At 42.5% G+C, this 243,793-nt stretch overlaps 3 protein-coding genes and 2 long non-coding RNA genes across 8 annotated transcripts; 4 read left to right on the top strand and 1 right to left on the bottom strand.

Annotated features, from left to right (window-relative positions):
- Positions 1-9,073: 9,073 nt before the first annotated feature.
- Positions 9,074-121,473, bottom strand: LOC139561872 (protein phosphatase 3 catalytic subunit alpha-like). 4 transcript variants are annotated; one of them, XM_071379229.1, is made up of 15 exons: positions 121,199-121,473; positions 64,765-64,965; positions 55,070-55,194; positions 54,796-54,907; positions 54,301-54,446; positions 53,033-53,172; positions 47,531-47,608; positions 46,779-46,873; positions 33,844-33,969; positions 28,016-28,087; positions 26,374-26,400; positions 22,284-22,368; positions 16,037-16,134; positions 13,467-13,496; positions 9,074-9,505 (listed from the first exon to the last, which is right to left on the bottom strand). In XM_071379229.1, the coding sequence occupies exons 1-15, from the start codon at positions 121,263-121,265 to the stop codon at positions 9,315-9,317; spliced, it is 1,593 nt and encodes a 530-aa protein (XP_071235330.1). In that variant the 5' UTR covers positions 121,266-121,473; the 3' UTR covers positions 9,074-9,314. The 4 variants fall into 4 exon arrangements, with proteins under 4 accessions (XP_071235330.1, XP_071235332.1, XP_071235331.1 ...); XM_071379231.1 differs by lacking the exon at positions 13,467-13,496; XM_071379230.1 differs by lacking the exon at positions 26,374-26,400.
- A 3,015-nt stretch (positions 121,474-124,488) lies between these two features.
- Positions 124,489-154,895, top strand: LOC139561399 (B-cell scaffold protein with ankyrin repeats-like). The gene is made up of 15 exons (XM_071378457.1): positions 124,489-124,685; positions 125,395-125,790; positions 132,513-132,676; positions 132,963-133,101; positions 133,809-133,951; positions 136,681-136,795; positions 138,885-139,081; positions 146,042-146,105; positions 146,447-146,671; positions 149,095-149,157; positions 149,382-149,563; positions 150,239-150,302; positions 151,405-151,434; positions 152,004-152,083; positions 153,077-154,895. Exons 1-15 carry the CDS (start codon positions 124,676-124,678, stop codon positions 153,104-153,106), a joined length of 1,902 nt encoding a protein of 633 aa, XP_071234558.1. The 5' UTR covers positions 124,489-124,675; the 3' UTR covers positions 153,107-154,895.
- Positions 154,896-177,574: 22,679 nt separating this feature from the next.
- Positions 177,575-179,001, top strand: LOC139561776 (uncharacterized). The gene is made up of 2 exons (XR_011672214.1): positions 177,575-177,811; positions 178,059-179,001. It is a non-coding gene; the product is annotated as an uncharacterized lncRNA (long non-coding RNA).
- A 30,125-nt stretch (positions 179,002-209,126) lies between these two features.
- On the top strand, positions 209,127-227,598 carry LOC139561258 (NXPE family member 3-like). The gene is made up of 6 exons (XM_071378242.1): positions 209,127-209,445; positions 221,441-221,552; positions 221,666-222,423; positions 222,575-222,645; positions 222,736-222,957; positions 226,669-227,598. Exons 2-6 carry the CDS (start codon positions 221,460-221,462, stop codon positions 227,217-227,219), a joined length of 1,695 nt encoding a protein of 564 aa, XP_071234343.1. The 5' UTR covers positions 209,127-209,445; positions 221,441-221,459; the 3' UTR covers positions 227,220-227,598.
- Positions 227,599-239,193: 11,595 nt separating this feature from the next.
- On the top strand, positions 239,194-239,726 carry LOC139561257 (uncharacterized). The gene is made up of 3 exons (XR_011672096.1): positions 239,194-239,297; positions 239,423-239,497; positions 239,597-239,726. It is a non-coding gene; the product is annotated as an uncharacterized lncRNA (long non-coding RNA).
- Positions 239,727-243,793: the final 4,067 nt, after the last annotated feature.

Raw genomic sequence — 243,793 nt, 5'->3', positions numbered from 1 at the left:
AAGTTTGCCAATGACCATCTGGATGATCCAGAGGAGGAATGGGAGAAGGTCATGTGGTCTGATGAGACAAAAATAGAGCTTTTTGGTCTAAACTCCACTCGCCGTGTTTGGAGGAAGAAGAAGGATGAGTACAACCCCAAGAACACCATCCCAACCGTGAAGCATGGAGGTGGAAACATCATTCTTTGGGGATGCTTTTCTGCAAAGGGGACAGGACGACTGCACCGTATTGAGGGGAGGATGGATGGGGCCATGTATCGCGAGATCTTGGCCAACAACCTCCTTCCCTCAGTAAGAGCATTGAAGATGGGTCGTGGCTGGGTCTTCCAGCATGACAACGACACGAAGCACACAGCCATGGCAACTAAGGAGTGGCTCCGTAAGAAGCATCTCAAGGTCCTGGAGTGGCCTAGCCAGTCTCCAGACCTGAACCCAATAGAAAATCTTTGGAGGGAGCTGAAAGTCCGTATTGCCCAGCGACAGCCCCGAAACCTGAAGGATCTGGAGAAGATCTGTAGGGAGGAGTGGGCCAAAATCCCTGCTGCAGTGTGTGCAAACCTAGTCAAGAACTACAGGAAACGTATGATCTCTGTAATTGCAAACAAAGGTTTCTGTACCAAATATTAAGTTCTGCTTTTCTGATGTATCAAATACTTATGTCATGCAATAAAATGCAAATTAATTACTTAAAAATCATACAATGTGATTTTCTGGATTTTTGTTTTAGATTCCGTCTCTCATAGTTGAAGTGTACCTATGATAAAAATTACAGACCTCTACATGCTTTGTAAGTAGGAAAACCTGCAAAATCGGCAGTGTATCAAATACTTGTTCTCCCCACTGTATGTGAGAATGCTATTCATTGACTACAGCTCAGCATTCAACACCATAGTACCCTCAAAGCTCATCACTAAGCTAAAAATCCTGGGACTAAACACCTCCCTCTGCAACTGGATCCTGGACTTCCTGACGCGCCGCCCCCAGGTGGTGAGGGTAAGTAGCAACACATCTGCTATGCTGATCCGCAAAACTGGAGCCCCCAGGGGTGCATGCTCAGTCCCCTCCTGTACTCCCTGTTCACCCACGTCTGCATGGCCAGGCATGACTCCAACACCATCATTAAGTTTGCAGATGACACAACAGTGGTAGGCCTGATCACCGACAACGACGAGACAGCCTATAGGGAGAAGGTCAGAGACCTGGCCGGATGGTGCCAGAATAACAACCTATCCCTCGACGTAATCAAGACAAAGGAGATGATTGTGGACTACAGGAAAAAGAGGCCCGAGCACACCCCCATTCTCATCAACGGGGCTGTATTGGAGCAGGTTGAGTGCTTCAAGTTCCTTGGTGTCCACATCACCAACAAACAAGAATGGTCCAAACACACCAAGACAGTCGTTAAGAGGGCACGAAAAAGCCTATTCCCCCTCAGGAAACGAAAAAGATTTGGCATGGGTCCTGAGATCCTCAAAAGGTTCTACAGCTGCAACATCGAGAGCATCCTGACTGGTTGCATCACTGCCTGATACGGCAATTGCTTGGCCTCCGACCGCAAGGCACTACAGAGGGTAGTGTGTACGGACCAGTACATCACTGGGGCTAAGCTGCCTGCCATCCAGGACCTCTACACCAGGTGGTGTCAAAGACCCCAGCCCCAAATTGTCAAAGACCCCAGCCACTCCAGTCATAGACTGTTCTCTCTACTACCGCATGGCAAGCGGTACCAGAGTGCCAAGTCTAGGACAAAAAGGCTTCTCAACAGTTTTTACCCCCAAGCCATAAGACTCCTGAACAGGTAATCAAATGGCTACCCGGACTATTTGCACTGTGTGTCCCCCCCAACCCCTCTTTTACGCTGCTGCTACTCTCTGTTTATCATATATGCATAGTCACTTTAACTATACATTCATGTACATACTACCTCAATTGGCCCGACCAACCAGTGCTCCCGCACATCGGCTAACCAGGCTATCTGAATTGTGTCCCACCACCCGCCAAACGCTCTTTTACGCTACTGCTACTCTCTGTTCATCATATATGCATAGTCACTTTAACCATATCTACATGTACATACTACCTCAATCAGCCCGACTATCTGGTGTCTGTATGTAGCCTTGCTACTTTTATAGCCTCGCTACTGTTATTTTTCACTGTCTTTTTACTGTTGTTTTTATTTCTTTACTCACCTATTGTTCACCTAATGCACTATTGATTAGAGCCTGTAAGTAAGTATTTCACTGTAAGGTCTACACCTGTTGTATTCGGCGCATAAACTTTGATTTGATTGATCAACTCCCTGACCAAGGCCCTTCTGCCCCGATTGCTCAGTTTGGCCGGGCGGCCAGCTCTAGGAAGGGTCTTGGGGGTTTCATACTTCTTCCATTTAAGAATGATGGAGGCCACTGTGTTCTTGGAGACCTTCAATGCTGCAGAAATGTTTTGCTACCCTTCCCCAGATCTGTGCCTCGACACAATCCTGTCTTGGAGCTCTATGGACAATTCCTTCACATGTTTTTTTTTTTCTCTGACATGCACTGTCAACTGTGAGACCTTATATAGACAGGTGTGTTTCTTTCCAAATCATGTCCAATCAAATGAATTTACCACAAGTGGACTCCAATCAAGAAACATCTCAAGGATGATCAATGGACACAGGATGCACCTGAGCTCAATTTTGAGTTTCCTAGCAAAAGGTCTGAATACTTTTGTAAATAAGGTATTCCTGTAAATTTGCTACAATTTATTAAAACTTGTTATGCTTTGTCATTTTGGGGTATTGTGTGTAGATTGCTGAGATAAAAATACAAATACTTTTTTAGAATAAGGGTAAGGGGTCTGAATACTTTCTGAATGCACTGTATGCTTTCTTTTTTTCTGTGGTATCGTTTTGGTATTGTTTCGGTATCAATTATTGTGATGGTATCGAGCATTGTGATACTAAACCTGGTATCAGTATAGAAGTCAAAACACTGACACTGAGTAACTAAATCTTTACCAATAAGCAGTAACGCTTGCTATTATTATTATTGTTATTATTGTTGTTATTATTGCAGTGATTATTATTCAAAATGGTAATGGTAGAGGTAGTATGGGTAACGGTAGTAGTTTAATGGTGGTATTGGCTGTAAGGTAACAAAATGTGGAAAAAGTCAAGGGGTCTGAATACTTTCCGAATCCACTGTAATCAATATGAATTCAGAGGTCAGAAATGATTAAATATTAAAGCATTAGACCTCTCACTAAAGGCTTCAGTCATACAAAAGTTATACTTAAATCCAAACTGGTTCTCTAGCAGATTAGTAAGAATGTCTCACCCTATGTTCAAGAATGGCCTTTTTCCCTTTATTCAGATTACAACCTCTCACTTTCGATTATTTGAAAATGAAATAATCTCCAAAATATCGCTATTTTTAAAACAAGCCATAGAAAGTTGGTTGCAATTTCAGTTTAATCCACCAGAAAAGACAGAACAAATATTACAACAAATATTATGGTTAAACTCAAATATACTAATTGATTCTTAGGGATAGGCGTCCCGTTAACGGGACATTTGTAAATCATGCAGCGCCTTATGTGACCATCGCAGATTTTAGAGAAACAACAAACGTCGGTACTGTGGTATCCCAGGAGGTCTAACTCGGGGGGTGGTAATAGAGGGGAGGTACGTGATGCGACGTTGGCTCCCTCTGCTGGGAGTACACGAGCTGGGCACCTCGACACGGATAGCTCCAAGTAGAGGTAATTAGGGGAAAGTGCCAACCACCTGTGGAGGCCACATAAAAGGAGCACTGTGGCACACCGCGGGGGAGGACCGGAAGAGACCGACACAGAGCCAAAGCTGAGAAGAAGAACCGAGCCAAACCTACGTGATTTTCTTTGTTATGTTTATTTCATGGCTTAGTAAAGTTGTGTTTGCGGACTAAAACCTCCCTGTCTCTGTGTTAATCTCTGCACGCTCAACCCAACACCCCACGGTTTACCACAGTACATATAAGTGTCTTATATCGGCTGAAAGCTTGAATTCTTGATAATATAACTGCACTGTCCAATTTACAGTAGCTATTACTGTGATAAAATGCCATACTATTGTTTGAGGAGAGCTCCTAACAACAAAACACTTTTTTCACCGCAATAGGTTTGATAAATTCACCTCTGAAGGTGAAATGTGTACTTACATTCTGAAATCTTGTTCTGATTTATCATCCAAAGGGTCCCAGAGATGAAATGAAGTGTCGTTTTGTTAGATAAAATTATTTTTCATATCCTAAAAAGGTCAATATAGCAAGCACAATTGATTTTGTATTTCCACTCTTTCAATTTGCAAAGACAGGAATCTGTGAAAATCTAACCGTAAACGTTGTTTCAACCAGTCAAATCACGTTCGTATGTGTTCCTCAGAGATCCTAGAACATAACTAGACTTCACTATATCATTAGGGGTGTAGTATATCCTATAGGACACCAAATTTGGTAATAGAGCAACGCCTTCATGGCACGCCGATGACGTGGCCGGTCTTCATTTGATCGACTGTATCTTTGTCAAATAAGCACCAATCGGGGTCAAGCTAGCTAGATAGCCAATGAGCTGGGCTTTACGGGAGTGTCCGGTTGGTGCTTATAGGTGCTAACCTATTGTGGCAGCATGCCTTTTCCTTTTGGACAAAAATTATAAGAATATTCAGAGTTATGAAAACTGGTTGTTTTGCAAATGTTGAACTTATAATATGGCTACTAATAATGGAAAAGCTAAATCAAAGTCCAACTATACAGATTTCCTGATATTCTTGCAAAAAAATGTAATATGAATGCAAATGTCTCCTTCACGATTTGCCCAAATCTACCTGGGTGACTTCACACTAAATGTCATGTGGTTCGCTCATACTTCAGGTTATCCGTCTGAAACGTTGCACATACACTGCTGCCATCTTGTGGACACCATCGGAATTACAACCAGAGTGATGGCTGGAATAGGGACCTTTCTGTTGCATTTCAAAGATGGTGGTAGAAAAAAAACGGTCGTTTTTTTTCTTTGTATTTTCTTCTACCAGATCTATTGTGTTATATTCTCCTACATTCAATTCACATTTCCACACACTTCAATGTGTTTTCTTTCAAATGGTACCAAGAATATGCATATCCTTGCTACAGGCAGTTAGATTTGGGTATGTCATTTAGGCGAAAATTGAAATATATATATATATATATATATAATAAAAAAAAGTATAGTCTTTGTAAATTATATCATAAATAGGACTGGTGGAGTTGTCACACATGCAGCTAACAAAAATATATGGAAATGTCTGCTCTACCCAAAATTACAACCAACTAATTACAGCATTACTGCAAAAATGGAAGAGGCAAATGGAAGGGGGAAAAAGTAAGGAACTTGTCTGTTGGCCCTGCATTAAAGACCAAAATTGGTTAGATAAAATTGTGATGAATAAAAAAGTATACCAGTTTAATTTAAGGATCAAAATATTGACATTTGAGCCATATATATGTAGATTACAAAATAGTTGGGAAGAGATTTTTGATGTACCGATTCCATGGCACATGGTTTATGAACTGATACACAAAATGACTCTGGACTCAAAACTTCAAGTTTTTCCATTTAAATGAATATACAAAATTATTGTAACCAATAGAATGTTATATGGGGATAACACCATCCCAGCTCTCCAGATTTTGCTGCGATGAGACAGAATCATTAGATATTTTGTTTTGGTAGTGTCCGTATGTAGCATTGTAACATTTACCTGGAGGTAACTCTGAAAACAGCACTGCTGGGGGATTTAAAAAGTCATAGTCAATCAATCAATAATATAATAATAATCTTAGCAAAAATGTTTATCTTTAATTTACATCTGTAGAAACTATGAGAATAGAATGGTTCAGTACCTTTGTGAAACATCACAGCACAGTTGAAAAATATATGACAAATGGAAATCAAAACTGGATGGTGTACAAAGACAGATGGGAGGGGTTGAGTGGGGGTAAAGGGGGGGTAAAGGGGGGAACGAAGAATAACAAGATAAGTAATGTAAAATATACTGAGTCAGTAAAATGTAGATAGGTTCTGAACCTTTGTGAAACAGCACAGTTGAAAAATATATGGCAAAAATAGATCAAAACTGGATTGTCTTCAGAGATAGATGGGAGGGGTTGAAGGTTGCTGAAGGATGGGACTAAAAACAAACAAAATATAACTATTGTAAAATATACTGTGTCCGTAAAATGTATAAAGTATGTATAAGCTGGAAGTAGAAGCCTAAGTGTTTTTGTCCATTAGTTTACTCCAATTAGGGAAGGGGTGGTAGGGTTAGGGGAAAATAATAATAATAATTTAAAGTAATTTAAAAAATATATACATGGGTGATTGGAAATGATGCAGACAATTACATTGATGGGAACCACAATCTTTCTGCAATATTAAAGCTGATCTACCCCCTAAAAAACTAAAACTAAAAACATTCGTTTTTTATTCATAGGCAAGGTTGTAGCAACCTCATGAATGATTGCTACAGGGAAAATTCGAGCATCATGTAGTAGCCTAAACCCATCGATGTTACATTGAGCTGGGTGAATGAAATATGAAGGACAGTCATACAATATGCTGTAATAGAAGGCAATGTTAATAAAAAAACGAATCATCCTCCCTCACCTTAAACAACACCGACCGCCACTGTTTTTCACAGCCTTAAAGGAGAATTTAGCTTATTTTCTTCTTTTTTTTACAACTAAATCTCTATGTTTTATGTAAATGGTATGTTATAAAAATGGTCCAGACACTTTTTTTGTGATTTCACATGTTTTTGAAAAACTTACCCCAACCAGCGAGTCACTTCCTCATCTTCGTTGTGCAGTATGGGGGATCTGAAAAGTTTTAACAAATTCCCCAAAAACACCCAAGTTTGTCATTCCAAACTTTATCTGCAACGTTATATTCCATTTGGTTGCGACTCGAGAAATACCTCTCCATCCATTCTAGCAGCAAGCTGGATGGAGAATGGAACAGCTGGAAAGGGGAAACAGCTCAAGTTGCACAAAATGGAATATAACGTTGCGGATAAAGTTTGGAATGACACAATTTCATGTGTACTAAATCTAAAGACCTGCATTATTAGACTGATAGCTTTTCAGTTTCTAAAAGGATGTATTAAGGGTATTTTTTGCACATTTATCTATGTTTGTTCAGAGCCACGTACTGCACAACGAGTATGAGAAAGTGAATTGCTGGTTGGGTTAAGTTTCTCAAAAACAAGTGAAATTGCAAAAAATGTGTCTGGACCCTTCCATAACATGCCATTTACATCAAAAATTTAGATTTGGTTGTAAAAAGCAGAATTCTCCTTTAAGCCAAGTCTCTTAAGTTCCAGTGACTAGAGAGATACATACTTTTTGGGAGGCAGCTATGAAATCCAATTTATGAAATAAGTGTGCTATAGATAATAATTTATGAAGAGCTCATTATGAATGTTTTGGCGTACACCATGTAATCATCGTTCAGTCATCATTAAAACATTTCCAAAAGTGTATATATTTAGGATGTAATACATTTTTTATTTTTTATGTTTACATTGACTTGAAATCTGAGAATAGGAATATACCACACACAAATAAACAGTTTCATTTAAGTTGAAATACATGCACATTTTTTATTGAACAGTAATATAAAATACTTTTTCATAGTTGAGTGCATGCTTCATCTGCCAACTGGTTTGAAGTTAAATTACAAAAGCAAGGCTTTATGTCGTGTAGTGAATTACTTGGGCACTTAAGCAGTTTAAAAAAAAGAAACGTTTTTTTGTTTTATCTTAAAGTATTAAGCAGTAACAAACCTGTAACTGATATACAAAGCAGAGTTCCAAATAATAATAACATTAATAATAATAGTAATCAAATTACACTTTCTGGGCCACGTTTACAAAACAGAACAAACATTTCTAAACCGTTATATGACACTAACAGTTATCATGCATTTTGAGTTCCACATGTAACCACAAACCTCACAAGAATTGTCAAACATGCTAAATCCGACTGTGTGCACTTACAAGCGCATGTTAAAAATATGATTCCTTTTCCATCTCAGATAGTTAAATGTTTCAATTATAAAAGAAGTTGAAGGCATATAAAGCATTATCATGGTGTTAATTTAATGAATGCCGATATACATTTCCAGTATATATTCACTAAGCGCACTACATTTAAAAACAGGCCTCCGTAGCCAAGGCATTCAATTCATTTATCCATTCCTTTGTTTCATTTTATAAAACATGCATAGGCAGACACTTTCAGTTGATTGTTTTTTTTACACAATATAGGTTCTTTATGTTTACTTTGTTCGCAATACTTTAAAAAGAGAAAAATGAACACTCACAGAATTCCAGCAAGCCACAATAAAATCTATATTCCCAAAAAACAACAAAAACATATTTGCAAATAATATATAAATGTAAATTCCAGTTATGAAACTCCCAAAAAATAGGTATTCATCACCAAGGTAATAATTTGCCATTTTCCAGAAATCTGGGTCAAAAGCACACACCAAATGAACCTGAGGTAAGCATAATCTGTACAAAACCATAAAACTTAAATTTTTGGGGGCATTTAAACAATGTTGCAACATTCTTTTTAAGACTGCCTAATTTATTTCAGAGCTATTTTATAAGAGTAGCAAAAAAAGTTATCAATAAATAGTCCTTACTTAGTTTGTACACCCTTATATGTTAAAAACATGTTTTTTATGTTTTGCCCTTTTTAGTGCTGTATTTTGTAAACGTACAATAGTTAGTAAGAAGTTACACAAAATTGCCATATCCAGTAAAACCAGGCTCTCCAACCCTGTTCCTGGAGAGCAACCGTCCTGTAGGTTTTCACTGCACCCCTAATCAAGCGTACCTGAATCTAATAATTAGCTGGTTGATAAGCTGAATCAGGTTACAGTAGTTATAACTGGGGTTGGAGCGAAAATCTACAGGAGGGTAGCTTTTCAGGAACAGGGTTGGCGAGCCCTGCAGTAAAATGAGCTAGGGGCTTTCATAAAATCTCTCTCTCTCTCTCTCTCTCTCTCTCTCTCTCTCTCTCTCTCTCTCTCTCTCTCTCTCTCTCTCTCTCTCTCTCTCTCTCTCTCTCTCTCTCTCTCTCTCGCTCTCTCTTGCTCTCTCTCTCTCTCTCGTCTCAGAATCAAGCACGTCATCACCAGCTTCGAGGAGGCCAAGGGCCTGAAAAAGTGAACGAGCGATAACTTTCCGTAGTTCGACCCACCCTGGTCGCCACAGGCTGCCACCACCAGCCGTGGTGGAGCGTGCCCCTTCACTGGATGTTGCTGCTGTCCTTGGCGTCCGTGCCATTGGTCTCCGAGGACAGAGCCTTGTTGAGGGAGTTGAGGCTGGCGTCGGAGGGGAGGCCGTCCCGCCTCGGGGGCATCCGCTCGTTGATGCGGTCCAGGCCCTTGGCCTCCGCAAAGCTGGTGATTTTGTGCTGGGGCGAGAAGCCCTTGATGGCTGGAGGATGGAGGGATGGAGAGGAGAAAATGGAGGGAATGGGTGATTTAGAGGAGAGAAGTAGAGAAGACATGTACAATATTTAATAAGGTTACTTATTTCTGGTTCAGAAGCACAAACACACATTAGTGTGTTTGGGTTGTCTTTGGTTTTGTTCAGAGTCAATAATTAATTGTGATAGGAATCAAGTCATGTGATGACAAAATAATGAATTCCATACAACGAATAAAAATCAATTTTTCTGAAATGGTTGACTATATAAACCATTGCACTGAATGGAAAAATCACTTGATGGTTGTTAGCAGAGCAGAGGCTTAGTAGGCCAACCCACAGAAACCACGCCATCGACATTTTAACAACATAGTTATTTGTGAGAAAAATATATTTCTATACTATGCTTCTCTCAATAGTATTACGCCAATGTGCATTTCATCTGCTTAGTGTTTTCATAGAAACAACTACAGTAAGAATACACGTTGGGTGTGTGTATTTATAAGTATGTATATAACTTAACTTCTTAATGCAGAGACACTTGAACACTTAAATGATCAATTCTATCTATTTTTATTCTCATCTTGTAATATCATAGGTATAAACCATCCCATGCAGTGTTCATTCTGCCTTTTGAAGACATTAGAGAACTATAAAACAATCAATATGAACAATTCAAAAAGTAAATGACAACAAAATATCAACACCAATTACCATATTATCGTAATTATATAACCCGAAAGACAATTGGATTACATAATCCTACTGAACATAAACCTACTGAAGAGGGTATGTCTGGTGCTGGAGGTAAATAGGTTTTCATTGTACCAGGAAATATTTACAAAAGTAAAAACACTGCTGATATATCACATAATTAACTCACAAGCAGAAAAGTATGTACACTACTGGTCAAAAGTTTTAGAACACCTACTCATTCCAGGGTTTTTCTTTATTTTAACTATTGTCTACATTGTATAATAATAATGAAGACATCAAACTATGAAATAACACATGGAATCATGTAGTAACCAAAAAAGTGTTAAACAAATCCAAATATATTTTATATTTGAGATTCTTCAAATAGCCACCCTTTGCCTTGATGACAGCTTTGCACACTCTTGGCATTCTTTCAATCAGCTTCACCTGGAATGCTTTTCCAACAGTCTTGAAGGAGTTCCCATATATGCCAAGCACTGGTTGGCTGCTTTTCCTTCACTCTGCAGTCCAACTCATCCCAAACCATCTCAATTTGGTTGAGGTCGGGGGATTGTGGAGGCCAGGTCATCTGATGTAGCACTCCATCACTCTACTTCTTGGTCAAATAGCCCTTACACAGCCTGGAGGTGTATTGAGTCATGGTTCTGTTGAAAAACAAAGGATAGCCCCACTAAGCGCAAACCAGATGGAATGGCGTATCGCTGCAGAAAGCTGTGGTAGCCATGCTGGTTAAGTGTGCCTTGAATTCTAAATAAAATGACAGACAGTGTCACCAGCAAAGCACCCCCACATAACACTTTTTCCTCCATGCTTTACGGTGGGAAATACACATGCGGAGATCATCCGTTCACCCACACCACGTCTCACAAAGATACGGCGGTTGGAACCAAAAATCTCAAATTTGGACCAAACCAAAGGACAAATTTCCACCGATCTAATGTCCATTGCTCGTGTTTCTTGGCCCAAGCAAGTCTCTTCTTATTATTGGTGTCCTTTAGTAGTGGTTTCTTTGCAGCAATTCAACCATGAAGGCCTGATTCACAGTCTCCTGTGAAAGTTGATGTTGAGATGTGTCTGTTACTTGAACTCTGTGAACCATTTATTTGGGCTGCAATTTCTGAGGCTGGTAACTCTAATGAACTTGTCCTCTGCAGCAGAGGTAACTCTGGGTCGTCCATTCCAGTGGCGGTCCTCATGAGAGCCAGTTTCATCACAGCGCTTGATGGTTTTTGCGACTGCACTTGAAGAAACTTTCAACGTTCTTGAAATTTTCCATATTGACTGACATTCATGTCTTAAAGTAATGATGGACTGTCGTTCCTCTTCGCTTATTTGAGCTGTTCTTGCCATAATATGGATTTGGTCTTTTACCAAATAGGGCTATCTTCTGTATCGACCCCCCCCCCCCCCCCCCCACCTTGTCACAACACAACTGATAGGCTCAAACGCATTAAGAAGGAAATAAATTCAACAAATTAACTTTTAAGAAGGCACACCTGTTAATTGAAATGCATTCCAGGTGACTACCTCATGAAGCTGGTTGAGATAATGCCAAGAGTGTGCAAAGCTGTCAACAAGGCAAAGGGTGGCTATTTGAAGAATCTCAAAGAAGAATCTTTTTGGTTACTACATGATTCCATATGTGTTATTTCATAGTTTTGATGTCTTCACTATTATTCTACAATGTAGAAAAAATTTTAAAAATAAAGAAAAACCCTTGAATGAGTAGGTGTTCTAAAACTTTTGACCAGTAGTGTATGTAAGGCAATTATGAGATGAAATGAAGCATTTGGGGGAAAATACATCTGCAAATTATTCAGTGTGAAAGTGAACGTGGAAGTAAATAGTGTAAAAAAAAATCTAAAATCTGTCAAAACAACATTTTGCAACTGATGCTCTATCAAAAAATAAACCTGAAGATACTTGACTGCATATTTCAAAAAGGCACAACTGAAAACACCTGAGGACCCCCAGGACCAGACCACCCCACCACTGTACTACACAAACAAAACAAAAGGACCAAGGAAATGGAAAAGAGAAAAATGAATGGTAAATAGAGAGTGGGGCCCACATACACTGAAACATACAGTATACCACAGAAAAGTACTACAACAGTGAGACTACGCTCACATGCATAGACACTACTACAAAAGGTACTTGTTGCTAACCACTTGTTAAGCCTGCTCAGAACATGCAGCAAGTTACTAAGGGACATGGGGGCTATAATGGTAATCAGCAGTTACATTTTCAGGATATCCTTTTTCTGGATCAGGAGGAAAAATTTGGGAGGAATTAGCGATATTATTAAATTATGGGTGTGGGAGAGGGGGCTGATGGGTCTTGCAGTTGTGTTGCTGCATAGTACAGGTCAGACACAGGTTATTAGCAGTGCAACAAAGAGAACAGGACACAGCAGGGCCACAGAGGAACCACATGGAAAAATAAGCTAAAAGAGTCTCGTCACTGATGCACGTCATCCTCTAGGGGGTGCTTATGAGGAGTCGCTGAACAACTCCAACATATGTAGCAGCTAGCTAGCAAATCGCTATTTAGTGCGTAGTTGAGCTTGTTCTTTGTTGCGTGGCTTTGTTTGCCCATTTTGTTTTTGGAGTTGGAGTCCAATTTGGCTTTCAAAGCCTTTGTTGGAAAAGCAAATTTTGTTCTGATTTGTTTATATCTAACGTATATTAGTGCAAAGACAAAGCACAACTGTATTAGTTGTTTCAAAGGGGGACAATCAGATCGGTCTTTCATAGGAAGACTGAGTGGGTGGATGAGTTGGTGTAGGGGCATGGGGCGTTGTATGAAGTCACAGGTGTGACATAATATCCTGCCGAGTGCTGTTGTTTTTCAGAGAAACGTATGAGTGGACACTACTTAGTGGAGGGGATACTGCAAAACAACGTACATACAGACTAAGCTGAAAACCTTGTAGGTGGGAGGGAGGGGAGGGTGGCTATATCCTAGCAGGTGAAAAGAAAAGTAATGCATTTAATACTCTCTGCCTAGTATGATCTTTGTTCAACAGTGATATGATCTTTGTTCCCCTTTGAAACAAGTGTGGCTTTTCTATACCCCCCCCCCCCTCTTTTTTTTGGGGGGGGGGGGGGGTTAATTATTATGCCACAATTTGTTAGCGCAAACACCCAACACACTCTGTAACAAGCTACGGCGAGATGGATGAAAACGCAGCAGGCGGGGGCCCCTGTCTATTGCGGTAAGAAGCAACAGAGAGGGCCGCCGGCCTAGTTACCTTCGTCTGCCTCAATAGCCTCAATAGTAGCTGAAGAGAAGAAGACGGGGGTTGCAAAACGAATGAGAAGAAGGGTGACCAGCGAGGAATTCATTTGGTTTTTCCCAGGAACCGGTCAATGAGCAGCAAAAAGAGAGAGCCAATGCAAAGACAACAATGTTAAAAAAAACTCTGTGTTTTTCGGACAGAGGACACTCATGGGAGGAGCAGGAATCAAGCGGGTGTGTTAAGACAGACAAAGAAGGAAGGGGGTAGTTAACCAAAAAGGTGACAGACGGAATGGAGCCAGTCAAATACCCATTGTAGACACATGTGTGGTGCGCTGGTATTTTGAGCTTTGTAAAAACGGCACCCGTGTTTGACAAAGGGACAAGAAGCGGCGCTGGACGGCTATAGAAAATGGATGTCGGCAAGGGGGATGTCGTGACAAGTAGGACTGGAGAAGGTTGATGATTATCAAAGGCGTGAATGTGAATATCTGTCTGATGTATCCTCACTCAACAAACTACACACTGGAGCAGGGTTGGGGGGTGACATATGATCGGTGTTTAACAGGAGTTAGGGTACAGTACATGTAGACGTGTGAGTGAGAACAGAAACAACTCTGCCAAAGTCATAAACGCGGCTGCAACTGAACAGCCGAGACCAGATAAAAGAAAAGAAGAATTCAAAATGTTCTCAGAAACATAGGCTACTAGCTATCATGAACTGTAGCGCAGCCGCGTCTTTGGACATGAACCGTCGAAAGAGCAGATGCACCTTTAAAAAACACATCATGGGAATATTTTGATGCACTTACCACTTACCGTACAACTCCTTCTGTTTTTTAGCAATACTTATCATCAAACACTTATCACCAGAAATACGGAAATGACTCTGTACTCAGGTGGTGCACACAGAGAAAAAGAAATGGGCTCGGGTGGGACTGCAAATAATACTTAGCGGCTACAGTTCTACACTTGAACAGGTCGATGTGGCTATGGAGGTACGATACATAATGCACAAGAGCGACGTACACACACAGGAAAGCTATAAGGAGGTCCAAAAGAAACCAAGTGGTTGATGGATTGCACAACATTGCGGTAGAAGCACATTGGAGACTGTCTGAACAATAGGAGCCTATGGCGAGCTGTGATTCTACCAATGCTGCGACAGAAAATCTCTTTGAACGTCACTCTGCCTCCCAACATGGCTCCTCCTCGCTACTGCATCTCCATTGGATGGCTTTGGCCCATCGTTGCATCACTGGGAACTACTGTACATGGTTGCCCCTATGCAGTTGGAATCAACAATGTGTGGTTTGTGTGTATGTGTGTGAGTATATTTGTGTGTGTGTGTGTGTGTGTGTGTGTGTGTGTGTGCGTGCGTGTGCGTGTGCGTGTGTGTGTGTGTTTGAGATAAAGTTATAGACTACTGTTTATAGGGCAAACATGTAGCATTTCTGTGGTAAACTTCGGGAGAAGTGAACCCAGAAATAGATGTCGACGGTTGAGAGCAGTAGAGGTTCGAAAACATGACTTAAATTCACTGTAGGCCTACATTCTAAAACACCTGATAGAGGAGACTTAAACTGACCAAGAGAACCAAAGAGAGGAGAATGAAGTTCTTTGGATTTCTGCCTTGTTTGTGGGTGACAAGGTAGATAATATGTATCCCCTTTCATACACGGTTGTTTATGTCAATTCCAATTCATCCTTTGCATCTTACTCGGTACCTAGCCTTCCCTGACATCTTAAAAATCACTTCAAATTTGTCAAATCAAAGGACATGATTTTGTTCTATTTAAAATAAATTCAAATTCTAAATTGTCTATGTTATAGCCTGATTCCGTCGGTAGATTATTCAATTCCACTTGTCATCTTTGGAAGAAATGTCTTCCCTGTGGAAAAGCATCTTATAATGCTAGTCTGTCACGTAAAGGAGATCGATTGTCAGACTGTTTTTGGGAGTGTTTGGAATTCAACATGGGAGGGTGAATTCTACAATATTCTCACAAAACACTGCTGACACAATACTTGCACAACAGATTATACCTGTGGTTTCTAGGGAAAGAGGAGAAAGAAGAAGACAGAGACAATATTTGAGATATAACCAGTAGATTTCAGAGAGAAAGGTGGAGAGAGAGGGGGGGGGTAAGGAAAGCAAGACAGCATTAAGAGACAATGGCGAAAAACTTCTAACATTTTATGACGGTATTATCTAAAACCAACATCAGAGAAAGGGACAAAGCTTTGCAGTACTTAGATATTAGCTTATTCTAGGGTAACTTTGCTGCAGTAATGTTTATATTGAATACAGATAGTTACATTGTATTTCCCACTGCTGCAACTGTGTTCTATGACATAAAAGTCGTAAAGAAATATACCGGGTTTAATTAAGAGAAAATGTCCTGAGAGAAAGAAAATGTGCGAAATAAGTATCAGGTAACTGCTTGTCTTTGAGGTAGATGCGTTGCTAATTAAATATTTGTATAAGTGTGTATTGATGGGGGCGGAACACGGTGGCCTGGGGAGTGTGAGGGGTGTTGTGGGCTAGGCATGGAGGTCCAGCGTGTGTGTTGTGGGGCGTACCATTCTGGAGCTTCTCCTTGCCTCCTGACAGCACTCCACTGGGCAGCATGCCGGTGGGGGTCAGCCCTTTCAGTGTCAACACACTCTCACTCTCCTCCCTGCAGGGACAACAAACAAAGAAATGGAACTGGATTCAACTAACCATGAAGCTGTTTATTAGCTCAATGTTTATGAAAGTTCTTGCTCCTGTTGCTTCAGCTGTATGAAATGACAATCAAGCCATGAACTTTCTTCTTCAGTCTCTTGACCACGATGATTCAGGATGTTGTTTTTAAATTGCTCGTTTTTTTGCTGTTGTTATTGCTTGACATCACTTTGAAATGTCTTTATTTAATGAATAGTGCTATAAAAGTTTAATAAATTATTATTATTATCTATTGGGAGTTGAACCAGGAAGTGAGAGTTTAAACAGAAAAGGAGCACTGAACAGGAAGAGTTGAGACACAGGAAGAGCTTTTCACTATTTAAAAAGTAACTGTCCAGTGTTTCAAGATTTCTATGAAATATGACCTATAATAAATAAACATTTGAGTGAAATAGTTTTCCTTACAAAAAATGGTAATTAAGTTTGTTAAAAAGCATATTTCCTGTGTTTGAATAATGTAGTCGTGCCCCAACAACAGAATGGTGTGGGCGTATACCAGTCATTCAAAAATATTCATTCGAGTAGACCGCTGATTGGCCAGCTCAGCCAATGAGCCAACATGACATCATGTTTGAAACAGTCTGTTTGAGATACAAGTGTCACACCCTGACCTTAGAGAGCCTTTTTATGTCTCTATTTGGTTTGGTCAGGGTGTGATTTGGGGTGGGCATTCTATGTTTTTGTATTTCTATGTTTTGGCCGGGTATGGTTCTCAATCAGGGACAGCTGTCTATCGTTGTCTCTGATTGGGAACCATACTTAGGTAGCCCTTTTCCCTCCTTTCAGTGTGGGAAGTTGTCTTTGTTTGTGGCACTATAACCTTAAGCGTCACGGTCGTTTTTGTATTATTTATTGTTTTTGTCGACGTCATCAATAAAAAGGAATATGTACGCTCACCACGCTGCGCTTTGGTCTACTTCCTTTGATGTTCGTGACAACAAGTTTGAGGTGTTTCTTCTCCAATTTAGGCTTTGGCCACAAATACGTGCATAGGATGAGTCAACAACAGAATATTAACTTTTAAAAGTGAGAATTTCACTGGACAGTTACTTTAAGAGATAATTGGGGACGAGGTTGGTCGACGCGCCATGCCAAAAATAAGTATTTAATCAAATACAGTATACGTTAATTAGTAATACATAAAGAATTTTGGCCTACGGTAAAAGGTTTTCATTGAAGCCTAATTCAAATCAAATCCAATTGTATTTGTCACATGAGCCAAATACAACCTTAACGTGAAATGCTTACTTACAAGCCCTTAACCAACAATGTAGTTCAAGAAATAGAGTTAATAAAATATTTACTAAATAGTGACTATGCTTAGATAATAAACAGCGAGTAGCAGCAGTATAAAAACAAAAGGGGGTAGGGTTCAATGTAAATAGTCCGGGTGGCCATTTGATTAGTTTAGTTGTTCAGCAGTTTTATGGCTTGGGCGTGGAAGCTGTTAAGGAGCCTTTGGTCCTAGACTTGGCACTCCGGTACCACTTGGTAGCAGAGAGAACAGTCTATGACTTGGGTGACTGGAGTCTTTGACAATTTGTTGGGCCTTCCTCTGACACCGCCTAGTATATACAGTTGAAGTCGGAAGTTTACATACGCCTTAGCCAAATACATTTAAACTCAGTTTTTCACAATTCCTGACATTTAATCCTAGTAAAAATTCCCTGTCTTAGGTCAGTTAGGATCAACACTTTATTTTAAGAATGTGAAATGTTTCTAATAGTAGTGATTTATTTCAGCTTTTATTTTCTTCATCACATTCCCAGTTGGTCAGAAGTTAACATACACTCAATTAGTATTTGGTAGCATTGCCTTTAAAATGTTTAACTTGGGTCAAACGTGTCGGGTAGCCTCCGCAAGCTTCCCACATTAAGTTGGGTGAATTTTGGCCCATTCCTCCTGACAGAGCTGGTGTAACTGAGTCAGGTTTGTAGGCCTCCTTGCTCGCACACGCTTTTTCAGTTCTGCCCACACATTTTCTGTAGGACTGAGGTCAGGGCAATGTGATGGCCACTCCAATACCTTGACTTTGTTGTCCTTAAGCCATTTTGCCACAACTTTGGAAATATGCTTGGGGTCATTGTCCATTTGGAAGACCCATTTGTGACCAAGCTTTAACTTCCTGACTGATGTCTTGAGATGTTGCTTCAATATATCCACCAAATTTTCCGCCCTCATGATGCCATCTATTTTGTGAAGTGCACCAGTCCCTCCTGCAGCAAAGCACCCCCACAACATGATGCTGCCACGCCCGTTCTTCACGGTTGGGATGGTGTTCTTCAGCTTGCAAGCCGCCCCCTTTTTCCTCCAAACATAACGATGGCATTATGGCGAAACAGTTCTATTTTTCCTTCACCAGACCAGAGGACATTTCTCCAAAAAGTATGATCTTTGTCCCCATGTGCAGTTGCAAACCGTAGTCTGGCTTTTTTATGACGGTTTTGGAGCAGTGGTTTCTTCCTTGCTGAGCGGCCTTTCAGGTTATGTCGATATAGGACTCGTTTTACTGTGGATATAGATCACTTTGTACCTGTTTCCTCCAGCTTCTTCACAACGTCCTTTGCTGTTGTTCTGGGGTTGATTTGCACATTTCGTACCAAAGTACGTTCATCTCTAGGAGACAGAACGCGTCTCCTTCCTGAGCGGTATGACGGCTGCGTGGTCCCATGGTGTCTTTTCTTGGTACTATTGTTTGTGCAGATGAACGTGGTACCTTCAGGCGTTTGCAAATTGCTCCCAAGGATGAACCAGACTTGTGGAGGTCTACAATTCTTTCTCTGAGGTCTTGGCTTATTTCTTTTGATTTTCCCATGATGTCAAGCAAAGAGGCACTGAGTTTGACACTAGGCCTTGAAATACATCCACAGGTACACCTCCAATTGACACAAATTATGTCAATTAGCCTATCAGAAGCTTCTAAAGCCATGACATAATTTTCTGGAATTTTTCAAGCTGTTTAAAGGCACAGTCAACTTAGTGTATGTCAACTTCTGACCCACTGGAATTGTGAGACAGTGAATTATAAGTGAAATAATCTGTCTGTAAACAATTGTTGGAAGAATTACTAGATGTCCTAACCGACTTGCCAGAACTATAGTTTGTTAACAAGAAATTTGTGGAGTGGTTGAAAAACGAGTTTTAATGACTCCAACATAAGTGTATGTAAACTTCCGACTTCAACTGTAGGTCCTGGATGTCAGGAAGCTTGGCCCCAGTGATGGTAGTGCGTACGGCCCAGTACCTCTGTAGCGCCTTCCGGTCAGATGCTGAGCAGTTGCCATACCAGGCGGTAATGCAACCAGTCAGGATGCTCTCGCTGGTGAGTCTGTAGAACTTTTTGAGGATCTGGGGACCCATGCCAAATCTTTTCAGTCTCCTGAGGGGGAAGAGGTGTTGTCGTGCCCTCTTCATAACTTTCTTGGTGTGTTTGGACCATGATAGTTTGTTGGTGATGTGGACACCAAGGAACTTGAAACTCTCGACCCACTCCACTTCAGTCCCGTCGATGTTAATTGAGGCGTGTTTGGCCAGTCCACGATCAGCTCCTTTGTCTTGCTCACATTGAAAGGTTGTCTCTGACCTCCTCCCTATAGGCTGTCTCATCGTTGTCAGTAATCAGGACTACCACTGTTGGGTCGTTAGCAAACTCAATGATGGGTGACCAGGGAGTTCAGGAGGGTATTAAGCATGCACCCCTGAGGGGCCCCAGTTTTGTTGCATATGTGTTGTTGCCTACCCTTACCACCTGGGGGCAGCCCGTCAGGAAGTCCAGGATTCAGTTGCAGAGGGAGGTTTTTAGTCCCAGGGTCCTTAGCTTGGTGATGAGTTTTGTGGGCACTATGGTGTTGAACGCTGATCTGTAGTCAATGAACAGCATTCTCACATAGGTGTTCCTTTTGTCCAAGTGGGAAAGGGCAGTGTGGAATGCGATTGAGATTGCGTCATCTGTGGATTTGTTGGGGTGGTATGCGAATTGGAGTGGGTCTAGGGTGTCTGGCATGATGGTGTTGATGTGAGTCATGACCATCCTTTCAAAGCACTTCATGGCTACCGACTTGAGTGCTACGGGGCGGTAATCACTTAGGCAGGTTACCTTTGCTATTATGGGCACAGGGACTATGGTGGTCTGTTTAAAATATGTAGGTATTACAGACTTGGCCAGGGAGAGGTTGAAAATGTCAGTGAAGACACTTGCCAGTTGGTCCAGGCATGCTATGAGTACATGTCCTGGTAATCCATCTGGCCCCACGGCATTGTAAATGTTGACCTGTTTAAAGGTCTTGCTCACATCGGCTACGGAGAGCGTGATCTCACAGTTGTCCGGAACAGCTGGTGCTCTCATGCATGCTTCAGTATTTCATGCCTCAAAGCGAGCATAAAAGGCATTTAGCTCGTCTGGTATTCTTCTAGTTGTGAGTTTGTTATTAAGTCACATGATTTTGAACTTTCAAATAGCTATCCTGTCAAGTACAATGTGCTGACTTCTGCCTACGATCATGTAACTGGGCACATATTATAAAATACATAAACATACAGTGCATTTGTAAAGTATTCAGACCCTTTGACTTTTTCCACATTTTGTTATGTTACAGCCTTATTCTAAAATTGATTCAATAGCTTTTTTCCCTCATCAATCTACAAACAATACCCCATAATGACAAAGTAAAAACAGATTTTTAGAAATGTTTTCAAAAATATGAAATATCACATTTACATAAGTATTCACACCCTTTACTCAGTACTTTGTTGAAGCACCTTTGGCAGCGATTACAACCTTGAGTCTTCTTGGGTCTTCTTGGCTACAAACTTGGCACACCTGTATTTGGAGAGTTTCTCCCATTCTTCTCTGCAGATCCTTTCAAGCTCTGTCAGATTGGATGGGGAGCATCGCTGCACAGCTATTTTCAGGTCTCTCCAGAGATGTTAGATCAGGTTCAAGTCCGGGCTCTGGCTGGGCCACTCAAGGACATTCAGAGACTTGTCCTGAAGCCACTCCTGCGCTGTCTTGGCCGTGTGCTTGGAGTCATTGTCACATTGGAAGGTACACCTTCGCCCCAGTCTGAAGTCCTGAGTGCTCTGGAGCAGGTTTTCATCAAGGATCGCTCTGTACTTTGCTCCGTTCATCTTTCCCTCGATCCTGACTAGTCTCCCAGTCCATGCCGCTGAAAAACATCCCCACAGCATGATTCTGCCACCACCATACTTCACCGTAGGGATGGTACCAGGTTTTCTCCAGATGTGACGCTTGGCATTCAGGCCAAAGAGTTCAATCTTGGTTTCATCAAACCAGAGAATCTTGTTTCTCAAGATCTGAGAGTCTTTACGTGCCTTTTGATAAACTCCAAGCGGGCTGTCATGTGCCTTTTACTGAGGACTTGCTTCCGTCTGGCCACTACCATAAAGGCCTGATTGGTGGAGTGCTGCAGAGATGGTTGTTGTTCTGGAAGATTCTCCCATCTCCACAGAGGAACTGTGGAGCTCTGTCAGAGTGACCATCTGGTTCCTGGTCACCTCCCTGACCAAGGCCCTTCTCCCCCGATTGCTCAGTTTGGCCGGGTGGCCAGCTCTAGGAAGAGTCTTGGTGGTTCCAAACTTCTTCCATTTAAGAACGATGGAGGCCACTGCGTTCTTGGGGACCTTCAATGCTGCAATGTTTTTTGGTATCCTTCCCCAGATCTGTGCCTCGACACAATCCTGTCTCGGAGCTCTACGGACAATTCCTTCAACCTCATGGCTTGTTTTTGGCTGATATGCACTGTCAACTGTGGGACCTTATATAGACAGGTGTGTGCCTTTCCAAATCATGTCAAATCAATTGAATTTACCACAGGTGGACTCCAATCAAGTTGTAGAAACATCAAGGATGATCAATGGAAACAGGATCCACCTGAGCTCAATTTTGAGTCTTATAGCAAAACATCTGAATACTTATGTAAAGAAGGTAACTTTTTTTTCTCGCTTTGTCATAATGGGATATTGTATGTAGACTGATTAATTAATTTAATACATTTTAGAATAAGGCTGAATACTTTCCCGAATGCACTGTAGGTAGATAGGAACTGCACACCTAGACATGCATCGATGATTCCCAATAAATACCTGAGGACAGAGAATACCCTGGCCATCTTGCCAATGGCACGGATCTTGTTCCGGATTACTTCCTTGCGTGCAGAGGCTGTGGCACCTAAAACACACACAAACACACACACACACACACACAGTTGTCAGGGTCAGACATTCAGGCCGTTTCCAACCAGCACTGCTTATCTGGGTGAGGCATTTTCTTTAAGGTGTCTTCACTACCATACATGAGCTGGTAAAACCTAACACTAAGTTGTGCTTTTTGTCTACGTATGTGTGTGAGTGACTACTACCGATAGAAAGGAATCCTACCCTAAATGTTTATGTAACATTTATTTGACACTTGAATCATTGAGCAGATGTTTTTAGCACAGGAGTCATTTATAGTAAATGTGGGCCTCACAACAAAATCATACCACATAAGAAAATTATACTACATCAAAATACAGGTGGAGTGTGAGAGATGGAAATTAACGCGAGTGCTTAGAAATATATGGAGAGAGAGAGAGAGAGAGAACAGTGAAAGACTCTAGTGGAGTGTGTTCCTTTGAACGGACCACTAGGGGGAGTATTGAGTATCCCTGCGCATGGGTGATGTCTTTTCTTGTTAAGATATACACTGAACAAAAATATAAACGCAACATGCAACAATTTCAAAGATTTTACTGAGTTACAGTTCATATAAGGAAACAAATCATAAAAAATAAATTCATTAGACCCTAATCTGTGGATTTCAAATGACTGGGAATACAGATATGCATCTGTTGGTCACAGATACCTTTAAAAAAAAGATAGTGGCGTGGATCAGAAAACCAGTCAGACCACCATTTTCCTCATGCAGCGTGACACATCTCCTTCACATAGAGTTGATCAGGCTGTTGATTGTGGCCTGTGGAATGTCCCACTCCTCTTCAATGGCTGTGTGAAGTTGCTGGATGTCTGGTGGGAACTGCAACTCACTGTCGCACAATGTCGATCCAGAGCATCCCAAACCTGCTCAATAGGTGACATGTCTGGTGAGTTTGCAGGCCATGGAAGAACTGGGACGTTTCAGCTTCCAGGAATTGTGTACAGATCCTTGCGACACGGGACCGTGCATTATCATGCTGAAACATGAGGTGATGGCGGCAGATGAATGGCACGACAATGGGCCTCAGGATCCCGACACGGTATCTCTGTGCATTCAAATTGCCATAGAAAAAATGCAATTGTGTTCGTTGTCCGTAGCTTATGCTTGCCCATACCATAACCCCACCGCCACCATGGGGTAAACTGCTCGCCAACACGACGTCATACTGTCTACTCTTCTCCAGTGTGCCAGTGGCCATCGAAGGTGAGCATTTGCCCATTGAAGAAGTCGGTCACGACGCCGAACAGCAGTCAGGTCAAGACCCTGGTGAGGACGACGAGGACGCAGATGAGCTCCTCTGAGACGGTTTCTGACAGTTTGTGCAGAAATTCTTTGGTTGTGCAAACCCACCAGTTTCATCAGCTGTCCGGGTGGCTGGTTTCAGACGATACTGCAGGTGAAGAAGCCGAATGTGGAGGTCCTGGGCTGGCGTGTTTACACGTCTTCTGCGGTTGTGAGGCCGGTTGGACGTACAGTCAAATTCTCTCAAATTACGTTGGAGGCGGCTTATGGTAAATAAATGATCTGGCAACAGCTCTGGTGGACATTCCTGCAGTCAGCATGGCAACTGCACACTCCCTCAAACTGGAGACATCTGTGGCATTGTGTTGTGTAAATAAAACTGCACGTTTTAGGAACTCCCGAGTGGAGCAGTGGTCTAAGGCACTGCATCGCAGTGCTAGCTGTGCCACTAGAGTTTCTGGGTTCGAGTCCAGGCTCTGTAGCTGCCGGCTGCGACCGAGAGACCCATGGGGCGGCGCACAATTGGCCCAGAGTCGCCCGGGTTAGGGGAAGGTTTGGCCGGCAGGGATGTCCTTGTCCCATCGTACACTAGTGACTCCTGTGGCGGGCCGGGCGCAGTGCACGCTAACTCGGTCGCCAGCTGCACGGTGTTTCCTCCGACACATTGATGCGGCTGGCTTCCGGGTTAAGTGGGCATTGTGTCAAGAAGCGGTGTGGGTCGTGTTTCGGAGGACGCATGGCTCTCGACATTCGCCTCTCCCGAGTCCATACGGGAGTTGCAGCAATGGGACAAGACTGTAACTATCAATTGGGGAGAAAAATGGGTAAAAAGTAAAATAATAATAATAATAACTGCACATTTTAGAGTGGCCTTTTATTGTCCCCAGCACAAAGTGCATCTGTGTAATGATCATGCTGTTTAATCAGCTTCTTGATATGCCACACCTGTCAGGTGGATGGAGTATCTTTGTAAAAGAGAAATGCTCACTGCCAGGGATGTAAACCAATTTGTGCACACAATTTTAGCGAAATAAGTTCTTTCTGCGTATGGAAAATTCCTGGGATCTTTCATTTCATCTCATGAAACATGGGTCCAACACTTTACATGTTGCGTTTAGATTTTTGTTCAGTATAGCTAGCTAGAAGTTTGGGCACAAAGAATGGTCTATATCAGTGGTCACCAACCTTTTCTGAGTCAAGATCACTTTCTGAGTTTTTATTACATGACTTAAAAAAAACATAAGCCTATGCAACATTAACCAATTAAAAACAGTTCTGTAGCAATCAGTTTTGTGCAGTAGGCTATAGGCTCAATACATTATCGCTGCATATTGGCTACACTTGAATTGCCCTGCCAATGTTGTTCTTCTCTGACCATTTTGAAATTATATTTCTAAATGTTAGGTATATGATCAAACTGGTAATACATAATTTGTTGTATAACTTGTGAGGCACAACTGAGTGAGCATAATAATTAGCTTTTTATTACTGGATTGATGGCCTGCATCTGATAGTCAGTCTGAGCGGAGGGAGGGAGCACCGGTGAGGCTGCCTCTCACCCGACACACCGACACACCGCCCCTCCTCTCTCCTCTCTCCCGCCCTCCTCTGAGAAAAGGGGACACCGTCTTCCAGCTGATGGCGAAACTTAAGTCGCACTGCATTACTTCTGCCTCATGCACCAATTCATGCTGTTACTCCTATGATCAGAGGAAGTTCAATAATCCTTGATATTAAAAAAGACACAAGTTGCAAATAATAACAATGCAAGCTTATTGAAATGCGCATGTTATGGCTTATAAAATTGTTGAACAAAGTTTTGACAGTGCTGAATAACAGCTTAAACATAAACTTACTCATAAAAACAGCAGTTCTTTGGTGTATTTGTTGAGTCTCTCTCTAGTCATGGTTTTAAAAGTTTTTAAATATCACATGATCAACTTTGCTGTGCGTTCGGGGTTTCTTTTTACAGTCCACGGCGCAAGGAAACTGTGCAGATACAGTGATCTGAGCTATCTGATTGGCCAGCGATAGGCCTATAGGTGCACTTGATTTGCTCTCTGGGCCTGACGGGTAAGCAGAGTTCTACCTTCACACACATAAAATGGTTCAAAATGAGAAGACTTTGCCTTCCCAGCGCTAGGGCTTCTGAATGAAGTGCACCTACCGTCAACAGTGTGAAACAAAAATAGGAACGCAAGGCTTTATCGTTGGGTTTTTTACAGAACTGTTTGGCGATTGACTAGGAATGGCTTGGAGATCGACCAACCGGTTGGTGACCACTGGTCTATATGGTGTGTTAGGACTGACAACACTACACTGTTTCTATTGAAGCTATAGGCTAGCTTTAATTCAATCAAGTGCAGATAACCGTACTGCAGGAAAGCTATGTTTAAGTTAACCGTATTAAAACCAACACACCATGCAAGCTGTTTAACACGCAAAACTATACCTCTCCGTTAAAAAAACTGTATAGTGTCAACATTCTGAGTGAACCTGCAGCACAGTTATCTGCGATTGATTGAATTGGGGTATGTCTGTAAAATTATTATTTTTTTGATCAATACATTTGACATTTTTACTGATCAATATCAACATCAGTAACCAAACTGAGCATAAATGTTACAACACATTTATGTATTGTGTTAGTCATTTGGTTCCCAAAGTGCACGTGCCTGAGCAAGCACCACCAAAAAAAGGTATATTGGCACACGACAGTAGAGCTGAGGGTTGTACCTTTCTTGGGGGCATATATTAGTTGTCCTTCTCAAGAACACCCCCAGAAGAGAAAAGAAAAGATGACAGATCAGTGGATGGACGGCTGAAGAATTACAGAAAAAGCGAATGAGAAGGACAATGAGGAGGAAGAGGTGGAGAGGAAAGAGAAAAAGAGGCGGCATAAAGAAAAGCAATGGATTATTAAAACAAAACTCTGGAAGAACAGAAAAGAAGGAAGACACATTAAATGAGGTGTGAAATAATCACAGCATCGGGGAGAAGGAGAGAGCGAGCAATGAAAGAGAGAGCGAGAAATGAAAGAGAGAGCGAGAAATGAAAGAGAGACAGAATGAGAGTCAGACAGAGATGAAGAGAAGAGGGATACATGAGAGAGCGAGAGAAGAGAAACAGAAATACATAATGCAGAGAATATGAACATCGACACAATGGATATTGAACTATTGAAGAAAGTCATTTAAGAAAAGAAAATGAGGAAATGATGAGATGTTAGCGACTAAGTCACCAAGGTTGTAAGTGACTAAGGAGTGTCTGTCAACTAGTAACGTTAGGGTCAAGGGTTAGAATCCATGTTCTACACCACACCACTTCCTGCCATACAGGAACAGGATATGACCTAAGCATTCCTTCCCCCTCACTATAGAGTTATGGTGACGTGTGTGACTTGGTAAGTAAGAGGCACGATGGAGTATCTAAAGGGCTTTTCTAGGAATTGGTGTTCCAAACCATCTCTACCTAGAGAATGCGTCTGGCCATTATGTTGTACAATGGAGCCTACTAGTGTTAAATGGAACCCAATTGAATGAGCTGTAAGATAAGGAATGAATGGAATGAGAAATCAGGAGGCATTGAATACCAGGAACACGGTGTGCTCCACCCATAGATACGCAACCTGAAGAGAATTGTGGCACGTGTTGACTTTTGTAACAAACTGTGTTACATAGTAGCTAATAGCTGTCCCCCAACATAGGATAAAAAGGCGTACGAATCCATGCGGGCATCTTGCACTGTCATGTTCTACTGCGGATCCAAAGAAAGTACATGTGAAATGTATGCTTGTTGAGCTGATGAATGTTCCGTCGGTCGAGGCTGCCCTCTAGTGGAAGTCAAGTCAAACACCGAGAGACACAACCCCATAATGATCTTAGTCCTTCCATGCCCAATTCCCCATTCTCCTTCCACTCATTTACTTCCACATATTCATTTCACCATCCCAAGGGTCATTCCAACACTCAGAGGGGAGTTAGCAATGTCATGTCATTAGCAATTGCATTTTAGTTTTTGCTTAAATTCCATTTGCATACTTATCAATGGTTTAGAGTAAAGCTGAGAAAGTGGAGCACCTGCATGTAAAAAGGAGAAAGGGAATTGGGTGTGTCTAACCTATCGTGGCAATGAGGGCACACCACCCTGTGAAACAGGAAATGCAACTTTGGTTTTATAAGTGGGGGGGACATAACTTATTTTACATTTTTGTTATCCAGTCGGATAAACACAGTCTACCCGATCGCTAGGAGGCGTACGCATGGTCCTAAAGCACACCGTTGCCTCGTTTTGTATCACATTCCAATGATAAAACTGGAGGGAGGGAAACATTTTAATTTCAGTGAAAGTTGCGCCCCTGCTGTGAACACAGACTTACCATCGATCTCTTCGTCAGTCGTCAGCTCATCATTGGAGCAGATGCTTAACACGTTGACCAGCATCTCAGTGACTGCAGAGAGAGAGAGAGAGAGAGAGAGAGAGAGAGAGAGAGAGAGAGAGAGAGAGAGAGAGAGAGAGAGAGAGAGAGAGAGAGAGAGAGAGAGAGAGAGAGAGAGAGAGAGAGAGAGAGAGAGAGAGAGAGAGAGAGAGAGAGAGAGAGAGAGAGTTCTCAGCAAAAAAACAAATTGGTTGTCTACCCAAACACAGAACAACAGACCGCATACACATTACACATGTTAATAAACCAGCATGTTCATCAGAAAAACAGAGGGAAAGTATTTGCATGATATGTTGATTTTAAGAATGTTTTTGATTCCATTTGGCATGATGGATTACAGTGCATTAGGAAAGTAATCAGACCCCTTGACTTTTTCCACATTTTGTTACATTGCAGCCTAATTCTAAAATGTATTAAATAGCTTTTTTTCGTCATCAATCCACACACAATACTCCATAATGACAATGCAAAAACAGGTTTTTAGAAAGTTTTGCAAGTTTCTTACAAATAAAAATTACATTTACATAAGTATTCAGACCCTTTACTCAGTACTTTGTTGAAGCACCTTTGGCAGTGATTACAGCCTTGAGTCTTCTTGGGTATGATGCTACAGGCTTGGCACACCTGTATTTGGGGAGTTTCTCCCATTCTTCTCTGCAGATCCTCTCAAGCTCTGTCAGGTTGGATGGGGAGCGTCGTTGCACAGCTATTTTCAGCTCTCCAGAGATGTTTGATCGGGTTCAAGTTCGGGCTCTGGCTGGGCCACTCAAGGATATTCAGAGACTTGTCTCGAAGCCACTCCTGCATTGTCTTGGCCGTGTGCTTATGGTCGTTGTCCTGTTGGATGGTGAACCTTTGCCCCAGTTTGAGGTCCTGAGCGCTCTGGAGCAGGTTTTCATCAAGGATCGCTCTGTACTTTGCTCCATTCATCTTTCCCTTGATCCTGACTAGTCTCCCAGTCCCTGCCTCTGAAAAACATCCCCACAGCATGATGCTGGCACCACCATGCTTCACCGTAGGGATGGTGCCAGGTTTCCTCCAGATGTGAAGCTTGTCCAAAGAGTTCAATCTTGGTTTCATCAGACCAGAGAATCTAGAGAATCTTGTTTCTCATGGTCTGAGAGTCTTTAGGTGCCTTTTGGCAAACTCCAAGCAAGCTGTCATGTGCCTTTTACTGAGGACTGGTTCTGTCTGGCTAGAATACCACAAAGGCCTGATTGGTGGAGTGCTGCAGAGATGGTTGTCCTTCTGGAAGTTTCTCTCATCTCCACAGAGGAACTCTGGAACTCTGTCAGAGTGACCATCGGGTTCTTGGTCCCCCCCCCCCCCCCCCCCCCCGATTGCTCAGTTTGGCCGGGTGGCCAGCTCTAGGAAGAGTCTTGGTGGTTCCAAACTTCTTCCATTTAAGAATGATGGAGGCCACTGTGTTCTTGGGGACCTTCAATGCGCTAGAAATGTTTTGGTACCCTTCCCCAGATCTGTGCCTCGACACAATCCTGTCTCCAAGTTCCTTCGACCTCATGGCTTGGTTTTTGCTCTGACATGCACTGTCAACAGCGGGACCTGATATAAACAGGTGTGTGCCTTTCCAAATCATGTCCAATCAATTGAATTGTCCAATCAATTTAATCACAATGATGATCATTGGAAACAGGATGTACCTGAGCTCAATTTCATGTCTCATAGCAAAGGGTCTGAATACTTATGTAAATAAGGTATTTCTTCTTTTTATTTTTAATACATTTGCTTAAAAAAAATTAGCTTGTCATTATGGGGTATTGTGTGTAGATTGATGAAAACAATTATATTTAATCCATTTTAGAATAAAAGGCTATAACGTAACAAAACGTGGAAAAAGTCAAGGGGTCTGATTACTTTCCAAATGCACCTTCTTTTTTTGCTGTGGTATCGTTTTAGTATTGTTTTGATATCGAGAATCGTGATGGTATCGAGTTTTGTGATACTAAACCTGGTATCAGTATTGAAGTCCAAATTCTGGTATCGTGACAACACTGACACTGAGTAACTAAATCTGTACCAATAAGCAGTGACGCTTATTATTATTGTTGTTATTGTTGTTATTATTGTTGTTATTATTATTCCAAATGGTAGTGGTAGGGGTAGTAGGGGTAATGGTAGTAGTTTAATGGTGGTAGTAGAGGTAATGGTTGGCACATCCTCATTGGCAGACTCGACAGCCTTGGTTTCTCTAATGATTGCCTCGCCTGGTTCACCAACTACTTCTCTGATCGAGTTCAGTGTGTCAAATCGGAGGGTCTGTTGTCCGGGCCTCTGGCAGTCTCTATGGGGGTGCCACAGGGTTCAATTCTTGGACCGACTCTCTTCTCTGTTTACATCAATGATGTCGCTCTTGCTGCTGGTGATTCTCAGATCCACCTCTACGCAGACGACACTATTCTGTATACTTCTGGCCCTTCTTTTGACACTGTGTTAACAACCCTCCAGGCGAGCTTCAATGCCATACAACTCTCCTTCCGTGGCCTCCAACTGCTCTTAAATACAAGTAAAACCAAATGCATGCTCTTCAACCGATCACTGCCTGCTCCTGCCCGCCTGTCCAACATCACTACTTTGGACGGCTCTGACTTAGAATATGTGAACACCTACAAATACCTAGGTGTCTGGTTAGACTGTAAACTCTCCTTCCAGACTCACATCAAACATCTCCAATCCAAAGTCAAATCTAGAATTGGCTTCCTATTCCGCAACAAAGCATCCTTTACTCATGCTGCCAAACATACCCTTGTAAAACTGACCATCCTACCAATCCTCGACTTCGGTGATGTCATTTACAAAATAGCCTCCAAAACCCTACTCAATAAATTGGATGCAGTCTATCACAGTGCCATCCGTTTTGTCACCAAAGCCCCATATACTACCCACCACTGCGACCTGTACACTCTCGTTGGCTGGCCCTCGCTTCATACTCGTCGCCAAACCCACTGGTTCCAGGTCATCTACAAGACCCTGCTAGGTAAAGTCCCCCCTTATCTCAGCTCGCTGGTCACCATAGCAGCACCTACCTGTAGCACGCGCTCCAGCAGGTATATCTCTCTAGTCACCCCCAAAACCAATTCTTCCTTTGGACGCCTCTCCTTCCAGTTCTCTGCTGCCAATGACTGGAACGAACTACAAAAATCTCTGAAACTGGAAACACCTATCTCCCTCACTAGCTTTAAGCACCAGCTGTCAGAGCAGCTCATAGATTACTGCACCTGTACATAACCCATCTACAATTTAGCCCAAACAACTACCTCTTTACCTACTGTATTTATTTATTAATTTATTTTGCTCCTTTGCACCCCATTATTTCTGTCTCTACTTTGCACTTTCTTCCACTGCAAACCAACCATTCCATTGTTTTAGTTTTATTTATTTATTATTTATTTATTTATTTATTTTTATTTATTTTTTAGTTTTTATTTTACTTGCTGTGTTGTACTCACTTCGCCTCCATGGCCTTTTATATTTTTATTTATTTATACATATATTTGTTTGCCTTCACCTCCCTTATCTCACCTCACTTGCTCACATTGTATATAGACTTATTTTTTTTTTTTCACTGTATTATTGACTATATGTTTGTTTTACTCCATGTGTAACTATGTGTTGTTGTATGTGTCGAACTGCTTTGCTTTATCTTGGCCAGGTCGCAATTGTAAATGAGAACGTGTTCTCAATTTGCCTACCTGGTTAAATAAAGGTTAAATAAATAAAAAAAATAAAAAAAATGGTAGTAGTTTAATGGTGGTAGTGGTAGTGGTGGTAGTAGGGGTAATGGTAGTAGTTTAATGGTGGTGGTGGTGGTAGTGGTGCTAGTAGTTGTAGTAATGATGATGGTCGTGGTAGTAGTAATATAGTGGTGATGATAATAGTAGTAATAGACTTAGTAGGTAGTAGGTTGAAATATTGGTGGTAGTAATGATAGATAGTAATGGTAATGGTAGGGATGGTTGTGGTATTGGTGTAAATAACAGTGGTGGTGGTATCATTCATTTGAGTAGTAATAGGGAAAGGGAATACCTAGTTAGTTGCACAAGTGAATGCATTCAACCGAAAGGTGTCTTCTGCATTTAACCCAACCCCTCTTAATCAGAGTTGCGAGGGGGCTGCCTTAATCGACTTCACCGGCGCCCGGGGAGCAGTTGTCGTTGGGTGTTAACTGCCTTGCTCAAAGGCATAATGGCCGATTTTTTCCACCTTGTTAGCTCGGGGATTCAAACCAGCAACCTTTCCGTTACTGGCCCAACGCTCTTAACCGCTAGGCTATCTGCCGTTATTTAACATGTTTAGCATATTACTGTCCTCATTATTTATCCTATGTTTGTTTTACTGTCCACTGTTGTCATTCTATTGTTGTTATTATTTGTCACGTTCTGACCTTAGTTCCTTTTTTATGTCTTTATTTTAGTTTGGTCAGGGCGTGAGTTGGGGTGGGCATTCTATGTTGTTTTTCTATGTTTTGTTCTGTATGTTATATTTCTATGTGTTTGGCCTAGTATGGTTCTCAATCAGAGGCAGGTGTCGATCGTTGTCTCTGATTGAGAATCATACTTAGGTAGCCTGTTTTCCCACTAGGGGTTGTGGGTAGTTATGTTTCCATTTCAGTGTTTTCACCATTCGGGACTGTTTCGGTTTTCATTTTGATTCTCTTGTTCTTTTTGTATTTTGTATTCATTCTATTAAAATATATTATGGATACGTGCTGCACATTGGTCCGATATTTCCTACTCCTCCTCAGACGAAGAGGACGAAAGCCGTTACATTATTATTCTTCTGTTATTATTACTATCTTATTTAATTATTATTTACAATTGTATTTATTTTCCATAAAACATTTTTATGATGTATACATTAATGCATTGACAATTTTTATGCAATGTTTCTCACGCCAATAAAGCAATTTGAATTCAAATTTGAGAGAGAGAGAGGGGGAGGGATGGATGGATGGAGAGAGAGGAAGGAAGGGGGAGAGAGAGAGAGAAGATGGAAGAGAGGGAGAGAGAGAGAGAGAGAGAGAGAGAGGGAGGGAGGGAGGGAGGGAGGGAGGGAGGGAGGGAGGGAGGGACAACCCTATGGCGTTAAGCTGAATGACATTTGATGTGATAATTTGGTCCCGCTATATTTGAAGTGTATCTTATGAAGACTTCATAACACATTCATATAGGCGTCATAAGCGCTGCATAAATGGTTCACAAATCATCTATAACCGTATTTCATGCTCTATAAAAGATAAATGTGAACAACTAAGTTGATGCTTATGTCACACAGTTATGCCACATTATGAATCTTTAAAGAGCATGATATACGGTTATAGATGATTTGTGAAGCATCTATGTTGCGCTTATGAAGCCTATGTAAAGGCTTTATAAAGCCTTCATAAGATGAACATCAAATAAAACAGGACCAATAATTGTTATGGACACATCTCATTTGATATTTTTGGTTGATACTGTAGGTTAGGCATGACTACAGCCACACATACCACTGGGCGTGATAATTGGTCATCTCAATTGTTATTTCTGGTTGTTGTATTGTTAGGCATGACTATATCCACATATACCGATGCATGTGACTGCATTTGAGTACTAATAACAGCCACAACAACAGTTCCCTAAATGTATTCTGCCATCATATGAATGAATTACATGAACTTGACCTGGAGGAATTGTGCGTGTGTGTGTGTGTGTGTGTGTGTGTGTGTGTGTGTGCGTGTGTGCGTGCGTGTGTGCGTGTGTCCCGTTCACCTTTCTCCCCAACAAAGGGCAGGGACCAGGTGAAGACGTCCATGAAGTTGGGCAGCCAGTAAGGGTGAGGGGAGCAGTTGAACTGCCTGATGTTCATCACGTTGTTCTCATACTTCAGCACTGCAGCTATAGGGAACAGACAAAACACAAGTTAGATTAACTTGAATAAATATGTACTTCAGCCATTTAAGTTTCCTTCCTAAAAAAACATATATTTCTGTAAGTATGAATTCAAGGACAGGAAACGCTCTGTATGTTGCAGACAGAAATAGAATGAATAGAGCTGACATGATGACCTGTTCTATGTGTCAGACAATCATTTATGTTCTACACAATACATTTCTTTCTGTAAAGTTATATCCTCCTTAATCTCGGTTAACCCAGGACTAAAATCCCTTTCGGTCTGATGCTCAATTAAGTTCTGGGGCAGGGCGTGATAGAAGAGATGCTGGAACGAGGAGCGGACCCGGAACGAGGAACTCTACAATCTGTCACACCCTGATCTGTTTCACCTGTCTTTGTGCTTGTCTCCATCCCCCTCCAGGTGTCGCCCATCTTCCCCATTATCCCATTATACCTGTGTTCTCTGTTTGTCTGTTGCCAGTTTGTCTTGTCTCGTCAAACGTACCAGCGTTTTCCCCGTACTCCTGTTTTACTCTAGTTCCTGTTTTTCTAGTTCCCGGTTTTGACCATTCTGCCTGACCTGACCCTGAGCCTGCCTGCCGTTCTGTACCTTTTGGATTCTGTTCTGGATTACTGACCTCTGCCTGCCCTTGACCTGTCGTTTGCCTGCCCCCCTGTTTTTGTAATAAACCATTGTTATTTCAAAACTGTCTGCATCTGGGTCTTCTCCTGAGCCGTGATACCCTCTCTCTTCGCAACTTACGGGCAAGTATATGGGCCAAATGTCCCCTCACCTTCTGAAAGATGCTAAAACCTGCAAAAATCACGATTTGTCCAAATGACCTGTGATAAAATCTGCGCACCGGAACAAAATGACTCGTTAGCCTTTGGATCCCACAATCTGTTGACAGATGCTACGGTACCGTTTATGTTTGCATAGTCTGTCCATGAGAGATGACATCCTCCTGAACAGCCTCATGGAGAGAGGGGGTGTGTATGAGACATCTGACAATTAAACGCATCCAGGTATAATGCATTATAATTTGCTTTAGAACAAGGCTTATAGTATGTTATGTCTCTCTGTGCCTCGTTTCCAAGGGTCTCAAACTGGCTGTTATTTTGTCCGGATCATTATGAGATTATTACAAGACGTTATAATGGGGTAATACTGTACATGTTCATGACAAGTCTGACGATGCATTGTAACTGCATCATAATGAATTATACCTGCATGCATTAAGTATAGTGTTAACCCAATATCTACTGTAACACGTTGATCAAATCACTGGTGTACAAATGAATTATGAATGCGTTTAGAGTGCCTTCTATTCTAAAACATCCATATTGTGTATTATAAAACTGTCCATAAAACCGTAAATCCATCTCATAAAACCTGCCAAAAGCTGTCAATTTTATACCACGAGGGACGTTCTAACTAGCAATTAAAACAGCGTTATTAAGTGAATATAACAGCGTTATTAAGTGAAAAGCACGCCCCCATTCTCATCGATGGGGCTGTAGTGGAGCAGGTTAAGAGTTTCATGTTCCTTATTGTCCACCTCACCAACAAACTATCATGGTCCAAACACACCAAGACAGTCGCCTATTCCCCCTCAGAAGACTGAAAAGATGTGGCATGGGTCCTCAGATCCTCAGTTCTAAAGTTGCATCACTGCCTGGTATGGAATCGGCTCGGCCTCCAACAGAGGGTATGGCCCAGTACATCACTGGGGCCAAGCTTCCTGCCATTCAGGACCTCTATCCCAGGCGGTGTCAGAGCAAGGCCCTAAAAATTGCCAAAGACTCCAGCTGTCACGTTCCTGACCTATTTTTATGTTATTTTGATTATGTTAAGTTGGTCAGGGCGTGAGTTGGGGTGGGCATTGTATGTTGTGTGTGTTTTGTTTAGTCTATGGGTGTTGTATTGTGTATGGGATAGATATTGTGAGGTTGTCTAGTTATGTCTATGGCTGCCTAGATTGGGTCTCAATCAGAGACAGCTGTCATTCATTTGTCTCTGATTGGGAGCCATATTTAAGGTAGCCATAGGCAGTAGGCTTTTGCGTCTTGCACGGAAGCCTGAAAAGCCCGTGAGTAACACCCAAAAATTTCTTGGGGGGTGGCTAAAGGGGAGTGTGGCGAAGCCGGGTTGGATACCTGAGCCAACTCCCCGGGCTTACCGTGGAGTAAGAGGGCGTCGTACTGGTCAGACACCGTGTTATGCGGTAAAGCGCACGGTGTCCCCAGTACGCGTGCTTAGCCCAGTGCGGGCTATTCCACCTTGCCGCACTGGGAGGGCTAGGTTGGGCATCGAGCCGGATGCCATGAAGCCGGCCCAACGTATCTGGCCTCCAGTACGTCTCCTCGGGCCGGTGTACATGGCACCAGCCTTACAGGTGGTGTCCCCGGTTCGCCTGCATAGCCCAGTGCGGGCTATTCCACCTCGCCGCACTGGCAGGGCTACGGGGACCATTCAACCTGGTAAGGTTGGGGAGGCTCGGTGCTCAAGAGCACGTGTCCTCCTTCACGGTCCGGTATATCCGGCGCCACCTTCCCACCCCAGCTCAGTACCACCAGTGCCTACACCACGCACCAGGCTTCCAGTGCATCTCCAGAGCCCTGTTCCTCCTCCACGCACTCTCCCTATGGTGCGTGTCTCCAGCCCAGTGCCTCCAGTTCCGGCACCACGCACCAAGCCTCCTGTGCGTCTCCAGAGCCCTGTACGCACTGTTCCTTCTCCCCGCACTCGCCCTGAGGTGCGTGCCCTCAGCCCGGTACCTCCAGTTCCGGTACCACGCACCAGGCCTAGAGTGCGCCACGAGAGTCCAGTGTGCCCTGTTGTTGTTCCCCGCACTAGCCTGAAGGTGCGTGTCCTTAGCCCGGTACCTCCAGTTCCGGTACCACGCACCAGGCCTACAGTGCGTCTCAGCCGGCCAGAGTCTGCCGTCTGCCCAGCGGCGCCTGAACTGCCCGTCTGCCCAGCGGCGTCTGAACTGCCCGTCTGCCATACGCCGTCTGAACTGTCCGTCTGCCATGAGCCTGCAAAGCCGCCCGTCTGCCATGAGCCTGCAAAGCCGCCCGTCTGCCATGAGCCTACAGAGCCGTCCGCCAGACAGGAGCCGCTAGAGCCGTCCGCCAGACAGGAGCCGCTAGAGCCTTCCGCCAGACCGGATCAGCCAGAGCCGTCCGCCAGACCGGATCAGCCAGAGCCTTCCGCCAGACCGGATCAGCCAGAGCCTTCCGCCAGATCGGATCAGCCAGAGCCTTCCGCCAGACCGGATCAGCCAGAGCCTTCCGCCAGACCGGATCAGCCAGAGCCTTCCGCCAGACCGGATCAGCCAGAGCCTTCCGCCAGACCGGATCAGCCAGAGCCTTCCGCCAGACTGGATCAGCCAGAGCCTTCCGCCAGACCGGATCAGCCAGAGCCTTCCGCCAGACCGGATCAGCCAGAGCCTTCCGCCAGACCGGATCAGCCAGAGCCTTCCGCCAGACCGGATCAGCCAGAGCCTTCAGCCAGCCATGACCAGCCAGAGCCGTCAGCCAGCCATGACCAGCCAGAGCCGTCAGCCAGCCATGACCAGCCAGAGCCAGCCAGCCAGGATCCGCCAGCCAGTCCGGAGCTGCCGTCCCTCAGTCCGGAGCTGCCGTCCCTCAGCCCGGAGCTGCCGTCCCTCAGCCCGGAGCTGCCGTCCTTCAGCCCGGAGCTGCCGTCCCTCAGCCCGGAGCTGCCGTCCCTCAGCCCGGTGTTGCCCTTTATCCCGGTGCTGCCCCTTATCCCGATGCTGCCCCTTCAGTTAGGTGGGTTTAGTTGGAGGGTGGTCATTGGGGGGGGGATACGGAAGCGGGGAGTGACTATGGTGGTGTGGGGGCAGCGTCCAGAGCCGGAGCCACCACCGTGGACAGATGCCCACCCAGACCCTCCCCTAGACTTTTGGTGGTGCGTTCGGAGTACGCACCTTGAGGGGGGGGTTATGTCACGTTCCTGACCTATTTTTATGTTATTTTGATTATGTTTAGTTGGTCAGGGCGTGAGTTGGGGTGGGCATTGTATGTTGTGTGTGTTTTGTTTAGTCTATGGGTGTTGTATTGTGTATGGGATAGATATTGTGAGGTTGTCTAGTTATGTCTATGGCTGCCTAGATTGGGTCTCAATCAGAGACAGCTGTCATTCATTTGTCTCTGATTGGGAGCCATATTTAAGGTAGCCATAGGCAGTAGGCTTTTGTGGGTAGTTGTCTTGTTTAACGTTTGTTGCTTGTCTGTGCACTTGCGTTATTTAGCTTCACGATCATTTGTTGTTTTGTTTGTTTGTAATAGTGTTTTCGTTTCATGTTCATCTTCGTTCGTTTAATTAAAAGAAGATGGCTTATTTTCCTCATGCTGCGTTTTGGTCCGAATCTCTTCCACACGATCGTGACACCAGCCACCCTAGTTATAGACTGTTCTCTCTGCTACCGCACGGCAAGCGGTACCGGAGCACCAAGTCTAGGTCCAAAAGGCTTCTTAACAGCTTCTAACCCCAAGCCATAAGACTACTGAACAGCTAATCAAATGGCTACCCAGACTATTTGCATTGACCCCCCCCCACCCCCCCTTTTTTTATACTGCTGCTACTCACTGTTTATTATCTATCACTGTATATCGCCTCGTTATTGTTATTTTATTGTTGCTCTTTTATTTTTTACTTTACTTTTTTACTTTACTTATTTTTCTTAACTGCATTGTTGGTTAAGGGCTTGTAAGTAAGAATTTCACAGTAAGGTGCATCTGACAAATACAATTTGATTGGATTTGATTTCAATGTTATTTCACATTGATTCCAAGCCCCCACCACAACAGTCCCAGCATAATTTACATGAATTTAAACATGAATAAAACCAGGAAAAACAACTCGCTCAGCATATGGGCTTGATGGACTGATCGCCTCCATTCCTTAGTGAGAAAACATACATTTCTGACGATGGATGGATGGAGGGAGAGGGTGAAAGGAGAGAGCGAGAGAAAGGGAGAGAGATCATTGGAGAGGGAAGATGGGGGATACAGAGACAGAGAGACAGATTGGAGATCCCTATTGGCATGTTGATAGGAATAGTTGAGGCAGAAACATTTTGAGATACACAGCAAATCTACTTGTAAGATCCACATGAGATAAAACAAGGGAAATAGTTTATTGGGGAACCAGGAGGAGTGCTTTGGTTGACCACATTATCCACAGTATGCAATACCGCTCCAAAGGTTCATAAGAATGTGCATACATCAAGCTTTTTCTGTGCCAACATGCATGAAAAGGCTGAATTCTCTGGGAGGCAATTGCAACGTACCAAAAATGGGATCAGAAACTGAGGATGTATCAATAACAAGTTGAAACCTTAGACTGTTTACGAGAAAAACACATACAGTATAATCACGAACAAACAAATCCAATAGTTTTTTGTATTATGAAAAATCTATATTTCCTTGTTTTAGAATTATTATGAAAAACCATTTCAAAATTATTATTTTACCAGGTAAGTTGACTGAGAACACATTCTCATTTACAGCAACGACCTGGGAAATAGTTACAGGGGGATGAATGAGCCAAACTGTAAACTATTAGGTAACCATGATGGCCAGATTGGGAATTTAGCCAGTACACCGGGGTTAACACCCCTACTCTTACGATAAGTGCCATGGGATCTTTAATGACCTCAGAGAGTCAGGGTACCCATTTAACATCCCATCCGAAAGACAGCACCCTACACAGGGTAGCGTCCCCAATCACTGCCCTGGGGCATGTTTTAGAGCAGAGGAAAGAGTGCCTCCTACTGGCCCTCCAACACCACTTCCAGCAGCATCTGGTCTCCCATCCAGGGACTGACCAGGAACAACCCTGCTTAGCTTCAGAAGCAAGCCAGCAGTGGTATGCAGGGTGGTATGCTGCTGGCTGGTATGCTACATACATAACATCATACATGATGATATGTATGACTTAACAAACTATATTACATTTTGCTATATTGGCTCACATGGCGCTTCCACTAGGATCTGACCTAGACCTGAGCCAATTACCTTTTCCAGATTCAGCAGCGGGCTGATTTTTTCTTAAGAGAATAGTCGGGGGCCAGAACATAATTACAGATAATTTGTAGACTGCAAATTGACCGCAAGAAGCACAAAGAGATATAATGTTTGACTAAAACGTAATCATATCAAACCTTGCTTACATTTGTATACGATCACGTTGTGTCTCTATTATGCATGGGAATACTTGGGAACAGATTTCATAAATTAAAATCACCCGGAGCTGATTTCCTGGTGTTTACAGTCTTATGTCCAACAATGAAAATTCCCAAATTTACTTGAAAACTTGGGGGGGCCAAATAAAACCAGTTGGGGAACCTTGACCTAGTCTGTCTAAATAAGTCAAAGTGTGTTATCACATTGCAACAGGCCAGGGAACCACACAGACAGACAGTGTTGCCTCATCCCCTTTATACAGCCCTCTGCTCTCCCTCCCACCTCCACCCCCAACACCCAGCCAGTGTGGCCTGATTCGGAGGGGGGGAAGCTGACACCGAGGTTTGGCCCCGGTGGGGGACTTTCCTGCCTCAGTGCGTCTCCTGGCTGGGTTTGAGAATAGCAAGTCATCAAACGCGGCATGCCAGCCATCTGCATGTCATGAGTCTGTACAGCTACAGATAGACGGACTAACATTCACTGGGCTTGGTGAGGGGTGGGGTTGCGTGGTAGTGGTGAGACAGTGGTGAGACGAGCGGGTGTTGGAGCAAGTAAGTGTTGCAGCCCTCAGTATCAACAGCCATTGTTATGGGCTACTGTGCCTTCTCTTAGATACACACACAAACTCTGAAAGCACAAATCCACCTGAATTGTAGTACACTACATGACAAAAAGTATGTGGACACCTGCTAGTCGAACAGCTCATTCCAAAATCATGGGTATTAATATGGAGTTGGTCCCCCCTTTGCTGGTATAACAGCCTCCACTCTTCTGGGAAGGCTTTTCACTAGATGTTGGAACATTTCTGCGGGGACTTGCTTCCATTCAGCCACAAGGGCATTAGTGAGGTCGGCACTGATTTTGGGCGATTAGTCCTGGCTCGCAGTCTGTTATCCAATTCATCCGAAAGGTGTTCGATGGGTTTGAGGTCAGGGCTCTGTGCAGGCCAGTCAAGTTCTTCCACACCGATCTCGACAAACCATTTCTGTATGGACCTCGCTTTGTGCATGGGGGCATTGTCATACTGAAACAGGAAAGGGCCTTACCCAAACTGTTGCCACAAAGGAAGCACAGAATCGTCTAGAATGTTATTGTACGCTGTAGCGTTAAGATTTCCCTTCACTGGAACTAAAGGGTCTAGTCCAAACCACGAAAAACAGCCCCAGACCACTAGTCGTCCTCCACCAAATTTTACAGTTGGCACTATGCATTGGGGCAGGTAGCGTTGTCCTGTCATCCGCCAAACCCAGATTCGTCCGTCGGACTGCCAGATGGCGTAGCATGATTCATCAATCCAGAGAAGGCGTTTCCACTGCTCCAGAGTCCAATGGCGATTAACTTTACACCACTCAGCCAACGCTTGGCATTGGTGATCTTGAGATGGTGATCTTCCATTGCTGCTCGGCCATGGAAACCCACTTCATGAAGCTCCCGACGAACAGTTCTTGTGCTGACATTGCTTCCAGAGGCAGTTTGGAATTCTGTAGTGAGTGTTGCAACCGAGGACAGGTGATTTTTATGCCCTACATGCTTCAGCACTCGGCGGTCCTGTTGTGTGAGCTTGTGTGGCCTACCACTTCGCGACTGAGCCGTTGTTGCTCCCAGACGTTTCCACTTCACAATAACAGCACTTACAGTTGACCAGGGCAGCTCTAGCAGGGCAGAAATTTGAAGAAATTACTTGTTGGAAAGGTGGTATCCTAAGATGGTGCCACGTTGAAAGTCACTGAGCTCTTCAATATGGGCCATTGTACTGCCAATGTCTGTCTATGGAGATTGCTTGGCTGTGTGCTCGATTTTATACACCTGTCAGCAACATGTGTAGCTGAAATAGCTGAATCCACTAATTTGAACGGCTGTCCACATAGTTTTGTATATATAGTGTATCTACACAGTTAGTGGTATATAAATATACTTTTCCCTCTTACATCATTACCAAGCAACCACCAATTCTACATGGCTCAAAATCAAATCAAATTTTATTGGTCACATACAAATATTTAGCAGATGTTATTGCAGGTGTAGCAAAATGCTTGTGTTCCTAGCTCTCAACAATGTAGTAGAATCTAACAATTCACAACAACACACACAAATCTAAAGTAAAATAACGGAATTAAGAAACACAGAAATGTTAGGAAGAGCAATGTCGGAGTGGCATTGACTAAAATACAGTAGAATAGAATGCAGTATATACATATGAAATGAGTAAAGCAGTGTGTAAACATTATTAAAGTAACTAGGGTTCCACTATTAAAGTGACCAGTGATTCCATGTCTATGTATATAGGGCAGCAGCCTCTAAGGTGCAGGGTTGAGTAACCGGGTGGTAGCCGGCTAATAGATAGAAGATAGATAGAAGATGGAGAAAAAGGAGAGTAGGGCAGTCAGCCTGACAGACAGACAGTGGAGGAAGCATTAAGCTCAGTTGATTATTGTTTGCAACACCAGCATTCTGGGTTTGATTCCTGAAGGGACCATACATTCATAACTTATGTGCTAGCTATCTTGCTTTTAATAAATTAAATAAAACACTCACAAACGACAATATATATTTTCAAACTAATTTAAGTCTGGTTGCAGTTCCTCAGACAACCACCGGGCATCTCTGTTGCTCTAATAACGCTAACAACTACTGTAGTGTTTCTTGGGGGAAGACCAGACCATCCGTGGGGTTGCTCTAACAGGAAAACCCACTAATATGGTAATGGCGACGCCCGCCTGTCTGCCCTCTCATACATTATTCACAGACGAGTGACTGCCGAGAAGGGTTTTCCTCGCTTCTTAACGAGGACGGCTCTCTGATCCCCTCTGTCTGGAGGGATGAGGGGTGGAAGTTTGAGAGTTCCTTCCTCTGGCTTACTGCTTCCTCCACTGTCTGTCTGTCAAGCTGACTGCCCTACTCTCCTTTTGTCCATCTTCTATCTAACTTTCTCTGTATTCCACTCATGTAACAGCTGTAGACAGGAAATAGAGGGAAATTGGCTGTTTTACATTTTTTTCACTACAGTCGACTTTTATGAATTTATCATCCCACACATATTTAATCCAGTTTCTTTTTTTTTGCCATGTCAAATCCCTGTTGCAGTGGGACAATACAGTAGGCTACACAGTACAGTGTTAGAGGAACAAAGCAGATTGAGTTGTCAATGTCATTGACCAATAATAATTGAGGTCTTGATCATAACTGCAGTTCTAAGAAATCAGACACATCACAGAAGGATGGTAAGTAAATGATAATGATGGACTAGGAATGTTTATTGGTTAACTGGTCCTCTCATGCCAAGATTCCCATCCAGCTACCCAACCAGAAATCCAGAGAGGAAAACAGAACAGAGGACATACCCGTTTATGCTCAGACTTGCTCTGACTGTATGGGGGGGGGGGGGAGAGGGGGGGGAGGTCCCTGGAGAATTACCAGAAAAGGTCCCCACGCTGTCAACTGTGACGAGGCGGAGAATTCCCTTGTTCCCTGTAGTCATTCCTGCCCCGGGAATGCCATCCTGCTATTTACTCAACGCTCAGCACCAATCATGTGGCCACATGCCAATCCCACAGGAAACAGAGTCTGAACTCTGACCTCGGCCATATCTCTGAGCCAGCCCTCTCTAGAGCAACAGCACATCTCCATCCATCTCCATCTCTATTTTCATTCTATCAATGAATAGCAGGAGAGAGGGGGAACTATGTGACTGCCTAGGAGGCAGGTAGGCTAAATGTTTGACCTGGTGATCAACACAGCCAACTTCGCAACACCCAAGCCTGAATCCCCCGTCTGACACTTTCAAATCGTCCATCTATTCCCATCTGTCTCCCAGTCACATTTCTAACTGTCTAAACTCAATCAACAACATATGGCAGGGGAAAATCCGGTAAACGTCTGATACTATGTGTGCCATGTTTGGATATGCGTAACTGCTGTCCAAGAGGCAGGCCCAGCGAAGGGTCTTGTTGAGCTGGCTGGTTTTAGTTGAGCAGCTTGCCAATATAGCATTCAACAAGATAGATTCCTTTGAGCCCAGGTCTGATAAACAGTACTAGAAGTATAAATAGCTGCCACAAGTATGTCTTACATCACAACAGTATCACACCACAGTAGCTTTAACCCTCTTCTCCTCAAATAAAACCAAACTCCACCTCCCAAATTCCAGATGGGAACGGCGACTAAGTCCCTAGTCACATGTCTTGGGAATTCAAGTGACAAGGGGATTCTGGGGTATGAGGAGCTACTGTCTCCGATGGGGGAGAACCCCTCAGTTCTCGTTTCACTACGTGACAATCCTCTGCCGCTCCGAAATAGACTTGGGGAGCGGTGTCATTCCCCGTCTTCTTGACTGGAGAAACCCAAGCTGTCTGACACCAGCGACTAAACTTGCCCCCCATATTGTTTTTCAGCAGACAGTTTTCATGTTTACAGGTCAGTGAGAGTGGGGGGGGGACGGAGAACACATTGGCCCGAGTGACCACTCAGCTCCAGTTTATGTGGCTACAGACAACTTGACATGAGACCGTGTAGACTAGCCACCCGAGTAGCTCGGTGACGGAACCATCTGATTTCACGATTGATCTAATCCTATTAAAAAAATAAATAATTAAGAGTTATTTGGCTGTTAGATTATGTCGACTCGGCAGCGGTGGCCTTTGTGTTTTTTATTTGTATTTATTTGCCTGCGAGACCACCGACTGGGGGTTTCCTGCCTTTGTCAGGGTTGCCAAATCCCCACTCTGATCGAGGTTACACTGACCGCAGACTGATTTGGAGGAGGCTGGTTAATCTGATTCTGGAAACCCCCCCCCCTCTCTGTAAAGACTGACGGGCTCAGCTGACTTGCCCCTTTTAGATTTACAGCTGCCATCGATTGGCCATCAATCACGAGACCGCGGCACTCACAGCCGAGATCTCAGTCCAAGACGAGAGAAGTTCAATCTATTACGGTCACTTGCATTTCAATCGGGCGCCCTGCCCCATTCGAACCATATTATACGCCTCATTGGGCAGTTCATCACAGAAATAACAAATGATATAATGTACTCCTCTTAACTCATCTATAGGACTATAGGGTGAAGAATCCCATGTTGTTTCAAGAGAAAAGAAAAGAATCCTAGAAAACTGAGCACCCTATTAAATAACATTAAAACTCTGAAGAAATACGCAACCGGTGTTAAATGCACAATAAAACTAAAAGAGTGGGATGGGGGGGGGGGGGGGGGTCTAGTTGTGCAGGAGCCCGGGCTGAGTAATGGCATGCGTTCCTGAATGTGCTTCAGAAGGTCAGCTATTTAAAGCTCTTTACCTTTGAGTTGGCAAAGCTGGGATCAGATATCAAGGTGGGCTGAGATTACGGAACATCAAAGCAAAAACAAAAACAACCTGGACGGGGCTGTGAACATCAGCCATTGTAAGGCTCACAAAAAAACTCCAAAACGCTCTCCTTCTGTAGATGTCCTTGCAGTAAATCCTACTACATACCATCCTGACACATGCCCGCAAGGAAACTCATCACCGGCTTCGCCCCAATTCACACCTATGCGAAAATATGCCCCCATGAGTGTGTGTGTCAAAAACAGCCCCATTTCCCTTCTCCCTTTCTCTCCCTAAATTCCCCTGTGGTTCCCCGATTGGACAAAAAGAGTCGCTCTTGGACTTTTTGTGCTGACTCACTTCATAAAGGTCTGTCTGTGTGTCCAGCCTCCTCCAGAGTGTGCTGGGACACTGCATGCCAAATGGACCACAGCCAGTCCATCCCATCCCCACCCAACCCAAGAGACGCGTGAAACGTTTTGGAACCACGGCACTGTGTGCGTGCTCTCTCTCTTTCTCACTGTCCCACATTCTCTCTCTCCCTTTCTCTCTCTCAGCCTTTCTCTCTCCCTTTCTCTCTCTCAGCCTTTCTCTCTCTCCCTTTCTCTCTCTCCCCCTTTCTCTCTCCCTCTTTCTCTCTCTCCCCCTTTCTCTCTCCCTCTTTCTCTCTCTCCCCCTTTCTCTCTCTCCCCCTTTCTCTCTCCCTTTTTCTCTCTCTCCCTTTCTCTCTCTGTTTATAATGTAGAGGAAGCATACATTTGATCTGATCACACTGTGTCAAGTACAGTATGACTCAATTGTGGATTCTCTGCACTGTTTTTCTTTGTTCTCTTTACTTTTTTGTTTCACTGTAAAGTGTGTTGTGATTTAAAATGCACTTTAAAAAGAGATGTACTTTTGTGATGTTGTATGAACATCCGTGTCTGACAACCTCAACCGTAAACTACTTCAATAGAGTCGGGGTGTCTCGCGAGGCCAAATCTTATCTCATTGACTGAGCGAAGCCTGACAGTCCGATGCTAACTCTAGGGCAGCATACAACAGAGGAGGCTGGTAGGAGAAGCTATAGGAGGACGGGCTCATTGTAATGGCTGGAATGGAATGAACGGAGCTGTATTACACATATCAAACATATGGAAACCACATGTTTGACTCGGTTCCATGTTTTCCTTTCCAGCCATTACAATGAGCCCGTCCTCCTATAGTCCCCCCCACCAGCCTCCACTGGCAAGTGGTAAATAATCCATAACAAATAAACGAATGAATGAGGTAATGAGTACGATTCACTCTGTGCTTGCCTTTGTTGTTGTAGACGTCTAGGTAGTTGGGTGCTGAGAAGATGGTGATGAGAGAAGGAAACCCTGTCGTCTGGCTCTTCCTGTACATGCGGTACCTAGATGGAGAGACAACATCATCACCATCACTGTTACACGAACACTACCTAAAACTGTACTTGTGGTCTTCTGCAGCACAGCGTGGTCCTCTGTAGCTCAGTTGGTAGAGCACGGTGCTTGCAATGCCAGGATAGTGGGTTTGATTCCCAGGACCATCTGTATATAAAATGTATGCATGCATAACGGTTCGGGATAAAAGTGTCTGCTAGATTCTGTACAGTGGATGTAACACATTATTATTGTATGCATGTGTATGAAGTCCACGATGGCCTGAGGAATAATGAAATCAATTTGGGAAGGGTTATCTGATCCTAGATCTGTGCCTAAGGCTGGCTAGTATGTCAAGCTGTTTTTTCTCTTTGAGTGGGCCAGACAGTCTTCGTGGAGGAGCAGTAAACAAACAGGGTGACACGCCTTCTGTCAGTTTGAGGAGGACCCTCTGCCTCATCGGCCCTTTTCTCCAATGTTTTGACATGCTTGCTACCAAGGGTGTCACGGTCCTTTGAGGGGGAACTGACGACCAAACTCAATAAAGTTGAATTCAACACAATTTATTTTGCAAGCGCAGGATGTTTCCTGGGTAGGCTCAAGCGACATAGTTGTCCAAGGTGAACGGCTGTAACAGTTAGCGGTGGGGAAAAAAAGAGGGCACTTACCCAGCGTCCTGTGCTTCATGGGCTCGAATGACCGATAATAAGTTATTGTGTTGTAGAAAGTCGCAGACAGCGGGATAACTGTTGAAAGACAAGACGACACATGCTTGATTAACGGGTCTAATTTGATCAAAAAGCAGTGATTAGATTTCTTTCCCACTGGGCACGGACGTCAAATCAACTTCTATTCCACGTTGGTTCAACGTAATTTCATTAAAATGATGTGGAAACTACGCTGATTCAACCAGTGTGTGCCCAGTGGGTTGACACTTAAAATAGATATTCATTCAAGTGTATTTTAATAGCAGGCACCTTCACCATGTAACCATTGGAAAGGGCAAACAAAGGATCCAGCATAAAATCTCAACCTTGTGGTTTCTATAAGTATTCAGTGTGTGTGTGTGTGTGTGTGTGTGTGTGTGTGTGTGTGTGTGTGTGTGTGTGTGTGTGTGTGTGTGTGTGTGTGTGTGTGTGTGTGTGTGTGTGTGTGTGTGTGTGTGTGTGTGTGTGTGTGTGTGTGTGTGTAGCTTTTGCGTACTCATGCAGCTCTGATCAGTCTGACATTGAGATGGCCAAAATAAACTGCCAGCAATTACAATTTAGTAAAGTTTCAGGATTTTCCATGCCATAACCTTTCATTCCCAAAGAACCCAAAATGTGATTTTGCACTCAGTGAGGTAGGCCCTAGTCACACTAGCCAGCCAGCCAGCCAACAACCCCCTAGAAGCCAGTTACGTTGAAAACTCCCGGAGAAGGAACGTTAAGTAAGTAAGTGAGTGCACATGAACTTCCAGACCTTGTGGAAACACAAGAGAGCTGTGTGTGAAAATCATTTCAGAACTCCCCACCACAACAACTTTAGAAGGTTATTCAATGAACCTGATGAAACATGAAAGCAATCATTGTTCAAAGAACCAAACTCACCGTGGAACCGACTCATGTTTATTTAATTCTAGGTCACAACAGGCAACGCATTTTCCCATTGACAAAACGACACTTCAGCTGTCATTTGGAAATAATGTGACGCGTGTGTTTGATAATTAAGTACAGGGCTGAAGGCTAAACTCAAGTGTTTGTTTCTGGATATTGCTAATTAGTCTAACAATGGTTGTGCCCTTTAATCAATGCGGTTCTCCATTGCTGAAAGCTTTTGGAGCTAAAGGGTAGCTCACTGCTTTGTGTGGTAGGTAGATGGCCTTGCACTTCGGGCCACCTCGTAACATCCATAGTCCTCCTCCTCCAGTTAATATCCAGAATAGAAAGTAGACAAGAGAATGTGTACAGTACACTCTTAACTTGAACAAAAGTGAACAGATCGGTCTCAATTTGCATTTCCTTGTCAGACGGGTAAGAGGGTATGCTTTGAGGGGCACAGTTACACTGCAGGCTTCCTAGCTGAGAGGCCTACTTTGCTTTGTCACTCCAGGTGGACTTACACCTAGAAATAGGTCTAGGTGTCACATTCCTTGTTCTGCTACTGATGACCCGAGGAGAGAAAGTACGCCCGACAGCGGAACGCGGAACGGAAACCAAAGTGCGCGTGGTTTCTTTATGGTGTGATAGCATCGCTTCGAGGTAAATAAAAAAGTAGCTAATATCCATCTTAATTCATTATTTTCATTCATATTTGTTTCTCCGGGCATCAGCAGATGCTGTTGCTACTGTAGGTATTGCTCAGAAGACTAAAGACATTTAGTGCTGAACGCAATTGACATCTGTTTTGGGATGGAGCGCAGATGTGATCAATCCCAAACAGTTGTGAAAGTCCCTGACAAATAAACAAACAAATTCACATCCTGTCTACTTCAAACCTGACAGTATACTCTGTGCATCATCTGAACAGACAAAATCCATTCAAGGGCTATTTGCATAAAGCATCTAAAATACCATGTAATTCCCTGTTTAGGCTACTCAAAAACAGTCGACCACACAGTACAGTGTCTGTGCTAGGCTTGAAAAGATGGGGCCTGTATTCATGTGCAATTTCATGCCTCAGTAGTGTGTAAAACAGTTATGAGGGGGCCTATGGTGCTGGGGTAAAACAGTTATGAGGGGGCCTATGGTGCTGGGGTAAAACAGTTGCCAGAAGCCAGGAAAAAGCACCAAACTGAGTCTTTTCTCTCAGATTGGCGAATTGTTCTCCTTTCAGTCTGGAGCTTGAAGCTGGCACATAAACGCAGCATGCCAGTGTGCTGGCAATTACAATGAGCCCTGCAGGCAGATCCAAACGACGACACTGGGAAAAACAACAAGGCTATGTTTCAAATGGCACTCTATTCCCGATATAGTGCACTACTTTTGACCAAAAGTAGTGCACTATGTAGGAAATAGAGTGCCACTTGGAATGCAAGCCCAAAGCCACAGAGGAATGTAAGCCAAGCCAAGAAGACACAGGGGGCTGTTGGGATAGAGGTACAAGAGGAAGCAGCTAACCTGGACTGGAGTTTTACTGTACCATCCTGTTTGAAATGCTGAAGTGTTTATACCACAACAGCAATTATCTGTTCATATACTCTTAAAATGCCTCCTTTATTCCTCGCTTCCCTGAAGTAATCACTGATCTGACATGCCATAACTGTTGAAAGCGATGGCAAGTTTGCTAAAACCCATCTAGCAATGTCTGGTTAGTGATTACTTTAAGGAAGCGAGGAAGGAAAGATACATTAGGAGTATTCGAACAGGGTCTATCACTGTCAAATCACTGTCTTTCTTTCGATAGTCGGTACTACTCGATGTAGTATACTGGATCCCTATCACTCAGATATCAGAGATATCTCTGCGATGGCAGGGCCATACCATGGAAATATCACTGGCAGAACCCGAGAGCATCAACACTACTCTCTTACCCTCTCTCAAGTGACAGGGGTGACATTTCTCGCCCTGACCGGGCATGTGTTGTCTAGCAGATAGTCAAGCGAGACCATTTACAGCAAACTGTTGGTTCATCTACAAATCTATCTCACAGCCCTGACCAAAATAACATTTTGAATGCAAATAACCATTATTGTTCCCACATAAAACACTATACAGTGAGTATAACAAACACTAGGAACATATTCCTAATACTGAGTTGAACCCCCCCCCCCCCCCCCCTTTTTGCCCTCAGAACGGCCTCGTCGGGGCATGGACTCTTGAAGGTGTCGAAAGCAATCCACAGGGATGCTGGCCCATGTTGATTCCAATGCTTCCCACAGTTGTGTCAAGTTGCCTGGATGTCCTTCGGGTGGTGGACCATTCCTGATACACACGGGAAACTGTTGAGCATGAAAAACCCAGCAGTGTTGCAGTTCTTGACACAAACCGGTGCGCCTGGCACCTACTACCATACCCCGTTCAAAGGCACTTCAATCTTTTGTCTTGCCCATTCACCCTCTGAATGGCACACAAACACACTTCATCTACACTGATTGACGTGGATTGAACAAGTGACATCAATAAGGGATCATAGCTTTCACCTTGATTCACCAGGTCAGTCTATGTCATGGAAAGATGTGTTATACACTCAGTGTACATTCTTTATTCTTTATTGAATCCCCTTTAGCTGGTGCCTTAGAGACCACAAGTCTTCCCAGGGTCCAAAGAGCAAATATTGTGCTGGTATACTCCTCAAATAGGAGGACTTTGAAATAGGCCTGCATTATGGGTAAAGTCTCTACCAAAGATGATATGCAGTCTCTTTTCAAATTACATCAATTTACAAACTGGAAAAAAAATATAGATAGAGCTCTTTGGGTGTCTGAATGCACTCATGCACCTTTGAGGCTTCCCATGGATTTCCTAACTCTAGCCACTTAGTTTAGCATACGTGTGAAATGAACACAGAACCATTCAAAAAGGTTCAAATACCTTTTGACCTTGATACAACATATAATGCAATAATAATGTTTTTTTATTTTTATAATCTGCAAATCAGTGTGTAGCACACTCAAGGAGACACAACATTTGATTGCTTGTGCTGCTTAAGGCTGGCTTTACCACTGGCATGCCAGGGCCAAAGAGTGTTTATCCACCTGTAATGACTGGACACTAGAGCACTAGAAGACACATTTGGAGAGAACTGTGGCCCTGTTCATTATATTCAGGACAGAGTGAGCTCACTCCGTGCTTCTAGCCATTCCTTTGTTTGCTTTGCCTGCGACTGGGACCTTTTTAAGGGGAGTTAATATGTGTGCTCCATAAACACTTGCGACAGAGTAATGAGAGAGAAGCCAGTTTCTCTGGGACGATGACAAATGCAGGTTATACAGTGACTGTCATATCCACAGAAAGTGTGTATGTGTACTTACAGACAATAGAAAACAGACTGAGGGAGTTCGAAGGGGCAGCATACCACCCTGCATACCACTGCTGGCTTGCTTCTGAAGCTAAGCAGGGTTGGTCCTGGTCAGTCCCTGGATGGGAGACCAGGTGCTGCTGGAAGTGGTGTTGGAGGGCCAGTAGGAGGGCCAGTAGGAGGCACTCTTTCCTCTGGTCTAAACAAAGATCCCAATGCCCCAGGGCAGTGATTGGGGACACTGCTCTGTGTAGGGTGCTGTCTTTCGGATGGGACGTTAAACGGGTGTCCTGACTCTCTGAGGTCATTAAAGATCCCATGGCACTTATCGTAAGAGTAGGGGTGTTAACCCCGGTGTCCTGGCTAAATTCCCAATCTGGCCCTCAACCATCACGGTCACCTAATAATCCCCAGTTTACAATTGGCTCATTCATCCCCCTCCTCTCCCCTGTAACTATTCCCCAGGTCGTTGCTGCAAATGAGAACGTGTTCTCAGTCAACTTACATGGTAAAATAAATAAATGAAGATGAACATTTGGCAGAAGAACTTGGGTAGGAAGGATTTGGCAAAGGAAGGTTCAGTGATGCTTCAATGGTACTGGGATTCTGTTCTATTGGAATGGTTATATTACTGTAGAGCCCAGAGGTGTTGCACTAAGATCAATGTCAAGTCCGTTGTATGATACATCCACAATGGTAACAAAGGAGGATACGGCCAACTACACACACACCAGCATTTCTACATTGACGTGAAAATAGCATTCTTAAAGATGCAATGTGTAACTTTTTGGGTGACCGACCAAATTCACATAGAAATGTAAGTTATAGCTCGGTCATTCTCATTGAAAGCAAGTTTAAGAAGCGGTAGATCTGTTCTATGTGCGCTATTTCTAGGCTTCCTGGTCTTAAGTTTCGTTTTTTGCGTCTTTAACTTTTGGTTTTATAAACCAGCGTCAAACAGCTGGAAATACAATATTTCTGGTTATGGAAAATATGTTTCACAGCGGTTTAGATGGTACAATGATTCTCTACACTATAGTTGCTTGTTTTATCACATAAACTGAAATTAGGCGAACTATTCGAATTTTAGCAACCAGGAAATGGCGTAGCACTTCCTACATAGTGCAACCTTAATAATGTGCGCTGTAAAGTGCACATGAATAAATGAATACATTCACAGCCTTTTTCACACTACGCAGCTTGTGAAGGAGGCGATGCTGTTGATGGCCCACCTGTAGAAGTAGGAGCAGCCTCTCACTGTGTTGTGTGTGAAGTGCTCTTGGCTTTTCTCATTCCCAAAGTCTTCCAGGGGGTCCGACCACAGCAGGTCACACATGGGCCCGTACGCAGGTGGCTCTTTGAATCTGTCTAACTGCAAAGAGAGAGGGACACAGAGTTAGAAGAGACAGGGAAAGACAACGTCAAGCAGTCAGGAAAATGTCTAATCTATGAGGAAACTCAGTCAGTTTAGCTTCCTCAATGGGTTGGTGTTGATCAAGGGATACCTATGGAAAAGTGGTTGTTTTTGTCATTGTAAAAGACTTGAGCTGGATCTTGATTTAACAATTAGTCTTGCTACATTGAACTGTGGTTAAAATAAAAACTCTCGGTAGGGTCTCTGTTTTACAACGGTACATCATGTTTGAGTGAAAGACACCCACAACATGTGGACTGGATGACAATGTGTGTCTATTATGAGTAGAAAACATGAATAGGTATATTCAATCTTGACCATACTAATACTTCCTCCTCAGAAATGGGATGAAAAAGGTACAAATGGATGTGATCAGCCAAAAGCTCATGACAGTCATTCAGAGAAACCATATCGATTTCTCCAGAGAAAGTATACACTGTAGCATAATGGACACTTCAATAGTGCAGATTGGATTACAGAGACCCTCTGATTGCAGCCACAAAATCCAATTGTCGTTATTGAATTTGAGAGAAAGCAGGATCCGACTCTTCAACATTTTTAATCAGAGCGGTCCAGACTCTGCCCGAATGTAACTCTCCTGTTAGCTTGGGGCATCGTTTGAGAGCGAATTGAGAGAGAGGTAGTCCATGTTGTATTATTATTATCAAGGTCATTATTTTCAAAGGAAATATTTCAAGGGAAATGGTAAAGTCTTAATTTTCTTGAACAGCAAAATGGGGAAAGAAACAGTTTGCACAATGCTCTGTGTAAACATATCTGTATCCTAATTTAACTGCCTTTCACATGATAAATTCCATTAGAATAAAATCCATGTGAATGTTTGTTACAAGGGAAAATTGATTATCTTACTTATACTGAACACCCATTATGCTTTTAATGAAACCTCGTTAAAACCATACATGCAATATATTCATACAGCATAGAAACAGTACAATATCCAATGTATCCATGAATTTAATACTTTATCAACAGTAAAATAGGAGAATTCTGAATGATAGTGTAGCAGCTGAAATTACAAGCATATTGCATGGTCATGCAGGGAACGTGGTTCGGGAGGACACGTACTTTCCTGATGTCGTCAAGATTTGTGATTTCTGGGGACAGTCCTCCGTGTACGCACAGGAACTGCTGGTTCATAAGGGCGGCCAGAGGAAGGCAGTCGAAGGCGTCCATACACGCATCGTACACCCGCTCCGAATACTTAATTCTACCTGTCAAGGTGGAAATAGGGCAGGGAGTGAGTGTTGCCAGGCCAAACACCCCTAGTTCTTACACACTAGGGCAGTGTGCTGGGCCTGGGTCGGAAAGTATTTAAAAAGTGTCAGAAAACCTCCAAAGGACATAAAAATACTCCAGCATAATTTCACTCTGCCCTTGGTATTTTATTTAGACTCTGAACACAACAGCAATAGTTCTGACATATGTAAATACCTATCAAGGAGAGAGCAAATATCTGATTTCATACTATGCCAAGAAGCACTTTTCTGTGTGAACGCTTGAAAGTTAAGCGTCGGGTTGAATGTAAAATGCTTTAGAATGAAAAACTCAAACCATACTTACATTCTTGCTTAAATGTGAAATACTCTGTCAAATGTCTACATTCGTGGTTCCCACGAAGCAAAAATAGTGTTTTGGGGTATAGGATCTTTAAGGCCCACAAGTACAGCACACACTGAAAGAGAACAACAAAGAGATTGGGAATGAATTAGCATATTTTTTGAGAACATATTTTTATAATACAGTATAACCAACAGTATTTTCAGAGGTACAAATGCAAAAGCATCAACCATTTCCTTCTTTAACTTAATGTTCTTAGAACAGGCGAAACACTTACTTCGATACTGAAATATCCTCTGTCGACGTAGTCGCCCAGGAAAAGGTATCGAGTGCTAGCTGGTGACCCTCCTACTTCAAACAGCTTCATCAGGTCAAAGAACTGGCCATGGATGTCTCCGCAAACTACAGGAAACACACATTGGAGGAAATCAGAAACAACAAATCTTACAATTCTTCACTTCTATATGTGACCCGTTTCAGGAAGCTAGGCGTATGTTGCATGTCACTACTTCACAGGAGAGGTATTTGAACGTCTTTTGTTATTTATTTTGATCAAAATTAGTTTTTTAAACTTTCATGTGCCTTGTATTCCATCTGTAAATATGAATACAATTGTTCAATCCCGAGCCTAGTTGGTTTAGCCACAGAAAAAGACAACCTTCTCGCGAGGCATGGTTGGCTGAGATAATGGATGGGCTGGACATGCCGGGAGATGAGTTTGAATTGGTCTGCCATGTAGCATGCTTCTGTCTATAACGTGAGCTGCTCAGTATGTGGTGAAAATCATTTCTACAGCGGCTTTTTTGAACGATATAACGTTAGCCATCGAGAACTACAAACGTTTTGCTCCTTTTCTCAACAACATTGATGCCCTGAATTTAGCAGGCGCTATCGACAGAACAGTTGGAAAAAGTTGTGATGAGCTACCTTCTGCACACACCACGGTCAGTGTGAACCGGAGGTACTTGACACAACGCTGGTCAAACAAAACAGAGTTCAATGGTTCCAGTCTGCCATGAAGCATTCATCCATGTAAACGGGTAAGAGTCTAGCTACATTTTCAGATATGATACGTTTCTAATTTAGTTAGAAAGTTGTTTTCGTTGCAAATGAAAGCATACTGTTAGCTACTGTAGCTAGCAAACATTAGCTTTCTGGCTCGCTAGCTAACGTTACGTGTATGATCTGTGTCACAATAGTATTCTAATTATTCGTATCTAGCTAGCTAGATACATGTCTAAACAAAATACTTCACTTCCCCAGGTGATTACATGACCCATCAAGTTAGTCAGGTGTGTCTTGGGGTGATTACGGCCATCTATTTAATTTCATGAACATATGTACATGTATAGACAATAGTGACCCATCCACTTAGCTAGATGTGGCTGGGGGGTGGTTATAGCATTTTCACATGACCCATCAATTTAGACAAGTGTGTCTGGGTAAGCGTCATCTAAAAATTATAAAATATTTACAAAATATTTTTATCTGGACACTTTCTGTTTTTGATATTTCTACTATGCAAATATGCAAGTAACCATTTCACTGTACCGTTTACACCTTCTGTACCCTGTGCATGTGACAAACTTAGATTTTATTTGATATGGTGTGTGTTTACCACAGACAATAACATGAAGAACAACATGACCTGTACCAAAGTCAGATTAGGATATAGGCTAAAGTGTCCAAAGTTTTTGGAGTTTTTCCTTTTTGTAGGCTACTACTTTTACCACTTTTAGTCTTGAAATCTTTGGTTGTTTACTAAACTACTCACTCTGTTTAGCACATGGCCTCACGTGATTCCTTAAAGAGATGGGTGGGGCTAAGGCTTAAGAGGGTGTGAACGATGCTGAATGGGTGTAGACAAAGAAGAGCTCTCCAGTAGGTGTAAAAAATATTCAAGGCTCATTTTCTCAAAAGTGGGGTCACAAGATACTTTTCTAGCTCTGAGTCTGTATTTTTATCCAATGTAAAAAAAAAAAACTATTTAAAATGTTGCTACATAGGACCGAATCCAGGGGGTGGGTCACATATTCGAAACATTTGCTTCGTCCTCTTTAAAAGTGCAGTTTTCCTGTGCAGTAAAAATTCATAGGCTTTCTAATTACACTTATGTATACCCTTTGAGGGATTTTGTTTGTGGTATCATGATTCATGTACATGTTAAGAAGAATTACATGGACCCAGGACAAAAAGAGCGTTTTGGGCAAGTGTTCCTCCTAATACATAAACATCATAGTCACGTTTATCATTATCATAAGCCACTCTCTGATCCCAAGAGGGACAATAGCTTTTATTTACAGGGGCAATTATTAGTTCATATATACCCAGTTCCAATACACAATGCAACTACTTCTCTCACCTGACAAACAGAAAGGCTTCAATTCCAAGCATGTTTCATACAATTTTCCTAGAGAGGATTTGCAAGCGTGAAGTGTCTTCTGTTTCTGTACTGTATGTTGCCAGCCAATTGAACCTGAACCAACTGGTACAAAAAGGTGTTGTCTCGCCTGTATCCTTTCATAATACATGCATCATGCATAAAACATGAAAACCAAGCGACTTAGTGCTGCATTACAGTGAGCTCTGCTTTGACTAACCTGCGCCACCAATCAACATGACCTAACCTACTCTTATACTATATCTGACTTCATTTCTTAGCATTAAAAACATTTGAGTTTGCCAAACCCTCGACGTTGTGTCAAGTTCCTGTTTTTTTTTCTCTCGAGATAAATGCAACACCTTTACAGAATGTCTGTCGCGTTGGACCTTACTCAAATCAAGAAGGACCACTGTAACTGTGAAGGGAGATATAGCAAGACTACCTATCAACAAACAAACATCACAGTAAAAAAATACTCAGTATATGAGTAGTGTGGGACTCGTTCTTCAATAACCCAATAACCTTTTGAATTGGCCCTTTCACTCTTACAAGCACCACTGGAAAGAGCTGTACATTGATACCCCTTTGTTAGTGAGGGTATAATGTTAGTGAGAGTATAATGAGATAACATGACAAATGAATCAATAACGCTGTCATTCAGCCATAGCTCCTATCAACATTTACATTATGGAAGCGCCAACATTTCCCTCTTTCTCAGACTCCGGGTGGCATCTTTAATAGAATAAAATATGTCTGTCTCGCTATGACATGAGTCACTTCCCTGTGCTTTTTATTCATAGAATACTGACTGAAATCTATGAAAGGAACATCACTTGCACAGCCTATTATTATTAAGGAACAAAATCATGCTATTATGGAGGATTTTTTTTTATCCTAATGCCTGTTTAGATCTCAACTATAGAGTGTTGTTCTTGTCTGCAATTGTATGGTAACATGCAGTGTCGAAAAATGTACTGTACTCTCCCTCTCTCCACTCTTAATAACAGAGTGATGGGGCATTAACTTATTTAGTCCCGTTGGTCTACTTTACACTAATGTGACAACTTTGATGTTAATCACATCCCCACCTCACCCATCAATCAATCGCTCCAGTCAACAACCCAACATGACCCACACTGTGACTGGCCTGACTCAATCGCTCCAGTCAACAACCCAACATGACCCACACTGTGACTGGCCTGACTCAATCGCTCCAGTCAACAACCCAACATGACCCACACTGTGACTGGCCTGACTCAATCGCTCCATGATCACTCCATTCGCCACTCAGTCAAATAGGATTGGTTTTCCATTGCCCCTCTTACCACGTTCACCACTGCTCCCCGGAGAGCCAAGGAGCCACAGCCCACAGGGCCTTCCGATGTTTGTCACCCGCTGGCCACACACTGACAGCAAGCATGCTGGGACTGTGATTACGGAACCCAGACCAGCCAGGAACAACCCAGTCATTTCTTTGTAGACCCATTGCAGTGCAGTGGTCGGAGTGCAGAGTGTCATATCCAGCTGCCAGTCAACCTTCACGACCAGCCAATCATAGTTTATATTATCATACAAAGAATTCCCTGATTGGTTTTAACAAAAAAAATTATAATACTGTATTTATATTCTGAGTGTGTGTGCTATTCACAAACATTGGTCGATACTTCCCTCTCCATTTGTCTAACCTTACATTTCAGTGAGAAAATGCTAAACAACATGAACGTTCATGTTAACAATTGACACTGATATACAGTAGCAAAAGACAACGCCAGCCAACTACAGTACTCTGCCTGAAACACAGTTGCTATAGCACTGATATTAATTGGGTCCTTGGCAATGAATATCAAAACCATCCTCTGATTTGTTCGCATGTCTGTCTTTAAGCATGCAGCTAAAGATTTCGAGAGTAAGCCCGTAGAAATGTATCGACCACAGTTCCAATTATCATCTGTTGGAGAAAAGCCATTAGCTCGAGTTGCAAACCCCCTGAGGCACGAGGAAAAGAAGAGAGAATTTCTCCTCCGCATATGCATCGTAAACTCTCATTTTGTCATTTTGTCTTTGGAGAATACCCACTCTTTGCAAATGGTTTCATTTCTGGATTTAGACTTAAAGCATATGCATCGTAAACTCTCATTTTGTCTTTGGAGAATCCCCACTCTTTGCAAATGGTTTCATTTCTGGATTTAGACTTAAAGGGTTATCATTTCTAATGCGCTCCCTCAGAGTCAACAGTATGGTGTTACAAATGAGATTCAATTCACGCTGTCTGAGAAGCAGCTCACTGTGCAAAGTGGATGTTCAATCTCGCTTACTACAAAAATATAGATATTTGTAAGGCAGCATCGATCCCCTAATCATATGTCATTAAAGGAAATGATGGAATTATAGAAAGTGAAAATCCCTCTCGCTCATTGGTTTCTCAGCCAGCACTGTACGCCAAAGCTGACCATGATCACTATGGAAACCTCTCTTATTGGAATGGAAACAACCCTACAATGAAAGAATGTGTTCATACACTGGAGTAACTTTCAGAGGCTTTTCACACCAACTCAACTGTTAAATACAAAGGACTTTTCACATGGCTGCTAACCACAACATGCTAACACTTTGTGCCATAACAAGTTACGACTATTCAGTTTTATAATGTGTGATTTAAGATCAATCTCGTGACCAGGATTTAACTGCATGTTGTAAGCAATACTAACTGTAAATCAATGCAAGCAAAGTCTATACTTTGCGAAAACCTACAGGAAGGTACAGTAGCTCTCCAGGAACAGGGTTGGACACCCCTGGTCTATATGATAGCACATTTCTGGTCAATGAAGCATGAATGCATACCAGAACAAAACATCGTTCTGTCAAAAGCTGGGATGAACTCAATTAAAATGACTTACTCAACATCACACTGAAACGAGACATAAAAGGAGAAGAACAACAAACAATCCAAGAACACAAAGGGCATAGAGGGACATGATGAAGCAACAAAAGGTTACACTAAGCGCTCCAGTGCCGAGGATGTGCTCTCTGTGTGTGTGTGTGTGTGGGTGGATCTGAAGACCTCGACAAAGCCAACCTGTGTCGTTTTTTCTCTGTGATAACGCCATGGTGACAGAAGTGGCTGTGGGGTCACACTGGAATAGTCAGAGTGACCTAGGGGTCAAGGTGACGACCTGATGAATAGGCAGCCAGGCCACAGTGAGTTGTAGTCCCGTGTAGCTCAGTTGGTAGAGCATTGCGCGTGCAACGCCAAGGGTTGTGGGTTTGGTTCCCATGGGGGACCAGTATGAAAATATATGCACTCACTACTGTAAGTTGCTCTGGATAAGGGCATCTGCTAAATGCCTAAGATGTAAATGTTGTAGTCAGCTGGACACAATGGGTAGTAGGCAGTATTCATAGCAGATACAACGGCTTTCCTCTGGGCTTTGTTATTAGCACACACAGATGTGCACAGGCAATCACGACACACATATGAGATGAGCAGGTGGGAGTACATTATCTCAAGTGAGCTAGGATTTGTTCTCGCCAACCCGCGCGATAGAGAACAGCAACAGCAGTGTGTGTGTGGGTGGCTGACTTACGCAATCTAGTGTGGCTCAATAACCTACATAGGCCACTCCAGAGGCAAGCTCATTGAGTTGGTGAGATCCACCGGGGAAGGCAGACGGTGCAAAATCCTCTTTTGATTGAGCAGATCGGTAATACCTCGGAGATCAATGCCGAGTCTCTGGGAAGAGTTCCAGCCTGGAGTGAAGTAGTAGTGGATATGGAATGCAGCTCGCGATCTGTTCAGTATTCATGTGTTATATGTGAGAGACCGGGATGTGAAGGTCTGCTAGAGAAAAATGCTATTTTCTCTCGCTGGTTGTATAGTTAAGTCATTACTGCAATTTTTTTGCAATAGCAGAACATAGCCACAGGTTGATGTACTGAATGATACAGCAGAGAGCTGTGTCGGGAGCAGTTTGGGCCTGATGGACTAACAATGTGGCCTGGTTCCTCCATGAAAGCCCAGATGCCATCTGGCACAACCAGGAAGAGAGTGTGTGTGTTGTTTGTCTCAGGAGGGCCATTCAGCCAAGACACATCACATAGACGGAGGAGATGGTAGAATGAGGTGGAGAAAACGCAGCGTGTTTTGTTTGTACAGTATGAGTGAGAAAAAAAAGATCTATTCTTTCCAACAGAAAATGTGGCCTTGTGAGACTGTCAGTGTGTGTGTGTGTGGATGGGTGTTTGTGTGTGTGTATATGTGTGTATCATTGCCGTAGAATAGGACTGTTGAGTAGGAGAGGGGCGGGGGGTGGGTGTAGGAGTGGGAGTAGAAGTAGCTAATGTTAACCCCTACCTCTGACTCTACTATCCCCCAGGCAGATTCACAACCAACACACAACCAAGCCTTTTCACTCACTCTCCATTACACTTTAGAACCAATCACATACAACTGATTTCTCTGGAAGATAGCAATGATGAATTGCAGGTCCAGGCTTTTTTCTTTACTACGGAATGAGAGGTATTGCTTACACAATATGATCTGCAGAGAATGAGATACGGACCACACATACAGCATTATGGAGCTACCAAACTTATTCTCCAAGCATCATTTTTCGAAATAATGCAATTATGCAATACTCTCAGCTAGCACATAACGTTGTGAGAACCATATGTTTCTCAAAGCTTGGTGAGAGCGTGTTGTCCTATGGTTATTTTGCATACAACTTTCTGGGAATGGTGCAGGTAATGTTCTAGGAATGTTCTCCAACTGGTTGGACATTGGGAATGTTCTCAAATAGTTCAGAGAACACTAAGAAACAACGTTCTTCTGTGGGAATTTCAGTACTTCAGCATTACTTTTCATACAGGTTTCCTCAAATTGTTCTAAAAACATTAAGAAAACTTTCCATAAACAACACAAGAAAACTTTAGTAACGTTCAAATAACATTCAAAGAAAAACATATGCCTGTTCTCAGCATCAACATAACTTTTTATTCTCTATCTCGTTAAGTGTGTTCAGGCGTGTTGGCTGTGTCCATTAATTGGTCACACCTGATCTTAATGAGTACTTGTTTCCTTTGAAATGGGGTCTGTTTGAATAGACTAAAATGAACAGATTTGTATAAAAAAAAATAACATGGTATGTATACTACAGTAGCTCCATCTATGCAGTGCAATGGACTAATTCCATTGATAGAGAAAAGGTTAGGTTCGAATCTCACTGATGCCATGCCACAAGAAAAAATACATGTGTTTGCGTGATTGATGGATTCCATGTGTCCTATCGGTGCTGGAGTTCAAAACCATTAACCCAAACTCCAGAGTGGCGCAGTGGTCTAAGGCACTGCATCTCAGTGCACGAGGTGTCACTAAAGTCCCCGGTTCGAATCCAGGCTGTATCACATCCGGCTGTGATTGGGAGTCCCATAGTGTGGTGCACAATTGGCCCAGCTTTGGCCGGGGTAGGCTGTCATTGTAAATAAGAATTTGTTTTTAACTGACTTAGTTAAATAAAGGTTCACGTTTAAATGAAGAAAAAAACAAGCTAATAGTGTTATTAAAAGTCTTATTGGAACATGTTCTCAGAACATTATTTAATTACTTTTAAATAATCTAGTAATTTGGGGGTGGCGGTTAAGAGCGTAACTGAAAGGTGGCTGGTTCGAATCCCGAGCTGGCAAGGTAGAAAATCTGCCGTTCTGCCCTTCAGTAAGGTAGTTAACCCCCAACAACAACTGCTCCCCGGGCGCTGATGATGTGGATGTCGATTAAGGCAGCCCCCCGCACCTCTTTGATTCAGAGGGGTTGGGTTAAATGCAGAAGACGCATTTAGGTTGAATACATTCAGTTGTGCAACTGACTAGGTATTCCCCTTTCTCTCATTTCCATTGAAAAAACATTCTGTTTTACCGGTCAGGAAACTTATGGCTTCATTCCCAGAACCAATGGGAAACCAAAAACCTACGTCCCCACAACTTCCAAAGAACCAAATGTGCTAGCTGGGCAGTTTGCCATCTTTCCATTAGTTTAACATATAGTTACTGTTCAAAAAATTATGGTAATTGAAACTAAAAAAGCAAAGATGTTTAGACATTCAGAATAAAAAACCTTTTTAACACCCACATGTTTCAGAGAAAGAACAAAATTAATGAATTAATTCAAATAAACAACCACATCGACATGATTGCACCAACTTTGGTGGTATGACAAAACTAAAATAGAAACCATTTTGTCTTAAAACTTATGCTAACACATAGCAACCAGTGCCCTAACGCTCCCTTATTATATACTGTGAAGACTGCACATGGCTCTATGATTTGTGATCATGGCAGAGACAGTGGAGACATAATTTACAGCACATTGTGCAACACTCAGCCACAAATAGAGGGACAGCAGCACAGCACCTAGGCACCCTGCCATCTTCCATCATCACCTTAAGGCCATGGGTTGGAGTTCCATGGGTTTGAGTCTCATGTAAGGAGCCCAGTCAGCCATACCCAAGCTAATACCTAGGCTTTAGCTCAAGGGACTAAAAGATATTTGCTGTGCACAGTAGACACAGATTCAAACACAGTCAGTCACATTTGCATTAGCCAGGGCCAAACTGGAGAGCAATGACTTGGTTTCTAGTGTCGAGACTTTAGAGAGAAAGAGAGTCTCAAATGCTATATTTCCTTGTAAGCTGCACAACAGAGTCTGAAACAAAACATATAAAGGAGATTTCTCTTAGAACTCTTCATGGATGTGATCTATTGCCATTCGTTCCTAAGACTGGCCCCCTGCCTCTCATTAAGCCCCCATCAAAGAAGCTCATTAGGAAGTCTAATTGGGTTATGACTGAGACACTTGACTTAATGGCGAGAGAGAGAGAGAACAATACGTTTGCATAGGTTTGAATCGGACTAGTTCTTATCAAAGTGTCAGGAATCACACAAAAATGACAGCTCGCGTAAAAATGTAAGATTCAACTAAACCAGCAACCTTAAAAACTTGACCAAGGTTTAGTGCATCTACTAACGAATGGTTAGGAAGCGGATTACATTTCAATCCATTTCACTGGCTCACACAATATGTTATGTGACACGAAGAGAAAAATACTCTATTCACCTCTCCACGAGGGCAAATACGTCTATGTGTGTGTCAGAGTCATTTTCCTTTTCAAATCTATATGTACCAGAAGGGCATTTGAACAATTAGCATCGCCTTGGTTGGTCAGACTGTGTGAACCAGTTTAAAATGTCCCTCTGCCCTTTGCTTGTTACAGCGTTCTGGTGATGGGCAGCAGAGCCCACGCACGTCCTTCAAAGCCAGGCGGTGACTCACATACTCAGGGGAAGTGGGAAAAGTCAGAAGGTTGTATAAGGGCGCCCCAGACAGAGAGAGGGAGGGAGGGAGAAGTTCAAACAAACACGCATTGATGTATTTAGGCTACAGAATGACTTTGGGTATTGTACAATTTTGCCACCACACACAACCAGGTAAACTCCCCTCATAGGTAGAAACTTCTAGATTTCGGGATTAAGAAGTGTGTGTGTGCAGGCATTAGTTTGGTCTGTGTATATCTATGTCCGTGTGTGTTTTACTCACTAACCTGTCACGGGGGCCTCTATGTCCAGCAGGTTCTTCTCAGCCCTCAAGATGGCCGCTCCCTCTCCGATGAGCCTGAGGGCCACGCTCTCCTCCACGCGGCCCTCCTTGGTCAGGTGGCCTTTGAGCACGTCCACTTTGGGCTTCCCATCGCTGTCAAACACCTCCTTGGCTGTGAGTCGGTGACTTGGCGGGAACGGGACAGCTGAAGGAGAAGGAACAGGAGGAGAGTTAGTTCTTACAAACCCACAGGTACAAAAGCCCTCACACAGTAGAGAGTGAGGAGGAGAGACATGTCGGAGACTCTATGCTCCCAAGAGGACTAAGTCAAATAAGTCAAAACTACAGTTGAATCACTGAGCAAGTTGAAGTCTTTGGAGGAAATATCTTTGACACATATCTGTCCAGAGAAAAGGTGTAAAGGGAAATATGCACCTCTCATTGAATGCAACAAAACACATTTCTAGATTTGAACTAAATGTGTGAATACATCTACAGTGGGGAGAACAAGTATTTGATACACTGACAATTTTGCAGGTTTTCCTACTTACAAAGCATGTAGAGGTCTGTAATTTTTATCACAGGTACACTTCAACTGTGAGAGAAGGAATCTAAAACAAAAATCCAGAAAATCACATTGTATGATTTTTAATTAATTAATTTGCATTTTATTGCATGACATAAGTATTTGATACATCAGAAAAGCAGAACTGAATATTTGGTACAGAAACCTTAGTTTGCAATTACAGAGATCATACGTTTCCTGTAGTTCTTGACCAGGTTTGCACACACTGCAGCAGGGATTTTGGCCCACTCCTCCATACAGACCTTCTCCAGATCCTTCAGGTTTCGGGGCTGTCGCTGGGCAATACGGACTTTCGGCTCCCTCCAAAGATTTTCTATTGGGTTCAGGTCTGGAGACTGGCTAGGCCACTCCAGGACCTTGAGATGCTTCTTACGGAGCCACTCCTTAGTTGCCCTGGCTGTGTGTTTCGGGTCGTTGTCATGCTGGAAGACCCAGCCACGACCCATCTTCAATGCTCTTACTGAGGGAAGGAGGTTGTTGGTCAAGATCTCGCGATACATGGCCCCATCCATCCTCCCTTCAATACGGTGCAGTCGTCCTGTCCCCTTTGCAGAAAAGCATCCCCAAAGAATGATGTTTCCACCTCCATGCTTCACGGTTGGGATGGTGTTCTTGGGGTTGTACTCATCCTTCTATTCCTCCAAACACGGCGAGTGGAGTTTAGAGCAAAAAGCTCTATTTTTGTCTCATCAGACCACATGACCTTCTCCCATTCCTCCTCTGGATCATCCAGATGGTCATTGGCAAACTTCAGACGGGCCTGGACATGCGCTGGCTTGAGCAGGGGGACCTTGCGTGCGCTGCAGGATTTTAATCCATGACGGCGTAGTGTGTTACTAATGGTTTTCTTTGAGACTGTGGTCCCAGCTCTCTTCAGGTCATTGACCAGGTCCTGCCGTGTAGTTCTGGGCTGATCCCTCACATTCCTCATGATCATTGATGCCCCACGAGGTGAGATCTTGCATGGAGCCCCAGACCGAGGGTGATTGACCGTCATCTTGAACTTCTTCCATTTTCTAATAATTGTGCCAACAGTTGTTGCCTTCTCACCAAGCTGCTTGGCTATTGTCCTGTAGCCCATCCCAGCCTTGTACAGGTCTACAATTTATCCCTGATGTCCTTACACAGCTCTCTGGTCTTGGCCATTGTGGAGAGGTTGGAGTCTGTTTGATTGAGTGTGTGGACAGGTGTCTTTTATACAGGTAACGAGTTCAAACAGGTGCAGTTAATACAGGTAATGAGTGGAGAACAGGAGGGCTTCTTAAAGAAAAACTAACAGGTCTGTGAGAGCCGGAATTCTTACTGGTTGGTAGGTGATCAAATACTTATGTCATGCAATAAAATGCAAATTAATTACTTAAAAATCATACAATGTGATTTTCTGTATTTTTGTTTTAGATTCCGTCTCTCACAGTTGAAGTGTACCTATGATAAAAATGACAGACCTCTACATGCTTTGTAAGTAGGAAAACCTGCAAAATCGGCAGTGTATCAAATACTTGTTCTCCCCACTGTATATAGGATTTATTCAAATAGTAAACAAAGTTGCACTCTGATGTCAGCAATTATCAAACAGAAAACCAACTGCCGGTTTAGCATATACTAATGACGCCGTTGAAATGACAAGAATTATCACAGCTAATATTTGATAGCCTGTAGCTAGCAGAACTGTGTGTTACTGCTGCCGCCTACACCAAATCCTCTCAAATGCTCACTGTCCTGGCCTTACGGCCATCTTAATTATTGACTAATTACAGTCATCCACAACAATATCCTTCATTTGAGGAAAGCAGAACAGCAGAAACAAGGCATTCATTTCGGTGGAATTTGTTTCAATCATGACGCAGTCAAAGCTTTCCTGTTTCCACACAATGTAACAGCCATCCTATTATATAATACACAGTAATAGCCATCATATTATATAATACACAGTAATAGCCATCCTATTATATAATACACAGTAATAGCCACCCTATTATATAATACACAGTAACAGCCACCCTATTATATAATACACAGTAACAGCCACCCTATTATATAATACACAGTAATAGCCACCCTATTATATAATACACAGTAACAGCCATCCTATTATATAATACACAGTAATAGCCACCCTATTATATAATACACAGTAATAGCCACCCTATTATATAATACACAGTAATAGCCACCCTATTATATAATACACAGTAATAGCCACCCTATTATATAATACACAGTAATAGCCACCCTATTATATAATACACAGTAATAGCCACCCTATTATATAATACACAGTAATAGCCACCCTATTATATAATACACAGTAATAGCCACCCTATTATATAATACACAGTAATAGCCACCCTATTATATAATACACAGTAATAGCCATCCTTTTATATAATGCACAGTAATAGCCATCATATTATATAATACACAGTAATAGCCATCATATTATATAATACACAGTAATAGCCATCCTATTATATAATTCACAGTAATAGCATCCTATTATATAATGGCACAGTAATAGCCATCCTATTATATAATGGCACAGTAATAGCCATCCTATTATATAATGCACAGTAATAGCCATCATATTATATAATGCACAGTAATAGCCATCATATTATATAATGCACAGTAATAGCCATCCTATTATATAATACACAGTAATAGCCATAATATGATTTACACACAGCTGTACAATACAAAGAAGGTTCACCTCCCTGATAGTTCATTGCAAATTAGCCACCACGACTTTATGAAAATATGAAGTGGATTCACTAACTCAGCATTTTCACACCATCAGAAACGAGGAAATCGTCCTAATTAACATCCCAGAGCAGCATCACTGCTAACGACAGAGTAATGTGCTGTGCCATTAGCCATTACAGGACCAGCGTCATTGAGTGGAGAGGGGATCTCACAGACCGAGGCAATGATTTCACTTAGGTGACATCATCTGTAATCAGAAATCCAGCACACCTCCATGTCACACTGTAATGAATAAAATAATAGAAAAAGGTCATTATAATTATGGGGCTTAATTTCATCTACAAGGTATGCTGCCAAAACTACACAGATCTCCTGAAGTGTGCACTTGAACACTTCCCGTCATGGTGTAAACTCCCTCCAGCCAATGCTTACACCAATCCAAATTCTTTAAATCCATGACAAGGAAAGCGCAAGTGCACATTTTGGGAGAAGCGTGGAGTAAAGCCATAGAGTTCTACTTCACTTTCAATAGTCTCTCTCAACAGACATTCGTATGATACAAGAAAGCAGAGCTAGCTCGAGATTGCAAATATGGCTTGCAAAGTTAACCTTCTCTTTCAATACCTCACTCAGCTTCAATTCAGACACCCAACATGGATGATGACGGAAACAATTGACAAGTCAGCCAAACTATTCCTACCAAACAACTTCACATAGCCTACATCCCTGTACAGTGAACACTCATCTGTGTTGGTGTGCTTTAAACCCCAGCCAGTGCCCCAGATATGGTTACCAAAGGCCCCCTGGCTGGGTCACTTCTCAGCACCTGTTGTGCAACTCTAGACCCGAGCTTAAAATGACAGTCTGTCTTCATGCAGCCTCCCGTCTCTCATGTTGAGCTGTTGAACACAGGCTCCCCCCCAGCCTTCCACCACGTATGTCACACAGTGCTACTCATATCATCAGGGGTGGGGGAAGCCTCTGTATGCTGATTCCTGGGAACAGTGTGTGTGTGTGTGTGTGTGTGTGTGTGTGTGTGTGTGTGTGTGTGTGTGTGTGTGTGTGTGTGTGTGTGTGTGTGTGTGTGTGTGTGTGTGTGTGTGTGTGTGTGTGTGTACTCATCAGTGCAACTACACACAGAGCCTGATGTGTTGTCTCCAATCTTACAGGCATCTCATTACTGACACTCACTGTGTGTCAGGATATCGCTACATTCATTTGACATCACCAACATGCTGGGGTCGATGACAGTGACGAATTTCAGTGGTATTGAAAATATTCCATTCTTTCAAGTTTTACGCACACAAAGTGTGAATGTGCAAACAAAATGTAAGCAGAGCAAAGGCTTCTGGGTGAAGCTTGCACCTAAGGACCAATGTAAGTGTTCCAAACAGGAAAACACCTGTTGCCTACCTGGCAACGCTGAGTGAGCTAAATCAAGTGCTCCTAGTATTTTATTCCGTGCCTGTAGTAGGATGAGGTAAAGGGCATTCAGTATTGTTGGATACTCCTGGCTGCAAGTGATGCTCTCAGGTTGCTGATATCCAGTTGCTTAGCAGACTGTTGAACAATGTGTTATGCATGCGAGTGAATAAAAGAGAGTTAGCATAGACTACTAGTTGGCATATCTGTGTTGTTAATGTCATTTGAAAATGTGTAGGGTAGTTGGTTTGTTCATGTCATTTGAGAAGGTGTAGGGTAGTTGGTTTGTTCATGTCATTTGAGAAGGTGTAGGGTAGTTGGTTTGTTCATGTCATTTGAGAAGGTGTAGGGTAGTTGGTTTGTTCATGTCATTTGAGAAGGTGTAGGGTAGTTGGTTTGTTCATGTCATTTGAGAAGGTGTAGGGTAGTTGGTTTGTTCATGACATTTGAGAAGGTGTAGGGTAGTTGGTTTGTTCATGTCATTTGAGAAGGTGTAGGGTAGTTGGTTTGTTCATGACATTTGAGAAGGTGTAGGGTAGTTGGTTTGTTCATGTCATTTGAGAAGGTGTAGGGTAGTTGGTTTGTTCATGTCATTTGAGAAGGTGTAGGGTAGTTGGTTTGTTCATGTCATTTGAGAAGGTGTAGGGTAGTTGGTTTGTTCATGTCATTTGAGAAGGTGTAGGGTAGTTGGTTTGTTCATGTCATTTGAGAAGGTGTAGGGTAGTTGGTTTGTTCATGTCATTTGAGAAGGTGTAGGGTAGTTGGTTTGTTCATGTCATTTGAGAAGGTGTAGGGTACTTGATTTGTTCATGTCATTTGAGACGGTGTAGGGTAGTTGGTTTGTTCATGTCATTTGAGAAGGTGTAGGGTAGTTGGTTTGTTCATGTCATTTGAGAAGGTGTAGGGTAGTTGGTTTGTTCATGTCATTTGAGAAGGTGTAGGGTAGTTGGTTTGTTCATGCCGTTTGAGAAGGTGTAGGGTAGTTGGTTTGTTCATGTCATTTGAGAAGGTGTAGGGTAGTTGGTTTGTTCATGTCATTTGAGAAGGTGTTGGGTAGTTGGTTTGTTCATGTCATTTGAGAAGGTGTAGGGTAGTTGGTTTGTTCATGCCGTTTGAGAAGGTGTAGGGTAGTTGGTTTGTTCATGCCATTTGAGAAGGTGTAGGGTAGTTGGTTTGTTCATGCCGTTTGAGAAGGTGTAGGGTAGTTGGTTTGTTCATGCCATTTGAGAAGGTGTATGGTAGTTGGTTTGTTCATGCCATTTGAGAAGGTGTAGGGTAGTTGGTTTGTTCATGTCATTTGAGAAGGTGTAGGGTAGTTGGTTTGTTCATGTCATTTGAGAAGGTGTAGGGTAGTTGGTTTGTTCATGCCATTTGAGAAGGTGTAGGGTAGTTGGTTTGTTCATGTCATTTGAGAAGGTGTAGGCTAGTAGGTTTGTTCATGTCATTTGAGAAGGTGTAGGGTAGTTGGTTTGTTCATGTCATTTGAGAAGGTGTAGGCTAGTAGGTTTGTTCATGTCATTTGAGAAGGTGTAGGGTAGTTGGTTTGTTCATGTCATTTGAGAAGGTGTAGGGTAGTTGCTTTGTTCATGTCATTTGAGAAGGTGTAGGGTACTTGGTTTGTTCATGTCATTTGAGAAGGTGTAGGGTAGTTGGTTTGTTCATGCCATTTGAGAAGGTGTAGGGTAGTTGGTTTGTTCATGTCATTTGAGAAGGTGTAGGCTAGTAGGTTTGTTCATGTAATTTGAGAAGGTGTAGGGTAGTTGGTTTGTTCATGTCATTTGAGAAGGTGTAGGGTAGTTGGTTTGTTCATGTCATTTGAGAAGGTGTAGGGTAGTTGGTTTGTTCATGTCATTTGAGAAGGTGTAGGGTAGTTGTTTTGTTCATGTCATTTGAGAAGGTGTAGGGTAGTTGGTTTGTTCATGTCATTTGAGAAGGTGTAGGGTAGTTGGTTTGTTCATGTCATTTGAGAAGGTGTAGGGTAGTTGGTTTGTTCATGTCATTTGAGAAGGTGTAGGGTAGTTGGTTTGTTCATGTCATTTGAGAAGGTGTAGGCTAGTTGGTTTGTTCATGTCATTTGAGAAGGTGTAGGCTAGTAGGTTTGTTCATGTAATTTGAGAAGGTGTAGGGTAGTTGGTTTGTTCATGTCATTTGAGAAGGTGTAGGGTAGTTGGTTTGTTCATGTCATTTGAGAAGGTGTAGGGTAGTTGGTTTGTTCATGCCATTTGAGAAGGTGTAGGGTAGTTGGTTTGTTCATGTCATTTGAGAAGGTGTAGGGTAGTTGGTTTGTTCATGCCATTTGAGAAGGTGTAGGGTAGTTGGTTTGTTCATGTCATTTGAGAAGGTGTAGGGTAGTTGGTTTGTTCATGTCATTTGAGAAGGTGTAGGCTAGTAGGTTTGTTCATGTCATTTGAGAAGGTGTAGGGTAGTTGGTTTGTTCATGTCATTTGAGAAGGTGTAGGGTAGTTGGTTTGTTCATGCCATTTGAGAAGGTGTAGGGTAGTTGGTTTGTTCATGCCATTTGAGAAGGTGTTGGTTTGTTCATGTCATTTGAGAAGGTGTAGGGTAGTTGGTTTGTTCATGTCATTTGAGAAGGTGTAGGGTAGTTGGTTTGTTCATGCCATTTGAGAAGGTGTAGGGTAGTTGGTTTGTTCATGTCATTTGAGAAGGTGTAGGGTAGTTGGTTTGTTCATGTCATTTGAGAAGGTGTAGGGTAGTTGGTTTGTTCATGTCATTTGAGAAGGTGTAGTCTAGTTGGCTTGTTAATTTTTGCAATGCACACATTGGCTACTGTGATTGATATACTGTAGGCCTTACCCCTTTGACATACTTTATGGATAATTGATATTCAAGTCTTTGTCTTTCATGTATTGCCTTAATTTCTATTTCTCAATCCTGTCCTTACTTTATCCATTCTAATTAATCGTCAATAATTGATTTTGGAAGTTATTCGCAATATATTTCAATTTTGAAGACTGCCATTTAGAATGGCACACGCCCATGCTTTCCAGCACTTAAGAACTGTGAGAGTGCAGCAGGCGGAGGTTTGATGAGCCTGCCCGCCTGCCTGGTTGCCTGCCTTGCCGCCTGGCTGATTACTCAGGATGACTCAAAGCTGGGCTCCATTAGCTGATAGCTTTCATTAATTTCATCATAACAGCCCCCCGCCATGTAACCAGTCAATTGATGCTCCGCAGGCTACAATCTAGAAGGAGAGAAATTGGTCTGCATTTATATAGTCTGATCATTCCCTTCTCATTTACCACGACTTAAAGGGGAATTTGACAGAACAACTGATCATTTTATATTGTGCCTAAAGGTACAGTAATGAATTCCTTAATTTATTCATTCATTCATTGAAAGACCAAGGATCACAGCTCATCTTTCCGGAACCAACCACCCCACCCTACCAAACGTGTCGTGCCCCCTTTTTAAACCCTCATACAAATAGACAAAATAGACCAACCCCAGGATTCAATGTCCTGTATTAAATGAAGTCAGCTATCAAAGACAACCTAGACCATGAGACAACCCACTGGGCGTAGACGTCAATTCAACGTCTATTCCATGTTGGTTCAACGTAATTTAATTGAAATGATGTGGAAACAACGTTGATTCAACCAGTGTGTGCTCAGTGGGTAGTCTGTTGCTCTGGAGTGCAATACTGTAGTTGCCGTCAGATCTCATATACCTGATAAGTGTTATGAATCTCTTTTCTCCTGATTTATATTTCTCCCATCACTGTGGGAGTAGAAAATGGCTTTTGGCAATCAGTGAAAAAGTAGACGCTTAATTGGTAAAAAGGCCAATAAGAGTTTCAACTCAGGAAAGCAACAGGCATGGTTAAGAGCCATCACTCCAATTAGAGCCATTTCCACCATTAGCTAGAAACACTGTCCATCTCCCGTTGCATAGCAAATTAATACTATGCATTATTCAAACAACTCCCCCTCATTTATTTTGAATGCATTATCTATCTCCCACTCATGCATTATTTGAAGCACTCCAGGGAACGACAAGTAATTCCTTTTCACAGATTAAAAGTATCATTCAAAAGACTGATTACAGGAAACCTTGTTGGTCATACTGGAGGTCGACACTTTTAACGTTGTGTAACAATTACTTCAGCTCCAGCTCCAGCTCCAAGTATAATGACGTTGCCATTATGAATGTTCAGAATCAAAAGAAAGGATGGAAGAAGGGTGGGTTACTGGTGGATTAATGGTGAGATACTGTGCGACCAAGCATGACACTTGGGGTGCATCTCAAAAGTCAGGCGAAAGATACCAGACAGATTTCAGCACATGGAAACTGCAATGCCTTATTATACGACAGTACAAAAGATTAATTGACATGTTTGGCCAATTAAAAACTCACAGCTGCAAGAATCTTGTCTAGAGCTTTAAAACAACATTAGTTGTTGACATTACCTCTCTGCTACTTTCACTACATTACCTTTCTGCTACTTTCACTACCATACATCTCTGCTATTTTCACTACATTACCTCTCTGCTACTTTCACAACATTACCTTTCTGCTACTTTCACAACATTGCCTCTATGCTACTTTCACTACATTACCTTTCTGCTACGTTCACTACCATACCTCTCTGCTATTTTCACTACATTACCTCTCTGCTATTTTCACTACATTACCTCTCTGCTACTTTCACTACATTACCTCTTTGCTATTTTCATTATCTTTCTGCTACTTTCACTACCATACCTCTCTGCTATTTTCACTACATTACCTTTCTGCTACTTTCACAACATTACCTTTCTGCTACTTTCACTACATTAACATACTAAAGTACTGCTCTCCAACTACCTTGTAAGCCGCATATTCTCCAATTACAAGATGCTGGACATATGGTTGTTTCTAGAATATAACAAATATAATAAAACAAATATAACAAAGCTTTCTTCGTGTCCAACAAGCTTTCTCTGCCTTTAACCTTGTTCTGAACACCTTCAAAACAAAGGTCATGTTGTTTGGTAAGAAGAATGCCCCTGTCCCCACCGGTGTGATTACTACCTCTGAGGGTGTAGAGCTTGAGGTAGTCACCTCATACAAGTACTTGGGAGTATGGCTAGATGGTACACTGTCCTTCTCTCAGCACATATTAAAGCTGCAGGTTAAAGTTAAATCTAGACTTGGTTTCCTCTATCGTAATCGCTCCTCTTTCACCCCAGCTGCCAAACTAACCCTGATTCAGATGACCATCCTAACTACCCATGCTAGATTACGGAGATGTAATTTATAGATCAGCAGGTAAGGGTGCTCTCGAGCAGCTAGATGTTCTTTACCATTCGTCCATCAGATTTGCCACCAATGCCCCCATCACTGCACTCTATACTCCTCTGTAAACTGGTCATCTCTGTATACCCGTTGCAAGACCCACTGGTTGATGCTTATTTATAAAACCCTTTATAAAACCCTCACGCCCCCCTATCTGAGATACCTACCGCAGCCCTCATCCTCCACATACAACACCCGTTCTGCCAGTCACATTCTGTTAAAGGTCCCCAAAGCACACACAGCCCTGGGTTCCTCCTATTTTCAGTTCGCTGCAGCTAGCGACTGGAACGAGCTGCAACAAACACTCAAACTGGACAGTTTTATCTCCATCTCTTCATTCAAAGACTCAATCATGGACACTCTTACTGACAGTTGTGGCTGCTTCGCCTGATGTATTGTTGTCTCTACCTTCTTGCCCTTTGTGCTGTTGTCTTTGCCCAATGATGTTTGAACCATGTTTTGTGCTGCTACCATCTTGTTGTCATCTTGTGTTGCTACTATGCTCTGTTGTCATGTGTTGCTGCCATGCTATGTTGTTGTCTTAGGTCCCTCTTTATGTAGATGTTTTATTTTTAATTACAGCCCCCGTCCCCGCAGGAGACCTATCGGTAGGCCGTCATTGTAAATAAGAATTTGTACTTAACTGACTTGCCTAGTTAAATAAAGGTTAAAAAAAATCAAATAATAATATCTCAACATCCCTAGCTGGTCAAATAGCTTTCTTCTCCTGAATCCCTATCCTTTACTATATACATTGGTGTACGTAGCCATATAGTTACATATAGAATGTGCATTTTTTATTTTTTTATTTTATTTCACCTTTATTTAACCAGGTAGGCAAGTTGAGAACAAGTTCTCATTTACAATTGCGACCTGGCCAAGATAAAGCAAAGTAGTTCGACACATACAACAACACAGAGTTACACATGGAGTAAAACAAACATACGGTCAATAATACAGTAGAAAAATAAGTCTATATACAATGTGAGCAAGTGAGGTGAGATAAGGGAGGTGAAGGCAAAAAAAGGCCATGGTGGCGAAGTAAATACAATATAGCAAGTAAAACACTGGAATGGTTGATTTGCAGTGGAAGAATGTGCAAAGTAGAGATAGAAATAATGGGGTGCAAAGGAGCAAAATAAATTAATAAATACAGTAGGGAAAGAGGTAGTTTTTTGGGCTAAATTATAGATGGGCTATGTACAGGTGCAGTAATCTGTGAGCTGCTCTGACAGCTGGTGCTTAAAGCTAGTGAGGGAGATAAGTGTTTCCAGTTTCAGAGATTTTTGTAGTTCGTTCCAGTCATTGGCAGCAGAGAACTGGAAGGAGAGGCGGCCAAAGGAAGAATTGGTTTTGGGGGTAACCAGAGAGATATACCTGCTGGAGCGCGTGTTACAGGTGGGTGCTGCTATGGTGACCAGCGAGCTGAGATAAGGGGTACTTTACCTAGCAGGGTCTTGTAGATGACCCGGAGCCAGTGGGTTTGGCGACGAGTATGAAGCGAGGGCCAGCCAACGAAAGCGTACAGGTCGCAGTGGTGGGTAGTATATGGGGCTTTGGTGACAAAACGGATGGCACTGTGATAGACTGCATCCAATTTATTGAGTAGGGTATTGGAGGCTATTTTGTAAATGACATCGCCGAAGTCGAGGATTGGTAGGATGGTCAGTTTTACAAGGGTATGTTTGGCAGCATGAGTGAAGGATGCTTTGTTGCGGAATAGGAAGCCAATTCTAGATTTAACTTTGGATTGGAGATGTTTGATGTGAGTCTGGAAGGAGAGTTTACAGTCTAACCAGACACCTAGGTATTTGTAGTTGTCCACATATTCTAAGTCAGAGTCGTCCAGAGTAGTGATGTTGGACAGGCGGGCAGGTGCAGGCAGCGATCGGTTGAAGAGCATGCATTTAGTTTTACTTGTATTTAAGAGCAATTGGAGGCCACGGAAGGAGAGTTGTATGGCATTGAAGCTCGCCTGGAGGGTTGTTAACACAGTGTCCAAAGAAGTGCCAGAAGTATACAGAATGGTGTCGTCTGCGTAGAGGTGGATCAGAGACTCACCAGCAGCAAGAGCGACATCATTGATGTATACAGAGAAGAGAGTCGGTCCAAGAATTGAACCCTGTGGCACCCCCATAGAGACTGCCAAAGGCCCGGAGAACATACCCTCCGATTTGACACACTGAACTCTATCAGAGAAGTAGTTGGTGAACCAGGCGAGGCAATCATTTGAGAAACCAAGGCTGTCGAGTCTGCCGATGAGGATGTGGTGATTGACAGAGTCGAAAGCCTTGGCCAGGTCAATGAATATGGCTGCACAGTATTGCTTCTTATCGATGGCGGTTAAGATATCGTTTAGGACCTTGAGCGTGGCTGAGGTGCACCCATGACCAGCTCTGAAACCAGAGTGCATAGCGGAGAAGGTATGGTGGGATTCGAAATGGTCGGTAATCTGTTTGTTGACTTGGCTTTCGAAGACCTTAGAAAGGCAGGGTAGGATAGATATAGGTCTGTAGCAGTTTGGGTCAAGAGTGTCCCCCCCTTTGAAGAGGGGGATGACCGCAGCTGCTTTCCAATCTTTGGGAATCTCAGACGACACGAAAGAGAGGTTGAACAGGCTAGTAATAGGGGTGGCAACAATTTCAGCAGATAATTTTACAAAGAAAGGGTCCAGATTATCTAGCCCGGCTGATTTGTAGGGGTCCAGATTTTGCAGCTCTTTCAGAACATCAGCTGACTGGATTTGGGAGAAGGAGAAATGGGGAAGGCTTGGGCGAGTAGCTGTGGGGGGTGCAGTGCTGTTGACCGGGGTAGGGGTAGCCAGGTGGAAAGCATGGCCAGCCGTAGAAAAATGCTTATTGAAATTCTCAATTATAGTGGATTTATCGGTGGTGACAGTGTTTCCTATCTTCAGTGCAGTGGGCAGCTGGGAGGAGGTGTTCTTATTCTCCATGGACTTTACAGTGTCCCAGAACTTTTTTGAGTTTGTGATGCAGGAAGCAAATGTCTGCTTGAAAAAGCTAGCCTTGGCTTTTCTAACTGCCTGTGTATATTGGTTTCTAGCTTCCTTGAAAAGTTGCATATCACGGGGGCTGTTCGATGCTAATGCAGAACGCCATAGGATGTTTTTGTGTTGGTTAAGGGCAGTCAGGTCTGGAGAGAACCAAGGGCTATATCTGTTCCTGGTTCTACATTTCTTGAGTGGGGCATGCTTATTTAAGATGGTGAGGAAGGCATTTAAAAAAATAACCAGGCATCCTCTACTGACGGGATGAGATCAATATCCTTCCAGGATACCCAGGCCACGTCAATTAGTAAGGCCTTCTCGCTGAAGTGTTTCAGGGAGCGTTTGACAATGATGAGTGGAGGTCGTTTGACCGCTGACCCATTACGGATGCAGGCAATGAGGCAGTGATCGCTGAGATCTTGGTTGAAAACAGCAGAGGTGTATTTAGAGGGCAAGTTGGTTAGGATGATATCTATGAGGGTGCCCGTGTTTACGGCTTTGGGGTGGTACCTGGTAGGTTCATTGATAATTTGTGTGAGATTGAGGGCATCAAGCTTAGATTGTAGGATGGCTGGGGTGTTAAGCATGTTCCAGTTTAGGTCGCCTAGCAGCACGAGCACTGAAGATAGATGGGGGGCAATCAGTTCACATATGGTGTCCAGAGCACAGCTGGGGGCAGAGGGTGGTCTATAGCAGGCGGCAAGTGAGGGACTTGTTTTTAGAGAGGTGGATTTTTAAAAGTAGAAGTTCAAATTGTTTGGGTACAGATCTGGATAGTAGGACAGAACTCTGCAGGCTATCTTTGCAGTAGATTGCAACACCGCCCCCTTTGGCCGTTCTATCTTGTCTGAAAATGTTGTAGTTAGGGATGAAAATTTCAGAATTTTTGGTGGTCTTCCTAAGCCAGGATTCAGACACGGCTAGAACATCCGGGTTGGCAGAGTGTGCTAAAGCAGTGAATAAAATAAACTTAGGGAGGAGGCTTCTAATGTTAACATGCATGAAACCAAGGCTATTACGGTTACAGAAGTCATCAAAAGAGAGCGCCTGGGGAATAGGAGTGGAGCTAGGCACTGCAGGGCCTGGATTCACCTCTACATCACCAGAGGAACAGAGGAGGAGTAGGATAAGGGTACGGCTAAAAGCTATGAGAATTGGTCGTTTAGAACGTCTGGAACAGAGAGTAAAAGGAGGTTTCTGGGGGCGATAAAATAGCTTCAAGGTATAATGTAAAGACAAAGGTATGGTAGGATGTGAATACAGTGAAGGTAAACCTAGGTATTGAGTGATGATGAGAGAGATATTGTCTCTAGAAACATCATTGAAACCAGGTGATGTCATCGCATGTGTGGGTGGTGGAACTGAAAGGTTGGATAAGGTATAGTGAGCAGGGCTAGAGGCTCTACAGTGAAATAAGCCAATAAACACAAACCAGAACAGTAATGGACAAGGCATATTGACATTAAGGAGAGGCATGCTTAGTCGAGTGATCATAAGGGTCCATTGAGTAGAGGTTGGTTGGGGTCACGGCGATTCAGACAGCTAGCCGGTCCATCGGTAGCAAGCTAGCATAGGATGGAGGTCTGTTTTTAGCCACCTCGTGCGTTTCCGTCGGTAGATTAGTGGGGTTCCGTGTGGTAGAGGGGATCAATCCAATTGGCAAAATAGATATAGTTATAGTGACCCAAGAAAAATTGTCCGATAGACTTATTCAGATAGCAGCCGATAAGACAGCTAACGATTAGCGGGCCGCAGATGGGCGTTCAGGTAATGTCGCGACGGAGGGGCCAGTTGGATAACTCCCTCGGGCAGATAACGTCAGTAGTCCAGTCATGAAGGCCCGGTGGGGCTCCGCATTGGCAGTAAAACGGGTCCGGATAGGTGATTGTAGCCCAGGAGTGGCTGATGGAACTCTTCAGCTGGCTAGCTCCGGAATAATTGATGTTTGCTCCGGGATCGACGTAAGCCAATAGTCACACGGATAGCAGCTCGCTAGCTGCGAAATCCAGGTGTAAATGTCCAGAGCTTGCGGTTGAAATCCGGGAATATGGGAAAAAAAATAGGTCCGGTATGTTCTGGTCTGAGTCGCGTTGTACAAAACTGGCGATAGATTTTCGAGCTAAAGGAATAGCTGATGACCACAAACCGTGGTTAGCTGAATACTAAAGTTAGCCAGTAAACTGGCTAGCTTCTGGGTAGCTTCTGGTTAGCTTCTGGTTAGCTTCTGGCTAGCTTCTGGTTAGCTTCTGGCTAGCTTCTATTATGGATTTCAGATTTGAGGTAAATAATATATATATATTTTTTTAAATTGGTGAGGCGGGTTGCAGGAGAGTGTTTTGAAGTTGAGTTTTTGGAAAAGAAAATATCATATATTTATATCATATAATATCATATATATACAGTGGGGCAAAAAAGTATTTAGTCAGCCACCAATTGTGCAAGTTCTCCCACTTAAAAAGATGAGAGAGGCCTGTAATTTTCATCATAGGTACACTTCAACTATGACAGACAAAATGAGAAAAAAATTCCATAAAATCACATTGTAGGATTTTTTATGAATTTATTTGCAAATTATGGTGGAAAATAAGTATTTGGTCAATAACAAAAGTTTATCTCAATACTTTGTTATATACCCTTTGTTGGCAATGACAGAGGTCAAACGTTTTCACAAGGTTTTCACACACTGTTGCTGGTATTTTGGCCCATTCCTCCATGCAGATCTCCTCTAGAGCAGTGATGTTTTGGGGCTGTTGCTGGGCAACACGGACTTTCAACTCCCTCCAAAGATTTTCTATGGGGTTGAGATCTGGAGACTGGCTAGGCCACTCCAGGACCTTGAAATGCTTCTTACGAAGCCACTCCTTCATTGCCCGGGCGGTGTGTTTGGGATCATTGTCATGTTGAAAGACCCAGCCACGTTTCATCTTCAATGCCCTTGCTGATGGAAAGAGGTTTTCACTCAAAATCTCATGATACATGGCCCCATTCATTCTTTCCTTTACACGGATCAGTCGTCCTGGTCCCTTTGCAGAAAAACAGCCCCAAAGCATGATGTTTCCACCCCCATGCTTCACAGTAGGTATGGTGTTCTTTGGATGCAACTCAGCATTCTTTGTCCTCCAAACACGACGAGTTGAGTTTTTACCAAAAAGTTATATTTTGGTTTCATCTAACCACATGACATTCTCCCAATCTTCTTCTGGATCATCCAAATGCCCTGTAGCAAACTTCAGACGGGCCTGGACATGTACTGGCTTAAGCAGGGGGACACGTCTGGCACTGCAGGATTTGAGTCCCTGGCGGCGTAGTGTGTTACTGGTGGTAGGCTTTGTTACTTTGGTCCCAGCTCTCTGCAGGTCATTCACTAGGTCCCCCCGTGTGGTTCTGGGATTTTTGCTCACCGTTCTTGTGATCATTTTGACCCCACGGCGTGAGATCTTGCGTGGAGCCCCAGATCGAGGGAGATTATCAGTTGTCTTGTATGTCTTCCATTTCCTAATAATTGCTCCCACAGTTGATTTCTTCAAACCAAGCTGCTTACCTATTGCAGATTCAGTCTTCCCAGCCTGGTGCAGGTCTACAATTTTGTTTCTGGTGTCCTTTGACAGCTCTTTGGTCTTGGCCATAGTGGAGTTTGGAGTGTGACTGTTTGAGGTTGCGGACAGATGTCTTTTATACTGATAACAAGTTCAAACAGGTGCCATTAATACAGGTAATGAGTGGAGGACAGAGGAGCCTCTTAAAGAAGAAGTTACAGGTCTGTGAGAGCCAGAAATCTTGCTTGTTTGTAGGTGACCAAATACTTATTTTCCACCATAATTTGCAAATAAATTCATAAAAAATCCTACAATGTGATTTTCTGGATTTCTTTTTCTCATTTTGTCTGTCATAGTTGAAGTGTACCTATGATGAAAATTACAGGCCTCTCTCATCTTTTTAAGTGGGAGAACTTGTACAATTGGTGGCTGACTAAATACTTTTTTGCCCCACTGTATATATCAAAATATCAATATATAAAAGATATGCGAAGAAAGGTGTAAATATATATATATATATATACGGGACACGACAAGACGAGGACAAAGGACGTCTGACTGCTATGCCATCTTGGGAAGAGAATGAAAGGAGCTCTATCCATGTAGCCCACATGACTCAGTTCAATAAATACGGCCCAAGTTCACCACATTTCACTGCACACAGTGAGATGCACAATATACATACACACAACATACATTACACGTCTTGGGTAGGAGAGTCTTAACCAACATAACATACTGTAGTGGGACTCAGTCATTGCAAAGAAAAACAGATTTCCCACAGAGCCATATCTCACCCAGATTAATTTTCCCCGAAGCATGCGACTCAGCAACAAGAGCCTCATAAGGAGAGGCCCGTGAGGATTACCATACAGCACGTCATTCATATGGGAGGCATACAGTACTATATTGTACTAAATGTAAATGTAAATGTAAATGTAATGTAAATGTATATTGTACGTAGCAAACAAATTATTGGGGCGTAACAGTATGTCTTGTATGTACGAAGAATGCTTTTTAGCTTCTGATATGATCAAACTAAGCAATGGGTTTACTGTACGTCAGTACTTGAAATGAACAATGAGCAACGTTCAGTACAGGATTCATGCTCAGTGCTAGACACAGAAAGAAGGGGAAAACAAACATTTTGAAACAGAGTGTAATGGGGAAGAACTATCTAAACTTGTCCAATAAGAACGTTATGCCCTACTGAACATGGTCCAGGTGTCTACACCTTCCTCCCCTCTCACTCCCTTGTGGTTGACATCTGACTGAAAGCTGTATGCAGTAGGCAATATGTTATGCCCTTAGAGATCCTATTCATTTACTAGAGGGGCTATGTCATAAACCCTCAAAGTTCTAGAATGGGGGTGAAAATGCCAGTCATTTTGGTCAGGGAGAAATCCAAACCAATCTAATTGGAATGATTGGCAGTAGAGGCATAATTCAGATTTGACTTACGCAGGAAAATACAAGTAAGGCATGTGATTTATCAGAAATTGTGTAATGAAATTATTGTCAACCTAAAATACTGTCATATAATTATACAGTTTATACAGGTTTTATACACATGTTCTGTATAAATGCCTCTAAAATACAGTGCCTTGCAAAATAATTCAGACCCCTTGGATTTATTCACATTTTATTGTGTTAGAAAGAGGGATTAAAATTGATTTAATTAAAATACACATTTCATAACTAAAATATAGTCGCTGCATAAGTATTCAGCCCCTTAGTTTAGGCAAGCCTAAATTAGTTCAGGAGTAAAATGTGGCTTAACAAATCACATAAATTACATGAAATAATAGAGGTTGACAAGATTCTTTAATGACTAACAATTCCTCTGTCCCCCATACATCACCTGTAACTTCCCTCAGTCAAGTATTGAATTTCAAGCACAGATTCAACAACAAAGGCCAGGAAGCTTTTTGAAAGCCTCATAAAGAAGGACAGTGATTGGTAGATGAGTAACAATAACAAATAAGAGATTAAATATCTATTTTAGCATGGTCAAGTTAATAATTATGCTGTGGATTATGTATTAAACCACCAAGACACATCAAAGATACTGTCGTCCTTCTGAACTGAGCTTCAGAACAGGAATGAAACTGCTCAGGGATGTTACTATGAGGACAATGTCGATTTTAAAACAGCTACAGTGACTCCACAATAATGACCTAAAAGATGTGAAAAGAAGAATATTCCCAAAAAGATTCCCCAAAAAGTTAAATATTACAAAAGACTGAGCAAAGGAATACACTTTTTGGCCTAAATGCAAAGCCGTATGTTTGAGACAAATCAACATCTTGACAGAGCTTGAAGAATTTTGAAAAAACAAATGGGCAAATATTGCACCATACAAGTGTGCAAAGCGCTTGTATAGCCTACTTACCCAAGAAGACTCACAGCTGTAAAGGTGTTTCAAACATTTACTCAGGGAGTAAATACTTACGCAACGACTATATTTTAGTCTAATGTATCTTTTTTTTAAATCAAATTTTTAGAGTATTTTGTGTAGATTGTTGACAACAACAAAAAATTAAATCAATGTTTAATTCCACTTTGTAGCACAATAGAACTCCAAGGGGTCTGAATACTTTTGCAAGGTACTGTATATGCCAACATTTTTGTTTTCTTGGAAAGCTATTTGGAAAGCTGTTTTATAGGAGTGCTATTATATGATACAATATCAGTACTTGTTGCATTTACAACTTGTCTAAGTCCTATCATCTACTGACTTCAGCCAGTGTATGACTGTGGATTGACTGTATTGTTTGAATGGAATGTTGCCATATTGGCAGTTCATTTGAAACATTTATGGAATCCTTCCTCTAATACTGTCTGGCTAGATATTTTACACAATATCTTATCACAGCACTGGCAAACCATGGTTGACAAACTCCCTGACCAACATGGTTGACCTTTATCCCATCATAAAAAGGATCATGTCTATTCGATTCTATGGCAAGGGCTTATCTCAAACTCAAAAGATACAGAATCAACAGAGCACTGCGGAAGATCGTGAAGCATAGCATAGGGAGTCGTTGTCGTCACTGCATTGTTCAGCACGTAGGTCCTTTTGATAGGAATGCCCATTTAAACCACTGCACAGACCCACTTCTCTCATCCACCATAACACCCATGTATTTAGGCAGTGTGTGTATATATGAAGTCACCATTTTACTCTGTACCCTCGTTGCACAAGTAACATGAGCGAGTGTCAGGGGGGGGGAGAAATGAATGCTCCCATTGGTATTGACCTGCGAACGCTGACTGTCTGGAAGTGTCAATCAAATTACAGCTTACCAGCCTCCAGCCCAGGAAGCAGCTACTTTCTATGGGTCTCAAACCAGGCAACATAACTGTGGCCACATTATCATCTCCAGCCAATCAGCCTTCACCACAGACTGAGCAGCCAATCAGCCTTCACCACAGACTGTGCAGTGTCTGAGGAGAAAGAAGTCACTTCGTAAAAAGACGATTAGCTGCACAAAGATACGATGGATAATAATAATGGGCACATTATACTGTATATCGTGGCTGATAGAGCATGTGACTTTGATTAAGAATGTAACTTTCCACAAAATGAACCTCCATACGTAGAAATGAAAAAGTGTTGTTTCCATGAAGTCTCAACCATGTACACATAATTGACATCAAAAGTACTATTTCATATACATACAATCTCAGAAAACAATATTGACAAAGGCTCATTTTCAAACCAATACTCTAACTTCGAGTGTTTTGGCATCTCACGGATTTCACAATGAAATCTTGTCGAGCACAACGCCTTTCAATGGACTATGGGATTTGACCTGGGAAAATGGCTGACAGGGCACCAACTGCTACCCTCCGAGAGTGTGGGTGAGTCTTTGGCTGGCACTTCCCATCTACACCCCGAGACAAGTTACCACGCCAGCACTTTTCACTGCCGCCAGCCTCTGCATGACCACCAGAAAGATAGAAAAACAAGAGGTAAAAAAAAGGAGAGAAAAGAAAAGGGTGGGACAAAATGATAGAGATGGAGAGACAGACAACAATAACAATGCACCCGGTATTGTATATCGGCCTTGATGTCTGTAGCGCCATATCGTATCGGACGATAATGGCTAAAAACTTTGCAATATTGGTATCTTCCAATAGTCTATTTCAACGCAGATATTTCAAGATCCCAAACAAGAGCCAGTGTGCTGTGGTTTAGTTGACTCACTGAACAAACTGAACTCACTCTGTGATTGTCGCCCCAAGGCATCAGGCATTGGCGGTGAGCTTCGCTATCTGTCAAAGTGCCAAAAGACACACACAGTGAGTGGACAAATGTCTACAAGCACCCGTGGTTGCTGCTCCCCTGCGCCGCACAACACAGTAACCCCCAACACACCACACCAAAGCGTTGCAGTGGTCTCTCAGTGAATGTTTAGCTAAAACCCATCATGACTCATGACTGAACTTTTGTTTGAATGGTTCCAACCTCACAGTTTTCGTCAAAAACATAAAAAACAATGGAGGTCATGAACCAAGACATGAATCATCAATAACTGAGAGAAAATCACTGCCTTTCATCAAATAAAAGATTGCCTTTCCTGGTTACATTGCTATATTCAGTGCTACTACCTCCAAGGAGGATAATCAAGGGACAACAAAAAAACCTTTCCATCTCTCAACATATTCCCATAAAACTCTCTCAGCAGAGTTAGGTTTCCAGTTGGGAATCTTTCAGTGAAGAAGCAGCCCCATGCTGTATATTTGCCACGTGTTGAATAGGACACAAAGAGGGTGCATCTCATTCCCCAAACAACCTGCTCAGGGCTTATTAATTAAATTACATAACCACAAAGAGACAGAGGAGAGAGTACGCTACTGGGTAATAGCTAATTGGCAGAGGATATTGAAAGGGTTCAAACGGGTCAGGCTATTTGGAAGACGGAAGGGATAGAAGAGCCATGAGAAACGTATAGCGCCAACTGGAAATTCTGGTTCAAACAAATAATTCTATACAGTCAATTTTAGACAACGTTGTCTGACACATCCAAAGATGCTGAATAATAGTCTATCCCTTCTGACACTTGTGTTGAAACACTTCACCCAGAACTCAAGTTTGTAACCTCTGTGTGTCAATGGCGATACATTATTGTTTGTCGTGCGCTGTGCTGCGCTTCTTTAACTACTGGGCCTGCATTCCAAATGGCACCCTATCTCCTATATAGTGCACTACTTTTGACCAGGACCCATATGGAGAATAGGGTGCCATTTGGGACGCAGTCTGGATAAATTTGCCTAGTTTCCATACGGAACACCTCAGACTCTATTTGCGCTACCTCTCCATACAGCTTTCAGTCTCCCCCCACCCTACCTCTCATTTAAAATGGCTACAAAGCTGCCAATCAAATATTCATAAGTCAGCACTCTGCCTAGGAGATGCAATACTGAGAAACAATTAAGGCGTTATAAATTCTGGGGTGAACCCTCCATATTTAAAACCCGCCTACGGTGCCCCCCTGCAGCATGCATGGCGCTGCGTTATTATAATATGGAAAGGAGATTGAAAGAACATTTAAGTCAGGGTTTATGGCTGCCAATTTCATTTGGGATGATTCAAAAGCAAAGAAAGCCAGAGTCAGAAAGGAATAGTAATCCCACCGAAAATCCACTTTCCTCACAAACACTGTTCTAGCATGTACAAGGCTGAAGCTGGACTAAGCCAGCGTGAGTAACTAACTCCTTTCTCTAGCTACCTCTCTATTGGCCAGCTTTCAATAAAACAATATGCTAATTTCTCTCAGGTGGTTCCCACATGGGGTTTTCTTGAATAGTTATCTGTTCTGGTGTTGAATCAACCACACATCCTTTCAGGAAGTCATATCGAGATCTGCGGCTTGCGATGCACAATTTTCTTAGACTGGACAAGCTTTCTAACGAAGCTGCAGACTGGCCAATACTACTACAAGGTAGCCTACAATATTTTATCCACTCTGAATCCATTGTACACCATCCAACCTTTTAAACCCACTACAGGGAACGAGGAAACAGTTCTCGTTTTGCATATTGTGTAATATGCAGATGAAGCACCACAACAATGGCACTCATGGCAACCAAATGTGCTCTTGTCAGCGTTGGAGGAGCCTTCTGTTCGATCTACTAAGTAAAGGAGAGGTCCCGGCTTTTCAAAGGGTCATTTAGACGTTTGCGTGTGCCTCTTTAGCATGCATTAGTAGGAGTGAAGCAGGCGCTGGACAAGACGCTTAGCGGAACAGGGCTTTGAAACGAGTGCCTTTTAGTACCACAGATTCAGACCTTCATTGTGCTGCCTGTATTTGAAAAGCAGTGAGGAAAAAGGGAGAGCAAGGGAGAGACGGGGATATACTGGTGGTGTACCCAGGGGCAGGAAGCAAGGCCCGAGCCATACAACACCCACCCACACACAAATACAGGCACAAACACACAGAATGCACACGCACAGACGCGCACACACACACAGTTGGTTCCCCTGGCACTCTGGTCCAGAGGAAGCAGAGAATGCAAAGTGAGGGGAAAGAGGAGAGCTGCTAGCTGCTAGATGGAACGTGTCCAAATGGGCACTGTCAAAATCGAACCCCTCTATAAAAGGCATCACATCAGGACAAGCATATTTCTTTATTAATTACCCAATAAAGTTATCAGTAGTTTATCATGTTTTCAGGGCACAATTTAAATCGGACTCGAGGTAGTTGGTGAGTGACTTCTACTCCAGTTCATAAAATGTTCAGATAAAACAAATTTGAAAAAGCACACAGTCAGGTGGTAATTGTAGTCAATAACAAATTGGCCCAGCGTTCAAATTAATTGATCCTGTTATCAATAACTATTCCACATGTTCAGTATTTAATTCTCTTAATATTTAATTTCTTCCCATCCCTGGGGCATTCCCTCTTGTCTGTTTTATTGATAATTACACAAAATCATATTTTAATACCCACAGAAAAAATGCATGATATGTACACAGTCTACCCTCCCCATCTTACACACATCATTACACTTTAAAAATAACAGGCTTTTAAACCATTACATAGACTTTTTTTAAAACAAAATGAGTAAAGGGGTTGCCACGGAAACTAGAGCAGAATACAGTCTCAGTCTGATCTTTTATCCATCATAGCAAAATATTGGCTTTAGAAGGAGATGCCCACGGCTATAGCGGTTAGAAAGCACACACACACGCACACACGCACACACACACACACACACACACACACACACACACACACACACACACACACACACACACACACACACACACACACACACACACACACACACACACACACACACACACACACACACACACACACACACACACACACACACACACACACACACGGGGCACCTACAGGTCCTCCTAACAATAGAGAACTCCTACAGTGCCATGACACATTGTGGGGAAATCTATGGTGGTGTGGACTGATGTGCCCAAAGATGGGTCTACCTACCGCGGAGGGAAGGAACCAACAAGTGAGGTGGTACCTGCATCGGCAATCATAAGGAAATATTGATTCTATGGTATAGCATTAAAAAGCGCAGTGTGTGGGAGATTCTTTCCATTGAATGACAATGACACTAGCTATGTGTAGACAGGGACAGTGAGCAACAGAAGCTGGCTCCCAAACAAGCCAAGCAACGTCATCAATCCAGCCCGTCCGTGTCGCCAAGGCTGTCAGTGCTAAGACAATAAGCATTTAAAGTGCCAGTTTAGAGCCAGTTTGAAGGCTGTAGGAGATTGAGTAATGAGCAAAATGATTGTCCTCGTTTGACAGATTGAAAAGACATGAATGAAAAGGTCACGCTGGAGCTTTGGCGACATGGCAATCAAAACACGGGTCAGTTGCTGTGAAAACACAAGGAGGTATCTTCGTGTATGTAAAGCGTGTATTAATCAATTCCTGAGAAGCGGAGGTTGGTCTCTCTCTCCCTCTCTCGGGGATGTCCCCTTCCTGCGCTGGCTCCCTTGGCTCTAGGCCCACAATGTGCTGCTGGTGGTTGGCGTGTGTCGGCCCATTGATGGCAGTAGGGGAGGATCAATGACACAGACCAAGTGGCCAGTGGGGAACCACCGTTTCACAGCTGCCTGGCGGATGGTGGATGGCTGATGACTGCGGCCGTGCAGGGACGATGACGAGTCAAGGCCAGCGGAGAGGATCAGAGGGACGGACCGATACGTCAATGAGAACATGGAGGGAACTGAATGAGGCTTGGGAAATCAGTATGCTGGTGTAGTCCTGTTAATCTGTCAAAGCACCTACTCTCCCTGTGACTGTCGACTACTGAATGACAGACTGCCTCACACAGACTAACTGCTGGTATGAGAAGCATTATTTAACATACAGTGACTCAACATCTCAATGGATATACCTCAATGGGAGAGTGAAGAACTGTAGATAACCATTGGTGTGCTCAAAAAGCCACTTTGAAAATGGTATTCAATTTCTTAAGTCATAAATTGAAATCATGTTTAAAGCTGCAATATCTAACTTTTTGGGCAACCGACTAAATTCATACAGAAATGTGAGTTATAGATCTGTCATTCTCATTAAAAGCAAGTCTAAGGAGCGGTAGATCTGTTCTAAGTGCACTATTTCTATGCTTCCCATTGTTAAGTTTCGTTTTTGCGTCTTTTACTTTCAGTTTTGTACACCAGCTTCAAACAACTGAAAATATAATTTTTGGGGTTATTGAAAAGGTATTGGACAGCGGTTTAGATGGTACAATGATTCTCTACACTATAATTGCTTGTTTTGTCACATAAACTGAAATTAGGCCAACTATGAGATTTTTAGCAACCAGCAAATGGCGAAGCGATTTCAGCATACTGCACCTTTAAAACATCTGAGCTGAAGGCTGATTCTACCATGGTCGGTTCAGCACTTTGCGATCCAGACCAGAGCTGCTCTTTAGCTAAACATGCAGCAGTCACGACTTCTCTCGTACCTATGCATTGCTTTTACTCTTAGTGCTCCTGAGTCTCCCCAGGACACCACACACACAGGACACCTACTTTACAAACACTTACTGACGTTTCCTGCCTTGAAATTATGGTGAATGGATTCCACCGCTATCTACTCCGTCGTTCTGGGAAAATATTACACATTTAGCCCTCTGAGACAAATACCTCACCAATCAATCCCAGATAGTAGACGTGCATGTCGCAAAGACCCTTACCATGACTTCAGCAACCCATTACAGTGCAGTGCCAACCCAAACACAAAAGTCTCCAGAACTTTCACACCATGACACTAGTTATCGTTCCACAACACGACATAACATTGCGACTCAGGGGCTAACTAACTTGCTAGTCGCTAACTGTAGCAAGATCTCCTGCACTGTAGCGTCTCCCTAACTGTAGCATCTCCTCCGCTAAAAAGCCTAGCCAGCCGACTGACAGCCACTGAAGAAGATGCTAGTTCCCTGGTTGTGGTGTCGGGCTGAGGCCTGCCTCCCCCCCGTGCCGTGACACAGGATTAGCTGTCATTAGAGCCAGGGAACTGTAGTCACTTTCAAAGCGTAGCCGAGAGGGAACAAAGCAGGAGTCTGGGAGGACAGGGAAAACAGGGTTTTACTGGAGGAGGCACATTTAACTAAACTGCTGCTAAAGCCTGGATAGGAAGCTTACATTCAGCTGGAAAATGCTAGTGCATTTAATGCTAATTACTATAACAGGATACACTTACTCTGAACCCAGTGTTATCAAAGGAGACATGTACATATCCTCCAACCCTCTGTTTCAAAATGGATTTGAAGTCAACGTTCAACAGTATGCTATAAAATGTCAACAAAGTCTATAAAAAAGACATGCGTGTATATTGCTACGCTACGCTAAACATGTATATTGTTACGCTACGCGAATCATGTATATTGCCACGCTACGCTAATCATGTATATTGGTGTCAGTGGTTGGTTTGTTCATTTATCCTTCATTTATCTACAAGGTCATTTCATTTGAGACCACACCCCTCTGAAGGACTATTGGGGCATGTTTTGCTCCTCTCTCCTCTCCCGCCAGACCAGACAGTGAACATTGAAGGCCAGACTGGAGGGAAACTGGAGAGAATGTTCGGATAACGCTCTCGACTCGAACCTGGCTGGGCCCTGCATACAAGAAGCACTTTTGTCTCCCTCCACTGCAACTCTCCATCATCCTGTCAACTCGACCCGGCCTGCGTTTAGAGAAGGCTGACGACACCGTTCTGTAGAGGAGAACACGTGTCCGCACTAACCCCGCTGGAGAGTTCCCCTGTGGCCAGACGGCCACTTTACAAAGCGGCCCTTGTTGTTGGCGGGTTGTTCGACGAGCCGACAGTGACATTCAGAAGGACGGCAACTCGCCACAGAACAAGGTGCAGATTGTCTGCTGATCCTTCTGCGTGGTGTTGAGTAACACTTAGAAGAGAAGTTGTCAAGATGAGTTAACTTGACTCAGTCTGAAATGTCTTGTGTTTATTTTGGAGGGGTACCAGATATATGAGCCTTGTTTAATTGACCCAGATAAAAAATTAAAACAACTCCTGGATTTAATGTATCTTATATCAAGATTCATGATCAATTGATTTCATCAACATGGTTTAAGATATCCCTTTTATCATAATTTTGGGAATTTCTGTCAGGTTCTGTAGACGTTTGTAATCGTACATTTCTTTATTTCTAATCCTTGAAAATCGGGTCTACTTGGTTCATTTAGTCAGTTTGTGAAACTCTCTGAAGAATGACAACAACATTAGAAAAGTTTGGTGTCAAATAGCTTTCTCGATATTCTTTCTCGTGGACTTTCTCTGAGATTGATGCTACTGTGTGCGTGCTGAGAGGATGCTTTGAGCAGTGCTGCAGGCACGACTATGGTTTCAGACCCAAGGCTTGACCAAGCATTCCAGTGAGTGACCCTGAAGTCTACACATCCATATAAAGAAATCTGACATGACATGCTATCATTGAAGACCTCAAAGGCTATACATCACAACAGAACAACACGATATTCTCCCTCTTTTCTCCCCTTTTTCGACATGGTGATATATCTTTTGAAAAGGAATCAATATATCATATGATTGATGTGTTGAGTCAGGTGGTCCTTTTTACTCAGCATACAACGCACAACCAATTAAATGTTTATAGGTGTGTTTTTCCCTAATAACAAGCCATAACAAGTCTAATTGATCAGAAGAACAGGTCTGATCCAATTGTATAAACACTGAAATGAGTAGGCCTAATGCCAAAATTGCTCAAACAAGTCTAACCCGCTTTCCGTGTTTTTTTTACTCACAGCTTGCCTTCTGAAAAAAATATGCCTCAACAGGCGCGTTGATCGCACCTCCCGAGGAGAGGAGCACTCAGCTCGCTGGCAGCCCAAGACGTTGGCATTTCTAGAATGCAATTACTAGACAGATACCAAGGGGATGAGTCTGGTCTATTTATGCCCCCCCATACAGCCCCATCCCTATCCATACCACGGGTGCAGTGAGTTGACCCATATAAAACTGGGCTTGAACTGTAGATTACATTCCTAATCATTAATTAAAGTTCTGTCCCATACCGGAGTGCTTTAGCTATATTTTAATGGAGCGCTTTGGCTATATTGAAGGCAGGGGTTATGTAGGTTGGGGGAGTTGGACCAAATAAGGCATTTCATCGATGCAAGGGTGGTAATCTGAATTGACATTAGTACAGGTGAAAATGGACTAGTTGAGAGTATCAATAGGATTGTTACAATACGGTGATAATAGATACAGTATATGTGAGAAGGAGAGAGGGATGAAAAGAGAAAGCCTCCCAGACTGCGAGAGAATTCTGACTCAGCAGAGACGCCCCCCCCCCCCTCATCCTCTATGTCTGCTCTCTTCCCAGACCCAGCCGTTTGAGGGAGGGTCTGTATCTCATATCGGGGGCTTGTGACGAAGCTCCTGCGGTATCTGTTATTATATAACCCCTATAACCCCTTGAGCTAAAAGTGACCATCGCTGTAAATCAATCATCGGCCTTTACCGCCAGGCCTGACCTCCATATTGTAAAAATAGCGGTTCGGTTCTTCCCCTCTCTCTTTTTTTAAAAGATTGCTTGGTAACACATTATTAAAGCTCACCATCTGTGAGTGTTGACCAACCGAGGATATTAAACGTGGGAAATGGCGTAATTCGGAAATCTGTTTGTACCGAGAGGTCTATCCACGTGCCCTATCTCGTGTGGGGAGGGGGGCTGTCTTACCCTGTGAGGGGCAGTGAGGTCCAGGAGACAGCAGGTTGACCGGTCAGGCCGTGCCCTCCTTCCCCCTGTGTTATTTAGGTCATTTGGCTGGGTCAGGTCCACTTGAGGCTGAGCCAGCCAGCCAGGGAATTGGTCATGCAGCAAGAGACACTGCCATGATGGCCTGAAGGTGTCCAGTAAGGGCCAGAGATTATCAATATCCAGTAAATGGCATACTCTGTACCTTATCAAGTTGTGCCTGTTGGTGGCCCGGGTTTACACAAAATGTGTCACTGTATTTGAAATTTGTACCTTGCTTCAGAATATCTTTATTTGAAAAATGATTTTGGATTGGTTTGAGGCGCAAGGCAAGATTTAAAGAGGCCATAGCCATGTGTCTTGAACTACTTCCTTTATTATTGTAATCCACCAAAACTGGGCTTCCTTTGGCATACCCTGCTCCACACTCCATTAGAATGACCACAACTGGGGGTCAACAACATGGCAATGAGGGCAGGTGGTAGAGGTCTGCTACCCGACCAGAGCCCGACAGACTCCGACATTATACATAGGGTTAGGGCCGGGTAGGGCCTGTTTTTTCATCACCAACTAGGGTACGGGCTGGGCTCGGGTATCACTAAATTGTTCACTAACATTTTGAAGCTGAGACATTTGCTTGTGCTCTGCCGCACTGTACGGTGATATTTGACTAAGATCATAACATGGTGTCAGAAGTGCTTCTACCTTATCAAATATAAGACAGGAGAGATAATTTCACGGAAAATAATAATGTTCCTTGAGTTTTGTCTGTTTAGAGTGAGGAAAAGTAGCTAACGGCTCTCTCATGTCTCGTCAATGAGCAGAGCAGCCCAAGCGGAGCCGTTGCTATGGATACTTACCGCTACAGAGCCGCCATGAGCAGAGCCCATGCAGAACGAGAAGTGCGCAGGGAGCGAGTGGCAGACAGAGAGGAGCAGCTAATGGATTTACTAACAGAGAAAGTTAGTTCTGATCTCGGCTTTCGGGCAGGGCCTGGGCTTTAAATTGGGCAGAAGCAAAATCGGGCCTGGGTAGGACAGGGCCTGAACGTCGCGGGCATAGGTAGGGCTCGGGCTTCAAGTTCATACCCGTGCAGGGGTTTAGGAGGTGGTGGGGGATTTGCTCTTCTGCAGACCTACACATATGGCGGCTCAGATGCACTTGAGAGATATACTATCTGCCAAACGGAGTAGCTGATTTATATCTCGATTTGGACGTCCCAAAAGGCCCAGCAGCATTCCTCCTGAGGGATCAGGTAACGGTCTATACAGGGAGGGATCATTGGAGGATTTTTCCCCCGCTGATGCAACATGGCGGCTAGAATAGCGGTCTAGATCTATCTATACGCGGAGTTAGGCCTACGGCAGGATGGGAGTTTCCCCCTGCAACATGTGGGCTACAATAGTTCAGCGTTCAGTCACAGAGCAAAGAAGTCACTCAATAAAAGATAAAACAACAGTATGAGAGGCAGATGGTGACCCAGAGAGTAGTATTATCCAGCTCAGCTGTTTCAACAAGGGCACCGCATAATCACAGAATCGCTTCACCAAAAACAAATAGAAAAATAGCAGACAGAGAGACAGACTTAGAACGAAACAGAGAGGCATAATGAGAGCAAGTTTGACAGAGAGATACAAACGTCAACGTTGCTAGCAAAGATGTCAGAGAGCTTGATAACACACTTCAGTTAGATGACGGAGGGAAGGACACAGAGAGTCGGTCGAGTTCACAGTAGATATGTGGCAAGCCGCATTGCCATTCCCTCAACCTTCCCAAAGACTGGGTGGGGGCTGGGGGAACGTGATAGGCTGCACCATACGGTGGAGCCGTACAAGAGCTGCCAAAAAGGACAACAAACAGTGTGCATGTACGTGTGTAACTAGGGTGTGCCGCAGAATTCATTACAAACAACGAAGCTCGTCTTCTCTGCTACAACGTCCCACACTTTGATGACTGTTTGACTTTGGTTTGTTTGTGGGTGTTTAGCGTATCGTTTTTTAAATTATGCTATTTACATGTCACACAACATTTTACATTTACATTACGTTAAAAAAAATAATGCCATATGCATGATAATTAATTGAGGACCTGTCTAAGACTTATGATGATACATCATGTGTGTGTGTGTGGGGGGGGGGGGGGGGGGGACACACACACACCCAGAAACAGAATGTTGAAATCAACAACATACCCAAACGATGTTCAAAAACACAGCCACAAAAACAAATCTACAGGCCTAGGACTGACAGACTGTCGCTTCTTCAACGGAGGCATTCTTTTGAGTTAAAGTTCCTACAACACATCATCAATGCAAAGCGAAACAGGACATGGGAGGCCATCTTTGTGGTAGGGAGGGAGGCAGCTCCACGCTAGACAAACCAAAATGCAGCTAGGGTGGTATTCATTAGGGCACACAACAGAAAACATTTTGCAACAGAAAACCAAAATGAGCATTTGTTATTGGACAAGTCCTGGTAATCCTTCCCTGTTTCAGTCTGTTTTCTGCTGTTTGGTGCCGAATGAACACACCCCATGATTTAGGACACACGGCCCCTCCTGGTAACGATCTCCTTCAGGGCATTAGGATGATTTAAAGGCTATGCTGATTGGTCAATCAAATATATGGCCCCCAGTCTGTCGCTCTTCTGACAGGCACAAAATCAACTGGGACACAGTCAGACAGACAGACACACTATCTTTTTTAACAGTCTGGCTGGCCTCCGGTGTTAGGTAACAGTGGATAGCGCCGGAGCTATTGACATCTGTTTGTGATCTGATAGCACCTGACTACGCACCGTTTTAGCTTGGTCACTTGTATTTGTAGAACAACTTGACTTGCATGCTAAAGTCTTACGTTGCATTGCGACAGCATCTTCATGCGTTACAACAGTTGGCCTTGAGTAAAATGTTACCGAAATGTTTATGCGGTATCTTTGTTTACGAACCACTGCCAACGCACATGTAACAAGGACTGAAGACACCCAACAGTGAGATGAGTCAACCTTTTGTTTTTTACACAGTATCAAAAGCTATTCTGCGATTCTGTGAAAAAGAGACGTTCAGAGTAAACACTACTCTACAGAGTAGACACTACAGAGTAGACACTTCGAGTAGACACTTCGAGCCCCTACAGTACCACCAGTAAACAATGGCCAGCTTTCAATAGCTTTTGAACAGACAGGCAGATAAGCGGACAGGCAGACAGACCGACTCAGCCACACACACAAACAAACAGTGCTCAGTCACGACTATGGCTCCGGTCAGACTCCTCTGCAGTAGGTTTTTCACAGAGCAGAGCATAGCGGTCTGGACAGCTAGCCTCCCTCCCCCCCTCTCCTCCATGTGGGCGTGTGTGACTGAGTGGCCTGCCATGAAGCCACAGCTCTGAGGCCAGCTTCAAACCCCTTTCTGCCTGGCTGGCTCCTCTCTTCCACAGCCAGGCCTGTTCAGTCACTGAACGCTGGTCAGCTCTGTCTCTGTAGAGGTAAGGATGGCTGTGAAGCTGATTCTTTGACATGAATGACAGGTAAATGTTGATCGATTCAGACAAAACCAGAGCCTTTATGAAATGACAGAAAAATAGCCCAAAAATATGTTGAATTAGTTACCTGTGGGACATTTGTATAGACTAGACGTATACCTCTTTAAATGAACATAACAAAAAAAAAGATATTTTCCAATGACAATACAGTATAAACATATGAACAGAAAGTACTGCCTACAAATGTGCATAGTCAAGCGTGTGGAGTGTAGAGCTCAACACACCTGTGGATGGGGTGGAGGGTTCATTTTCAGCCAGGCGGTCTATAATTAACATGGGTAAATGTGTGTAAATAAACCTAGAGTCCTTGATTCGCTAGCTGTAATCGCTAGGCTAGTCCACCCACCAGGAACAGTATGAAAACATCAGAGAAATGTCTTCCTGGGCTGTAGTTTCACTGCAGGATCGATTAGTTGGCCAGCTAGCTTTGGTAAACACTCATGTAGCTAGAACTCTTTGTTTAATGCTTTATAGAAAGGCTATAAAGTTTAAATAAGGGTTAGAGTGTATTGAGTCACGTTGCCATGACTACTTTAATACCTCTTTGTATGAGCAAGGAAATGTGAATAGTTGCTGTGTCGATACTATCGATTGCTTTCTACCGGAAAAGTTAACTGAACTGTGATTTACATTTATGTGGATATTGTGCTATTTATCAGACTCTATCCAAACTCATCCGGCATGTACTAAGGCAAGTAAATGACTATGCCCCTAGACAACCAAGTTCTAGCAGAGGAATATTCCCCTTTGCCTAAATACCCACAGGGCCTTCGAAGGGCTCTTATTTCATAATGGAAACCTGAATGTGACCGCGGGAGAAATAAAACACATAGTAAAAGAACATCAAACTCAATCCCAGTTAAAGCCTGAAGACCCCGGGAGAGTGTAGAGCGCGAGTGTGACGCCATCTTGAATTGCTCTGGTACCAAAGCTAGGCCTTAACGACACGCCCAACACAACCCTCTGCTTTACCACTTCCAGTTGGGAAGCATACTAACATGGAACCTAAACATCTGCCTCTTTCCCTATGACTTAAAAGGATCCGTTTTAAAGGGATCCGTTTTAAAAGGAGAGACATGGCAACAAATTCCACTTTGAAATGAGTGTTCTACTATAGGTAGCCTTTCTTGCAATCAAATGACCAAATCTCCCTCTAGTGGCCTCATGGGTGGAATGTTATTTTCCTAATTTCCTAATTAATCAACATTATATTTTTTAAACTTGCAGAAAATCTGTTGTTTCTATGTCAAACAGTTGTGTTATATTTCAGTCTCCTGTGGTGTATATAAAGTGTAATATTGGGATGCAAACTCAAAATGTAATACATTTCAACTATATCTGACATGGTACAGGTGTCTTCTTTTTTTAAGCCCATAACCATGTGTGTGAGAGGTATACTTTGGTTTCAAAGATTTGTTTATGACTACCAGGAAACATTCTGTGTGACCCTAATTTAGCCCACTGCAGTAAAAGGTTATTAAATGCAACACTTTCCCTCCATTTTGAACTTCACCTCCCAAGTGTCGGAAGAAACCTCCCTTGGAAACTCCTTACATACTCCTCTAGGCCAAGGGAGTTTTCAATCTCTTCAGGTCCTGAAGCCTTAGTTACTAGGGAGTGTTCAATCTCTTCAGGTCCTGAAGCCTTAGTTACTAGGGAGTTTTCAATCTCTTCAGGTCCTGAAGCCTCAGTTACTAGGGAGTGTTCAATCTCTTCAGGTCCTGAAGCCTTAGTTACTAGGGAGTGTTCAATCTCTTCAGGTCCTGAAGCCTTAGTTACTAGGGAGTGTTCAATCTCTTCAGGTCCTGAAGCCTCAGTTACTAGGGAGTGTTCAATCTCTTCAGGTCCTGAAGCCTTAGTTACTAGGGAGTGTTCAATCTCTTCAGGTCCTGAAGCCTCAGTTACTAGGGAGTGTTCAATCTCTTCAGGTCCTGAAGCCTCAGTTACTAGCAGACACATTTTTTTCCCAGGCCAACACCTTCTGCTTCACACTACTGGAAGGCTTGATGATTGATATATGGTATGAGAGGTAGAATACTCCCTTCTGTGTCTAACATTCCACAGCCGTGCCGACATGGTGCTGGAAGCCCTGCAACATCCCTCTCTGACGTCGAGCTTTCCCTTTCTCCGCTACTCTGCTGTTTACAGGCAGCGTACAGCTGGCTTTTCACATGTCCCTCGCATTTAAATAGAAAACGGGAATGGCGGCCTTTCAGAGCAGACCCCTGTGTGTGTGTGTGTGTGTGTGTGTGTGTGTGTGTGTGTGTGTGTGTGTGTGTGTGTGTGTGTGTGTGTGTGTGTGTGTGTGTGTGTGTGTGTGTGTGTGTGTGTGTGTGTGTGTGTGTGTGTGTGTGTGTGTATAAGTGAGTGAGTGAAAGTATGTGTGTGTGTGACACGCTGAAGCATGCTCGCTTACGCTGCAGGAGCTTGTCCCATCCATCAGGGTCTAACCTAGTGGTATGTTGTTACCACATAACACATTCCCCCACTTCAGAAACAGTGAGTATGATAACACTGCAGTGTTAGCCTAGAGGTAGACCTTGGCTTACAGCACCAGATGGTCTGGAATCCCCCATTTCCCTTGAAACCAAAATAGTATTGTTTCGTTTTCTGGGGGTCTGTGGGGGCTCTTGCTGCCAAAACGCGTGTTTTGCAAACTGACATGATGCCAACTGACGACTCATGTTCTCCTAGGCCTCAGAGCATATTAGATTTTCCCTGAAAATGAAAAAGGGACATGGTGCCAACTCCAGAGACGTGTCTTATGTGTTGAGAGGGAAGTTTATCAAATACCTCAGCTCGTATTGTGTCATGCATTCTCAGGGCTCACTCAAACGTATCTCTGGGGGGAATGGGTAAACCCTGCCCTTCCACATGTTAATAAATAACACAGGTTAGCACACAACATTAGCTGGCATTGAATAGGCTTGCTGTGTGCGTACTGTGTGCATGCTGTCCAGTGTGTACAGTCTGAGCCACCCAGATAAGGCAGAGAGGGGATGCATGTTTTCATGTGGACTCGCACAGATACAGTATCTATGTGTGTGTGTGTGTGTGTGTGTGTGTGTGTGTGTGTGTGTGTGTGTGTGTGTGTGTGTGTGTGTGTGTGTGTGTGTGTGTGTGTGTGTGTGTGTGTGTGTGTGTGTGTGTGTGTGTGTGTGTCCATCAGCCTTCTACGACTGCATGCACGTCCTTGCTATATGTGTTGGAGTGTGAAAGGTGGCTCGTACAGAAAGCAGCTTTTCTCTGCCGCATTAGGGGCCTATGCTTGAAGCCCTTCCGGCTCCAATAAGGTTTCTGTGTGTGCATTCCCACTGTGTATTTACACTTGTAGTAGACATCCTATTGATTGATCTGGGACTCTGCTGCTGCCGGTCCTAGAGGGAAATCTAATGACACGCAACTGTCGCTGCTCCAAACTGACTGCTGCGGTTAGCCCCATGGCTAACAAAGGGAGTGCATGAAGCACTGCCAGCCACAGTAACTGGAGACATTAAATGCACGTTTGAGAAAGAGGACAGACACTTTACCACATCAAGTGTACTAGAGCTGGGAATTGCCAGGGACCTCATGATACGAGATTATCACGATACTTAGGTGCCGATACAATAGGTACTGCGATTCTCACGATTCCATATGTATTGTGATTCGATACTGCAATTTTATTGCGATTCGACGTTCCAAATATATTGCTCACTATATGTCTGCTGCAGAGTGACAGAGAGCAGGAGAAAATGAGTTTAGATCAATCATGGGTATAAAAGTGCTGAAAACAAAATGGCTTACTATTTAAAAATAAGATGGAAAACAAGCTATGATGGGAAAATACTTGGAGTTTTGGTGCAGGTACAGCCGACTAGCGCAAAAACAATATTGCGATATTATCAAAAATAACATAGCGATACGTAACTCGACTTTACCCCCCATCACGATAGCATAAAGTACAGGGCAAGGGAGATAACTGCTGTTGGGTATGACGAGCAAGGCAAGCCACATGAGCTAAAAGCTAAAAAAACGAATCGATGTGGCCCACATAACAGTAGGGCTTTCCCAATGTCACCGACTCCATGGAGTTTGGTGGTAGAATAGAGCTATCGATAAAAGTACAAATATTATCAGCATGAAAACCTCAGAACACAGGCATATTATCACAGGCGACTGGTTGAGTGGTACAAATTTCACAGACAACTTTGCGGGGCTCAATTTCTATGTCGATCTACAGCGCTAAAGCGTGGTGTTTTAACTACAATAAAATGTGTTAACCCCACTGACCTAAAATGTTAAGTTGTACAAACGTGTATATTACAATGAATGTAACTTATCTTTTTAAGTTTAAACAAGGAACATTTGTATGGTGTAGTTATGTACGGTGCATTCGGAAAGTATTCAGACCTCTTCCCTTTTCAAATCAAATCAAATCAAATCAAATCAAATTTTATTAGTCACATACACATGGTTAGCAGATGTTAATGCGAGTGTAGCGAAATGCTTGTGCTTCTAGTTCCGACAATGCAGTAATAACCAACAGTAATCTAACCTAACAATTCCACACTACTACCTTACACACACACACAAGTGTAAAGGGATAAAGAATATGTACATAAAGATATATGAATGAGTGGTGGTACAGAACGGCATGGCAGATGCAGTAGATGGTATAGAGTACGGTATATACGTATGAGATGAGTACTGTAGGGTATGTAAACATAAAGTGGCATAGTTTAAAGTGGCTAGTGGTACATGTATTGCATAAAGATGGCAAGATGCAGTAGATGATATAGAGTACAGTATATACATATGAGATGGGTAATGTAGGGTATGTAAACATTGTATTAAGTGGCATTGCTTAAAGTGGCTAGTGGTACATTTTTACATAATTTCCATCAATTCCCATTTTTAAAGTGGCTGGAGTTGAGTCAGTATGTTGGCAGCGGCCGCTAAATGTTAGTGGTGGCTGTTTAACAGTCTGATGGCCTTGAGATAGAAGCTGTTTTTCAGTCTCTCGGTCCCTGCTTTGATGCACCTGTACTGACCTCGCCTTCTGGATGATAGCGGGGTGAACAGGCAGTGGCTTGGGTGGTTGTTGTCCTTGATGATCTTTATGGCCTTCCTGTGACATCGGGTGGTGTAGGTGTCCTGGAGGGCAGGTAGTTTGCCCCTGGTGATGCGTTCTGCAGACCTCACTACCCTCTGGAGAGCCTTACGGTTGTGGGCGGAGCAGTTGCCGTACCAGGCGGTGATACAGCCCGACAGGATGCTCTCGATTGTGCATCTGTAGAAGTTTGTGAGTGCTTTTGGTGACAAGCCGAATTTCTTCAGCCTTTCTTCAGCCTTTCTTCAGCCTCCTGTCTTCTTCACAACGCTGTCTGTGTGGGTGGACCAATTCAGTTTGTCCGTGATGTGTACACCGAGGAACTTAAAACTTTCCACCTTCTCCACTACTGACCCGTCGATGTGGATAGGGGGGTGCTCCCTCTGCTGTTTCCTGAAGTCCACAATCATCTCCTTTGTTTTGTTGACGTTGAGTGTGAGGTTATTTTCCTGACACCACACTCCGAGGGCCCTCACCTCCTCCCTGTAGGCCGTCTCGTCGTTGTTGGTAATCAAGCCTACCACTGTAGTGTCATCCGCAAACTTGATGATTGAGTTGGAGGCGTGCATGGCCACGCAGTCGTGGGTGAACAGGGAGTACAGGAGAGGGCTCAGAACGCACCCTTGTGGGGCCCCAGTGTTGAGGATCAGCGGGGTGGAGATGTTGTTACCTACCCTCACCACCTGGGGGCGGCCCGTCAGGAAGTCCAGGACCCAGTTGCACAGGGCGGGGTCGAGACCCAGGGTCTCGAGCTTGATGACGAGTTTGGAGGGTACTATGGTGTTAAATGCTGAGCTGTAATCGATGAACAGCATTCTCACATGGGTATTCCTCTTGTCCAGATGGGTTAGGGCAGTGTGCAGTGTGGTTGCGATTGCGTCGTCTGTGGACCTATTGGGTCGGTAAGCAAATTGGAGTGGGTCTAGGGTGTCCGGTAGGGTGGAGGTGATATGGTCCTTGACTAGTCTCTCAAAGCACTTCATGATGACGGAAGTGAGTGCTACGGGGCGGTAGTCGTTTAGCTCAGTTACCTTAGCTTTCTTGGGAACAGGAACAATGGTGGCCCTCTTGAAGCATGTGGGAACAGCAGACTGGGATAAGGATTGATTGAATATGTCCGTAAACACACCAGCCAGCTGGTCTGCGCATGCTCTGAGGACGCGGCTGGGAATGCCGTCTGGGCCTGCAGCCTTGCGAGGGTTAACACGTTTAAATGTTTTACTCACCTCGGCTGCAGTGAAGGAGAGCCCGCAGGTTTTGGTAGGGGGCCGTGTCAGTGGCACTGTATTGTCCTCAAAGCGGGCAAAAAAGTTGTTTAGCCTGTCTGGGAGCAAGACATCCTGGTCCTCGACGGGGCTGGTTTTCTTTTTGTAATCCGTGATTGACTGTAGACCCTGCCACATACCTCTTGTGTCTGAGCTGTTGAATTGCGACTCGATTTTGTCTCTGTACTGAGACTTAGCCTGTTTGATTGCCTTGCGGAGAGAATAGCTACACTGTTTGTATTCGGTCATGCTTCCGGTCACCTTGCCCTGGTTAAAAGCAGTGGTTCGCGCTTTCAGTTTCACGCGAATGCTGCCGTCAATCCACGGTTTCTGGTTTGGGAATGTTTTTATCGTTGCTGTGGGTACGACATCGTCAATGCACTTCCTAATGAACTCGCTCACCGAATCAGCATATTCGTCAATATTGTTGTTGGACGTAATAAAAACTACATTTTCCCACATTTTGTTACGTTACAGCCTTAATCGAAAATGGATTCAATAAACAAATCCCCAATCTACACACAATACCCTATAATGACAATGTGAAAACAGGTTTTTAGACATTTTTGCACATTTCTAAAATATAAAAACTAAAATACCATATTACATAAGTATTCAGAACCTTTGCTATGAGACTCGAAATTGAGCTCAGGTACATCCTGTTTCCATTGGTCATCCTCGAGATGTTTCTACAATGTGATTGGAGTCCACCTGTGGTAAATTCAATTGATTGGACATGATTTGGAAAGGCACACACCTCTCTATATAAGGTCCCACAGTTGACAATGCATGTCAGAGCAAAAAACAAAAACCAAGTCATGAGGTTGAAGGAATTGTGGTAGAGCTCCGAGACCGGATTGTGTCGAGGCACAGATCTGGGCAAGGGTACCAAAACATTTCTGCAGCATTGAAGGTCTCCCCAATTTCGTGATATCCAATTGCGATCCAATTACAAACTTGTCTCATCGCTGCAACTCCCCAACGGGCTCGTGAGAGGCGAAGGTCGAATCATGCGTCCTCCGAAACATGACCCACCAAAACCGCGCTCCTTAACACCCGCCCGCTTAACCCGGAAGCCAGCCGTACCAATGTGTCGGAGGAAACACCTGCAAGCACCTGGCCCGCCACAAGGAGTTGCTAGCGCGTGATGAGCCAAGTAAAGCCCCCCAGGCCAAACCCTCCCCTAACCCGGATGATGCTAGGCCAATTGTGCGCGGTCCTATGGGACTCCCAGTCACGGCCGGTTGTGACACAGCCTGGGATCGAAACCGGGTCTGTAGTGATGCCTCAAACACTGCGATGCAGTGCCTTAGATCGCTGCGCCACTCGGGAGGCCGGCCTCCATCATTCTTTAATGGAAGAAGTTTGGAACCATCAAGACTCTTCCTAGAGTTGGCCGCGCAGCCAAACTGAGCAATCGCGGGAGCTCCAGAGTTTCTCTGTGGAGATCGGAGAACCTTCCAGAAGGACAACCATCTCTGCAGCACTCCACCAATCAGGCCTTTATGGTAGAGTGGCCAGACGGAAGCCACTCCTCAGTAAATGGCACATGACAGCCACTTGGAGTTTGCCAAAAGGCACCTAAATGACTCTCGGATCATGAGAAACAAGATTCTCTGGTCTTATGAAACCAAAATTGAACTCTTTGGCCTGAATTCCAAGCATCACGTCTGGAAGAACGTTCCTACGGTGAAACATGGTGTTGGCAGCATCATGCTGTGAGGATGTTTTTCAGCGGCAGGGACTGGGAGACTAGTCAGGATTGAGGGAAAGATTAACGGAGCAAAGTACAGAGAGATCATTGATGAAAACTTTCTCCAGAGCGCTCAGGACCTCAGACTGAGGCGAAGGTTCACCTTCCAACAGGACAACAAACCTAAACACACAGCAAAGACAACGCAGGAGTGGCTTCGGGACAAGTCTCTGAATGTCCTTGAGTGACCCAGCCAGAGCCCGGACTTGAACCCGATTGAAGATCACTGGAGAGACCTGAAAATAGCTGTGTAGCGACGCTCCTCATTCAACCTGACCGAGCTTGAGAGGATCTGCAGAGAATAATGGGAGAAACTCCCCAAATAAAGGTGTGCCAAGCTTGTAGCGTCATACCCAAGAAGATTCGAGGCTGTAATCGCTGCCAAAGGTGCTTCAACAAAGTACTGAGTAAAGGGTCTGAATACTTATGTAAATGTAATATTTTTTATATATATTTTTTATAAATGTGCAACATTTTCTACAAACCTGTTTTTGCTTTGTCATTACGGGGGATTGTGTTTAGATTGATAAGGGGAGGGAAACGATTTAATCAATTTAGGAATAAAAACAATTTAATACATTTTAGAATAAGGCTGTAATGTAACAAAATGTGGAAAAAGTCAAGGGGTCTGAATACTTTCCGAATGCCCTGTATGTCATTCTTTAATGTGGAGTTTGACGGAGATGAGTTTGTCAACTCAGGAACAAGGAAATGCCTCAGTGAGGTGAGAATGACCATGACCTTTACATTATGAGAACACAGCACCTGGTGCCTTGCTTCAAAATGAGAAATGTAATAACACCGCATGAGATGCCAAGTCAGTCAAGATTGAAAGACCCCCTCCCCACCCTATTTGAATCATTACTGAATAATAAATGGCCTCGTATAGAGTATATCTTAAATCCCCCCCCCCAAAATAATGCAAAAATAAAAAACATTTGATCTTCCTACTAGCACTGACATTGCTGAGAACTACTTTATCGAGGGAAAATATACTTCCTACTAATGTGATATGTGGTTGCTTCATCCAGCCCCAGCTATCTTAAGAGGAATGCACTAATTGTTAAGTCGCTCTGAATAAGAGCATCTGCTGACTAAAATGTAAATGTAAAATGTCATATAAAAAAATGTATGTGATCAATAGAAATTCAAAAGCCATTGACTTGCACACAAACAAATTATATTATTGCTGTTTCCAGATCTACGCTAGGCTCGCTACATTTGTTCGGCCTGAATTAGCAAGATCACAGGCTAATGCATGGAGTCAGATTACACCCCCTGAGCAGATCTGCCTTTATCTCTTTCACAAAGAGATGAATCTGGCCAAATCCACCCCTTTGCTGTGTCCTAAATCTACAACAGAGACTAATTCCTCTGTAATCTAATGAGCGACCAAGGTGCAGTAGTCCCTCAGGTTTACAACGGTAGTGAGTCTCCGAGTGTGTGTCGCGACGTCATGGACATTTGGGACATCCCCTTAAAAACCAATGTCACCCGATGCCAGAATGTATATATCAATACAGTACAACATGGAGAGGCTATCATTGCAGTCTTTGCAGTTTCATGACAAGTCATCAAGACAGTCAACAGCTGCATGTGACGTTTTTCAAGTACGAAAGGCAAAGCTCTGATCTCATCACTGATAATAATGTATCCTACAGTACCTTCAACAATTCCTGCAATCCCATTTAACCGGAGTCATTAGTCACACACACACACCATAAGCATTCTGGAACCTATCCGCATGCCAAAGGGACACTGGAGGACTAAAGCCTTGTTCACATTGGCAGTTTGAAGTCACTCAAATCCAATTTTTTTGCATGTCGAATTCAAATCTGTTCTTTTTACTGCAGTCTGAACAGCCAAAAAACACATGGAGTCTGATTCTTCAAGCCACATTTCAAACCACCTTTGTAAGAGGTTTGAAGTCAGATTCCTGGCCATGCGACTTAGTTGCCCTAAGTGGTTTTTAGACTATTATTTGTCTCCTAAGCTAACATATGCAATTTATTTTAAAGATAAATTATCCTTGGTATGACTATCTATTTGATTTTGAATTTTAGGACCCCTTTAGGTATCGCCCGGCAAAATTGAATAACAGATTCATACATGGAAAAACAGATAGTCCAAAAATAAATGAAAAGGAAGTTTTTTTTAAAGTGTCTGTCCTATATCTGAGAGATATAAGAAAGATCAGAATAAAATTTGGGGGGGCACTAAACTAGTCTTAGTGCCCCCCCAAGTCTTGAGTCTTGTAGAGCAAAACAACCAACATGTACATGTTCGTGACAGTCATACCTTTCCATAGAGCCCAAACTGTTCAGACACTACAGATAGAAGTTAGCGGATCAGCAGTACCGACTTCGGACGAGTCCCGTGACGCTTGTGGGGGTCATAGAAATGGAAAAACACCATTGTGCGAGTCTCATCTTTCCATAGAGCGATTCTTCTTAGTTTGATGACTGATTCTCGGGATGTCTCAAGATCTGACAAACGCCGCTGTAGCTCACCTTCCACAGCCATTGGTGGATGTGGTGGATTGAAATGCAGCCCATGCATAAAAACAGATATCTCTATCTTAGATGGATTTTGATGGGATTTCTAGGGGGTCTGCAGTGTGAACAAGTCTTAAGAAACAGGCAGGCGCCACAGGACGATTTAAAAGACTTGTTAAGTCTTGTGTCGGGCATACATCCACGAGGAATTGAACAAATGATCAATCAATTGATTTGATTTTGAGGCTGATTCAAATGACAAAGTAAAGAGAGAACAGGTTCGCTAGCCAGTTTAATGAATACAATCTGTCAGCATATGCCTTCTTCCATCTTTATTTGTTCAGCATGTTCCTCTGTCCTTGTAACCACCCAGTAAATGTTGACACTCTCTCTCTCATGTGTTTACCTACTCTTTTCATTGGGGTTACACTTAAAAGAGAGACACTAAAATGCTCCAATGGAGTACAGCAGCCAACAACAACCAACCAGGGGGAAATGTGTGTCAATCATCCAAGAAGCTATGGCAGCAAGCAGCTCTTTGGACCAAAACAGATACAGTATGCTTTTAACAACCTTTCTATTAAATGTTTCTATTATTTTTCTATTTTTCTCTCTGCATGGTTGGGAAGGGCCCATAAGTCCCATAAGAAACACTAATTTTTGTACTGTTTTGTGACAGTGCACTGAATGTAGAGAACACCGACATCTCTGTTTGGTTACCATGGTCTCTATCCAATCCATATTACATTATCAGCTGACAATCGATGATGTATGATAATACCATTATGTTCTCCGCTGCTGCCGTTATCGGTCACAAATGGTGCTCTTCATACCCCCTGTCTATCCTCGTCTTCCCAATTACCACCCTCTAGTGCCGCTTTTGTCGGACATAGGAAGAGTAAGGATAAGGAAATCTGGACATCGCTACAAAACACATTCATATGCTATTTCCCAGCTGATACCTTCAAAGACTGTTTACTTGAAAACCATTATTATATCCACTTGCGAGACATCAGATATTCCTTCATTTATCTGCATTTTTGTCAAAATTAAGTTAGACATTGCCTTGTTCAGCTCAATGTTCTCTACCTACAGTGGGGAGAACAAGTATTTGATACACTGCCGATTTTGCAGGTTTTCCTACTTACAAAGCATGTAGAGGTCTGTCATTTTTATCATAGGTACACTTCAACTGTGAGAGACGGAATCTAAAACAAAAATCCAGAAAATCACATTGTATGATTTTTAAGTAATTAATTTGCATTTTATTGCATGACATAAGTATTTGATCACCTACCAACCAGTAAGAATTCCGGCTCTCACAGACCTGTTAGTTTTTCTTTAAGAAGCCCTCCTGTTCTCTACTCATTACCTGTATTAACTGCATCTGTTTGAACTCGTTACCTGTATAAAAGACACCTGTCCACACACTCAATCAAACAGACTCCAACCTCTCCAGAATGGCCAAGACCAGAGAGCTGTGTAAGGACATCAGGGATAAATTGTAGACCTGTACAAGGCTGGGATGGGCTACAGGACAATAGCCAAGCAGCTTGGTGAGAAGGCAACAACTGTTGGCACAATTATTAGAAAATGGAAGAAGTTCAAGATGACGGTCAATCACCCTCGGTCTGGGGCTCCATGCAAGATCTCACCTCGTGGGGCATCAATGATCATGAGGAATGTGAGGGATCAGCCCAGAACTACACGGCAGGACCTGGTCAATGACCTGAAGAGAGCTGGGACCACAGTCTCAAAGAAAACCATTAGTAACACACTACGCCGTCATGGATTAAAATCCTGCAGCGCACGCAAGGTCCCCCTGCTCAAGCCAGCGCATGTCCAGGCCCGTCTGAAGTTTGCCAATGACCATCTGGATGATCCAGAGGAGGAATGGGAGAAGGTCATGTGGTCTGATGAGACAAAAATAGAGCTTTTTGCTCTAAACTCCACTCGCCGTGTTTGGAGGAATAGAAGGATGAGTACAACCCCAAGAACACCATCCCAACCGTGAAGCATGGAGGTGGAAACATCATTCTTTGGGGATGCTTTTCTGCAAAGGGGACAGGACGACTGCACCGTATTGAGGGGAGGATGGATGGGGCCATGTATCGCGAGATCTTGACCAACAACCTCCTTCCCTCAGTAAGAGCATTGAAGATGGGTCGTGGCTGGGTCTTCCAGCATGACAACGACCCGAAACACACAGCCAGGGCAACTAAGGAGTGGCTCCGTAAGAAGCATCTCAAGGTCCTGGAGTGGCCTAGCCAGTCTCCAGACCTGAACCCAATAGAAAATCTTTGGAGGGAGCCGAAAGTCCGTATTGCCCAGCGACAGCCCCGAAACCTGAAGGATCTGGAGAAGGTCTGTATGGAGGAGTGGGCCAAAATCCCTGCTGCAGTGTGTGCAAACCTGGTCAAGAACTACAGGAAACGTATGATCTCTGTAATTGCAAACTAAGGTTTCTGTACCAAATATTCAGTTCTGCTTTTCTGATGTATCAAATACTTATGTCATGCAATAAAATGCAAATTAATTACTTAAAAATCATACAATGTGATTTTCTGGATTTTTGTTTTAGATTCCTTCTCTCACAGTTGAAGTGTACCTATGATAAAAATTACAGACCTCTACATGCTTTGTAAGTAGGAAAACCTGCAAAATTGTCAGTGTATCAAATACTTGTTCTCCCCACTGTATATATACTCTAAACACCCCAATTCATGTTGTTAAGTTCAAAAGAATACACAATAAAAATCGCTGACACCATTCAAACCAAAGAGGGTTCGGAACTTTAAAAGACAATTATCTCAGAATCATCTTTTTGCAGACAGAACTTTATACTGTAGTCCTAAACTCTCAACCTAGTAAATGGTGATTAGCTAATTAACCACTTTTGTTAACAATTAAAATACAGTACTGTATGTGTGTATTGAAAGACAATGAAAATGTAAAAAATGTAAAATATATAAATGTATTTATTTTTATTTCTCAGAAAACTTAAGAGGGCCAAATAAAAGTGCTCGCACACACACACACACACACACACACACACACACACACACACACACACACACACACACACACACACACACACACACACACACACACACACACACACACACACACACACACACACACACACACACCCCAACCTGAAAGCAGCGGGAAGCTGCGTCTCTGGGCAGGAGATTACATAAATCCACGGTGAGTATGTGTCGTTACTTAAGGTTCTGAAAATGACTCAACTATCCAGCTGGGATCAGTGGCCGTAGTGACAGACCCCCACAAGTCTAAACAAGGGGCCCGGGCCTATCCTCAAAAGTCAAATATTAGCCATCCAAGTCAAAAGAAAGGCACATACTCTCACATACACATACTCTGCTATGGAGGCTTTCCTTTCTAACTGGAGTCAAATAACATAAACAACAACTGATACTATTCACTTTATATTAACATGGTCGCCATCTTGCCATGCATGCTATTGAGCTGGAAGCAGCAGTCACGGAGCCGTCTAAATCTACAGCTCTTCCACAAACTTCAGTGCAATATGGTTACTCTTTTTATAAGACAAACCTGGATATTTACTGAAACAGTCGGTTGCCACCAGCTTTATACAGGCTTTGTTTTCAAAAACAGGTGGAAATGTGCGATGCATGTTTTATTGAAGATGAGAAACAGCCCATAGGGTGAAATAGGAGGATTGGCAACAGATTACTACATACATTTTGCCTCCAGATATTTGGAGGGGTGCTTTGTATAGAGTACAGTCATAATATTGACACAAAGCTGAAATAATGACTACTCTATGTCTGATATCATAGCAGCTGTTTGAGGACAAATAATTCATGGAAAATAATGAAAACTCAATCAACTGTTATATATGTTTCATAGACATTGTGTGTGTTTGTGTGTGTGTGTGTGTTTGTGTGTGTGTGTGTGTTTGTGTGTTTGTGGTAGCTTTCAACAACCTAACACAGCATCACCACAATCACCCTTTATTGTTAATCCTCCTCTTTACGATTTCAGGACAAGAATAATTGTGATTTTGTCTGATGTGGGTTGTGAGTAGTAAACATTAGCATGAGGGCAATTCCACAGTAACAGAATGACGCTGAGACTCCCGATTTTTCATTTTAAAAGTATGCCAAACAAAAAAACTTTGATTGCAAAGTTAAACAAACCATACAACTCCATGCACAAGGACTACTTTTAACAATTGTCAAAGAAAAAAAATCGAATCAAATTTTATTTGTCACATGCGCCGAATACAACAGGTGTAGAAGCCCTTAACCAACCATGGAGTTTTAAGAAAAATTCCTAAAAAAATAAATCAAGTAACAAATAATTAAACAGCAGCAGTAAAATAACAATAGCGAGGCTATATACAGGGGGTACCGGTACAGAGTCAATGTACGGGGGCACCGGTTTCAAGGTAATTGATGTAATATGTACATGTCGGTATAGTTATTAAAGTGACTTATGCATAGATAATAACAGAGAGTAGAGTATCTGAAAATTGTACAAAAACACATTTACTCGAAGAACAGTGCAGATGTAAATTTTGGTATCAGAATGACGGTAAAATCTCCCTCGGTTTGTTATGTGACCACTTTTTCCCAAAACTGAATTAAGATTCAAAGATATCTGCAGAAAGAATGGGGTGTCACTGTCAGCTATGATATAAAGTAACGTAGCAGGCATAAGAATAAACGCCAACTGACAAGAAAAAAATTACTGTTGGGGGGGGTTGTCTTCGGCACTGTTCAACCAATCCAGTAAATGTGGAGGAGGATTTAAGATGGGAGTGTCACATTGTTTATTTGTTTATTAGGATCCCCATTAGCTTTTGCAGAAGCTACTCGCCCTGATGTTCACAAAAAAAAACATGACAAGTAACAAAACCCTAATACATTGATAGACAAGGTAAGTCACACAAGTTACAAATACAACAATACACAACAAATGCAACAAAAAAAAAACTTTACAAACAATACAACAAGAAAAATTATGTGTGTGTTAAGAGTGTGTTCGTGTGTGCGTGTGTCCCCTCACAGTTCCATTAGTTGTTTTTGTGTTAACGTCCAAAAGCGGGAGTCAGGCTCTTTATATGTCCCCTGAAAACTGGATCTATCCGGTTATTTCCAAACCCGCTGGCGGTGTCTTTGATATGACACCTTGAGTTTGAAAAAATCTATTTTGTTTATTAAACTACAGTAAGTGAAGGGGATTAACACCCGGTAACAGAATGATGGTAAAAGAATTACATCACGAGTCCCTTATCTGTACAATACAGAAATGCATAACTATAAATGTCATTCTGTTCATGGTGATGTATCCTGAATAGGTACACAAAGGTAGAAAATGTAATATCCTCTTTTGCATGTTTGGGTATTATTCTACACACTGGCTATTATTCTAATGAGCTCCACCTTCAAACAAGACCAAATTTGGTTGGTCCGGATTGGACCAAATCTGTACCAATCATAGATGTCTATGTTTCAGAATTTTGGACAGTAGAGCACAGCACAGTACAGTAGTTTAGTACAGTAAAGTACAGTAGAGTTCAGTACAGTAAAGTACAGTACAGTAAATAGTAAAGCACCCTTTGCTGGCTCTAACAGCCACCCAATCAGTTTGCTGCCTGTTCTTAGTAAACTGATGGCGAGAATTGTGTTAGACCAAATAAAATTACAATTTTCAGATAACAAGTTAACTACTGACTTTCAGCATGCATATAGAGAAGGGCACTCAACTTGTACTGTACTGACTCAGGGGACAGGTGATTGGTTGAAAGAAATTAACAATAAGATGATAGCTGGAGCCGTATTATTAGATTTGAGTGGAACCTTTGATGCTATTGATCATAAATTGTTATTGAAGAAACTCACTTGCTATGGCTTCACATCACCTGCCAGCACATGTTTGAAGAGTTATTTAAACAATAGAACCCAGAGAGTGTTCTTCAATGAATGCTTCTCCAACATCAGATATGTACAGTGCGGTGTCCCTCAGGGCAGTTCTCTTGGGCTGTTACTCTTCTCTATTTGTACAAATGATTTGCCACTGGTCTTACACAAAGCTAGAATGACTATGCGTGCGGATGATTACACTCTCTACATGTCAGCACCTAAAACCAGTGAGCTGACTGAAATGATAAATAAGGAGTTACAGTCAGTATCAGCATGGGTGACTAATGATAAACTGGTCTTAAATACATCTACAACTAAAAGCATTGTATTTGGTTTAAAACATTCTCTAAGACCTAAACCTCGACTGGAGTTGTACATAAAGGGTGTGTCCACTGAGCAAGTTGAAGAAGCTCAACTCCTAGATATAACATTGCATGGTCAGTTATCATGGTCAAGTCACATTAACAAAGTTGTTGTGAAGATGGTCTGTTATAAAATATATATGTCCTGTGTTTTTTTTTACTGTACTAGTTGTTAAGGCCAGTCTTTCCTGGTTGATGGTTGACCAGAGATGAACTGCTTCTATTCTAGTTTTTATGAGAAATATTACGTCATGAAAATTCCAGATTGTCTGCATAATCAAATAACATTCAACTCAGATACCCATACATACCCCACAAGACTTGCCACCTTCTAGTGCTGAGCGATTAGTGCTTTAATGAAATAATGACATAAAAATTATTTGAGCTTTTTAATGGAAATTCCAAAGCCAAATATAGTGAACCTTCAATTGCCAAAACATTGAAAATATTCCATTGTCTCTGTAAGGTCCACATAGTAAAATAGGACATTACTATGAAATAATAAAATATTACAGTGTATATTACTTTTTATTTGATGATTTTATCATTTTTCATTCCTTAAAGTCATCATCTCATCTCTGCTTAGGCAGTAGCAGCCAGTCAGACAGACATCCATTGAACATTATCTCTGTTCTCTCCGTACTGTATTGTCTTTAGTCATCCTATTTAGCAAGGCTAGCCTGGGTAAGCATGCTGCAGAGTTGTCTGACAATCATTTTACTTGTTTTTAAAGTAGATAAGGCATACTTTCACGAACTGTCTTTATCCCTTTCTCTCTTCGCTCGTTGTTGTGTTGTGTACATTCCTCTCTCTTTCGGGGGTGTATGTGGTCTGTCTGTATCTTACCTAACATAGCAGGCATAAAAGTGTATCCATCTCTGTCCAAGATGGAAAAGAACAGGCACAATGCATTATGGTCATTGTAGTTAATTACCACATTTCTGCGCTGAACTAGGTTGAATGTTTGCTAAATGAAAACTACAACTCCCTTCAGCCCAGCGTCCCATACGCTAGAGGTCGACCGATTATGATTTTTCAACGCCGATACCGATTATTGGAGGACCAAAAAATAATCGGACGATTTTTATATATATATTTGTAATATTACAACAATACTGAATGAACAATGAACACTTTTATTTTAACTTAATATAATACATAAATAAAATCAATTTAGTCTCAAATAAATAATGAAACATGTTCAACTTTGTTTAAATAATGCAAAAACACAGTGTTGGAGAAGAAAGTAAAAGTGCAATATGTGCCATGTAAGAAAGCTAACGTTTAAGTTCCTTGCTCAGAACATGAGAACATATGAAAGCTGGTGGTTCATTTTAACATGAGTCTCCAATATTCCCAGTTAAGAAGTTTTAGGTTGTAGTTATTATAGGAATTATAGGACTATTTTTCTCTCTCTAAATTCATGTTAGCAGGCAATATTAACTAGGTATATTGTGTCACTTCTCTTGAGTTCAGTGCAAGCAGAGTCAGGGTATATGCAGCAGTTTGGGTCGCCTGGCTCGTTGCGAACTGTGTGAAGACCATTTCTTCCTAACAAAGACCGTAATTAATTTGCCAGAATTTTACATAATTATGACATAACATTGAAGGTTGTGCAATGTAACAGCAATATTTAGACTTAGGGTTGCCACCCGTTCGATAAAATACGGAACGGTTCCGTTCATCACTTTTTATTTGTATTGTTTGTATTGTTCTTTTGAGGTATTGTTTGTCTATATTTGTAGTTTCAATTTGTGTGGTTGTTCTTGTCTATCAGTGTTTTGTTACTTGTCATGTTTTGTGTTTTTTTGTGGGCCCCAGGAAGAGAAGCTGATGCTTCTGCAAAAGCAAATGGGGATCCTAATAAACTAATAAATAAACAGCAGAGTATAGTTCAGTACAATACAATCAATTATAGTGTACTCGAATCTAGTGATAAAAAAAAAAAAATAGATACAGTTACATATTGGGATATTATTTTTTATGATATATTGTATTGACAATATTGCAATATAATTGTTGCGCGTTCTCAATCTTCTTTTAAATATGAAGCCAATTTGTTTTCAACACTTATTTCCATGACTATCAAAACTCTCTCTTGTCCTTCTGCAGCAGTTTGGAACATAGAATCGCAAAAAAATCACAGTATTGAATCACAACACATGTGAAACGTGGGACTTGCAATACATACTGTATCATATCGGCACCTAAATATCGTGATAATATCGTATCGTGAGGACCCTGGCAATTCCCAGCCTTAATCAACTCTAGTGTGCTCTACTGTACTAAACTTTACTGTACTGAACTAAACTTCACTGAACTAAACTTCACTGTACTGAACTAAACTTCACTGTACTGAACTAAACTTCACTGTACTAAACTTTACTTTACTGTACTGAACTAAACTTTACTTCACTCTACTCAACTAAACTTTACAGTACTTTATTTAAAACATTTCCAGACACTCTTGTTCAGAGTGCATCAATTTTCATGCTTTTTTATACTGGGAATCGAATCCACAACCCTGGTGTTGCAAGCGTCATGCTCTACCAACTGAGCCACATGGGTCCACTTACTATTCTACGTTATATTGTACTGACTAACCTAAACTCTACTCTACAGTACTGTGCAGTGCAGGGCAGTCCAAACTTGTGAAACAGACATCTATGATTGGTTCAGATTTGAACTGACCAAATTTCAATGTCCATGGATGTCCTGTGTCAATCAGTGTTCAGTGGGTGAGAGGGCTGGTTACAGTAAATGGAATGAGAGGGGACTCATGGGTAGGTGTCAGTAAGAGCCGGGAGAGGTGACATTAACTGGAAAGAGAGAGGAGAGAAACAGGGAGAGAGAAAGGAAGGGGTTGTCCAGACTGTTTTCACACTCTCACTTTGACCACCACTCGACAGAAAGGGAAAGAAAACAGTAATGAGCTGAACATAACAGTATGCCAGTAGAAGGGAGGACAGTAGCAGTTGACACAACTGTGGTTTGGGACTACTATGAATTCCCATTGTAGTCAATTCAGTTGCAGTCATTCTGTTACAGATGTTTTAGTCACTCCGTTACCGATTTGGTGACAGAACGACACATTTTAACCACTTAAAAATCATAAGCCACATTGTTATTAATAAAAACACAATCACTAATTTGTAGGTCTACCTTTACTTGTTACTTCTGTCAACTTAAATTATTTTCCCTCATGAGGGAGAGAAATCTGAAAATAACTTAAAGATATGTGGGTTTTTGCTAATAGTATTACAAAGCAATGCTTCTTAAACTTCCGAAAGGCAAATAACTAAATACTAACTACACAACATTATTGTGTTTTGATGTATTTCTAATGCCTGGTAGATGTTGTCTAAGACCCCTTTTCCATCTGTTTGAACAGAAGTCAAAGCCTATGCTTATTCCTAGTATTTACGTTAAAAAAATGGTTGAAAAATGTATCTAAATGTTTTCCATCCTAAAAACAAGGAATAGGGAAAGGCTTTGATTTATGCTTTAATTTCAACAACAAAGAATTGACATGCTTTGTGAGAATTTGTCAGCGAGTGGGTAAACCGCCACTACCATCCATCCTATTGGCCAACGTGCAATCACTGGAAAATAAACTGGATGAGCTACGATCAAGATTATCCTACCAATGGGACATTAAAAGCTGTAATATCTTATGTTTCACCGAGTCGTGGCTGAACGACAACACGGATAATATAGAGCTGGCTGGGTTTTCCGTGCATCGGCAGGACAGAGCAGCTACGTCTGATAAGATGAGGGGCGGGGGTGTGTGTCTATTTGTCAATAACAGCTGGTGCTCCATGTTAATATTAAAGAAGTCTTGAGGTATTGCCTGAGGTAGAGTACCTCACAATAAGCTGTAGACCACACTATCTACCAAGAGAGTTCTCAGCTATATTATTCGTAGCTGTCTATTTATCACCACAAACTGATGCTGGCACTAAGACCTCACTCAACGAGCTGTATAAGGGCCATAAGCAAGCAAGAAAATGTTCATCCAGAAGTGGCGCTCCTAGTGGCCGGGGACATTAAGGCAGACAAACTTAAATCCGTTTTTCCTCATTTCTACCAGCAACCAGAGAAGAAAAAAAACTCTAAACAACCTTTACTCCACACACAGAGACGCATACAAAGCTCTCCCTCGCCCTCCATTTGGCAAATCTGACCATATTTATATCCTCCTGATTCATGCTTACAAGCAAAAACGAAAGCAGGAAGTACCAGTGACTCGCTCAATACGGAAGGGTCAGATGATACGGATTCTACGCTACAGGGCTGTTTTGCTGGCACAGACTGGAATATGTTCTGGGATTCTTCCAATGGCATTGAGGAGTACACCACCTCAGTCACTGGCTTCATTAATAAGTGCATCGACGACGTCTTCCCCACAATGACTGTACGTACATATCCCAACCAGAAGCCATGGATTACAGGCAACATCCGCACTCAGCTAAAGGCCAGAGCTAACGCTTTCAAGGAGCTTATAAGAAATCCCGCTATGCCCTCAGACGAACCATCAAAAAGCGTCAATACAGGACTAAGATTGAATCCTACTACACCGGCTCTGACGCTCGTGGGATGTGGCAGGGCTTGAAAACTATTACGGACTACAAAGGGACCCCAGCCGCAAGCTGCCCAGTGACGCAAGCCTACCAGATGAGCTAAATGCCTTTTATGCTCACTTCGAGGCAAGCAACACTGAAGCATGCATGAGAGCACCAGCTGATCCGAACGACTGTGTGATCACGCTCTCCGTAACCGATGTCAGCAACATTCACAAGGCCGCGGGGCCAGACAGATTACCAGGACGTGTACTCAGAGCATGCGCAGACAACTGGCAAGTGTCTTCACTCACATTTTGAAACTCTCCCTGACCAAGTCTGTAACACCTACATGTTTCAAGCAGACCACCATAGTCCCTGTGCCCAAGAAAGGGAAGATAACCTGCCTAAATGACTACTGCCCCTTAGCACTCACGTCGGTAGCCATGAAGTGCTTTGAAAGGCTGGTCATGGCTCAAATCAATACCATCATCCCGGAAACCCTAGACCCACTCTAATTCGCATACTGCCCCAACAGATCCACAGATGACGCAATCTCAATCGCACTACACACTGCCCTTTCTCATCTGAGCACTTTTGTCTTTTGTGGACAAAAGGAACACCTATGTTGAGAATGCTGTTCATTGACTACAGCTCAGCGTTTAACACCATAGTGCACTCAAAGCTCATCACTAAGCTAAAGACCCTGGGACTAAACACCTCCCTCTGCATCTGGATCCTGGACTTCCTGATGGGCCGCCTCCAGGTGGTAGGGTAGGAAACAGCACATTTGACACGCTGATCCTCAACACTGGGGCCCCTCAGGGGTGCGTGCTTAGTCCCCTCTTGTACTCCCTGCTCACCCACGACTGCGTGGCCAAGCACGACTCCAACACCATCATTAAATTTGCTGACGACACAATGGTGGTAGGCCTGATCACGACAATGATGAGACAGCCTATAGGAAGGAGGTCAGATACCTGGCAGTGTGGTGCCAGGACAACAACCTCTCCCTCAATGTGAGCAAGACAAAGGATCTGGTCATGTACTACAGGAAAAGGAGGGCCGAACAGGCCCCCAATAACATTGACGGGGCTGTAGTGGAGCGGGTCGGGAGTTTCAAGTTCCTTGGTGTCCACATCACCAACAAACTATCATGGTCCAAACACACCAAGACAGTCATCAACACCTTTTCCCCTTCAGGAGACTGAAAAGATTTGGCATGGGTCCCCAGGTCCTCTAAAAGTTATACAGCTGCACCCTCGAGAGCATCCTGACCAGTTGCATCACTGCCTGGTATGACAAATGCTCAGCATCCTACCATAAGGCGCTACAGAGGGTAATGCGTACGGACCAGTACATCACTGGGACCAAGCTTCCTGACATCCAGGACCTATATACTAGGCGGTGTCAGAGGAAGGCCCAAAGAATTGTCAAAAACTCCAGTCACCCAAGTCATAGACTGTTCTCTCTGCTACCGAATTGCAAGCGGTACCGGAGCGCAAAGTCTAGGTCCAAAAGGCTCCTACCCCAAGCCTCTCAGCTTCTACCCCAAGCCATAGGACTGCTGAACAATTAATCAAAATGGCCGTCCGGACTATTTACATTGACCCCCCCCCCACCCCTTTGTTTTTACACTGCTGCTACTCGCTGTTTATTATCTATGCATAGTCACTTTACCCCTACCTACATGTACAAATTACCTCGACTAATCTCTACCACCGCACATTGACTCAGTACCAGTACCCCCTGTATATAGCTTCGTTATTGTTATTTTATTGTGTTACTTTATATTTTTTTTAATTACTTTAGTTATTCAGTAAATATTTTCTTAACTCTATTTCTTGAACTGCATTGTTGGTTAAGGGCTTGTAAGTAAGTAAGGATTTCACGGTAAGGTCTACACCTCGCGCATGTGACAGAACATTTGATTTGATGCGGCAGGGGATGATTACTAGCATTCATAGCAAATGTAAAACTATTTACACACTATTTTCACACTGTGTAGAGTATAGAGTCAAACCTAACTCTGTGTTTAAATCAATAGTGATTTCATTCCCCCATGTGGTTTCTAGACACCATAGACTACAGTAACCTACCATGGGGGCAAACATCAAACATGGGGGCTAGCCAAAAACAGATACATGTGTCACTCTATTATGTATGGACTCCAAAATAGGGGGGAAACGTCTAACTTTTAACCATGGAATAATAGTTGTACAATCACTGGATAGCCTGCCCTACATGATTCGTCCATGTTCATACAGAAGAGATGTGTGTGGCTACAAGTCATGTATTTTATGGTAATTTAAAAGAAGAAAAAACATATATATTATTGTATGTGCGGATGTTAAACAATATAGGACCATATCCAACAAGCATGTTGCAAGACATTAAATGCAAACATTGAATGCCTAGAACTCTTGTAATAACACCCTTACTTCCTACTTTTACAGATTGCCTAGCCAGTGTCGTATCTCACGGCTAACACCCTTTTTCTCCATAACCAGATTTCCAATTGAGCAGACCATTAGGGTACAATAAGACTAGAATTGTAATGTGTTGAGAGGGAGAGACATTCGTCTATGGCAGCAGTGTGTGACTTCATGACCAAAATAAAAAGCAACGCAGCAACTGTTTATGATCAACATCAATTAATTGTACACTTACATTTTACCATCCTGTCAGTCGTAGATAACTTCGGATCATCATTCGGCTTGTTTTCGGACATTTCCATGGTGCTATATATTCAAATATATTTGAACTGTGCCTGAAAAAGATCCGATGTTGTCCTTACCCAACAAATCAACTCTATCCAAATGGGAGATCGCAGTGATCTCACTTGCTCCTTTCACTAGCCAAAAATACATGCAATAGGATTACAAATTTCAACACTGGTATACTGTAGGTCCGTGTGATTTACTGTTACTCTGTATCAAGTTCTCTCTCCCAGCGCTGTGCGCGCAACCTAGCCTGCAGTTGGTAAGACACGCCCACATATATATTTGCTCTTCTATTGGTGGCAGAGACTAGACCTCTGTGTTCATATTCCCCTTTGCCGACGGACTCGTTTTGTTTCAGTCTGTGTATGTCTAACATGTTTTTATAGGTTATATGTGCAGTGTTGTAACACATCAGTTCCCTCTTCTGTATGTTGCAACATTGTAACATCAATCATGGGTAGCGTTGGCCTGCAACTCCAGAGTCGTGCGCTGGATCCTACCAGTTCTGCTTAATCTCAGTCTCTAAACTTCACTCAGTCTCTCTTGAAGGGTTTAGAGTTGTCATCATGCAAAATGTCATGCAATTTAGATGGCAAAAGATTCACTGTTTTGAGTGAGCACCACGAGGCTAGAGAGTAGTTGAATTCGATTTCACATCATGGCGCACAGGGTGAATCAACAGGCCTATATATTCTTTAGCTCCACGTTGGTGCATGTATTCAGCATAAACGCTTCACAACACTGTTAGTGAGGTTGTAAAGGGTGGGTTGTAAGTAGTTAATAGACAGTTCAGATTTTGGGATTTATAACTAGACTAGTTTAGAGACAGTTCAATTCGGTTGTTATTACAGCACCACCATGTGGACATTTAAAGACATTCTAATAGAGGAAAAGTAGACTAACCCCAACCAGTTCAGTTTGGTGACTGTCTGGCTCAATCCCAAATCGACATACAGGTCCTATCTTTGCCCTACTCACTTGTGGAAGTCTGGAAGGATTTAACAGTGGATACCAATTGCTTATACCAATCAAGTGATCTCCATAATTGAATGGCAGTCAATTTGCGCTCAATTTGGGATTGATCTGGTTATACCATGTTAAAATTGTAGCCACTTTAAAGGCAGAAAAATAGTAATCCCACCAATTACAATAGGGTTCCAGCATTGGATCCATATAGCGAAAGTTTTTATTCTTTATGTGGAATAGAAATGATCAATCCACCCAGGGACCTCATGCATCCCAAAAATCTGAGCGGGCACAAAGTATGTGAGGATGGCCGGTGGGGTTTTGGAGAGTGTAGCATTTTTCAAACACCTGAAACAGCTTTTTCCTGCAACCTAGAGCCATAATCACAATTCTATCTTAAACATCGGTTTATTAATCTGTGTATTTAAGCATACCTCTTGAGCGGTATGTATCCTCCTGGCTGGTGATACTTTTTTTAAAGAAACTAAATACGCTTCTCTGCATCTCTGCTAAAATCTGGGTAAAAGATTGAAAGGAATGTGAGTCTTATTCAGTACATTTAGTAATTGCTTGCTTTTCTACAGTATACCAACTTTGCCAGCAGTCATGCCAGCTAAGATAGTCAGACAAGCTAGCTACTCTAACTTGATAGCATGAAATGGCTTCTTGGTAATAATAATAATAAATGTATTTCATCATCTCAAAGATGCTTAAAACAAAAAACAAAGTATATGTAGTTCTTGGCCTGGACAATAGTCTGAAACAGAGGCTGGGGCATGCGTCCAGGTCACATCCTACTCCAGTGGGCTGCACATAGTCCAAACATACAGTCTCCTGAAAGTCAGTCAAGAGCCTTCACTCTCCACTCTCAGCACTCTCCTCCTCCACACTGTTCTCAGCTTCTCTGATGCCCTGAAGCAGGCTTGGGTAAGGGGGAATCAGTGGTCTCATTCAGTGTGTGTGTGTGTGTTGGGGGGGGGGGGGGGTCAGTAAGACAGGTCCGTATCATCAGGCCAACCACCTGTGGGAAGCCGGCGTCCGCTAGATCTCACTCTGGCGCCAGAGGCTCACTACCCATCAATTATTGATATAATACACCTTGGAGTGAGAGATCCAGTCAAAACTACAACGAGCATCTGTGATGTCCAAGCCTGTGTTATCTTCAGTTTCAAATAAAAACAAAGGCTGGCTCATTAGCCTCTGAGCTATCTTGACAAAAATAACTAACTTGCTGGTCCTAAACTAACAAAATAAAACGTTGATAAAAACATTTTATATAAAAAAAAACACATAAAACAATAAAATATTTACACATTTAAAGGAGCTCTCTGCCTAGGCGACCTCACGGCGCCATGGCAACTGGTAGCTAGTTATGACTTTGGGAGATATATATTTTTTAAACAGGACAAATCTGAGGGGGCACGTGCCCCTGTGAACCCTATGGGCATGAATAACCCAATTCATGTTAATGTGACAATATAGGAACCGTAGTTTTGGTCTGTGTTTCCCAGGGAACTCTAATTAGTGGTGAACATGTGAAAAGGTCTAAAAGCACCCCTTAGACCAGCTGTGACCAGAAGGGACTTTTTGCAGCAGGTTAGGAAAGTTTATGTAGCAGGTTAGGAAAAGGGTTAGGAAAAGGGTTAGGGTTAGGGTTAGGGTTAGAGTTAGGGTTAGCTAAAAATCTGTCCTAATCTGCTATGAAAAATTACTTCTGGTCGTAGTTGTACGCAATCTAGTCAAAACCCCTTAGACCTGTGCAGGTGAGCGCTTAGTCGCATTGTGTAGAGGTTGTACTGCACTGTTGTTTTGCCAGTATTTCCTTGAAGGAAATAGAATTTTTTTTTTTCACCTTTATTTAACCAGGTAGGCTTATTTTGAGAACCATGCAGTCTGTTTGGGAAGAAAGGTTTGTGCCATGGCCGATTGTACTTATCAGTATTTGTTTAAGTTTGACAATGTTCATTATGTTTATTGTTAGATAGTAATGCCACTGTAATGATGTTTCGTTTTGCAGTTGGTTTCATGTGTTTAGAGCCTTTGATGGCTTTGGGGTCCAAGTTAATCTGTTTCAAACGAGCAAATCTAAACCTGGAGCCTTTAAAAACTTTGCTATCTTTTTTATTTCTGCCTCTGAAGTTTCTCTATAAATGGGTCTATAAGTTACATTTAGTATTTTTTTGTCTTTGCTTGTTAATTATTCTTATTATTCGTATATTCTTATCAAGGGTACAGTTTATTTTATTTTATATTATGCTCCTTCCTCCATAGATCAGGTAAAGGCTAGACATCTGGAAATCCAGCCACCATGTTCTGCCCCATCTCTCTGTCTGATCTTGACAAGCAGGAAGCTCCCTGCCCTTATCAGACCAATTGCAAACAATAGAGCCCGTGTGTGGCAAGTTGTTTTTCTTTATCACAGCGGAGAGAAGGACTCTCACACAGACAGAGGTGAAAAATGAGCTCAGGTGAGTAGACCTTCTGAACTTTTTGATAAATTCTTAGACTTTTGTGTCTCTTGTGCTTCTCTGCAATTACATTTGAGTTTTTTGTGATATTGCTTTTGGAATATTGTTATTTGATACTTCACAGCTGTAATTGTGCATTATGACGTTGAAGAATCTGCTACACTGTTAGCATTATGATGTGGAAGAATCTGGTACACTTACTATTATTGTGCTTCTCTTATGACCAAGTAAATGTTTAAGAAAACTATGATGACTTAATTCAAAGCATATTCAACCATACCAATGTTCATATCAAACTTGTGAAGAGATTACTATCATTTCATATACATAATTAAAAGTTTCATAATTATACATGCTTTTAATTATACATAATTAAAAGCAATTTCGTAGTCAGTCTACCAGATGCTACATTCAATCAGTTCAACAATATGATGACTCTTACTTACCTGATTAGTTTAATGCGAAATGTGTTAGTAATATTTTAGTCATATTATTTAGCAGCAACATTTAGTCAAATAACTTGTATCTATCAAGGGAGATGGAGCCCCGTAAAGCATAAGGTCATGTTTTTCATAGAGAGACTGATTTGAACATGGATGGATAAAACACATTTACAACATATTACATATTGGTTTGATTTGCAATATGAGGCTTTTATTAGTGGCATTGCACCTGTGAAAATCTCCCTATTTCCATCATCCTCTTTTAGCCGAGGACCTGCTCATCATCTATGAGGCGGAGGCAGAGCAGTGGGCTGTATACCTGCGCTCTATCTTCGCCGGGCCCGTCTGGGAGGGAGGGATCTGTTGCTACGACATCGCCACAGTGACCAGCCGGCGGGAGGACTTTCTGCGACTTGGCCAGTACAAGGTCAAGCTGTTAATCCTGTCCAGGGGAATGCTAGAGGGCCTGTGCCAGCTCCGCCGCTTCTTCCTGGCCCGGGTGCTGAAGCCTGCGGCCCACGTGGTGGTGCTTCTGTGTGGGGTAGACAGCCTGGCGCCCCTCCTGGAGGTGGTGCCCCTCAAGGGGGACGAGTGTCTGCAGATATCCAGCGAGCAAGACGCCCATGAGTACCTGTCGGCTGTGACCGATATTGTGCAGAGAGGTACAGGGGAAGGGGAGGGCAGAGAGAGGGATCGTGGGAGGTTGGGTGCAGTGTAGAGGGTTCAGCAAAATAGTTATTTTATGCTTATTCAATAATGAATTATACAATAATAATTGTATTCATTCCTGAGGCAACAAGTGGGAGGTAGGTGCGTGGATCAGAAAACCAGTCAGTCAGTATCTGGTGTTACCACTATTTGCCTCATGCAGCGCGACACATCTCCTTCGCATGAAGTTGATCAGGCTGTTGATTGTAGTCTGTGGAATGTTGTCCCACTCCTCTTCAATGGCTGTGCGAAGTTGCTGAATATTAGCGGGCTCTGGAGCGTACACATCGATCCAGAGCATCCCAAACATGCTCAATGGGTGACATTTCTGGTGAGTATGCAGACCATGGAAGAACTGGGACATGTTTGAGGAATTGTGTACAGAACCTTGCGACATAGGGCTGTGCATTATCATGCTGAAACATTAGGTGATGGCGGCGGATGAATGGTATGACGAAGGGCCTCAGGATCTCATCACAGTATATCTGTGCATTCAAATTTCCATTGCTAAAATGCAATCGGGTTCGTTGTCCATAGTTTATGCCTGCCCATACCATAACCCCAGCGCCACCATGGGGCACTCTGTACACAACGTTGAGATCAGAAAACCTCTCGCCCACATGACGCCATACACGTGGTCTGCGGTTGTGAGGCCGGGTCGGATGTACTGCCAAATTCTCTAAAATTATGTTGGAGGCAGGTTATGGTAAGGTAGAGAAAATAACATTCAATTCTCTGTCAACAACTCTGGTGGATATTCCTGTAGTCAGCATGCCAATTGCTTATGTTGTGTGACAAAGCTGCACATTTTAGAGTAGCCTTTTATTGTCCCCAACAGAAGGTGCACCTGTGTCATGATCATGATGTTTAATCAGATTCTTGATATGCCACACCTGTCAGGTGGATGTATTATCTTGACAAATGGGAAATGCTCACTCATAAGGATCTAAACAAATTTCTACACAAGTTTAGAGATGGTTTTTGTGCTTATGCAACATTTCTGGGATATTTTATTTCAGCTCATGAAACATGGGTACAACACTTTACCTGTTGCGTTTTCTGTTTTTGTTCAGTGTGTGTGTGTGTGTATATATATATTTTGGTTAGGCCAGGGTGTGACTAGGGTGGGCATTCTAGTTTCTTTATTTCTATGTTTTCTATTTCTTTGTGTTTGGCCGGGTGTGGTTCTCAGAGGCAGCTGTCTATCGTTGTCTCTGATTGAGAACCATACTTAGGTAGCCCTTTTTTCCACCGGTCTTTGTGGGAAGTTAACTTTGTTTGATGGCACATTACCTTAAGCTTCACGGTTTGTTTTGGTATTGTTTATTGTTTTGTTGGCGACATCTAATATTAAAAGTATGTACGCTCACCACGCTGCACCTTGGTCCTCTTTTTTCAACGGCCGTGACAGAACTTCCCACCACCAACAAAGGACCAAGCAGCGTGGCCAGGAGAGGCAGCCCCCCAAAAGAGCCGAGGATGGAACCAGAGCCAGTCGGGGTGAACTTGGAGGGGAGCGAAGGTAGTGAAGCAGAGACCGTGAAGGAGTTGATGGGAGATTGGAGGAGAGAGCTATGAGAGAGCTGCTGTGTTGGTGCATGAGGCACGACATTCGCCCTACGGAGCGTGTCCTCGGGTTGATGCCACCTGAGTCAGCTCTTCATACTAGTCCTGGTGAAGACTGTGCCAGCCCCACGCACCAGGCCTCCTGTGTGCCTCCCCAGCCCTGCACGTCTTGTGCCAGCTTGGCGCTCCAGACCTCCAGTGCGCCTCCACAGCCCGGTGAGTCCTGCGCCGGCTCTACACACGGTTTCCCCAGTTCGCCAGGAGAACCCAGTGAGGCCTGTTCCAGCTCCCCACACGTGCCGGGCTAGAGTGGGCATTCAGCCTGGAAGAGTGGTGCCAAGGCTACGCACCAGATCTCCAGTGCTCCCCCACAGCCTGGTTCATCCTGTGCCTCCTCCACAGACCAGGCCTCCAGTAGGTCTCCCCAGCCTGGTTCATCCCATGCCTCCTCCACGAACCAGGCCTCCAGCGACGGTCTCCAGTCCGCTGCCTCCAGCGGCGGTCTCCAGTCCGGAGCCTCCAGCGGCGGTCTCCAGTCCGGGGCCTCCAGCGACGGCCTCCATGCCGGAGCCTCCAGCGACGGTCTCCAGTCCGGAGCCTCCAGCGACGGTCTCCAGTCCGGAGCCCCCAGCGACGGTCTCCAGTCCGGGGCCCGCTACGAGGGTCCCCAGTCCGGGGTCGGCGGAGAGGGTCCCCGCACCAGAGGCGCCACCAAAGTGGGGGGAGCCAGAGGCGGAGGGGGGGTCTACGTCCCGCACCAGAGCCGCCGCCGTAAAGGAGGCCCACCTGGACCCTCCCCTTTAGAGTCAGGTTTTGCGGCCGGAGTCCGCACCTTTGGAGGGGGGGGGCGGTGTGTAATGTCACGCCCTGGCCATAGAGAGGCTTTTATTCTCTATTTTGGTTAGGCCAGGTTGTGACTAGGGTGGGCATTCTAGTTTCTTTATTTCTATGTTTTCTATTTCTTTGTGTTTGGCCGGGTGTGGTTCTCAATCAGAGGCAGCTGACTATCGTTGTCTCTGATTGAGAACCATACTTAGGTAGCCCTTTTTTCCACCGGTCTTTGTGGGAAGTTAACTTTGTTTGATGGCACATTGCCTCAAGCTTCACGGTTTGTTTTGGTTTTGTTTTGTTGGCGACATCTACTATTAAAAGTATGTACACTCACCACGCTGCACCTTGGTCCTCTTTTTTCAACGGCCGTGACAGTGTGTGTATATACTGTATATATGGTGGATGTTTTGGCTACATAGTTGGAATTGTTGAATGCACAATTATCACAGTAAATCTGTGATAATTTGACTAATGGCGCTGGAAGAAGTGGCAGCAGTTTTACGGGCGCCTAACAAATTGTGCTATGTTTTTTTTGTTGTATTATTTGTAACTTATTTTGTACATAATGTTTCTGCCACCGTATCTTACGGCAAAAAAGAGCTTCTGGATATCAGGACAGTGATCACTCACCTCGGATTAGACAAAGATTTTGTCTTCAACAAGCAGAGGTACATCAGGATGTACATCAGACACCCGACAAGCCAACATCCCCATCATTGGCAAGAGAAAGAGACGCAGGTACAGAGGACACAGAGCGGGGTGCCTCGTAAGGATCCGCAGATGGCGAGTGGGATAGCTGCCGTTCCCGTCAATATTACTTGCCAACGTACAACCATTGGACAATAAATTAGATGAGGTACGATCATGAATATCCTACCAACAGGACATCAAAAATTGTAACATCTTATGTTTCACGGAATCATGGCTGTTAAATGTGCAACCAGAGGGAAAGAAATTCTAGATCACCTGTACTCCACACAGAGACGCGTACAAAGCTCTCCCTCGCCCTCCATTTGGTAAATCTGACCACAACTCTATCCTCCTGATTCCTGCTTAAAGCAAAAATTAAAGCAGGAAGCACCAGTGACTCGGTCTATAAAAAAGTTGTCAGATGAAGCAGATGCTAAACTACAGGACTGTTTTGCTATCACAGACTGGAATATGTTCCGGGATTCTTCCGATGGCATTGAGGAGTACACCACATCAGTCACTGGCTTCATCAATAAGTGCATCGAGGACATCACCCCCACAGTGACTGTGTACATACCCCAACCAGATACCATGGATTACAGGCAACATTCACACTGAGCTAAAGGGTAGAGCTGCCGCTTTCAAGGTGCGGGACTCTAACCCGGAAGCTTATAAGAAATCCTGCTATGCCCTCCAACGAACCATCAAACAGGCAAAGCGCCAATACAGGGCTAAGATTGAATCGTACTACACCGGCTCCGACGCTCGTCTTATGTGGCAGGGCATACAAACTATTACAGACTACAAAGGGAAGCACAGCCGCAAGCTGCCCAGTGACGCAAGCCTACCATACGAGCTAAATCACTTCTATGCTCGCTTCGAGGCAAGCAACACTGCGGCATGATTGAGAGCATCAGCTGTTCCGGACGACTGTGTGATCACACTCTCCGTAGCAAACGTGAGAAACACCTTTAAACAGGTTAACATTCACAAGGCCGCGGGGCCAGACGGATTACCAGGCTGTGTGCTCTGGGTATGTGCTGACCAACTGGCAGGTGTCTTCACGGAAATGTTCAATATGTCCCTGATTGAGTCCGTAATACCAACATGTTTCAAGCAGACCACCATAGTCCATGTGCCCCAAAACACTAAGGCAACCTGCCTAAATGACTACAGACCCGTAGCACTCACATCCATAGCCATGAAGTGCTTTAAAAGGCTGGTAAATGGCTCACATTAACACCATTATCCCAGAAACCCTAGACCCACTCCAATTTGCACACCGCCCAAACAGATCCACAGATGATGCAATCTCTATTGCACTCCACACTGCCTTTTCCCACCTGGACAAAAGGAACACCTACGTGAGAATGCTATTCATTGACGACAGCTCAGCGTTCAACACCACAGTACCTTCAAAGCTCATCACTAAGATAAGGATCCTTGGACTAAACACCTCCCTCTGCAATTGGATCCTGGACTTCCTGACGGGCCACCCCCAGGTGGTGAGGCTAGGTAGCAACACATCTGCCACACTGATCCTCAACACTGGATCCCCTCACGGGTGCGTGCTCAGTCCCCTCTTGTACTCCCTGTTCACCCATGACTACATGGCCAGGCACGACTCCAACACCATCATTAAGTTTGCAGACGACACAACAGTGGTAGGCATAATTCACCCAACTTATTGTGAGAAGCTTGTGGAAGGCTACCTGAAACGTTTGACCCAAGTTAAACAATTTAAAGGAAATGCTTCCAAATAGTAATTTATTGTGATCCTAACTGACCTGAGACAGGGAATCTTTGCAAGGACTAAATGTCAGGAATTGTGAAAAACTGCGTTTAAATGTATTTGGCTAAGGTGTATGTAAACTTCCGACTTCAGCTGTATATCTGTTGAATTTGATGATTTTTCAAGCAATTGCCTCAGAAACGAATTAGTGGACTTGCTGCACAAGCTACGTCCGCACAGCAATTTCCATACAACTGGGCATTGTCAAATCACAGATAGCCTATACCTGTAGCTCAAGTCAACACTCAAGTTAGTAAAGTAGCAAAGAATGGGAGGTCAGACCTCTAGCCCACCCTAACTTTAAATCAGTACATTTTTCTCTCAACCTCATGGCAAAATATGTAGGTCACTTTATTTTGATAGTCCAGCATGAGATTAGCTATACATCTGCACATGTTTCTCTTTGCACCATGGCAAATGTGTAGAATTTCAGGAAGTTAGCTATTTTCCCCCTCAAAATCCTGTTTCCCAAAAACAAAACAAAAATTAGGTAGTTGCCCCGGGCATCAGATGTGGACACAAAGTGTAGGAACACAATGTCCCTGACTCTAGTTAAGTGCTGCCTCTGTTAGACAGTAGCTTGGGTTCAGTTTGACCTCGGTTTCCATGAGAACACTACATATTCTGAGGAATTTGACAGTAATTATTTCCTGAGTCACTCTCTACTCTCTGCTACCCAGTAAGAGTTTTCTGAGAAATTCAAAACCATCTGCTGCCATCCATATTGTTTTTCCCCCCTCATTGCTTAAGTGATCTAAAATGGACGGGAAGTCCAAAAGGTATGTTTGTCTGCCGGTGTGTCTCATCATTCAAATTCTCCCTTTCCTCTTTCATCACCAGTGGCCATTATCTCTCTTTATGCAAATCCAAATATACCCTACTTAGTCTCATCCTGCTGTGACACGCACAGCCAGTTCTGGATAATCTTTGTAAACTACTGTAAAACTCAAATGTAGATTTTAAAGCAACTCAGAAATGTAGATGTTCACTGTTGCTTGGGATATTTGAATCTCATGATTTACGAACAAAATTGAAGTACTTGAGCCAAAATAATTTTGTGAGACAAAGGCCCAAAGCAACACCAAGATGGGCAGTTGGCATTGCTGTTATGATTTTAGATGTCCTTTTATTTATTTTAGTTTTTGTGTATTTATTTTTAATTTTTTTGCATTGTTGTTTGCTGTTTTCTTCTCTCTTTTTATTTGTTCTCTTAAGTTCATTCTCTTGGTTGTTGGTGCATTGGGGGGGGGGGGTTCTTGAGGGTGGGGAATGGAATTAATTGGGGGAAAAGATTATTGGGGGGACTGTGGGAGGGGTCTTGAATGGTTGAGGGATAGCTATTGGGGAACTGTGGGGGATCTTGGACGGTTTGGGATCTGTCAACGTGCCCTTGAGCAGGGCATTGACCCTGGATGCTTCTGTGTGTCGCTCTGAATGGGAGTCTGTTGGATGACTGGTATGATGTAGTTGTTGAGCGGCTTCACTGTAGGTATATTGTATGTTTCGGATATTCAATAAAAATAAATAAAAAAATCCCAGAGCTGACTAGGGAAAAATCTGTTGTTCTGCCCCTGAACAAGGCAGTTAACACACTGCTCCCCGGTAGGCCGTCATTGTAACTAAGAATTTGTTCTTAACTGGCTTGCCTAGTTAAATAAAGGTTAAAAAAAGAGAAGTTGCTCTGGAAAAGAGTGTCTGCTAAATGGCCTAAATGTAAGGCCATCTGGTACCAAATACGATGGTAGGGGAAACACTAAGTATTTAATGTTGGATTGACTGTCGGTGGACCTTCCACAGGGCACCAGGCTGCAGCAGGGAATGTCAGTGCTGTTCCTGGGAAGTTGACAGGACCGGATCTAAAGCTGGAGTTAAACCAAAAGTTGGAGAGCAGGCAGTCTAACGGAGCCTCCAGTACCAAACCCAACAACATGCTGCTGGTCCCCTCCAGAGTTCCCTGTGGGGTGAGGCACTAACATGTCAGGAGGCAACATCAAAGCATTCAGTGACATGACTTATTCAGCCAGTCGTACATAAAATGTACTGTAACAAGATGTATGCAAACAATATAGATCCAAAATGCATACTTTTACATTTCAAATTGGTTTGGGGTTTTTGGTTGTTTACAGTTTTTTTTTTAAATATTTTTTAAACATGTAATAGAGCTGCTTTTTAGATGGTCAGAATGTCAACCAATTTACTTTTTCTATTGTTACAGTACGTTTATGTTTTGTGTTCTCCCTCCTGTAGACGCCAGGCGAGGTGTTCATTCTTTTAAAAGATACTGTGGCCAGTAAAGATGCTGAGGTTGAGTTCAGTAGGAGTAAACAGAGGGTGAGAGTGAAACCTGTCCACTGGAACAAACACACCCTCTGTGTGAACGCAGCAGGTATGTGCAAATTCAATGGCATTGATGCTTATTGTAGAGAGTCATTCCACCTCCAAAAAGCACAAGAAATAGGATTTCGACCCTCACCGTTTCAGATTGTTATGAAATTGTTTCTATAATTAGAAACAGATTAGATGAACAGGATTCATATAATATTCAATAAATATAGTACCTAACATCTGATTTGGAACATAATTCTTCCTACCAATGAGGAAGATGTTAGGAATCGCCAAAAATGATCAAAGGGCTCCCACTTCACCATACGGATAGCCCTCAGAGAGCTGCCATTTGTTACATTAAATTGACCACAGAATTTATTTTCATATTTGGGATTCCTCATGTCTTACTCAATGGTAGGAAGAAGTTTGGTCCAAATCGGATGTTGAGTACTATTTATGTTGAATCATATCTGAATCTGAGAAATTAAAAGGGCCAATTTGAGTGCAATCAATTAGCTTAATTACAAGGAGAGCAAATAAAATGTCAACAAAATAATGTCCCAGGAATGCTAATATTATCTGTTTCCAGCAACAAATAATTTCAGAACACTGGGAGGGTAGATGTCATGGGTGCTGAAATGACATGGAATGACCCTAGAGCGACTTGATGACCTTGTCAAAGAGCACACAACAAAACACCATGGTTTCTAAAATGATGATGCGCAATGCTTATGAAACAAGTTTATATAATTTGTTTTCCTGTTGCAGACTTCCAAGCAGGAAGTGTGGGCGTAACACTGTACTGTAGTGGGGTGGCGATGGGGAAGGCCCATCTGCAGTACTACAGCAGCATGGAGGAGATGGCTCGCCTTCTGACCAGGGTGGCAGACCCTGTGGACTTCATGTGCCAGGTACAGTTGAAGTCGGAAGTTTACATACACCTTAGCCAAATACATTTAAACTCAGTTTTTCACAATTCCTGACATTTAATCCTCGTAAAAATTCCCTGTCTTAGGTCAGTTAGGATCACCACTTTATTTTAAGGATGTGAAATGTCAGAATAATAGTAGAGAGAATGATTTATTTCAGCTTTTATTTCTTTCATCACATTCCCAGTGGGTCAGACGTTTACATACACTAATTTATTATTTGATAGCATTGCCTTTAAATTGTTTAACTTGGGTCAAACGTTTCGGGTAGCCTAACACAAGCTTCTCACAATAAGTTGGGTGAATTTTGGCCCATTCCTCCTGACAGAGCTGTTGTAACTGAGTCAGGTTTATAGGCCTCCTTGCTTACACACACTTTTTCAGTTCTGCCCACAAATTTTCTATAGGATTGAGGTCAGGGCTTTGATGGCCACTCCAATACCGTGACTTTGTTGTCCTTAAGCCATTTTGCCACAACTTTGGAAGTATGCTTGGGGTCATTGTCCATTTGGAAGACCCATTGTGACCAAGCTTTAACTTCCTGACTGATGTTTTGAGATTTTGCTTCAATATATCCACAGAATTTTCCTCCCTCATGATGCCATCTATTTTGTGAAGTGCACCAGTCCCTCCTGCAGCAAAGCACCCCCAACAACATGATGCTGCCACCCTCGTGCTTCACGGTTGGGATGGTGTTCTTCGGTTTGCAAGCATCCCCCTTTTTCCTCCAAACATAACAATGGTTATTATGGCCAAACAGTTATATTTTTGTTTCATCAGACCAGAGGACATTTCTCCAAAAAGTATGATCTTTGTCCCCATGTGCAGTTGCAAACCGTAGTCTGGCTTTTTTATGGCGGTTTTGGAGCAGTGGCTTCTTCCTTGCTGAGCAGCCTTTCAGGTTATGTCGATATAGGACTCGTTTTACTGTGGATATAGATACTTTTGTACCTGTTTCCTCCAGCATCTTCACAAGGTCCTTTGCTGTTGTTCTGGGATTGATTCGCACTTTTCTCACCAAAGTACGTTCATCTCTAGGAGACAGAACGCGTCTCCTTCCTGAGCGGTATGACAGCTGCGTGGTCCCATGGTGTTTATACTTGCGTACTATTGTTTGTACAGATGAACGTGGTACCTTCAGGCATTTGGAAATTGCTCCCAAGGATGAACCAGACTTGTGGAGGTCTACAATTTTTTTCTGAGGTCTTGGCTGATTTATTTTGATTTTCCCATGATGTCAAGCAAAGAGGCACTGAGTTTGAAGGTAGGCCTTGAAATACATCCACAGGTACACCTCCAATTGACTCAAATTATGTCAATTAGCCTATCAGAAGCTTCTAAAGCCATGACATAATTTTCTGGAATTTTCCAAGCTATTTAAAGGCACAGTCAACTTAGTGTATGTAAACTTCTGACCCACTGGAATTGTGATACAGTGAATTATAAGTGAAATAATCTGTCTGTAAACAATTGTTGGAAAAATTACTTGTCATGCACAAAGTAGACGTCCTAACCGACTTGCCAGAACTATAGTTTGTTAGCAAGAAATTTGTGGAGTGGTTGAAAAACGAGATTTAATGACTCCAACCTAAGTGTATGTAAACGTCCGACTTCAACTGTACCTGAATTTTTCCAATAGAAACTCAAATTTCCAACTGTTGGACTAATGATTACACTGTAGATTAGCTAGATGCAGGAAAGCGTGTGCAAGGAGGTATCGAATGTGTCAATGTCTGTCACCTTGATTACTCAAAATATGTTGTAAACTTTCATTCGTGATTGGTAAAGGGAAAATTTGAGTATAATGTAGTAGCCTAAACCTATCGCTGTTACATTGAGCTGGGTGAATTGAATATGGATGACAGTCATCCAATTTGCCTTAATAGAAATAAGGCCGTGCTCATGAAAAAATGTATCATCCTCCCTCGTCTTAAACGGCACCGACCGCCACTGATTTTGAAGCCCATGCGTACACCAATTCAATGCTTTTAAATGTGTGGGGATGAGTACAAATAACTCAAATGTAAATGTACAGGAGAGCACAGTATACAACTCAAATGATTTATCAATTTATGATTGAACCGTTTCATTGGAGGATTTGCAGAAAGGGTTTAGAGAGGAACATAAAGCATGTAAGGTAAACAACATGCATTCATTTAAACACATTTGAGAAACTAATTAATGGAATGAATCAGCATATTCCTGCTGACGTTGATGTTGTTTACTTCCTCTCGTTGAAAGCCAGCTGACTGCAACTCAGTTTAAAAAGCCAATTGATTATGCACATGAACACTTACGTTGATTAGACCTAATTTGCTGAAGTTTCAACCCTTTGAATCAGTCCTGTTCAAGCTGCCAAAATTGGGTTTTCTTTTTTGAGAAAAAAGGAATGAATTAAAAAGTTTATAAAAAAATCTTAGGATCAGGAAGGCATCAAAATTAGACACTTCAAAACAGAAAACACTGAGTATACCAAGCATTAGGAACACATTCCTAATATTAATTCACATGTCTAGCACTTGACATAGCTGAAATTACTTGACTATGGCAGTGTGCTAGGCGTTACAAAATTCTGGAAACTTTCCCAAAATTCCTCAGGAATATAGGTGGGAAGATTCCCAGAATCAAGAGGCATTAGCAGAAGAACTTTTTGGTGAAAGTGACCAGAATTTTGCAACCCTTTGCTCATGCATCCTGTCCTGTGATCTCAGTCTCTTCAGGTGTCCTCGGTAGAGAAGCTGGACCAAAGGCTGTCCTCCATGCTGTTGGAAGCCATGCCCTCCACAGGCTTCCAGGGACTGCAGGGAGATGACCCACCCGAAGGGGGTAAGTGTTCTGTTGTCTGTACCCCCTCGACAATCCAGTCAATTGAATGATCTGCTGACATTCATATTTTATGTTATATGATATTTAAATATCAATATATGAGTAAATACGTCTATAATACGTCTATGTATTTCCCATTTTGAATCTGACAACCAAATGTTGAAGTTGAACTGTAGTTTGTAAGTAATCCTGAATCCTAACTTGACATCTGTGCAGTAACTTTGTGATAAATACTGTTGTGTAGGCTGTTGACCAGGCACTATCTGAACTACAGTCTGCCTTAATTGTATTACAGAAAAACTTAATTGACCTGAAATTAGTATTGAACGCAGGTAAAACGAAGTTGATGTTCTCTAGTGCAGTGGTTCCCAAACGTTTTATAGTCCCGTACCCCTTCAAACATTCAACCTCCAGCTGCGTACCCCCTCTAGCACCAGGGTCACCGTACTCTCAAATGTTTTTTTTTTGCCATCATTGTAAGCCTTCCACACACACACACTATACAATACATTTATTAAACATAAGAATGAGTGTGAGTTTTTGTCACAACCTGGGAAGTGACAAAGACCTCTTATAGGACCAGGGCACAAATAATAATAATCAATCATTTTGCTATTTATTTAACCATCTTACATATAAAACCTTAGTTGTTAATCGAAAATTGTGAATAACTCACCGCAGGTCAATGAGAAGAATGTGCTTGAAAGGATGCTCATAACTCTGCAATGTTGGGTTGTATTGGAGAGAGTCTCAGTCTTAAATAATTTTCTACACGGAGTCTGTGCCTGTATTTAGTTTTCATGCTAGCGAGGGCCGAGAATCCACTCTCACATACTGTACACTACCGTTCAAAAGTTTGAGGTCACTTAGAAATGTCCTTGTTTTTGTCCATTTAAAATAACATAAAATTGATCAGAAATACAGTGTAGACATTGTTAATGTTGTAAATGGCTATTGTAGCTGGAAATGGCTAATTATTTTATGGAATATCTACATAGGCATACAGAGGCTCGTTATCAACAACCATCACTTCTGTGTTCCAATGGCACGTTGTGTTAGCTAATCCAAGTTTATCATTTTAAAAGGTTAATTGATCATTAGAAAACCCTTTTGTAATTATTTAAAGCACAGCTGAAAACTGTTCTGATTAAATAAGCAATAAAACTGGCATCAGCATTTCAAAATGGCCAGAAACAAATAACTTTCTTCTGAAACTCGTCAGTGTATTCTTGTTCTGAGAAATTAAGGCTATTCCATGCAAGGAATATTGTACAACGTTGTGTACTACTCCCTTCACAGAACAGTGCAAACTGGCTCAAACCAGAATAGAAAGAGGAGTGGGAGGCCCCGGTGCACAACTGAGCAAGAGGACAAGTACATTAGAGTGTCTAGTTTGAGAAACAGATGCCTCACAAGTCCTCAACTGGCAGCTTCATTAAATAGTACCCGCAAAACACCAGTCTCAACGTAAACAGTGAAGAGGCGACTCCGGGATCCTGGCCTTCTAGGCAGAGTTGCAAAGACAAAGCCATATCTCAGACTGGCTAATAAAAAGAAAAGATTAAGATGGGCAAAAGAACACAGACACTGGAACTCTGCCTAGAAGGCCAGCATCCCGGAGTTGCCTCTTCACTGTTGATGTTGAGACTGATGTTTTGCAGGTACTGGTTGGCTGGTTGGCCCTCTTTAGTAAGGATGTTAGTTACAGTGGGACTTTTTGTAATAGGGCTTTGGTCTCTACTGAGTTAGGTAAATCAGCTTCAACATGTTCTTACATTTGATGTTCTGGTGCCACTATGGTAATTGAGGACCTTATTACTGATTAATGTGTTTGTTTTTTAGGACAGTTTTTCTTTCTGCTTGCATTTTGTATTTATTTTGATGTGTGTATTTTCTGTAATTTACGTAATTCAGGGCTCATCTGTAAAAGAGACATTGATCTCAGTATGACTCCCTGATAAAATAAAGGTTAAATAAAACTTGAATATGCATACACATCTCAAACTAGAATATCTATCTGATTACATTTTAGGATGGTTTCTGTCTGCACCTAATCCTAACCCACTTAAACATCTCCTACCATAACCAGAGACGCTCCCAGAGGACGTGCCATCACTTCTCCACTTTGCAGCCCAGAACGGGTTTAAAGACGTCTCCGGTGTGTTGCTACAATGTCCTGGGGCGAAAAGAGCTCTGTGCACAACTAACCGCCATGGTCAGACGCCCGCTGAGATCGCCCAACATAATGGCCACGATGAGCTCCATGTAGTGCTGCAGCAGACCCTGGTAAGTACATGCCTCGGGTCTGAGTAGGAGTGCTGATCTAGGAACAGGTTCCCCGCCTGTCCATGTAACCTTATTTGTTGCTCTCTAAAAGGCAAAACATACTTTGAGAAGCTTTGTGAATACGGGCTCAGCTTTCCTAAAACATGCGGTTGGAACATGTTTGTACTGTAATGTGTGGTTATTGTCCTGCACGGGCAGCCTAGTACAATGGGTACCATGCACTCCCATTACAAGGATTCATAACATTCTCATTCTCTCAAATTACAAAATTATTTAATGATGTATGATTTATTACTATATATTATTACATCTGGGCACCAGACCAGTATTGAAGAAAAAAAAAGACTTATGAAAAAATACATTATCGCTAAAATAACTCATAAGACTAAAATTAGTATAGTAATAATTGATTAACCTGAAGGTATGAATTATTTTAAGAATCAATTGGAGTTCCTTACCAGAATAACAAGACAACACAACTACTTGATTTAATTACAGTCAAGGTATTTACAAAACATAATGAGAATGATCATGGAAAGGTGGGAAATGGAATGAAAGATGAGAAGAGAAGACCTGAATATTAAGGATGTTTTACTCCGTCTGTGAGAAAAGTCTGTTGCCTCTGTTGTTCAGGCCGCATGGAAAGAGCAAAAGGGAAGATGGTTGTCTCTTGACTTGTTGCTCTTTTTCTCTCCTCTGAGTTGGGTGGTTCCTTTGGGTTGTGTCCCTTGTTGCTCCGTTTGTTGGCTCTTTCCTTGAGTTGCAGAGACTGTGCCCTAATTGTTTTCTCCTTATGTCCTTGAAGAAGGTTAGCTTAAGTGTACCGTTCAGGCTACACTAACTCTTTGAGTCTTAAGTCTTTGGTAGGCCTGCAAAAATGTAGGTTATTTGTCCTCCTTGAGGAGCTGCTGATCCCAGAGCAGGGCAGAGAGGTCCAGGATAAGAGGTCCAGGAAAGAAGAGAGTGAGGGAAAGACTTTTATCACCCAGAGAGTGGGTCCTTGGAGAGGTCAATTTAAGCTATAATAGTCCAGCATTATAGACAGTACAGTATTATGTTCAACATTGCTTAACATATGACATTAAAACGACATCGCTACAATGATTTATTCACTTTGAAAGTAGCTAATGGCTCTGTGTCAGCAGCCCAAGCTTTGGGTTTCTCTTCCTAGTGACAGCCATTTTCATAACAGAAAAAAACATCAAATTCTTCTCTGAGATGGCTACTCGTCAAAGATACTGCAACTGGACGAGCTGCTGAAAACCTGCATGTCAAGAAGGTGAACAACAAAGACAGCAGTGTACTCAGGAATGCACTTAACCAGGGGCGGTACAGAGACATCCCATAAATAATAAACATGGCAGTAGAGGTGGAAGGAGGCTGGTGGAAGCCTTAGGAGTACTGGGTCACCTCATCCTCCAGGGCTACCACTATCTCCATCCCTTCATCCCCCAACCACGCCACTTTTTACCGTTTTTCCCCTGATGGGTAATGGAAAAGCATGCTCATTTGTGTCCTTCTGCTCCCCCTTATCCTCCCTCTCTCCTCTTTTCTAATCTGTCACTCCTGTGCCTCATATACGTTTTCTGGTCTCAACACCCCGGTGGAGGATTACAAGGCCTGTGTTTGTTCATGAAGTCACAATGGCGTGTCGGGGAGAGAGTAGTGTGGGTCGTCGGCATACATTAGAACAATTATGCGATGCCTAATGCAGAAACTTCTTGCGTAATGGCATGTTTTTTTTCTCATAATATGGTGAGAGCCTCGCCTGGCTCAACCCCCATCTCTCTGCGATATGAAAGGAGTGGGGGGTGCGCCGTTTACTCACTAATGACAAGCAATCCAAATGTAATCGGTAGGCTATGCGTCTGTACATCTGTATGTCCATTAGCTAAACCCAGAGGAGCTTGCCTTTTTATGATGCATGCTCTCCACAATGGAAATCACATTAGCCAGTGAAGACAGCAAATGATTTAGAATATACTGTACTGGAATAGGCACCCCAATGGTGCAACATCTTAAACAATAAAGAGATGCAGCATTTTCAGCAGAGCCTATCCTCAAAAGGTCTATTGGGTTCTACAGTATTTATACACCAATTCCATGACTGATATTGAACAAATTATAATATTAATTCACTCTCAAATTGTCAGCACGTTGCAGAATAATGAATTCCTTACCAGTAATACCAACACACAGGAGGCAAACAGAAAAACAGAAATGAGATGTAGAGATGGGCCTGTGTTTACAGGCTCGTGAGTAGCAAACAGAGACCCAACCTAGGCTCAACTGTATACACATCAACTGTGCCTGCCCGGGATATATACTTTTTCTTTAAACCAAGAGTATAACAATAATAGTTAAATGTATACCGTTATAGTAGGAGTTAATTTAAACTGTAAATTGCCACCCTCTCCTGAACGTCAACGGTACTAGAAAACAGCCTTGCCTTATGCTTACCCTAGCCTTATCCTTGTCTACCACAACTAGTCTAGTAAAGACCGGATTACTTTCAGGAGTGTAGCTGCTTCTCCCCGTGTCTCCAGACAGAGAAGTGGATTCCCCAATGGGAGACTTAGACACTACGACAGCTGAGGAATGTGTATTATCCTCTGGCAATGCTGCTAATTGCGAGAGATTGCAGATGGAGCCAAGGCTGATCGCCTTGATCGGGTTGCTCCAGCTCATTGAAAAACTCACTGTCTCTGATGTGTTTTGGGAAAACTGACGGCGGGACGGAGGAAGAGGAGGGCACGGGTGTCCCACAGAGGTTACTCCCTTGGGAAGACGCATAATTCCGTAAGCAGCTGGCGGCCATGTTTTTTTTGCCGAATCGTTACGCACCGGCAATAACGGATGTTTCCTTGGTCTTTTTCCACAGAATAAATTAAAATGAACTGAAATCCACTCCTAAATGCCAGTATAATCCATGAGGTAACCTACAGGTGTGTTTAAAAAGCTGTCAAACCATCATGTTCACCCCTGACGAATTCTACAACCGGGCCCTAGTAAATAGTCAATCATAACATACCATACACTGAGTATACGAAACATTAAGAACATCTGCTCTTTCCATGACATAGACTGACAAGGTGAATCAAGGTGAAAGTTATGATCCCTTATTGATGTCACTTGTAAAATCAACTTCAATCAGTGTAGATGAAGGGGAGGAGATGGGTTAAAGAAGGATTTTTAAGCCTTGAGACAATTGAGACATGGATTGTGTATATGTGTCATTGAGTGTGAATGGACAAGACAAACAATTTAAGTGCCTTTGAACGGGGTATGGTAGTAGATGCCAGGCACACCGGTTTCTGTCAAGAATTGCAACGCTGCTGGGTTTTTCACGCTCAACAGTTTCCCATGTATATGAAGAATGGTCCACCACCCAAAGGGCATCCAGCCAACTTGACACAACTGTGGGAAGCATTGGGATCAACATGGGCCAGCATCCCTAGGTAACGCTTTCGACACCTTGTAGTGTCCATGCCTTGATGAATTGAGGCTGTTCTGAGGTCAAAAGTTATGTAAGGGATAATCAACGAGGGGCTATGCGTTCTACGGAAAATAATGAACAACGTGGAAGGTGACCTTCCACTGAGTTACATTCTTTTCCGGAGTTGATTATCCCTTTTTAACATGGCTATAAATTGCTGCTAGAAATGTGTTAATTTGCAGGTAGAAATGTGTTCAACATCCACTGAAGTACAGTAGCTAGCAAGTTAACAAGCTACAGTAGTTGCCTTGGTAACCAAACAGAACAGACTTGCTAATGCAGTTGACCAAACCATCAGTCCTAGCTTGCTGTTATGAAAATCAAATTCAACAATGCCAGTAATGTTTTCAATTAGACTTTTGCTTTCAAAAGCAGCTCAAACATAGAACTTGTCAGAATTAACTATATTCATTGAATTCTACTGTGCTGATATACCGTGAGTTATAGGGAAATAGCGCACACTCTAGAATGCCCTTTAAGCCAAAGCATTTCTACCTGCAAATTAACACATTTCTAGCTGCAAATACGTACAATTATAGCCATGGTATAAAAGGGTTAATCAACTCGGGGCTCTATGCGTTCTCTGGAAAATAATACAACTCCGTGGAAGGTTAGTTCCACTCCTCTAGCATGTTGTGGAACACACCGTCCACGTCAATAGTCTGTTTCCATAGAATGCATAGCCCCCTCGTTGATTATCTCTTACATACAGTTGTTTTGAGTAATACATCATTTGATTCAAATTCAATTCTATGGGTTAATCTTGGTTGCTGTGGTAACCTCTTTGATGTGCTGTATAATGAAACATTTCAGGTAATTTATGTAAAAAAGTCAGCGTATTTCAGCTGACCAAGGGCTGTTATTGGGTGGACCAAGCTCAGTTAGCATAGTGGTTTTATTACCCCTAGCCATGTGTCAGCCCCTCCCTCTGCCAATGAATCAAGCTATGATGTATTAGTGCTTTGGGGGGACAAGAGGCTGTCTGTCAATACAGTCAAGACGAATGGCCCCTCTACTCCTGAATACGGCCATAACACTCACAGGGTCTACTTAACGATCACTGTTGATCTGGGACTGCCGGTCTCCAAGGCACCACACTTCTCCAGCGGTAATGAGCTGTGAACTGTCGGTTAGGGAGATGAGAAACAAACATTACCACAGAGGTTGTTAGTAGCTCCAACTGTAACGACTTTCTAATTGTAATATTATAATATAATCACTGTTTAATGCTATCCTTTTGGGGCCTTCCTTCCTAAATGAAACAATGTATTTATACCTAAGTGTTTATAGTTGCACAGCATGCTAGATTATTTTATTTCTGAGATGAAATTGCCCAAGTGTAACTGAGGTGGTTCCGGTAACCACGCTTATGTGATGAGCAAACGTATTTAACTCCGCGGGCTAACACAAAATCGTGGCGTGTAGGAGACCTGGGTGTGAAACCCAGTTGGTATCACATGCACAAGAAAGGGGCTACTTTAGGAGGCCAAAATGGCCCAGGCCTACTGAACATAGAGATTTTGTTCTCCAGCCAATGTATTTGTCTTTAAATTTTTAATGTCACATGCACACATACAGTGAAATGTAATACTAGGGGGGAAAACACATGTTAGTGGTAGGCTACAGTGAGAGGCATTTAGCTGGCTTAATGGAACTTTAAAACGATGAATTAGAAGCTGTGCATCCACAATTGTTAGTTATTTGGCCCATGCACTCCTATTATACGTTAATGTGGAGTCAATAACATTCTATAAAGACGGGAGAGGAATGACACACTGATTGTATTGACTTGTCCTACAGAGCAAAAGCAGTAATGATTTTTTCTTCTTTTAAATGCACATCCTCCAGGGACTCCACTGAAGTGTACCATGTTGACGGTCAAATTGCAGTAGAAGTCTTGTGTTTCCCCTTCATTGGGTCTGTGATGCTTTTTGCATGCCAACTTGATTTGCATAAGCGAACGGTCAGACTGCAGGATTTGTACAGGATTTGCATAGCATTTGAATGAAACGGTCACCCTGTCTTTGTTAGGGAGTGACTGTGGTTCTTTCAGCTTTTGTTCAACAGGCAACATGTCCAGTGCTGCTAAAACATGACCTATTAAAGTTAATATTATACATGATGTGTATAGCCAGAACAGTGAAGGACATTTTCTACATCTGATACAAAGTACTCAGTGTTCGAGTGAAGTTTCACTAGTCAGCAAGCCATGATGGCATGATATCAAACAGCTGGCTCAAGCGCTTAGTCCAAAAACACATATCTAAATAAGATAACAATTCCTCAATACTAGAGTCTTCAAGTGGAAACATGTTTCGCTACTGTCCAACATCAAAGCATCATTTTTAAAAATTCTCTGTAGATTGTCCATGTTTAATGAGCTTGTTTTGTCAACTATCTGTTGAGCTTCCTGTTGTTATTCTTGAATTAATATATTCATAATAGAAAATACATAATATGCAATATCAAGAAGTGTAATATTGCAATGGAGTGGCTGTGTTGCTTAGGAACAGCACATGGAAAATGCTTGGAGTTGAGTGCACCATTTTTTTTCTTATTGCTTTCCATGTTAATCATAAAAATGTCTAATTCTGTATCGGTACTAGTATGATTCAGAACATTCCCACAAAACGAGTCTCTGGTCTTGGAGAGCTGCTATACCGGTTATGCCGATTTGACTTCCACCCCAACACAAACACACCTGTTGAAAAGATGAACCAATCATGGTCGTCAGGATTGACTTTGACCGTTTGAATCAGGTGTGTTACAGTAGGTCTTTGGAAGATGTGCATTGATTTCAGGTCACACAAGAAAGACCGAATTAGCAAACTTTTTCCCATGTCGTAGTTGTTATCTAGTCCCACTTTTTTCCCTGTTCAACCTTAAGAACATAAAACGATAACTTGCGAGCTGGGAAAATAAGCATATTGTCTGAAGTGCATTCCGTCAATAGCACCTCTACTGGTTACCACAGTCAAAACAGTCAGCCCCTATCAAACGCTGAGCCTTGAATCGCCACTAAATGATATGTTTGAATGGATAGGGGTAGATTGTCTGTGATCGCTTGATTAGTCTGATTACCCCTCTGGCACTGAGTATCTTATTGGGCAGAGGGCCACAAACAACAGCCTGGTATTCCTAGCACTGTTTACTGTATTGAATCCTCTAGGGGATGTTTGTTTTGGGTCTCATCTAACCAGCATAGCATTTCATAATGTATCAGGACACACAAAGTAACAGAGGGGAAACACATATTGTACTCCGCGTTACTGTCAACATAGGCAGTAGAGTAGAATCTGGAGGCGCTTACAGAAGAACGAGGGTGACATTTGACTATTTTAAATCTTGTTTTTCCATAAGGCGTCTTTACACAAGGAGTTCCATGACATTGAAACCTGTGTTGTATTAATGTAATGCATTGCTGGCAGAGTGCAGTAATCAGTCTCTATGGTCTGTCGTTACAGAATATGTTCACCGTGGGCAAGGACAGTGATGACAGCAGTATCTATGAGATGATGTGCACAGCAGGTGAGTGGAGGAACGATGGTGAACGATACCACATTGGATTGTTTAACCAGCTCAATGTGTGGTATGCCGTCTTTGTTTTCATATTGTTCATTCAATAGATTGTCATCCTAGCAGGGGGTCAGTGACTGACCATAATGCGGTTTCTGATTTAGTATGACATTACGATTGCCACACTGGAAAGCGGGAATCCACAGCTACATTCAGTGGATGTAATTTGATGAAAATGGGATGCACCATACTGGGTGGTTTGTGCTTGACCCTGACTCATGCAGCTATTGCTTCTCTAGCAGTAGTATTCAACCCCATATTATGTATGAATATCGTTTATAAATATCTTACAGGGAATCCCAGTGCTCCAGACATTCAGAGAGAGCAGCAGGGAGAGGGGGATGAGGTGGGGGAGGATGAGGAGGACCTGTACGCCCCGCTAGGTGTAAATGATGAAGAGTATGACACCATCTTGACCTCCAGCAGCACCGTCGTTATTGCTAACAGACCACCGGCGCCCACACCCCGGCCCGAAACCACCTCCGTCAAAGAGGACAGCACCCCCTTCATAGCTCAAGGTAGGACTAGACCGATGAATACTGGGTTGTGTTCAATAGGCATGAAACAGGAGAAAACGGATTGAGATGGAGAAGATCCGACATTATCTTTTCCAATGAGAATGGTCATTGTCTTTTTCCGTTTCAAAACTTTGAACTACATGGTGCCCTACTGAACTTGACCTTGGGTTGCTGGTATGCTTATTCTGTGACTAGCGAGTATTGCGCATGAGCGGTAGAAGATCTCAGCTAGTGCAATGCAACACGTTATTTTTGTAAACTTCAAGGGAAGTTGGTTGCTAGTTCCAGACAATTGGGTCTGATATGCACTAAATATTTCAAAGAAGTCTGGAGATTTCCTCAACCAAGAGGGGAATATGTAGCAGATGTGAAACTTGCATGTGAAGGCAAAGACAGAACTGACTGTTACAAATACACAGATCCAGATTCGCTGGCATGGGATTCTTAAATGTTCAATTGAGCTGTGTAAATAATACAAGAGGATGAAGCTACTGATCTTAAGGGTTTATAAATAATTTATGTGTTCTTGATTTCTTTCTTTCTTGTCTGCCAAAAAGACATTGCCTTTCTTTCCAGTTCCCTTTACCCTCTTTGAGCTGTGGACTGGATCCTAAACTCTCTGTGCTTTGTGGGAAAGGTGATAACTTGGTTGGAGTTGGACAGGAGGAAATGTTATGTCTTGGTCATTAGTCTTTGTTGTGCACTGTAAGGGAGTCAGGCGGTGGCTGGTCCTCCAATCAACTATAAGGGTTATTTGTCCTACTTGAAGACTCTTGAAAACATGTGATTCCATAAGCAACACTAACCGCCAATCTGCAGTAGAACAGCCCCAAAGGTCTTTATCTTGTTAACGAATGTGATGTTATTGTGTGAACCACCACTTCTCCCGGATCTTTCAGCCCTACCCATAGAGCCTGAAGCCTAGCAAACGCAGATTACACTGCATCACAAACGCCTCAATAACAGAAGCCCAACTACTGGGCCTGGGCTGCCATCTGCAACCAATCTGGGCCAGTCTCGGGCCAAGCCAGCAGCATCGGTCATTACACGTGTTTTCCATCGTTCATGTCCCCCGACATGAGACAACACAGGATGGGAGAGAACGCGTAGGGGGATCAAGAGATTTCCACGCATTAATACAGTGGAGTCTTTCAACCATGCACTGATCATATTGCCTCCCTCCACTAATGAATGCATCACGGTGACTTAAAGACATGTTCCGGTACTTTGGCGAATTAGAAAGTATTTGTTTAAACCTCCGGCTTTGGGCTGGATGTGTCACTGTGTAGTTCATACATGCATAATCTATGAGCAGAATTACTGCCTTACCTCAATTAGTTTGAAAGTGTATTTTTTTCTTGAAGCTGTGCCGTGCCATTTTCCTTACATTTTCTCCCACGTGGGCAAGCCCCCTAGCAATTTTTGAGTTCTAGCTTCAGCCCCTCGCATTGAGTGAAAGAGACAGATGTCGTGGTGCACATATGTGATATAGTACGCAATTTTCGAGGACCACTTTTGGCACGCGAGTGCTACTTTCAGAACTACTGTATACAAAAAAAAGTTGACCAAATTACCAGGGAATCTCTTTAAAGAAAGTCCTGACTTAAAGAAAATGGAGGAGGGTTGGGACTTTGCCTATTGCTTCAGTGCACTGCACAGCTAGAAATAATGGACAAAGTTTAGATTTTTACCTGCCGTTCTGACTGGTAAGACTATCGTAGTCCGTATGTGGAGGAAGGATAATTAGTGTATGAGGGAGTGTCTGTATTTAAAATGGCAACCTATTTTCTGAAGAAGTGCACAATATAGGAAATAGGGTACCATTTCAGTTGCAACCTATGAGTGTGTTAGTGGGTAGAGTACATATGGGTATGTTTGTGTGTACAAGTGGATGGGTATATCTTCAGGAAGGAAATTAAGCTTTGAAATCTGAGGAGATGACTGGGCCAGAACCCTAAAGACGCTCCATTACCAATCACCCCTGTCAACACCATAAGTGCAGAGAAGTGATTCCCTCAGCGAAATAAAGCAACATATCATTCTAAGTACTTACTTGCAAATCGATAGCATTGAGTGTATCTTTCAGTCTGATTCAATTCAGCTTCATGCATCTGTATGTCTTTTACCAAACCTTGGAAGAAGGATATTTTATCTCAAATAAAATGTACATACTAGTACGTATTTTACTCTGTCGTTCACTTTAGAGTAAATATTATAACGTATCACTTTTTATGCAGTTGTGCAGCCTATTTGTGTACATTGACTAGTCTACCTCTGTGCTATTTGTTTGTAAATGGCGCCATCTTGTGGAATGGCGTGAAATAGTAGACTCGTTAAAGGTAGTGGAGAAAGACACAGCGTTAGTATTTGTAGTGTCAGTTCATCACGTCTGTATTGTCTCTGATGGCAGTGTGTGTTTGCAGTGTTCCAGAAGAAGATGTCACAGAGCGATACTGAAACCCTGTATTCTCTACCCACTAAGCAAGGTAAGGCCAGGCAACAGTCAAAAAAGTATATTTCTGTAGGTCTGCATTGACGGCTGAATAGGTCAGTGATGCTAAGTATATGGAGCAATGTTAGTGCCATTAAAATGATAGAATTATCATTCCATAAGTATAGTCCATTGATCATTTCTGTCAAACTGGAAAATGATTTGTTACTGTACATCTGGCGGAAAGGGATTGATTTAAGTCTCCCTGCCATTCTGTAGCACGCGGGCGAGACGGCATCTCCTCCACGTACGACACATTTGTGCCCAACCAGCCGCCTGGGCTGGAGCAGCTGATTGAGCTGCAGGAGAAGGTGAAGAGAGGCTCTCTCAGTATGGACGAGGCTCTGGAGAGGTTCAGTGACTGGCAGAGGGTCCAGAAGGGAATGGACGCCATTCAACAGGTAATAATGCGGGGAAATGAGTCTGCCGTTTCAAGACCCTGCTCACTAGGAGTAGTGCCATCAATCTTAAAGGTAGACTCAATAATATGACAGTGTGACAAAGTCATACACAGCGGGCCAACTTCCCCGCTTACAGACGTCAACAACAGGAGAATACAGGACTGCAACTATTGGCTCTTTCTAGTGGGCATGCCTTAGCCTGAAAGTCAGTCTGTTTGTGCTATAATACATCAAGCTAGCATGCACAAATTGTGAAATGTGAACATGACAGGTGACATAGGCTTTGAACACTACTCATTAATGAGTATATGGCATGTGTTATGTTGTGCATTACAAACCCGGGTAGTTTGGGTACTGGATGCTTATTGGCTGAGACAGCATTTCAGCCGTGTGTATATCAGATAATATACCACGGTAAAACTACTTGTTTACTGTTCTATTTATGTTGGTAACCAGTTTATAATAGCAATAAGGCACCTTGGGTTTGCGGTATATGGCCAGTATACCACGGCTAAGGGCTGTTCTTACACACGACACGAAGCGGAGTGCCTGGATACAGCCCTTAGCCATTGTATATTGGCCATATACCACAAACCCCTGAGGTGCCTTATTGCTTAACTATGCCTTGTTGTATTATAACATGGCTGCTGTGTCTAATGGATTGTAACTCCACAGGAGAAACTACGCCAGCTGAGGGCGAGTATCATCAACAACCGAGAGGACGATGAAAGTGTCTATGGTAACCGTTTTCTACACTGAGTATACAAAACATTAAGAACACCTGCTCTTTCCATGACATAGACTGACCAGGTGAATCCTGTAGAAGCTATGATCCCTTATTGATGTCACTTGTTAAATCCACTTTAATCAGTGTAGATGAAGGGGAGGAGGCAGGTTAAAGAAGGATTTTTAAGCCTTGAGACAACTGAGACATGGATTGTGTATGTCTGTCATTCAGACTGGGAATGGGCAAGACAAAGATTTAAGTGCCCTTTTAAACGGGGTATGGTAGTAGGTGCCAGGCGCACCGGTTTGTGTCAAGAACTGGATTTTTCACACGCAACAGTTTCCCGTGTGTCTCAAGAATGATCCGCCACCCAAAGGACATCCAGCCACAACTGGGAAGCATTGGAGTCAACATGCGCCAGCAACCCCGTGGAACAGTTTTGAGACCTTGTAAAGTCCATACCCCAACGAATTGAGGCTGTTCTTTGGGAAAAGGAGAGGGGGGGTTTACGCATAATTAGGAAGATGTTCCTAATGTTTGGTGTATTCAGTGTATACATAATTCTGACCGTAACGTTCCAAAAGGATTTCCTTTTTTGATGAGAAGAGCAAAGCAATCCCCACTTGGGGGATAGATACTGTATGGGATCATTACCTTGATGCCTAGCAATGAGCTTACAGCTTAAACAAGCCGTTGGAACAACGTATATCAAGGGATCTGACATACTTTTGACACAAACAGTTGCTTAGTTAAGCTAGTCGGCAAGCTAGCTAGTTAACTGTTTGTGGCCTGCGTTACAATATTATGCAAGAGCTATGAAGGCCACCTGCGTTAGAGATGTCTCTGCAAGTCCTGCAGAAGATTGGGCAGTCCTTACACTTCTAATTCAAGTCCCATTGGTTACACATCAAATGACGCCACCCTTTGTAATAGAAAGAGCTTGTAGTTGTAATTCCCACAGCTCATCTTGATGATGGTGTTTCGTCTCCAAATGAGAATCTTGGCAGAGTTCATTTTTACATCTCTTGATAAAGGTGACATTGCAGAAAGAGAGTAGGGAGCCACATGCAGTACAGTAACACAGGCTTAACAACCCTTTCTCTTCTCTCTCCAGATAAAATCAACATCATCCATCACACACCCAGTAAGTCCTTGAAGACCTTTCGTATTCAGAGAGCGCGAGAGACTGGTGTCTTCTGTTTGTCTTTTCGTTCCCTGCCTCAGTTTCTCCAGTAGTGAAATGTTTGTCCCAAAGGAACCGTTGGCTAGATAAACTCTTCTGAACAGTTTGCTCAGAAGGCTGTAAAGTCCCCAAGGCTGTGGCTTTGATGTTCTAGGTTCCATATTGCTTGAGATCTATTTCTTCGCTGTAGTTGCTATGGTCTGTCTAAGTATACCACCACTAGTAACCAGTTCAGTCTTAAAAGCGAATTTATAACATCTGGTTTATAATTGCATTCTGAAGCCCTCCATGTTCTGTGATCACCGTGAGTGCAAATATAAACGGATCAGTTTGTGAGAAGGCTGGGTAATGTTCAGTGGGCAGAAAATGGGCGGAAACATTATGAAACTGAGTGAAACAGGGATGCACTTCACCATACTACCATCATTGTTTTCTCTACATTGCGCCCTACTGAACGCGACCCTGGTGTTTTGAAAGTCTGACAGTGGACTTTAATATGATGTCCCTGTTGACTTCTTCCTCTTGGTTAGATGTGACTGTGAATGAATGTCGCAGAGGAAGCCAGCCGGTGGAGACTGACTTTTACAGCAAACCACTTAAAGGACAACATGTAAGTATATCATGTGTTTGTATAGGCTCTGGTCAAAAGTAGTCACAGCCGTCCGTGACCTGGAGTCCCATAGGGCGGCTCACAATTGGCTCATCCGGGTTAGGGGAGGGTTTGACCGGAGGGATTCCCTTGGTTCATCGCGCTCTAGCAACTCCTTGTGGCGAGCCGGGTGTCTGCACGCTGTCTTGAGTCGTCAGTTGAACTGTTTTTCCTCCGACAAATTGGTGCGGCTGGCTTCCAGGTTAAGCGAGCAGGTGCTAAGAAGCAGCGCGGCCTCCCGAGCCCATTGGGAGTTGCAGCGATGAGACAAGATCGTAACTACCAATTGGATATCACGAAATTGGGGAGAAAAAGAGGGTGAAATTCCAAGGAAATATATAACAATAAATACAATTTAAACATGTCATAATGAAATTTGATTATATATTTTCAGTTCTTGTTGATAGAAATATGGTTAGCCATGGCTTTCATCTTAAAAAAATGACTGATTTAACTATCAACAAGAACTAAAACAGCTTTAGTAATTAATATGCTTACTTACCTTCACCATTTGTCTGCTTTCCAGAAGAAATTTGACTGAAAAGCAAATGTACAACACTTGGACCTCAGAAATATGGTTAGCCATGGCTTTCAACTTTAAAAAATGGCTGTACATTTGCTTTTCAGTCAAATTTCTTTTGGAAAGCAGACAAATGGTGAAGTTAATTAAGCATATGAATTACTAAAGCTTTTGCAGTATGTCACCTTTATTTAACGAGGCAAGTCAGTTAAGAACAAATTCTTATTTACAATGACGGCCTACCTCGGGCAAACCCGGACGACGCTGGGCCAATTGTGCGCAGCCCTATGGGACTCCCAACCACGGCCGGATGTGATACAGCCTGGATTCGAACCAGGGACTGTAATGACGCCTAGTAGTAGTACAAGCTCAAAATAATGACTTCATTAATTTATTCATATGATTTATATGAACGATTTTCCATACTCTTATAGGTGCCATCAAACAAGAAACAAGACATTTAAGTTATTTGTTTTAATCTCATCCATTCTGAAGAACCAAGCTCTTATAGATAGAAATGAATATGTCTATGTCCTGCATCCCTATAAGATATTGAATACATGGTAAATGTAACGTGATAAAGATGGCCATATCCGTTATACGACTATGTTCATTAAGTTATTAAGTTCAAATTAAATAATTTTATTTCACAACGTCATGCAATTGTATCTGGGGTGTATAACTCATACAGTCTATGTGGTTATACTGTAGGGGTATGGGGTAGGTCATTTCCTCATTCTGTCTGTGTTACATGCATACTAAATGAACACAACTCACCTACATAATATAGGGTACTATACAGTTTGCTCAGGATTTGTACCTTATTAATCAGTTGAATGGGTTGTGCTAGGTTTGCAGGGCATACTAGTTCATAAGAAGTCCTGCTCTGCCCTCTAGTGGACAAGGAAAAACCCTACACCTTCAGACTGTTGACCTCAACTCCTGAGGCATTTCTAAGAGATATTCTTCAAGGTTTTATGTGTATCATTAGTATGGCGGTACATATCACAAAGTGAGCCTATATGCTCATGTGATCTGGTTCCTCTACTCTTATATTCTTGTGCAGGTTGAACACAAATTAATGAATGCAGAAATAGGCAACAGTAACAATCACATGAAACATGTAGTCATTCATTTGGAGTAGTGAAGTTGCCCCAAGATGCTGATCTTGGGTCAGTTTTCCATTTCTCCAAATAATGGTTAAGGTTTTAGGGGAGGGGAAGCTGATCTAAGATCTGTACCTAGGGGAAACGTCACCCCAAAGTCATCCATCTATACAAGGGGATAAACCGCCTCTCCGTCCAGCTGCTTGCAGTACAGGAATCTGCCTTCAGAGGGCAGCATCACAAAGCAGTGATGTACAGGTTTATCACTGGTCCAAGACTATGATTGAATATAATTCATGTTAGTTGTAGATGTTTGGGGCGGGTAATCTGATAAACCTCGGAGCCATATACGATTTTAAGGATTTTATTATTGTATGTGATGGTGACTATTGACAGAAAACTGACGTTATTGTACCAAAGCAGTGGTTCATTATCACTGCCACACAATACAGCAGCCGGAATGGGTCTAACAAAAAATGTCTTTGTATTACTAGTATTACTTTGTATTACTAGTATTACTAGTATTACTTTGTATTACTAATACAGGGCAAAACACAAACCTCAGGCTTGGGACGAATTTATCAGGGAACAAGGCGTAGCGTTCAGATAGAAATGTAATATATAGAACAAACATGTCCCTCTGACATGTAGAATAAGGAATCACGTATGTTCCATTCATTGCATTTCTATTACAACGTTCCACAACGGTTGTCTGCTGAATTAGATTCCCTTGTCTAGAAACCCTGGCATCAGTCAGAGCTGTTTGCCAACCAAGCAGCTGGGTACACGCTGGGTGCCATTCTCCTGATCAACCATGCTCTTTGTGAATAATATGTATTAAAGCCCATCATTCCATCTTGGTCCTGCCAGTTAGCCCTTTGGAGATAATCCGGCTCAGGCTGCAGGACCCCGTGGAATCGGAGGCATATGTTTGTCTGTCACCTGCTGAGCATAGTTCATTCGGTCTTCCCTGTCAGGGCATGGTGGTGGAGATGGCCCTGGATCATGCATAAATGTTTCATACTGCACAGCTAGAAAAGAGGAAGCTTCTTCCAGGAGCAGGTTAGCTTGTGTTCTGTCAATGTCTTTCATTTTGTTTATGTGACAGTGTTTTGATCTCTAATAATAAAAATGTTGCAACACCTCATTTTTACCCGTAACTTTAGCCTGAATAGGGTGAGACTTTTAGCGCACACACACTTTCCTGTGACTGTTACTCCCCCTTGGGTTGTTTCTCTGGGCCATGGCAGGATTAAAGCTGAGGATTGAGCACAGCTGCAACCCTGATAAAAATCTTGCAATTTCACAGTCAGTGGCATTCTTTCATCCCCTAATCCACACAACACATACGGCATACATGAACCCCTTACCAGGAAGAGAACAAGCTGCTCTGAGCAGCATCTCCGGTTCGGGGTGACGCCTTTGATTTGGGATAGAGCCGTGGAGTAACCCCCAGCCACCGTAAATTGAAGAGACTTAAGTCAGGAGGTGTGCTGTTTATTTGGGCGTCTTGAAATAGTAGGTGTCCGGCCCCAGATGTGTACAACTGAAGAGTCGTGTGTCTATGTCGCTGTCCGGACCAGGTGTAGACTACTGTAATTAGGTTGGATGTGAATCGTATTGGGTTTCATGACAGCTGCAGAGACTTATCTGGTTTTAGAATATGTTTTTTTTCAACCTCATTGACAATTTGGAATTATCTTTTGAGCTACACTACCTCGTTGGGGGTCAACGGCTAGATCCCTGCCTTTCTGAATCCCCACCACCAAGCAGCCCTCTGTATTATGCCAACGCTCCCTTGTCTCTAGGGCATGGTTCATCCCTGGCAGACACAGTGACATCCATCTGCCAAAGGGCACAGGTACATAGTCATGTGCCATTGTCCTGCCACCGTCTGTTTGATCAGGGGCCTCTGGGCTCGACGCTCCGTAAGGGGCCCCAGGGGCCTCACACCAGCCCCACCAGCGGCTCTCTCTTTTGAGGCTTTGGACAGATTAATAGTTCCTCCTCTGCTGAGGCCTTTGTGAAGCAGCGCCCAGGCGTGTTCAAGCTGTTGGAGTAGCGGGGAGGCCAGGGGTGGACGGGACGGACCTGGTGACGAGACGGGTTGGCTAATTCCACCACAGGTCAGCTCATCTGAGGCGGCCGGCTCTGCATTTTCAATGAAGTGGAAAGGTCACATCCGCACTGCCTGACACTGGGGAGGAAGAGATCAAAACGTTGCATCGACAGGATAATTAGGTTAGTAATTCTGCCATCGCAAGGAAGGAATGCATTGACGTCTCATATGTGCTTCTCACAAGCATTAGCAGGGTTCTCTATAAGAACTACGTTAATTATTCTTCCACACGTGCAATAATGTACTACTCAATGTCCAACTAATCGTGTGCAAGATGGTGGCCCATGTGGTGATTATGGTGATTTCTCAATCACATTGAGGGTGGGAATTATGTGGTAGAAAAACAACTTCAAATGCAATGGACTTTATGTTGATCATTTTGAATGTGTGTTGTTTGTTTAGGTTTATCTTTGGATGCCCGGATTTCTGCCCAGAGCCCTGGTTTGGACTTGGGTATTATTTGTACACACCAGACCACAGCTGAACAATCAAATAGATACGCCACCACACACACAAACGCAATGATGTTTGCCAGCATCGCAATCACGATTAAAGGGTCAGTTATATGACTAACAACATTCTGGCAATTTTCTCATAGGCCTATATGTAGAATGAAATTTGCCCATAGGCCTATGCAGACTGCATTTTAACCAGGGGGAGCACTGTGTTCACACAAACTCATCACCAAGGTGAGCAATTAGTATTGTGGTCGGTCTCTGAAGCATCAGTTGTATATAAACTTGTGGCCTGAAGCAATCTATCAACCCCCCACACACATAGCACTCGACACAATCATCCCCCAATTACAGAATCAAGCCAGGAATCCATCCAAAGGGAACTTCTAACATAACAAAAAAAGGGGGCCGGGTATTTCTATCCAGGGGACTTTCTGCCTGGAAAACAATTTTAATGACTTTCTTCATTCCGATTATCATTGGATTCCAGCTGAATCACGTGCTCCGGCGCCCCCTGGCAGTTCCAAGTGCCAGCGTGTGAGGAAATCATCCAATCGCAGCCTTTGCCTGGAGTTGCACAGAGGCCATTTTGTAATCAAAAGCTACTGGTAAGATTTCGGTCAGTGCTATGCGGAATCCTTAGGACATCCCTACACTGAGCCCTATCCATAGGCTTAACCTTAACCCTTCATTTAAAATGTCAACTTCAATGGGGTAGGGACGTCCCAAGGATCCCACATAGCACGGACCATAAGATTTCCTGCTCCTCTCTCCCTCCACTGGCTCCCAGAATCGCCCCTACTCTTCCGAAAGGTGGAATATCTAACTAAGTTGAACTAAAACACGATAACCAAATGGAGGAGAAGGGCTATCCAAAGAGGAAGTGGCTGTGGTTGTGAATAAACATGAGTATTGGAGACAGAGGCCCTGTTTGGGAGCATCAAAACAGTAATGTATCATTGGTAAATTGTGACTGACTGATTGATCTACAAATAATAATGAGTCGTTATTTATGATGCAAGGTTATTTGTAGATCAGTCAGTCTGCAGTCGCCTGCATTGTCGGCGAGAATGTCGAACAAGCCCAGAGAGAAGATGGTATACCGCTGATTGTCAAGCAGACAAGAATGCCTATTTCTTGTTGTTGCCATCCACCAGTGGCGGTTCGGTTGATAATCAACAGACTGGCGGATGGATACAGATCTAGATCTGATGAACGATGGCTCAAGGGATACTTCTCATCAGCGCTTTCTATGTTCAGCGATGAACTTCAGAGATATGTTCATAAAACGCTTATCAGATCGACGCGTATCTTCACTCTGACTACCGAGAAAGCTTAAGTGCCTTTGATGAGATCAGCTTTTCGGGGGGGGGGGGGGGGGAGCTCTACGCTCACTCCTATCACCCATAGCGCCAAAAAACAGTGTAATTATGTTCTGTCCCATATGTGAATTATTATTAATGGTGATTAATTTAATACACTTCCTTTGCCAATTTCCTAAATAAAAAAAATACTGTTGAGAATTTTACATCACAACCACAGACCCCCTCTCCCTCATCTACCAGTTTCCCAGTCATCGCCATGGCAACTTCCAATCAGTGAAGGATTGGCAGAGCCTGCCAGGCTGTGTGTTTGGCGCGTGCCTCAGAGTGGTGCAGGTGGAGCGCATATGGAACAGTGCCCTTCCCCCCCATGCCTGCCACCTCCCCCCTCCCCCCAAAAAACTTGCCTGCCTGGATGTGCCAGCAGTGCCCGTTTTTAATCCCACCGTTACCTTAGTGATCTCCTGATGGAAACGTGGCACTGCAATCACAAAGCCAGGGCCTAGCTTCTGCATGCTGTTATGGTTGCCAGGACCCGCTTCAATATGCCAAGATGGATGCCTGCTATTTTCGTTGTTTTTTAATGTTCCTGGATTTGTGGATTGATGTGGATATGGACGTTTCTCGTGCTGCTTTAATTTCCTGGTGGCTATCACAGTTCCTACAGTTCGTAATGTCCCTAGTGCAACATATTCCAAGGTTTGATTCCTGGTTGTTTGAATCCATTGAGACCCTGTTATCATGCTCCCTATAGTCCCTAGTGGTGTATTTTCAAAGGGGCCAAAGTGACCTATCATGGAGTACTTTACATGTAACAAAGTGAAAATGGCTCCACCTTACCTAGTTATGCATATGCACACTGTAACATCTTATTACATTTCACCGCAGCTCTTTAGAGAGTTGTATGTGTGGGCATATATTGAGAGCTGCATAATGCGACTTCCCATGGCTTGTAATTGGGGGGCGGTAATGTTATGGAAATCACAACCACGTGCGGCAAATAAATCAATCATCCAAGGGGCCTTATCTATCACTGCACATTGAAGCAGTCAGCTCTAGTCAGGCCCTATGTAGGTTAATTAAAGCCCAATAGCCAATAGTAGAAGACATGGCAACGGTCCTGATTCCTGTCTATGTTTAAGCCTTCTCCAGACCTGCTGGGCAGGGGCTTTGGTTAGCTTCGTCAGCTGATAAATGGATCAGCGTTGGCCCCCAGATTATATTGGTGTGTGTGTCAAGTAATGCCACATGTAATTGCTGGATATCCTTCAAAGCGAAATGCTGTTTCTTTGCACTTATCAGAATTTCACAACTCACGACTGGATTTGAAACAAATCAATTAAGATATAATTATGAATATGTTATCAAGTCCTTTGGTAGGTACCCTTCAAGTAAAGTGTAACCACCGCAGGGAATATCTGTAGGTTTAGCTAGCCTATGGGTGTTTTCAGTACTGGACAGTAGACATTATTATAATTTTTTTTTTACATGTGGCCCAATGTGAATACTATTCCTAACAAACACCTTCCAGAAGGATCGGAGAGGTGTCTCCACGTTGTGACGTCCAGCTGACAACCATAACAACTGCATCTCATTATCCTCTATGCAGTTTCCATAGAGGCAGTGGCAACCCAACACACACACACACCAATAATAGGTGGCTCACTAACAAAAGGCACGGGACCCCCTCTCTCTCTCTCAAGCCAACGCCTCCCATTCACGTTGCCATATTGGATGGCAGATGTCTTGGCGAGCCTGTGAACGTTGCCAGATCTATACGGCCCATGAAGGCATTATAATGATGGGCATAGGTCCGATCTACTGGGAGCCACAGTCTATTTCAATAAGTCTATTAAAATGAGGAGATGTGTAGTGAGGGATAGGCCTGCATTGTAAAAGGCCTATATTGGAACAGACTCCCTCGCAGTGGAAAGAGATGATAACAGCGGAACACTCAGCTGATAAGGTCTTATCATGGATGTGTAGGTATATGTGTCTCCTGGAACTGTGCTAGCCCGCTGAGCTAAAGCCTAATCATTTGCTTGGGGGAGCTAACGCAAGTCTTCGGGTCTCAGGCAAGGTTACTCATCACGTTAGTACTCCAGCTCTGTTATTCTTCAGCCCCCTTTGACCCCACGTGTTACTCATAGTATCATACTGGTCTGTGAAACAGGATTTCATGGTTAAAGATTCATATACATTAAAAAAAAGGTAATTCAATTTAGTCATTCAAACAGGATTTGTTTGACAGCTGGCATATGGATATGAATGATACAATTGGCAATATACTGGTGTGATTTATGGCATAACTATTTTTGCAAAGTCAATGTAAAGAAACTGTGCTGCTTCTTGCTGTGCAATATGAGGTAGTATTCACATGTACATTTCAGAAATGAAATGAAATCCCACTTGATGAAAGATGATGATAAACCAGACACATACTGTATGTCCACGTATGGAGAGCTCAGTGTTATTGGCAGGCTGTGTTTCATCAGGTCGAATAACATATGCTAGGAACTCAGGAGGCTGTTGGGGAGTGGATCTTTAGGACTTTTGAAGTGAATGCCACATTAAACAGAAACAAACACAGTTGTGATGTATAGATGCCTTCTCTCTTGTTCAAAGGGATTGGATGGAACAGCTCCAGGGAGGGAGGAACTTCAAGCGGATGACCCCAGATCCGTGGCTCCATTTCCCCCACTACCTTCTGCCGTGCGTCCCTGCCGCCGTATGCTGTGGTTCTCAAAGACTGGCAGGCTTGTGCCATCTGGCCCTCCTTTTCTGATTCCCAGAACACATATTGGGAATTCTAACTACCAACCCCCCTCAAACACACAGGCATACACACACACACACACCGTCCTCCAGCTATCTCTCTCCTCAAGCTGTCTCTATGCCTTAATGTATGTGTGTGTGTGTGTGTTTGGTTTTATCATCCTTGTGGGGACCAGAAGTCCACCTAATCTTGGTTCCTAGAACCGGGGTTAGGTCCATAAGCTCCAGTAGCCGCTAGATGTGGTTGTAATAAACAGAGCGGTTTCTGTTTTCTTCTGACAAATGTGGCTCTATCTTCTGAACCGTTTAAGTATAAGACTACCAGGAACATGCACAGCGCATTCGGAAAGTTTTCAGACTTTTTCCACATATTCTAAAATGGATTCAAATGTTTTTTTCTTCATCAGAATACCCCATAATGATAAAGCAAAATCAGGTTGAAATATCACAATCACGTAAGTTTTCAGACCCTTTACTCAGTACTTTGTTGAAGCACCTTTGCAGTGATTACAGCCTCGAGTCTTCTTGGGTATGACGTTACAAGCTTGGCACACCTGTATTTGGGGAGTTTCTCCCATTCTTCTCTGCAGATCCTCTCAAGCTCTGTCAGATTGGATGGGGAGCGTCGCTGCACAGCTATTTTCAGGTCTCTCCAGAGATGTTCGATCGGATTCAAGTCCGGGAAGGTGATCCTTCGCCCCAGTCTGAGGTCTTGAGTGGTCTGAAGCAGGTTTTCATCAAGGATCTCTCTGTTCTTTGCTACATTCATCTTTCCCTCGATCCTGACTAGTCTCGCAGTCCCTGCCAATGAAAACCATCCCCACAGCATGATGCTGCCACCACCATGCTCCAGGTTTCCTCCAGACGTGACGCTTGGCATTCAGGCCAAAGAGTTCAATCTTGGTTTCATCAGACCAGAGAATCTTGTGTCTCATGGTCTGAGAGTCTTTTAGCTGCCTTTTGGCAAACTCCAAGTGTTCTGTCATGTGCCTTTTACTGAGGAGCGGCTTCCGTCTGGCCACTGTACCATAAAGGCCTGATTGGTGGTATGTTGCAGAGATGGTTGTCCTTCTGGAAGATTCTCCCATCTCCACAGAGGAACTCTGGACCTCTGTCAGAGTAACCATCGGGTTCTTGGTCACCTCCCTGACCAAGACCCTTTTCCCCTGATTGCTCAGTTTGGCTGGGTGGCCAGCTCTAGGAATCTGGGTGATTCCAAAATTCTTCCATTTAGGAATGATGGAGGCCACTGTGTTCTGTAAATACAGACATTTTTTGGTACCCTTCCCCAGATCTGTGCCTCCTCACAGCCCTGTTTCGGAGCTCTACGGGCAATTCCTTCGACCTCGTGGCTTGGGTTTTCAAATCAAATCAAATCAAATTGTATTGGTCACATACACATGGTTAGCAGATGTTAATGTGAGTGTAGTGAAATGCTTGTGATTCTAGTTCCGGCAGTGCAGTAATATCTAACAAGTAATCTAACAATTCCACAACAACTACCTTATACACACAAATATAAAGGGATGGAATAAGAATATGTACATATGAATATATGGATGAGCGATGACCGAGCGGCATATGCAAGATGCAATAGATGGTATAAAATACAGTATATACAGTATGAGACGAGTAATGTAAGATGTGTAAACATTATTTAAAGTGGCATTATTTAAAGTGACTAGTGATCCATTTCTTAAAGTGGCCAATGATTTGAGTCTGTATGTAGGCAGCAGCCTCTCTGTGTTAGTGATGGCTGTTTAGCAGTCTGATGGCCTTGAGATAGAAGCTGTTTTTCAGTCTCTCGGGTCCCAGCTTTGATGCACCTGTACTGACCTCGACATCTGGATGGTAGCGGGGTGAACAGGCAGAGGCTTGGGTGGTTGTTGTCCTTAATGATCTTTTTGGCCTTCCTGTGACATCAGGTGTTGTAGGTGTCCTGGAGGGCAGGTAGTTTGCCCCCGGTGATGCGTTGTGTTTTTGCTCTGACATGCACAGTCAACTGTGGGACCTTATTAAGACAGGTGTGTGCCTTTCTAAATCATGTCCAATCAATTGAATTGACCTCAGGTGGACTTCAATGATGTTGTAGAAACATCTCAAGGATGATCAATGGAAACAGGATGCACCTGAGCTACATTTGCCAAAATTTCTAAAAACCTGTTTTTGCTTTGTCATTATGAGGTATTGTGTGTAGATTGATGAGGAAACATAATAATTTAATACATTTTAGAATAAGGCTGTAGTGTAACAAAATGTGGAAAAATTAAAGGGGTCTGAATACTTCCGAATACACTGCATATATTCTGTTTTCCTCTACAATGCCCACAAGCCACTAACAGATTGGCACTAAATCAGATTAGGGGAAAAAGATCATCAATAATGATGCTCTTTTCTACGCAGAAGATCACGCAAAATGATTGCCTGATGATCTTCTGAACTTCCCAATACCTTTCTGATGCATTTCTGTCACTTCAAACATACCTTCTTCATGTGTTCGTATTATAAATTGTTTTTTAATGTTTAAGGACTCTTGGAAGATTAGTCCAAATGGGGACTAAAAGAGATCCAAATAAAATCAAAATCAAAATATATCTTCAGATTGAAATACTGTCAAAAGTCCTGTCAGACTGATATGTAACAGTCTGTCATAGCCACAGTTGTAAAAAGTAAACACTGACTGTTGATTTTACATACCTTCTTGACAGAATACCACCCTGCATACCACTGCTGGCTTGCTTCTGAAGCTAAGCAGGGTTGGTCCTGGTCAGTCCCTGGATGGGAGACCAGATGCTGCTGGAAGTGGTGTTGGAGGGCCAGTAGGAGGCACTCTTTCCTCTGGTCTAAAAAAAAAAATATCCCAATGCCCCAGGGCAGTGATTGGGGACACTGCCCTGTGTAGGGTGCCGTCTTTCGGATGGGACGTTAAACGGGTGTCCTGACTCTCTGAGGTCATTAAAGATCCCATGGCACTTATCGTAAGAGTAGGGGTGTTAACCCCGGTGTCCTGGCTAAATTCCCAATCTGGCCCTCAAACCATCATGGTCACCTAATAATCCCCAGTTTACAATTGGCTCATTCATCCCCCTCCTCTCCCCTGTAACTATTCCCCAGGTCGTTGCTGCAAATGAGAACGTGTTCTCAGTCAACTTACCTGGTAAAATAAAAAAATAAAAAATAAAACATGGTGGCGTCACAAAAAAAATATGTTATCAAAATGGGGTCACGGGCCAAAAAAGTTTGGGAACCCCTGGGTTAGATTTAAGGGTTAGGAGTTAGGGTGGCAGGTAGCCTAGCGGTTAAGTGTTATGCCAGTAACTGGTAAGATCGCTGGTTTGAATCCCCGAGCCCTTGAGCAAGGAACTTAACCCTAGTTGCTCCTGTAAATCACTCTGGATAAGATCATCTACTGAATTACCAAATTGTTAGGCATTAGGTTTATGGAAAATAGGATTTTGAATGGGAATCAATTGTTTGGTCCCCACAAGGATAGTAAAACATACATGCGTGTGTGTGTGTCTGTGTGTAAACTCAAGCAGGGGAGCTCGCTCGCTAAGCGATCCCAGTTGCCGTTTGTCTAATCGCTTACTGATTGATATCCAGTAGGAGACCTTTGGAGTGTTGCGGAAACCACATACAGTTATTGAGATGAAGGATCCACCGCTGAGGAATATCCTCAGTTGTGTTGCCTCGGGTCACCCACCTTATCATTTGACTGATCGAAGTCTCTTCCTGACAACATTGTATATGACTGTTTTGGCGTATATTTGTAAGTGGGAAAACTCTAATACACTGTAATGTAATCAATAATTTGTCTTATGATTGATATGTCTTCATTTGTCTCTCTCCCCTTCTTCTTTCTCTCCTCTTCTCCAACTCAGCTGGGTAGATGACTCCTTAATAATCAGGGAGTAAAAGTAAACAGAGCCGCCACTGAGAATGGCTGAGAATCAAAAGCATGGGAAGTGGTGGCGTGCCATTCATCCAGCCCCCAGCGCAATACAAACCAGATTGGACAGTGCCCGTCACCAAGTGACATCTCCAGACAGCCACATCCCCCCCCCACCCCAGAGCCAGGGGAAGATGAAAGGTACGGCCATGGGGAGACAGGTTGCGCCAAACAACACCAGATCGGATCTGATGAACAACTGCACGGGGAAGAAATCAAAGTGGCTGGAGCATGTGGCGGGAGGCGTCTGGTGTTTGAGTTGAACAGACGCTGTTGAAGATAGGCTTCTGTTGCGCATAAGAGGAGAGATGTTGGGGGACGCAGGGTATATCACTACTGTAAGTAGCCTAAAAATAAACAGATTGAAATATGAACAGAAGTGTGTTGATCAGGTGGGTCATATAATTATATAATGTGCCATAAATAATGTCATTTTTAGCAATACTATTTTGTCATGGTTTTTGATTATGTTTTGTTTAATGTACTGTATATCACTAATATGTACATTCAGTGTGTGTTCATGCATACTGTATGCATTATGTGCATTTGATATCTGTGAAACAAGATAAAACTGAGGCACTTTGGATATTCAGATCCACTTGTGCTAGAGGAACATGCCAGCTCCTCCTTACTTGGATTTTACATTTGGTACGACTTCCTCCTGGAGAAGCAGTGGGACTCTGATACTCTAATCGCAGCACGCCAGTATTCGCTCAATGTCACCGGCCAGTGAGCTGCAACCAGGCGCCCATTGGGCCCATCCCGCTGCTGGCACCACACTAGAAACATCCAGCACTGTGTGTGATGGTTTGGTGCTTGCTGTTGCTAGGCTACAGTCGACGGAATCAAATTCAGGTAGCTTCCACAGCTGTGCTGTACGGTTGCGGACCATGGGCCATCTGTGGCCGCACTCCCAGCATACACGTGGACACGATAGGGCAGGAAGAGATGGCCCACCATGCCAATTCGTGGGATCACTTTCTTTGTGGTATAGTCAGAGAAGCTACCATCTGGGATTAGTTTTTCAGCAAAATGGTAGACCTACCACTTGTTTTGGTATGCAACGGAAGGATCTTTTGTATGTTTCTGTGGATTTGTAAAGTTTATACATTTGAAAATGTGTACTTGCAAGTTGTCCGCACAGTTTAGCCTGCTGCTGCAACTTGTTCAATGATTTGTACAGAGCAATATTTTTGTATATATTAATTACATTATTTTAAAAGTAATGATCTATGAAATGGCTTTTGTGGGCCTATTTGATATGGGCTGGTCCACCACTTGTCTCTAATAGTGGTTGTTGTTCTTTCACATTATTGCTGTAGTGACGTGTCTGTGCAGAAAATGATTCAGTCCTGTGGGAATTGAGACTTTCGAAATAGTGCAAGCTTCACACACACACACACACACACACACACACACACACACACACACACAACCACCCCTCTGTGTGAACGCTCTTCGTAACGAGGGGACTATTGAGATAATGCGTGATTGTTCCTTGAGAGCTTGCCTAAAGGCACGTTAGCCCTCAATGCAGGAGCGCTTCTCACAGTCATAAGTTCTCTCATTTATTGTGAATAGATCAGCCACCAACAAAGGCATTAGAAGGGGCTTAGGCCCCACCAGGCTTCTGCTAATTATGAATGGGGCCCTGTAATAATTCAAGGGCCCTTGGTGCAGCTCGACGTGGAAGAGGAGCTCACAAATCCAGAGCTTCCACGCTCTGCCCATCTGCATAGGTTTCCAACCAGCTGCCTAAAGATCTGACCCAGGTTAACCACAGGGATGTCGCTCCATTCTATCGAAGGAGAAGACATATGGGTAACATCCAGTTTGGTAATGAATGATTCGCAATGGTGGTTGAAGCATTTATTAATTACTTTGTTAAGCCTTAACTCGTTTGAGTCATTCTGAGTGATTCGTTACTGAGTAACAGTTGATATCTCGCATTTCCCAAACAAGGTGGAAGGAATCAGTATGAGTAAGTTAATGAGTGAGGGAATAATCCTGCCAGTCTTATCTAACCTTGACAATCAGCCTTCAGTTGCATTACCTGAATTTGTCTCTCTTGTTTTAATGAAGAGTAGTATTTTCATCAAACAATTTTCAAATGGAAAATGTATTTGTTATTGGGCAGGGTTGGGGTCAATTCCATTCATTTCAGACAATTTTATTGAAATTCCATGAAAAAATGTCAGAAGTGGCATTTATTTAGCAGATTCTTCTGATCTTGAAAACGAATTTGAATTCTCTCCCTGGAATTGACCCCGACCCCGTTACTAGGTCATTATCGTCACCATTGAGGTTTTGCAGTAGCATCCATGAGCCCTTTTTCACCAGAAGAGGGCAGTGCACATCACTAAATTGCCACACAACGTCAGCCTGCCTCTGGCTAAAGTCTAAAAACTGTTCAAACCAACAAAAGAGGGAATAAAAAAAGTTAACAAATGTATTTCAATGGAAAGATTTGTTTTATATCATAAAGCCTTTCCCACGGAACTGGCTCATACATTTACCAGAGTCTTCAGACCTTTCCCAGTATTATGATTTATGTGGTGAGGATGTTACTGAGAAACAACAGCACAGATATTATACTTTTTCCCAAACAGTGATTGGTTAAAGTCAACTTAAAGTCGAAGCAGAATACTTGCATGAGCCTCCTTTGCTACGATTCATGCTGCATTAAGCAGTCAAGTGAAATGGATTGCTCACCAGAGGTCAAGGGCTTTCCCCAACTATCCTTTACAAATGTTCTTCAGCTTCCCCCTTGAAAGTGACACAAAATGCTTTATAGCGTTGAAACATCGATTGTTACACATCCTCATATCATTGGTTGTAATAGGGAAGGGTACATCTGATCACCGATGCCAAATTTCACCCTGAAGACATTTCCTACCAAACAAAAGCCTTTCTCCAACTCACCCCCCCTTTCTGAAGGAGAGGCTATAGGCGCTTTTGTTGGTTTGGTGGATGGCAGGTCAAGAGTTTCTTCCCTTGCAGCCTTGCCTTTCCACTAATGAATCCCCCTGGTTGAGGTCCTGTGGGCTGACTGGGCTCTCCCGTTACACACTAACCAATGATTACACCTTGAGGGTGAGGAAGAGGACTGGGCTGGAAGGAGAAAGGGGGTAGAGAGCCCCAGATTGGAGGCAGGTGCCGCGGCAAATCAAGCCTCATTAGCTGTACCTTCTGCTAGCGTCGATGGCAGATGGAGGCTCGCCCTTACATGTTACCTCACATCAGATGACTCGGGGGTTGGGGGAGGTTACTGCTACTATCACTCTCTGTCTGATGCACTATTCCGTTCTGTGGTGGTGGCTGAAGGGTGATGGTAGTGGTGATGGTAGGGGTGATGGTAGTGGTGATGGTAGTGGTGATGGGTGGGGGGGGGGGGGGTAAATGTGGTGGTTGTGAAAGGGGTTGTAGAAGTGCAGGCCAGGGAAAGGAACATGTGAGAGACTCTTGGCTCTGCATGGTTAATCCAGATAGGATGTTCACTGAGTATACAAAACATTAAGAACACCATTAAATCCACTAAAAAAAAAATTTTTTTTTTACATTTGTCATTTAGCAGACTGAGTGTACAGTACTGAGTGCTCTTACAGTACTGAGCTCTCTTACAGTACTGAGTGCTCTTACAGTACTGAGCTCTCTTACAGTACTGAGCTCTCTTACAGTACTGAGCTCTCTTACAGTACTGAGTATTCTTACAGTACTGAGTGCTCTTACAGTGCTGAGTACTCTTCCACTAATGAGTTCATACATTTTTGTACAGGTCCTGCATGGGAACCCTGGCGTTGCAAGTGCCATGTTCTACCAACAATCAGTGTAGATGAAAGGGAGGAGACAGGTTAAAGAAGGATTTTTAAGTCTTGAGACATGGATTGTGTACGTGTGCCATTCAGAGGGTGAATGGGCAATACAAAAGATTTAAGTGCCTTTGAATGGGGTATGGTTGTAGGTGCCAGGTGATGCACCTGTTTGTGTCAAGAACTGCAATGCTGCTGGGTTTTTTCACGTTCAACGGTTTCTCGTCTATATCAAGAATGGTCCACCACCCAAAGGACATCCAGCCAACTTAACACAACTGTGGGAAGCATTGGAATCAACATGGGCCAGCATCCCTAGGGAATGCTTCCGACACCTTGTAGTGTCCATGCCCTGAATAATTGAGGCTGTTCTGAGAGCAAAACTTAATATTAGGAAGGTGTTCTTAATGTATGGTATACTCAGTGTATGCATGCTGTAGGAATGTCTGTCTGCTCAGTCTGGACTGCTCAGTCTTGGGTCAACAGGTGCAGTATGAGTCTGTGCTCATCATGATGCCCTTGTTCCCCTTATAACCAGGTCACAGACTCTATGAGGTTAAGAGATTATCAGATTTGTCAAGGCTGAGCACAGTCAACAACCCCTGCTGAGGCATTGGGTAACACCTGAGATACCTTCCCAGGAAATGGAGGAAATACTGTATAGTGGTATCATGGAGGTTTAGCCACTATTGTACAGTACCTCTGATTTAGTGCATAGTGTGTTATGTTTGGTTGACTAATGGTAATTTTGAAATCAATTCTAAATATCACAGGCAAGCTAATGTAATCTCTTGTGTTTATTAGAACTTGTGGAAGAATTGTATTAACTGTATTCCATTTGAAGATAAAACATGTGGGTTTATACCTAAATTAGTCAATTTCAGTTCTTTAACCTGTGTGTGTGCTTCATATACCAGAGAGGGTTGTGCTGCACTGGTGTGTATCAATGGATGCCAAGGGAAGCCAGGCTTCCCAAATATTTGGCCAATAAAAAAACACAAATTATAAAATAATTTATATTTTATCGCTGTGTTTTCAAAATTTTCCGTCAACGCACAATTGGTTGAATGTCACTGGAGAAATCATCAGAGCAAGTGAAACAGTGCCCCTCTGCCTCAGTATGTGTAGCCCATGTATCTGATTCTGTCTGGACCAAAAGAGTATAACATGTTGCCACCGTAGCGTTTGATTGATTAATGCCAACAAGCATTTGGCCTCCCTTGATAAAAAACTATTAAATAATTAGCCAATCAGCGTTGAGCTGAGCTCAACTGTCGGTTGTCCTAGTGCAGAAAAACACCCCGCAAGGGAGGCCAGTTTCGATTTGGCTTCAGACCAATCAAATCACTTCCTAAGCAAAACATCATTTTCAGAAATATGTGTCTGTTTCTGGTCTGTCCTGCAGCAGCTAGCTTGTTAAATCGTCCCTTTCCTAAGCCATGAATGGAGATGGGGATTTGGATTTGTGGTTTTGACTTAATTCTCTGTACAGGCCAATGATTATGGCCAACGATTATGACTCCGATTCTGATCTAACCATAAAAGAATATGTGCCACTGGCCTGAGACGATTTAAGTTCAATATGTAGCCTAGATGTAGCCTAGTAGGCTCACGTTAACTAGCTAACTTAGCTGGTTCATTGTTGCCCATGCCAGGAAGTTAGTCTAGCAAACATTTTAGCTAGGTAGCCTATGACAACAAAAACTAAACGTGATACTTTGTATGAGAGAGCCATGGACCGTTTTGCCAACATGAAGAGAGGAGGATGGCATTGGCGTTCAACTAGTCTATAAGTAGGGTGAATCAACAGTTTGGTTTTACTTGCACGCACACACACACACACACACACACACACACACACACACACACACACACACACACACACACACACACACACACACACACACACACACACACAGAAACATGATATTTAGCAACATTGATTGGACTAAATTGTTTTTGGTATCTTTAAGTTCTTTTTCAGTGTACTACATGAAGCATGCAGCCTTGTTGATTTGATGATGTTTAAATGTTTAAGTTGAAATGGTGCTGGAATAGCGGAGGCAGTGTTCCTGTTGTCTTTGTGCTGACTTGCAGTAACTCCGCGATTTTAAATCAGCAACTGTTTAGTAAACTGTCAAAAACATTAACTTGCTTGACCATGCTGCAGATGTTTTGTGATGAAACAAACATATGTGTACTTTAATTTATTCCACCTCTGTGTGACTGTTGTCTTTTTGTTCTCATGGCCTTATTGTATATCACGGTGGCATATGAACTAATGGGATATAGAGAAAACAATGTAAATATCACAACATAGGCTATAATATGGATTTTTTTCCTCAGTAATTTTACCCACGCATGCTACTGTTTTGCTGTAAGGTTACAGTGGGTGAGGCGGCATGTTGAAATTATTTTAGGAGTGTTGGTGGTTGAGGGGCAAAGGGACAATGGACACTTTGTCTAGACCGGCTAGTGGAGGGAGGGAGGCTGCATGGTGGTGGGGTTGTCGTATGTCATCAATTGATTGAACTTTGCCAGTCATAGGCCTGGAAGCACACAACATCCCCTGGTCTCTTTGGGTGTCGTTTACGCTATAGAAACCACTGTTTTCCTGTGAGTTTGATATTTCATTAATAAAGCCGAATTGTGTTTGTACAGTGAGGGAAAAAAGTATTTGATCCCCTGCTGATTTTGTACGTTTGCCCACTGACAAAGAAATGATCAGTCTATAATTTTAATGGTTGGTTTATTTGAACAGTGAGAGACAGAATATCAACAAAAAAATCCAGAAAAACGCATGTCAAAAATGTTATGAATTGATTTGCATTTTAATGAGGGAAATAAGTATTTGACCCCTCTGCAAAACATGACTTAGTACTTGGTGGCAAAACCCTTGTTGGCAATCACAGAGGTCAGACGTTTCTTGTAGTTGGCCACCAGGTTTGCACACATCTCAGGAGGGATTTTGTCCCACTCCTCTTTGCAGATCTTCTTCAAGTCATTAAGGTTTCGAGGCTGACGTTTGGCAACTCGAACCTTCAGCTCCCTCCACAGATTTTCTATGGGATTAAGGTCTGGAGACTGGCTAGGCCACTCCAGGACCTTAATGTGCTTCTTCTTGAGCCACTCCTTTGTTGCCTTGGCTGTGTGTTTTGGGTCATTGTCATGCTGGAATACCCATCCACGACCCATTTTCAATACCCTGGCTGAGGGAAGGAGGTTTTCACCCAAGATTTGACGGTACATGGCCCCGTCCATCGTCCCTTTGATGCGGTGAAGTTGTCCTGTCCCTTTAGCAGAAAAACACCCCCAAAGCATAATGTTTCCACCTCCATGTTTGACGGTGGGGATGGTTTCTTGGGGTCATAGGCAGCATTCCTCCTCCTCCAAACACGGCAAGTTGGGTTGATGCCAAAGAACTCCATTTTGGTCTCATCTGACCACAACACGTTCACCCAGTTGTCCTCTGAATCATTCAGATGTTCATTGGCAAACTTCAGACGGGCATGTATATGTGCTTTCTTGAGCAGGGGGACCTTGCGGGCGCTGCAGGATTTCAGTCCTTCACGGCATAGTGTGTTACCAATTGTTTTCTTGATGACTATGGTCCCAGCTGCCTTGAGATCATTGACAAGATCCTCCTGTGTAGTTCTGGGCTGATTCCTCACCGTTCTCATGATCATTGCAACTCCACGAGGTGAGATCTTGCATGGAGCCCCAGGCTGAGGGAGATTGACAGTTCTTTTGTGTTTCTTCCATTTGCGAATAATCACAGAAACTGTTGTCACCTTCTCACCAAGCTGCTTGGCGATGGTCTTGTAGCCCATTCCAGCCTTGTGTAGGTCTACAATCTTGTCCCTGACATCCTTGGAGAGCTCTTTGGTCTTGGCCATGGTGGAGAGTTTGGAATCTGATTGATTGATTGATTCTGTGGACAGGTATCTTTTATACAGGTAAGAAACTGAGATTAGGAGCACTCCCTTTAAGAGTGTGCTCCTAATCTCAGCTCGTTACCTGTATGAAAGACACCTGGGAGCCAGAAATCTTTTTGATTGAGAAGGGGTCAAATACTTATTTCCCTCATTAAAATGCAAATCAATTTATAACATTTTTGACATGCATTTTTCTGGATATTTTTGTTGTTATTCTGTCTCTCACTGTTCAAATAAACCTACCATTAAAATTATAGACTGATAATTTCTTTGTCAGTGGGCAAACGTACAAAATCAGCAGGGGATCAAATACTTTTTTCCCTCACTGTATAGGCTAAGTGAGAATTTATCATGTGTATAAGATCCCATGACATTTGGTTGAAATATTGGTGCTTTCAGTTTCAGGACAATTTTTCAGTTGTTCCTCCAAACACACAACCATTTGCACCTACAAACTTCCTCAGAGCCACTGGCAACGGGGAAGTGACTAACATTGTTTGGAGATTCCAATAATCTGTCTGTCACCTCCCAGCACTAGCACAGTAGAGTCATGGGATAGGGTGGGTTATTATAAAACAATAGTCAGAACCAAGAACATTTTTAGGGCTGTGAACCTCCTCTAACTGATACTACAAAACTGTATTACTCAAGTGGACTGGCAGCATCTGTGGCTCTGCATCACCCTCAGGAATTATCCACCAACCTGAGACTAGAAGAGGTCTGTGTATCCGAAACAGACGGAACTCCATACATCTGGACAGAGACAGATTGACAGAAGTGGACACTGTATAAATCCTGAGTAATCAGCTAACAGGCTGACCGGTCAACATGTGGGACATGCTGGGCTATACAACGGGACAAAAAGTGATCTTCAGACACCTGACAGCGTCAGCAGGGGTTTATGTGGTCATCATTTTTCTCGTAGTATACTATTTTGAATTTCAGATTCACCTGCAATGCTCCTGTTCACCTGATAGAAGCTCTTGGCATTGTGGTACCTACTTAGCGTTACCAACTTTGATCATTTTTTCCATGATTCTCTTTGTAGATAAACATTTCAGAAGAATCCTTCGATTTACATGCAAATGCGAACGCGAGTGTAAACCCAGGGGTCATTTCTGCGCGGCACTGTTCAAATTCCTCTTCAAGGCGGCTGCTACAGGGTTACTCTGGGTTGCCTCTGTTCTCATCAATGGGTTCTGGTACACGTGCTGCCTAAATCACAGCTCCAGAGCACTTGCCTGCAAGAAAGGCAGTGAGCTCAATTTGACAGAAAAAGCAACCGTAGCTGACCTAAAAAATGATTCAGAGGTATATGGCTTGCTGGTGGTGCTCGGTATTGTAGGGCTGTTGACCCTGTCTGTATTGCCTTGGAATGAGTTCTGCTGTAGAAAGTCTTCTCACAGGACTCAGTTTGAGAAGAATGTTTTGGAACAGGCAGAGATTCATATGGAAGATAAACTAGAGAGAATAGCTAAGGCGTATGTGGTTCAAGGCGCAATAAGTGATCTAGAGACAATTTCTGAAGTAACATATGAAGATGAGACGAAACAAATTGTGGTGGTCAATATTAAAAAAGATTGGGACAAAATATCAGACTTCGCTTTGCATCTGATCAACTCTTTATCTGATGAAAGTACTGGAGAAACAACAAGTGAAGTGTTACTGGAACATTTGACTATCAACTAATAACATTGGTCAATCAAGAACTTTGAGCCTCTTGGGATTCTCTGGGCCTCTCAAATTAAACTGAACATTTACACCTAGTAAACCGTAGATACAGTATTTATACACCTATTCAGTCCCTATGGAGAATGATGCTGAATATCGGTAGCCTATACATGTCCTGTAACCTAGAATGCATTGAACTAACATAGATATTCTCATGTGTATTATGATTGTCTTTATAGATATTTTTTTCGGTTTGTGTTTAAAGAGGGGTTTACCATGTTAACTTTATATTCAGACTCTGATATTTTGTCATTTTACCATTTATTTATTTGACATGGAATGGTAATATTTGTAATTGAAATGTTGTTGTGATGCAATGTACAGATTATATAGTGTCTTTATAGATAGTGTGCTGTATGAAAGCCTGTATGTAAATATTCAATTAAAATGGTGTATTTGAAAAGTAAATCTTAACATTGTATAATAAAAAAAGGACAAATAAAACAGAATATATAGATAATGTGCTGAAATATACCGTATGAAAGCCTGCATAAGTAAATCTTTATGATTAAAAAATGAAGATATTTTTGCCAGAGGGAACTTTCATTGTGGCATTCAGAAAGTCCCTTTAAAGCACACTCCTCAATATGAGAGTCTAACTTCATATTTCTACAGCTTGTGATCTGAGCTCCTTATGCAAATGAGGGCTACATATCTGGACATCTAAAACAACATTCATTTCACTCAATCTGCTGAAGAGGGCTTCTGTTTGCTTGGGAACTAACAAAGAGAAACAGACACACATATGGGACCTCTTTATCACTCTCTCCCTATGCCCAGATCCATGCGCCTGCCATATGGGAGTGGATGAGAAGAGTAAGAGGATGGAAGCAGCACCTAATGGATATTCAGTCTCATTCCCTAACGCAGCTGAAGAAATCATGTCTCTCTCGTCTCTAGCTCGCTCTCTAGGGCTCGTATAAGTGAAGGTCACGCTCAACATCTGCTTGAAGAGTCTTGTTAGTGCATTTGCTTTATTTTGCCTTGACTGGATATGCTAGGGTACTGAAAGAGGGTGAGGGTCAGGGAACATTGTATATTAGACAATTGCGCCATAAAATAATGCATGTTTTTGCATGTGAACAGGTTATACAGTCCAATACAGGCTGCACACACCCCAGTGGGCAACATTTGGCATGGGATGTCATTTTCTGGTTGAAAGCTGTTTTTCGGGTTGAAGAGATTCCAGTTTACAACCACAAAAAAAATATATATTTCTTGCCAATAAAAAAAATCAGTGTAGGCTTGGCCCTAAACTAGGTGCTCTCTGTCATCTCTGGCTGCATGGCAAATGGCTCAAGACTTTTAGGGGCTAGTTAACCCTCCCCCTGTTGATGGGCCAAAATGTATCTCTCTCACACAGTATCCAGCGGGCTGACTATTGCAATGTTCGTAAGTGATGCTATCGCATCCATGTTCGGCACCTATCTGAAACTTGTCCTCCGAAGAGAACTTAGATGTCATCTATACGGATGTATGATCTCTGTGGTTACTTGTAGTTGTTCAGAATGAACCCTGACGACACTGTATGCAAGGATCTCTTTTGTCCTCTCAGGAATGCTGTTGTCTCTCTACTGCTCCCAGCCCACCCCCTCAGCTCATCACACATAGATGTGACCGCCTTCCTAGAGGACGTTGGCTGGTTCGATCTGATTGGATACCTTCGTTTTATTACCTTTGGTTTGGTCTGTGGATTGGTCAACAATTGCTTTTGAATATAAACAAGTTAGATCTGGTATAAATGGAATGAAAGTATTTTCTTTTCTCTTTTGTCCTGCTACGCACTCTATGGAAATGTAGTATGAGAAATTCTCATTTCCGAGGCTACTAGGCCTCTGGCCTAACAGGCATCTCTTTGTTAATGTTCTGTCATGTAACCGTAAGATCTGTATGCCTAGATTGTGAATGCTATGTTAGTGTCAGTATTGCCTTGTAAGTTAAGCTTTATGCCTTGTGTGCAATTTTACAATGTAAATAAATCGCTTTGACTTTAGTATTCCACTCTCAGGCCAATTGTTGCTAGTCAACATCAACTTATTGCCTAATGCTTGCATATTTTAATCATCTTGATGGAGTCAGATAATTAATTTAATAGACTTTGTTAAATATACAAATTGCATAGTCTTATCACGGGTCGCATGTGAGGTATATATGCAGTGCCTTCAGAAAGTAGTCACACACCTTGACTTTTTCCACATTTTGTTGCGCTACAGCCGGAATGTAAAATTGATTAAATTAAGATTTGTCACTGGCCTAGACAAAATACCCCATAATGTCAAAGTAGAATTATGTTTTAAGATTTGTTTTCGAATTAATAAAAAATGAACGTCTGTAATGTCTTGCGTCAATATTTATTCAACACCTTTGTTATGGTAAGCCTAAATAAGTTCAGGAGTAAACACTTGCTTAACAAATCACATAATAAGTTGCATGGACTCACAGTGTGCAAAAATAGTGTTTAACATAATTTTTTGGGAATGACTACCTCTTCTCTTTACCCTACACATACCGATAATTGTAAGGCCCCTCGGTCGAGCAGTGAATTTCAAACACAGATCAGGGAGGTTTTCCAATGCCTCGCAAAAAAAATGTACACCTATTGGTAGATGGGTAAAAATAAAATAAATAAATCATAAATAAAAAAAGGCATTGAATATCCCTTTGAGCATGGTGAAGTTATTAATTACACTTTGGATGGTGTATCAATACACCCAGTCACTACAAAGATACAGGCGTCTTTCATAACTCAGTTGCTGGAGAGGAAGGAAACCGCTCAGGGATTTCACCATGAGGCCAATGGTGACTTTAAAACAGTTACAGTTTAATGGCTGTGATAGGAGAAAACTGAGGATGGATCAACAACATTGTAGTTACTCCACAATATTAACCTGATTGACCGAGTGAAAAGAAGGAAGCCTGTACAGAACAAAAATATATCACAAAACATGCATCCTGTTTGCAACAAGGCACTAAAGTAATAAAACAGATAGAACAATGAGACAGATATTTCACCGGATGTATAAATGTGAAGCATCCGCTAGGCGTTTCCACTCTACCAAATATGGAGAAGATGGAACGTGATGGATTTTGGCCCACATTCTGCTAATTTTCTCATTAATGAAATATTTGATCTCAATCCAGTTTTTTGTTCCCAAAACTAAAATCTCTTATGAACAGAGAGGACTATATTTTGTAGGCTTTACCCTTAGCCAAAGTTAAAAATAAATGTGTTTTTTAGGAGTGCAAAGGCTAATTGAGTTACTGCACATGCGCACTTCACAGAGTAGGCAATCCATAACGGAAATATGCAAATGCATGCTAGAACACACCAATAGGATCTCGCTAGCTCGTGCTTGGCTCTACCCACCCCCCTTGCGTGTTTTGCCCAGTATGACTAATTTGTTCCCATTTGAAACTAGAGGCTGTGGTCGATCTTGGTTTCGTTTACTACTCTCCATATTTCAAGTATAGTGGTGGTTGCACCATGTTATGGGTATGCTTGTAATCGTGAATGACTGGGGAGTTTTTAAGGGGGAAAAAAGTAATGGAATGGAGCTAAACACATCCTAGAGGAAACCCTTTTTCAGTTTGCTTTACACCAGACACTGGGAGATGAATTCACCTTTCAGCAGGACAATAACCTAAAACACAAGTCCAAATCTACACTGGAGTTGCTTACCAAGAAGACAGTGAATGTTCCTGAGTGGCCGAGTTACAGTTTTGACTTAACCTATTTAATCCCATCGGTCACAATAGTGACCGTAAAAAACGTTTTCAGTTATAAGGCTCTAAAAATGTTACTGAATGATCTATCAATGTATTTCCAGCAAATATTGAAATAATAAAGGGTCTCAATGAAAGATGTGCAGTGTCACATGTTTAGTGTGAATTGTCACATGACCAGAGCTATTTACTTCCTGGTTGCACCATGAGAAGAGGATGGCTGCATCAAAGCTCCCAAACAAAAGGTTGGTAAAGTATGTTAACATAAAGTTAGGACAAAGATTTTTGGTACACATCATCTTTAAGGTGTCTAGTATTGATACATTCATTTGCAATTACTCAACTTTGTTCAGTGTGGTCATAGAATGTGTAAACATGTTGACGGCAACAATAGTGACCGGCGGGATAACACAGTGCGTCTAGGTATACACATAGTTATACACATACATAGTTCTTGTTTTACCTAACTTTCCACTCTGTTCTTTCTTTTAGTTTCACTTTGAGTCAAGTTCTGGATATGTTGGATCTAGGTGACTGCCCAGACAAGGCATGCAACATTGCAGTTATCCCTCAAAATGAGAAAGATGCTGTCCTGAGTGATCGTGATAGCGATGGGTCAGATATGGACTATGGACAGGCCATTTGCCAGTCAGGCTGTTGAATGCATATGCTGAACATATGCAAACAGATCATGACAGGAACAACGTTATCAGTGATGATGACCCACCCCTCACCCCCCCATCCACAACCTCCCCCACCCCCCTCCATTGAGTGACCTAGGCATGTGAGAAATGCAAAGCGCCACTGCACACTGAGTGCTTCAAGATATACCATGGACAGTAGAAAAGGAGATAAGATCGAATGAAAAAGGGCTGAAAAAGACAATAAAATAAAAATAGAAAAGTCGATAAAGGGTGAGGAGAAGCAATACAACGGACTCTAGGTAAAAAAAGAAAAGTCGACGAAAAAGACAATTAAAATGACTGAAATGTTTTTGGAAAAGAAGGTCAATTAATTCAAGACATACTGTATGACAGTAGGACTGACTGATCACAGTTCAAAATAGTGATGCACAAACTAATTTTGCACTTGGTTCTGAAGCCTAACTCTATGATATACTGTATATATATATAAGCACTCATTGTGCAGTGGTGCTTTTTAAATATATATATATAATTGTATTTTGTTCAGTGTAGGCCTCTATTTGAATGCATATTCTACAGGCTACCTCTATCCTAAATGTTACCTTTATGTTCAGTGGGAATGAATCACACGACTGCTATACAGTTGTTAGTGAATGTTGCACTAAAATGTTACAATGAATATTGCACTAAAGTACAAGTTCAAATGTTACAATAAAGTTACAATATTAATGTTTCAATACATGTTGCACTAAAGTAACAATGTTACAATAAAGTAACAATGTTGAAATACATTGATGGTTGTTTTTTGTCTTTGCTCTCAGTGTTCATAACGTGTTGTATAAGGGTTTTTGATGTGTAAAATAGTCACACTAGAATGTGACGGGGCATTCTAGAGGCAAGGCTGGGGACAGCCAGTGACAGAGTTTTAAATGTGTTAATAACTGGGTTGGGATTTATAAGAACTTTGATAACTGCATAGGAGAAATATGTTAATTTAGTATACGTAACATTATCCCACCGGTCACAATTGTGACCGACCATAAAACACACTTTTTCACCTACTTTTCCATTAAAATTTCAAAAAAGAATGATTGATTACTTCAAAGGGTTACTAATGACACTTGATTTGGATATTTTCATGTCTGGGAAAAATTCGGGATTAAATGGGTTAAATCTACTTGAAAATCTATGGCAAGACCTGAAAATAGTTGCCTATCAATGATCAACAACCAATTTGACAGAGTTTGAATAATTTTGAATAGAATAATAGGCAAATGTTGTACAATCCAGGTGTGGAAAGCTCTTAGAGACTCTTAGAGACAGCTATAATCGCTGCCAAAGGTGCTTCCACAAAGTATTGACTCAGGGGTGTGAATACTTATGTAAATAAGATATTTCTGTATTTCATTTTCAATACATTTAAACATTTCTAAAAACATGTTTTCACTTTGTCATTATGGGGTATCGTGTGTAGATGGGTGATTTTTTTTAGATGTATTTAATCCATTTTGAATTCAGGCTGTAAAATAACTAAATGTGGAATAAGTCAAGGGGTATGAATACTTTCTGGCAATGTATAACATACATATGATAAATATTACTGCAATACCACAGCATACGTGTCACAGAGCCTGGAGTGGTGGGTGCAGAGTCAAACGCAGAGAGCAGAGGATACTGGGGAAACCAGACTTTATTTCGGTTTCCAATGCGTACGCCCAAAACAACAGGCGAAATAATCACAAAAAATGTCCAACCCAACACAGGGCACAAACGGACAGGAACACTACACGCACAATCTCGACTAACAGAAAACAAGCCTGCACAAAAACAGGCTTAAATAGTCCTGAATCAAAACAAAATAAGAGACAGGTGCAACCAATAAGACCAAACAAACAGAAAAGGAAAAGGGGATCGGTGGCGGCTAGTAGACCGGCGACAACGACCGCCGAGCGCCGCCCGAACAGGCAGGGGAGCCCCCTTCGGTGGGAGTCGTGACAATACGACCTGACCAGAATGTCACACAACATCAGGCTGATGTCTTTTCAACCAATTTTGCACACAACCAGGATGCCATTTTACTTATATATACAGCCACAGTAACCATCCCCTAAACCTAATTTCATAGACATGTGTTAGAGATAAAGTTGGAAAGTGCCAAGGGGTGTCACGTTCCTGACCTGTTTTCTGTTAGTTTTTGTATGTGTTAGTTGGTCAGGACGTGAGTTTGGGTGGGCAGTCTATGTTTTCTGTTTCTATGTTGGTTTTGGGTACCTGATATGGTTCTCAATTAGAGGCAGGTGGTGTTCATCTCCTCTGATTGAGAATCATATTAAGGTAGGTGTTTTCACTTTGTTTGTCGTGGGTGGTTGTCTCCTGTGTCTGTGTTTGTTTGCACCATACAGGACTGTTTCGTTCGTTCGTTCGTTCGTTCGTTCGTTCGTTCGTTCGTTCGTTCGTTCGTTCGTTCGTTCGTTCGTTGTTTTGTGTAGTCATTTTCCTGTTCGTGAGTTCTTCGTGTTATGTAAGTTCTTATGTTCAGGTTCGTCTACTCCGTTTGTTGTTTTGTTTAGTTTCAAGTGAAGTTCGTGTTTTCGTCTTTACTTAAAATAAATCATGTCTTATCAAGACGCTGCATTTTGGTTTAATCCCTGCTCCTCCTCTTCGGATGAAGAGGAAGAGGAACGCCGTTACAAGGGGCTAATTCTCACTCTCTCATAATGATGTGCTCCAGCCAGGCTAGAGGGTTGTGACTAGAGAGAGTACAGCTAGGACAGGAAGTGACTTTTCATAGCAGGTTCGGAGAGCATTTTAGCCAATCCTAACCCTTTTCCCAACCCTAACCTAAGTCTCCTAACCTGCCACGTTAATGATCCTAACCTGCTGCGTAGATTCTCCTAACCAACTACTAAAGTCACTTCTGTTCGTAGCTGTAGTCGCTCTAGTCAGAACTAAGCTAGGGCTCTGGAAGCCATTAGAGCTAGGCCTAGTGAAGCTTCAGCAGAAGGTACAGTAAATGTTCAGCAGGTGAAGAACTCTAAGGCTGGGAGGCATGATGTGAGTATTATTATAATGCTGCTGAGGATATGAGAAAAAAATACTTCTACACAAATAGTTGCTCGAAAACATTATCTATCGTGGTTAGGGATATTGTAAAAGTTTAGGTTACTTATCAAATCTAGATATAGCAAAAATAAATGTACATAGCTTTGATTGTTGTCTGTGTTCTATGTTCTGGATTGTTATTATTATTAGTTGAAGTATTTCATTTTTTTGCGGCTTGTGTCTGAGAAAAGCGATTTACAAATGAAATGAATTATTATTTTGCGCAGGCCATCAAATCAAAGGCACTCCTTCGACATAAAGTTGTTTTTGACGAAAATGAAAATGTGTCAGTTTGTCACTTTTACGAGGTTGGAGTAATAACATATTCAACTACTTAAGACATTGGTTAGAATCTAGGTTGTGCCTTTAGATTTTGAGAAAAATATACAACTAAGGAATCATTTTTCACTTCTCTTATTGACTTCTCAAACTCCAAACCCCAAGCCTAGTCTGTTTGGTCTGTTTCGTAAGCGTTCCCAGAAGTCTCAGGATGTTGTGCCATTGGGTTTAGAAACTATGTGGTTGTTTCTTTTGGCATCAAGTTGCTTTTTCTCCTGAACACAACCCAGGGGTAGTTCCATCACCTTAGGATGGGAAGTGGTATAAAGTTCAATGGAATTGAACAGATGTGAGCAAACATAAATAATGCATAGGGTGAATCTAAATGTTTTCCAAAACAGACCCCCCCCCCCCCAAACTTGTTAAGGAGTAACTTTCTTGGGGGGGGAAAAAAAGGATTAGAAAACCAGATGTTTTTGGCTTAGTTATTGTGAAACACATCAATTCTGGTCTTCATTTTGACAGTTTGTTGCAAAAGTGATACACAGTGGCTTCCGAAAGTATTCACCCCCTTTGGAATTTTTCCTATTTTGTTGTCTTACAACCTGGAATTAAATTGGATTTGGGGGGGTTTTATATCATTTGATTTACACAACATGCCTAACACACTTTGAAGATGCAAAATATTTTTTATTGTGAAACAAACAAGAAATAAGACAAAAAAACAGAAAACTTGAGCGTGCATAACTATTCACCCCCCCAAAGTCAATATGTTTTCGAGCCACCTTTTGCAGCAATTACAGCTGCAAGTCTTTTGGGGTATGTCTCTATAAGCTTGGCAAATCTAGCCACTGGGATTTCTGCCCATTCTTCAAGGCAAAACCGCTCCAGCTTCTTCAAGTTGGATGGGTTCTGCTGGTGTACAGCAATCTTTAAGTCATACCACAGATTCTCAATTGGATTGAGGTCTGGGCTTTGACTAGGCCATTCCAAGACATGTAAATGTTTCCCCTTAAACCACTCGAGTGTTGCTTTAGCAGTATGCTTAGTGTCATTGTCCTGCTGGAAAGTGAACCTGTCCAGGTCTCAAATCTCTGGAAGATTAAACCAGGTTTGCCTCAAGAATTTCCCTGTATTTAGCGCCATCCATCATTCCTTCAATTCTGACCAGTTTCCCAGTCCCTGCCAATGAAAAACATCCCCACAGCATGTTGCTGCCACCACCATGCTTCACTGTGGGTATGGTGTTCTCGGGGCGATGAGAGGTGTTGGGTTTGCGCCAGACATAGCGTTTTCCTTGATGGCCAAAAATCTACATTTTAGTCTCATCTGACCAGAGTATATTCTTCCATATGTTTGGGGAGTCTCTCACATGCCTTTTGGCGAACACCAAACGTGTTTGCTTATTTTATAAGCAATGGCTTTTTTCTGGACACTCTTCCACAAAGCCCAGCTCTGTGGAGTGCACGGCTTAAAGTGGTCCTATGAACAGATACTCCAATCTTCGCTGTGGAGCTTTGCAGGTCCTTCAGGGTTATCTTTGGTTTCTTTGTTGCCTCTCTGATTAATACCCTCCTTGCCTGGTCCGTTGGTTTTGGTGGACGCCACTCTCTTGGCAGGTTTGTTGTGGTGTCATATTCTTTCCATTTTATTAATAACAGATTTAATGGTGCTCCGTGGGATGTTAAAATTTTCAGACAATTTTTTTATAACCCAACCCTGATCTGTTCTTCTCCACAACTTTGTCCTTGACCTGTTTGGAGAACTCCTTGGTCTTCATGGTGCCGCTTGCTTGGGGGTGCCCCTTGCTTAGTGGTGTTGCAGACTCTGGGGCCTTTCAGAACAGGTGTATAGACTGAGATCATGTGACAGATCATGTGACACTTAGATTGCACACAGGTGGACTTTATTTAACTAATTATGTGACTTCTGAAGGTAATTGGTTGCACCAGATCTTATTTAGGGGCTTCATAGCAAAGGGGGTGCATACATATGCACACACCACTTTTCCGTTTTTTTTTAAATCATTTTTTGAAACAAGTTTTTTTTCTTCACTTCACCAATTTGGACTATATTGTGTATGTCCATTACATGAAATCCAAATAAAATCCATTCAAATTACAGGTTGTAATGCAACAAAATAGGAAAAATGCCAAGGGGGATGAACACTTTTGCAAGGCACTGTATTTTTGGCCTATTAGTTATCTCTTTTTGCCCCTAGCGGTTCAACTCTACCATTGAAATCCTCTACGCGATGTCAAGGGAGGGGTTTGGTATAAAATACACTCCCTTGTAGATGTGCTGTGTGGTACCACCTCAGGATTTACGATACAGTATGAAGATTATATGCGTATATTCGTAGCTACATTCATCCTAACAAGAAATAGATGACAATGGTGGTCATGTGAAGTCGTTGTATTTTTCCCCAACCACTATGACTGATTAGTGGTGCAGTTCGCTGAGACAGTTGGCTCATAGTTCAACGATTGTGACATCTAATCCCACATGGGGCACATATCTTCTTTTTTCGATCCTTTATTTACAATATTCCTCCCGTGCCCACACACTTCTTATTCTGAAAAGTGAAAGTATACCTGTAAGAGCGGTTTCCCTGGTAGTAGTTGTCGGATTTTATACAGTACCCAAGACCAATCTATGAGTTAATTTGACCATTGGAAAAAGAGCTGCTGCATAAATACTGCAATGCGGGTTGGATTGATTTGAGCCCCTAATCTTCATTTTCAAGGCGATGATTGCACTCTTCTTGCCAACACAATACTGCAATAAATGTGAGCCGACATTTCAAATATTTTTTTTGCGCCACGTGGGGTATTCTAATATACACCGCAAGTGACAATAGATGTCAGGAACTTGCCATTTTACCACTGTGAGTTAACTATCCAGAGACATATTTGCTTGCGATGCACATACTTTTATTATCAGAGTGTGCTTGTGGGCTTCTGGTAAGTATGCTTTAGTGAGAAAGTGTTGGGACAAGGTACAACTAGGTTTACCCACCCCCCAAAAGGAATATTTATGAGCAATTCCCCCCACCCACAACTTTTCACCTGAATGCCTTTTTTCCCCAATGTGAAGTGGTTGGACAAAGGCTGAAATTGGGGTTGGGAGTTACCCTTTAATGTGCCAAAGATACGACTCCCCACACTTCTCCCAAGTGGCAAAGCAATATGAGTGCGTCAGAGGCTATACGTTGGGCTGTTTATCACATTTTGACGAAGTCAAGTTCCTCATCAACTGTCACTAACTCACGGCTGTCAGCAAATGAAAGCCTGGTTTAGACGCCATTCCCCCTCTTTTAGTTATTTTATCTCGCCCCATCATTTCTTTGCATACCTGCCAATACCGCAACAAAGATTCTACGATAATTGACACTAATAACCAGAGACAGTGCCAGAGAGAGAAAGAAAACAATTGGGTTTCAGGGAAAAGGGTTTATCGATAGAGTCCTTTAAGCCCACTTCCTGAGACAAAATGAGGCAATTTTTGTTTTGGAGCAAAGTATGTATGGAGTCTATTGCCAGCTCGCTTGGGCCAGCCAGGATGGCATCACATAGCTGCTACTGCCGACGCCAACAAAAAAACAGGAGATGACCGTCCCCTTTCTCCATTTGCCAAGCTTCGCACCTGCAGCTTATTAGCCAAGCTTCTGTGTGTAATATAGTGCAGGTGCCAGCGTGCCACAGAACTAAATCTGTCTATAAACATACAAAATGCACACATACTTAAGTATTAATGATACAGCTCCACGGAATTATGAGTCTGCTGCTTCAAGCACATCAACATACACTCATCCTTGTTATCTTTCACCTCATTGGGAAACAAAATGGTGCCACTAGATTCAAGGAGAATATTCCTACATGTGGCGCTTTTTCTATCAGCGTTTCTGCTCTTGAGCAACCATTTCTGTGTCCGAACTTTTATTAAGTAAGAGGTAGAGTGTGTGCGCGCTACTCATAGGGTGACGGCCAATTGTTGGACGTGATTGTTGAGCCCATTGTATTAAACTAAGGCAATTGACATCTTGTTTTCTACTGCACGATACATGAAAAATAATGGTGAAAGCAGTGAACCGACTGGTTTCACCAGGTTAATGAAGCCTAGTGCAAACTGTCATAAACAAGCTTACAAGTATCACACACCGCAAACTCTGAGGTACAACCTAATCAACTCAACGTTGACATTATCCCATCCCTGGTAAGTAACTATTTAGCCGAACCTAACACAATATCTGCCAATGAATTTCCAGCAACATTGCCCCTGCCTGTCTGTGTGGTGCTCGTGTTTGTCAATCACTCAGTTGATGTGATAACTGTCTTGTGGGTTGACAGAAATACTTTCCCCCTTAAACCTTCTCAGTTAAATGGTAACTGCAAAGTAGGCTATCCTGGCAGAAGTATATCATGAGTACGTACACTACTGTTCAAAAGTTTGGGGTCACTTAGAAATGTCCTTGTTTTTGAAAGAAAAGCAAACATTTTCCCATTAAAATAACATCAAATTGATCAGAAATACAGTGTAGACATTGTTAATGTTGTAAATGACTATTGTAGCTGGAAACGGCGAATATTTTATGAAATATCTACATAGGCGTACAGAGGCCCATTATCAGCAAACATCACTCCTGTGTTTCAATGGCACGTTGTGTTAACTAATCCAAGTTGTGTATTGTTATGTTCGAGTTTGAGAGTTGCAGTCCCTTCATTTGCTTTAAATTAGCTTCCTTGTTTGTGAAATCAGCATACAATATTTCGACTGAGGCCAAAAACATTCTTTGACAATCTCCGCATCTGCGAAGGCCTATTTGTTTCTCGTGAGTATCCAAGAAATCCCATATGTTGCCACTGTCGTTTTCTCTGCAACAATGCTAGATCTGTTCATCATTTGTTGTTGTCCTTTGAGCTGTCCTTTGAGTTGTGCTATTTTGCTGTTTCTGAGGTTGCTTTGTGGCGGATATGTTTTGTCAAAGTTGGCATGGTGTGACTGGAAATGTTGCTATAAATTTGTTTGTTTAAAACAATTGACTGCCTTCTGGCAAATAAAACAAAGTGAGCTAGTCCCATTACGCAGTACAAAAAAATGGCTTGTCTGTCCATTTCTCTTAAAACTTTCTGTGTTCTTCTTGAATCGATCGTTTCCTTCTCTTAGTCACCGGAGCCACGTTAGCTACATTAGCTAGCTGCATTTTCCTGGTTCTCCAGTGGTTGTTCATTCATAGCAGTCACGTTGTTCTCCAGCTCTTCCCCCTCATTTTCATTGTCAATAGATTTATGTTTCTTTTTACAATAAATCGATCCATGTCTACCAGACTGCAAAATTAGATAGATGCAAACTGATATGTGGCGGTCGCTGTAGCTGAGCAGTTGCATTGTATTTCGGCAAACGTTCTATTTCGGCCTTTCTGTTCAACAGCTGCGCTATACTGCCATCTATCTGCCGTCCAGAGAACCATAGATATTCAATGAAGTGATTCAGGCCTGCATTAAACACATTGAATTGAAATGGTATCATTTTTATGTATTATGAATGGAAAATAGGAAAATACCACGAGCCGCAAATTAAGGGCTCGCCACGCATTGAGTACCATTGCGCTAGATGCTCAATTAAAGGGCTAGATGTGCAATTGAAGGGGAAAAACTTTATTTTTTATGTTTGTTTTCTTCCAGAACCGCCCACAAAAGTTAATCTGATGTGATGTATGCATTGACATGGACTCAGAACATGCTATTTTGTTGTTTCTCTATAAACAATTGTAATTTTGAGAGTGAAAAACAAAACAATGCAAAACCAGGTAAAGTAAAACAGATTTTATAGGGCCACCCTTAGAGTTGTTTATTAACCTTTATTTTACCAGGTATATTGACAGAAAACAGTGCACTACTTTCTCTTGTAAATTAAGGACCCAAGGAAGAGTTGCAGGCTAGAGGAGAAGAAAAGAAAGTGCCATTTTTTTTACCTAGAAAGAAATTACTACCTTGCACCATGGGTATTGTTTTTTAAGTAGCTCTCGTGCAAGAAAAGTTTGGAGACCTCTGCTGTAGGGATTTTCTTGTTTGGGCAAAAGTTTGTCCGGTTGAGGAGTGTGTCAATTGGTTAGTAGGCAAGTGGAAGAGTGTCCTCCTGTCCTTGACAGCCACCTTTTCATCAAGGATAATCATTTGTATCCTACCTCGGAAGAGGTTTTAAATCTGCTACAACCCCTCTGAATCAGCTTTTGTTTTGTCAGAGGAGAAAAACATGCACACGTTTAAAAACATTATACTACTTATTGTTTTATCTATAAAAACTATTGCGCAACTAACTTAATTTGTTTCCAGCACTTTACACATTTATTTTGGGATCCACCCCTGTAAACGTAATTTGCCTAATGACCCACGAGTGGAGAAGGACCGTCTCATTTCAAGCAAGCGCATTTCCATCCACGGTCCCTCTCCTCGCCGACTTTCCTCGATTAACTTTGACCTTTTTCAAAAAGAGGCGAGAGGGGACGGAGGAGAGAGGATGCAGGAGGGGAGCAAATCCTATTTACAAACGGCCTCCCACATCCTTGACAAGCCAACTCCCATGTCTTCCTTTCAAATGTTTACGCTACTTCCTTTTTTCAAACATGTATTTGGACTGTTACCCACATTGTTCAACCATCAGCATCTCCTAGAAAACAGGTAAGGACTGATCTCATTTAGTTATTATCAAATATGATTAAATGTATGCAGTCTTGTTACATAAATAAATTAGGCCATAATCTATGGATTAACATTAAATTCTCTGGCAAAAGCTCTGGTGGACATTCCTGCAGTCAGTATGCCAATCGTACACTCCCTCAAAACTTTAGACATCTGTGGCATTGTGTTGTGTGACAAAATTGCACATTTTAGAGTGGCCTTTTATTGTCCCCAGCACAAGGTGCACCTGTGTAATGATCATGCTGTTTAATCAGCTTCTTGATATGCCACACCTGTCAGGTGGATGGATTATTTTGGCAATGGAGAAATGCTCACTAACAGGGAGAAATAAGATTTTTGTGCATATGGAAAATGTCTGGGATCTTTTATTTTAGCTCATGAAACATGGGACCAACACTTTACTGTGCTAGGAGAAAACATTGCAGTTATTCCACAATACTTAATTGACAGAGTGAAAAGAAGGAAGCCTGTACACAACATGCATCCTGTTTGCAATAAGGCACTAAAGTAAAACAGCAATAAATGTGGCAAAGAAATAACCTTTATGCCCTGAATACAAAGCCCGTTGGCGAGTTGCAGCAATGAGACAAGATTGAAAGTTGGAGAGAAAAAAGGGGGTAAAATACAAAATAGTAATCTATGGGAAGCCTTGAAAATGGCTGATGATAAACAACCAATTTAACAGATTTTGAATAATACAAACATTCAAATACTGTACAATCCAGGTGTCCAGAAATACTCACAGCTGTAATCGCTGCCAAAGGTGATTCTAACATGTATTGACTCAGAGGGTTGAATTTCTTATCTAAGAAAAATATGAGAGTTCAATTTGAATGCCACTTTGTAACACAACAAAATGTGGGGAAAGTAAAGGTTGTGAAAACATTCTGAAGGCACTGTGTGTAGTCCTTAAAGGGATTATTAAGGCTATATTAACGGCCCACTCTGGGATATTTTTGGCAAATTTTGATAATTTAAAAGCAATAGGGAAAAATCTAATTTGCATCTGAATATCAGTTTATCGCCTGAATTGATTGAATTGATCCCAACTCTGATCTCCGAGGTTTATTATTTTAGTTGCAATCGACATTATTTTCACATGGAGGTTTGTGTAATCTCACGTTATATTTTTTCAAGAAAATCACAGTTAAATTCTTCTTGTTGTTTGCAATTGCCTTATAGAGGTTCAGGCTAACTCAAACTGTTTATTATTGGCACAGCATTGTGTGAAAATGTGGGACATGCAGATCACTCTCACACACTTGATAAACCACAGCCCAAGTTCCCCATGTGCTAAGATTTTTCTCATGTGTTGTAGACTGCTGCACAATCTGGGACTTTTCCTGCTGGCTGTATGAAATAATTATAAAGATGGGGAGAGGTCTGTCTGTAATGAAGATCAGACAAAGGAATGTTTTTCTAGAAATCAAACAGGGAGCGATAGCTGAAGATGTTAACCCTCCATCTGATGCAGCACTCCATCACTCTCCTCAGTCAAATAGCCCTTACATAGCCTGGAGGTGTTTTGGTTCATTGTCCTGTTGAAAAACAAATGATAGTCCCACCAAGCGCAAACCAGAAAGAATGGCGTATTGCTGCAGAATGCTGTGGTAGCCATGCTTGTTAAGTGTGCCTTGAATTCTAATAAATCATTGACAGTGTCATCAGCAAAGCACCCCCACACCATCACACCTCCTCCTCCATGGTTCACGGTGGGAACCACACATGCAGAGATCACCCGTTCCCCTACTATAAGTCTCACAAAGACACGGCAGTTGGATCCAAAAATATTGAATTTGGAGACATCAGACCAAAGGACAGATTTCCACAGGTCTAATGTCAATTGCTTGTGTTTCTTTGCCCAGGTAAGTCTCTTCTTATTATTGGTGTCCTTTAGTTGTCACGTTCCTGACCTTATTTCCTTGGTTTAGTCTTTGTTTAGTTGGTCAGGACGTGAGCTGGGTGGGTGTAGTCTATGTTTTGTGTTTCTATGTTGGGTTTGTTGTTTGGCCTAGTATGGTTCTCAATCAGAGGCAGGTGTTTGTCATTGTCTCTGATTGGGAACCATATTAAGGTAGCCTGTTTGCACTGTTGGTTTGTGGGTGATTGTTTCCTGTCTTTGTGTTCTGCACCAGATAGGACTGTTTTCGGTTTTCACATTTATTGTTTTGTTGCTTTTAGTGTTCACGTTATTATCTTTATTAAATCATGTTGAACACTAGCCGCGCTGCGTTTTGGTCCTCTCCTTCATCCCAGGAAGAAAGCCGTTACATTAGTAGTAGTTTATTTGCAGCAATTCGACCATGAAGGCCTGATTCACGCAGTCTCCTCTGAACAGTTGATGTTGAGATGTGTCTTTTACTTGAACTCTGTGAAGCATTTATTTGGACTGCAATCTGAGGTGCAGTTAACTCTAGGTAACTCTGGGTCTTCCTTTCCTGTAATGGTCCTCATTAGAGACAGTTTCATAATAGCGCTTGATGGTTTTTGCAACTGCACTTCAAGAAACATTTAAAGTTCTTGACATTTTCCGGATTGACTGACGTTCAAGTTTTCAAGTAATGATGGACTGTCGTTTCTCATTGCTTATTTGAGCTATTCTTGCCATAAGATGAACTTGGCCTTTTACCAAATAGGGCTATATTATGTATACTACCCCTATCTTGTCACCACAAAACAGATTGGCTCAAACATATTAAGAAGGAAAGAAATTCCACAAATTACCTTTTAACAAGGCACACCTGTTAATTGAAATGCATTCCAGGTGATAACCTCATGAAGCTGGCTGAGAGAATGCCAAGAGTGTGCAAAGCCGTCCTCAAGGCAAAAGGTGGCTACTTTGAAGAATCTCAAATATAAAATATATTTGATTTGTTTAACACTTTATTGGTTACTACATGATTCCATATGTGTTATTTCATAGTTTTGATGTGTTCACTACTATTCTATAATGTAGAAAATAGTAAATGTGACAGTGACTAAGTTCAGGACAGGGTTCTGGGTGGAGGCCGGCTAGTGATGGCTATTTAACAGTCTGATGGCCTTGAGATAGCCTGTTTTTCAGTCTCTAGGTCCCAGCTTTGATGCACCTATACTGACCTCGCCTTCTGGAAGATAGCAGGGTGAACAGGCCGTGGCTCGGGTGGTTGATGTCCTTGATGATCTTTGGCCTTCCTGTGACCTTGGGTGCTGTAGGTGTCCTGGAGTGCAGGCAGTGATGTGTTGGGCAGACTGCACCACCCTCTTGGAGAGCCCTGAGGTTGCGGGCAGTGCAGTTGTCATGTTTTGTCTTTGATCATCATGTCTTGTCCCTGTGCTTCCCTCTGCTGGTCTTATTAGGTTCTTTCCCTCTTTCTATCCCTCTCTCTCCTCCTCCCTCTCTCCCTCTCCCGCTCTCTCTCTCTATCGTTCCGTTCCTGCTCCCAGCTGTTTCTCATTCTCCTAACGACCTCATTTACTCTTTCACACCTGTCCCCTATTTTGCCCTCTGATTAGAGTCCCTATTTCTCCCTCTGTTTTCCGCTTCTGTCCTTGTCGGATTCTTGTTTGATGTTTGCTGTTCTGTGTCCTTGTTCCGCCCTGTCGTGTTTTTGCCTTCTTCAGATGCTGCGTGTGAGCAGGTGTCTATGTCAGCTACGGCCTGTGCCTTCCTGAAGCGACCTGCAGTCTGTGGTCGCGTCTCCAGTCGTTCCTCTCTACTGACGAGAGGATTTCAGTTTCCTGTTTTGGATTTACCTTTGATAATATCCAGGAGAATCATTGTTTGTTTAAGACTGGAATAAAGACTCTGTTTCTATTACGTCGCTTTTGGGTCCTCATTCACCAGCATAACAGAAGAATCCGACCAAGAATGGACCCAGCGACTACGGATTCTCGCAACACTGCCGTCGAGATCCAGGGAGCAATGCTCGGCAGACACGAGCAGGAATTGTCTGCTGCTCGTCATGCCGTTGAGACCCTGGCCGCTCATGTCTCCGATCTCTCAGGACAGTTTCAGAGTCTTCGTCTCGTGCCACCAGCTACTTCCTGGTCTTCCGAGTCTCCGGAGCCTAGGGTTAATAACCCACCATGTTACTCTGGGCAGCCCACTGAGTGTCGCTCCTTTCTCACCCAGTGTGATATTGTGTTCTCTCTCCAGCCCAACACATACTCAGGAGAGAGAGCTCGGATCGCTTACGTCATATCACTCCTTACTGGTCGGGCTCGGGAGTGGGGCACAGCTATCTGGGAGGCAAGGGCTGAGTGTTCTAACGTTTATCAGAACTTTAAGGAGGAGATGATACGGGTTTTTGATCGTTCAGTTTTTGGGAAGGAGGCTTCCAGGGCCCTGGCTTCCCTATGTCAAGGTGATCGATCCATAACGGATTACTCTATAGAGTTTCGCACTCTTGCTGCATCCAGTGACTGGAACGAGCCGGCGTTGCTCGCTCGTTTTCTGGAGGGACTCCACGCTGAGGTTAAGGATGAGATTCTCTCCCGGGAGGTTCCTTCCAGCGTGGACTCTTTGATTGCACTCGCCATCCGCATAGAACGACGGGTAGATCTTCGTCACCGAGCTCGTGGAAGAGAGCTCGCGTTAACGGTGTTTCCCCTCTCCGCATCTCAACCATCTCCTCCCATCGGCTCAGAGACTGAGCCCATGCAGCTGGGAGGTATTCGCATCTCGACTAAGGAGAGGGAACGGAGAATCACCAACCGCCTTTGCCTCTATTGCGGTTCTGCTGGACATTTTGTCATGTCATGTCCAGTAAAGGGCCAGAGCTCATCAGTAAGCGGAGGGCTACTGGTGAGCGCTACTACTCAGGTCTCTCCATCAAGATCCTGTACTACCTTGTCGGTCCATCTACGCTGGACCGGTTCGGCTGCTTCCTGCAGTGCCTTGATAGACTCTGGGGCTGAGGGTTGTTTTATGGACGAAGCATGGGCTCGGAAACATGACATTCCTCTCAGACAGTTAGGGAAGCCCACGCCCATGTTCGCCTTAGATGGTAGTCCTCTCCCCAGTATCAGATGTGAGACACTACCTTTAACCCTCACAGTATCTGGTAACCACAGTGAGACCATTTCCTTTTTGATTTTTCGTTCACCTTTTACACCTGTTGTTTTGGGTCATCCCTGGCTAGTATGTCATAATCCTTCTATTAATTGGTCTAGTAATTCTATCCTATCCTGGAACGTTTCTTGTCATGTGAAGTGTTTAATGTCTGCTATCCCTCCTGTTTCTTCTGTCCCCTCTACTCAGGAGGAACCTGGTGATTTGACAGGAGTGCCGGAGGAATATCATGATCTACGCACGGTCTTCAGTCGGTCCAGAGCCAACTCTCTTCCTCCTCACCGGTCGTATGATTGTTGTATTGATCTCCTTCCGGGGACCACTCCCCCTCGGGGTAGACTATACTCTCTGTCGGCTCCCGAACGTAAGGCTCTCGAGGATTATCTGTCTGTTTCTCTCGACGCCGGTACCGTGGTGCCTTCTTCCTCTCCCGCCGGAGCGGGGTTTTTCTTTGTTAAGAAGAAGGACGGTACTCTGCGCCCCTGCGTGGATTATCGAGGGCTGAATGACATAACGGTTAAGAATCGTTATCCGCTTCCCCTTATGTCGTCAGCCTTCGAGATTCTGCAAGGAGCCAGGTTCTTTACTAAGTTGGACCTTCGTAACGCTTACCATCTCGTACGCATTAGAGAGGGGGACGAGTGGAAAACGGCGTTTAACACTCCGTTAGGGCATTTTGAATACCGGGTTCTGCCGTTCGGTCTCGCTAATGCTCCAGCTGTCTTTCAGGCATTAGTTAATGATGTACTGAGAGACATGCTGAACATCTTTGTTTTCGTTTACCTTGACGATATCCTGATTTTTTCACCGTCACTCGAGATTCATGTTCAGCACGTTCGACGTGTACTCCAGCGCCTTTTAGAGAATTGTCTCTACGTGAAGGCTGAGAAGTGCGCCTTTCATGTCTCCTCTGTCACATTTCTCGGTTCTGTTATTTCCGCTGAAGGCATTCAGATGGATCCCGCTAAGGTCCAGGCTGTCAGCGATTGGCCCGTTCCTAAGTCACGTGTCGAGTTACAGCGCTTTCTCGGTTTCGCTAATTTCTATCGGCGTTTCATTCGTAATTTCGGTCAAGTGGCTGCTCCTCTCACAGCTCTGACTTCTGTCAAGACTTGCTTTAAGTGGTCCGGTTCCGCCCAGGGAGCTTTTGATCTCCTCAAGAAGCGTTTTACATCCGCCCCTATCCTTGTTACTCCTGACGTCACTAAACAATTCATTGTCGAGGTTGACGCTTCAGAGGTGGGCGTGGGAGCCATTCTGTCCCAGCGCTTCCAGTCTGACGATAAGGTCCATCCTTGCGCTTACTTTTCTCATCGCCTGTCGCCATCGGAACGCAACTATGATGTGGGTAACCGCGAACTGCTCGCCATCCGCTTAGCCATAGGCGAATGGCGACAGTGGTTGGAGGGGGCGACCGTCCCTTTTGTCGTTTGGACTGACCATAAGAACCTTGAGTACATCCGTTCTGCCAAACGACTTAATGCACGTCAAGCTCGTTGGGCGTTGTTTTTCGCTCGTTTCGAGTTCGTGATTTCCTATCGCCCGGGAAATAAGAACACCAAGCCTGATGCCTTATCCCGTCTCTTTAGTTCTTCTGTGGCTTCTACCGACCCCGAGGGGATTCTCCCTGAAGGGCGTGTTGTCGGGTTGACTGTCTGGGGAATTGAGAGACAGGTAAAGCAAGCACTCACTCACACTGCGTCGCCGCGCGCTTGTCCTAGTAACCTTCTGTTCGTTCCTGTCTCTACTCGTCTGGCTGTTCTTCAGTGGGCTCATTCTGCCAAGTTAGCTGGCCACCCCGGCGTTCGGGGTACGCTTGCTTCTATTCGCCAGCGGTTTTGGTGGCCTACTCAGGAGCGGGACACGCGCCGTTTCGTGGCTGCTTGTTCGGACTGCGCGCAGACTAAGTCAGGTAACTCTCCTCCTGCCGGTCGTCTCAGACCGCTTCCCATTCCTTCTCGACCATGGTCTCACATCGCCTTAGACTTTATTACCGGTCTGCCTTCGTCTGCGGGGAGGACTGTGATTCTTACGGTTATCGATAGGTTCTCTAAGGCGGCACATTTCATTCCCCTCGCTAAGCTTCCTTCCGCTAAGGAGACGGCACAAATCATCATTGAGAATGTGTTCAGAATTCATGGCCTCCCGTTAGACGCCGTTTCAGACAGAGGCCCGCAATTCACGTCACAGTTTTGGAGGGAGTTCTGTCGTTTGATTGGTGCTTCCGTCAGTCTCTCTTCCGGGTTTCATCCCCAGTCTAACGGTCAAGCAGAAAGGGCCAATCAGTCGATCGGTCGCATATTACGCAGCCTTTCGTTTCGAAACCCTGCGTCTTGGGCAGAACAGCTCCCCTGGGCTGAGTACGCTCACAACTCGCTTCCTTCGTCTGCTACCGGGCTATCTCCGTTTCAGAGTAGTCTTGGTTACCAGCCTCCTCTGTTCTCGTCCCAGCTCGCCGAGTCCAGCGTTCCCTCCGCTCAGGCTTTTGTCCAACGTTGTGAGCGCACCTGGAGGAGGGTCAGGTCTGCACTTTGCCGTTACAGGGCGCAGACTGTGAGAGCCGCCAATAAACGTAGGATTAAGAGTCCTAGGTATTGTCGCGGTCAGAGAGTGTGGCTTTCCACTCGTAACCTTCCCCTTACGACAGCTTCTCGCAAGTTGACTCCGCGGTTCATTGGTCCGTTCCGTGTCTCTCAGGTCGTCAATCCTGTCGCTGTGCGACTGCTTCTTCCGCGACATCTTCGTCGCGTCCACCCTGTCTTCCATGTCTCTTGTGTCAAGCCTTTTCTTCGCGCCCCCGTTCGTCTTCCCTCCCCCCCCCCCGTCCTTGTCGAGGGCGCACCTATTTACAAGGTACGGAGGATCATGGACATGCGTTCTCGGGGACGTGGACACCAGTACTTAGTGGATTGGGAGGGTTACGGTCCTGAGGAGAGGAGTTGGGTTCCATCTCGGGACGTGCTGGACCGTTCGTTGTTTGATGATTTCCTTCGTTGCCGCCAGGGTTCCTCCTCGAGTGCGCCAGGAGGCGCTCGGTGAGTGGGGGGGTACTGTCATGTTTTGTCTTTGATCATCATGTCTTGTCCCTGTGCTTCCCTCTGCTGGTCTTATTAGGTTCTTTCCCTCTTTCTATCCCTCTCTCTCCTCCTCCCTCTCTCCCTCTCCCGCTCTCTCTCTCTATCGTTCCGTTCCTGCTCCCAGCTGTTTCTCATTCTCCTAACGACCTCATTTACTCTTTCACACCTGTCCCCTATTTTGCCCTCTGATTAGAGTCCCTATTTCTCCCTCTGTTTTCCGCTTCTGTCCTTGTCGGATTCTTGTTTGATGTTTGCTGTTCTGTGTCCTTGTTCCGCCCTGTCGTGTTTTTGCCTTCTTCAGATGCTGCGTGTGAGCAGGTGTCTATGTCAGCTACGGCCTGTGCCTTCCTGAAGCGACCTGCAGTCTGTGGTCGCGTCTCCAGTCGTTCCTCTCTACTGACGAGAGGATTTCAGTTTCCTGTTTTGGATTTACCTTTGATAATATCCAGGAGAATCATTGTTTGTTTAAGACTGGAATAAAGACTCTGTTTCTATTACGTCGCTTTTGGGTCCTCATTCACCAGCATAACAGCAGTTGCCATACTAGGCGGTGATACAGCCATACAGGATGCTATCAATGGTGCATCTGTAAAAGTTTATGAGGGTCTTAGGGGCCTCCAGAGGATGAAGAGGCGCTGTTGCACCTTCGTCACCACACTGTCTGTGAGACAAAGTGGAGTCGCAATTCAGCGGCTCAGACATGAAACGTATGTGGCAGGGACTCCAGACAATCACGGATTACAAAGGGAAAACCAGCTACGTCGCGGACACTGATGTCTTGCTCCCAGACAAGCTAAACACCTTCTTCGCCTACTTTGAGGATAACACAGTGCCAACGACGCGGCCCATTCCCGAGGACTTTTGGCTCTCGTTCTCTGTGGCCGACGTGAGTAAGACATTTAAGCGTGTTGTCGTGAAAATTCTTACACAGGGACACTCATTGTTTATTTGTCAGCGCGCTGGAGAGGTTCCAACCAACTCAATGCACCATAGTACAATCAGAAGCTCTCCCTGGGCAAAACCAGTAGTTGTCTTATATATGGCTTTACACAGACAAGTTATATTTGCATGATTTAGAATAATTAATTTACCAATACCGTTTTTTTTCATTCATGTGACTGACCAATACCGTTTCATATAATGTGACAGACCAACACCTCACGAAGCTTCTCCTGTAAGCTGAGACCTTGAAACTGAGATGTCTTTTGTTTGTTCTCAAAACAAGGTCTGGGCATTCTGCCAAATTGCAGCTATTGAGAAGGATTTGTTCAGTCAACCACTTGCATGAACACAGAAATTGGTTTATAGAACAGTACAAACATTAAAATATCTCTTACATTCCATCCTCTTTTCACTTGTGTGATACTCATTACATTTTAATGTAAGCATTTAGATTTTAGCTTATATATCAAAATATTATATACTATTAAAGTAAGGGAAATCAACACAGAAAAAAACAGACACTTCATCATTTCAAACCCTTCATTCTGGGTTGTACAATCCACATAGTATGGTAATACTTTAATCATAATAAAGGTTATACTTTATTAATGGGAGTGAGCATCAAAAATGCACACACATACACAACGGATATGTAGATTCAGAGGTGAATAAATCTCTCAATCTTAACCATTATTTCCATATTTCTTACCACAATCGGGTTGCAATGACCTATGTTTTCACTAACTGTGTCACAGAGACTCAACCGCATATTTTCACCATGTTTCTACCGCATAGGTAGCTATCACAAAACCGACCAAATAGAGATATAATTAGTCACTAACCAAGAAACAACTTCATCAGATGACAGTCTTATAACATGTTACACAATACATTTATGTTTTGTTCGAAAAATGTGCATATTTGAGGTATAAATCATAGTTTTACATTGCAGCTACAATCACAAATAGCACCGAAGCAGCCAGAATAATTACAGAGAGCAACGTGAAATACCTAAATACTCATCATAAAACATTTATGAAAAATACATGGTGTACAGCAAATGAAAGATAAACATCTTGTGAATCCAGCCAATATTTCAGATTTTTTAAGTGTTTTACAGCGAAAACACAATATAGCATTATATTAGCTTACCACAATAGCCAAACACACAAATGCATTTATCAGCAGCAAAAGGTAGCGATCGCAAAAAAACAGCAAAAGATATAAAATTAATCACTAACCTTGACCAACTTCATCAGATGACAGTCCTATAACATCAGGTTATACAATACACTTATGTTTTGTTTGAAAATGTGCATATTTTGAGCTGCAAACCGTGGTTATACATTGTGAATATGTAGCATCGATTCACCAGAATCTCGGGAGATATTTTGGACAATCTGACCAAAGAACTCATCATAAACTTTACTAAAAAATACATGTTGGACAGCAAATGAAAGATACACTAGTTCTTAATGCAACCGCCGTGTTAGATTTTTAAAAATATTTTTTTTTTAAATAACAGCTTACGTTATAGCGAGACAGCGCCCGCAAAAAGGGCGGAAAATAGGACTCTACATTTTCCACAGAAATACGAAATAACATCATAAATGGTTCTTACTTTTGCTGAGCTTCCATCAGAATCTTGTACAAGGAGTCCTAGGTCCAGAATAAATCGTTGTTTGGTTTTAGAATGTCCTTCTCTCCTGTCGAATTAGCAACCTTAGCTAGCCATGTGGCGCGAACATGTCCATCTCCTCTCGACGCATTGAACGGAAAACTCCAAAAGACCCATTAAACGTTAAATAAACTGATGAAACTCGGTTGAAAAAAAACGACTTTATGATGTTTTTCTAATATGTATCAAATAAAAACAAAGCCGGAGATATTAGCCGTGTATACCGAACGCTTATCAGAAGACAATAGGAAGGTCCTTCCCGCGCCTAGGTAGAGAAAGGAAATTGTGGACACGTCATTCCAAGAGCTCTTGTTCGACCTCAGATCAAGCTAGACACCCCATTCCACCTTCCACTGCCTGTTGACATCTAGTGGAAGGCGTATACAGTGCATGCAAATCCATAAATATAAAGCAATTCAATAGGCAGGCCCTGGAACAGAGCATCGTTTTCAGATTTTTCACTTCCTGTCTGGAAGTTTGCTGCCAAATGAGTTCTGTTTCACTCACAGATATAATTCAAACAGTTTTAGAAACTTGAGAGTGTTTTCTATCCAATAGTAATAATAATATGCATATTGTACGATCTAGAATAGAGTACGAGGCCGTTTAAATTGGGCACGATTTTTTCCCAAAGTGAAAATAGCGCCCTACACACTAACAGGTTAATAACATTTCACAAGGAGGAGAAAGAGAACACATGTTATAACAGTTTCACACCAACCTTGCTAAGAATGAGATTGGGGCAAGGTTAGCCCAAGGTACAATCTAGTGTCTCTCCTCACATTTTTAGGGCACAGCTCGGACTCTAGAAGCCTTGCCTTTTCAAATCATAATTATAATTATTGATATATTATCCAACCCAAAATTTAGAATGACAGTCCTTAGTGCTTCACGTTGGCTCTATCACTTTAATTTAAGACCCTCACTTTTCTCATCCCTTGTGGTAATGACATATTGGTATTTCAATGCATTCTTAGTCTAAATTACTATACATTATGCAGTGTGCAGATCGCCACAATCAACCAGATACCCCAAATAAACAATTTTGGACAAGCCTAAATCAATTATGGCACGGTTGACCACCCCCCTCGGTCCCCGGCACTCATCCTTCCTGGTGTTTCTTCATGTTTTTCTTCAGATAGTGTTTCAGTTTGTTCTTTTAAATGGCACATGTTCAAAGTGGATGGCCCTTGATAATGTCTCTCACCTTTCCTTTACAGTCATTATGTCTTTGTCCATTTTCCTACCAGTACTCCAGCAGCATGAGAGCAGTTTGGACTGGATCTCTCTCCATGCTCACTCCACAGGCACCCATGTGTACTCCTGAGAGAAAAAAACATGAGAGAAAAGGCAGTTGAACGCTTCGACTGCTGTGTACAGGTTGCTGCCTCAGACTCCGGTCTCACGGTAGAAGTGGTGAAGGATACTGAACACCATTTTCAGCCGGTTAGAGGGGGTGTTGAGGTTCATCATCGGCCCAATTATCTTCCATGCATCTAGATACCATCTGTGGTCACCTCGCAATAACCTTGAGAAAGGACAGACCAAACAGTTTAGTTAGGACATTTGTAATTCAGGAAATCTGGACTTCTAAGATAAATGTCTTAGAGAATAACAACACACAGTTGAACCCCCCCCCCCCCCCCTCAAATTGGCTCCCCTGACATCTTGGCGATCTCACTGCGGCGTTACAGGTCAGGGAGTCAGAGGGCTAATCCTTAGGAAGAAATCACAACCATCGAGCAGGCCCAATCTAATGAGATGTGTTATTGAAGCAGGAAAAAAAAAAAATATATATATATATATAATAAATCTAATCAAATTATCTCTTGACAACTCCATAAGGAAATACTTGTATCCAATAAGGTAATGGTAAAATAGACTAGAGACAGGTCATTCTCTATCTGTCCTTCTCGTGGTCTGAATCACACATTGGACTATTGATAAATTATAAACTTTTTAATTATTTGTTTTTAGATCGTTTTTTATGGGCTATGTATTTTGTCTTCCTAGTAAGGGTGATCAGGCCTCATCAGGAAGTCAGAACAGAGGTCAGAGGTCAGTCAGCCCTATTAAGTGAGTGTTTGTTTTCCTGGAGCTCAGACATAATTTAAAGATATTTCAAAATGTTGTGTATCAGGTTTACATTACATGTCTTCTAATCAACAGAATTTACATATGTGTAACGTGTGTGCTGAGAGTCGGGAAGCAAGTTCAGGGACTGAGTGTTTTAATAAATAAATGAACTAAATACAAAACAAGAAACACAAACAACGCACAGACATGACACTGGAACAGAAACAATGATGCCTAGGGAAGGAACCAAAGGGAGTGACATGCATGTATATAGGGCAGGTAATCAAGGAGGTGATGGAGTCCAGGTGAGTGTCATAATGCGCTGATGCGCGTAACGATGGTGACAGGTGTGCTCCATAACGAACGGCCTGGTGACCTAGAGGCCGGAGAGGGCGCACACGTGACAATATGTGCCACCAAAACTCTGACAATATAAACTTTCATTTGTGTACATCCTCATTTCTAACCCGTGAAAAACTCACTAAAAACAAATAAAAGACCCCACACTTCTAAATCAAACAGAGTATTAACCACTAAACCAACTCAATGCACCATAGTACACATGTCAATCAGGAGCTCTGCCTGGGCAGACCCAGCAGTTGTCTTATATAGGCCCAGAGGGCATCCCTAGCCACATCCTCAGAGCATGCGCAAACCATCTGGCTGGAGTGTTTACGGACATATTCAATCTCTCCCTATCCCAGTCTGCTGTCCTCACTTGCTTCAAGATGTCCATCATTGTTCCTGTACCCAAGAAAGCAAAGGTAGCTGAACTAAATGACTATCACCCCGTTTCATTCACTTCTGTCATCATAAAGTGCTTTGAAAGGCTAGTTAAGGATCATAATCACCTCCACCTTACCTGACACCCTAGACCCACTTCAAATGTGCATACCGCCCCAATATGCAATCACCATCTCACTGCACACTGCCCTATCTGGACAATGTTATCATTATGTTAAAGGCCCTATATGTAGAATTTAGCTCCACCATTTCCTGGATTAAAGAATTATAAAATGTCCACCTAATAATAGTTTATGTGACACAACAAGCAATGTATAGTGTAGCGAAAATCATCTAAAATGCCATAAAATATATTTTCAATAACCAAAATTGTCAGCTGTTGAAGAAAATGAAAATAAAAACAAAACTTAAATATTGGTTTCTTTATCCTGTAAGCAGTCTATGGACAAGGTAAGACAGCAATCGATAATTTGGTTTTGTTTACCTGGCCACTGTTTCAAATGCTAACTTTTTAGCATTTGTGGAACAAATCCAATGCAAGACATTTTACATTTACATTTAAGTCATTTAGCAGACGCTCTTATCCAGAGCGACTTACAAATTGGTGCATTCACCTTATGATATCCAGTGGAACAGCCACTTTACAATAGTGCATCTAACTCTTTTAAGGGGGAGGGGGGGGTTAGAAGGATTACTTTATCCTATCCTAGGTATTCCTTAAAGAGGTGGGGTTTCAGGTGTCTCCGGAAGGTGGTGATTGACTCCGCTGACCTGGCGTCGTGAGGGAGTTTGTTCCACCATGGTGGTACCTATAATCACATTTTTGCGCTTCATGTCCAAATCACACTAAAGTATGTAAAGTATGTAAAAATGGATAGTGTAACTCAATGAAGTTACTAATAGTGCAAAAATGCTAAGGACAATTTTATTTTTGTGAATTGTCCCTTTAAGAATAGAAATAGCGCACATAGAAAGTATCTACAGCTTATCAGACTTGCTTTCAATGAGAACGACAGATCTAACTCATAATTCTGTCTGATATCTGTGGGGTCGTACACAACACTACATAATGGACCATATTTTGAAAAATAAATAAAGTGTTTGTTTGGAATTACAATGGAGTGAAACAAGCTTCGACTTGCCTGTGATGGAGTGAGACAGTTGAACTAAGATGATCTTATATGGCATTTATAAGTTATTCGTCAAGAATCAATGGCTATCATTAATTTAGAAGTCCAAAAAAAGATATGTACCAATCCCCGCCCCTTTAAGAAATCAAGCTATTGGTTCTGCTTCATGGCAAATGCCTCACCAAGTTCAGGCTGACTCATATTGTTTGTTGGTTTGTTTGCAAATCACTCTCACACCCTTGATAAACCACAGTCCAAGTGGCTAATTGCATATTGACAATTATGCATGTGAGAACATTTGTGGTTAGAGTGAAATACATGTTTAGGGTACTTCCTCTTTGTTTGGAATTGAGTCTCCATTTTTCAAACAACATAATCTGCTAGACAAAGGTAAATGATCTTGTTAGCTATTGGTGGCATGGGTTAGTTTAACAAAACCAATGTACCGATTGCACTTTCTCCTTGTCCATAGAGTGTATTTAAGGTAAGGAAACAAATGTATTGAAAATGAAATGCAGAAATATCTCATTTACATAAGTTTTTACACCCCTAGGATTTTGCCTGTGCTTAGCTCCATTCAGTTTATTCTTTATCCTGAAAAACTCCCCAGTCCTTAACGATTACAAGAATACCCATAACATGATGCAGCCACAACTATAATTGAAAATATAGAGTGGTACTGAGTAATGGGTTGTATTGAATTTGACCCAAATAACAGTTTGCATTCAGGAAAAAAGAATTTTTTTCAGTAATATTTTAGTGCCTTATTGCACTCTGTCAATTAGGTTAGTATTGTGGAGTAACCACAATGTTGTTGATCCATCTTCAGTTTTCTATTATCACAGCCATTAAACTCTGTTTTAAAGTCACCATTGGCCTAATGGGTGACTTTAAAGCCCTGAGTGGTTTCCTTCCTCTCCGGCAACTGCGTTAGGAAGGACGACTATATCCTTGTCGTGACTGGGTGTATTGATACACCATTCAAAGTTTAATATCTTCACCATGCTCAAATGGATATTCAACGTCTTCTTTTTAAATGTTTACTGTGCGCTTCTTTGCGAGGCATTGGAAAACCTCCCATGTCTTTGTGGTTGAAATCTGTGTTTGAAATTCACTGCTCGACTGAAGGACCGTACAGATATTTGTATGTGTGGGGTACAGAGATGAGGTTGTCATGCACACAGAGTCCATGCAACGTATTATGTGACTTGTTAAGCACATTTTATTTTTGAGCTTATTTAGGCTTGCCGTAACCAAGGGGTTGAACACTTATTGACTCAAGACATTTCAGCTTTTCATTTGTAATTTGTAAGAATTCCCCCTTGACATTATCGGGTATTGTGTGTACGCCAGTGAAAAAACATCTACTTTTAATCTGCAAAAAAAATGGGTACCCTTCCCCAGATCCTTGCCTTGACACAATCCTGTCATAGAGCTCAACGGACAATTCCTTCGACCTCATGACTTGGTTTTTGCTCTGACATGCACTGTCAACTGTGGGACATTTTTTATTTTATTTGTATCCCTTTTTCCTTCCCAATTTCGTGGTATCCAGTTGATAGTTACAGTCTTGTCTCGTCGCTGCAACTGCAACCGAAACACAACCCAACCAAGCCGCACTGCTTCTTGACACAATGCCCACTTAACCCGGAAGCCAGCCGCAATGTGTCGGAGGAAACACCGTACACCTGGAGACAGTGTCAGCGTGCACTGTGCCCGGCCCGCCGCACGAGTCACTAGTGCGCAATGGGACAAGGACATCCCTGCTTAGACCACTGCACCACTCAGGAGGCCCCCAACTGGGACCTTATATAGACAGATGTGTGCCTTTCCAAATCATGTCCAATCAATTGTATTTAAGACAGGTGGACTCCAATCAAGTTGTAGAAACATGAGCATGATCAATGGAAACAGGATGCACCTGAGGATGCGCTCGAGCTCAATTTCGAGTCTCATAGCAAAGGGTTTGAATACTTCTGTAAAGCTAGAAAATGACCTGTCGTGTGACCTGTTAGGAGGAAGTTGGTCATTGTTGCCTCATGTAGAGTTCAGAGTGCTCTGTTTCAGTTGTCTGCCAACAATCTTCATCCATCCTTTATGTTGTATGCCATAGGAAGCTTTGTCAGTGAGTATTTTCATTCCTTTTGCATATATCTTTCGTTTCAGAGCATTACTTGTGAAATTTGGATGTGTATGTTTACTTTGTGGACTAGATGGACAGCACTAGCTTAATTGCTACAGTATGTTAGCCTAGCTGTTGCTTATTGTCAGTGTGAGCAAAATATCAGGTTACATTCATATCTAGTTTGTATTTTAGGACAGATTACATTGTCTTATGCAGACAATATTGCCTTTGTTTCAGTTTCACACAGTTTCAACTCAATGAATCTTGTGAACATGGAGATCATGCTTTGGGGATTATTTTTGTGAAGGAGTTTCTTGTTGTCAAAATATGCACACTAACGCATATGGAGGATAGTACAACAACATACCTGGATGCTGTAAAAAGTGTTACCAAAATGCTAATAAGCTGTTACGTTCCCCAGCAAGAAACCCAAAATTGTCCTCCAAACAGAAGGGGGAACTAACAAATAGTCACTAAAACAAAACAGGTGGTGTTCTAGGAGGGGTTTTGAAAGACACTCATGGGGATGTCCACTGAAATTTGACTAGCAACAACAACTGGGCTCTAAAAGACACCCAGAATGAGCACACACTAAAGTTGCCCAAGGGGCAAACAAAACAAAACCCACACCAAACTTAAAGACAGGAGGCAAACCAAAACAAAAAAAGGGAAGATCAGAAAGTTTCTTACAAATCAAAATAGGGAGTGCCAACTAATCTCCAATAGGGCAAAACATGCAGTCAAAACAACATTTGTGCCAGGACTACAGTCTGGCTAAACAAAACCCACCCTTGAAAGACAATCAGCAACCAAGTTGTCCCTACCAAGGACATGTCTGATTTCAAAGGGAAATTCCTGCAATATGAGACTCCAGCGAAGGAGTCAGCAATTATTGGAGCTCGTCTTTTGCAGGAAAACGAGAGGGTTGTGATCGATATAGACCACCAGAGGGGTAGAGACCGATGCATGAACCTCCGTGCTGAAGAGCCAGTACCAAAGCGAGCATTTCCTTCTCGATAGTCAAGTACAGTTGTTTTATATGGCCAATTACTTTGAAAAGTACCCCACAGGTTGCTCAACATCTTCTGCAGAGACCAAAAGGGTCTTTGTCGTCTCAAAAGCTTCCTTTCAACATCCTGTTTCAGACAAGGACAAAATGAGTTACGCAAAATACGGACATATGTCTTGTTGACCTACCATACTACTGTCGTGAGTCAACCTCAGTATCTCTTGTCGAAGTGTAACTGGAACGACAATTTGAGATACTGGGCCAATCGTCTTGCCCAGAAGTGGCACGTGAACGCCAAGAGGGAACTAACAAACAGTTACTAACAACCAAAACAAAACAGGTGGGGTTCTGAAAAACACTGAAAGATGCCTAGCAATAACTGGGCCCTAAGACACCCACCATAAGCGCCCACAAAATTTGCCCAAGAAGAGGCAAACTAAATAAAACCCATATAAAACTTAAAGGCAGGAAGCAAAGCAACAAGTGGAACAAAACAAAAACAAGGAAGATCAGATAAAGGATCTTTTATTTTTTTTATAAAAAATAGGGAGCGCCAACTAAAAGGTGTTAACGCTCCACATCTCCCAAGCCCACTGGGTCAGCCGCTCTTAAATATTACCTGTGCCAGCACAGGTGATACACTTTGACTAACGAGATGACAAGCCAGCACAGGTGTAACACACACTGACTAACGAGGTGACACCAATTGGTGCGTCCAACCTCGAAATAGAAATAGAAAAACCAAAGCCTGTAACATAAGCCTTGTCATGTTTTCCCCCAGAATTGATCATTATAATGATTAGACTTATCATTATTAGCATCAGTGTAATTATCCCCTTGATCCACATTATCATGGATAAGTTACTTCCAAATGAAATACACAAAAAACAATATGCATCGCCATAATGCAACAGCGACTCTCCTAAACTTCCTTCACCTCTATCTCTTGGTGGTTTGTACTTCAACGACAGCCCCGTCCAGCCCTTTATCCCTACAGTAGCTACCTATTAGTGATCGGATGTTTGGCTCTGGTCCTGATGTTACTGGTTATGATTGCCTTCCTGGAGAGGACCAAAACTGAGGAGCAAAACTGCTGCTTCATGTTCTGGATGGGGGTGTGTGTGATCGTTCTGATCTGCTGGATCACAACTGGTGTGTGAGATCCCTAATTCAGACACACGTGGACCTTTTTGAACTACTTTTTAAATGTAAATTTTTGTTAAAGATAAATCAGAGATTTGCATGTGATTGGAAATATCAACAAGGAAGGAAGCATTTGTAATGGAACGGAAAAGGGCCATGTCTTTCTCCTACTTGTGTCATAACATTCACAACATGTATCTCATTATACATTTATTTTAATTCCAAACACTTTGACTACTACATTCCTGTGATAATTGGCTAAAAGGACTATTCAGCTTTTTTTTTTCTTTTTTTTTCATGGAAATTCACTACAAAGCTCAATTAATTTCCCAAAACAAGCTATAACCAAACCATCACCAACGGGAGCTACAACCAGACAATCAACAACCCAAACGACTTAAACAAAACTCTATACCTGTTTGCTGTGGATTGTGGATTGTGGTGATTGCACTGACACTGGTTGCCCTCAAGAAGAAACTAGGCACTGTACAGAACAACATAGAACACACATAATGGTTCTTCATTCAGTTGGACCAGTAGCAAATGATGTTCAGCAAATATTATCCTTCGCATTGCTGCACACCACAGTAGTCTCCATCTGCTTTTGTGTCTACTGCTCTGCCTATCCGGGGATAGCAAGAAACTCTGCTCCCTACCTGTACAGGGATAGTTCTGCACTTGTAATCCTTGGGTGGGCCACCTAAGCATTTCTCAGGCCGGGATGGAAAAACACTTTCACTGTAAACTTAAACGACCTAAACTAGATATAGGATAGTACAAAACATAATGGACCTATATGTTTAAATAAATAATCTTTGAGGACTAACAATCACCAAAATAAAAGATAGACAGGGCGAATTGAAAATTCCCAAAAACAATGAATTTAGCAGTATTGGTTTTGATATTTATATATGTTGGAGCAAAAGAACACAGCATTAACCATGGCAAAATGTATATAATTGCAAGAAATTTGCTTTAAAACTTCAACATTTTCTCTCAGCTCCATGTCAAAATGTGTAGAATTGCAGGAAATTAGCTTTAAAATTCTAAAATGTCTCTACACCGACGACATGGGGGCCTCTATGTTCTCAGAAATCCTGCCACCTAAACCCATTTTTTTTTATCCAGGAAAAAAAACCTGTTATAATTTGGCAAGCCGAGTTTGATTAGCTGAGCACCTTCCTAATGTTGGGATACCTCTTGGAGCAGATCCTAAACGACAATACTAAATTATCATTCACATGTTATGTTCAATGAAATGTGATGAGAACATCTATTCGGTTGACATGACAGAACCTTATTTTGGGTTATGACAGGGTAAGACATTAAGCTCGCGGTGCATTATAAGTTATTCTTCAAGAATAAATGGGTTAGCTGTAGATCACGAGATGAAATTAACATTGAATAGCAGAAAATCTTCCAGATTGTTCCAGAAAATGCCAATACAGTCACTACCTTAAAAAGGCCAACAAGTTAGTTTTAATTACACTCATATAGCAGTTAATACTAACTGAAATCCATGAGTGTAACAGGAATTTCCAGGTGAACCAAAAAGGAGAGCAGTCTTTGATAAAGGCAATCAAATCAACCTGCTTTACAAGTTTTTTTTGCAAACAGAGAGAATATCATTCAGCACAGAAGCAGAGAAAATATGTCTAATTCGTCTTCTCTATATCAGACCCTTATATTCTAATCACACAGCGCCAAATGTTCTGTAAACACTGGCCTGAGAGGCGTGTAGGGTGTAAAAACAAAAGACAGTGATGTCATTACCTGGAAGAGCGAGGAACGCAAACATTTTGCTACACCCACAATAACATCTGCTAAATATGTGTATGTGACCAATAAAATTGTATTTTCAATCATTTGATTTGATCGCAGGTACAATACAACAGTAGTGTGTGCTTTGCCCAGTCTGGCGACAGCCAAATCGACAGGTAGTTAATCTTTACATTCAAGTCTAGAGACCTGCTCTCACACTTTTACCTAGTAACCTCATTGGATATGATTGCGCCTTTCCACCTTCCAATCAACATCGTCCGGTTCGGTTGCTCTACTATTACCTTTCCGCATTAGTATTTTAATTAAACAAGTACAAGATTGCAGCAGACAACCCAGTCAGTCGGTAGCGTTCTTTTGGTCCGTCTTCGCTATAAGGATTCTGTGGCTAAATCAGGTAACAGAGGACTACACTACATTACAAGTTGATTTCAAGAAATATAAATGGAAAGATAAAGTACAAAAGTAATTGCTCAGCCATTTCCTGGTTGTATGGATTATTAGCAGTTTGCGTGGTTTCAGTTTATGTCACAAAACTAGTGTAGAGAATCATTGTACAATTTAAACGGCTGTGAAATATCTGTTCAATAACCAAAAATGATGTATAGAGTAACTGTATGTATAGCCTCTTTTAAGGGAAAATGTCACCCAAATTACAAACAAACCACTATCTCCAAATGTTAACTTTTTATTATTTGTGTGTGCCCAAAATTCAATGTAAATCAGTATCCCACATATTAGTATGTTTCGTGTCCAAATTATACCAACATTTCTAAAATGGATTGTGTTGCTCAATAATGTTAATTGTTAGATGATTTCAACATGAAACATGAAGGGTTGGGCTCAAATTGACCCTATCTGCCTATCCTACCCAATGATAATTTATAGTGCATTTGGAAAGTATTCAGACCCCTTAACTTCTTTCCACATACATTACAGCCTTATTCTAAAATGCATTAAATACAAAAAAATACGAATCAATCTACACACAATACCCCATAATGATAAAGCAAAAACAGGTTTTAGAAATGTTTACTAATTTATAAAAAATAAAAAAGCAGAAATACCTAATTTACATAAGTATTCAGACCCTATGAGATTCGAAATTGAGCTCAGGTGCATCCTGTTTCCATTGACCATCCTTGATGTTTCTACAACTTGATTGGAGTCTACCAATGGTAAATTCAATTTATTGGACATGATTTGGAAAGGCACACAGCTGTCTATATAAGGTCGCAGAGCTGACAGTGCATGTCAGAGCAAAAACCAAGCCATCAGGTCGAAGGAATTGTCCGTAGAGTTCCGAGACAGGATTCTGTCAGAGGCACAGATCTGGAGAAGGGTACCAAAACATTTATGCAGCATTGAAGGTCCCCAAGAACACAGCGGCCTCCGTCATTCTTAAATGGAAGAAGTTTGGAACCACCAACACTCTTCCTAGAGCTGGCCGCCCGGCCAAACTGAACAATCGGAGGAGAAGGGCCTTGGTTAGGGAAGGGACCTAGAACCCGATGGTCACTGACTGAGCTCCAGAGTTCTTCTGTGGAGATGGGAGAACCTTCCAGAAGGACAACCATCTCTGCAGCGCTCCACCAACCAGGCCATTATGATAGAGTGGCCAGATGGAAGCCACTCCTCAGTAAAAGGCACATGACAGCCCACTTGGATTATGACAAAAGGCACAAAAAGACTCTCAGACCATGAGAAACAAGATTGTCTGGTCTGATGAAACCAAGATTTAACTCTTTGGCCTGAATGGGAAGAGTCGCGTCTTGAGGAAACCTGGCACCATCCCTACGGTGAAGCATGGCGGTGGCAGAATCATGCTGTGGGGCTGTTTTTCAGCGGCAAGGACTGGGAGAATAGTCAGGATCGAGGAAAGTGAGAGAGATTCTTGATGAAAACCTGCTCCAGAGTAGAGGTCGACCGATTAATCGGAAATGGCCGATTAATTAGGGCCCATTTCAAGTTTTCATAACAATCGGAAATCGGTATTTTTGGACACCGAATACACCTTTTATTTATCCTTTATTTAACTAGGCAAGTCAGTTAAGAACACATTCTTATTTGCAATGGCGGCCTAGGAACGGTGGGTTAACTGCCTTGTTCAGGGGCAGAATGACAGATTTTTACCTTGTCAGCTCGTGGATTCAATCTTGCAACCTTTCAGTTACTAGTCCAACGCACTAACCACCTGATTACATTGCACTCCACGAGGAGACTGCCTGTTACGCGAATGCAGTAAGAAGCCAAGGTAAGTTGCTAGCTAGCATTAAACTTATCTTATAAAAACAATTAATCAATCATAATCACTAGTTAACTACACATGGTTGATGATATTACTAGTTTATCTAGCGTGTCATGCGTTGCATATAATCAATGCGGTGCGTAGGACTGTCTTGCTCCAATGTGTACCTAACCATAAACATCAATGCCTTTCTTAAAATCAATACACAAGTATATATTTTTAAACCTGCATATTTAGTTAATATTGCCTGCTAACCTGGCTCGTTTCAAACTCTGTGAAGACTATTTCTTCCTAACAAAGACAGCCAACTTCGCCAAACGGGGGATGATTTAACAAAAGCGCATTTACGAAAAAAGCAATCGTTGCGCGACTGTACCTAACCATAAACATCAATGCCTTCTTAAAATCAATACAAAGAAGTATATATTTTTAAACCTGCATATTTTGCTAAAAGAAATCCAGGTTTGCAGGCAATATTAACCAGGTGAAATTGTGTCACTTCTCTTGCGTTCATTGCACGCAGAGTTAATGTATATGCAACAGTTTGGGCCGCCTAATTTGCCAGAATTTTACGTAATTATGACATAACATTGAAGGTTGTGCAATGTAACAGGAATATTTAGACTTATGGATGCCACCCGTTAGATAAAATACGGAACGGTTCCGTATTTCACTGAAAGAATAAAGGTCTTGTTTTCGAGATGATAGTTTCCGTATTCGACCATATTAATGACCTAAGGCTTGTATTTCTGTGTGTTATTATGTTATAATTAAGTCTATGATTTGATATTTGATAGAGCAGTCTAACTGAGCGATGGTGGGCACCAGCAGGCTCGTAAGCATTCATTCAAACAGCACTTTACTGCGTTTTGCCAGCATCTCGTCGCTGTGCTTCAAGCATTGCGCTGTTTATGACTTCAAGCCTATCAACTCCCGAGATTAGGCTGGTGTAACCGATGTGAAATGGCTAGCTAGTTAGCGGGGTGCGCGCTAATAGCGTTTCAAACGTCAATCGCTCTGAGACATGGAGTGGTTGTTCCCCTTGCCCTGCAAGGGCCGCGGCTTTTGTGGAGCGATGGGTAACGCTGCTTCGAGGGTGGCTGTTGTCGATGTGTTCCTGGTTCGAGCCCAGGTAGGGGCGAGGATAGGGACAGAAGCTATACTGTTACACTGGCAATACTAAAGTTCCTATAAGAACATCCAATAGTCAAAGGTATATGAAACACAAATCGTATAGAGAGAAATTGTCCTATAATTCCTATAATAACTACAACCTAAAACTTCTTACCTGGGAATATTGAAGACTCATGTTAAAAGGAACCACCAGCTTTCATATGTTCTCATGTTCTGAGCAAGGAACTTAAACGTTAGCTTTTTTACATGGCAGATATTGCACTTTTATTTTCTTCTCCAACACTTTGTTTTTGCATTATTTAAACCAAATTGAACATGTTTAATTTTATTTGACGCTAAATTGATTTTATTGATGTATTATATTAAGTTCAAAAAGTGTTCATTCAGTATTGTTGTAATTGTCATTATTACAAATAAATGTAAAAAAATAATAATAATAAAACGGCCGATTAATCTGTATCGGCTTTTTTGGTCCTCCAATAATCGGTATCGGCTTTTTTGGTCCTCCAATAATCCGTATCGGTGTTGAAAAATCATAATCGGTCGACTCCAGAGTACTCAGGACCTCAGACTGATGTGAAGGTTCACCTTCCAACAGGACAACGACCCTAAGCACACAGCAATGAACGCAGGAGTGGCTTCTGGACAATTCTCTGAATGTCCTTGAGTGGCCCAGCCAGACCCCGGACTTGAACCTGATCTAACATCTCTGGAGAGACCTGAAAAAAGCTGCGCAGCGACGCTTCCCATCCAACCTGACAGACCTTGAGATTATCTAAAAAGAAGAATGGGAGAAACTCCCCACATACAGGTGTGTCAAGCTTGTAGCGTCACACCCAAGAAGACACGAGGCTGTAATCGCTGCCAAAGGTGCTTCAACAAAGTACTGAGTAAAGGGTTTGAATACTAATATAAATGTATGTTTTTAATATATATATATATATACATACATATGCAAAAAAATCTAAAAACCTGTTTTTTGCGTTATGGGGTATTGTATGTAGATTGATGAGGGGGAGGGGGAAACAATTTAATCCATTTCAGAATAAGTTTGTAATGTACCAAAATGTAGAAAAAGTAAAGGGGCCTGAATACTTTCCGAATACACTGTTGGTCAAGCTTTGTTTGTTTTGCAAATTGCACATTGAAAGACAGAGGGTAACAAAGTCTAACCAAACTTGGTTTGTTAATGATTGTTTGTTTATTTGCATGTGAACGAGTGTGCTTACGCTGGAAATAGAATGCATGGGAGTGATTGAGAGAAAAGCAGTGGCCACGAGAATATACAGTTGAAGTCGGAAGTTTACATACAGTTAGGATGGAGTCATTAAAACTCATTTTTCAACCACTTCACACATTTCTTGTTAACAAACTGTAGTTTTGGTAAGTCGGTTAGGACATCTACTTTCTGCATGACACAAGTATTTTTTCCAACAATTGTTAACAGACAGATTATTTCACTTATAATTCACTGTATCACAATTCCAATGGGTCAGAAGTTTACATACACTAACTTGACTGAGCCTTTAAACAGCTTGGAAAATTCCAGAAAATGATGTCAAGGCTTTAGAAGCTTCTGATATGCTAATTGACATAATTTGAGTCAATTGGTGGTGTACCTGTGGATGTATTTCAAGGCCTACCTTCAAACTCAAAGACTTGACATTTTTGGAAAATCAAAAGAAATCAGCCAAGAACTCAGAGAAATCTTTGTAGACCTCCACAAGTCTGGTTCATCCTTGGGAGCAATTTCCAAATGCCTGAAGGAAAACACGTTAATCTGTACAAACCATAGTATGCAAGTATAAACACCATGGGACCACGCAGCCATCATATTGCTCAGGAAGGAGACGCGTTCTGTCTCTTAGAGATACGAAAAGTGCAAATCAATCCCAGAACAACAGCAAAGGACCTTGTGAAGATGCTGAAGGAACCGGGTACAAAAGTATCCATATCCACAGTAAAACGAGTCCTATATTGACATAACCTGAAAGGCCGCTCAGCAAGGAAGAAGCCACTGCTCCAAAACCGCAATAAAACCACCAGACTATGGCTTGCAACTGCACATGGGGACAAAGATCGTGCTTTTGAGAAATGTTCTCTGATCTGATGAAACAAAAATATAACTGTTTGGCCATAATAACCATCGTTATGTTTGGAGGAAAAATGGAGGCTTGCCAGCCGAAGAACACCATCCCAACCGTGAAGCACGGGGGTGGCAGCATCATTTTGTGGGGGTGCTTTGCTGCAGGAGGTACTGGTACACTTCACAAAATAGATGGCATCATGAGGGAGCAAAATGATGTGGATATATTGAAGCAACATCTCAAGACATCAGTCAGGAAGTTAATGCTTGGTCGCAAATGGGTCTTCCAAATGGACAATGACCCCAAGCATTCTTCCAAAGTTGTGGCAAAATGGCTTAAGGGCAACAAAGTCAAGGAATTGGATTGGCCATCACAAAGCCGTGACCTTAATCCTATAGAAAATGTGTGGGCAGAACTGAAAAAGCGTGTGCGAGCAAGGAGGCCTACAAACCTGACTCTGTTACACCAGCTCTGTCAGGAGGAATGGGCCAAAATTCACCCAACTTATTGCTTGTGGAAGGCTACCTGGAATGTTAAAGCCAAGTAAAACAATTTAAAGGCAATGCTACCAAATACTAATTGAGTGTATGTAACTTCTGACCCACTGGGAATGTAATCAAAGCAATAAAAGCTGAAATAAACCATTCTCTCTGCTATTATTCTGACATTTCACATTCTTAAAATGAAGTGGTGATCCTAACTGACCTAAGACGTTTTTTTTAACTCGCATTAAATGTCAGTGTCACGGACGTCGTAATCCTCTTCGTCTGAGGAGGAGTAAGGATCGGACCAAAGCACAGCGTGGTTTGAATACGTTCTTCAATTTTTAATGAAGAACACTTAAACAAAAACAACAAAACGAATAAGACGAACGTGACTGCTATATAAACACTGTGCTAACATGCAACATGACATAGACAATAACCCACAACCCACAATACAAAACAGGCTACCTAAATATGGTTCCCAATCAGAGACAACGCAAAACACCTGTCTCTGATTGAGAACCATATCAGGCCAAACACACATATACAAACCAGACATACAACATAGAATGCCCACACAGATCACACCCTGACCAACCAAAACATACAAAGCAAACTATGGTCAGGGCGTGACAGTCAGGATTTGTTTAAACGTATTTAGCTAAGGTGTATCTATGTAAACTTCAACTGTACTGTAGCTTGTCAAATTAGGAAGTCTATTTGTCTGACCTCTACGGGAGCAATGCTGGTAAAATTTGCTTTTAAATTGTGCACTGTTACCTTTGGAATTCTGAAATGTCATGTTAGAAAGTGTCTTTAGGGTTGATACGTTTAACTGCAAGCCAGCGTTATGTATGGGCTATAGTGGTCATGAAAAAACATCGTAGCAATGCATAAATGCAACTACATTCTACATTTATTAACTGGGTTGTGTTTCACAATTACATCACGTTGTCAATGTCATTTTTCTTGGCAGTATTACCGTTGCTGCTTACAGACGATTTTATCAAAAGTTTGAAACAATGCCATGGGTATTGAGTGACAGATCTTGTCTAGAGATTGAGTGGGTCATTTGTAGAAAGGGAATTAGAGGAATTGTTATGATCTTCCCTACTTTGCTAAGTTAAGTTGTATTGGGCTGTATAGGCTATGGTTTATTTGACCTCTGTGCTACCTATTTGAAAACAATGCCGCCTACTGTACCTGTGTTGGATTCGATCATAGGCATATAGCCTAGGCCGGCTATTCCCAAACTGAGGTACGCGCAATGTAGTCGGGGGTACGCCAAATAATAAAAGTCCGTTTAGATTTTCCAACAAGGCTATACATTTGGGTGATGTTTTTTTCTTGCCTGAGTAGCCTCGTTTCACTGCCAAAAATAAAATTAAACCATCTAGGTGTTCAGCGAAATAACAACACAATGTCAAATACAGGTAGCCTAGTCAAATAATTAACATCCAATCACATTATCCGTTACTTTCTCACGGCAAACCTTCACTCTTGCGCAGACATTTAGAAACGAAACATGCCAATTTGAAAAAAAAGAACAGGAGTTTTTTTGACGAGAATTAAGACGACTTTCGAGTAGTAAGACATGTATAAACGCAACAGATACCATTAATAAGGGGCTAGAAGCATCTCATGGTGAGCTACCGAGTGGCTAGGACAGGCAAGCCCCATACTATTGTGGAGGACTTAATTCTTTCTGCTGCCCCAGATATGGCTGGGACAATGCAGGGGGAAAAGGCTAATAAAACTACACAGACAATGCCTTCATCAAACAGCACTGCTTCACGATGCATCAGTGACATGGCAGGAGATGTTTTGAAACAATTACTGCTTCGCATACAAGCCAGTGAATTCTATGCGTTACAGCTGGATGAGTCAACAGACGTGGCGGGCCTGGCACAGCTCCTGGTATATATTGTCACCAAAGCCCCATATACTACCCACCACTGCGACCTGTACACTCTCGTTGGCTGGCCCTCGCTTCATACTCGTCGCCAAACCCACTGGCTCCAGGTCATCTACAAGACCCTGCTAGGTAAAGTCCCCCCTTATCTCAGCTCGCTGGTCACCATAGCAGCACCTACCTGTAGCACGCGCTCCAGCAGGTATATCTCTCTGGTCACCCCCAAAACCAATTCTTCCTTTGGCCGCCTCTCCTTCCAGTTCTCTGCTGCCAATGACTGGAACGAACTACAAAAATCTCTGAAACTGGAAACACTTATCTCCCTCACTAGCTTTAAGCACCAGCTGTCAGAGCAGCTCACAGATTACTGCACCTGTACATAGCCCATCTATAATTTAGCCCAAACAACTACCTCTTTACCTACTGTATTTATTTATTTATTTTGCTCCTTTGCACCCCATTATTTCTATCTCTACTTTTTCTATCTCTACTATCTCTACTCTACTTTTTTTTTTTACTTGCTATATTGTATTTACTTCGCCACCATGGCCTTTTTATATTTTTATTTATATATATATATTTTGTTTGCCTTCACCTCCCTTATCTCACCTCACTTGCTCATATTGTATATAGACTTATTTTTCACTGTATTATTGACTGTATGTTTGTTTTACTCCATGTGTAACTACAGTGGGGAGAACAAGTATTTGATACACTGCCGAATTTGCAGGTTTTCCTACTTACAAAGCATGTAGAGGTCTGTAATTTTTATCATAGGTACACTTCAACTATGAGAGACGGAATCTAAAACAAAAATCCAGAAAATCACATTGTATGATTTTTAAGTAATTAATTTGCATTTTATTGCATGACATAAGTATTTGATACATCAGAAAAGCAGAACTTAATATTTGGTACAGAAACCTTTGTTTGCAATTACAGAGATCATACATTTCCTGTAGTTCTTGACTAGGTTTGCACACACTGCAGCAGGGATTTTGGCCCACTCCTCCCTACAGATCTTCTCCAGATCCTTCAGGTTTCGGGGCTGTCGCTGGGCAATACGGACTTTCAGCTCCCTCCAAAGATTTTCTATTGGGTTCAGGTCTGGAGACTGGCTAGGCCACTCCAGGACCTTGAGATGCTTCTTACGGAGCCACTCCTTAGTTGCCATGGCTGTGTGCTTCGTGTCGTTGTCATGCTGGAAGACCCAGCCACGACCCATCTTCAATGCTCTTACTGAGGGAAGGAGGTTGTTGGCCAAGATCTCGCGATACATGGCCCCATCCATCCTCCCCTCAATACGGTGCAGTCGTCCTGTCCCCTTTGCAGAAAAGCATCCCCAAAGAATGATGTTTCCACCTCCATGCTTCACGGTTGGGATGGTGTTCTTGGGGTTGTACTCATACTTCTTCTTCCTCCAAACACGGCGAGTGGAGTTAGACCAAAAAGCTCTATTTTTGTCTCATCAGACCACATGACCTTCTCCCATTCCTCCTCTGGATCATCCAGATGGTCATTGGCAAACTTCAGACAGGCCTGGACATGCACTGGCTTAAGCAGGGGGACCTTGCGTGCGCTGCAGGATTTTAATCCATGACGGCGTAGTGTGTTACTAATGGTTTTCTTTGAGACTGTGGTCCCAGCTCTCTTCAGGTCATTGACCAGGTCCTGCCGTGTAGTTCTGGGCTGATGCCTCACCTTCCTCATGATCATTGATGCCCCACGAGGTGAAATCTTGCATGGAGCCCCAGACCGAGGGTGATTGACCGTCATCTTGAACTTCTTCCATTTTCTAATAATTGCGCCAACAGTTGTTTCCTTCTCACCAAGCTGCTTGCCTATTGTCCTGTAGCCCATCCCAGCCTTGTGCAGGTCTACAATTTTATCCCTGATGTCCTTACACAGCTCTCTGGTCTTGGCCATTGTGGAGAGGTTGGAATCTGTTTGATTGTGTGTGGACAGGTGTCTTTTATACAGGTAACGAGTTCAAACAGGTGCAGTTAATACAGGTAATGAGTGGAGAACAGGAGGGCTTCTTAAAGAAAAACTAACAGGTCTGTGAGAGCCGGAATTCTTACTGGTTGGTAGGTGATCAAATACTTATGTCATGCAATAAAATGCAAATTAATTATTTAAAAATCATACAATGTGATTTTCTGGATTTTTGTTTTAGATTCCGTCTCTCATAGTTGAAGTGTACCTATGATAAAAATTACAGACCTCTACATGCTTTGTAAGTAGGAAAACCTGCAAAATCGGCAGTGTATCAAATACTTGTTCTCCCCACTGTATGTGTTGTTGTATGTGTCGAACTGCTTTGCTTTATCTTGGCCAGGTCGCAATTGTAAATGAGAACGTGTTCTCAATTTGCCTACCTGGTTAAATAAAGGTGAAATAAAATAAATAAATAAATAAATATGTCCGTTACATTTATGGGAGGTCAATTAAGGAAGACATTCTCTTCTGAAAACCACTGGAAACCAGGAGAGGATATTTTTTAAAGTACTGGACAGCTTTGTGACATCAAACGGGCTTTAACAACATTCAGAAGTGTGCAGGTTATCAAGGGGCAAAGTATTGACACGTTTTTTTAAATTGAGGACGAGCTTAAAGTTCTTTACTAACAATAATTTTCACTTGTCTGACCACTTGCATGATGACGAGTTTCTCACACAACTGGCCTATCTGGGTGATGTTTTTTCTCGCCTGAATGATCTGAATCTAGGATTACAGGGACTCTCCGCAACTACGTATATTCAATGTGCGGGACAAAATTGAGACTATGATTAAGAAGTTGGAGCTCTTCTCTGTCAAGGACAACTCACAGGTCTTCCCATCATTGTAGAATTTTTTGTGTGCCTCATCGAAATTGCAACAAGCGGTTCTGTGAAAATTTAATTTAATATGGATATGGCTGCGCTCAGAGTTTCTTGCCTTGGCAATTCGCACTGTTAATACACTGATGCACTTTGCAACCAAGTACCTATGTGAGAGTGGATTCTCGGCCATCACTAGCATGAAAACTAAATACATGCGCAGACTGTGTGTGGGAAATGATTTAAGACTGAGACTCTCTCCAATACAACCCAACATTGCAGAGTTATGTGCATCCTTTCAAGCACACCCTTCTCAGTAACCTGTGGTGAGTTATTCACCATTTTTGATGAACAAATAAGGTTTTATATGTAAGATGGTTAAAATAAAGAGCAAAATTATTGATTATTATTTGTGCCCTGGTCCTATAACAGCTCTGTCACTTCCCACATGCCGGGTTGTGACAAACTCACACTCATTCTTATGTTTAATAAATGTATCGTATAATGTGTGTGTGTGTGTGGCAGGCTTACAATGATGGAAAAATACATTTGAGAGTGCGCTGACCCTGGTGCTAGAGGGGTACGCAGTTGTAGGTTGAATGTTTCAAGGGCTACGGGGCTATAAAGTTTGGTTACCACTGGCATAGCCTAAAAACACAAGGAATGAGGTAACTCCTATTTCAAGAGAGAATAAATCTAATCAAATATTATTTGTCACATGCACCGAATACAACAGGTGTGGACCTTACCATGAAATGCTTACTTACAAGTCCGCTGCTGCTACTCTCTGTTCATCATATATGCATAGTCACTTTAATCATATCTACATGTACATACTACCTCAATCAGCCTGACTAACTGGTGTCTGTATGTAGCCTCGCTACTTTTATAGCCTCGCTACTGTATATAGCCTGTCTTTTTACTGTTGTTTTATTTCTTTACTTACCTATTGTTCACCTCATACCTTTTTTGCACTATTGGTTAGAGCCTGTAAGCCTGACACATCCAGCCTCCCTCACCAGCAGCCAGAGGCTTGTGAAATCACAAGATAATATTGTAGGAGAAAAAAACGTTTAAATCAGCTAGTAAACCGGTGTATGATCTGATTTGTTACAGCTTTCCTGCTAATTTAGTTGCTTGCAACTATGTTGTATTTGGATTGCTTCATGTAACACCCCAAGCAACTGATAAGCAATTACTCTGCAACTTGGTGGCATCCAGTTGCAAAAACTTCTACTTTGTGAAACTAGTTGTAAGCAACAGTCAATCAAAACAAATGCTTTTGTCACCTGATCCATAGCTGTCAGTGCTGCAGGATCCGCAATCAAGTTGAATAGAAGAGACATTAGCCTAATGGGAGCTTTAAATGAATATTGTCATCATGGACAGTCATGGTTTATGTACATGGTTTATTAGTCAATAAATGCAATTTTTTTGGTGAGGCTAGGTTGTTATAGTATTTTTACAAGAAGGTCAACTTTTTTTCTGCTCACTTTCTTTCTAAATGGGTAAAGCAATAGTCACATGGGAAAATATGAAATTAAGATTAAATTCTTAATCTGGTGTGCCTCGCCCAGATCAACATGAATTTGTATGGGGTCTAGTCTAGGTCCGATAAACGTACACCGTGTTTTGGGATATCAAATACAGCTAAGGTAATTGGAGAAGCATGTTAACAGTTACCAGCTTCTATGTGTCCATATAAAGGGGACTGGAGACTGGGGCCATGTGGAAGTGCCTAAACAAATATGTCTGCATCTTCCTCCTGCTGACCCTGTCAGGCGTCTTCTTCCTGTTCCGCAACATCAGCATTCTGGAGGTGAGGAGGAAAGTGAACTTCCCCCAGTACAAGTCCAAGCTTACTTCCATCACAATCTACCTGTGTTACTCTACGACCTTCTTCCCCTCAGTGACCTCTACTCTCATCCACAGTGGAAGTTAGACCTATGCATCTGGGAACTATGCAGCAACCACTCAGAGGGCCTTACTCCCCTGGACCACAATCAAAGCTGTAACCACCTGGGCCAGGAGCGCACACCTGAGGAAGCTCTGGAGGAGCATTACCTCCTGGAGTCCATTGCCTGGCCAGAGCCTCCCCCCCAGCTCATGTCTATATCCCTGGAACAGACCAGTGACCCTGCGCACAGCCATTTTGCAGTGCTGCCAGCAGTGGGTGGGAGAGAGTGGCACGTGGGGGACCAGCTGGAGTCTCTGGTCCTTATGAAAGATTTCCAGGGAAGTCCCAAGAGCCATGGTGGGGACTTCTTGCTGGCTAGGCTGCACTCCCCAGAGCTGGGGGCGGGCGTTGCAGGACAGGTGTTGGACCACCAGAATGGGACCTACTCTGCCATTTTTCTGTTAATGTGGGAGGGGTCCGTACAAGTGGAGGTGACACTGGTTCATCCTAGTGAGGCAGTTGCTGTTCTACGAAACTTACGTGAAGAACAGCCCAACCGGGTGCTTTACAAGAGCCTGTTCCGTTATGGATTACTGTCTGAGACCACAATGTGTAACCTTTGTCTGCCGACCAACCAGGAGCCGCTGTGCAATTACACAGACCCCCACACGGGTGAACCCTGGTACTGCTACAAGCCTAAGCAGCTGCTGAGCTGTGACACACGGATCAACCACTTCAAGGCAGGCTACCAGAAAGATCTGATAACCGACAAAGAAGCACTGCTCTTCCAGAGGTTAGTGTGGCGTAAAAAATAGTGTGCGTGGGAATGAGTTTTACCTTAGACCTATGCAGCCTTTTTCCCAATATACAATTACAGAATGTTGTTCAGGTGATTGTTATTGCTTGCTTTTAAACATTTCAAATTATTATTTTACTTTTTTTAGTGGTGTAAACCTCAAGACACATATTCAGGCTAAGGGGTCTGACAGTGTCACTGTGCTGCCTAAGAAGAAAGGTAGGAAAAATTGTTGCCGTATGAAGACAAATCGGAGAGTGTATGTAAAGTGATGGTAGCTGGTGCATCATGTTTCCTCTCGTATTTCAGACAAACCAGAGGTGGAAAGCAGCCATGCAAAGCCAGCGCCTGTCAGGACCACTCCCTCTGGGTATTACTTCCAAGGGTCATGGCAGTCCCTGGGTGATATCGTGATGCGCCAGTTTAATGATCCAACTGCCATTACTCAGTGTTTGAAAGGCAAGGTGGTGTACATGTACGGAGACTCCACCGTCAGACAGTACTATGAGTTCCTCACCAGCTTCTTGCCAGGTGACTGCTGTTTGCCAAACCTATTACATCTCACACTCAGCTGTTTCAGGTGCATTCAAATTCTCTCTCTATAGATCCGTTTATACAGGGCTGTTGTGGAGCAGGTCGAGAGCTTCAAGTTCCTTGGCGTCCACATCACTAATTACCTAACATGGTCCACACACACCCGCACAGTCGTGAAGAGGTCACGACAGCACCTCTTCCCCCTCGAGAGGTTGAAAAGATTTGGCATGGGCCCTCGGATCCTCAAAAAGTTCTACAGCTGCACCATCGAGAGCATCTTGACTGGCTGCAACACCACACAGTATGGCAAATGTGGACAGCCCAGTACATCACTGTGGCCGAGCTCCCTGCCATCCAGGACCTCTATATCAGACTCCAACCACTCAAGCCATAGACTGTTCACTCTGCTACCATCCGGCAAACGGTACCGGAGCATCGGCTCTCGGACCAACAGACTCAGACAGCTTCTACCCCCAAGTCATCAGACTGCTAAATTGCCAAACTGCTAAATAGTCAATTAATGGTGCCCTAGCTATCTGCACTGACTCTATTTTGCACGAACCCTACGCACACACACTAGACTATATGTGCAAACCATATACACACTCACTAGACTATATATACACAAACACTACATTGAAACTCCTAAACAAAACCCACACATATTCACATGCACTACATGCGCACATACACACATAACACACACACGCAGACCGACACAACACAAACACACATACGTGCACATTAGACACACACTCACACACACACACACACTTTCCATAATCGTCATTCGCTGCTGCTGCTCTGTTATTTATTTTACTCATTATCTATCCTGATACCTAGTCACTTTACCCTTCCTTCATGTACATATCTACCTCAAATACCTTATTATTATCTATCCTGATGACTAGTCACTTTACCCTGCCTTCATGTACATATCTACCTCAAATACCTTATTATTATCTATCCTGATGACTAGTCACTTTATCCTGCCTTCATGTACATATCTACCTCAAATACCTTATTATTATCTATCCTGATGCCTAGTCACTTTATCCTGCCTTCATGTACATATCTACCTCAAATACCTTATTATTATCTATCCTGATGACTAGTCACTTTACCCTGCCTTCATGTACATATCTACCTCAAATACCTTATTATTATCTATCCTGATGACTAGTCACTTTACCCTGCCTTCATGTACATATCTACCTCAAATACCTTATTATTATCTATCCTGATGCCTAGTCACTTTACCCTGCTTTCATGTACATATCTACCTCAAATACCTTATTATTATCTATCCTGATGCCTAGTCACTTTATCCTGCCTTCATGTACATATCTACCTCAAATACCTTATTATTATCTATCCTGATGACTAGTCACTTTACCCTGCCTTCATGTACATATCTACCTCAAATACCTTATTATCTTTCCTGATGCCTAGTCACTTTACCCTGCCTTCATGTACATATCTACCTCAAATACCTTATTATTATCTATCCTGATGCCTAGTCACTTTACCCTGCCTTCATGTACATATCTACCTCAAATACCTTATTATCTATCCTGATGTCTAGTCACTTTACCTTCACTGGAATTGTGATACAGTGAATTAAAGTTAAATAATCTGTCCGTAAACAATTGTTGTAAAAATTACTTGTGTCATGCACGAAGTAGATGTCCTAACTGACTTGTTAACAACAAATTTGTGGAGTGGTTGAAAAATGAGTTTTAATGACTTCAACTGTACTGGGTGTATTGATACTGATACACCATCCAAAGTGTAATTAATAACGTCCCCATGCTCAAAGGCATATTCAATGTCTGCTTTTTTTTACTCATCTACCAATAGGTGCCCTTCTTTGTGAGGCATTGGAAAGCCTCCCTTGTCTTTGTGGTTGAATTTGTGTTCGAAATGCACTGCTTGACTGAGGGACCTTACAGATATTTGTATTTGTGGGGTACAGAGGTGAGGTAGTCATTCAAAAATCATGTTAAACACTAGTATTGCACACAGAGTCCATGCAACTTATTATGTGACTTGAAAAGCAAATGTGTACTGCTGAACTTTTTTAGACTTGCCAAAACAAAGTGATTGATTCCAGCCATGTCAGCCTTTCATTTCACTTATTGACTCAAGACATTTAAAAAACATAATTCCACTTTGACATGATTGTGTGTTTTGCAGTTACTTTCTGAAAGCACTTTAAAGTGTAATTTGTCCAATGTCACGGTTGTCCCGCCCTCTCAAAATAAATGACACCAGCCAGTTGAATGAAGATCATGGTCTTCATTAGAAACCAAGTGCCTACTGGCAATGTGGTCGGATGCCACAGTCCATACCACGTCAATCCCTGAATAAAATGGGCCTATAGAGATACAACTATTTATGAAGAGATATCTTCCCGAATGAGAGAAAAAATAGTTATCCCGTTCCCACGTCCAATGCCAGTGCAAAATCAAAAACATCGTAGGCTACATAAAGGCCAAGGACTGAGTTTAAACTGAACTACAAATGTATTGGGAATGTATGGGACAGAGTATGATGGAGTTGCAGAAGAAATGCATGACAAGTGTATGGCCTAATTTTCCACCTGTAGGCTACCTTTAGATCGAGCCAGAATGAAAGGTGGATGGGTGGTGATTAGTCTATTTCGGTTGCTGTATCAGATATGAAAATGATACATTAGCATTGCAATCCTTTTCGATTCTATTATATTCTATAGTATTCTGTGAATCTTTGAGCATTTTCCAGCTGTCAGTAAAGTGCAGCAGATGTCCAAACTGATGCGTAAAGGCGCGTAGCTTTCTGCAAGCATGAGCGAGGCCATTATCCAATATATTGCAGGCTTCAATATGAAGGCCTCTTTAAGATACCTTTATATTTATACTTTATTCCTTTATAAAGCCACTTGACTTACATGCATGCTTCTTTGCACTTTTTGTCAATTGCTGCTTTTATCCATGCATTTTCAGAATTTGACCACACGTCTTGCTTAGCAGAATTATTGAGGTTCCATTAGCGAATGATCAATGATTTGTCCTATACTAAAGGTTATTTGGAATACAAGATTACAATAATATAAAGACAACTTATGTAAACATCCATGCGTAAAGAACAACCCTGTCCAGACATGTTTGGATAATATGTTGTGCCATTCAGAGATGCAATTTGTATCCTCTTTAACTTAACCTGTTTCTGTTTTTACTGAGGTAAAAACTGTGCAATAATTGTATTTTATACACATATCCAGATGTGGTGACTTTTTTAGGGATGGGAGAGATTCACTGAATATTTATTTGTATGGCTGTGGACAGGTTGAGGTTATCGGGACAGTAGCCTATTGCGCCCAGTCTTAAATCGTTGGATAACAAAAGTAGGCTGTAATGATGAGAGTATAAAACTATTGTCTATAAAAGTGTGCCGTTTTCTGTCGATTTACACAGCTTGTGTCATAATGGGAGGTCCAGGGCAGGTTCGATTAATTTGCATACAGTTAAGGGGCCAGGAAATCTGGTCAAAATACAGACGAGGTGGGCAGAGAAGAGACATATTTAATTAAGTGTAGACAACGAATCTCGATCAGATAGTGATCAAATCTTGATCGCGATGGCGACAACCATGTTTATGCAAGGTGTAATCATGGCTTCTGTCACATATGTATCTCGCAACATTAATCTCACTCTCTCTCTGTCACAGAGTTGAAGGATTTCGACCTTCGAAGTCCGGGGAAGGCAGGGCCCTTCATGGCGGTGGACATCCCCCACAATATTCTGCTGAAGTACCGCAGCCATGGGCCCCCCATCACCTGGACCCCTCTCAGCATCAGTCAGCTGCGCTATGTAGCTAATGAGCTGGATGGCCTGGCAGGGGGCTCAGACACTGTTGTAGTCATCAGTGTTTGGGCCCATTTCTGTACCTTCCCTGTGCAGGTTTACATACGTCGACTCCGCCACATTCGAAGGGCGGTGGTGCGGCTTCTGAACCGGGCTCCGGGGACTGTGGTAGTGGTGCGCTCGGCAAACCTCCGGGCCCAAAGCCTAAAAGAGAGCCTCATCGTCAGTGACTGGTTTTCGGTTCAGTTGGACGGGGTGATCAAGGCCATGTTCAGGGGCCTGAATATCAAGTTAGTGGATGCCTGGGAGATGACCCTTGCCCACCACCTCCCACACAATATCCACCCGCACCCTCCGATCATTAAGAACATGATAAACACTATCCTCTCTCACGTCTGCCCAGTGAAGAACTAGCAGAGAAAGTTAAATTATTTCTGGCACAATTTACAAAATAACTAGCATGGGTGGAGCGTTGTCCGACTAGGTTACATGATTCATCACTTGAGCCTGCTAAATTTTAACATCTACGAGCAAAAAGTACATCTCAACGCCATGAAGAGTCTAAATGACAATGGCATTCTACTAACATATCTAGTGACAGAAAGATTGCCTCAAATCAACATGTAGCTTTTGTCCAGGCTGCGCTCTCCAAATTCCAAAGATTGTACAACAAATTGCAATGAAATAGTATTTTCTTACAGGTTTTATTCTTTGTACTGTACCTCTGCTTTAAAAAAGAAAGGAATTCACTTTTCAATCAAATAAAGCCATTTGTGGAATTTTTTCAAAGGTGTGCGAAACTGGTGATGTCAATCTTTTTGTGTGTTTGACAGAAAGACATCAACCCAAGGGACACCTGCCCACGGGGCTCAAAAGTTTTAATGATAAGGTTTCGCTGTACCGTTGTGTCCAAGTGCCCTACAGAAACAAGGGTGTGCAGATTTGTTGGCGTCATGGTTGCACCACTACTACAGCAGAAACGGCATGCTTCTCGCCCAACCAGGTCAACAATGTTTCTCCGGTAATATGGGTCCGATCATTTTTCTTCCTCTAGCGAATCTCCAGGACCACATTTTAGATTCAGAAACCATGTCGTGGGCCGTTCTAAAAACAGATCTCTTGTCTGTCATCATTACAAACCTGACATTTTTAAGGAGACAGTGTACAATTTTCAATGTATGCTGAACAAAAATATATACCCAACATGTAAAGTGTTGGTCTCATGTTTCATGAGTGGAAATATAAGACCCCAGGAATGTTCCATATGCACAAAAAGCTTATTTCTCTCAAATTTTGTGCACACATTTGTTTACATACCTATTAGTGAGAATTTCTCCTTTCCCAAGATAATCCATTCACCTGACAGGTGTGGCATATCAAGATCAAGAAACTAATTAAACAACATGATCATTGTGCTTGGGACAATAAATGGCCACTCTAAAATGTGCAGTTTTGTCACACAACACAATGCCACAGATGTATCAAGTTTTGAGGGAGCGTGAAATTGGCATGCTGACTGCAGGAATGTCCACCAGAGCTGTTGCCAGAGAATTTATTGTTCATTTCTCTACAATAAGCCGCCTCCAACGTCATTTTTAGAGAATTTGGCAGTACGTCCAACTGGCCTAACAACCGCAGACCATGTGTAATCATGCCAGCCCAGGACCTCCACATCCAGCTTCTTCACCTGCGGGATCATCTGAGACCAACCACCCGGACAGCTGATGAAACTGTGGGTTTGCACAACCGAAGAATTTCTGCACAAACTGTCAGAAACCGTCTCAGGGAAGCTGTGCTCTTCATGGATGAAACCCAGTTTCAGCTGTACCGGGCAGATGGCTTCGTGTGTGCGACAAGTGCTACCCATTTATTTATATATTTATTTTTTTGCCCTGTCTGCTCATCAACATTTTCTGGTGCGGTTGTTTTTCTAACGTTCCTTTATTGCCTGGTCAGACTCTGGCAAAATATCATCAAATCAGATAGGGCTAGTCATAGTTCAAGTCTTTGAGACAAATAAGCCAATCAGAGTGCTAGGGCGGTTCCCCCCATGAAAATGAAAACTAAGAAATGCCAATAAGATCGTGGCTGTAAGTCTTTTATCAAAAAAAGTACAAGACCGTGACAGACAATCCAGTCAGAGGCACTCAGTAGCAGTTCTTTTGGTCTGTCTTCACCTAAAGGATTCTGTTGCTTTATCAGGTAAGAGAGGACTACAGATGGTGTTTATGCATGTATCAACAATCAAAGTTGATTTCAAGAAATATAAATGGAAAGTTAAAATATGCACTTTTCTCTCTCCGGACCTTGAACTTAAGCATGAGAATAGCATACTATTCACTAGCTATTTGTTGGCAGTGGAGATCGGATCAATGAAGGTGTGGCGGATGTGTGTCTACAGATATACCGTAATCTGAATTTGACTTTACAGGTGAGGAAACCATGAATAAGGTCGAGCAACCTGTCAGTTCCAAGTGGATTTATTTTTCTCCAGATAGAAATAACACCATTCTCCATGCACAGAAGTGTATAAATTGACAATTGCTATTGATAAGAACTATAGAGCATTGGGAAAGTATTCAGACCCCTTGACTTTATCCACATTTAGTTACCTTACAGCCTTTTTTCTCTCATCAATCTACACCAAATACCCCATAATGACAATGCAAAAACAAGTTTTTATACATTTTTACACGTTTATTTAAAAAAATTAAATGGAAATATCACATTTACATAAGTATTCAGACCTTTTACTCAATACTTTGTTGAAGCACATTTGGCAGCGATTACAGCCTCGAGTCTTCTTGGGTATGACGCTACAAGCTTGGCACACCTTTATTTGGGGAGTTTCTCCCATTCTTCTCTGCAGATCCTCTCAAGCTCTGTCAGGTTGGATGGGGAGCGTCGCTGCACAGCTATTTTCAGGTCTCTCCAGAGATGTTCGATCGGGGTCAAGACCGGGCTCTGGCTGGGCCACTCAAGGACATTCAGAGACTTGTCCCAAAGCCACTCCTGCGTTGTCTTGGCTGTGTGCTTAGGGTCATTGTACTGTTGGAAGGTGTACGTTTGCCCCAGTCTGAGATCCTGAGGGTTCTGGAGCAGGTTTTCATCAAGGATCTCTCTGTACTTTGCTCCGTTCATCTTTTCCTCAATCCTGACTAGTCTCCCAGTCCCTGCCGCTGAAAAACATCACCACAGCATGATGCTGCCATCACCATGCTTCACCGTAGGGATGGTGCCAGGTTTCCTCCAGACGTGATGCTTGGCATTCAGGCCAAAGAGTTGAATCTTGGTTTCATCAGACCAGACAATCTTGTTACTCATGGTCTGAGAGTCTTTAGGTGCCTTTTGGCAAACTCCAAGCGGGCTGTCATGTGCCTTTTACTGAGGGGCTTCCGTCTGGCCACTCTACCATAAAGGCCTGATTGGTGGAGTGCTGCAGAGATGGTTGTCCTTCTGGATGGTTCTCCCATCTCCACAGAGGAAATATGGAGCTGTGTCAGAGTGAACATCGGGTTCTTGGTCACCTCCCTGACCAAGGCCCTTCTCCCCCAATTGCTCAATTTGGCCGGGCGGCCAGCTTCAGGAAGAGCCTCGGTGGTTCCAAACATCTTCCATTTAAGAATAATGGGGGCCATCCACTGTGTTCTTGGGGACCTTCATCACTGTAGAAATGTTTTGGTACCCTTCCCCAGATTTGTGCCTTGACACAATCCTGTCTCAGAGCTCTACGGACAATTCCTTCAACCTCATGGCTTGGTTTTTGCTCGGGCATGTACTGTCAACTGTGGAACCTTATATATAACCTTATATAGCCTTTCCAAATCATGCCCAATCAATTAAATGTACCACAGGTGGACTTCAATCAAGTTGTAGAAACATCTCAAGGATGATCAATGGAAACAGGATGCACCTGAGCTCAATTTATTTATTTTTTATAAATTTGCACAAATTTCTTAAAACCTGTTTTCATTTTAGGATATTGAGTGTAGATTGATGAGGAAAACATATAATTTAATACATTTTAGAATAAGGCTGTAACGTATCAAAATGTGGATGAAGTCAAAGGGTCTGAATAGTTTCCGAAGGCACTGTAGGTAAATTAGTAATCCGTTTGGATAAGGGGTTTGTAAATATGAATGACAATTGTTTTATATCTATTTTACCTTATGATCGCTGGAAACAAATGTGAAACCAGTCATGGAAACAAACAAAAAAGCATGTCAACACGACAGGTATTTATTCCCCTTTCCCACATTAGGCATATACTATGATTCTATGAACAATAACATTTAATTTAAAGATAAACATGGAAGGTTAAAAAGCAAGCCTGTCTTGGGAAAGTTATGTATAGCCTCTTTAATTAAAACTTCTTCAAGATCGGTGTCCCGTCCGCGGGACGGTTGAGCTAACGTAGGCTAATGTGATTAGCATGAGGTTGTAAGAAACCAAAACAAATCACAGGACATAGACATATCTGATATGGGCAGAAAAGCCTCTTTAAGGCATATTGATAGAACTGACCTTTTTCTGAGACAGCTTATTTTGTCTATTCAGTCAATTAAAAGAGTGAATAAAAATGCGTTAAACCCTGATGCACTAACATAATGAATAATTTGTGAAGCATCTAGCCCAAGGGTGGGCAAACTTTTTGTCTCGAGGGCCACATCGAGATTTCGAAATTCAAAGGAGAGCCGCACAGATTTATTACATGGAAACGGTGGCACCAACACTGGGAGGACTTTGGAACTATCATTCATTATTACTGTGACTGTTACTTTTATGACTGGGAGCAATAAAGGGACAATCTGTAGTTCGAACAATTACAAACCAGGAACCACGTCACTGTTTTGGTTAACAGCTGAGGGATAGGGCTGGAAAAATGTAACCACTCTTAAATAAACAGATCTATAGACAGTGCTAGCAACAAACATCAAGCTCTATGATGGCCCTCTGCTGCAGAGGACACGTTCATTAGAGTTACCAGCCTCAGAAATTGCAGCCCAAATAAATGCTTCACGGAGTTCAAGTAACAGACACATCTCAACATCAACTGTTCAGAGGAGACTGCTGCAAAGAAACCAATACTAAAGGACACTAATAATAAGAAGAGACTTGCTTGGGCCAAGAAACACGAGCAATGGACTTTAGACCAGTGGAAATCTGTACTTTGGTCTGATGAGTCCTAATTTGAGATTTTTGGTTCCAACCGCCGTGTCTTTGTGAGACGCAGAGTAGATGAACGGATGATCTCCGCATGTGTAGTTCCCACCGTGAACCATGGAGGAGGAGATGTGGGGCTGCTTTGCTGATGACACTGTCAAATATTTAGAATTCAAGGCACACTTAACCAGCATGGCTACCACAGCATTCTGCAGCAATACGCCATCCCATCTGGTTTGTGCTTAGTGGGACTATAATTTGTTTTTCAACAGGTCAATGGCCCAAAACACCTCCATGCTGTGTAAGGGCTATTTGACCAAGAAGGAGAGTGATGGAGTGCTGCATCAGATAACCTGGCCTCCACAATCACTCTACCTCAACCCAATTGCGAAGGTTTGGGATGAGTTGGACTACAGAGTGAAGGAAAAGCAGCCAACAAGTGCTCAGCATATGTGGGAACTCCTTCAAGACTATTGGAAAAGCATTCCAGGTGAAGCTGGTTGAGAGAATGCCAAAAGTGTGCAAAGCTGTCATCAAGGCAAAGGGTGGCTACTTTGAAGAATCTAAAATCTCAAATATAATTTAATTGGTTTAACACTTTTTTGGTTACTACATGATTCCATATGTGTTATTTCATAGTTTTGATGTCTTCACTATTATTCTACAGTGTAGAAAATAGTAAAAAATAAAGAAAAACCCTTGAATGAGTAGGTGTGTCCAAACTTTTGAATGGTACTGTATGTTACAGCACTTTGGTTTCACTAATAAATATGTTGAACTGCGGCCTCCCGAGTGGCACAGTGGTCTAAGGCACTGCATCACAGTGCTAGTGTAACCGATGTGAAATGGCTAGCTACTTAGCGGTGGTGCGTGCTAATAGCCTTTCAAAACAGTGACGTCACTCGCTTTGAGACCTTGAAGTAGTGGTTCCCCTTGCTCTGCAAGGGCCGCGGCTTTTGTGGAGCGATGGGTAATGATGCTTCGTGGGTGACTGTTGTTGATGTGTGCAGAGGGTCCCTGGTTCGCGCCCGGGTCGGGACGAGGGGACGGACTAAAAGTTAAACTGTTACACTAGCTGTGCCACTAGAGATTCTGGGTTCGAGTCCAGGCTCTGTCGCAGCCGGCCGCGATCGGGAGGCTCATGTGGCGGCGCACAATTGTCCCAGCGTCGTCCCTGTTAGGGAGGGTTTGGCCGGCAGGGATATCCTTGTCTCATCGTGCACTAGTGACTCCTCTGGCGGGCCGGGCACAGGGGATGCTGACACGGTCGCCAGGTGTACGGTGTCTCCTCCGACACATTGGTGCGGCTGGCTTCCGGGTTGGATGGGCATTGTGTCAAGAAGCAGTGCGGCTTGGTTGGGTTGTGTTTCGGAGGACGCATGGCTCTTGACCTTCACCTCTCCCGAGGCCGTACGGGAGTTGCAGCGATGAGACAAGACTTTACTACCAATTGGATACCATGAAATTGGGGAGAAAAAAGGGGTGAAAAATACAACAAAACAAAAAATATATATATATATATGTTGAACTGGAACCAAAGTACTGTATCTGTTTCTGTCTTCTGTCATTTTAAAATATCTGTCATCTTCTGTCATTTTAAAATAGGATATATGGTCTACTACGGTATAGGTCAAATGTGATAGTCCGCCTATAACCAGCCTATAACTAAATTCCTATTCTATTCAAAGTTTAGAGAAATTAATCAAATTTGAAATTAGCTATAATCAGGCTGGTTAATGCGGGTTCATGCGAAGTAAAATTAATAGACGATGAGTAAACAGTACGCAGTTTAAGTATGTAATACGCTATGATGGGTATTTTACATTGCCTGTGTCTTCTTTCAGGTCTGTGTGCTTCTCTCACAATGACCTTTAAAGTCCATTGTGAGAGAAGCACACAGACCTGAAAGAAGACACAGGCAATGTAAAATACCTGTGTTCTAGACCCTTGCGATGTGGCTTGACGGTTTTTGAAACTGCACTTGAAGAAGTTCTTGAAATCCGGATTGACTGACCTTGCTGTTTTCAAGTAATGATGGACTGTCGGTTCTCTTTGCTTATTTGAGCTGTTGTTGCCATAATACGGGCCTTTTACCAAATAGAGCTATCTTCTGTATACCACTCCTACCATGTCACAGCACGACTGATTGGCTCAAACACATGAAGAAGGAAAAAAATTCCACAAATGAACTTTTAACAAGGCACACCTTGTTAAAAGGTGTTAATTGAAATGCATTACAGGTGACTAGACTACCTCATGAAGCTGGTTGAGGGAATGCCAGAGTGTGCAAAGCTGTTATCAAGGCAAAGGGTGGCTACTTTGAAGAATTTCAAATGTAAAATCTATTTTGATTTGTTTAACACCTTTTTGGATACATTTGGATACTATGTGTTATTTCATAGTTGTGATATCTTCACTATTATTCTACAATGTAGATAATAGTAAAATAAAGAAAAACCCTTGAATGAGTAGGTGTGTCCAAACTTTTGAATGGTACTGTAAGTATTCACACCCCTGAGTCAATACTTTACAGAAGTACTTTTGGCAGCAATTACAGCTGTGAGTCTTTCTGGATCTTAGAGCTTTCCACACCTGGATTGTGCAACATTTGCCCATTATTCTCTTCAAAATCCTTCAAGCAAATGTGTTGTTGATCATTGCTAGACAACCATTTTCAGGTCTTTCCATAGATTTTCAAGTAGATTTAAGTCAAAACTGTAACTCGGCAACAACATTCACTGTCTTCTTGGTAAGCAACTCCAGTGTATATTTGGCCTTGTGTTTTAGGTTATTGTCCTGCTGAAAGGTGAATTAATCTTCCAGTGGCTGGTGGGAAGCAGACAGAACCGGGTTTTCCTGTAGGATTTTGCCTGTGCTTACCTCCATTCCGTTTATTTTTTATCCTGAAAAACTCCCCAGTCGATTACAAGCATACCCATAACATGATGCAGCCACCACTATGCTTGAAAATATGGAGGGTGATAGTCAGTAATGTGTCGTATTGGATTTGCCCCAAACTTATTGTAACACTTTGTATTCAGGACAAAAAGTTAATTGCTTTGCCAATTTTTTTTGCAGTATTACTTTATTTAGTGCATTGTTGCAAACAGGATGCATGTTTTGGAATATTTGGTCTTTGTGATCTTTGTGGTTGAATCGGTGTTTGAAATGTACTGCTCAACTGAGGGACCTTACAGATAATTGTATGTGTGGGGTATAAAGTTGAGGTAGTCATTGAAAAACCATGTTAAACACTATTATTGCACAATCTATTCAACTTATTATTATATGATTATGTTACTGTTTACTCCTGAACTTATTTAGGCTTGCCTAAACAAAGGGGTTGCATACGTATTCACTCAAGACATTTCAGCTTTTCTTTTTTTATTAATTTGTATAAATTTTTAAAAACATAAATCCTCTTTGACATTATGGGATATTGTTTTTAGGCCAGTGAATAAAAATCTTGATATAATCCATTTTAAATTCAGGCTGTAACAAAAAAAAAGTTGATAAAGGTCAAGGTCAAGGGGTGTATAATACTTTCTGAAGGCACTGTAGCTAGCTACAGTAGTATATTTTTAATGTCAGAGGTCTCCCACCGGGGGGCATGGCTAAGATATAGATAGCAAGGGTCTATACCAGGGGTATTCAACTCTTACGTAGGTCTCGTAGGTCCAGAGCCTGCTGGTTTTCTGTTCTACCTGATAATCAATTGCACCCACCTGGTGTCCCAGGTCTAAATCAGTCCCTGATTGATTTAGAGGGTAACAATGAAAAAACACAGTGGAACTTGTTGAGTTTGAGGGGTCTATACGGTAAGTGGCGAACCGACAGGGCCTTCTAGGCCTTCAGAAAAGGCCTAAGGATTTCTTAAAATGTATATGTTTTACATACATTTAGTTTTAATTTCCATTTAATCTTCACAGTAATTGTAATAATTTTCAGATGTCATCTCTTCAGTTTGTGTTGGAAAGAGAAGGGTTAATACTGAAAAGGAAAAATCTCCAGTCTGCATTTATTTGGTGGTTTCTGGGTAGAAAACTATAGCTAGCTCAGCCAGCCATTGGCTAGGTCTTCAGAAGCTGGACAGAAGGCCTCTGTCCAGCTTCTGTGTTAGAGCAGAATTTTGGAGTGACAGTGGAATGAACCAATCACATTTTGAATTGCAATGGATGGGAAAGTTTTTTTATTTTAAGAGACGTGTCTACGAAGGCCTAGACAACTCACTACTGAGAGCGCAAGAGGTAATGAATTCATAATACAGAATAGCAGGCTGATAACAGCCAATACAGTAGGTGGTGGCAATACACTAATACACAAAGGCTTTGATGATTTGAATCAGGTGTGTAGTGCTAGGGCAAAAACAAAAATGTGCACCCCTTTGGGTCCCCGGGACCAGGATTGAGAACCACTGCACTAATAGGTTGTAGTCTGCCATAAAACCTTAAAGAAGAAGAAGAAGCAAGCGCAATAGAAAATAATTTGTGTTCCAAGCAGTAGTTTTCCCACGCTACTGCTAACAACATTCACTAGCTTGTGTTGTAGTAGTGTGACAATGGCAACAGCGGCTGCAGCAGCTGTTATCAACTTCGAGGTGGATGTTGTTGCACATTTTTTAGCATCACTTCTTTCAAATTTTGTTTACAAATGATTATAATCTGGTGCGTTGCACTGTTTTTTGTTCCAGTTCGCTTGCTGTTAGTTATCTCTTTGAAAATAATGACTGTGAAACATTTTAGCATTTAAACTTTAGATGAAAGATGAAAGTGATCAAATATATTTGCAAATGGAAGTACTAGCTGGTTTGTCAATTTAATTTTGGACATGGAATGGTGGTGCTTTTGTATTGTTCTGACTTCATGGGGACTACTGGAGTGAATGGGCCGCTTATTCTTTAACATTATTTGATGTTGTGTGTGACTGCTGTCTCCTGTCTATCAGCCGTGTCTATGTGTTTGACCAAAATGTTCTCTCCTTCAGCGCCATGGAGTGCACAGGTATTACAGTCGCTGTCCTTTCAGCACCATGAGCCTGTCACCATTGATGTGACACTGTTGTTGATGCTATTGATTGTGGTGTTGGCTACCATATGTTGTGTAAACAGTGCATTATTTTATGCTGTGGGTCATGTTGTGTCCATGCCGGTTCTGTCTCTTTGTGTGTGCCAGCCCGAAGCGCCACCAAGCCTGTCGGATTCATTCATAATGTCATCATAAATAATTGCTCCTCCTTCTCTAGAACTAGAATGGTCTGACTACAGAAGATCTAATGTTGGGCGCATTAAGTGATGTTATTATCTAGATTATTTTTTAAACATTTCAAATTGGAAGATTTTTTTGTCCCTCTGAAGGTCCTATAATTACGGTTCGCCACTGCTAAGAAATTGTATACAATATTATAAAATGGGTTGTTTGAATCCTGGATGCTTATTGATTGATAGCAGGGAGTTATTCACCACAATTCCCAGGTAATGGCTGTTAAAAGTTCCATTTAAATGATCAATGTGCCTTCAATGTCCGACAACCCAGCCAGTCAATTCATAAACTTAATCTTCCCTGGAAAATGTCAAATGTATTTCCCCATGCTACTAGGCTAGCATTTGGTTAGCAACAGTTGGGGTTTGTCCAAACCTTGCTGCTCAGATTCTCTGACCTGCGCAGCAATGTTGCAGTTTATTGTTCTGCGATCTCCATCATGCCATAGAGGATGAATATGTGTGGACGAGACTGACTGCTTCTCTGAGCCAGGCAAATTCATTTATCAGGATCCAGGAAATGGCAAATGAAAAGGCACAGTTTGCTGTCCTTTCAGCAGCTTGATGTGATTGTGTGTTAGCTTTAGTTGGCTAGCTAGTAACATTGTCCCCAGGCTCTAAATGCCGGCATATTGAATCTGGTAACAGTGTGGGACTGTTTGGAACTTATGGTGTGTACATTTACTGAGTGGCGGGAGAGGGAGGGAGCCGGCATTAGATGGGACTTAGAAAAAATGCAAAAATCGCCAATCAAAGTCATTAACCATATTATACATTTTTTGGGATAGCAATCAGCATGTTTGGCTAGCAACTTCAGAATCTCAGAACTAACGACTGACTTTTGCCATGACTATATCATATGGTGTTAGGATGAATACAAATATATTCACTGATTAAAATAAAGTTTTTAAATCATGTTGTTCATCTTTTTTTATATGTTGGCAACCATTTTATAAAAGCAATAAAAGCCCTTAAACATAGGAATTATTGTGAATAGTATCCTCCTAAGGGCTGTTTCCCCGGCCCTTCGCGAACAGCCTAACAGCCTATACAACGGGTGGGTCTAATACTGAATGTGGATTGGTTAAAACCACATTCCAGACAGTGTCTATTCCACAAGTTACTACAGGCTAAATCTATGGCGTCAAAATGCCTATTTACTCTGTTCAATCTGACTGCACAATCCACTGTCTCATCAGCCCAGCCAGGCAATTTAGAAACTTGATCTCCACTATAAAAAGCATCTAGACATTGTCTAATTTATTTTAAACTACTGTGACATTTAATTTTCAACAGTGGATATTCATATAAACCTTGCTGTCTGTCTCTCCGACATGTGCAACATTATTTCAATATTCAAATTCGATCTCCGGTTGTCCCATAGTAATGAAAGTGTCAGGAGTCGGGATGAGACAGACAGGTAGGCAGCTTTTCTTAGCCAGTCGAAATCATGAATCAGCATCATTTTTATGGATATATACAAAGAACTATCAATAGAAAACATAAAACAAAACAAAGTGCAGCTAGCTTGTCTTTCCAGCTTCAGTATGAAGTGATTGTGTTAGCTGTGTTGTTGGCTAGCTCCTCTGAACAACAGTGTCCTGGCGAGAGAGCACATTTTCTATGCCAGTTAAAATCGCGCATCAATAGCTCATTGTTATGGATGTATCCAAATAAATGTCACGAGAAAATGTCACTTAAACAAATACAAGTGCATCATTATTTGAATATGTTGGTAATCCGCTGTGTAAAAGTGATAATGCCTTCGAAGCCAGTGTTTGGAGGACATATTGGTGAAATGAGGTGACATCCTTTTTTATTTGATTTTATTTTTAACTTTTTGGAGTTTCACCAATATATCCTCCAAACACCGGCTTCGAAGGCATTATCACATTTCCCAATGTTTCTTGAACTTGGGATTTCATTTGAACCTATCCTGTATTGTTATATAAAATGCTGATAATGCTAATGAAAATGCTAATTCGTTTTGTCATGTATTCCCCCAGAATGGATCAGTGTCATTATCATTACCAGTATCTATTCAATTATCCCCTACGCCCATATTATTATAGGTAAGTAGAAGTTACTTTGAAATGAAATACACTTTGTACAAATAATGACAATAATGAAAAACAAATAGTGAATGCATCTCCATCGTTGAAAAAATTCTGATACGCCTTGTTCTTTATCCCCCCAGCATTGATCTTTCTCATCATCCGCTGTGTTGTTACAATTATTGTTTCAGTTATCCCCTTGGTCCACTTTGTCATAGGTAAGTAGTAGTGAAGAAATACCATTTCGCAAAAACATTATTGCATAACCATTATGCAAAAGCTACCCTTCTAAAATTCCCTTACCTCTCAATCTTTAGGTGCTGAGTGCTTCAATGACTGCCCTGTTATGTTCTTCATCCCTATCTACCTGATAGGGTTGGGATGTTTTTATGTGGTCCTGGTGTTACTGTCTATGTTTATGGCCATCAAAGACTGTCAAGGGTTCTGCTCATGGGTCATAAGGATCAGTCTGCTCATTCTGATGTTCTGCCTCTTTGCTGGTGAGCGAGATTCCCAATCCAGACATATGTGGCACTGTTTGAACTTATTTTGAAAATGCATCCTTTCTCCCTTCCTTCAAGGAACAATCATGGCACTCCCTTACCTGGGTCTTGTATATAACAGTTTATTATATGAAAAGCTATATGTACACGTTTATTATACACTGAACAAAAATACAGTATACAGAACAAAAATATATACGCAACATGTAAAGTGTTGGTCCCATCTTTCATGAGCTGAAATCAAAGAACCCAGAAATGTTCAATACGCACAAAAAGCTTATTTCTCTCAAATGTTGTGCACAAATTTGTTCACATCCCTGTTAGTGAGCATTTTATACTTTGTCAAGATAATCCATCCACCTGACAGGTGTGGCATATTTTGTCACACAACAGCAATTTCAGTAATTTCCACCAGAGCTGTTGCCAGAGAATTTGTTAATTTCTCTATCATAAGCCCCCTCCAACATCGTTTAAAGAATTTGGCAGTAAGTCCAACCGCAGACCACGTGTAACCACACCAGTCCAGGACCTCCACATCCGACTTCTACACCTGCGGGATGTTGCCTTTATATTTTTGTTCAGTATATTTTAGCTAGCTTGATAAGCTAGCTTACATTGCTAATAGTAAAGTTAGCTATCTTGCTTAACATTGAAAATCGGGTACAACTAGCTACATTATCCATATGGTTGAAAAGGTGAAAGGTCTGTGGTGAAAGGTCAGTTCTCTCAGTTTCCCATTTGTAATCATGACTTGGAGGGTCATTCATGTGAAATTTCCAATTCGGAAATCCAAACTTACAATCACTCCAACAGCATGTAAACACCCTACTAGACTCATAGAGTCTCCAAATTTGATACATAGGTTCCTCTCCTTACAAGGAAGAAATTTGTTTCAGGGATCCACCATGATCCAAGAGCTGTGAGTCCAATTTCAACTGATGGTGGTATTATGACACCGGCTTGGACTCTGTCAATAATAATATTATAAATACAAATATATTATATTTATACATTTATTTCCCTACCACTTTATCTACTATAGGTAGTGGGGTTGTTTTCGCTGTATTTCAAACAACAAGCTACAACCCGACCCTCAGCGACAGGAGCTCCAACCAGACCATTGCCAACGAGAGCTACAACCATATCTTCTGCAGTGGGAGCAACAACCAGTCCATCACCAACCCAGAGTACTGCAACAAAACTCTATACCTGTTTGCATTCTCTACCTCTCTGATATGGATCCTTATGGTTGTTTTGTTAACGGTTGGCCTCAAGTTCTATGGATGCGTCCGAATTGAGATGATCTTTAAGAGCTTGGGGTTGTGGTTGTTAGGTCATGACCCTATTTATTTGTGTTTCGAAGATTCTACTATACGATAAGAAACAGTAGTCATACTCATATGGAAGCTATTATGAAAGGTAGCCCACAGGTGCTTTAGTTGATTGTTTTTTTAAACTTTGGATTACATTTTTGGGGGATGAGAAAACATCTTCAGAGAACTTGGAACGATTAAAAGTGGATAAAAAGTATTAATGGACCTGTATACCTTTAAATAATTTAATCTTGGAGTACTGCTTTTGTCTTTAATCGTCTTTTCAAGGCATGTCTGGTTGATTATGCCTGCTTCAAAACGATTAGAGGAAAAAGTGTTTATTTACAGTTGTGCTTTCATTCTATGTACTCTACCTTTTGATTCAAAATAAAGCCAGTTAGATAAATTGTTTGATAGTGTGTAAAGTGAATGGGTCATGCAGTTTGACATACTTTATCACAAAAAGGGACAACCAACTGCATCACCACTTTCAATCTATGCGCTTGATATCTGACCAACAGATCACTGACCATTTCGAATCCCACCGTACCTTCTCCGCTGTGCAATCCAGTTTCCGAGCTGGTCACGGGTGCACCTCAGCCACGCTCAAGGTACGAAACGATATCATAACCGCCATCGATAAAAGACAGTACTGTGCAGCCGTCTTCATCGACCTGGCCAAGGCTTTCGACTCTGTCAATCACTGTATTCTTATCTGCAGACTCAACTGCCTTGGTTTCTCAAATGACTGCCTCCCCTGGTTCACCAACTACTTCTCAGACAGAGTTCAGTGTGTCAAATCGGAGGACCTGTTGTCCGGACCTCTGGCAGTCTCTATGGTGGTGCCACAGGGTTCAATTCTCGGGCCGACTCTTTTCTCTGTATATATCAACGATGTCGCTCTTGCTGCGGGTGATTCCCTGATCCACCTCTATGCAGACGACACCATTCTCTATCTGGCCCTTCTTTGGACACTGTGTTAACAAACCTCCAAACGAGCTTCAATGCCATACAACACTCCTTCAGTGGCCTCCAACTGCTCCTAAACGCTAGTAAAACTAAATGCATGCTTTTGAACCGTTCGCTGCCCGCGCCCGCCCGACTAGCATCACTACTCTGGACGGTTCTGACTTAGAACATGTGGACAACTACAAATACCTAGGTGTCTGGCTGGACTGTAAACTCTCCTTCCAGACTCATATTAAACATCTCCAATCCAAAATAAAATCTAAAATCGGCTTCTTAGTTCGCAACAAAGCCTCCTTTTCTCACGCCAAACATACCCTCGTACAACTGACTATCCTACCGATCCTCGACTTCGTCGATGTCATTTACAAAATAGCCTCCAACACTCTACTCAGCAAACTGGATGCAGTCTATCACAGTGCCATGCGTTTTGTCACCAAAGCCCCATATACCATCCACCACTGCAACCTGTATGCTCTAGTCGGCTGGCCCTCGCTACATATTTGTCGCCAGGTCATCTATAAATCTATGCTAGGTAAAGCTCTGCCTTCTCAGCTCACTGGTCATGATAACAACACCCACCCGTAGCACGCACTCCAGCAGGTATTATATCTCACTGGTCATCCCCAAAGCCAACACCTGCTTTGGCCACCTTTCTTTCCAGTTCTCTGCTGCCAATGACTGGAACGAATTGCAAAAATTGCTGAAGCTGGAGACTTATATTTCCCTCATTAACTTTAAACATCAGATATCTGAGCAGCTAACTGATCGCTGCAGCTGTACACACTCCTTGTTGTCCCCAGTCCACCTGGCCATGCTGCTGCTCCAGTTTCAACTGTTCTGCCTGCGGCTATGGAACCCTGACCTGTTCACTGTGATTACTATTATTTGACCATGCTGGTCATTTATGAACATTTGAACATCTTGTCCATGTTCTGTTATAATCTCCACCCGGCACAGCCAGAAGAGGACTGGCCACCCCTCATAGCCTGGTTCCTCTCTAGGTTTCTTCTTTTTCTATTGTGTTATTGACTGTACGCTTGTTTATTCCATGTGTAACTCTGTGTTATTGTTTGTGTGGCACTTCTTTGCTTTATCTTGGCCAGGTCGCAGTTGTAAATGAGAACTTGTTCTCAACTGGCCTACCTGGTTAAATAAAGGTGAAATAAATCAAATAAATCAAATATCTGTCGGCCATATTTGTGCCCCAGAATAATACAAACAAGTTTGGTTTTCCTTTTCTCCTCCTGCAGCCTACACCTGCATCCAATTTGACTGGACATGAGTAGAGAGGGAGAGGGAAGGAGTCTTGGTTAACATATTTAATCCCAATGTAATTTAGGAGGGTGAAAGCTGCATGTCAGCAGTAACAAAAGAGGGTTTTGTGGTCGCTTGAAAGGTTTTCATGACAGCTGGGTTACAGTTACTCTTTTTTTTTGGTTATCATCTGACAAGCCGTGCTGATGAGGTGGACAGACGGCACATAGCTGGAATAGTTCCTCCTCTGAAGATGATTGTTCGATAACACAGAAAAATGCTACAGTTTTTCACCCAAACACATTCAACTACTGTATTATAATATATTACATGTTTGACTCCACTCACTATAACATTTTAGTTTTCGCCTGCTGCAGTTATAGCAAAATATACTGTACATGGCTTACAGTAACAGTACAAGGGGTAAGTCGAAGTGAAGCTTGTCATTTGTGTTCCGACTGTGTTCCCTGCATCT

This window comes from Salvelinus alpinus, chromosome 31 (assembly GCF_045679555.1).
Source record: "Salvelinus alpinus chromosome 31, SLU_Salpinus.1, whole genome shotgun sequence".
In the NCBI taxonomy this organism is placed as follows: Eukaryota; Metazoa; Chordata; class Actinopteri; order Salmoniformes; family Salmonidae; genus Salvelinus; species Salvelinus alpinus.
This window is presented reverse-complemented; position numbering and strand designations above follow the sequence as displayed.

Bases quoted from the DNA above. Each gene is read 5' to 3' on its own strand.
- LOC139561399 (XM_071378457.1), top strand. The intron at 150,303-151,404 runs GTAACCGTTTTC...TTCTCTCTCCAG, and splicing joins GGACGATGAAAGTGTCTATG to ATAAAATCAACATCATCCAT. The intron at 151,435-152,003 runs GTAAGTCCTTGA...CCTCTTGGTTAG, and splicing joins CATCATCCATCACACACCCA to ATGTGACTGTGAATGAATGT.
- LOC139561872 (XM_071379229.1), bottom strand. From the start codon at position 121,265: ATGGAAATGTCCGAAAACAAGCCGAATGATGATCCGAAGTTATCTACG. The intron at 64,966-121,198 runs GTAAGTGTACAA...CTTCTCCTTCAG, and splicing joins GACTGACAGGATGGTAAAAT to CTGTCCCGTTCCCGCCAAGT. The intron at 33,970-46,778 runs GCAAGCACAGAG...TGTTCCCTATAG, and splicing joins AGACGTCTACAACAACAAAG to CTGCAGTGCTGAAGTATGAG.
- LOC139561258 (XM_071378242.1), top strand. From the start codon at position 221,460: ATGTGGAAGTGCCTAAACAAATATGTCTGCATCTTCCTCCTGCTGACC. The intron at 221,553-221,665 runs GTGAGGAGGAAA...TCTCATCCACAG, and splicing joins GCAACATCAGCATTCTGGAG to TGGAAGTTAGACCTATGCAT. The intron at 222,646-222,735 runs GTAGGAAAAATT...CTCGTATTTCAG, and splicing joins TGTGCTGCCTAAGAAGAAAG to ACAAACCAGAGGTGGAAAGC.